The following is a 280,055-nucleotide window of genomic DNA, read 5'->3' as shown; positions in this document are numbered from 1 at the left end:
ACTAGAGGCTAGGGCTTAACATATAAATTCGAGGTAGGTATAAGGATTCAGTCTGTAATAATTAATTGGTTTTATCATTTTAGAGATTTTTGAATCAGGATCACAAAATACCCATAAATTGTATTTGGATGAAATGTCTTTTAAGACTCTTTGTATCTAAAAATTTTCTTACTGTCTTTTTTTCCTTTCTTTCAATTTATTTGTTAAAGAAACCTGTAGCATCTCTAGAAGGCTGGGTTTAGCTAGCTGCATCCCCATGGTGTCATTTCACATGCTCCTCAGACATTGTTATTTTCTAGATCTATTTCCTAAATAGATCTAGACCACTGCTGTACAATACAGATATAATGTGGTCATAAATGCAAGCCATGTGTGTAATTTAAAATTTTCTAGCAACCACTTTAATTTAGAAGGATTAAAAAACCACATGAAATTAATAATTTAATTTTAGTCTAACACACTCCAAATATAAGCATTTCAACTTTTCTTTTTCTTTCTTTTTTTTTTTTTTTTGAGACAGAGTCTCACTATGTCACCCTCAGTAGAGTGCCTTGACATTACAGCTCACAGCAACCTCTAACTCTTGGGCTTAAGTGATTCTCTTGCCTCAGCCTCCCAAGTAGCTGGGACTATAGGAGCCTGCCACAACACCTGGCTATTTGTTGTTGCTGTTGTTGCAGTTGTCATTGTTGTTTAGCAGGCCCAGGCTGGGTTCGAACCTGCCAGCCTCGGTGTATGTGGCTGGCGCCCCAACTGCTGAGCTATAGGCACCAACCCTCAACTTTTCAATATTTTCTTCTATTTATTCATTTTTACAAGATAGAGTCTTCTCTTTTTAGCTAGAGTGCAGTGACATCATCATAGCTCACTGCAGCCTCAAACTCCCGGGCTCAAGCCATTTTCCTGCCTCAACCTTCTGAGTAACTGGAACCACAGGCACACACCACCATGCCCAATTAATTTTTTAATTTTTGTAAAAAATAAATGGGGTGTCATTATTGCCCAGGTTGCTCTCAAACTTCTAGTCTCAATCAATTCTCTTGCCTCAACCTCCCAAAGTGCTAGGACAAAGGCCACCATGCCCAGCTGTGATCAATGTGTTAAAAATTAGTTGGATGTGGGTGGCGCCTGTGGCTCAGTGAGTAGGGCGCCAGCTCCATATACCGAGGGTGGTGGGTTCAAACCCAGCCCCGGCCGAACTGCAACAAAAAAGTAGCCAGGCATTGTGGTGGGTGCCTGTAGTCCCAGCTGCTCGGGAGGCTGAGGCAGGAGAATTGTGGAAGCCCAAGAGCTGAAGGTTGCTGTGAGTCCTGTGACATCATAGCACTCTACCGAGGGCAATAAAGTGAGACTCTGTCTCTACAAAAAAAAAAAAAAAAATTAGTTGGATGTTTTAAATTATTTTTTTTAAACCAAGTCTTCCAAATCTGGTTGTACATTTTTTTTTTTTTTTTTTTTTTTTTTTGGCCGGGGCTGGGTTTGAACCTGCCACCTCTGGCATGTGGGACCGGCGCCCTACTCCTTGAGCCACAGGCGCCGCCCAACCTGGTTGTACATTTTACATTTATAGCTGATCTCAATTAAAACTGGTCACACTTTAAGTGCTTGACAGCCACATGTGACTCATACGTACTGTCTTGGATAAATTGCTTTGGACATTAGATATCCTAGATATTTTTTCAGATTCAAGTTTGAGTTTTTTGCAGGGCAACTTAGTTGTTGGTGGCATGTACTTCCATTAATTGGTAGTGAGGGGCACCGATAGTCCCAGCCACACAGAGGCTTAGGCAGTAGGAATGCTTGAGGCCAAGGAATTCCTGGTACAGTAACCTACAATTGGACTTATGAATAGCCACTGCACTCCAGCCTGGGCAATATAATAAGAAATTATCTGTGAAAAAAAGAAAAAGAGGTTTGGCGTTCATAGGTCTGTGGTTAAGGCGCTAGCCACATACAATGGGGCTGGCAGGTTTGAACCCAGCCCGGGCCTGCTAAACAACAAGGACAATTACAACAAAAAATTAGCCGGGGGTGGCACCCATGGCTCAGTTGGTAGGGCACTGGCCCCATATACCAAAGGTGGTGGGTTCTAACCTGGCCCCAGACAGCTAAAACAGCAGTGACAACAGCAACAACAACAACAACAACAAAGAAACCAATAAAAATGTTTAAAAAATAAATAAATTAGCCGGGCATTGTGGCAGGCACCTGTAGTCCCACCTACTTGGGAGGCTGAGGCAAGAGAATCCCTTAAGCCCAAGAGTTTGAGGTTGCTGTGAGCTGTGACGCCACAGCACTCTACCAAGAGTGACATAGTGAGACTGTCTTAAAAAAAAAAAGGTGGGCGCTATTACTAAAATCTGTTTGTAAACACAGACAAAGAAGGAACTATAGACAGTGGCTGCCTGTGGTCATATGTAGGTGATAGGAGTGATAGAAGATTTAAATTAAATTTAAAAAAATCACACCTCCAAAGAGAAATGAAAGCATTCATCCAATCAAAGACTTATACATGAATTTTCATAGCAGCTTTGTTTGTAATAGCCAAAGACTGGACAAAATGCAGATTCTTTCAACAACTGAATGGATAAGGAATCTGTGGTTTGTGTATCTATATCAACAATGAAATAAATGAACTATTGATATACAGTCCAGCAGAGACAAATCTCAAAATAATCATGCTGAATGAAAGAAGCCAGATAAAAAGAGTAAATCTTATGTAATTTATTTATATAACATTCTAGAAAATGCAAGCTAATCTACAATGACAGAAAACAGATTAGGATCACACGAAGAGGGTTGTAGAGAGGGAGGACTCCATGGGCGAGGTTCCCAAGGGACACAAAGAAACTTGGGTATAGTAGAAACATCTATTATCTTAATTATGGTGATAATTTCATGGGTGTATACATATGTCAAAGTGTATCACATTGTGTGCTTGAAACGTGCAAATTATGGTGTATCAATTCTATAAAGTGGGAAAAATATTTCCCACTGTTCTTTAAAGAAAGCTGTTATGCATGCAAAAAACTTGAACATGATTGTGGATAAAACATTCTTGGACAAGGTTTTGGTGGACACATCAGTGGGGGAAGACTTTTCTCTGGCTATGCTTTTTAGACTTTGAGCATTTGCCAATATGTAAATCTCTTACTCATGAAAAACTGTAAATTCCCAAACTACAGCTTTTTGGTTTTCTTGTTTTTTTTTTCCCCCTCAATTATTCATGGTATACTGAGCCAGATCTTGAAGACACACCCAGGGGGAGAAAACATGAGTCACAGAAATGTCTGTGGATTGTGCTCTCAGAAAAAGTTTCAGAAGGTTCAGTATTTATACATTTCTTTAAAGGGGGGGGAGGCATGTAGGAAGAGATGGGTAGGTAGTGAGGCAAACAGTTACATTTTTGTGAGACTTTAATTAGTGCCCAGTAAGCCTACATTCTGTGTAAGATAAGGTAAACATTCTAAGAAAAAGGAAGTGAAGAAAGAATCGATTATGCAGGTCTCAGGGTATTTGGAGGAATGATCTCATTTTTGTCTCTTTGTTCTGTACCTGGAAACTTTAAAAAAGGAAAAGGATTTGGTGGTTTGAAAACAGAGAGAAGTATATTCAAATTTTGGCCCTTCCAAGCTATATGAATGCCTGAAAATGCCCGAACATCTCAGAAGCTCAGTTAACTTTCATTATTCTTCTTTGTCTTTCTTTTTCTTTTTTTTTTTTTTGCCAGGCTGGAGTGCAGTGGCATCATTACAGCTCACTGTAGCCTCCACACAAACTCCTAGCCTCAAGTGAGCCTCCCACCTCGGCCTCCCAAAGTGCTGGGATTACAGTCCTGTGCCACATGACTGGCCCTTACTTGCTTTCAGTATTTACGAAAAGGAAAAGACTTCTCTCCTTTCCAGGGCAGAGTGTAACATAAAATGGATAGTGCAAATATCTGATGGTATAAAAGTGGATGCTAAATAAATGTACGCTGCTGTAGTTATTATTTTCTTAGTGACTGCAGGGCTGTTTGCTTTGGGGTACACAAGCTTTTAGGCTGGAAGATCTGTGAGGTGGGGCTGATGGTGGAGGGAGGAGATGAAGCTCCATCTCTTTCTGAGCCCCATCCCAGATTCTGAATCCTCTTTTCTGCTGTGAGGCTCTGGGGTCACTACTAGGTCCAATCTTTCCTAGTGACCTGGATGTGAGCACAAGGTGGCAGGAAAGTCTGGTCAGCTGCCAGGGGTTATGCAGGCCACTCCCTGGACACAGTGTCTGAATACACAACCCCAAGTCTTATGGGCTTATTTGGGAAGAATAGGACATATATTTCAGGTGAGGGTGCATATTTCATGCTCTCTTGAACCTGGCCACCTGTTCTCTGCACTCTTTGTCTGGATACCTGTCAGGAATCTTTCAGTCCTGAAATCCCTGAGCCAGGGAGCCTTACCTGATAAGGTTAATTCTTTTTCTGGGCTCTTCTAGGTTCATGTGTTTCCTTCATTGCTACACTGATCATCCAAGATTCCATCTACGTAGTTAAAATGATCACAATTAATGGTACCAAGAAGGGGAAAATGGACATTGTGTGCCTTTTGATATAATCCATTGAGAAGGACACAACATCACTGCAAAAAATACATGAAAAGAACCTCATCAGGAAGAAACACCAGACAAATGAAAATTGAGGGCTGTTCTATAATTAATCAATGTGTACACCTCAAAAATGTACATAGTGTCCTACCAGGCACTGTGGCCCTCACCTGTAGGCGCAGCTATGATAAGAGGCTGAAGCAGGAGGATCACTTGAGCCCAGGAGTTTAAGACCAGGCTGGACAACATACCAAGACCCCATCTCAAAGAAAAAATGTCAGTGTCCTTAAGGACAAGAGAGGACCAAAGGATGAGATCCTGACTGGAAAAAACACAGTTGTAAAGGACACGCCTAGCACAACTGATAAAATTGGAATATGGACCATAGATTAGATAATAGTATTATGTCAGGGTCAAATTTCCTCAAGTTGCTCACTGTACTGTAGTCATATAAGCCTGTACTTGTTCTTAGTAAAGGGCAATAGGCACACACTGTGTGTGCCATAACCTCAAGCGGTTCAGCACAAAATAATGTGTGGATGTATTAGAGAGTGTGTATCATGTTGCTCCCTCTCTGTATGTTTATATGTATATGTTTCTATGTGCATGTATTTTATCTATGTACTTATGTATTATGTGTGTGTATATTAGATATGTGTGAGTCTCTGTATATAAATGTAGTTCTCTCCATATATATTTTTGTGTGTATTATATGTGTATCTACATGTCTGTGTTTGTATTAATGTCTCTACGTACATGTGTATATCATATATACGTATTTCTGCATATATAAATGTGTATATAATTTGTCTCTGTATTACACATACTTACATGTAGATTTGTGTATTATATATGTCTATGTATAATATGTTTGTGTGTATATTATATATACATATATATGCCTCTGTTAGGAGATACACATACACAGAATAATGCAGGTAATGGAAGAACATGTTAACATTTGGTGAATCTCTGAGAAACGAAGAGGAGGTGTTTGTATTTTTCTTGCAACATTTCTAGAAATTGAAATTATTTCCAAAAAACATTTTTTTAGAGACAGGGTCTACCTTGGCTGACCTTGAACTCCTGGGCTCAAGCAATCCCCTGTCTCAGCCTCTGAAGTAGTTGGGACTACCTGTTCACGCCACTGCACCTGTCTTCAAATTTTATTTATTTTTACTTTTTATTTTTTATTTGAGACAGAGACTCACTTTGTCGCACTTGGTAGAGTGGAGTAGCATCATAGCTCACAGCAACCTTAAACTCTTGGGCTCAGGTGATACTCTTGCCTCAGCTTACCAAGTAGCTGGGACTACAGGGATGTGCCACAACATTTGGCTAATTTTTCTATTTTTTTTTTAGTAGAGACGGGGTCTTGCTCTTTTGGGCTGGTCTCGAATACCTGAGCCCAAGCAATTCATCCACCTTTGCCTCCCAGAGTAATAGGGTTATAGGTGAGCCATTGCACCCAGCCTGGCTTCTAAATTTTAAATTAAAAAAATAAAAAAATAAAGGGCGGCACCTGTGGCTCAGTTGGTTGGGCGCTGGCCCCATGTACCGAGGATGGTGGGTTCAGACCCAGCCCCTGCCAAACTGCAACAAAAGATGGCTGGGCGTTGTGGCGGGCGCCTGTAGTCCCAGCTACTCGGGAGGCTGAGGTAGGAGAATCGCTTGAGCCCAGGAGTTGGAGGTTGCTGTGAGCTGTGTGATGCCATGGCACTCTACTGAGGGCCATAAGGTGAGACTCTGTCTCTACAAAAACAAACAAACAAACAAACAAAAAATAAATCAAATAAAATAAAAAATAAAAAAAAAGGAGAAAGAAAATGGGTGGTGCCTGTGGCAAGGCGCTGGTCCCATATGCCGGAGGTGGAGGGTTCAAACCCAGCCCCAGCCAAAAACCACAAAAAAAAAAAAAGAAGAAGAAGAAGAAGAAAGAAAGAAAGAAAGAAATTGCAATGGTTACCTGGTCTGGCTTCCCTAGGGCAAGTTTTCCCACAAAAAGTCTGAAGTGCGGTTGGCGCCTGTGGCTCAAAGGAGTAGGGTGCTGGCCCCATATGCCAGAGGTGACAGGTTCAAACACAGTCCTGGCCAAAAACTGCAAAAAAAAAAAAAGTCTGAAGTGTAATATCTTTTCCAAGCCCTACAAAAATATTTGAGGCTTGAAGACAAAACATATTTTCTCCCAAATTTGGAAAGAAAAAAATTCACAACACCTGGCAGCATCCGTGGCTCAAAGGAATAGGGTGCCGGCCCCATATGCCAGAGGTGGCAGGTTCAAACCCAGACCCTGCCAAAAACTGCAAAAAAAAAATTCACAACACCAAAGTAAATAAATGTTTAATTAAATGTCCACAAAACGTGACTCACATCAGCTTAGCTGCAGCTGAAATCCACTTGGCTCATTCACCCCTGGACCTTGGGCTCTCCAGGGAAGTGTGAGTTCTTAAAGGCAGGACCATGTCTACTAGCTCAGGGCTCTAGTCCTCACATATAACATAGGGCCTGGTACACAGTAGTGCTCAAGCAATGTTTGCTGAATGAAGGAAGTCAGTCTGTGCTAGGTTAGACCCCCAAGACTGAAACCTCCTTGTGGACCACATGGGATCCTGATTTGCAGTGAATCCTCAGTGCCATAAAGAAGCCTATTCCCAGCCAGTCTGAAGATGGTGAGTTATCTCCCTTGTTGTTCACAGTCAGTTACAGATTGAACTTGTTCTGCTTTTCCCCCCTTCTCACTACTGCACTTGTGTAGCCGTAAAAATTAAAAAAAAAAATGTATACACACACACACACATGCATATATATATATGAAGCCCATCCCCAGCATTTGTAGGGCCTGTGTGCTATATTCATAAATATGAGCACGCTATCCATATACCCTGCCTCAGTCTGTAAACCCAGTGACCCAGGATGCTGATGAGGGAAGATCTCTTGAGCCCAGGAGTTCACACCCAGTTTGGGCAACATAGTAACATAGTGAGACCCCCATCTTAACAACAACAACAAAAAAAGGATTTAGGCTCAGCACCCGTAGCTAACAACAAAAAAAAAATAGCTGGACTTTGTGGTGGGTGCCTGTAGTCCCAGCTACTTGGGAGGCTGAGGCAAGAGAATTACTTAAGCCCAAGAGTTTGAGGTTGCTGTGAGTTGTGACGCCATGGCACTCTACCAAGGATGACATAATAAGACTGTCTCAAAAAAAAAAAAAAACAACAGATTTACATTTTACGCTTTTTTTTTTTAGACAGAGTCTCACTATGTCGCCCTCAGTAAAGTGCTGTGGTGACACAGCTTACAGCAACCTCCAACACTTGGGCTTAAGGGATTCTCCTGCCTCATCCTCCCAAGTAGCTGGGACTACAGGCACCCGCCACAATGCCCGGCTATTTTTTGGTTGTAGTTGTCATTGTTTGGCAGGCCCGGACTGGATTCAAACCTACCAGCTCTGGTATACATGGCTGGCACCATAGCCGCTGAGCTATAGGCACTGAGCCAGGATTTAAATTTTAAATTAAATTTAAAAAAAAATATTTTTTAGACAGAGTCTCCCTCTGTCTCCAGATGGGTGTACAGTGGCCTCTCCATAGCTCACTCCAACCTTGAACACCTGGGCTCAAGCGATCCTTCTGCCTCAGCCTCCTGAATAGCTGAGACTACAGGTGTGCATCACCATGCCTGGCTAAGACCATTTTATTTTTTTTATTTTTTTTTTTTTTGTGGAGACAGAGTCTCACTGTACCGCCCTCAGGTAGAGTGCCGTGGCGTCACATGGCTCACAGCAACCTCTAACTCTTGGGCTTACGCGATTCTCTTGCCTCAGCCTCCTGAGTAGCTGGGACTACAGGCGCCCGCCACAACGCCCGGCTATTTTTTTTTGTTGTTGCAGTTTGGCCGGGGCTGGGTTTGAACCCGCCACCTTCGGCATATGGGGCCGGCGCCCTACTCACTGAGCCACAGGCGCCACCCCGCTAAGACCATTTTAAAGTATAAAATTCAGTGGCATTAAGTACATTCACGATGTTACACAATCAACACCCTTTCTAGATCCTGAGCTTTCTTTCTTTTTTTTTTTAATTAAATAATAACTGTATACATTGATATGATCATGGGGCATCATAAAAATATGGAATGCTTCACGAATTTGCGTGTCATCCTTGCGCAGGGGCCATGCTAATCTTCTCTGTATCGTTCCAATTTTAGTATATGTGCTGCCGAAGCGAGCACCTGAGCTTTCTTTCTTTTTCTTTTTTCTTTTTTTTTCCCAGACATAGTCTCCCTCTATTGCCCAGGCTAGCTCACAGCAACCTCCAACTCATGGGCTCAAGGAATCCTTCTGCCTCCGCCTCCCTACTAGGTTGGACTACAGGCTCGGGCCACCAAGCCTGGCTAGTTTTTCTGTTTTTAGTAGAGACGGGGTTTATTGTTGCTCAGGCCTGTCTCAAACTCCTGAGCTCAAGTGATCCTCCTGCCTCAGGCTTCTAGAATGCTAGGGTTACAGGCATGAGGCATCATGCCCAGCTTACAGAGCTTTTTCATTACCCCAAAAGGAAATCCTATGCCTACTAAGCAGTCACTTCTTCCTTCCTAACTCCCACATCCAAGATTTCATTGTGACAAATTTCAAACATAAACTTGATACAATTCTACCAGGTTTGGGCCAGGCATGGTGATGGTGCACACCTGAAGTTACTCCCAGAGACTCAGGAGGCTAAGGCAGGAGGACTGCTTGTGCCCAGGAGTTCAAGGCTGCTGTGGGATGTTACCATGCCACTATACTCCAGCCTGGATAACACAGGGATCCTGACTCTAGAAAAGAAAAAAGAAAATTCTGGCAGGTTAATTCAAAATACTGAGATTCCTTGGAAGTCCATGCCAAGGCACAGAGAGAAGAAGATTCCCTGATCCTCAACCCTGGGCCATCTTTGTGCACTCTCCCTGGGTCCACAATAATGCACTCAGGCAGCCTGGTCTGCTGTTGTGAGGATGGTCCTAAGGAAGAGGCACACAGGTGCTGGAAGGACAGGGAATTTGGAGTCCCAGTCACCTGTAGGGGCATGATTTATTTATTTATTTTATTTATTTTTGAGGCAGAGTCTCACTGTGTCACTCAGGCTAGCTCACAGAAACCTTAAATTCCTGGGCTCAAGCTAGCCTCTTGCCTCAGACTCCCAAGTAGCTGGGACTACAGGCATGGGCCACAAGATCTGATTAATAGGAACATGATTTAGAAGGGAGTATGTAGGCTTTGGTAAACATATTCCTTGCATCCATAACTCCTTACCTGTAGGTGGGGTAAAATAATACAACCTTTTTAGATGGCAATTTGGTAATATATTTTAAAAGGGTAAATGCCAGTGGGGCATGGTGGCTCATAGCAATAATCCCAGAATTTTGGGACACCAAGGCAGGAGGATCACTTGAGGCCAGAAGTTCAAGACCAACCTGAGCAACATAGTAAGACCCCATCTCTACAAAAAAATTGTAAATATTAGTGGGTCATGGTGGGGTGCACTTGTAGTTCCAGCTTCTGTAGAGCCTGAGGCAGAAGGATGGCATGAGCTCAGGAGTTGGAGTCTGCCATGAGCTGTGATGACACCACTGTACTCTAGCTGGGGCAATAGAGCAAGACTCTGTCTTCAAAAAAAGTGTAGGGCAGTGCCTGTGGCTCAGTGAGTAGGGCGCAGGCCCCATATACCGAGGGTGGTAGGTTCAAACCTGGCCCCAGCCAAACTGCAACAAAAAAATAGCCGGGCACCTGTTGTGGCGGGCACCTGTAGTTCCAGCTACTTGGGAGGCTGAGGCAAGAGTATCGCCTAAGCCCAGGAGTTGGAGGTTTGCTATGAGCTATGACGCCACCGCACTCTACCAAGGGCGATGAACTGAGAATCTGTCTTGAAAAAAAAGAAAAAGAATAAAAAAGTGTAAATGCCAGTCTTGGGGGGTCTAACCTAGCACATTAATATTGACCCATTAATTCTACTTTCTTCATCTTATTATTCCTATGCACGGGCAAAGATAAGTATGCCAAGATGTCTACTGGAGCAGTATGTGTAAAAACAAAAACTAGAAAACAGCTGAGCATGTAGTCCCAGGGACTCTGGAGGCTGAGTTGGGAGGATTGTGTGAGCCTAGGAATCAGAGGCCAGCCTGGGCAACATAGCAGGACCCCATCTCAATTTTTTAAAAAGCAAAACTGGAAAAATATACAAATGATGGACTTGTTAAATACATTATGGTCTGGTCCATTCTTTGGAGACGTGACTTCAGGCCATCCCTCTACAAGGTTATTCCTCCCTCCTTCATCACCACTGAATAAAACATCCTGGATCATTCATGATTAAGTATGTTTCCCAAGTTAAAATATTAAATAACTGCCTTTCCTGCTGAGGGATTACAGCTCACAGGTAAACTTGCTAATGCCATTTACTTTTCAGGTTGCTCATATTAATAGCAATTTTCTCTAAGAAGAAATCCCTGAAAAGTGGCCATTGAAAATCCCCTCAGGTTGGGAAGTCTCTGATCATTTGTCTCAGTATAATAAGCTGGAGAAGAGGAAAGATGGTACTCCAGGATTGCCTGGGATAACTATTTCCCCTATTCGCAGAGAGGCTGAGGAATGGTGGATAGGCTAGGTGGTGAGCATCTGAACCTGCTTCTTGCTGGGGGTTTCCTCTCTGCCATTCCTGTCTGTCGCTGCTGCTGGGATCAGCCATCCTGGCACCCGGCCCAGTCCCTGGGTCCAAGTGTACGAGTGGTGGCCTGCACGTCAGCCCTGGGGTGTGCACTTTTCAGATTCCAGAGGCTGAATTGGCTCCAAGCCCTGCTGAGTCAATTCAGTTCTTCTGAGCCAAACTGCCCCAGGATTCTTCCTGGCAGGAGGGTTTTCTGTGCCAGCCTCCCCTTCCTGACAGGATATAGGGGAAATAATGGGGAAGGTGGGGGAAGAGGTCAGTGCAAGTTTGTTGAATGAATGCTTAACCTTGTGGTGTGAATGCTGTCCTACCCCCACTACCTCACACAGGACTTCCTTTGTTCCAACCCTGCCTCTACCCCAGGCTCAGAGTGTTGGGGTCTCTCCACCAGGCTGGGAACTACATACAGGGCCTGGGCTGAGAGGGCAGCAGTCCTCTGTGTTGAATGAGTGAAGGAAGGAAGCCTTCCTTCCTGGTGTCCTTTCTTTCTGCTCCGTAGATTTCTGCTTAAACACAGGCAAAGACTGGGACACTGAAGACCCTGGCAGGAAAGGGTGGGCAATAAGGCTGAGACTCCCAGCTAGAGGCTAAACAAACAGGTCCAGGCCCCTATCTAGGGCATTCACAATTGGAGGTCGGGGAGCAGGGGAGAACAAGAACATCAGAGACTGTCGCAGAAACACCCGCAATGATGAACTCTTGCTGGAAAGGAAATGTGGGAGCCCAGAGACGTCCCGTGTTGTCTTGGGATGGACAGAGCTCACACCAAGCGGTCCTGCCCTAAAGGAGGGGACGTTTAAGACGCCCGCCTGACCGCTGAGGTCAAAGCTCTGGGGAGAGATTTTGCTTATTAGCTGTTCCCACTGCCCTTTCTATTCCGGGTGGGGCGTCAGAAACGCCGTCCAGGCGCTGCCAGCTCTAGAGACCTTTCCCCACTACTCAAGGGGGCGGGATGGAGGACCTTGGAATTCCGGAGCCTAGAAAGGAATCGTGGGTAGAGGGAGAGTTACTTCTCCCATGGATGGCAGAGGAAGGCCCGCTAGAGTCTAGCGCGGGGTCAGGGGAGCCAGAGTTTTGCACCCCCAGAGTCCCCCCCCAGCCCACAGAACTCAAGAGGCCCGCAGCGCACAGGACCCCACCCCCGGCTACACTCCCCGCCCCCGGCACTCCCAGCGCCCCGCCTCCTATTCCTGCATCCTGCTTATAAAAGGGGCGTTGGGCGCCGCGGGGGAACAAGCCGAGCTGAGCCGGCCTGCGGCTGCGATCTTATCCTCTCCAGTGACTCTGCACCCCAGTGAGTCTCCACCAGGTGCCCCGCATCTCCAGCCTTTGCCATCTCGAGGCCCTGCGTCCCGGAGGTTCCGCGTCCCGCGCCAAGCTGCCTGAAAGAATGCGGTGTGCGCCCACTGCCGGCGCAGCCCTGGTGCTGTGCGCCACCACCGCCGGGCTGCTGCTGGGCGCTCAGGGCCACCCCGCGCAGCCAGAGTCTCCGCGCTTCGCGTCCTGGGACGAGATGAATGTGCTGGCGCACGGGCTGCTACAGCTCGGCCAGGGACTGCGGGAACACGTGGAGCGTACCCGCGGCCACCTGGGCTCGCTGGAGCGGCGCCTGAGCACTTGCGGGGCAGCCTGCCAGAGCACCGGGGGATCCGCCGCGCCCCCTCAAGTCCTGGACAGCCTGGTTCCCGGCGAGGAGGTGGCCCCCGGGGCCTTCCGCAGCCTGCAGGTACGTGCACCCCAACCGGCTCTTCTACTGGCCTGGGAGGGTGTGGACGTGAGAGAGGATGGGTGAATGAATGGAGAAGATGAAGGCAGACGTCTGGGTCCTCACCAAGGCTTTCACCCTTCCCCAGACACAGATCAAGGCTCAGAACAGTAGGATCGAGCAGCTGTTCCAGAAGGTGGCCCAGCAGCAGCGGCACCTGGAGAAGCAGCACTTGAGAATCCAGCATCTGCAGAGCCAGGTACCAGGCCTGTCCCAGGAAGTGGGAGGGAAGTCGTCAAAGCTGGACCTGTGAGTCTGGATGTGCAGCCAGGCAGGCCAGGCAGCTTGAGCCAGCTGTACCTGATGCCTGCCCTCACTTGTCCCATCCCAGGTTGGCCTCCTGGTCCCCACACACCTGAGCAATCGGATGGCCAAGCCTGCCAGAAAAAAGAGGCTGCCCAAGATGGCCCAGCTTGTTGGCCCAGCTCACAATGCCAGCCACTTGCACAGTGAGTGTCTGTTTCTTGTCAAGTCCACTTTAAGGAGAAGGAGAGAGGTCCTGGCCTTGGGTCCTTGTGGGCTCTCCAGTCTCTGGTGAAGGGCTGATGGAGGGAGCCATCTCCCTACTCAGCCTTGACTCTGCCCCACCAGGTTCCCCCACTCTTCTTCCCAGTTAGCTAGTGGACTGTCCCCAAGCCCTGCTGGCCATTCTCTGCAGCTGGGGCTGGGAAAGGAGGTCCTGAGGGACTTGAGCTGCAAGGGGGGCTTAGCAGGCCACAGTGCAGCTCAGGGATGTAGTCCTGAAGGTTAGAACCCTCTGGGGGGAGAGGTGTGTGACTGATAAGAGGCTGCCAAGTAGGGGGGTTCTGAGTATGGGCTCCCTGCAGTCTCCTGGAGTGTGGATCATCCTCTTGCAGGGGGCACCGGGGCAGGGATGCACCCAGCTTCTAGGCCAGAAACACTCACTCTTGCATCTCACAAATCCAGAGCTCCTGATCACAGAGCCCTCTCCTTCCCCTTCGCCTGTCCTCAGCCTTCTTCCCCCGTAGAAAGTGGGCTTTTGCCACCATCACAAACTTTAGGTCCTTTATTCCCAAAGCTAAGCTCAAATCTCAGCACGTCTATGTGTGTGTCTGACACAAATTTTCAGTTCCCAATCTTAAGTTCACCTCCTCTCACCCAGCTTCCCTGGGTCCTCCTCCTCCGCATATGTGGCTATCTGAGCCAACTGGGTGAGAGTTCGGATCCCCTGCTCATGCTCCAGAGTCAGTGGCTGGCTTCCAGCTCTGTCCCCTCCCCACACTCCTCTTTTCACCCTCTACCCGAGACTAGTACTTTTAGATGGTCCGGGGCCAGTACATCCAGACAATCACCAGAGGAGGGGGTAATGAGGGGCTTCTGGGGCTACCAGGCACAGGTCCCAACTTGGATGTGGGGCATGTCCTGTGGGCTTGGGACTCCCAGACTCTGGGCTCAGCCGTGCCAAGTAGGCAAAAGTTTAGAGCTGAGGAGACAAACAGCTGGCACTAATGGAAGCCACATTGGTGGTTTGGCCCTGTGCCTGTCCTGATTGGAGGGGAGGGAAAAGTAAGGGAAAGGGGAGCTGCCCGAGGGGCCGGAAAATGTGTCAGTCACTCTAGGCCTGCCCCCAGACCGCTGTGCAACTCACTCGACCTTTCCTCTACTTTCCTGGCAGGGCTGGGAGTGATTCTTTCCAAACACTGCCCAGCGCCATCCTTCTTCCTCCCTCCTGCCCTCTCTCTCTCTCTGATAGCTGAGACCCTGGGCGGAGCCTTTATCCCCTCAAACCCCCACCAAGCCAGATCAGTTCCTGCCCTCCTGCTCTGGTTTTGTTCTGTTTTTTTTTTTTGTAGAGACAGAGTCTCACTTTATGGCCCTCAGTAGAGTGCCCTGGCCTCACACAGCTCACAGCAACCTCCAACTCCTGGGCTTAAGTGATTCTCTTGCCTCAGCCTCCCCAGTAGCTGGGACTACAGGCGCCTGCCACAATGCCCGGCTATTTTTTGGTTGCAGTTTGGCCGGGGACGGGTTTGAACCTGCCACCCTCGGTATATGGGGCCGGCGCCTTACCGACTGAGCCACAGGCGCCGCCCTGGTTTTGTTCTCTTGATTATCGGTTCATCAAGCCTTTATTGTGTGCTTAGATCTGCACAGATGCTAGTGCTGGACTGCTGGTTGTCACTGTCCCAAAGAGTACTCTTCTACCTGGTTCCATTAGGTGGTGGAGGGGGTTATATTTGTGGAGTAGGGGAGAGCCCACCAGACAGCCACATTGTTGGGGAGGTGGGAAATAGACCTCTATGCCCATACAGGGAGGAAGTCTGGGGGTGAGGGAAGACATCCTTGCAGAAGCTGAGGCCACAGAAGAGTCCCAGGCAGAGCAAGATGCCCGGGTGGGAAGGAAGCTCGTGTGGCCAGAGAGGGTGGGGTGCGGTGTAGAAGGAGGAAGCATGGGCACAGGGGCTTCTCGTAGACCATGCTGAGGAAGGTCATAAGGAGCCATGGAAGAGCTTAGGCAATTGTCAGGGGTGTGTCATGACATCAGGATTACTCTTCACCTCCCTGTCACCTGCTGCCCAACCCCTAGGGCATCTCCTGAAACAGTCTGCTCCTCTGTTTCAACCCCCTACTTTGTCTACCTGCAGGGCTGCCCCGGGACTGTCAGGAACTGTTCGAGGAAGGTGAGAGGCAGAGTGGACTATTTCAAATCCAGCCTGAGGGGTCCCTGCCATTCCCGGTCAACTGCAAGATGACCTCAGGTAGGACGTCCTGGCCTGCCAGGGAGCACTCTTGCCATGGGCCCTCTTGCTTTTCTTTAAAATGTTGTGCTTGCTGGGTGTAGCAGTGGTAGGTGCCTATAGTCCCAGCTACTTCAGGAGGCTGAGGCAGGAGGATCACTTGAACCCAGGAGTTGAAGGCTGCAGTGAGTTGTAATGATGCCACTGTATTCCAGCCTGGGCAACAGAACAAGACCCCTTTTCTACAAACAAAAAGACAAAAAAAAAAAAAAATAGCACCCTTTTCCCCCACTGACTCCCATTACAAGGTCAGGAATGGGTTCTGTAGTTAACACCTGCAGGGAAGGACCCAGAGAGGTTTTGCAGTGGTGCACACTCCCTCCCTCCTTCCCTGCTGGGTTCTTGGGATAGAGAACCAGGCCTGATCCCCTCGCCTTTAGGCCCTCTCACAGTATTCCTCCCTGAAACCCTTCTTTCTCTGGTCCTTCTGGGATGAGAGGGAAGAATACTGTGGGGGTGTTGACTTCCCTGGGTTTGGGGTCTGGGAGCCAGCTTTCTCTGAGGAAGGACCTCCTGGTGACTTTGTACATTTCTGGGCAGATGGGGGCTGGACCGTAATTCAGAGGCGCAGAGATGGCTCTGTGGACTTTGACCGGCCCTGGGAAGCCTACAAAGCCGGCTTTGGGGATCCCCAAGGTGGGTATTTCTAGTGGCGCCAGAGGCTGGGGAGGAGGAATGGGCTGCACAGCTAGGCCTGCCTCACTGAGCAGCCTATTCTGATCCAGGTGAGTTCTGGCTAGGCCTGGAGAAGGTGCACCGCATCACAGGGGACCGCAGCAGCCGCCTGGCCGTGCAGCTGCAGGACTGGGATGGCAATGCAGAGTCACTGCAGTTCCCTGTCCATCTGGGAGGCGAGGACACCGCCTACAGCCTGCAGCTCACAGAACCTGTGGCCAGTAAGCTGGGTGCCACCACAGTCACGCCTGAGGGCCTCTCCCTGCCCTTTTCCACTTGGGACCAGGACCATGACCTCCATGGGGACAAGAACTGTGCCAAGACCCTCTCTGGTGAGTGGGCTCTGCCCTATCCGCCTTGCCATGCCCCACTAGCCACGGCCTCCCCTCCTTCCCTTCTGCCACCCTGCCCTGCCTTCAAACCCAAATCACATCTATCACCCCATCTCTTCATTTGTGGTGTGCCTGTGGACCACTAACTTAACCTCTCCAGCCTCAGTTTGCTCATCTTTAAAATGGGTATAACCATAGTGCCCACTCCATAGGATTTATAGTGTGAAATTAGAGGCAGCGCTCAGGTTAAACATTTGAAATTTCCTCTTTATAGGTTAAAAAATGATGTCAGGCTGGACATGGTGGCTCACACTTGTAATCCTAATCCTTTGAAAGGCTGAGGTGGGAGGATTATTTGAGGTCAAGAGTTTGAGACTGGCCTAGGCAATAACAAGATTCCACCTCTATGAAAAATAAGATAAATTAGCCAGGCCTGTAATCCCAGTTTCTTAGGAGGCTAAATTGGGAGAATACTTGAGGATTTTGAGGCTGTAGTGAGTTATGATGACTGCATTCCAGCCTGGGTGTCAGAGCAAAAAAAAAAAAAAACTATTTTAACTTTTATTTGTTTATTTACTTTTAAGGCAGAACCTCACTTTATCTCCCTGGATAGAGGGTGGTGGTGTCATAGCTCACAGCAACCCCTAACTTTTGGGCTCAAATGATCTTCTTGCCTCAGCCTCCTGAGTAGCTGGGACTACAGGTGCCACCACACTCAGCAATTTTTAGAGATGGGGTCTTGCTCTTGCTCAGACTGGTCTTGAACTCCTGAGCTCAAGCAGTACCCTCCTGAGCTCAAGCAGTGCTAAGATTACAGGTGTGAGACCTCTAAAATATTTTTAAAATTAGCTGGGTGTGGCCAGATTCAGTGGTTCATGCCTGTAATCCTAGCAGTCTGGGAGGCTAAAAACAGGAGAATCCTTTGAGTCAGGAGTTCAAGAACAGCCTGAGCAAGAGTGACACTCCCATCTCCACCAGAAAGAATTAGCCAGGCAGGGTGGTATGGGTCTATAATCTATAGTCCTAGCTACTGGGGAAGCTGAGACAAGAGGATCACTTGAACCCATGAGTTCGAGGTTGCTATGAGCTACGAAGAAGCTGTTGCACTCTACCCAGGACAACAGAGCGAGACTGTGTCTCAAAAAAAAAAAAAAAAGTCAGTGTGGTGGTGGGCTTCTATAGTCCTAGCTACTCCGGTGGCTGAGGTGGGAGAATCACTTGAGCCCTTGAATTCAAGCCCAGCCCGGACAACATAGTGAAACCCTATCTATTAAATAGCTTTTTAAAAAAATAAATAAATCATAAAGTCTGAAGCCCAGCTTTGTCCTACCTCTATCCCCACCCCATCTCCTCCCTGCCCTACTGGTCCTGATAAAGTTCCCTCTCCTCTGACTTGGGCAGGTGGCTGGTGGTTTGGCACCTGCAGTCACTCCAACCTCAACGGCCAGTATTTCCACTCTATTCCTCGGCAACGGCAGCAGCGTAAGAAGGGAATCTTCTGGAAGAACTGGCGGGGCCGATACTACCCACTGCAGGCCACCACCATGTTGATCCAGCCCACAGTGGCTGCAGCAGCCTCCTAGTCTCCTGGAGGGGGCCTGGTCTCAGGCTCACAGAGGATGGTGACTTTGGCTTTGGCCGAGAAATGGTCGCTCCCTTCCCAGACAGGGGCTGTAAGTGGAGGCCTTCTGGAGCCTCCTGGACAGAGAGGACGACCATGACTGGGTAGGCCCCTTTTCTGTGTGGGGAGCTGCATGCATTGCCCTCTGAGAACAGGGCCCCAGGGCATGCACTGGCCCCGGAAAACAAGGGACCAAGGGACATTGAATCCCACTCCTTGCCCGCCTGAGGAGTAGGGGATACAAAGGGACCACTCGGGGATGGCCAGCCCGGCCTCATTGGCAGACTCAGTCACATTGACTGGCTGGAGGAACAGGGCTCCCAGGGGCCATGGGGGCCGCCCTCATGGTGCTGCTGGGTCCCATGGCACAAGCTGGTGCCAGCGGTGTCCAAGCAGAACTCACAGAGTTCCTAGAATAAAAGCAACCTCAGTACATTTTGTTCTTTGTCTTTCAGTTTGTTATAAAAAGTGGACAGTTTCAAAGTCCATGTAAACATGTTCCCAGGATGGAGGGTGACAACTTCCCAGCTCCTTAACAACAACACTGGTTATGCCTCCCACCTCTACCAGCTGATAGCAATTTCTTCATTTCTGATTTCAGGATGTGTATCTTCCTTGTCTTTTATCTTCAAGTTACAAGACAAAAACCAAATCCTCATACAGTTCAATTGTTATAAAGACATGTCACAGAGAAAATGAGAATCCCTCCCCAGTCACAAGTAACTTGTGTCTTGCCACCTGGTGGAAATAGGATGTGTCTTGCACATTTAGATTTATTTTTTTCTCATAGCCAGATTAAAGAAAGTATTTTTCTCAAAGCCAGATTAAATACTTTGAGAAAGTATTTCTCAAAGCCAAATTAAAGTATTAAAAAGAACCAGGTACAATGAATTTTAGAAATTTTTTTGAACCAAATATATCCAAAACATTAGTGTTTCAACATCTGATCAATATAAAAATTATTACTGAGATGTTTGACCTTGGTTTTTTGTTGCTGTTGTTCTAAGTCTTCTGAATCTGGTATGTATTTAACAATAGTGCATGTCTCAATTTGGACCAGCCATTAATAGACAACATGATGGTAGAAATACTAACACAGGATTTCTTTACTTTTTTTGGCTATGTCTACACATTTCTTTTTTTTTTCTTTTTTTGAGACAAAGAGTCTCACTATGTCACCCTCAGTGGCATCACGGCTCACAGCAACCTCAAACTCCTGGGGTTAAGTGATTCCCTTGCCTCAGCCTCCCAAGTAGTTGGGACCACAGGCACCCACCACAACACCCAGCTATGTTTTTGTTGTAGTTGTCATTGTTGGCCCAGGTTCAAACCCACCAGCCTCAGTATATGTGGCCGGCACCAGAACCACTGTGCTATGGGCCCCGAGCTATAGCTCAAACTCGGGCTCAAGTGAAGCTCTTGCCTCAGCCTGCCAAATAGCTGGGACTATAGGCGCCCGCCACGATGCCCAGCTATTTTTTTTTTTTTTTTTTTTTTCTGTAGAGACAGAGTCTCACTTTATGGCCCTCGGTAGAGTGCCGTGGCCTCACACAGCTCACAGCAACCTCCAACTCCTGGGCTTAAGCGATTCTCTTGCCTCATACTCCCGAGTAGCTGGGACTACAGGCGCCCACCACAGTGCCCGGCTACTTTTTGGTCGCAGTTTGGCCGGGGCCGGGTTTGAACCCGCCACCCTCAGTATATGGGGCTGGCACCCTACCGACTGAGCCACAGGCGCCGCCCAATGCCCAGCTATTTTTAGAGATAGGGTCTCACTGTTGCTCAGCCTGGTCTTGAACCCACTACATATTTCTTATGCTGGAATTTACTTCAAGGTTTCCTTTAATCTTTTTTTTTTTGTAATATAAATTCAAATAATATTTATTTAGCAACTTCTATATGCCAAGCTCTGTATCAGATGTTTGGGATATTCCAGAGCTGTGGTCCCCAGACCCTGGGCTGCAGACTGGTTCCAGTCCCTGGCTTGTTAGGAACTGGGCCACACAGCAGGAGGTGAGCAGTGGGCAATGAACAAAGCTTCGTTGTATTTATAGCTGATGCTTAATCTATATTTACAGCTGCTGTCCATCACTGGCTTCACCACCTGAGCTATGGCGCTTGCAAATCAGCAGCTGCATTAGATTTTCTGTTTTTCTTTCTTTCTTTTTTTTTTTTTGAGACAGAGCCTCAAGCTGTCGCCCTGGGTAGAGTGCCGTGGCATCACAGCTCACAGCAACCTCCAACTCCTGGGCTCAAGCAATTCTCCTGCCTCCGCCTCCCAAGTAGCTGGGCAATATAGCAAGACCTTGTAATTACAAAAAAGTTTTTAAAAAATTGGCCAGGCACAGTGGTGAATGCCTGTAGTCCCAGCTACACCAGAGGCCAACGCTGGAACTCTGAATCACATCCCTCTCCAGGGGACAGGGAACACTCAAGCTCTGTGGACTTAGTTTTTGCATCTGGAAAACTGGGATGGTTTTGATATTCCACCCTTTCACCCCTCCATCCCTTCCTGTCCTTGTGGTGTTGTGGGGAGTTAACATGGCATTAACACTCAGCACAGTGCCTAGCTCTCAGCATACAATGCATATCTCCATCATTACGAATACTATTATTAATATCACTATGAGTCACATTAGAGATATTAGGGGGAGGGCTGGCGACTGAGACAAGAGCAAGGAAGTCTCTATGGTGGAGGTGGCTTTGAAAAAAATCTTTTTTTTGAGACAGAGTCTTGCTCTCTTGCCCAAGCTATGGCCTCAATCTAGCTCACAGCAACCTCACCCCCCTAGGCTAGCTCACAGCAACCTCAACCCCCTAGGCTCAAGCAATCTTACTACATCAGCCTCCTGAATACCTGGGAATACATGAACAAGCCACACGTCTGGCATTTTTTTTCTATTTTTAGAGACAGGGGTCTCATGTTGCTTAGGCTGGTTTCAAGCAATCCTCCTGTTTCAGCCTCGCAGAGTGCTAAGATCAGACATATGAGCCACCAACCTGGCCAAATGTGTCAATTTTCTAAGCAGGATGAAATTTTGCAGGGAGACCATTCCGAGAAGAGGACACTAGGAGAGCTAAGGCATAGTGGTGGGTGGTCTCATCTAGCTGGTAAATTGGGCTGAGGAAGGGGTTTGGGCCAGAATATGCAAGGCTTCAAGCCCACTCCCAAAGAGTTTGATGACAAAGGCTGGCAGAGTCCTTCCCAGTCCAACTTCCAACCTCACCTTCTTGCCTAATCTCATCTCAGGCACCATGGGCCCCTCTCTACCCTCCATGGCTTCCTGTCTGCTCACACCCTTCCTAGTTTCTTTCACTTGCTATTTTGTCTCCCTAAAACACTGTTCCCCTCACCTCCATCCTTTCCCATTTCCACTCATCCTCCCATCTTTCAGGACCTGGTCCAAATACCACTCCCTCCAGGATGGCTTCTCTGGCTGCCTGGCTAAGGCGTTCTACCTCCACCTACCCCAGAGTATAATCCCCTCAAAGCAGGGATTTTACTGTAAAGTGATCTCATTTGTATGGTTGTTTACTTGCTTCTTGTCCTCTAGAACTTTGTCTTGTTCAATTCTGTGTCTCCAATATGGAGTAAGTCCTTATTCAATACTTACTGAATGAAGGACTAAAATGCTGGGGGGGGGGGTGTTTTTTTAAGAGACAGGTTCGCACTGTTTTGCCTAGGCTGGTCTTGAACTCCTGGCCTTAAGAGATTCCCCTGCCTTAGCCCCCCAAGTTTCTTATACTTCACCTGCCTCCTAAAAAGCTTTTTCTTTTTCTAATTCTTTTTTTTTTTTTAGTAGAGAGGGGGTCTTGCTCGTGCTCAATTTGGTCTTGAAGCTGTGAGATCAAGCAATCCACCTGTCTCAGCCTCCAAGAGTGCTAGGATTACAGGCATGAGCCACCACGCCCAGCCTCCTAAAAAGCTTTTAAATATAAGGGAGTAATGTGATCTGACTTAATGTTTTTAAAAACTCCCTCAGACTACTGTCAGCGAAGTAATTGTACTAATCTAGAGAATAAGGAAGGGGACCAGGATCAGATTGTGGCAATAGAGAGGTAAGAAGTCCTCAGAATCAGGAGAAATTTAAGAGGGAGGAAGGACAGAATGAGGCAATTGTGGGAGACAGAAGGAGGGAGGCAGAGAGAAGATGAGAAGATGAGTGAAGGGAGTCATTATCTCTGATTCTGATAGCCAGGAGGGAAGAATGGAGACACAGAAGGAAGAGTGGATGTGGGAAGAGTTGAAAATGTATATGGATGGATGTGTAAAGATCACGTGAGGCCTGACCTTTGGGAATAGCCTGGGCAACATAGTGAAACCCTGTCTCTACAGTCAATCAATCAATTAGCCAGCGTGGCAGCACAGATCTGTGGTCCCAGCTACTCGGGAGGCTGAGGCAGGAAGATGCCTTGAGCTCAGGAGTTGGAGGTTGCAAAGCACTATGACGACATCACTGCACTCTAGCCTGGGCAACATAGCAAGACCCCCATCTCTACAAAAATAGAAAAATTAGCCAGATGTGGTGGCACATACCTGTGGTCCCAGCTACTTGGGAGACTGAGGCTGGAGGATGGCTTGAGCCCAGAAGTTGGAAGCTGCAGTGATGTATGATTACGCTACTGCACTCCATCCACCATGGGCAAGAAAAGAAGACTCTGCCTCTAAAAAACAATGACAAAAATAAAACATATCATGTTGTATACGTTAAATATATAAAATAAACACAAACTTTAATGTCAGGTATTGATAAATCCTATGCACAGGAGTAATAAAACAGGGTACAGGAACAAAGCAAGGCCAGACATCATGCTGGAGAGCGCTTGGTGCCCAGTAAGGATTTATCAAATATTTGATACACAAAGACTTCATGGCAGAAAGTGGCCAACTGCTTCGGTGTGTTTAAGTAAATGATCTAGTTGGTCTCAACTGATTCCTTGAGGTGGGTTCTTTCCCTGTCTAGAGAGGAGGAAACTAAGGCACACTGGGGTTACGTAGCAACGTAAGAACGGAAATCACAACCAAGAGAAGAGCGGCCCCAAAGAGGACCCCGGAAATGGTCATCTAAGGACTAAGGGGAGAGGCCGGCGCTGGGTGCACTTACGTCATTGGAACGTTGAGCAGCGTAACCATCACCTGGACGCAAATTCATTTCCCTTCCCGACTGGTCCTCTGGTAGTTGGGTCGGGTACGAATCAAGCCTTTCATTGGCTCCTTGCTTCGTCAATCGGTTTCTTTCCTCCAGCCTTCCGCCCCGCCTTCCGGAGCTCTCCTGTGATAGGTTGGCGCTCCCGTCACTTCAGAAAGATCCGCATTCCTTCCGCCTTTCTTCGGGACTCCGAGAGCGAGAAGGGTGGATTCCAGGCAGCACCCACCCTGGGGCTCTGCTTCCACCACTGATTGGCTGCTTTGGATGCCAGTCGCTACACCACCCGCCGCTAATTGGCCATACAACCGCCGCTCTGCGCGGCATCGACTCCGCCCCCGTCGGGTATTTGTGGTGGGGCTGCGGAGTCGCCGATCCCGCCGGAAGCGCCAGGACAATGGGGACCCGGGACGATGAATATGACTACCTATTCAAAGGTGCGGGCGGTGGCACATAGATGGGCGAGGGCGCGGCTGCGAGATAGCGGGCTGAGGCTGTACTCCAGGCCGCTAAGCCTAGTCCGGAGCCCGGAGCTCGGAGCTTAGGGCCTGATAGGTCAGGAAGATCGGGGCAGGCCGGGTTTCTTCAGCTTTGGCCCAGAGTGTGCGGCCATGCGGACCTGATGGCCCAGAAAGGCTTGGGGGCCTAGGATGCGCCGGGGCGGGGCTGGGGCCCTGAGTGGGTGGGGCCGGGGGCGGTGGGCGAGGCCGTTAGGGGCGGGGCCTCGAGAAGTGCAAGGCTTTCCTGGATTTGGCGGGTCGGACTGGGTGGAAAGAGCTATTCGGCGTGGGGGCGGAGCCAGAGCGGATAGGCGTGTCCAGTGGGTTGGACCTGGAAGGGTGGGGGGCGGGGGCTTTCTCAAAGCCCGGCCGGATTGGGTGCAGCTCGCCTGGAGGCGGACCATTGGAGGGGCGGGCCCACCGTAGGGGTGGGGTCAAGGTGGGGGAGTTGGGTGTGTTTGCTGGGGGGATGTCTTGGATTGGAGTGCAGACCCGGAATTGCGTGGAGGGGCACATGTGTGAGCGGCAACAATTCTGTCTCTTAACTCCTCTAAGTCTCTTAATAGCAGTAACCCAGTACCTGCACTTTTCTGAGCACTTTACCCGCAAGAACTTATTAAATCCTCACCACACTCCTGGAAGGTGGATATTATCCAGCCTCTTTTTACAGAGTAGGACTTTGAGGCCCAGAGAAACAAGGACATAGTTAAGAACCCAGGCCAACAGTGAGCCTTATCACTTTGGGCGTAGGTATTGGGGGCCTTGCTGCCAAGATCTGGGACTTGGAGTTGTCAAACTATTTCCCCGCAGCACATACATACTGATGGCTGGGGCTCCAGCCGTCTTGTTGGAGGTCTTTCCCACCCAAGGGACTGAGGGCTCTAGGATCATTAAGTAAGGCCTAGGCAGATCAGACCTTTACAGGTTTGGGGAAGCTCCTTCATCCTGCCCCTCAAGCTGGGTATACTTACTCCCTTCACGTTGCTGGAGTCCCTTGTTTCTGAGGTAGGCCGATTTAGGGGTCACTGGCTTCACAGTACTTTCTGCGCCAAGCTGGCCTTGTGCCAGGCCTTGTACAGTCCATGCTGGGCTTCCTGCCTGACGATAGCAGCCCTTGAGAGCTAACCCCTGGGCCCATGCCCCCATCCTTTGCCCTGCATTGTGAGGGCCTACCTCCTATGCTAGCTGTTGGTGTCTTCACTTCACTAGGAGAGCCGGCCATCTCTGAGAGTGTGCTCTGTATTCAGAGCTGGTCTTGCTTGACCCTTGAGCATCTTGGAGTTGTGGAGAGTGGAGCAAAAGTCTCCCTACCTGGGTTATCCATGTGGCAAAAGGCTTCCAGACAGAAGGAGAGGGCTTTGCAAAGGCTTAGAGTTGTCCCACTGCACTGTGGACTCTGGCTACCACAAGCAGGTTTATGTCAGCACAGGTGAGGCTGGGTGGTTGGCAGGTGTCAGGTCCAAGTTCCCACTCTAGCAGCCAGGGAAAGCTGTATAAGAGTTTTGGGACTGAATTCAAACAGCCCCCTCTGGTGACGGGTGAGTAGATTCTGGTGGTGTTGCACCCAGTGCCATCTCCAGTCACTCCACCCTGAGGTAGCTCCTCCTAGGTTGTGTCTGAGCACCTGCCCATAGGTGGGACTACCAGGGCAGAAGGCACTTCTCCCCAAGTGCCACATCCAGGATTCTGTGGTTATTCCCTGCTTGTTATTTTCAATCTTTTGCTATTATAAGTACCCCAGCTCCAAGTTTCCCTGAGTTATCCTTTTGCACCTTAGGGTTATTTCCTTGAAGTGTGTTCCCAGAAGTGCAGTTACTGGGTCAGGGGCATCAGTGAAGCCATGTAGTTCCCCGGACTCGTCTCCAGAGTCCACTTCCTGGAAACACTGATCTAGCTTATGGGGCAGCTGGCATGAGGGGGGGTGCATGCCTACCCCACTGCCCTCTCCCACTGGCCTCCTTTCCCTGAGTTGAGCACGTGCCCTGCTGACCTTCTCCAGCTGGTTGGTAGCAAAAGTCTGACCCACAAGGTCAGCATTTCCCCAACTGGTCAGCTGATGTCTGACCTTCATAATTTAGACCTCGTTGAAGGACGCCCCTCTTCTCTTTTTTTTTTTTAGAGACAGAGTTTCACTTTGTCACCCTTGGTAGAATGCCGTGATGTCACAGCTCACAGCAACCTCCAACTCCTGGGCCCAGGCGATTCCCTTGCCTCAGCCTCCCAAGTAGCTGGGACTACAGGCGCCTGCCACAACGCCTGGCTATTTTTTTTTTTTATGTCGTATTTTTTTTTTATTATTAAATCATAGCTGTGTACATTGATATAATCATGGGGCATCATTCATTAGCTTCACAGACCGTTTACCAAGTTTCACATATACCCTTGTAAGATGCACCACCCGGCTATTTTTTGGTTGCAGTTCAGCGGGGCCAGGTTTGAACCCGCCACCCTCGGTGTATGGGGCTGGTGTCCTACTCACTGAGCCATGGGCACTGCCCCGCAATATTTGTCTTTAAGGCCTGGCGTGATGGCTCACCCTTGTAATCCTAGCACTGTAGGAGGCCAAGGTAGGTGGATTTCCTGAGCTCATGGGTTCAAGACCAGCCTGAGCAAGAGTGAGACCCTGTCTCTAAAAATAGCTGGGTGTTGTGGCGGGAGCCAGTAGTCCCAGCTACTCGGGAGGCTTAGGGTAGAAAATTATTGGAGCCCAAGAGTTGGAGGTTGCTGTGAGCTAACACCATGACACACTACCAAGTGTGACAAAGTAAGACTCTGTCTCAAAAAGAAATTTGTCTTTAAATCCACTTAGATTTTCACTGTTAAATAGGAAAAGGGTACTCCCTATAGGTCTGGCAAATTAAAAAGGAAGGAAGGGGCTTGGCACCCATAGCTCAGTTGTTAGGGTGCTGGCCGCATGCACTGGGGCTGGTGGGTTTGAACCCAGCCTGGGCCTGCTAAACAACGACAACAACAACAACAAAAATAGCTGGGGGCGGTGCCCGTGGCTCAGTGGGTAGGGCACAGGCCCCATATACCAAGGGTGGTGGGTTTAAACCCGGCCCCAGCCAAATTGCAACAAAAAAAAAATAGCCGGGTGTTGTGGTGGGCGCCTGTAGTCCCAGCTACTCGGGAGGTTGAGGCAAGAGAATCACTTAAGCCCAAAAGTTTGAGGTTGCCGTGAGCTGTGACACCACAGCACTCTACTAAGGGCGACATAGTGAGACTCTGTCTCAAAAAGAAGGGAAGGAGAGAGGGAAATAGCAGGCAGGCCCCTACTGTCATTGCTTGCCATAGATGTGGGCTAATGGAAATGCAAGTGCAAGGGCACAAATGCACTGCATCTGTGAGTCTCTCCCTCCTGAGGCCTGCAGGGGGTCCTCCCTGGGCCCTTCCATCCTCCCCCAACAAGGACAACAGGCTGGCTTTGAAGAGGTGTCCAAGTCATGACTGTACCAGAAGTGTTGACAAGGGCCAACTTTGTCACCATGTGGATCTCCATCCTTGCCACCTGGAAAGACCCCCAGGAGTCGAGAGGACAGCAGTCCACCTGCCCTACCCTATCTGGCCCCACTGCTCTGCCATTCTCCCTATCCCTGGGTTTTATTGACAGGGATAGGCCATACCACATTGCTTAGGATACTGGCTGCTCTCTGTGCCACCCTCTTGCCATTGCCTTGATTTTTCAGCAGCCACATCACTCGTTCGCTCCCTTGACCTCAGTGGCCAAGGCCAGCAGATCCTCTGGGTGAACCCTCATGCAACATTTGTTTTTCTCCCTGAACAGTCTCTACCTCCCCTGGGAATGAGATTATTTATTTGTACCTAATTATAGATCCTCATATTTATCTTGCTAACATTTTATCCCTTCAGCCATGGGCCATTTTCCCAGCCTGTCCATTGAGCCCCAGGGGTATCCCTGAGTTTTCCTCAGATGGACACTGGGCTGTGAGTCCACATGGGAGCAGCTGTGTCCCCAAGGGCCACTGAGGCTCTCCTAGGCCCTTCCCTGGAGCCCATGACCCCAGGGGACATAGGGACCTAGCTCATGTGGGAAACTGGCTGCGGGGACTCCAGGCCCTGTCTTCTAGGTTGTATCCACCCCTGGTCAAGGAGTGGCTGCTCGTCCAAGGAATAGGACCACTCCCAGCCCTCTAGCTTGGGCAGGGCTGCACTAGGCCTATTGTTCAGTTGCTATTTGGGGACCCAGACATGCCATCTTCTCTATTTAGAATGGGGACCTCTTACGTGGCCCAGTTCTGAACACCTCTTATCAGAGAATGGCTGAGGCAAGAGTGCCCACCAGTGCCAGTTCAGAGGAGTGGCGGGGCCCTGGGGCTGCCTGAACTGAGGATATAGCCTCTGCATGGCCACTCAGTCTGCTTGAGTGCCAGGGTCTGGGCTCCAGGGTCATCACACTATCATGGGGCAGATGAGAGCACCCAGAACTCTGAGAGCTGCCAGCTCTTTGTTTTTGCCAAGTGGACTTGCCTGCTCTGTAAGCCAAGTGGTGTGTCCAGGAGGCCATTTCCTGGCCAGTGAAGCTACCAACTTCTGTGGAAATGCTGAGAGCTGTGTCCTGAAGGGCCTTTTCTTCCCCTAAGACAACAAATTGTTTTCTGTGTCCTCAACAATGCCATGTTCATTCTCAGCTTACGTGTGAGGTGAGCCTAGCTGCTGGCTCACTGCCTACCTCTCTGCATTGGGCACTCTTCCCAGGCAACACAGCCTTCCAGTTGTTCACCTGGGCAGTGGTGGTTGGCCTTTATCCTACTCTAGCCTCCACCATTCTCATTGGGTGACCTCGGGCTAGGGACTTGGACACTTTGGGTTGAGTGTCTCCAACTGTTTTCATGGGAATAACAATATTTACATGTGTCCCACATGTGACCCTCCAGCCGTTTGCTGAGGGGTGGGGGAGAACAGCAGGTGAGGGGGTGAGTTGGGAGAAGCAAAGCTTAGTCCCTAGACCCAAAGACCTACTACTTTCCAAGCAGTTGGCCTTGGACAAGTCACTGCTTGCTTGGTGGGCACAGTTAGGCGGGGGGAGCCAGCCTGCAAATATACAGAAGCTCAGGGCAGCGCCTGTGGCTCCCCATATGCCAGAGGTGGCGGGTTCAAACCCAGCCCCAGCCAGAAACTGCAAAAAAAAATAAAAATAAAAAATATACAGGAGCTCAGATCCCTTCTCTGCCCTCCCACCCTGTGTATTTAGGGCTGGTCGTTCCCCATCTGAGCTTCAGTTTCCTCATCTGTAAAATGGGCTACGTGAGGCTTCCACAGAATGATGCACCAAGAACTTCCTCAGCACAGACTCATTAAATGTTCTTTGTGTTCTTATTATTCTTGGCTCTAACGCAGCCAGCCAGAGAGGGTGGGGGCTGGGTGGTGGGGGCTGCCTGATCTTCCCTCCACTGTGGCCCAAGAGTGGTGACCTGGGCAACCTCCAAATGTGTGTCTGGGGGGTAGATCTGGGAGGCTCTGTGAGCCACTTTGGCATTTGTTTGTTCATTTGACAGACATTTGTTGGTTGCTTACTGTGTGTCAGGGCCTTGTTCCTGTCCATAGGTCAGACTGGCAAAAAAAGTAAATACATGAAACCTGGCAAGGGAGAAGGTGGCAAGAGTAGTGGGGGGGAAAGCCAGGGATGAGGAGGGCTGGGTGGTGGGGTTTTAGTAGGATGGCAACAAGGGCCTCCCTAGCTGAGTGGCATCTTAGGGACTCTACAAAGGAGATGAGGGAGGAGTTAGGTGGGTGCCTGGGGAGGAGTGTTCCAGGCAGTGGATACAGCCTGTGCAAAGGCCCTGAGGCAGGAGGAATCGCAAGGATAGTCCCATGTGGCTGGAGAGTGATCCAGGAGCAGAGAGGGAGGAGAGGAGGATAGGAAGATGACGGGGCAGGTGGTAGAGGGCTTTGTGGACTGTGGGGAGAACTTGGGCTTTTACCCATAGGCAGTGGGAGCCAGAGAAGGCTATGGGCAGAGATGGGATGGGACTAGATTTAGGTGCTCACAGGCGTCCTCTGGCTTCTGTGGAGAGGACAGGCTTTGGTTGGGGATGAGAGTGAACATGGGGCCCCCAGAGAGGTGGCTGGCACGGTAACCCAGGGAGAGAGGATGGTGGCCTGGCCAAAGGTGGGGGCAGCAAAGATAAGAGACGCACAGACAACTTTTCACCAGAGTTGCATTCAGACAGGAGAGTATACTACATGTGTATAGTTAGTAAATTTTTACCAGCTGAACTCAGACCCACACATGGATCAAGAAATAAATCTCCGGGCGGTGCCTGTGGCTCAAGGAGTAGGGCGCCAGTCCCATATGCCAGAGGTGGCGGGTTCAAACCTAGCCCTGGCCAAAAAAAAGAAAGAAATCTCCACCCCCCCAGGGCACTCCTCAGCCTCCTTTCTCCTGGATCAGCTTTTTTTTTTTGAGACAGAGTATCACTATGTCACCCTTGATAGAGCACTATGGCGTCACAACTCAGCAACCTCAAACTCTTGGACTTAAGCAATTCTCTTGCCTCAGCCTCCCGAGTAGCTGGGACTACAGGTGCCCAGCACAACACCTGGCTAGTTTTTCTATTTTTTTTTGTAGAGACTGAGTCTCACTTTATCGCCCTTGGTAGAGTGCCATGGCGTCACACAGCTCACAGCAACCTCCAAATCCTTGGGCTTAGGCGATTCTCTTGACTCAGCCTCCCAAGTACTTAGGACTATAGGCGCCCGCCACAACTCCCGGCTATTTTTTTGTTGCACTTTGGCCGGGGCTGGGTTTGAACCCGCCACCCTTGGCATATGGGGCTGGCACCCTACCCGCTGAGCCACAGGTGTGCCCTAGTTTTTCTATTTTTAGTGGAGATGGGGTCTCACTCTTATTCAGTTTGGTCTCAAACTCCTGAGCACAACTAATCCACCCACCTAAGCCTCCCAGAGTGCTAGGATTACAGGGGTAAGTCACTGCGACCGGCCCTGGATCAGTTTTGAAGGTGCTGAAAGATCAGCTCTGGGATGTGAAAGAGAGCAGTCGAGGGTGACTCCCATTTTCTGGCTTGAGCACTGGAAGGACAAGGCTGCCATTAACTGCAGATAGAGAAGGCAGGTAGAGGCTGGGTGGGCAAGTCAGGAGCAGTCGGGACCGCAGCTCTGCTGTGCTGCCTTTGAGGGGCCTATGTCCCCCAAGAGGACATGGAGGAGGTAGTGAGCACACCAGTCTGGGCCTCTGGGGACAGAGGTACATATAGGATTTGCCAGCCCACGTTCAGTATTTGCAGCCTCAAGCCCAGACAGAGTCATTCAGGGACCAGATGTGGACAGAGGGGCCCATCCTAGGGCTCCCTGCTGTTTGCAGGTCTAGTGATCACTTACAGGGGAGATGGAGGTGTGGGGTCACTGAAGGCAGGAGAGGAGAGGAAAGAGGAAGGCCACTGGGCACCAGCTGCGTGGGCTCCAGGGGCTAAGTCTTAACCTCAGTGGGGAAATGATGCTCAGTTTGGGTTCTGAGGGCTGAGAGGACAAAGGTGGGGTCAGTGAGCACAGAGAACACCTTCTAGGGGTTTGGGAATCTAGAAAGGAGAGAATCAAAAGGTGCCTGGGGGCGGCGCCTGTGGCTCAGTCGGTAAGGCTCCAGCCCCATATACTGAGGGTGGCGGGTTCAAACCCGGCCCCGGCTGAACTGCAACCAAAAAATAGCTGGGCGTCGTGGCAGGCACCTGTAGTCCCAACTACTCGGGAGGCTGAGGCAAGAGAATCGCTTAAGCCCAGGAGTTGGAGGTTGCTGTGAGCTGTGTGAGACTCTGTCTCTACAAAAAAAAAAAAAAGTGCCTGGAACAGGGAGTAAGGTCAGGAGGTAATCTTTTCTAAAGAGAGAATCCTGAGCTTGTTAACAGAGCAGCATGGTGTGGCCAATGGGAGGCAGGTATGGTGGAGTCTGGCTCCCTCAGTGGGGCAGGATTCCCAGTGGAGCCAGGTCATCTATCAGCCTGGCTCACGGTGACTGCCTGCACCTTCTCGAGCTCAAGAGGGCCAGCTCTGCCCATCTCTGCCCAGGTTGGGGAAGCCTAAGCCTCAGTGGATGCCCTTCCTCAGGAACATGGATAATCAAACCACCAGGCAGACCTACCCTGTCAGGTCCCAAGGCCCAGGGTCCATGTCTGGCTGGGGCATCTGGTTGGCTGCAACCTGTCATTTCATCTACACCATGTGCACTTGGATATACACACACCTGTGTGTGTGCACATGCCAGTCTCCCCTGCATGGTATGCTCTACCACCCCCAGAGCCTGGGCAGCTGGCACCGAGGTTGGTTGTGCTGGCAGTGCTTCCAAGGTTGGTTTTAGTAGGGCAGGAAATGCTTTATGGGGGGTGGGGATGCCCCTAGCCTGACCAGCATCACCAAACACTCTGTGGTGGAACTGAGTGTGCATTTGGGTGAAGGGTTGAGGGCATGGGTAAGGGGTAGCTCCTCGTTGCCTGTCACACCCTCATAGGTAAGAACCTGGAGGAACACTGACTTTTCCCATGTTCTGACCAAAACCACAACAGTAATAGTGATGCGTGGCCACTCGTGTCCCTTCCTGAGTGCCACATGCTGGCTAGATCACAATGACACATGCTCTCACTTCCTCCTCCTGGAATGGCTGCTGTTACTGTCTTCCTGTTCACACTTTAGAAAAAGGCAGGCCAGCGATTTGCCCAAGGTCACCAAGCACTGGAGCTTTCTTGGGCTGTACCCTGCTGCCCAGCCACCAGGCTGCAGGTAAAGGCTTAAGAGTTGATGAATTGGCTCGGTGCCTGTGGCTCAAGCAGCTAAGGCACCAGCCACATACACTTGAGCTGGCGGGTTCAAATCCAGCCTGAGCTCGCCAAACAACATGACAACTACAACCAAAAAACAGCTGGGCATTGTGGCGGGCGCCTACAGTCCCAGCTACTTGGGAGGCAGAGGCAGGAGAATCGCTTGAGCCCAGGAATTGGAGTTTGCTGTGAGCTGTGATGCCATAGCACTCTACCCAGGGTGACAGCTTGAGGCTCTGTCTCAAAAAATAAAAATGAGAAAAAAAAAAGAGTTGATGAATCATAAGCCACTCCAGCTAGAATGCTGAGGTCCCTGTGCCCCAGCAGAGATAGCCTTGTTCTGAGGACCAGAGACAGGTGGGAGTGTTGTGCCATCCACAGTGGCTGTTTCTGGAAGGCAGGAGCTTCCTTTCACTTCTGCACCAGGGGCCATAGTTCCTGTGGGCTCCTCTGTGTCCTTGGCTGCCTCCTTCATACAGCACCCAGGGAGGCACTAGGAAGTTTTTGTGGGTGGCGTGTGGGGACTCAGATCTTCCCCTTCCCTCCTCTTCTCCATTAGTGGTGCTCATCGGGGACTCAGGTGTGGGCAAGAGCAATCTCCTGTCGCGCTTTACCCGCAACGAGTTCAACCTGGAGAGCAAGAGCACCATTGGAGTGGAGTTCGCCACCCGCAGCATCCAGGTGGACGGCAAGACCATCAAGGCGCAGATCTGGGACACAGCGGGCCAGGAGCGCTACCGCGCCATCACCTCAGCGTGCGTGTTGGGCAGCTGGGGCCCTGCTGAGTGGGGACGTGGGTGTGTGGGCTTGAAGAACATGTAGGAGTTAGGTAGATGAGGCAATGGCTTGAGAGTGGAGGAAGGAGTAACACCCCAGCCTCAAGAGACCCCCAGGAGATGTGGGATCCTCAAGCAGAACCGTGCCCAGCCTTGGCCACACTGGGGCACTAGTGTATCCCTGAGTATCATCCTGTTGCCCCCATCCCTGCCTGGTAGCCTTCCTCCTTCCTCTGCTCCCTTCTGTGTGGCAGCTCATGTCTTGTCCATGCTTATTCTGTCCTCTCACCTAGACCTGGGCCCCAGTGTCTCTCTGAGGCCTACCAGCCATCAGAACCCACTCAAGCTGCCTCTTTCTGGACCCTTCCCAGTCCCTAGCCATTCCCCACCACTGGTCGCTCTACCACCTGGCTGTCTCCTGGACCTCCCCCCCACCCCCTGTCTCCTTCAGCTTTCTGGTGGGTGTATGTCCATCCATCTCCTTGATGGCCTGTGGCTGGCTCTGCGTGGGGTAGGGAGGGGGCATTTGGTACTCTGCCCAGCAGTGGCCTTTTCTCTGGGCAGTTGCTGGTCCCTTTTCCCCCTAGCTCCCTCCTCAGGCCCCCACATTCCAGATATGGATCTAGGGAGCAGACCTGGGGCCTCTGATCACATCTGTCCCTTAAGGCCACGATGGGCACCCCTTGGCTAGACCCTGTGCATGATGCATGTGCTGCCTTCCCATGAGGCTGCTGCTGCACATGGCCCCAGAGGCTGTCTAGGCCCACAGCAGCTCACAGGACCCTGCCCTGTAGGTACTACCGTGGTGCTGTGGGTGCCCTGCTGGTATATGACATCGCCAAACACCTGACCTATGAGAATGTGGAGCGCTGGCTGAAGGAGCTAAGGGACCACGCTGACAGCAACATCGTCATCATGCTGGTAGGCAACAAGAGTGACCTGCGCCACCTGCGAGCTGTGCCTACAGACGAGGCCCGCGCCTTTGCAGGTGGGTCCAGCTGGGCCTCTGAGAACAGGGTGGAGACTGAGGCATCAGAGAAGCATCTGGAAAGCGGGAGGCACCCCCACCATGCCAGGGCTCCTGGCCACAGTGCCAGCCTCCTGTCCCTCAAGAGTGGTCTTTCGTTCCTGGGCCTGGCAAGTGGGCAGGTGGAATCCCCAAGAAAGAGGGACACCATACAACCCCACCTCCTCACTCACCTGGACAGTATTTTCTGTTCCAGAAAAGAACAACTTGTCCTTCATTGAGACTTCAGCTTTGGATTCCACCAACGTAGAAGAAGCATTCAAGAACATCCTCACAGGTGGTCACAGGGCCTGGGTGGGCGAGGGGAGGGCACAGCCTCTCAAAGCAGAATGCAGCCCCTGAACCTTCATTTCTTAAACCTGCTATTTTGTCCGGACACAAGGCCAGGCATGGCATCCTCTCCAGGCTCAGGCCAGATCCAGGCCTTGCTACTGTGCAGGACAGACACCCCCTTGCCCCAGTCCCTGTGGGTGGGCCCATCTTGGGCTCCACAACCAAACAGCCAGCCAGAAGGAGGCAGGTGCTGCAGTAGCCCTGACCCCTTGGCATCCTGGAGTTTACTACTGAGGGAGGAGGGAGCCTCTAATCTTAAGGAACAGGGAACAGGGCTGGCTATTACCAGATAGCCAGATGGTCCTGCCCTTACTGAGTGCATAGCCCACCATGGGCAAGTGGATGGTGGCCCCTGTCTTTGTTTTCTATTATGTATATATACTAGGGACCCTTGGGGAGACTCCACAAAGTCCTGCAGGGAGGTGGTCACTGTGGGCTGGCAGGTCATGAGACTCACTCACCTGGTGTCTCCCTCTCTGCTCTGGCAGAGATCTACCGAATTGTGTCCCAAAAGCAGATTGCTGACCGTGCAGCCCACGACGAGTCCCCGGGCAACAATGTGGTGGACATCAGCGTGCCACCTACTACCGACGGACAAAAACCCAACAAGCTGCAGTGCTGCCAGAATCTGTGACCGCCCCAGCCTCTGCCCAGCGTGCGTGCACGTCCTTGGCCAACCCCCACCACGATGTCCTCCCAGCCGCAGCCCGTTGTCCCTCTGTGACCAGCTCGCTCCCGCCCTCTCAGTGAGTGCCACACGGCCAGCCAGGGCCCAGGAAGAGCAGGAGTCAGTGGCACCTCCTATCCTGCACGGGGAAGCTAGAAGCCCTGGCTTGCTGTGCTCACTCAACTCTGGTCCCGGCAGGCATCTTGCTGGGCTGGGAGGGCAGTGAGATGGACAAGCCCAATTAGAGGCAAGGAGGGAGGGCAGATGGGGCCGGCTTCTCCTCTTTTCCTCGGCAGACTCCAAGGAACGATTGCCTTCCTCCCTCTCTGGCCAGCTGGCCTAACTGGCTGGCTGTCCCTACCCAGAATCCTGCTCAGAGCTGAAGCGGGAAGAGCCAGGCAGCTGGGGCCGGCGCAGGTGGACTCTTAGCTCTTGGCTACTGCTGCCCACTCCTCTGAGCACAGCTAGCGCATAGGCCTCCCACCTCTGTGCGAGCAGCCCCAGCCCCACCTGTATATTGTTCCTGGGAGAAGCCAGTCCTTGTCTTGCCCTCCTCTTGCACGCAGCGCGCCCCTTCAGCCCTCTCTGCCCTCCACTCCTCTGTCTTATCTCCCCGTCTGATCTGGAACCTGTTTGCAAGTGAAGCAATATCTCCATGTTTTGTATATACAACTGCTCTTGTAGCCTTTGGTTTTGTTATTGTAGAGAAACACAGATTCTTTATACACTTTGTAAGATTTATGCCAAACCCTAGCTCTTGATCTCTTATTCTCCCTGTGGCCCCTGCACTGTTTTGCCCCATGCCTCATTTCTCTGGCCCATTACTAAAATGTATAATCCAACTTCTTGTACAGAAAACTGCCGCTGCGCTTCTGTCTTCTTTCTCTACACCAGACGGCCACTCCTGAGCCAAAGCCCATTGCTGCACGTCCCCCAGCGCAAGGCAGACCCCTGACCCTGGCCCCATCCCAGCCCCAGCCCCAGCCCCTGGGGGAGATTTGGGCGCTAGCACCTGCCCAGGGCAACTTGAAGGCCCCTTGAGCTGGTCCAGCAGGCTTTTCATGTGTAAGGTGAGGTTGGAGGGAGGGTGAGAGCCAGGGGGTTGTGGTGGAAGAGGGTGTCGGTGACCATGAACTCTGAGGCTGTGGGACCTACTTCCCTGCTGCTCAAGGGCACCCCCTGGTGGGAATGGGAGTAGTGAGCTGTGCTCACTGTGCCTCTCTTCCAGCTCCCTCTTGAAGCCACCTGCTCCCCTGGGGTTCGGGCAAGGGCGGCTTTCCCAGGGGATACCAGGTGTTTCCATCCTAGACCGCCACTGGAGAAAGACCTGGTGAGGGAATGCCAGTGACAGGTTAAAGTGGGTAAACTGGGCTTCCTCTGCCCTTCAAGTCATCTAGCTTCTCCACATGGGCAGGGGTGGACTGATGAGGTGACCTTCTAACCTAGTGGGTGCAGCCAGTCTCTGTTTTGCAAGCTCCAGCCGAAGAGCCCACTCATCCCATGGATCCACCTGAGGCCCAGCAGAGAGGAGGGCTGGTTCCCTCTTGATTCCAGGTTCTGGTTGCCCAGCCTGAAGGGCCAGGCAGTCCCAAACACAGCCTTCCGGAAGATCTCTGAGCCAGGAGCAGTTTAGACAGGGGAGTTGGAGGGAGCCAGGGTGTATGCTCTAGGCCTCAAACTCATGGCTTCAAGCAATACTCCCACCTCCATCTCCCAAAGCCTTGAGATTACAGGCATGACCCAGAGAACCTAGCCTAGATATCTTTTCTTTGTAAGGCTGAATGATATTCCATTGTATAAACATACCGTGTTGTATTTAGTCATTCATCCATTGATGGACACTTGGATTATTTCCACCTTTTGGATATTGTGAGTCATGCTGCTGTGAACATGGGTGTGCCAATGTCTGCCTGAGTCCCTGCCTTCAATTCTTTTGGATGTATACCCAAAGTGTAATTGCTAGTTCATATGGCAATTCTATGTTTACTTTTTTTTTTTTTTTTGAGACAGAGTCTCAAGCTGTTGCCCTGGGTAGAGTGCTGTGGCATCATAGCTCACAGCAACCTCCAACTCATAGGCTTACATGATCCTCTTGCCTCAGTTTTTCTATTTTTAGTAGAGATGAGATCTTGCTTTTGCTTGGGCTGGTCTTGAACTTGTGATTCAAGCCATCCATCTGCCTCAGCCTTCCAGAGTGCTAGGATTACAGGTGTGAGCCACCACATCTGTCCTATGTTTACGTATTTTAGGAACTGTGTTAAATCTTTTCACGCATCATTAACTGGTATTTAGAACAACCACAGGAGATGGACATAATATTATACCAGCCCCTAATTCATTAGCTGGGTGGGCCCTTCTGACTCCAAGGAGGACCGGAGTGAGTCATACTTGAGCTGCCAGCAGACCCCTGCTACCTAGTTGCTGGAGACATTTTGAACTCTCCCACTTGAGACTGGGTGCTGACTGGGACAATTGATTTAGAACTCTTGACCTGGATCAATCACCTGAGGACCATCCAAGGTGGTACCCTGGTTGTGTTGTTGTGGGAAGGTTTGATTTTCCTTTTCCAGTTGTTGCCCATGGGGATGGGGTGTCTTAGTTGCTGATATTTCTCCACAGCTGAGAATTCAACCCAGAGTTACTGATTCACTAGGATTGGACAGAGACCAGCTGAAAACAAGAGAGAACCAATTAGCCCCACCACACCAAGCAGGTCCCCAGTGTCTCAAGCCTTAGTACTGTATGGGACCTTTGCAAAGCTGTAGGGGAAAAGCTGCAGTCACCAGTCCCAGCTCTTGGGCAAAGGGCAAAAGGCTCCAGGAGCCTGCAACCCAATTTACCCTTATCTGCTCATCTAGCCAGAGTGAAAAATAATCATGGGGTGGAATCAGCGGGAAAACTCTGGCAACATGAATAATCAGAGTAGATCAACTCCCCCAAGGAACGACAAGGTGTACACCAGAAGCTCCCATTCATAAACAAATGGCTGAGATGTCAGAAATCAAATTCAGAATTTGGACTGCAAATAAGATTAACAGAATGGAGGTAAAGTTGGAATTAGAAATTCAAGGAGCATTTCAAACGTTATATCAAAAATTCAATGAATTCAAAGACAAAATCAACAAAGATCTGAGACATACAGTAGAATCCCTCCATAACAGAATGGAGCAGGCAGAAGAAACAATTTCAGACATTGAAGACAGATTTTGAATGCTTCCAAATGCTCAAAGAGGAAGAGAAGTGCAGAGTAAAAATGGATCATTCTCTCAGAGAGGTCTGGGATAATTCGAAGAAAACTAATATTGGCCTTATAGGAATTGCCGAAGGTGATGAGGTTGCTTTGAAAGGCCCAGATGCTCTAAGAGATAATGGAGGAAAACTTCCCAAACATGGCAAGAGATTCTGAAATTCAGATAGCAGACAATTTCAGAACCCCAGCATGACTCAACCCAAATAAAGCATCTCCCAGACACATTATTATTAACTTCGCCACAGTTAATATGAAGGAGAAAATCCTGCAAGCAGCCAGACATAAGAAAACCATATCCTACAAGGGGAAGAATATTAGCATGACTGCAGATCTCTCTGCTGAAACCTTTTAAACTAGAAGAGGGTGGTCATCGACCTTCAACCTCCTAAAACAAAATAACTTTCAACCCAGGATCCTGTATCCAGCTAAACTGTTTCATTTGTGATGGAGTAATTAAATACTTTAATGACACATGTTGAAGAAATTTGCCATGACTAAACCAGCTATCTAGGATATTCTCAGACCCATCCTTCACAATGACAAGCATAATGCTCTACCTCCAAAGTAAACTCACTCAGAAACTTTTGATCAAACTCCAACTTCCACAGTGGCAAAAGAATTAAAAATGTCCACTGGACTTTTGAAAAACTTGATACCCAAAATACTACCAGCCTTATCAATATTCTCCATTAATGTGAATGGCTTAAATTTCCCTCTAAAGAGGCACAGTTTGGCTGACTGGATACAAAAACTCAGGCCAGATATCTGCTGCATACAAGAATCTCATCTTACCTGAAAAGATAAATATAGACTCAGGGTGAAGGAATGATAATTATAATTCAGGAAAACAGAAATCAGAAAAAAGCAGGGGTTGTAATTTTATTCACAAATGCAATAGGATTTAAACCAACAAAAGTAAGGAAAGATAAGGATGGTCACTTAATATTTGTTAAAGGTAACACTCAACATGATGAGATTTCAATTATTAACATTTATGCACCCAACCAGAATGCACCTCAATTTATAAGAGAAACTCTAAGAGACATGAGCAACTTGATTTCCTCTAGCATCATAATTATCGGAGATTTTAATATCCCTTTGGCAATGTTGGCTAGATCCTCCAATAAGAAATTTTAATAAGGCTCGGCCCCTGTGGCTCAAGTGGCTAAGGCGCCAGCCACATACACCTGAGCTGGTGGGTTTGAATCCAGCCCGGGCCCGCCAAACAACGACAGCTGCAACCAAAAAATAGCCTGCAGTCTCAGCTACTTGGGAGGCAGAGGCAGGAGAATCACTTCAGCCCAGGTGTTGGAGGTTGCCGTGAGCTGTGATGCCACTGCACTCTCCCTGGGGCAAAAGCTTGAGGTTCTGTAAATAAAAGAAATAAAAGAAATTTTAATAAGCAAAGAAATTTAAGACTTAACCATTCAACAATTGGATTTAACAGACATCTATAAAACATTTCATCCTAACAAAACTGAATACACATTATTCTCATGGAACATCCTCCAAAATTGATCACGTCTTAGGTCACAAGTCTAACCTCAGCAAATTTAAAAGAATAGAAATTATTCCTTGCATCTTCTCAGACCATCAGGGAATAAAAGTTGAACTCAGTAACAACAGGAATCTGAGTTCGGCACCTGTGGCTCAAGTGGCGAAGGCACCAGCCACATACACCTGAGCTGGTGGGTTCAAATCCAGCCCGGGCCACCAAACAACAAAGATGGCTGTAACCAAAAAGTAGTCATGTTGTGGCGTTGTGGCAGTCGCCTATAGTTCCAGCTACTTGGGAGGCAGAGGCAGGAGAATTGCTTGAGCCCAGAAGTTGGAGGTTGCTGTGAGCTGTGATGCCACAGCACTCTACCCAGGGCAACAGCTTGAGGCTCTGTCTCAAAAAAAAAAAACAAACAAACAAACATGAATCTGCATACTCACACAAAAACATGTAAACTAAATAACACTATGCTGAAAGATAGCTGGGTCATAGACAAGATTAAGAAGGAAATTACTGGATGGCACCTATGGCTCAGTGAGTAGGGCGCCAGCCCCATATACCAAGGGTGGAGGGTTTAAACCCAACCCCGGCCAAACTGCAACAACAACAAAAAAATAGCCAGGCATTGTGGTGGGTGCCTGTAGTTCCAGCTACTTGGGAGGCTGAGGCAAGAGAATACCTAAGCCCAGGAGTTAGAGGTTGCTGTGAGCTGTGATGCTACAGCACTCTACAGAGGGTGATAAAGTGAGACTGTCTCTAAAAAAAAATAAATAAATAAAATAAAAAGGAGGAAATTACCAAATTTTTGGAACAAAACAATAATGAAGACGTTAATTACCAGAACCTCTGGGATACTGCAAAGGCAGTCCTAAGAGGGACATTTATAGCATTGCAAGCCTTCCTCAAGAGAATGGAAAGAGAGGAAGTTAACAACTTAATGGGACATCTCAAGCAACTGGAAAAGGAAGAACATTCCAATCCCAAACCCACCAGAAGAAAATAAATAACCAAAATTACAGCAAAATTAAATGAAATTGAAAACAAAAGGATTATACAACAGATCAACAAATCAAAAAGTTGGTTTTTTGAAAAGGACAATAAAATAGATAAACCTTTGGCTAACCTAAGCAGGAATAAAAGAGTAAACTCTCTAATTTCATCAGTCATAAATGGCAAAGATGAAATAACAACAGACTCCTCAGAAATACAAAAAATCCTTAATGAATATTATAAGAAACTTTATTCTCAGAAATACGAAAATGTGAAGGAAACAGACCAATACTTGGAAGCATGCCACCTTCCTGGACTTAGACAGAATGAGTGGAAATGTTGAAGAAGCCTATATCAAGTTCTGAAATAGCATCAACTATACAAAATCTCCCTAAAAAGAAAAGCCTGGGACCTGATGTCTTCACATTAGAATTCTACCAAACCTTTAAAGAGGAACTAGTACCTATATTACTTAACCTTTTCCAAAATATAGAAGAAGAATATATAAGGAGAACTATGAAACTCTAAGAAAAGAAATAGCTGAAGATATTAACAAATGGAAAAACATACCATGTCTGGGAAGAATCAACATTGTTAAAATGTCCATATTATCCAAAGCAATATACAATCTTAATGCAATCCCTATTAAAGTACTGTCATGGGCAGCACCTGTGGCTCAAGGAGTAGGGCGCCAGCCCATATGCCGGAGGTGGCGCATTCAAACACAGCCCCGGCCAAAAACTGCAAAAAAAAAAAAAAAAAAGATTTAAAAAGTACCACTGTCGGTACATGTATACCATGGAATATTATGCAGCCTTAAAGAAAGATGGAGACTTTACCTCTTTCATGTTTATATGGATGGAGCTGGAATATATTCTTCTTAGCAAAGTATCTCAGGAATAGAAGAAAAAGTATCCAATGTACTCAGCCCTACCATGAAGCTAAATTATAGCTTTCACATGAAGGCTATAACCCAACTATAGCACAAGACTATGAGGAAAGGGCCAAGGAAGGGGAAGGGAGGGGGGAGGTTAGAGTGGAGGGAAGGTAATGGGTGGGGCCACACCTAGGGTGCATCTTAGAATGGGTACAGGCAAAACTTACTAAAGGCAGAATACAAATGTCTATATACAATAACTAAGAAAATGCCATGAAGGCTACGTTGAACAGTTTGATGAGAATATTTCAGATCATATATGAAACCAGCACATTGTACCCCTTGATTGCACTAATGTACACAGCTATGAGTTAACAATTAAAAAAATGAAATGTAGTCTTGCTGAAAGAATAAAGTTGTAAAGAGAAAAAAAAGTGCCACCGTCATAGAGATCTTGAAAAAATAATACTCGTTTTATATGGAATCAGAAAAAACCTCGAATAGCTGAGACATTACTCAGAAATAAAATCAAATCAGGAGGAATCATGCTTCCAGACCACAGATTATACTGTAAATCAATAGTAATCAAAACAGCATAGTAATGGCACAAAAACAAACAGGTAGATGTATGGAACAGAATAGAGAACCAAGAGATGAACCCAGCTACTTACCATTATTTGATCTTTGACAAGCCAATTAAAAACTGTCAGCGCAGAAAAGACTCCCATATTTAACAAATGGTGCTGGGTGAACTGGCTGGCGACCTGTAGAAGACTGAAACTGGACTCACACCTTTTACCATAAACTAAGATAGACTCTCACTGGATTAAAGATTTAAACTTAAGACATAAAACTATAAAAATACCAGAAGAAGTGCAGGGAAAACACTTGAAGAAATCGACCTGGGTGGGCGGCGCCTGTGGCTCAGTTGGTAAGGCGCCGGCCCCATATACCGAGGGTGGTGGGTTCAAACCCAGCCCCGGCCAAACTGCAACCAAAAAATAGCCGGGCGTTGTGGCGGGCACCTGTAGTCCCAGCTACTCGGGAGGCTGAGGCAAAAGAATCGCTTAAGCCCAGGAGTTGGAGGTTGCTGTGAGCTGTGTGAGGCCACGGCACTCTACCAAGGGCCGTAAAGTGAGACTCTGTCTCTACAAAAAAAAAAAAAAAAAAAGAAATCGACCTGGGTGAATATTTTATGAGGAGGACACCCCAGGGAATTGATGCAACACCCCGGGGAATTGATCACCGGGATCTGATCAAACTAAAAAGCTTCTGCATAGCCAAGAACACAGTAAGTAAAGTAAGCAGACAGCCCTCAGAACGGAGGAAGAGATTTGCAGGTTATGTCTCTGACAAAGGTTTAATAACCAGAATCCACAGAGAACTCAAACATATTAGCAAGAAAAGAACAAGTGATCCCATCTCAGGGTGGGCAAGGGACTTGAAGAGAAACTTCTCTGAAGAAGACAGGTGCATGGCCTACAGACATATGAAAAAATGCTCATCATCCGTAATCATCAGAGAAATGCAAATCAAAACTACTTTGAGATATCATCTAACTCGAGTAAGATTAGCCCACATCACAAAATCCCAAAACCAGAGATGTTGGCGTGGATGTGGAGAAAAGGGAACACTTCTGCACTGCTGGTGGGAATGCAAACTAATACATTCCTTTTGGAAAGATGTTTGGAGAACACTTAGAGATCTAAAAATAGACCTGCCATTCGATCCTACAATTCCTCTACTAGGTATATATCCAGAAGACCAAAAATCACTTTATAACAAAGATATTTGCACCAGAATGTTTATTGCAGCCTAATTCATAATTGCTAAGTCATGGAAGAAGCCCAAGTGCTCATCGATCCATGAATGGATTAATAAATTGTGGTATATGCACACCATGGAATATTATGCAGCCTTAAAAAAGATGAAGACTTTACCTCTTTCATGTTTACATGGATGGAGCAGGAACATATTCTTCTTAGCAAAGTATCTCAACTGTGGAAGAAAAAGTATCAATGTACTCAGCCCTAGTGTGAAACCAATTTATAAGCACCCACACTTTCATATGAAAGCTATAACCCAACTATAGCCCAAGAAGGAGGGGAAAGAGGAGAGGGAGGGGAGGGGATAGGGGGAGGATTGGTGGGACCATACCTATGGTACATTTTACAAGGGTACAAATTAAATCTACTAAGTGTAGAATATAAATATCTTAACACAATAACTAAGAAAATGAGGTGAAGGCGATGTTAACCAGTTTGATGAAAGTATTTCCAATTGTATATAAAAACAGTACATTGTGCCCCATAATTGCATTAATGTACACAGCTATGATTTAATAAAAAAAATATTATACCAGCCCCATTTTATAGACGGGTAACAGAAATTTGACTCACCCAAGGTCCACCAATTAGTAAGATGCAAGCAGGATTCTAATCCAGAGCTGTGTGTATAACCCCTAAATTATGAGGCTTCTTCCAGGATTTACTGAGTGCTGGGAAGCTCTAAGATGTGGGTAAAATGCCCAGGTAAAAAACTTGGAAGAAGTATACCAAGGCATTTTAAATGTTTTATTACATAAAAATCTAAATAATATAAAAATAGAATATTCTGGGTAGCGCCTGTGGCTCAGGGAGTAGGGCGCCGGCCTCATATACCGAGGGTGGCGGGTTCAAACCCGGCCCCAGCTGAACTGCAACAAAAAAATAGCTGGGTGTTGTGGTGGGCGCCTGTAGTCCCAGCTGCTCAGGAGGCTGAGGCAGGAGAATCGCATAAGCCCAAGAGCTGGAGGTTGCTGTGAGTCCTGAGTCTCACTTTATGGCCCTCGGTAGAGTGCTGTGGCCTCACACAGCTCACAGTACCTCCAACACCTGGGCTTAAGCGATTCTCTTGCCTCAGCCTCCCTAGTAGCTGGGACCACAGGCGCCCACCACAACACCCGGCTATTTTTTGGTTGCAGTTTGGCCGGGGCCGGGTTTGAACCCGTCACCCTCGGTATATGGGGCCAGCGCCCTACCGACTGAGCCACAGGCACCGCCCAAATAAAAAAAGAATATTCTCATGAACCTGAATATGCCCATTACCCAGCTTTGATAGATGGATCTGATTTCATGTATATTTCCTATTCTCTCATTTGCAAATCTCAGACATACTGCAGCTGAAATTCTCAGACATGTCTCTCTCAGTATGTATCTCTACAAAGACTTTTTTTTGGTAACATAAATTTCAATATTATTATCACACCTAAGGAAATGAGCAATAATACTTTCTACTCAAAGTCATATATTCCTGATTATCTCATAAAATTTTTTACTGTTTTCTTTGAATTAGTATCCAAACACAGTCCACTCTTCCTTTTTTTTTTTCCAGAGTCTCATTGTGACACCCTGAGTAGAGTAAAATGGCATCATAACTCACAGCAACCTCAAGCACTTGGGCTCAAGCGATCCTCTTGTCTCGGTTTTAGTAGAAATCTTGTTCAGCCTGGTCTGGAACTCCTGAGCTCAAGCAATCCACCAAACTCAGAATTCCCAAAGTGCTAGGATTACAGGCAAGAGCCACATCGCCTGGCCAGTCCACTCTTATCAATTGGTCAATGTGTCTCTTCAGTCTCTTTTAACCTATAGGTTTTCCTTTTTCTTTTTTTTTTTTTTTTTTGAGACAGAGTCTCAAGCTGTCACCCTGGGTAGTGTGCCATGGTGTCATAGCTCATAGCAACCTCCAACCCTTGGCCTCAAGTGATCCTCTTGCCTCAGTTTTTCTAATTTAAGAGAGACAGGGTCTCAGAGCTTTTGCCCAGGCTGGTCTGGAACTTGTGAGCTCAAGCTATCTACTCACCTCGGCCTGCCAGAGTGCTAGGATTACAGGGGTGAACCACCTCACCCGGCCTGGTTTTCCTTATCTTTTCTTTTCTATTTATTTAAATGAGACAGAGTCTCAAGCTGTCACCAAGGCATCACAGCTCACAGCAACCTCAAACTATTGGACTTATGCGATTCTCTTGCCTCGGTTTTAGTAGAAATGGGAGGGTCTACAAATAGCTGGGATTATAGGTGCCCACTACAACACCCACCTATTTTTGGTTGTAGATGTCATTGTTGTTTGGCAGGCCCGGGCTGGATTTGAACCCGCCATCTCCTGATGTATGTGGCTGGTGCCCTGGCCACTGAACTAAGGGTGCCGAGCTAAAGCCTTCTTTTCTCTTTTAAAGAAATGCATCATTTGGGCAGTTCCTGTGGCTCAAAGGAGTAGTGTGCCAGCACCCCCATATACCAGAGGTGGTGGGTTCAAACCCAGCCCCGGCCAAAAAATAACTGCGCAAAAAAAAAAAAAAAGAAAGAAAGAAAGAAATGCATCATTTATATTGTAGTTTCTTGGCCTGAATTTTGTTGATGGCATTTCTATGGTATCATAACGTTTTTTAGTTTTTAAGTTATGATAAAATTCATAGGCAGAATACAGTGGCTCACACCTGCAATGCAGCACGTTAGGAGGCCAAGGTGAGATTGAGGCTTAAGGCTGGGAGATTGAGACCAGCTTGGGCGACATAGGTAGATCTTGTCCCTCTACAAAATAAAAAATTTTTTTCTTCACATAACATAAAATTCACCATTTTAAATGTACATTCAATGATTTTTAGTACATTCAATATGTGCAACTATCACTACTATCTAATTCTGGAAATTTTCACCACTTTCAAAAGAAAACTGGTACCCATTCAAGACCAGCCTGAGTAAAATCAAGACCCTGTCTCTACTAAAAATTGAAAAACTGAGGCAGGAGGATCACTTGAGCCTCCCTGACATCATGGCAACCATCAATCTGCTTTCTGTTCTCCTGCATCTCTGATGTCATTTAGCATGTGTCTTTGTCTTTTGCATGTCCTATAACTTATTTAATACAGTAGAATGTCCACAGTTGATCACCTCCCTACATTGACCACCTCCTTAAGTTGACCTAATTTTCATAGACTGCACCACATGTGTGTATCAGTACAGTAGGCCTAATTCCTTATGTCGACCCATTTGTTACAGTCCCTTGGGTAGCCAGTCAACTTACAGAGGTTCTACTGTAGTTAGATCTAAGGGCTTGAGTAGATTCAGGACTGAGAGCTTCATGGGTATGCTGTATACGTATACTAGGTGCACATAATGTCCGCCTGTTTCTCTCTCTCCTTTTTTTTTTTTTTTTTGAGATAGGATCTCACTATGTCACCCTCGATAGAGTGCTGTGGCATCACAGCAACTTCAAACTTTTTGGCTCAAGCAATTCTCTTGCCTTAGCCTCCCAAGTAGCTGGGACTACAGGAGCCCGCCACAACGCTCGGCTATTTTTTGTTGCTGTTGTCATTGTTGGTTAGCTGGCCCAGGCCGGGTTTGAACCCACCAACTTTGGTGTATGTGGCTGGCGCGGTAACCACTGTGCTATGGGTGCTGAACCAGCGTGTCTTTCTTTTGTGATGTTAGCAGTTGATAAGTATCATCTAGATTCATAATCCATTGGGAGTTACCAAACAGTGATATTCAAATTCTATTCCTTCTTCATTAAATTCTAGAATGCTTCTATAAAGAGAAATTTCTCATCTTTTTTTTTTTGGAGACAGAGTCTCAAGCTGTCATCCTGGATAGAGTGCCATGACATCATAACTCACAGCAATCTTCAACTCTTGGGCTCAAACAATCCTTTTGCCTCAGTTTTTCCATTTTTAGTAAAGACAGGGTCTTGCTATTTCTCAGGCTGGTTTTGAACTCCTGAGCTTAAGCAATCCACCTGCCTCAGCCTCCCAAAGTGCTAGGATTACAGGCATGAGCCACCGTGCCCGACCTCTCCTCATCTTTTATGTAGTTAACTTGTACAGAGTATACAGAAATCAGTGTAAAAAAAGTCAGTATAAATATTTATTTCTTCTACGCAATTTTCAAATTGCATGTTTTTCAAGATTTTGAGTTTGTTCCAAGTAGTCTTCAAAAGTGACCCATGAAGCTAGTCTCATACACCTGTAGTCTTAGTTACAGGGGAGGCTGAGGCAGGATTGTTTGAGGTCAGAATTTTGAGGCCAGCCTAGGGAACAAGTGAGACTCCCATCTCTCTCTCTCTGAAAAAGAAAAGTGACTGATTAATTTTTTATTTAGTTAAAATGCATGAATTAATTTAGCTCCGTTGTTGGAACCAAGCTTTCTTTCTTTTTTTGTTCTTTGTATAGACAGAGTCTCACTTTATCACCCTCTGTAAAGTGCCGTGGTGTCACACAGCTCATAGCAACCTCCAACTCCTGGGCTTAGGTGATTCTCTCACCTAAGCCTCCTGAGTAGCTGGGACTATAGGTGCCCGCCACAACACCCGGCTATTTTTTTGTTGCAGTTTAGCCGGGGCTGGGTTTGAACCCTCCACCCTCAGTATATGGGGCCAGTGCCCTACCCACTGAGCCACAGGTGCTGCCCAGAACCAATCTTTCAACTGGCATATCCAGTGGTGAATAGAGTAAAGTAGAAGGCAGTATGTCGGGGACTTAGTCTCAGACAGTGTGTCTAGAAGTCTGAAGTAAAGGAATTGAGGATAGTCAGAGAAGGAAGTTAGAAACATGTAAGGGTCTGGGATAAACCTTGGTTGTTAGATTAGAGTTGGAGGTATTGATGTTTACTCACAGTTTTATCAACAGACATGTAAATGTCTGTGTATAGATATATACATACATATGTGCTTCGATGAGAAAGCCAAGAATTAATGATACCATGGTAGCAATGAATACACTTAGTACCCACATCTTAGTTTCTAACTATCACTCTTGGCCAAGCATGGTGGCTCTCACCTGTAATCCTAGCACCATGGGAGGCGAGGCAGAAGGATTGCTTGGGCTCAGGACTTAGAGACCAATCTGAGCAAGATTGAGACCTCGTCTCCACTAAAACAACAGAAAAACTTGCTGGGTGTTGTAGTAGGTATCTGTAGTCCCAGCTATTCCAGAGGCCGAGGCAAGAGGATCACTTGAGCCCAAGAGTTTGAGGTTGCTGTGAGTTATGATGCTATGGCACTCTAACCAGGGCGACAGGGCTGGGGCAAGGAAAAATATAAGGTAAGTCAGCCAAGAACATCTTGGTGAGCCACTTCATAAGGAAGTGCTCCAAGATGGAATTAAAAACTAATCACTTGGCATTTGGCAGCCATCATAATAATAACTGATTCAAGTAAGACTCTTCAATGGCTCAGCACCCGTAGCTCAGTAGTTAAAGCACCAGCCACATGCACTAGGGCTGTGGGTTCGAACCTGGCCCCAGGCCAGATAAACAACAATGACAACTGCAACAAAAAATAGCCAGAGGTTGTGGCAGGCCCTGTAATCCTGTTAACTGTAACTATTTGGGAGGCTGAGGCAAGAGAATCGCTTAAACCCAAGAGTTTGATGAGCTGTGACCACACAGCACTCTACCAAGGACGACATAGTAAGACTCTGTTTCAAAAAAAATGCGTCTGTGGCTTAGTCGGTAAGGCGCCGGCCCCATATACAGAGGGTGGCGGGTTCAAACCCGGCCTTGGCTGAACTGCAACCAAAAAACAGCTGGGCTTTGTGGCGGGCGCCTGTAGTCCCAGCTACTCGGGAGGCTGAGGCAAGAGAATCGCTTAAGCCCAGGAGTTGGAGGTTGCTGTGAGCTGTGTGATGCCACAGCACTCTACCGAGGGCCATAAAGTAAGACTCTGTCTCTACAAAAAAATAAATAAATAAAAAAAATTAAAAAAAAGAAAGAATCTTCAATGGATATTAAAATGGTGGATGTTAAATTTGTTGAGGAACAGGATATTTAATTAGTTTCAAAGTATCTCCCTATAAGGCACTTGTTAATAAGTATAACACATTCACCCACACTGGCAGGAAGTTTCAACCAAGTTACCATAATCAGTAGTAGACAAAATCCATATAATACGCATCCTGAGAATACAAGGTCATAAGTGTATAATCATGAAGGAATCCTAGCCAAATCAAAATGGAAGGATTTTATACAAATGACCGCCCGTAATTTTTAAAAATATCAAGGTTATGAAGACAAGGATTGAAGGAAGTGTTCCAGAGACTAAATTAGAATCATAACAGCAAAATATAACACTTGATCCTATGATAAATTTTTTGTAAATTTTGAATGCACTGTGGGAAGTACATGGTAATACTGGATAAACATTAATTTCCTGATTTTGATGGTTGGTCTATGATTATATGGAAAAGTGTGCTTGTATATGTCCTCCAAAGGAAGGATTATTGAGGCCAAGGAGTTCCAGACCAGCATGGGCAACATAGAGAGACTCTATCTCTACAAAAAGTTAAACATTATCATATTATTGCCATAGCACAGTGGTTACGGCACCAGCCAGCCCAGGCCAGCTAAAGCAGCAATGACAACTGCAATAAAAAATAGTTGGGCATTGCGGCGGGAGCCTATATTCCCAGCTACTTAGGAGGCTGAGGCAAGAGAATCGCTTAAGCCCAAGAGTTGGAGGTTGCTGTTAGCTGTGACATCACAGGGCTCTACTGAGGGCGATATAGTGAGACTCTGTCTCAAAAAAAAAAAAAAAAAGATCAGCTTGGCCCTGTAGCTCAGCAGCTAGGGCACCAGCCACGTACACTGGAGCTGGCGGGTTTGAACCCAGCCCTGGCCTGCCAAACAGTGACAACTACAACCAAAAAATAGGCGGGCATTGGGTGGTGCCTGTGGCTCAAAGGGGTAGGGCGCCGGTCCCATATGCCGGAGGTGGCGGGTTCAAACCCAGCCTTGGCCAAAACCCACAAATAAATAAAAATTAAAAAAAGAAAAAGAAAGCCTAAAAAAAAAAATAGCCGGGCATTGTGATGGCGCCTGTATTCTCAGCTACTTGGGAGGCTGAGGCAAGAGAATCGGTTAAGACCAACAGTTTGAGGTTGCTGTGAGCTGTGATGCAACCGCACTCTACCAAGGGCGACATAGTTAGACTATGTCTCACATAATTTTTTTCAAAAAAAAATTATGCTGGGAATAGGGGTGGGCTCTTGTAGTCCCAGCTACTCAGAAGGCTGAAGCAGGAGGATCACTAGAGCCTAGAAATTCAAGGCTGCAATGAGGTATAATTACGCCACTGCACTCCAGCCTGGGAAACAAGGGAGACCCTCTGTCTGAAAAAACAAACCAAAAAAAACAAACAACCAAAAAACAACAAAAAAAAAAAAAAAGGAAAAAAATAGTACGCAGGAGGATACTGAATAGATTATATGCAGCTGTTACACCATTTTATATCAGGGACTTGAGCATCTGTGGATTTTGTTTTGGTATCTAAAGGAGGTGCAGGAAGTAATTTCCCATGAATATCAGGGATAACTGTATATAAAATATTTACATGGATGTAAATTCAAATAAACAAAACAAGATATGTTTTTATAATTTTTATTTATTTCAAGACATAGTTTTACTATGTCGCCCTTGGTAGAGTGCTGTAGTGTCACAGCTCACAGCATCCTCAAACTCTTGGGCTTAACCGATTCTCTTGCCTCAGTCTCCCAAGTAGCTGGGACTACAAGCACCCGCCTCTATGGCAGGCTATTTTTTGTTGCAGTTGTCATTGTTGGTTAGCTGGCCCTGGCTGGGTTTGAACCCGCCAGCCTCAGTGTATTGTGGCTGGTGCTGTAACCACTGTAACCACTGTGCTAGAGGCGCCAAGCCTCCATATTTATTTTTGAGATAGAGTTTCACTCTATCACCCTGGGTAGAGTGCGATGGCAATCATAGTTCACAGCAATCTTAAACTCCTGGGCTCATTCTTGCCTCAGCCTTCCAAGCAACTGGGACTACAGGCATTTACCACATCTGGCTACTTTTTCTATTTTTAGTAGTGACGGGTTTTGCTTTTTCTCAGGTTGGCCTTGAACTCCTGAGCTCAGGCAATCCACCCACCTTCGCCTCCCAGAGTGCAAGACAGGCGTGAGGCACTGTGCCTGGAGAAGATATATTTTTAAAAGTTTAGTTTCCATCCTTAGTCCCCTCTCTCCTACAGAAGTAGTCTTCTGTTCTTTTTTTTTTTTTTTTTTTGAGATAGTCTCACTATGTCAGCCTCCATAAAGTGCTGTGGCATCACGTCTCACAGCAACCTCCAACTCTAGGGCTCAAGCAATTCTCTTGCCTCAGCCTCTCAATTAGCTGGGACTACAAGTGCCCACCACAATGCCCACCTACTTTTTGATTGTAGTTGTCATTGTTGTTTGTCAGGCCCGGGCTGGGTTCAAACCCACCAGCTCCGGTGTATGTGGCTGGCGCCTCAGCTGCTTGAGCTACAGGTGCTGAGCCTATAATTAGTCTTTTAAAAAGTGTTATTATTTATCTTTCCATTTAAAAAATACATAGGCTAGGACAATACAACAGAATTTAACTGAGATAATTGATTTTATTTGTTTATTCAATAAATGCAGGACAGAGGAGAAAAGATTCTCCATCCTATCTCAGGGTCTTTGTATGTTTCAAAACTCTCTGCCTTGGACTCTTTTTCTCTCTTTTCTCCTAGGTAACCTCTATTCATAACCCACCCACACCCCTTTTTTTGAGACAGAGTCACTATGTCAGCCTGGGTAGAGTGCCGTGGCATCACAGCTCACAGCAACCTCAAATTCTTGGGCTCAAGCTATTCTCTTGCCTCACCCTCCCAAGTAGCTGGGACTATAGGCATCTGCCACAGCACCTGGTTATTTTTTGTTGCAGTTGTCATTGTTGGTTAGCTGGCCCAGGCTGGGTTTCAACCCACCAACTTGGGTGTATGTGGCTGGCGCCGTAACCACTGTGCTACGGGTGCCAGGCCTCTATTCATACCTTGTATGTCAGCTCAATTGTGTCTACTTCAAGATGATTCCAAGTTTTCATAACTTTGATTCCGGAATTTCTTGGTCTCTGTGATTCAAGGAATGAATCCGCAGACCACAGATCAATGGTAAGACAGGATTTATTTACAGAAAAGCATACAGAAGTGCCAGAGCTCCTGGCAGAGAGAAAACGCGAGTCAGGAGAGAAAAGTGCTCTCTCTCCCTCTCTGTCTGTTGGTAGGCTCTTTGTCTAGGGGTATATAGTCGCATGGGGCCCTCCTTAGTTACATTTAGCGTGTCTGGGACATGTCTGGAACATGTCTGGGTGGCAAATGAATGGCTACAATCCCTTTCATTCCCAGGCCTAAGAAATGGGGACCCCCTGCCGCCCTCCAGCCCGCTGGTTCCTTTGCTTGCTGCCACCGCACCAACATCACCAAGGCAGAGGCAGCAGGTTCCATGAGCTGGCTGGGATGCCACTTGTCCTGTATCAACATGATATGCTCTCCTTACTTACTGCAATGTATCACACTTGTAATCAATAATTGGCGCTTGTAGCTCAGTGGGTAGGGCACCAGCCACATACACCGAGACTGGCGGGTTTGAATCCGGCCCAGGCCAGTGAAAGCCACAATAACAACTGCAACAGAAAAATAGCCAGGTATTGTGGCGGGGGCCTGTAGTCCCAGCTATTCCGGAGGCTGAGGCAAGAGAATCGCTTAAGCCCAAGAGTTGGAGGTTGCTGTGAGCTGTGACGCCACAGCACTCTACCCAGGCCGACAGCTTGAGACTCTGTCTCAAAATAATAATAATAATAATAATAATGATAATAGATTACTTTAAGAATTTCAATCAACGATGATTTTAATGTATTTTTAAATTTTATTATTAATTCTGTCCCACTCTAAGGATTGAGGTCCACAAGGGCAGAAATTTTTGTGTTACCCAACAGGGTGTCCCCAGCGGCTAGCACAGTGCCTCATTTAATGGATCTACTGCATGAATGAATGAATGATGAATAAATGATGTTGGCTTCAGGCTCGTGCACGGCTCCCTAATCTCTGTAGGCTTGTATTAATCCTTTGTGAAATGTGATCTTACGGTCTTTTGCTCCCGCAGAATCGATGAGAAGCGTAATGGAGGTAGTGAGTGAGCACTTACGAATTATTTTACCTGGTGTCAAATTGAATTTTGCAAATTTAATTTATTGAAAAGCACTTGGGGGCGGCGCCTGTGGCTCAGTGAGTAGGGCGCCGGCCCCATATACCGAGGGTGGCGGATTCAAACCCAGCCCCGGCCAAACTGCAACCAAAAAATAGCCGGGCGTTGTGGCGGGCGCCTGTAGTCCCAGCTGCTCCGGAGGCTGAGGCAAGAGAATCGCGTAAGCCCAAGAGTTACAGGTTGCTGTGAGCCGTGTGACGCCACGGCACTCTACCGAGGGTGGTACAGGGAGACTCTGTCTCTACAAAAAAAAAAAAAAAAAAAAAAAGAAAAGCACTTCGGCAGTCTGCAGGTGGCGCAGCCAGCTCCTCTCGCGCCCTGGGCAGGGCTGGAGCGGGGCATGTGCCAGGGCCGGAGCTTGGGGAGGGGCCTTGGAGGGGCGGGGCCAGAGCGTGGCAGGGGCAGAGCTAGCAGCTGCGGCGTCCGGCGGCCTGCGAGGCCCAGGACGTCCCCGTCTCCTGCGGCCCCGCCTCCAGGGGCGGGATGTGAACGGTGATTGGCGAATGGAGGAGAAGGCTGTGGCCATTGGCCTGCGGAGCTGTCTGCTAGGCGGGCGGTGCCCGGACGCAGGTGCCTGCCGGAGCGGAGCTAGCGGATTTGACCGGCCGGGCCGGGCCGGGACCGGGGCCGGGGTGAACCGGGGGCTTGCACGGCCGCCCGGCCCGGCCGCGGATCAGGTAGGCACAGACCAATAGGGAGAGCCGGAAGACGGCGGTCCCCGAGTTGCCACGGGGTTGGAGGCCCGAGTTCGGCACCCAGGCGGGACAGCTGGGCTTGAACCCTTGGCCACAACCTTCCCGGAGACTCGGGTATCACAGTTCCCGTCTTGAGGCCGGTGGGAGATACCTAGAACTTGGCACACAGTAGGCGCCTCTCTGAGCCTCGGTTTCTCCTTCTGTGAAACTGGGTCATCCCATTCCTATCCGGATGGGGCTGCTGGGAGGATTTCAGGAGGTGTCTGGCTGGCGAGTCGGCCAAAAAGTGTCCTTCCCAGCTTTCTTCTCAGAGGGACTCTGCCTGGAAAACAGTAAATATTAATATTATACCAAGACTGGTACTGTTCATAAAGATGCTTAAACAGGATGCTGTGTACTGTGTGGGTGCTCAAAACAGGAGAGTCAGCATTTATATGGTTAGCTCATTCAATCCTCTAGGAACCATACTAACTAGACGGAAGTACTAGAAATGTTCCCTGTTATTCAGATGAGGAAGTCAAGGCTCAGATAGGTTAAGTCTTTGCTGAGAGCCACACAGCAAATAAGGAATAGAACTGGGGTTGGAACCTGGTTTCTGGTGCAGGGCCATGGAAGGACTGAAAGACACACAGGAGCCTCTCTGGGTGAGTGAAGAGGAGTCAATGCATTTGACAGACTTCCACATTTATCCTAAATAATAATAACAGTGAGCCTTGGTTGAGCACTTACTGTGTGCCAGGTGCTGACTGCATGTCCTTTCATCAAATCTCCCCAACAGCTTTGTAAACCGATAATGGTAATTACAACAAGAGCTAATGTTTGTTGACTTTTTAATATTTACTGATTTATGAACCGGATATCATCATGATGCCCATTTTACAGATGAGAAAACTGAGGCTCAGAGTGTGAAGCAGCTGCTTGGGATCACGCTGTGGGGAGTTAGGGCCTTCTGGCTCTTCTTCCCTCAGTTTTCTGTTCTCAGGAAAAGGAGACTGGCCAGAGGCTGGGAAGGCATGGGAAAGGGTGGGTGCATCAGTGCCACCCCAAATCTAACTAAGGGTGAGTTTTGCCGGAGGAATTCAGCGTGGAGGTTCCTTCTCTGGACAACCCTCCACAGACATAGTTCACTAACTTCATCGACATGTTTGACAAAGGTTAGGGAAGAGGCTTAGAGAAGCAGAGTGACTTGAACCAGGACAAACAGCATCAAGAACAGTGCCAGGACTTAAAGAACCCAGAACCCAGGTGTCTTGAGGCCTAGACCCACTCACTGTACTGTCTTGAATTCAAATCCTGGCCCTGTCCCTTTGCAGCTGTGTGACCTCGGGCAAGTAGGTGCCCCTGAGCCTCAGCTTCTTTGCCTATCTTATGACGGGCAACCGTTGGTTTGTTGTGAAGACTCTATGAAATCTATCTCCTAGGCATTAGGCCAAGTTTGCCGAAGGCTTTGGTTCACTCTCCCATTCTAACAGGCCCAGAGCTGAGTCCAGCGTGCTACCACTCTGTCCTGTGTTCAGCTCTGAGTATGGCCTCTTCCAAACCCAAACGGGGTGATTTGCATGGACCTTTAGCCTCTAAGCATCTCTGATTCCTGCCACAGGGGCTGGCAGCCCAGGGTCTGAGAGCCAAGAGATGTGGCTTTCCATAGTGTAGGGACTGAGAAATGACTACAGTAACAATAAATGCAGCAACTCCTGAGCCAGACACAGGAGCTGGGATGGTGGGGAACAACCTCACAGGGGCCCTCCTATACAGAATTCACTGCAGAACAGGACAACATTCATGGTTAAATAAGTCAATGAATATTTAGAACATTTCAGAGACGGACACATGCCAGGAGAGGAGTAATGTGGACCTCAGTGGCACTTTAGCCTGCGTGGTTCTGGAAGGTGACCTTTGAAGGCAACACTTAAACTTATAAGAGCTGTTTAGAGTTCAGTGAGATGATTAACACATATGCAGATTGCTTGGCGCAGCCTCAAGCTGTCACCCTGGGTAGAGTGCCATGGCATTACAGCTCACAGCAACCTCCAATTCCTGGGCTCAGGCGATTCTCCTGCCTCCACCTCCCAAGTAGCTGGGACTACAGTTGCCCGCCACAACACCCAGCTTTTTTTTTTTTTTTTTGGTTGCAGCCGTCATTGTTGTTTGGCGGGCCCTGGCTGGATTCGGACCCGCCAGCTCAGGTGTATGTGGCTGGCACCTTAGCCGCTTGAGCCACAGGCACCAAGCCGATTTGCAGAAATGTTAAAACCAATCCTCAGAGGAGCAAGAAGAATGGGCTCCCCATACCTGTATTCTCTTGGAGGGCCCAGTGACTTCTTCTCTGACCCTGTTATGGAGGTTCTCATAGCAGGTCTTGGAAGGGACAGCAACATGCACAACAGGGCCCTGGCCACTGTCCTGTGGGTGTTATCTCAGGCCTGCAGCCTTCCTCCCCATCTCTTCCTGCCTTTAGCTTATACTTGCTTATCTGGCCTACAGGGCCCTACCGTGGAGGCTCAGAAGGCCATGTTGGGACGGGAGGGCTTTTGGCTGAATTGTTCAGAGGGCTGTTGATCCATCAGCAGAGTGTGCTCCTACAAACATTAGTCAGTAATCTACAGGGCTGGGTGCTGTGGCTCACCCCTGTAATCCCAACACTTTGGGAGCTGAGGCAGGAAGAAGGATTAAGGCCAGGATTTCAAGACAGCCTGAACAACATAGCGAGATCCCGTCTCTACAAAATGCAAATTAAAAATATTAGCCTGGATTGGTGGTGTGTGCCTATAGTCCCAGCTACTTGGGAGGCAGAGGTGGGAGTCTCACTTGAGCCCAGGAGTTGGGAGGTTGCTGTGAGCTTTGATGGTTTCACTGTACTCCAGCTTAGGCAACAGAGTGAGACCCTGTCTCTAAAAGAAACAATAATAACTTAACACCGCTTCTCCCTGCTTTGGAGCTCAGATTTTGTCTAGGAACTGGTAAAAGCTGTCTTGGGGGAGGTGGAGGTGCTTCAGTGAGTGCCTGACTGCTTCCCTCCCTTGGGTTTTCTCAACATGTTGGGGGCTGCCAGAAGCTCTCTGCACCATAGCTCCTAGAGACAAAGGCTTGAGGGTAGGACAAGGTGGGGACAGAGATCCTTGGCTCAAGGGCACCTGTGTTGGCTTCAAGGGGGTCTCTAGAGAGGCCTCTGTTATTTTCATTCTTAAAGGGAAATACACATCAGGGATCTAGAAGTCCTACTTCAGATCTCATTGGCTGGCACGGGGATGGAGGAAGAGGTTGCCTTCTTCTTTGCTGGTCAGACCCCAGGGCGGAAGGCACTGTCCTGCTGTCATCTTTCAGAGAAGACTTTGGAATTGCCATCTTAGGCTCCAAATGTCTCCCATAGCCTTTCCTCGGGGACAGAGTTGTGGCTCAGAGCGGCTGGTCTGGTGGGAACAGAGGCTGCCGCTGTCTTCCCCAGCCATCTGCCACTTCTTGGATGACCTGGGCTACCAGAGAGCTCCCATGAAAGGCTATGAACTAGAAGGGTCAGGGTGACTTACTGTCCTGGTCTACAGCGCCAAGTTTCCAGCTCAGTTCTTCTCCATTCAGTGGCAGGCTTGGATGCCCTGGAATTTAATCCTTGGAGGTCAAGTCTGTACAGAGATTGTTGGCACTGACAGATCTGGCTCCAGAAAGCACCAAGCATGGGGCCTGGCACACAGTAGGTACTTAATAACTGTCAGGTGCTGTTAATATATCTGGAAAGATGATATTGGTGACATTGATTGGGAAGTGGCATATTGACTTTGAGGTCGAGGGCAGGCCTAGCTTTTCTTAGGAAACTGAGAGGTAATATAACGCAAACCTCTGCTATGTACTAGGCCTGGGCTGAGTTGTATCACCTAATTGAATCCTCACTGCCCCCCCCCCAAAAGCCTATGTTACAGATTGGGCAAACTGAGGCACAGAAGGATAAGTTCTTGCCTGTGGTCCCTAGAGCCTTGACAAGAGGGGACTCAATTCCTGGTCTGTTTGGCTCATTAACCTCCCCACCGGCCTTTCCCTAGGCTACTGGAACCATGGGCTTTGGGCCCTGATGACACAGGGTTCCCGGTGGCCATGACGACGGGTGACTGCTGCCACCTGCCTGGCTCCCTGTGTGATGGCTCTGGCAGCCCTGCCTTCTCCAAGGTTGTGGAGGCCACAGGCCTTGGGCCACCCCAGTATGTGGCGCAGGTCACTTCAAGGGATGGCCGGCTCCTCTCCACTGTCATCCGAGCCTTGGACACACCGAGGTGAGTCAGTGGTGACCAGGTGGGTGTCCTAGCCTTCCTTTCCTCTTTTCTCTGGAGTTAGAAGTCCAACTATCCAGAGAGACCTGTGCATAACTATGCCAGAGAAGGGGACCCAAACAGTAATCAACACATGGAAACAAAGGCCAAGGCCAGCCAGATCTGATTCTCCAGGAAAAGCCAAAATTCCAGATTATTATATTAAATCTGAATTTCAAATGTTGGCAAGCAATTCATGCTTTGGGGAAGCAGAACAGGGAATGATTCGGCATGCCAGCTGTGGATGCCTGGGCTCACATCCTCTCTCTCTCTCCCAGAGTGACCTGGGACAAGTCACTTCACCACCTCTGAAGGGCCAATCTTCTTCATTAGGTTGTTCTGAGTATATAATGTCATAGTTCATGGGAAGTACCTGCAAGAGGATTGTCTCGACACTCAGTAAACATTTGATTGATCTGTTAAAAACTGAGTGTTGGCCTTCCAGACCCATCTGTGTACTGAATCCGTTTGGTTCGCCAACTTTTTATTGGTTTCAAGGGAAAGAGTCTTTTTTTTTTGAGACAGAGTCTCAAGCTATAACTCTGGATAGAGTGCCGTAGCATCACAGCTCACAATAAATAACCTCTAATGCTTGGGCTTAAGTGATTCTCTTGCCTCAGCTTCCCAAGTAGCTGGGACAACAGGCACCCGCCACAACGCCCGGCTATTTTTAGAAATGAGGTCTCACTCTGGCTCAGGTTGGTCTCCAGCAATCTCAGGCAATCCACTCCACCTCCGCCTCCCAGAAAACTAGGATTACAAATGTGAGCCACTGCACCTGGCAAGAGAAAGAGTCTTTTTTTTTTTTTTTTTTTGAGACAGTCTCTCACTTTGTCATCCTCAGTAGAGTGCCGTGGTGTCACACCTCACAGCAACCTCCAAGTCTTAGGCTTAGGCAATTCTCTTGCCTCAGCCTCCCGAGTAGCTGGGACTACAGGCGCCTGCTACAATGCCCAGCTATTTTTGTTGTTGTTGCAGTTTGGCTGAGGCCGGGCTCGAACCCACCACCCTAGTATATGGGGTCGGTGCCCTACCCACTGAGTCACAGGTGCCAGCCAAGAGAAAGAGTCTTAAGTCCCACATTTAAATCCATTTTAACTCACTTGGATTTAAAATAAACACCAAGTTGGCTAGGGGAATAGGATTTTAAAGGATTTCTTTTGCTTGTCAGTTTTTCAAGTTTTATCAATGGTTCTTATTTGGTACAGTTTAATTCATAAGCAACCCCCCAATTTAAAAAATTATGACAGGCCAGGGACTGTGGCTCACACCTGTAATTCTTGTACTCTGGGAGGCCAAAGTGGATGGATCACATGAGCTCAAGAGTTTGAGACCAGCCTGAGCAAGAGCGAGACCATGTCTCTACTAAAAATAGAAAAACTAGCTGGGCGTTGTGGCAGGAACTTGTAGTTCCAGCTATTCGGGAGGCTGAGGCAGGAAGATCTCTTGAGCCCAAGAGTTTGAGGTTGCTGTGAGCCATAATGATACCATGGTACTCTATCGAGGGTGATGGAGTGAGACTCTGTCTCAGAAATAAAATATAGCTACTCAGGAAGTTGAGGCAAGAGGATTGCTTGAACCCAGGAGTTGGAGGTTGTTGGGAGCTATGATGTGAGAGCACTCTACCCAAGGCTACAGAGTAAGACTATGTCTCAAAAAATAAATAGATAATATGATAATAAAATGATTTAAAAAAAACTTGTGATGGGCGGTGCCTGTGGCTCAGTCAGTAAGGCGCCAGCCCCGTATACCGAGGGTGGTGGGTTCAAACCCAGCCCCGGCCAAACTGCAACCAAAAAATAGCTGGGCATCGTGGCGGGCGCCTGTAGTCCCAGCTACTCGGGAGGGTGAGGCAAGAGAATCGCTTAAGCCCAGGAGTTGGAGGTTGCTGTGAGCTGTGTGAGGCCACAGCACTCTACCGAGGGCCATAAAGTGAGACTCTGTCTCTACAAAAAAAAAAAACAAAAACTTGTGGGCAGCGCCTGTGGCTCAAAGGGGTAAGGCGCTGGTCCCATATGCTGGAGGTGGCGGGTTCAAACCCAGCCCTGGCCAAAAACCACAAAAAAAAAAAAAACAACTTGTGATAAAATATATGTAACATTTACCATCTTAGCTTACCAACTTCATATCTAGTACACTGCTCAGTGGCATTAAACACTCTCACTTTGTGGTGGTACCTGTGGCTCAGTGAGTAGGGCACCCGCCCCATATACTGAGGGTGGCAGGTTCAAACCCAGCCCCGGCTGAACTGCAACCAAAAAATAGCCGGGCGTTGTGGCGGGCTCCTGTAGTCCCAGCTGCTCGGGAGGCTGAGGCAGGAGAATCGCTGAAGCCCAAGAGCTAGAGGTTGCTGTGAGTCCTGTGACATTATGGCACTCTACTGAAGGCAGTAAAGTGAGACTCTGTCTCTACCAAAAAAAAAAAACACTCTCACTTTGTGTTTGTGTCTCTTCACCACCCTTCCTCCCCAACCTTTCTCATCTTCTGAAACTGAAAGTCTGTCCACATGAAACACCAACTCCCCAACCTTCCTCAGCCCCTGGTACCCACCATTCTATTCTACTTTCTGTCCTTGTGATCTGGGATCTTCTATGAGTAAAATCATGTAGTATCTGAACTTTTGGGTCTGGCTTATTTCATGGAGCATGGTGTCTTCAAGGTTCATCCATGTTGTAGCAACCGTCAGAATCAATTGATGAAGTTTTTTTGGGTTTTTTTTTTTTGAGACAAAGCCTCAAGCTGTTGCCCTGGGTAGAGTGCTGTGGCGTCACAGCTCACAGCAACCTCAAACTCCTGGGCCTAAGCGATTCTCTTGCCTCAGCCTCCCAAGTAGCTGGAACTACAGGCACCCGCCACAACGCCTGGCCATTTTTTGTTTGCAGCTGTCATTGTTTGGCGAGCCCAGGCTGGATTCGAACCCGCCAACTCTGGTGTATGTGGCTGGCACCTTAGCCGCTTGAGCCACAGGTGCCGAGCCAATTGATAAAGTTTTTATTCTATCTCCCCACACGAGATGCCTGCAGAGCTGTGCACACGGAAAGCAAGTGCTGACTGAGTTGACTGCACCTTGCTTCACCCTTCATTTTTACATCCGGGGAATCCCAGGTCTTAAGGGAGGTGGACAACCATCATGGTCACTGAGCAGAGATGCCATCTGAGTCCTGGTCTTGGGAGAAGCCCCTTTGGTGCCACCAGCCCACAGAGCTCTAGACATGTGGCAGCAGTAACAGTGGCCTTTCCTGGATGGTTCCTTTCCTGTCTTGGGGCCGCTGTGTACTGCTTCTCAGGGGCTCTTTCTTAGGTCTTTTTTTTTTGAGTCAGAGTCTCAAGCTGTCACCCTAGGTAGAGTGCTGTGACGTCACAGCTCACAGCAACCTCAAACTCTTGGGCTTAAGCAATTCTCTTGCCTCAGCCTCCCAAGTAGCTGGGACTACAGGCACTCGATGCAACGCCCACCTATTTTTTGTTGCAGTTGTCATTGTTGTTTACCTGGCCCAGGCGGGGTTCAAACCCTCCAGCCTCAGTGTATGTGGCCAGTGCTATACCACTGTGCTATGGGCACTGAGCCCCTTTCTTAGGTCTTGCCCAATCAAGGTATAGTTGGTGGTCCAGGCAGCCCAGCACTCTGAGACCCCAGGGTCATCGTGGATCTGTTCCTTGGCCCCTTTGCTGGTGGCTTCTATCCCTGCTGGCAGCTCAGAGGCCTAAAGGTCTCATTTCCCCTTCTCCCCTATGTCTCTGGACACATCTCAACCCAGACCTTCCCAGACTAAAGGCCAGATCAAAGCAGGCCTTCACAAAGAGAATACCGCCATTTCCCCAAAGGGCAACCTCCAGGGACATGGCCTTTCTTCAGGCCTCCCAGAGTAAATGGGGATCCTTCCTGGGACCACCTCTGGTAGGAGCTGGGCTTGACAGAGGCGAGACATAGCAGGTCATCATGGTCCCTTGCTGACCCTGTAACCCCTCTTCTTAGTAGACAAGCCTTTGACACTGGAGAGCCACAGCAGTAGGACTTAAATATGTCACAGCCAGCACCTTGGTTGGTTCCAAGAACATAAACTTACCAAGCCTTCCATCAAGCAGACCCTGATTCCTGGTGGCACATGGCCAAGACCTTGGCATAGACTAGGTGGGACAGAGAGTTCTGGACTCTGAAACCTGCAGAGGTCAAAGAGGATGGCCCAGGAGGCCCTCTCCAGGGCCGAACAGTCTACAAAGGCTAAGACTCAGGGTTTTGGGCTCTGTTCACCAGGCTGTGGGTGCACCTAGCCCTTTTTCAAAGCTGCCTTGAGCATTTCTGCATCCCCAGCCTTTCTCAGTTTCTTTCCTTTTGTATTTTTTTTTTTTTAAAGGAGACAGGCTCGGCACCTGTAGCTCAGTGAGTAGGGCACCAGCCACATACACCAAAGCTGGCAGGTTTGAGCCCGGCCTGGACCTGCTAAACATAATGACAACAGCAGCCAAAAAAATAGCCAGGCATTGTGGCAGGTGCCTGTAGTCCCACTAAGTGACATAGTGAGACTCTATCTCAAAAAAATAAAGGAGACAGGGTCTCACTCTGTCACCTAGGCTGGAGTGCAGTGGCATCATCATAGCTCACTACAGCCTCAAACTCCTGGGCTTAAGTGATCCTCCTGCCTCAGCCTCCTGTGTAGCTGGAAACACAGATGCATGCCACCATCTGGCTAATTTATTTAAATTCTGCAGAGTTGGGATTTTGTTTTTTGGGTTTTTTTTTTAGAGACAGAGTCTCACTTTATCACCCTTGGTAGAGTGCCATGGCGTCACACAGCTCACAGCAACCTCCAACTCCTGGGCTTAGGCGATCCTCTTGCCTCAGCCTCCCAAGTAGCTGGGACTACAGGCTCCTGCCACAACACCTGGCTAGAGTTGGGATCTTGATTATGCCACAGCACTCCAGCCTGGGTGACAGAGCAAGATCCCGTCTTTTCAAAAAAAAAAAAAAAAAAAGGGCGGCGCCTCTGCTCAGTGAGTAGGGTGCCAGCCCCATATACCAAGGGTGGGAGGGTGGCAGGTTCGAACCCAGCCCCAGCCAAACTGCACTCTACCCAGGGCAATAAAGTGAGACTGTCTCTAAAAAAAAAAAAGCATCTTTCTCACAGGCTTATTATGAGAATGAGATAAAGTAACTCTGATGGGTCTATGAAACCAGGGTATGGTGCCCCATGATCACATTAATGTACACAGCTATGATTTAATAATAATAATAAAAAAGTAACCCTGATGTTGCTCTTAGAATAGTAAGTAGTCAATAAATATTAAGCTTTGGGGTTTTTTCCTCCTTTTTTCTCTGAATTTGCTTTTCCCAAGTTTTCCAGGGTTTCCAAGAACAAAGCCTGAACCGTCATGGCTTTTCCTCAACATTCTCATCATTTCTATTTCCCTGAGTTGGTTCCTGGAGTTCTTTTTTGGTTAACGTTTTGAGTGTGTGTGTGTGTCTGTGGTGAGGAAAGAGGGTGGGACCAGGGCGTGTGTGGAGTGTGGCCCTTGTCTGAGAAGATAGCAGACCCAGGCTGAGAAGAAAGCAGCCAGGCCCAACCCTATAGCAGGAAAGTCTGAGAAAAGAATAAACAACATTATTGCTGAGGGCAAACTAGTGTTATCTGGAAAATAGCTCCTCTCAGCGCATCCCAAGGATGTCTGCTTTCTGGGCAGAAATATTTGTGAAACAATGACTCAAGTGCTGGACAGCCTCTGGGCCTATTGCAGCCACGCCCCCACCTCTTGAGCTGCCCCAGGAGGGACCCAGAATTACCAAGGACTGCAGACTTTCCCGAGGCAGCTTCCTGTGGGTGATTTTTATGTCTGTTTTCTTCCTACAAGAACAGAGGAGCAGGTAAGCAATTCTCTCTGGACTGTAGGTTTCTCAGGCAGCATGGCCTTCAGGTGTGGTTGGATCCAGGGCCTCTGATGATGTCCTTAATTCCACGTTTCCTGTCTCTTGCCTTTGTGTTGGCATAATTCCCAGGTTCCACATGGATACCAGGCGGCTGCCAGTAGCTCCAGGCTTACATCAGCCTTGCTGATGACAGTTCTGGAGTTTAGGGGAATAAAAAAAAAAAGGAATTTCAGGAATTGATTCTCAGTGGCTCTGATTGCATCACACAAGCCCTTCCTTGACTTGGTCCCTATGGTCAGGGCTGTGTGGTGTTCTGATTGGCCAGGCTTGAGGTCATCAGGGGTGTTGTCAGCTCTGCCTTAGTCCTTGAGGACCTAGAGTTGAGAGTGGAGTGGCTGCCCAGGACAAGCAGGGTGGTATTATAGGGAAAGGAGGAGAGGCATTGGACGTGCAGGTACCAGAGATGCTCACCCTGGGCTTTGAAAGGTGCCACAGGAGTCCTGGGAAGGGAGTAACATCACCCTACCTATAGGAGTCTGGAAAGGTTCCCCAAAGGAGAGGATATTTGGAGTTGGGCATGAAGGATGAGTACGAGTTCACCCAGCGGCAGCATGGGGACAACAGGGAGCTGGTGATCTAATAGTTAGTGAAGCAGGTGCAGGCTGTACGCCCAGTCATACTAAAGAGTTTTATCTCTGTGTCCAGTGATGGTCCCTTCTGCCGGATCTGCCATGAGGGAGCAAATGGTGAGAATTTACTGTCTCCATGTGGCTGTACTGGCACTCTGGGTGCCGTGCACAAGAGCTGTCTAGAGAGGTGGCTCTCCTCATCCAACACCAGCTACTGTGAGCTGTGCCACACGGAGTTTGCAGTGGAGAAGCGGCCCCGGCCCCTCACAGAGGTACCCTGGGGAGCCCGATTTGGGGGTGGGCAGGGGAGAAGAAGGCAGGTATGGGGAGGGAAGGCAGGTGGGCCAGGGAAGCAGCTTCTCCACATGGTGGATCTTTCTACACCCATCTCAAGATAGATTCTGCTGGTGAGGATAGGAGACCAGTCCTGAGATTCTAGACCTGCCAAAGCCACTACCTGCTCACTGTTTTGACTTACTCTTTCTTTCTTTTTTTTTTTTTTTTTGTAGAGACACAGTCTCACTGTACCGCCCTCGGGTAGGGTGCCATGGCATCACACGGCTCACAGCAACCTCTAACTCTTGGGCTTACGCGATTCTCTTGCCTCAGCCTCCCGAGCAGCTGGGACTACAGGCGCCCGCCACAATGCCCGGCTATTTTTTTGTTGTTGCATTTTGGCTGGGGCTGGGTTTGAACCTGCCACCCTCGGCATATGGGGCCGGCGCCCTACTCACTGAGCCACAGGCGCCGCCCTTTGACTTACTCTTTCATGAACAAATATTTCCTGAGCACTTCCAGGGTGCCCAGCACTCTGTTATGTTTTGGGTACCCAGCCACCACAAGACAAGTATGACTGGTGCTCATAGAGATTTTGAAGTAGCTGGTTGTTGAGAGCAATGATGCCAGGATGGAAATGTGTATGGGTAGTGGGGCACGTACAGGGAAAAAACTTGAGGGTCAAGTGAGGTCTTGAGAGGATGAACTCCCAGGCTGAGGCTGGAAGGATGAAAAGGAGCCAGTCAGCCTTGGGAAAGGCAGTCCTGGTAGAGGATGCACCGGGTTCAAAGGCCCTTAGGTGGCAAGCACTTGGTGTCCTTGACAAAGCCTATGTGAATTGAATTAAAGGAGGAAGAATAAGGCCACTCCAGGCCATACCCAGGAGCTTAGACCTTTTTTTTTTTTTTGTAGAGACAGAGTCTCACTTTATGGCCCTCGGTAGAGTGCCGTGGCCTCACACAGCTCACAGCAACCTCCAACTCCTGGGCTTAAGCGATTCTCTTGCCTCAGCCTCCCCAGTAGCTGGGACTACAGGCGCTTGCCACAACGCCCGGCTATTTTTTGGTTGCAGTTTAGCCGGGGCCGGGTTTGAACCCGCCACCCTTGGTATATGGGGCCGGCACCTCACCGACTGAGCCACAGGCGCCGCCCCCAGGAGCTTAGACTTCAACCTGGGTGTGATGGGTCAGGATGGAGATAGGGCATTCCTGGGTGTGGTGGGTGCCCTCATTGCTGCAGTGAAACACTGCCTATGGCTGCTTGAATGTCACCAGGATCCTCCTGCCTGACCTGGCCTAAGGTGACTAAGAACTACAGGGTATATGTCCCAGGGCTGAAGTGTGATGAACAGATCCCATCCCTGAGGCTGCATAGTAGTCAGGGACCCCTTAGGGAGCCTGGGGTGCTGCGTGTCTCCTAAAGAGCCCCTGACTCAACTGGGAGGTAGGATCTTAGGGAGAAAGTTAGGAGGGAGATCTAGCCCCTGCCTGCACCCCCTCCCACTGCCCCTGGGCCCTCCTGCTGCAGCCACACGGGCCTTCTTCCCTCTGCACCTCATGCACGCTACACACTCCAATCTCAAGGCTTTTGCAAGTGCTACTTAGACAGGCTGGAGTACTGTCTTTTCCATTTTTTTTTTTTTTTTTTTTTTGAGACAATGTCTTACTATGTCGCCCTCAGTACAGTGCTCTGGCGTCACAACTCACAGCAACTTCAAACTTTTAGGCTTAAGCAATTCTCTTGCCTCAGCCTCCCAAGTAGCTCAGACTACAGGCACCCGCCACAACGCCCGGCTATTTATTTTGTAGTTGCCTGAGCTGAGTTCAGCCCTGCCAGCCTCGGTGCATGTGGCCGGCGCTGTAACCACTGTGCTACGGGTGCTGGGCCTGTCTTTTCCATTCTTCACATTGTTCCTTCTGCTTATTTTGTTCCGCTCAAGGTCACTTCCATGGCAAGGCTTTTTCCTCCCTGACCATTCACCCATGTCATACCTCCCCCCTGCTGATGTAAGAGGGCAGGGACTTTTTCAGGCCTGAGTAACAGAATTTCATGAAGAAGCCCATTTCTCTCCACTTGTCATCTGGGGGAGGCCAAGCACAGCAGGATATTAGCTAAGGGCAGCCAGGTCCTGGAGCAAGACTTTCTGGGTTCCAACCCTAGCTTTGGAGACTACCAGCTATGTGAGTTTGGGCAAACAAGTTAACCTTTCTATGCCTTAGTTTCCCCATCTATAACATGAGTGCAAAAATACCTAGTGCCTAGCAGGGCCTGGCTCAATAATGTTTGAAAGGACAAGAAGGAGCATGGAGGTCCTGGCCCCCAAGTCCTTTAGCAGCCCCCTTACCTATTGGCTCTCCCTGCAGTGGCTGAAGGACCCCGGGCCGCGGACGGAGAAGCGAACGCTGTGCTGTGATATGGTGTGCTTCTTGTTCATCACACCGCTGGCTGCCATCTCCGGCTGGCTGTGCCTGCGTGGGGCCCAGGACCACCTGCGGTTGCACAGCCGGCTCGAGGCCGTGGGGCTCATCGCTCTCACCATTGCCCTCTTTACCATCTATGTCCTCTGGACGCTGGTGAGTGGCCGCCAGCCGCAGGGTAGGCATCTGGGGCTCTCCCACTGGGAGCAGAAGAGCCAGGGGTTTGCTTGGTGATTTGGGGGTGGGGAGGAAGTAGAGCTTCCTGATTGGCTGCCTCTGCCTATGGCCCCAGGTGGAAGGGAGCCCCTGAGTTCACCCTGCATTTTGAGGGGCTCCAGATTCTGTGACAAAAGGCCACGGAAGCTGTGAGCCAGTTGTGAACTTTGTGCTCTAAGAGTTTAAGTGAACCTGATTGCCAGTCTGGAGTGTAGGACTTGTCCCCCAGTCCGTGAACCCTCAAGTCTAGGAGTGGAGGAAAGGAAAGGAGCAAAAGAGTGAGAGAGAAAGATACTGAGAGCAAGAGGTGGGGGATGGATAGATATTAAGAATTGGCTCGCAGTGGGGGCCTACACCTGTAATCCCAGTTCTTTAGGAGGCCAATGAAGGAGGATCACTTGGGGCCAGGAGTTTGAGACCAGCTTGGGCAACATAGTGAGACCCCATATTTACAAAAAAATAGAAAAATTAGCCAGGTGTGGTGGTGCACAACTGTAGTCCCAGTTACTTGGGAGGCTTAGGTGGGAGGATCACTTGAGCTCAGGAGCTTAAGTTTGCAGTAGTGAATTGTGATCATGCTACTCCCTTCCAGCCTGGTCAACACAGTGAGACCTTGTTTCTGGGGGGAAAAAAGGGAGAGAAAGACAGAGGGAGAGATTGGGAAACACAGAGACAAAGCAACTGAGGTCGGGGGAGTTGTTTCAGGCTTCTGGACAGAATTAAAACCCTTGTTTAAAGAGAATTGAGTCCTCTACTCCCATCTCACCCCTCATACATAACCACTGTTGTCCAGCTCTGTGAAGTCTCTTCTTCAGTAATCCACCAGGATATGTATATATATGCTATATATATGTATGTGTATACATATATGTAATCTTTTTTTTTTTGTACAGAGTTTTTACTCTGTTGCCATTGGTATAGTCCCAGAGTGCCATGGCACCATAGCTCACAGCAACCTCAAACTCTTGGGCTCAAGCAATTCTCTTGCCCCAGCCTCTTGAGTAACTGGGACTACAAGTGCCTACTGCAACATCCAGCTATTTTTAGAGATGGGGTCTTGCTCTGAGATCAAGTAAATCCACCTGCCTTGGCTGCCCAGAGTGCTAGGATTACAGGGGTGAGCCACTGTGCCCAGCCTCACCAGCATATAAATAGAAATAGGGGGCAGTGCCTGTGGCTCAGTGAGTAGGGCACAGGCCCCATATACCAAGGGTTGTGGGTTCAAACACCGCCCCGGCCAAACTGTAACAAAAAAATAGTCAGGCATTGTGGTGGGCAGCTGTAGTCCCGGCTACTTGGGAGGCTGAAGCAAGAGAATCGCCTAAGCCTTGGAGCTAGAGGTTGCTGTGAGCAGTTTGATGCCACAGTACTCTACCGAGGGCGATAAAGTGAGACTCTGTCTCTATAAAAATAAATAAATACATAAATAAATAAATAGAAATAGGATGAAATCCTGGCTACTGTTACCAGTCAGCTTGTTTTCATTTGGCTAGTGTCATTAAAACAAACAAACAAACAAACAAACAAACAAAAAAAGACAGCTACCCAGCAGACCTTCATTTTATGGGTGTATCATATTTATTTAACCAATCCTTTTTTTTTTTTTTTCTTTTTTTTGGTTTTTGGCTGGGGCTAGGTTTGAACCTGCCACCTCCGGCATGTGGGACTGGCACTCTACTCCTTGAGCCACAGGCGCCACCCTAACCAATCCTTTTTGACAGACACTGGGATGCTTTCAATATGTGCTTTTCCTTTTTTTTTTTTTTTTTTTTTGCCATTATGAACAATGCTTTGGGCATTGTTTAAATGTTTCTTGGGGCCGGGTGTGATGGCTCATGCCTATAATCTCACTCTGGGAGGCCGAGGTGGATGGATTTTCTGAGCTCATGGGTTTGAGCCTGAGCCTGAGTGAGACCTCATTTCTAAAAATAGCTGGGCATTGTAGCGGGTGACTGTAGTCCCAACTACTTGGGAAACTGAGGCAAGAAGATCACTTAAGTCCAAGAGTTTGAGGTTGCTGTGAGCTATGATGACATAGCATTCTACCAAGGGTGACAAAGTGAGACTCTGTCTCAAAAAAATAATGTTTCTTGGGAACTTACTTGGTCAAAGGGTATGAACCACTTATATTTATTATTATTTATTTTGGGGGGATGGGACAAGGTCACCCAGGCTAGAGGACAGTGGCATCATCATAACCCACTGTAGCCTTGAACTTCTGGGCTCAAGTGATCCTCCCACTTTGGTCTCCCAAAGTGTTTAGGATTATAGCCATGAACCACAGTGCCTAGCTGACATTTGTTTTTTAACTTTTAATTTAATTTAACCTAATTAATTTATTTTTGAGACAGAGTCTCACTCCATCATCCTGGGTAGAGTGCCATGGTATCGTCATAGTTCACAGCAACCTCAAACTCTTGGGCTCAAGAGATCTTCTTGCCTCAGCCTCTGGAGTAGCTGGGACTACAGGCTCCTGCCACAACATCTGGCTAATTTTTCTATTTTTAGTAGAGATGTGGTCTCGTTTTTGCTCATCAAGCAATCCACCCACCTCGGCCTCCCAGAGTGGTAAGATTACAGGCGTTTTTAAATTTTTTAAATATACTTTATTTTTTAAAGCGGTTGTAGGGTCACAGCAAAATTAACCAGAAAGTATAGAGAGTCACACACAGAACTCAGGCAGCCTCCCCCACTGTCAACACCCTGTACCAAAGAGGTACATTTGTTACAACTGATGGATACATCATTCTTTTTTTTACAGATGAGGTCTGATACTCCCACTTTAGTCTCTATACTAGTGGGAACCACAGCTATGTGGTGTGGTTCCTGGAAGTAGATTTTGACAATTGTATAAGGACATGTATCCATTGTTATATTATCAGGGGTGTTCAACCATTTTCTTTTTCTGTCACACATTGGAAGAATTGTCTTAGGCTACACATTAAATAAACAAACATTAACGAAAGCTGATAAGAAAAAAAAACTCAAAAAGGTCTATGTATAATTTTTGCCAAATCTGACACAACAGATTAAGAAAAACAGGCCTCAAAAAATCTGCATGTGGGCTGGGTGCCTGTTGCTCAGTGGTTAGAGTGCCAGCTACATGCACCGGGACTGGTGGATTAGAACCTGGCCCCGCCTGCTAAACCAACCAACAGAGTGAGACTCTGTCTCAATTAAAAAAAATTTTAAAAAGTCTCCACACATGTATCTCAAGTGGCTAAGGTGCCAGCCACATATACAAGAGCTGGCGGGTTTGAATCCAGCCTGGGCCTGCCAAAAGGCAATGACAACTACAACCAAAAAAAATAGCCAGGTATTGTGGCGGGCACCTGTAGTCCCAGCTACTTGGGAGGCTGTGGCAAGAGAATCGCTTAAGCCCAGGAGTTGGAGATTGCTGTGAGCTGTGATGCCACAGCACTCTACCCAGGGCATCAGCTTTGTCTCAAAAAAAAAAAAACAAAAAACGAAACTGCCTGTGGATGTGGCTCTGGGCCTACAGGTGGGACGCCCTGGAGAAAATTTTCTTTGTTATTTCTTTCTTTTTTTTTTTTTTTTTTGAGACAGAGCCTCAAGCTGTCACCGTGGGTAGAGTGCTATGGCATCACAGCTCACAGCAACCTCCAACTCCTGGGCTCAAGCAATTCTCCTGCTTCCGCCTCCCAAGTAGCTGGGATTACAGGTGCCTGCCACAACACCCAGCTATTTTTTGGTTGCAGCCGTCATTGTTGTTTGGTGGGACAGGGCTGGATTCGAACCTGCCAGCTCAGGTGTATGTGGCTGGCGCCTTTGCTGCTTGAGCCGCAGGTGCTGAGCCTTGTTATTTCTTTCTTTTGGATCCTTGAACTTAGAGTATTTTCATTGCCCTAAAAATCATTCGTGTTCCTCCTATATGATCATCCCTTTAGGCCACCATCCTTCTATCCAACCAACCCCTTGAATCCAGTAATTTTTTTTTCTTTTTATTATTTATTTATTTTTAAATTTTTGTTTTTTTGTGTTTAATTTTTATTTAATTTTATTTTATTTTTGGCAGTTTTTGGCTGGGGCTGGGTTTGAACCCACCACCTCCAGTATATGGGGCCGGTGTCCTACTCCTTTGAGCCACAGGTGCCGCCCCTATTTATTTTTTATTTATTTTTTTGAGAGAGATCTCACTTTGTCACCCTGGGTAAAGTGCTGTGATGTCATAGCTCAAAGCAACCTCAAACTCTTCGGTTCAAGTGATTCTCCTGGCTCAGCCCTCCGGAGTAGCTCAGATTACAGGTGCCCACCATAACACTTGGCTATTGGAAGAGATGGGGTCTCGCTCTGGCTGAAGCTGGTTTCCAACCTGTGGGCTCAGGCAATCCATCAGCCTTGGCTTCCCAAGTGCTGGAATTACAGGCGTGGGCCACCGCGCCCGGCCTTTTTTTTTCTCTTTTTAGAGGCAGGGTTTTCTTTGTCACCCAAGCTAAAGATCAGTGGTGTGATCATAGCTCACTGTAGTCTTGAGTCCTGGGCTCAGGCATTCCTCCCGCCTCAGCCTCCCAGAGTGCTGGGATTACTGGAGTGAGCCACTGTGTCCTTTAATCTTTTGTCTTTGTAGTTTTGCCTTTTCTTTCTTTCTTTCTGTTTTTTTTTTTTTTTTTTTCAGATAGAGTCTCACTATGTTGCCCTCCATAGAATGCAGTGGTGTCACAGCTCACAGCAACCTCAAACTCTTTTGGGCTTAAGCAATTCTCCTGCCTCAGCCTCCCAAGTAGCTGGGACTACAGGCGCCCACCACAATGCCCAGCTATTTTTTTTGGCTGTAGTTTTTATTGATGTTTGGCAGGCCCGGGTTGGGCTCAAGTCAGCCACCTCTGGTGTATGTGGTTGGTGCCCTAGCCGCTTGAGCTATAGGTGCTGAGCCTAGTTTTGCCTTTTCTAGTTGTCCTATAATTTGAGTATGTAGCCATTTAAGATCAGTTTCTTTTCTTTTCTTTTTTTATTTTTTTTTTTGAGACAGAGTCGCAAGCTGTCACCCTGGGTAGAGTGCCATGGCATCATCATAACTCACATCAACCCCCAATCCCAAGTAGCTGGAACAAGAGACATTATACATCATGACTAGAAAGCTCATTTCTTTTCTAGTGCCAAACGATATTCTATTTTCTGGTTGTGACATAGTTTTTAACCGGGCGGCGCCTGTGGCTCAGTCGGTAAGGCGCAGGCCCCATATACCGAGGGTGGCGGGTTCAAACCCAGCCCCTAACAAACTGCAACCAAAAAATAGCCGGGCATTGTGGCGGGCGCCTGTAGTCCCAGCTACTTGGGAGGCTGAGGCAAGAGAATCGCTTAAGCCCAGGAGTTGGAGGTTGCTGTGAGCTGTGTGAGGCCACGGCACTCTACCAAGGGCCATAAAGTGAGACTCTGTCTCTACAAAAAAAAAAAAAAAAAAAAAAGTGACATAGTTTTTAACCAGTCACTCATGTAGGAACATCTTGGTTACTTCCAAATTTTGGTATTTGAGTGACTGATTGACATTTAATCTTTCAAAAGGCTGTATGACTCCTTTTCTATTGAGAGGTACAAAAGGAGCTCCCTGCTTCTTGCTGGGGTGGGGATGGGAGCTGGTGGGGAGCCTCTTGGGAAAGTGAGTGTGTGTGTGTGTTTGTACAAGGAATGCCCAGATGCCACCTCTGCTTTTGGAAGCATAAACATGACCCTGATTTAGACTACATCAGGTGCCATGGGGCCTGTTTTCCTTCCCTGGGGATGGAGACCTTCTGGGCCTCCCTGCTCATGGCAGGCTGCCCCACAGGTCTCCTTCCGCTACCATTGCCAGTTGTACTCTGAGTGGAGAAGGACCAACCAGAAAGTGCGCCTGAAGATACGGGATGTGGATGGTTCCGAGGGTTCCCAGCACTCCCCACTGGCAGCTGGACTCCTGAAGAAGGTGGCTGAGGAGACACCTGTGTGAAGGCAGGCCAGCAGAGTCCTGTGGGAGAGAGGCCAGAGGTAGCTGGCCACACTCTGGCCTTTGGAAGGATGGAAACTGCCTGACTCTTCCTGCAGGAGAATGCTTCTTAGGCCAAGAGATACCAAGTGGACCCTATTCTGTGATCATGTGTGAATATATTTTCAGGTTTTTTGCACACTATTGTGCATGACAAAGACAGATGGACATGGTCCTGAGCTTTAGATGGAACAGACACTCTGATCTCATTTTGAGATCTATTTGGCACCTTCTGGGCCAACCACTGTGGCCAGTGTGTGAAGGTACGCTTTGGGCTAGAAGATTCTATTAAGCTTCTTGCGCTTTTCTGCACCTGGCAGGCTCGCTTTCCTGACACCCTTGACTTTATATAAAGTTGCACTGTGTTTCAAAAATCCATCCCTCAATGAATAAAAGGAGCCCTTTGCAGGACAAAATGGACTTGTGAGTTAACATTTCTGAATCAAGGCCTCACAGTGAGGGATGCCCCTCACTTCTACCCCAGGTAAAAAATAAACACCACATGGCTTGTTTTGAGGGATCTGTTATGAAGCCCACAGAAAGAAGCAAAGCCTGAGTTTTCAAGTGAAGAGCAGGTAGCAGGGTTATATAATAAATGATTTTTTTTTTTTTTGGAGACAGAGTCTCACTCTATTGCCCAGGCTAGAGTGCTTTACCATAATAGCGCACAGAAACCTCAAACTTCTAGGCTCAAATGATCCTCCTGCCTCAGCCTTCTGAGTAGCTGGGACTGCAGGCACCCACTACAATGCTGGCTTACTTTTTCTTTTTCTTTTCTTTTTTTTCTATTTTTAGTAAGAAACAAGGTCTCTTCTTTTTTTTTTTTTTTAGAGATAGAGTCTCACTTTGTCACCCTTGGTAGAGTGCTGTGGTGTCACAGCTCACAGCAACTTCCAGTTCTTAGGCTTAGGCCATTCTCTTGCCTCAGCCTCTCAAGTAGCTGGGACTACAGGCACCCGCCCACAACGCCCGGCTATTTTTTGTTGTTGTTGCAGTTTGTCCGGGGCTGGGTTTGAACCCGCCACCCTTGGTATATGGGGCTGGCGCCCTGCCCACTGAGCCACAGGCACCACCCACAAGGTCTCTTCTTGCTGAACTCAAGACATCCTCCCTCTTTGGCTCCCAGAGTGCTAGCTCCTAGGGGTTTCTGTCTTTTCATATATATATATATATATATTTTTTTTAATTGTTTCAGGTTAATTGAGGGTACAAAGAATTAGGTTAAAATGTTTGCATTTGTTAGGTTAAGTCCGTCTTATAATTGTGTCCCACCCCCAAGAGGTATGCCATACACTCCTGGGGGTTTCTTTTCTTTTTTTGAAGGCAGGGGCCAGTTTACTATAAAATATGAAGCAGCAGTGATTCAAGCAAGTGAGGTTTTTTTTTTTTTTTTTTGAGATTGAGTTTCACTACATCATCCTCAGTAGAGTGCTGTAGTGTCACAGCTCACAGCAACCTCAAACTCTTGGGCTTAAGTGATTCTCTTGCCTCAGACTCCCAAGTAGCTGGGACTATAGGCACCTGCCACAACGCCCAGCTATTTTTTGGTTGTACTTGTCACTGTTATTTGGCAGGCCCGGGCTGGATTTGAACCTGTCAGCTCTGGTGTATGTGGCTTGCGCCCTAGCCGCTGAGCTACAGGCAGTGGGCCTTGAGTTTCTTTTTTATATTCCCAGCCAGAGCATAAAATGACTGGATATCCTTATCAAAACAATACCACACTTAAAAAAAAAAAAAAGCAGCAGTAGCAGCAGAAGGCAATGCCACATTAAAATCTCTCTTTGTAATTTTCTTTTTTTTTTCATTGAGACAGAGTCTCACTTTGTCGTCTCTGGTAGAGTGCTGTGGCATCAAAGCTCACAGCAACCTCAAACTTTTGGGCTTAAGTGATTCTCTTGCCTCAGACTCCCAAGTAGCTGGGACTATAGGTGCCCACCACAACGCCCGGCTATCTCTTGATAATTTCTGGTTTCCAGCTGACTGGATGAGTTTCTTCCCATCACTGTATCATTCTCTTTGCTCACTTTGTTTTATCAGGTTCAGCTGTTAGTAATTGACTCTCAAGCAGTCTGGGAGGCCAAGGTGGGGGGATTGCTTGAGCTCATGAGTTTGAGACCAGCCTGAGCAAAAGCAAGACCCCACTCTCTACTAAAAATAGAAAAACTGAGGCAAGAGGATCACTTTGAGCCCGAGAGTTGGTGGTTGTTGTGAGCTATGATGTCACAGCACTCTCCCCAGGGTCACAGCTTGACACCTTGTCTCAAAAAAAAAAAAATGAATCAATTCTCAGATTGATCAAAAGCACAGGCCAATATTTCTGGTTCACTGCCCAAAGATCCAGGCTGCACAGCTGCATGAACTCTCTGAAAATTGTAGCCAGTTCTCCAGGCCCAAAGATGCATAGTGCCATTGTCAGCTCCAGATACAAGTATCAGAATTTACTGTCAATGTGTTAATAACAGCATTATGACTGGAAATATTTTTAATGAAACTTCCATCAGAGAATTCCCATTTCTTTATGTTAGCTGGAGAACCAGATGCTAATGTGTAATGTCTTGGATGTAAAACCACAACCCGGACTGATTTTTTTTGTGATTTGTTAATGTCATTCTGGTTTTTCCAGTCACCAAATCCCATGGTCATATTGTAGAGTCATGGCTTCCTGTAATAATCTGTGGTTTTGCAGCTCACTGTAGCAACTGCATTTGTATGTCCAGATAATTTGTGTACACTAGCCTTAGTTCTCACATCCCAAATCTATGCAGTTCAATCTCGACTACAGATTGTTGGGTGCAAATCCATACAATACACTGCACTTAGATGTCCATGATAGTGACTTACAACCTTATTATGTTCAAGCTTCCAGCATTTTACTCGCTTGTCTTCTCCACAAGAGAACAGGTAGGGGCTCCTTGTGCTATCACACCCTGCACTGCACTAATATGCCCAGTCAATGACAGTTTCCATTTGCCACTAGCCAAGTCCCAGTTTTTTTATTTTTTTATTTTTTGAGACACAGTCTCCCTACGTAGCCCTTGGTAGAGTGCCCTGGTGCCCAGCTCACAGCAACCTCAAACTCTTGGGCTTAAGAGATTCTCTTGCCTCAGCCTCCCAAGTAGCTGGGACTATAGGCACCTGCCACACTGCTCGGCTATTTTTTGTTGCAGTTGTCATTGTTATTTTAGCTGGCCAGGGCTGGGTTCAAACCTGTCAGCCTCAGTGCATGTGGCTGGCGCCATAACCACTGTGCTATAGGCGCTGAGCCCAAGTCCCAGATCTTTATAGTTCTTTTAGCAGATCCAGTAATAAACCACTGATTTCCAGGTTCCCCAGCAATACATCAAGCCCAGGCAAGATGCCCACTGATAACCCTGTAGAGTTTCCAAGGTGGGTGTCACTGGGGTTTTGGCATTGTAGGGGCTTTTTTAGTCATCAGTGCAGAGTTCTTGGCATTGCCAGGCTCCATAACAATCAAATTCACTGCTGTAGGCTGTGAACAGTCAGGAGCCCCAGGATGTTGCTAGTCGCTTCCACAAGGTGCAGTATGATTTGCATCAGCCTTGGCCTGAGAGGAAGGTAATGCTGACTATGCAGCTGATTCACTTGGCATTCTTTGGATCTTATATCTGCTGTCAGAGCAACCCCAGGTCCTGATGGATATGGATGTGTACCTGTCACCAAATAGTAATTTTCTTGTTTTTGACTGGCAAGATACTGTTTATGACCATATGAGTCTGCTGCATTCTGAGGGCTCTTCCCTTTAAAATTTTCTTTTGAAGTAGGCATATGCAACACAAGACTATATTCATTATGAAGCTTGATTGTCACCTTTCATTTGTGAGACAAAAGATGGAAGTAGAGGTACTGTGCAGGTACAATTTCAGCTCAGCCAGGCTCGGAGGGCAGCAGGAGCCTCTCTTCATCCAAAGGCACAGGTTTTCCATTATCAGCTACAAACATGTCATGGGTCCTTTTTAATGACCTATACACAAGTGTCTGCACAGAATGTTTCTGTACCTCCTTGACCATGATTCTGCATCCTAGGGTTTTTTTTTGTTTGTTTGAGACAGAGCCTCACTATGCCGCCCTCAGTAGAGTGCTGAGGTTACAGTTCACAGTAACCTCAAACTCTTGGGCTTTAGCGATTCTCTTGCCTTGGCCTTTCAAGTAGCTGGGACTACAGGCACCCACCAAACGCCTAGCTATTTTTTTTTGTTGCAGTTGTCATTGTTGCTTTAGCTGGCCAGGGCCAGGTTTGAACCTGTCAGCTTTGGTGTATGTGGCCGGTGCCCTACCCACTGAGCTACAGGTGCCACCCTGGGGGTTTCTTAATAAGTAAATGAGCAAACTCTGCCTCAGAGTGGTGGGGTCACTCTTTCAAAGTCTGTTTTCTGCATGAATCCCTGCCTCATTTGTATCTCACCTACAGAGGAATAAAAGTGTTTCTTGCCCCAACTGGAAGGACAAGGTGAAGCCACCATGGCTTAGAGAGTGGAGGAAACCACAAAGTGGGAAGCCACCCACCCCTACCCCCACAGTTAAAACCTACTGTAGCCTGTAGGAAGAGCAGTGGCCTGTAAAAAGAGCAGCAGGGAGGACCATGTGGCTGGAGAAAGATGGATAGGTCCTCCTAGGGTGGCTGCTGGGCTGCTGGGCTGCTGAAACATGTAGTGCATTAGCTCTGCTGGCCCTTGGGGACCCTCCTCATTCCTGCACCTGGACTTCCTCTGCTTTCTGGTACCCACTTCTCCTCAAGCCACCTTTGGAGTGTGGTGCCCCTGGAGATGGTGTAAAGATGTAGTCCCAGTTACTCAGGAGACTGAGGCAGGGTAATTGCTTGCGCCCGGGAATTTGAGGTTGACGCCACTGCAACTACGGAGGGGAGGGATAGGGGTGGGGACAGAGCGATATTCCGTCTAAAAAAAAAAGGAAAGAAAAAATAAAAGATGCTCCAGGACGTGCCATCAAGAATAGAGAAAGTCTTCTCTTTGCAGATCTCTTCTAATACCTTCCATTGCAGCAATAAGAAAGTTTTAGTTTGGTGTTAGCCTGTCTTTAATAATCCTCTAGTCTGAATCTTTCAGGAACCCTTAGCAGAACTTTTGCTGCCTCTGCCTCAGCTCTGGTTACAGGAAGCTGGGAGTGACTAGATCCGAGGGTGCGGGTGTGTGTGGGTTGAGTGGGGAGACGTCTCCCTTACTGTACCTATAGGGCAGGCGGGCTGCACCTCCAGGTGCTGCCTAACGCAAGTTTGTTTAGGAATGAATGAATCGACAGCTGCCTGTCTGCGCCTGCGCGCGGTGGGGCCTTGGCTCAGAGTAGGGGCGTGGCAGGAGGGGACCAGGCGGGAGCCGGACGCGGCGCCAGCAGACGTTACTGGTCGCGCCAGGTCACGTGAGCGCGCAGGCGCACCCCCGCGCAACCTGCTCCCTCACACAAAGCCCAGACGCGGAGAAAATGGCGGCAGGGGTCGAAGCGGCAGCCGAGGTGGCGGCGACGGAGATCAAAATGGAGGAAGAAAACGGTGCGCCCGGAGTGCCGAGCGGCAACGGGGCTCCAGGCCCTAAGGGGTGAGTATTCCACGGCTCCTTAACCCAGGGTCGGGCTCCTAGGCGGCCGGCGGCGGCTCCGTTAGGTCTGTTGGTCTACCCCTGGCGTGGCCTTGGGCCTGGCCTATCCCGCAGGGCCTGCCAAGGGTGGGAGCAGCCCAGGCTGTGGCTGGGGGTCGGGGGGTGTCGGGCGGCCCTGGGGGCGCCTCCAGGATAGCCCCCTACCCCAGGCCTCGATCCTCAGCGCTTCCTCCTCCGCCGGTTCCAGCCCCATGGCCGAGGTGTCTGCGCCCCGGGCCACTGCGCACCGGCGTGATGGCGCGGGCTTCAGGACCGGGGAGCCCCAGGGGCCGCCTCTGCCGCTCGCCGGGCGGGTGACCTTGGGCTCGAGGTTTCCCGACCTGTAAAGTAGGGGGAGAGCGCGCCCCGGGTCTCGGCGCGCAGTTGGCCGGGGTAAACGGCGGGGAGGTGGGGGTGGTTTCGGGGAGGGCCGCGAAACGAGATTGGGGCTTGTTCCCTGTTCCCCCCCGCCCCGCCGCCCCGCCGCCCCGCCGCGCCGGGTTCCCAGCCCCGCGGGAAGCGCCTCCCTCGGAGCCGCCCCTCGCCCCAGCTCTGGCCCCGGCTCGGGTCCTTCGCTGCTTCCCGCGCGGTCCCCTAGGTGCGCAGTAGGAATTAGCGGAGAGACGGGATGTGCAAGCTCAGGGTTCATCTTTAGAAACAAAAAGTGGCGCGGGGCGAGAGTGACACTTTTCTTGTGTCGGGAGAAATTCGGTTCTGAGGAGCGCTCACCCATTTTCAGACTCTGTCCCCTTTTTGTCCGTGCTCAGAACTCTTTCTGGGCTCTTCGGTTTTTTTTTTTTGTAGAGACAGAGTCTCACTTTATGGCCCTCGGTAGAGTGCCGTGGCATCACACAGCTCACAGCGACCTCCAACTCCTGGGCTGAAGCGATTCTCCTGCCTCAGCCTCCCGAGTAGCTGGGACTACAGGCGCCCGCCACAACGCTCAGCTATTTTTTGGTTTGCAGTTCAGCCGGGGCTGGGTTTGAACCCGCCGGTGCCCCACCCACTGAGTCACAGGCGCCGCCCGGCTCTTCGGTTTTTAAAGTTTACTTGGAGAAGGTACCATCAGCTTGTACCCCAGGTGAAACCCACGTACTGATAAGTCACGTGAGAGGGATGCTGTGGCTCTAAGACTAGCTGACTGGGAGGAAGGGAAGGGGAATCCTGGGCACATGTTGTATATATGTTTTTTAATTGTGATAAAATACACATAACAAAATTTGCCATTTTAACCATTTTTGAGTGTACAAGTTACTGGCATTGAGTACATTCGTAATTTTGTACAACTGTCCATGTCCAGAACTTTTTTAATTATCTCAAGCTGTAGCCCGTAAACACTACTGCCCCCCTCCCTTGGTAATGTCTGTTACACTTTCTGTCTCTGTACATTTGCTTTTGCTCTTTTTTTTTGCCACTCTTATATATTAATTTATTTTAAGGTACATATGCATTATATTGCTTTTGCTCATGTTTTAATGTGTGAAACTTAAGAGTTTATGAGGTTTACAGGTGAATTAAGCACTTAGGTTAATGAGTGTTTGCTAAATATGCTACCTATATTGTTAGATATCAAATCTGGAAAAAATGCCAGATTCTTTCTCCCCTGGGGAGGCTAGAAACAAATACCGTGGTTACTGGTCCTTAGAGATTAGGAGAAAAGCTTCCTTTGATCCCAGCTTTACTGTTGAGAACTCTGGAAGGAGATGTATTCATTTACACTTTTCTCCCTATCTAGGGGAGCTTAGTAGGATTTCTAAGAGCCATATTTGGAGGACTTTAAGATAAATTTATTTCCTGTATGCTGGATACAGTGCTACTAGAACCTTGCTAGGTGGACAGGTTGAATTACTTACAGATTATATAGCATATGAGGTACTTTTTTCAAATTGACAAATATACATGGACTGTTGGAACTTGGAAGTTTTAGAAATAAAATAGGCCTCATTGGAAAAAAACCTTCAATCTAGTACTGGCTTAATAGAGGATACTCTAGGAAGCTGGCTACACTTAGATCTTTGTCAAGGGGTGTGTGGATTTTTTTTTTTTTTTTTTTTTTTGACAGAGTCTCACTTTGTCACTTTTGTTAGAGTGCCTTCGCATCATAGGTCACAGCAACCTCAAACTCTTGGGCTCAAGTAATTCTCTTGCCTCTGCCTCCTCAATAGCTGGGACTACAGGCGCCCACCACAACACCCAGCTATTTTTAGAGATGAGGTCTCACTCTTGCTCAGGCTGGTCTCAAACTACCAAGCTCAAGCAATCCACCTGCCTCTGCCTCCCAAAGTGCTAGCATTACAGGTGTGAGCCACCTTGCCCTGCCTGTTACAAACCCTCTTGAAGCAAAGCTCCTTACCCAGAGTGGACATTTCTTTTAGTAAGGTAATTGTGCTGTGATAGAGTTAAATGGAATTGCATGGCAGGGGGCCTGGAGAGAGTGACCCCACACTTGCTGCCTGCTAGGTGGTGTTCCTCTTGGAGGACAAGGATCATGATGTGGTAGAGAAGATGGTTGGGGAGAAGCAAAGAAGAGAGTATCCAAAGACCAGGGATTAGGGTATACGCTTTATTTATAAAGAAGTAAAGTTACTGTGTCCTTTAAGGTTGGAGCCTTGGAGGCCAACTGTTAGGTGATAATTCCAGACTAAGGAATTTGGGACTTGTATCTTGAAAAGTCTTTGAGAGATGGAAAAAAGCAGAAACTGAGTTCTCTTGATTTCTGTGTCACCAGGAGTGGAGTGTTGGTTCAGTAGACTGAAATGGTAGTGCACTAGCGAGTTTGATTGAGGACTCCAGTTTGGAAATCTTGTTTTGCAGTTAAATTATTTCCCGAGTGTGAGAAGATAATTTGCTTAATTTGGATAAGAAATCTATTCCATTTTAAATCAGTCAAGATTTAGAGTTAAGATATATTTAGTCAGAGAAAAATTCATTTAGGTTTGAGCTTGATAATTTTTTTTTTTTTTATTGTTGGGGATTCATTGAGGGTACAATAAGCCAGGTTACACTGATTGCATTTGTTAGGCAAAGTCCCTCTTGCAATCAATAATATTTTTTTAAGTAAAGGTTGCATTATATGTTTAAAATCAGTGATGTCTCATCTGATTAATTTTTGTGGCTAAATCAGAAAACAGATAGATTGGATATCTTAAAAATTCATCCCTTAGGCTGGCTCAGTGGAACCTATAATACTATTACTCTGGGAGGCTGAGGTGGGAAATTAAATTAAATTCAGGAGTTCAAGACCATTGTCTCTACTAAAAATAGAAACATTAGCTGGGCATTGTGGGAAAATCCTTAAATTCAGGAGTTCGAGACCATTGTCTCTACTAAAAATAGAAACATTAGCTGGGCATTGTGGTGAGTGCCTGTAGTCCTAGCTATAAAGGAGGCTGAGGCTGGAGGATTGATTGAGTTCAGGAGTTTGAGGCTACTGTTAGCTATGATGAAGCCAGAGCACTCTGCCCAGGGCAACAAAATGAAACTCTGTATCAAAAAGAAAGAATTTATCCCTTTTTGAAATGTTCCTTTATTTAGAGACAATCACACTTTCTACCCACTTGCTGCAGTGGAGCAACCTCAAGCTCTTGTACTTAAGTGATTCTCTTGCCTTAGCCTCATGAGTAGCTGGGACTACAGTTGCCCACCACAATGCCTGGCTATTTTTTTTTTTTTTTTTTTTTTTTTTCAGAGATGGGTCTCGCTCTGGCTTAGGCTGGTCTTGAACTCCTCAGCTCAAGCAGTCCACCTGCCTTGGCCTCCCAGAGTGCTGGAATTATAGGGGTAAAAAAAATTTTTTCTTTTTTTTTTTCTGATTCTCTTGCCTAAGCCTCCCAAGTAGCTGGGACTCCAGGTGCCTGCCACAATGCCCGGCTATTTTTTTGTTGCAGTTGTTATTGTTTAGCAGGCCTGGGCCAGGTTCATACCTGCCAACCTCGGGCCAGCGCTGTAACCACTGTGCTATGGGTGCCGAGCCTAAAAAGATTTTTAAAAAGATTTATATTTAGCATAGATTCCCAAGAAGGTACTGTTAGTGTTGACTCTGCCTAACAGTCAAGAAAACTTTTTTTGCTCATGCCCGTAATCCCAGGATTGTGGGAGGCTGAGGCGGGAGGATTGCTTGAGCTCAGGAGTTCAAGGCTTGTCTGAGCTAGAGACCCCGACTCATGAAAAAAATGGAAAATCCCAGCCAGGTGCCACAGGGAGCACCTGTAATCCTGTGGTTTTGGAGGCTGAGGCAGCAGGATGCCCACGGCCGGAGTCTGAGGTTGCAGTGAGCTGGGAGGCCATTGCAGTCTGCTCAGGGCATAGGGTAGAAGTCTATCTCGACAGAAAAAAAAAAAAGAAAAGAAAACGTTTTAAAAAATAATTAAGAAAATAAGGTTAAGAAACTTAACTGAGATTGACGCTAGAGGAGCATCTTGACTCCCAGGCCCTGTTGCTTTTATACAACTAATCTAAACAGTCACTAGAATTGGTTTATTTAGACCAGATTCTTTTCTGCTTTGCAATGATTTGAGTGTTTACTGTATGTTAAAAAGTAATGGTATACTTGGTAAAAAGGATTTTTGAGGCAAGTCAGATTGTGATTTTGAGATTAGAATAGGCAGCACTGGATTATGTGCATGCTGCCAGGGCTTTGCTTTCACTTTGTCCTTTGGTTTTATTCATGGTTAGGGAAAGAGATATTAATACTGGCCTGCAAAGATTAGCTTCCTTGGTTTTGGGGGGGTGGTTTTCTCAAATGGGCTCTCCCATTACAATGTTTTGCAAAAGCTAATTGTCTGGTAACCTATAATGAGTATAATGCCTAGGTTTCCTCACTCGGGGCTAGTTTTAAAGCCTGGTGAGTGAGTGTAACATTAGAAGGCTAGAAGTGAATCAGCCCTCCTCCCTAGGCTTCTCAAGAAAATTATTATTAGAAAAATATTGGGGGCGGGGCCTGTGGCTCAACGGAGTAGTGCGCCGGCCCCATATGCTGGAGGTGGCGGGTTCAAACCCAGCCCCATCCAAAAACCGCAAAAATTGGGTGGCGCCTGTGGCTCAAGGAGTAGGGCGCCAGTCCCATATGCGGGAGGTGGTGGGTTCAAACCCAGCCCTGGCCCAAAAAAAAACAACAAAAACCGCAAAAATAAAAAAAGAAGAAAGAAAAATATCATTGCCACAGTTTCTATGTGCCAAGAGTCTCTCCTAAACCTGTAAGGCAGGTAGTAACTTGAATTTACAGATGAGGGGACTGAAGCCTAGTGAAGACATGGTGACCTTGGGACTCAGACCCTAGGTTTTAGTCACTGGTAGTACTGCTCCCTTAGATATTTATATTTTCTAAGCTTTTTGTTATGCTGTTTGTTGGTTCTTATAGCATCTCTGAGAGCTAAGATGGATATAGGTTATGCTGGTTTTGCTGGTAAAGTACCAGAGAGGTAAAGAGCTTGAGTTACATGGTTAGTTAAATGGTTACTTGGAGCTAGAATAGTGCTGTGAATAGTGCTACACGTCTTAAATGCATTAGAGGAGCTCAGGATTTAAAGGATTTCTATGGAAAAACCCATAAAGGGGGTGGCGCCTGTGGCTCAGTGAGTAGGGCGCCGACCTCACATACCTAAGGTGGTGGGTTCAAACTCGGCCCCGGCCAAACTGCAACAAAAAATAGCTGGGCGTTGTGGCAGGCACCTGTAGTCCCAGCTACTCGGGAGATGAGGCAAGAGAATTGCTTAAGCCCAGGAGTTGGAGGTTGCTGTGAGCTGTGACGCCACCGTACTCTACCAAGGGCAATAGAGTGAGACTGTCTCTAAAAAAAAACCCCTTAAGGGATGGTTCTCAAGGGGGCCGGGAGATCCTTGTCCCTCAAGAGATGTGATCACAATTTTACTGTATTTGGATTGCTGCTTCAAATTACACTCTTTCCTGTTGAGAAACTTCGAAGGTAATGAGATATATTATACATGGGAATGGCATGGAGCCGTAAGAGTGTAGGGAATCACTGTTTTACACAGTAAATATAGCAGTCTTTAGTGTAATAGGTGCTCAATCTTTTTTTTTTTTTTTTGAGACAAAGCCTCAAGCTGTTGCCCTGGGTAGAGGGCCATGGCATCACAGCTCACAGCAACCTCCAACTCCTGGGTTTAAGCGAACCTCCACCTCCCAAGTAGCTGGGATTACAGGCGACCGTTACAATGCCTGGCCTTTTTTTTTTTTTTTTGGTTGTAGCGGTCATTATTGTTTGGCAGGCCCGAGCTGGATTTGAACCCGCCAGCTCTGGTGTATGTGGCTGGCGCCTTAGCCTCTTGAGCCACAGGGGCCAAGCCGGCACTCAATCCTTTTATTGGTTGTGCCCTTTATGTTCAATATAATGTTAGTGTCATGGAATAGTGACATGATAAATTGTCAATTTTCAAAGAATTCAGTGAAAGAATTTCAAAGCCATTTTAATGGCTTGGAAGGTACTTAGCGAATATTTTAGGCTTGTCTTTATCAGTGTATTATGAAATAGTAGGTTGAAAAGATGATTTGCGGCTCGGTGCCTGTGGCTCAAGCAGCTAAGGTGCCAGCCACAGACACCTGAGCTGGCAGGTTCGAATCTAGCCCGGGCCCACCAAACAGCAATGGCAACTACAACCAAAAAATGGCCGGGTGTTGTGGTGGGCGCCTGTAGTCTCAGCTACTTGGGAGGCTGAGTCAAGAGAATTGCTTAAGCCCGGGAGTTGGAGGTTGCTGTGAGCTGTGTTGCCATGGCATTCTCCCCAGGGCGACAGCTTGAGGCTCTATCTCAAAAAAAAAAAAAAAAAAAGAAAGAAAGAAAGAAAGAAAAGGTATTTGCATGCATTGTGGCTCATACTTGAAATCTTCACCTTCCTTTGGGAGGCTGAGGTGGGAGAATGGCTTAGAGACTGGCCTGGACAACACAGACCTGGTCTCTACCCCCTCCCCCAAATATATATACATATACACATATATATAATAAATATATTTATTATGTATAACAAATGTTTATTAAATATTAATATTTATGTTAATATAAATATTAACATATTAACACATTGATTTATAGATTTATATTAATATATAAAAATATGTATATTAATTACCCAGGTGTGGTGATCTGTCCCTGTAGTTTCAGCTACTTAAAAGGCTGAGGCAGGCTCAGCACTCGTAGCTCAGTGGTTAGGCTACCAGCCGCTACACTGGGGCTGGTGGGTTCCAACCGGCCTAGGCCTGCAAAACAATAATGACAGCTACAACAAAAAAACTAGCCAGGCATTGTGGTGGGCACCTGTATTCCCAGCTACTTGGGAGACTGAGGCAAGAGAATCGCTTAAGCCCAAGAGTTTGAGGTTGCTGTGAACTGTGACACCGGGGCACGCTACCAAGGGCGACATAGTGAGCTGTCTCAAAAAAAAAAAAAAAAAAAAAAGGCTGAATCAGAAGAGAAGAGATCACTTGAGCCTAAGAGTTTAAGGTTACGGTGAGCTATGATGACACCACTACACTCTAGAGTGGGCAACAAAAAAAAAAAGAAAAAAAAGTTTTTTTTTTTTTTTATTATAATGGGTCTGTTAGAACTTTGGGTAAATGATTAGTTGCTAGAATCCAAACTAGCCAGTTAAGGAAAATATAAGACAGATATTTAGCTTCCCTAGGTAGATCTGCCTATTGTGGCTTCAGTTTCTTAGAAAATTTACAAATATGTTACCAAGTCAAGTTATCGGGATTGGATTTTAAATTTAAGAAACATGGGCGGCGCCTGTGGCTCAGCGGGTAGGGCGCTGGCCCCATATGCTGAGGGTGGCGGGTTCAAACCCAGCCCTGGCCGAACATAAGTGAAACTTTGAAAAAGCAAGTCTGTTGCATCATTGGCAAGATAACTGCACATATTTAACATGTACATTTTGATAACTGCTGGCTTACTGAAATCACGCTGACCACTAGAACAGTGGTTCTCAACCTTCCTAATGCTGCAACCTTTTAATACAGTTCATGTGGTGACCCCCAACAATAAAATGGTTTTTGTTGCTACTTCATAACTATAATTTTGCTACTGTTATGAATCATAATGTAAATATCTGATGTGCAGGATGTATTTTCATTGTTACAAAGAGGTCGTGGCCCACAAGTTGAGAAAGGCTGCTCTAGAAGTATCCCTTTTCCCTTAGTAATCCTTCTCTCCCACAGTTCCTCCCTGTACCTACTTCCTTACCCCCAGACAACCCTGGATGAGTTTTCCATCACTATATATGAACGGTTCTCAATAGGTGACCCCTATAATCCTTAGACCAGTGTTTCTCAACCTTCCTAATGCTGCAGGATGTATTTTCATTGTTACAAAGGGGTCGCGACCCACAGATTGAGAACCACTGCCTTAGACATTTAGAAATGTATGAAGAGATATTTTCGATCTTTCCTTCATGACTTGGTGCTGGGGTTGTGACTGGTATATCTTGGATAGAGGCCATGGATGCTTCTCCACATCCTGCAGTGCACAGCATGGTCTCCCAGAACAAAGGATTATCTGGCTTAAAATGTCAGTAGCAGTGAGGTTGAGAAATGCTGCGACAGGTAGTTTGCTAGATAAGATTTTTAATAGTATATGAAACCATATGGTGTATATATATTCTTTTTTTGTCTGACTCCTTTGAGCATAATTATTGTGAGATTCATCCACATTAATGCATGTAGCTCAGTACTTTTTGTTGTTCAATGTTATTTTGTTATACAGATTTACTACAATTTGTTTATTCATTTACCTGTTAGACATTTGTTTCCAATTTTGAAATATTACAAATAATGCTGTGAACTTTCAGATAGAAGTTTTTTGTATGCAAATGAATATAATGCAAATAATATGAATATTATTTCTCTTGGGTAAGTAGGTAGTTATGGATGATTGGGTTATAGATTGGTGTGCGTTTGAATTTTTTTTCATTTATATTTCCCTTTTTTCTTTTTTTTTCTTAAATCATAGCTGTGTACATTAATGCAATCATGGGTACAATGTGCTGGTTTTATATACAATTTGAAATGTTTTTATCAAACTGGTTAACATAGGCTTCACGGCATTTTCTTAGTTATTGTGTTAAAACATTTATTTTCTGGGCGGCGCCTGTGGCTCAGTGAGTAGGGCGCCGGCCCCATATGCCGAGGGTGGCGGGTTTGGATCCAGCCCCGGCCAAACTGCAACAGAAAAATAGCCGGGCATTGTGGCGGGCGCCTGTAGTCCTAGCTGCTCGGGAGGCTGAGGCAAGAGAATCGCGTAAGCCCAAGAGTTAGAGGTTGCTGTGAGCCGTGTGACGCCACGGCACTCTACCCGAGGGCGGTACAGTGAGACTGTCTACAAAAAAAAAAAAAAATATATATATATAGAGAGAGAGAGAGAAAAGAAAGACATTTATTTTCTACACCTAGTAAATTTTACACATACCCTTGTCAGATGCACCGTGGTATGTTTGAATTTTTAAGAATCTGACAAAGTGGTTGTATATTTTACAATTTCTGCTAGTTCCTCTATAATTCCTAATTCCTCAACCTGTGGGTCTCGACCCCTTTGCAGCAATGAAAATACATTGTACCATTAGGAAGGTTGAGAACCACTGCTGTATATCCTTGCTAATCCTTGGTACCTCATTCTTTTGAATTTTAGCCATTTAAATAGATGTATAGTGGTATCCTGCCTTTTTTTTTTTTTTCTTTTTTTGCATTTCCCTAATGATTGGTGGTGTCGGATTTCTTCGCATGTACTTAATTTGCCATCCATATGTATATTTGGTGAATTGTTTTTAAATCTTTTGCCTATTTGAAAAAAGTTGGGTTTTTTTTTTTTTGTTTGAGACAGTTTTTTTTTTTTTTTTTGGCCGGGGCTGGGTTTGAACTCACCACCTCTGGCATATGGGACCAGCGCCCTACTCCTTTAGCCACAGACGCCGCCCTGTTTGAGACAGTTTTGCTCTGTTGTCCAGGCTGAAGTACTGTGGCCTCAGCCTAGCTCACAGCAACCTCAAACTCCTGGTTTCAAGCAATCCTCCTGCCTCAGCCTGCCAGGTAGCTGGGACTGTGGGTCCTCATAGTGCCCAGATAATATTTTCTATTTTTAGTAGAGACAGGGGTCTCTTTTGCTCAGGCTGGTCATGAACTCCTGAGCTCAAGGGATCCTTCCTGCCTAGGGCTCCCAGGGTGCTAGGATTACAGGTATGAGCCGCTGCACCTGACCCAAATTAGGTTCTTATTACTGAGTTTTTTTTGTTTTCTTTTTGGCCGGGGCTAGGTTTGAACCCACGGCCTCCGGCATATGGGACCGGTGCCCTACTCCTTGAGCCACAGGCGCCGCCCCTTATTACTGAGTTTTAAGAGTTCCTTTCCTTAGCCGGGCGTTGTGGTGGGCGCCTGTAGTCCCAGCTGCTCTGGAGGCTGAGGCAAGAGAATCGCGTAAGCCCAAGAGTTGGAGGTTGCTGTGAGGCGTGTGACGCCATGGTACTCTACCCAAGGGCGGTACGGTGAGACTCTCTCTCTACAAAAAAAAAAAAAAAACCAGAAAAAGAAAAAAAGAGTTCCTTTCCTTTATATATTCTGGATAAAGTCCTTTATATAGATATGTGCTTTAAATATTTTCTTATAGTCTGTGGCATTGTCTTTTCATACTTTTAACTGTGTCTTTCACAGAATAGAAGGTTTAGGGGTATTTTTAGGTTTTTTTTGAGACAGGTTCTTGCCCAGGTTGGAGTGAAGTGGCATGATGGTAGCACACTGTAACCTTGAACTCCTGGTCTCAGGCAGTCTTCTAGCCTCAGCCTCCCTATGTGCTGGGATTATTGGCATGAGCCACCACATGAGCTTTATAGAGCAGTAAGTTTTAAATATTTTTTTTGTTTTGTTATTTATTTATTTATTTTTTTGTAGAGACAGAGTCTCACTTTATGGCCCTAGGTAGAGTGCCGTGGCGTCACACATCTCACAGCAACCTCTGACTCCTGGGCTTAAGCAATTCTCTTGCCTCAGCCTCCCGAGTGGCTGGGACTACAGGCGTTCACCACAACGCCCGGCTATTTTTTGGTTGCAGTTTGGCCGGGGCCGGGTTTGAACCCATCACCCTCCGTATATGGGGCCGGCGCCTTACCAACTGAGCCACAGGCGCCGTCCTTGTTATTTATTTTTATTTCAGATTAATTCGTGGGTACAAACCATTCGGTTATATAATTTACACATGAAAGATTAAAGTCAGAGTTGCAGTTGTGTCCTACACTCAGGGAGTGTGTCATACATTTGTTTGTTTGTTTGTTTGTTTGTTTGTTTTTGTAGAGACAGAGTCTCACTTTATGGCCCTCGGTAGAGTGCCGTGGCCTCACGCAGCTCACAGCAACCTCCAACTCCTGGGCTTAAGCGATTCTCTTGCCTCAGCCTCCTGAGTAGCTGGGACTACAGGCGCCTGCCACAATGCCCAGCTATTTTTTGGTTGCAGTTTAGCTGGGGCCGGGTTTGAACCCGCCACCCTCGGTATATGGGGCCGGCGCCTTATGGACTGAGCCACAGGCGCCGCCCACATTTGTTTGTTTTTTTTAAAGTCAGAGTCTTGCTCTGTTGCCCTGGGTAGAATGCAGTGGTGTCCTAGCTCACAGCAACCTTAAACTCCTGTGCTCAGTCTTGTTTCAGCCTCCTGACTACAGGTGCTTGCCCCAATGCTCTGCTAATTTTTCTATTTTTAGTAGAGACTGGGTGTTGCACTTGGCTCGGGCTATCCTCAAACTAACGAGCTCAAGCAGTCCACCGGCCTCTGCCTCAGAAGTTTTTAATTTGAAGACTAATTTATGTTTTCCTTTTTTAGATCTATAATCCATTTTGCTTTCTGTATTTGGTAGAAAGTATGGGTCTAAGATCATTTTGCAAATAGGTAAAGCTTTTATTTTATTTATTTATTTAGAGACAGTCTCATTATGTCGCCCTTGGTAGAGTGCTATGGTGTCACAGCTCACAGCAATCTCCAACTCTTGGGCTTAAGTGATGCTCTTGCCTCAGCCTCCCATGTAGCTGGGACTACAGGTACCCACCACAATGCCTGGCTATTTTTTTTGTTGCAGTTGGCATTGTTGTTTAGCTGGCCCAGGCTGAGTTGGAACCCAACAGCCTCTGTATATGTGGCCGGTGCTATAACTACTGTTGTGCTATTGACGCCGAGCCATAGATAAAGCTTTTATAAGAAGTTTTTAAATGCTTAGTTCCTGAAATACTACTTTAATTTTATTTTCCATAAAAATAACCAACAGGTTGGGCGGCACCTGTAGCTCAGTGGGTAGGTGGCCAGCCCCATAAATTGAGGGTGCTGGGTTCAAACCCAGTCCCGGCCAAACTGCAACAAAAAAATAGCCCGGCGTTGTGGCGGGCGCCTGTAGTCCCAGCTACTCAGGAGGCTGAGGCAAGAGGATTGCCTAAGCCCAGGAGTTGGAGGTTGCTGTGAGCTATGATGCAACGACACTCTACCGAGGGTGATAAAGTGAGACTCTGTCTCTAAAAAAAAGAAAAAATAAATAACCAACAGGTGAAGAGGTTATGTGCTAGGGATATATGGTCAGATAATGTTGGATTCTCCTTTTAAATTTTAACTTAAGCATTTTTCTATGGTATAGATTCTTTACAAACTTCATTCCAAATTTGGGGTGTATTAGGTTAAAGAAATTTATTTTATTAATCTTGCCAAATTATAAACTTCCCACAAAAATGTATTTTTGTGGAAGGCTGAAATGGAAGGATCACTTCAGACCAGAAGTTCAAGACCAGCCTGAGCAACATGGTAAGACCTCCATCTCTAACAAAATTTGAAGAAGAGGGTGGTGCCTGTGGCTCAGTGAGTAGGGTGCCGTCCCCATATACCGAGAGTGGCGGGTTCAAACCCAGCCCCGGCTGAACTGCAACAAAAAAATAGCTGGGCGTTGTGGCGGGTGCCTGTAGTCCCAGCTGCTCGGGAGACTGAGACAGGAGAATCGCGGAAGCCCAAGAGCTGGAGGTTGCTGTGAGTCCTGTGACATCATGGCACTTTACTGAGGGCAGTAAAGTGAGACTCTGTCTCTACAAAAAAAAAAAATTTTTTTTTTTGAAGAAGAAAAATTAGCCAGGCTTCTCAGCTACTTGGGAGACTGATATGGGAGGTTCCTTTGAGGCCAATAGTTGCAGGCTGCAGTGAGCTATGATCAAGCCACTCCAGTCTGGGCAACAGAATGAGTCTCTAAACCCCTTTTACTTATGAGGATACTTCTCAGAGAAAATAATTAGAGAAGGATTTGCTTACAGAGGTACTGTGCTCACACTTTGGGCATTGAACACATGAGCTGCTTCCTCAATGGTGAGTGTAATGATATGATGTGGATTAACCTACCAAACCAAATACCTGGTTTCTGTGATTAGATTGGGTAATTCTTAGCACGGTGTCTGGGATAGACACTTTGTTATCTGCTTTGGCTGTAATTAGTTTATATATTTTGTAACTAATAGGTGTGCTAAGCAGTCTGTGCAAACACAGACTGAAAATACTATGTCATGGACCCTGTGTCACAATGATGTTTTTTATTTTGTAAATTTTCACCTATTTGGGGTTTCAAAAGTAACTTATTTAAAATACATTTGTAGGCTCAGCGCCTGTAGCATAGTGGTTACAGCACCGGCCACATATACCGAGGCTGGCAGGTTCAAACCCAGCCCCGGCCAACTAAGCAACAATGACAACTGCAACAAAAAAATAGCTGGGCGTTATGGCAGGCACCTCTAGTCCCAGCTACTTGGGAGGCTGAAGCAAGAGAATCGCTGAAGCCCAAGAGTTTGAGGTTGCTGTGAGCTGTGAATGCCACAGCATTCTATCAAGGGCAACATAGTGAGACTCTGTCTCAAAAACAAAACAAAAGGGCGGTGCCTATGGCTCAGTCGGTAAGGCGCCGGCCCCATATACCGAGGGTGGCGGGTTCAAACCTGGCCCCAGCCAAACTGCAACCAAAAAATAGCTGGGCGTTGTGGCTGGCGCCTGTAGTCCCAGCTACTTGGGAGGCTGAGGCAAGAGAATCGCTTAAGCCCAGGAGTTGGAGGTTGTTGTGAGCTGTGTGAGGCCATGGCACTCTACTGAGGGCCATAAAGTGAGACTCTGTCTCTACCAAAAAAAAAAAAAAATAAATAAAAAACAAAACAAAAAACACATTTATATCTGTGGGCTTTTCAGGGGATCATGATACACAGAGATTGATCTGTATTTTATGAATTTTTCTAACACATTCCTCACTGTCTGCCAAGAAAGTAAGACACGTAGGCATACTTTGGTGCATGACTTACATGGAGTAGACAGGTGGCCTGTGTAATAGTGGTCCATTCCCTTTGGGATCTGTTTTGTGGTGTGAAGCCACCCTTGTGGAGACTCAAGGAGATTGCACCTAGTTTGGTCATATGAGGATTAGAGTAGCCATAATATCCAGCACCTTGTCTGCCAGGCTTTGTGAAGGGAGGCCTGTCGATTTTGTATTGATGTAGTTCAGATCATGGAGGAAGCTGCTTTCCATAGTAACCTTGTGTCAAAGGGAATATGGCTCACACTGGGATACCACTTGGCACCTTTGTGTATGGGTATGGGGGATCAGTAAAAAGGACTCTGGGGACTACAAAAAATTGATAACTAAAATTTTCTCAAGTAAATTACATTAAAAGAAAGTGATCCTGGCTTGGCACCTGTAGTTCAGTGGCTGGGGTGCCAGCCACATGCACCCAAGCTAGTGGGTTCGAGTCCAGCTTAGGCCTGCCAAACAATGACAACTGCATCCGAAACTTCATGGCCGAGCGTTGTGGCAGGTGTCTGTGGTCCCAGCTGCTTGGGAGTCTGAGGCAAGAGAATTGCTTCAGCCCAAGAGTTTGAGGCTACTGTGATGCCACGGCACTGTATCCAGGGCAACAGCTTGAGACTCTGTCTCAAAAAAAAAGAAATGATTCAGCTACTATTGGGTGTTTGAATGCTACCCCTCTCCCACAAAAGGAAGACATATCCCAGAATAGATTAGCCCTGTAAATAACTGAAGGTAGTTTTTATGAATCATCAATATGATAGGTAGTCTTGGCTTTTTGTTTTCTGTTTTTGTCATGGATCACAACTCCGGTAGAGCCTGAGTTTGGCAGTTGCTGGTTTTGGCAGTTGCTTGTTACTGGTAGAAAGCAGAGGGCTTGGAAAGCAAAAAGTACAAGGCTTAGTGATGTGAGAGATTTACTGTGACTATGCTGGCTCCCCACTTGTTCCTGGTCAGCGCTCTCAGTTGCTTCCTTGTAGTCAGAGGGGACTGAGATTGAGTTAGCAGCTGATGGAACAGCACTGGTTCATCATTGCATGGTCCTTGCCCTGGCAGGTACACACATCTGGGCTTTCAGACTTGATGTGTGGGACTAGAGATTAATGAAAAATTACAGCATGGAGGCAGCCTAACGCACAAAAGTAAAGAGTATCCCATACCAAAAAAGCATCCACCCTCTTTGTTGAGGTAGTATTTTTTTTTTTTTTTTTTGTAGAGACAGAGTCTCACTTTATGGCCCTTGGTAGAGTGCCGTGGCCTCACACAGCTCACAGCAACCTCCAACTCCTGGGCTTAAGCGATTCTCTTGCCTCAGCCTCCCAAGTAGCTGGGACTACAGGCGCCCGCCACAACACCCGGCTATTTTTTTTTGTTGTTGTTGTTGCAGTTCGGCCGGGGCCGAGTTTGAACCCGCCACCCTTGGTATATGGGGCCGGCACCCTACCGACTGAGCCACAGGTGCCGCCCTATTTTTTTTTTTTTTTTTTAAGACAGTCTCATTATGTTGTCCTCGGTAGAGTGCTGTGGTGTCACAACAACCTCAAACTATCTCTTGAACTTAAAAGATTCTCTTGCTTCAGCCTCCCAAGTAGCTGGGACTTACCGACGCCCACCATAGTGCTGGGCTATTTGTTGTTGTTTTTGTCATTTAACAGGCCTGGACCAGGTCTGAACCTGCCAGCCCTGGTGTAAGTGGCTGGCACCCTAACCACTGAGCTATGGGCGCCAAGCCAAGGCGATACTGTTTTTGTGCTGTCTTTATTTATTTATTTATTTATGTGTGTGTGTGCGCGCGCGCGCGCTGCCTTTTACCTATCAGGGCTGTTCATCCTGGCTTCAAAGGAATAGGGTGGTTTAGAGAATGGTACCTTTTCTCCATTTTTTTGGTGTTAAAATGTACATAAAATATGTTCTTTTTTTTTTTTTTCCTTTTTTTTTTTTTGTAGAGACAGAGTCTCACTGTACCGCCCTTGGGTAGAGTGCCGTGGCGTCACACGGCTCACAGCAACCTCCAGCTCTTGGGTTTACGCGATTCTCTTGCCTCAGCCTCCCAAGCAGCTGGGACTACAGGCGCCCGCCACAACGCCCGGCTATTTTTTTTTTGTTGTTGCAGTTTGGCCGGGGCTGGGTTTGAACCCGCCACACTCGGCATATGGGGCCGGCGCCCTACTCGCTGAGCCACAGGCACCACCCAAAATATGTTCTTTCAATTATGTTAAGTATTTATATATATATATATTTTTTTTTTTTTTTTGAGACATAGTCTCACTATGTCACCCTCAGTAAAGTGCTGTGGCGTCAGAGCTCACAGCAACCTCAACTTCTTGGGCTTAAGCAATTCTCTTGCCTCAGTCTCCCAAGTAGCTGGGACTATAGGCACCCACAACAATGCCCAGCTATTTTTTGGTTGTAGTTGTCGTTGTTTGGCAGGCCAGGGCTGGGTTCGAACCTGCTAGCTCTGGTTCTGCTAGCACCAGCCACTGAGCTGCAGGTGCTGAGCCATGTTAAGTGTATGATTAAGTACAGTGTTGTGCATCCATCACTGCTATCTATTCCTGTATCTTTTTTTTTTCCCTTTTTTGAGACAGTTCTCCCTAAGCCCTAGGTAGAGTGTCACGGCGTCCTAGCTCATAGCAATCTCACTATCTCGGGCTTAAGTATCTTGCCTCAGCCTCCTTAGCAGCTGAGGCTACCAGTCACCCACCACAACACTCAGTTTTTCTATTTTTAATAGAGACGGGGTCTTGCATCTTGCTCAGGCTGGTCTTGAACTTCTGAGCTCAGGCAATCCACTGGCCTGAGTGCTGGGGTTACAGATGTGAGCCCCTGCGCCTGGCCCCCTGTAACTTTTTTTAATCATCCTAAGTATAAATTCTGTGCCCATTGTTTATTTTATTTATTTTTTAGAGATCAGGTCTTATGTTGCCCAGGCTGGAGTGCAGTGGTATGATCATAATGCCCTGCAGTCTCCATCTCCTGGGCTCAAGCCGTCCTTCTGCCTTAGCCTCTGGAGTTGCTAGGATGACAAACAGGAACCAAACTGGGCCCCATTGTTTAATAACTTCCTCATTTCTACCTCCCCTTAGATCTTGGTAACTTAACCTTTTGTGTTCCTTTTGTCAATGAATTTGCTTATTCTGGGTTATCTCATAACCAGGATCCTACAGAATTTGTTCTTTTGTGACTGGCTTATTTCATTGAGCATAATGTCTTCAGGGTTCATCTATGTATTGTAGCGTATGTTAGAATTTTCTTTTTATGGCTGAATAGTATTCTGTTACATGGATATTCCATATTTTATGTATTCCATTTCATTTGTTGATGGACACTTGGGTTGTTTCCACCTTTTGGCTTTTATGAATAATGTTCCTATGAATATTTGTGTACATGTATTTGAATTCTTCTTTTTCTCCTTTTTTTTGGAGACAGAATCTTAGTTGGTCATCCTCAGTAGAATGCCATGGTGTCTTAGCTCACAGCAATTTCAAACTCTTGGGCTCAAGTGATTCTCTTGCCTCAGCCTCCCAAATAGCTGGGACTACAGGTGCCCACCACAACGCCCAGCTAGTTTTTAGAGACGGGGTCTCTTTATGGCTCAGGCTGGTCTCGAACCTGTGAGCTCAGGCATCCACTTGCCTCAGCCACCCAAGTGCTTGGATGAGCCCCTGCGCCCGGGTCTTCTTTTTCTTTAATACTTTTGAGTATATTCTCAGCAGCGGAATTGTTGGATCATATGGTAGTTCTCTGTCTAATTTGGAGTGAGTGCCAAACTTTTTCTTAGCGGCTATATCTTTTTTATTTTTGGAGGCAGAGTTTCACTTTCCCACCCTCAGTAGAGTGCCTGGTAGAGTGCCGTGGTGTCACACAGCTCACAGCAATCTCCAGCTCTTTGGGGTTTTTTTTTTTTTTTTTTGTGGTTTTTGGCCAGGGCTGGGTTTGAACCTGTCACCTCTGGCATATGGGGTTGGTGCCCTACCCCTTTGAGCCACAGGCACCACACAAAAGAATAGCCTTTTTTTTTTTTTTTCCCCAGATTTTGGCCGGGGCTGGCATATGGGGCTGGTGCCCTACCCCTTTGAGCCACAGGCGCTGCCCAGTCTCCAGCTCTTGGGCTTAGGCCATTCTCCTGCCTCAGCCTCCCAAGTAGCTGGGACTACAGGCGCCCGCCACAACACCTGACTATTTTTTTGTTGCAGTTTGGCTGGGGCCGGCCTTGAACCCGCCACCTTTGGTATATGGGGCTGGCGCCCTACTCACTGAGCCACAGGCGTCCCCACGTCTGCATCATTTTACATTTCCATTTTTTTTTTGTAGAGACAGAGTTTCACTTTATCACCCTCGGAAGAGTGCCATGGCGTCACACAGCTCACAGCAACCTCCAACTCCTGGGCTTAGGCGATTCTCCTGCCTCAGCCTCCCGAGTAGCTGGGACTACAGGCGCCCGCCACAACGCCCGGCTATTTTTCTGTTGCAGTTTGGCCAGGGCCGGGTTTGAACCCGCCACCCTCAGTATATGGGGCCGGCACCCTACCCACAGGCGCTGCCTACATTTCCTTTTTTTTTTTTTTAACACAACAAAAGATGCTTTTATTTGTGAAGCTAAAAATTGATTGGACCAGTGTGTACCATTTCGTGTTTCTGTTCTGTGAACTCTTGGAAATCTTCCCTTTCTTTTCCTGTTTCTGTCTTGGAATTAATGGAACTTGGGCAGCAGGTTGCCTTCACTCTCGTCTCACTTGTAGCCCATAGGAGTTTTTGTAAGCCTAGGAGAGTGCATTTTTCTTGGGAGTGGTTTCTTGGTAGGTAGATTCTAACACTGCTATACGGAGCACTTTAGTGTGAATGTCTCAAATAGAAACCAATATTAGCTTTGTGTTATGCTTAACTTTGTGTGGAATTTTAAACCTGGCAAATTAAATATTGGCTTTCACATTGTGCTAATGTGTAAACCCTTCTTCTCTTTTGAATTCAGTGAAGGAGAACGACCTACTCAGAATGAGAAGAGGAAGGAGAAAAACATAAAAAGAGGAGGCAATCGTTTTGAGCCATATGCCAATCCAACTAAAAGATACAGAGCCTTCATTACAAACATACCTTTTGATGTGAAATGGCAGTCACTTAAAGACCTGGTTAAAGAAAAAGGTAATGGTACTGGTGGTTGAGTAGGGTAAGAAGGTTGGTGTGTCATCTTTTCTGTGGTTAATTTCCTTGGTTATTTTTTGTCAGTGGAAGCTGCTTGAGTTAGAGCATGAGTTCTGTCTAGGCTTGAAGAGTTAAGTCCCCTTACCCCACCCTACTTTTTTTGTGGTTATGCTTTGTGTCCAACAGAGTGGTTTGTATGGGCCGGTGGCCTACAAATGATTTTCCTGGCTTAATATGGTTAATAAGGCTTCAATTAGGCCTGAGGGGAGCCTTTTTGTGTTAAGAAAATTTTTTGAATTCTTCACCTTAGATTTTTCCTTTTTTTGTTTTAAAGTCTGGAAGGAAGATAGTTTGTTTAAATTTTGTGGTTATCTTCCTGGGCTCAAAATATGGTAGCTAGAGCTGTGCTGCTCGCATTCCAATTGGTAACACATCAGTGTGCATTTAAAATATTAGGCTCCCCTTCCCTGCCACTCTCCTTCCCTGGAAAAAATAGATTGGCAATCGAAGAACTTAAAATAAGGTATCTGCTCTGTAATGTTGTACCTTAAGTGCACATTAGTCACAGCCCAGGTGTCCAGATTCTGGCTTAGGGCAGGGGAAGCAACCAAACTGTGCTGCCACCAGGAGGCCTGAGGAGGCTGCCCTCATGGTTCTCTGCCTCACCCCTATACACACTACCTGTGTCCTCTTCCTTTCCTTCTTTACTCCTGTTCTCCTTTTGTCTCTCTTTCTTGATTTCTTGGCCCTGCTGGTGGCACTTAGAATTGAAGAGATTGCTCAGCTTTGATTTAGACAAAAGTATTGATGGAGAACAATTTGTATAATGCCTTGAGGCCCCACCTCCCACACCTAGCATTAAATTACCTTTATTGGAGTCTTTGAAGGACTGAAAGGTATTGGTTTTCTGGAGCATTCATAATGAAAAGAGATGTGAGCTTGATTTGTCATATGATTTAACATTTCAGTGACAGAGATGGCCTGTGGAGAGGCCATTTTGGCATGTGTACTGGTGCTCCCCAAATTGAGTTTTGAAATTATGAATGGCACTGCCATCATTGTCCCATCACTTATTTTGACCATGACATGAAAGAAGCACTAGGCACCGTGAACCTCTCTTGTACAGTCATGTGTGCTACTCCCATGTGGTATTTCTCCAGGTAACACAGATGGAAAAATGTTTTGTTGTGAGATTTGTTTTCCTGCCTCGATCAGCCAAAATCATTCCTGCCAATGCGCTCGTAGGGCAAGAGCGAAGTTTCTTTTTGTCTGAAGGGCGTGTCATGTGGCATCCCGGATGCAGTGTTCTTGGTTTTTGGGACTGCTGCTTCAATACAAGCTTGGAATTTCTGTATAGTACAGTTGGGTCTCATTCGAATTAGCTTTTGGAATAACCTCCAAATTTGTGTTCTCGTGATTTGGTTGAACCGCTGAATTGCTATTTCCATTGATAATAAGGTATAGTAGTTCCAAGAACCAGGAATGTGGCTTTGAAAATGCAATTGTTAGAATTTTGTAAGAGATTGCAGGCCAAATTATTTTTTTATTTTTAGGAGTGTGTGAACCAGTTTTGGGACATGATGGATAAAGTAGGTGACATTTTTACTGCTTTACCATTCAGTAATTCAGTTTGGGATGCCTTAAAGCTGGTAGCAGCAGCAGCCATGATGTTTCTGGATGTAGAAGCAGTTCACCTCAATTTACTATTTTGCACTCATTATTAAGTGTGGAGCCAGCCTGGTGGTTTATTTGGATACTTCCAAACTGGTTCTCATATTCCCCTGGCATACTACTACGAATGCCCGGGCTCAGCCCTTTCAGTGTATTTTTGGTGGTGTAATTTAGAATTACAGGTGTGCAGTAAATCAGTTATTTTTAATGAACTTTAAAATGTTCTTGTTTAGAGCTCCCCTGTACTAGTTAAATTAATTGCTTTGCTGTTTAGTTAAATAATTAGCAGTATTAGATTGTGGGTAAAGTGATTGATAAGAGCAAGGTAATCTTTTTATGGTAATGGTTACATTCAGTATGTGAACTATAAAGAAATTTACTGTGTTTACTTGCATATGGCTCCTTAAGAAATGTTATTTTCATTATGAAGTTTTAAAAATACATTTTTATTCCTGACTTGGTATACAAATATATGTTTAAAGATTTATTTTAAATCTGAATTACTTATTTGAAATTTGTTAACAATAAGTTTTCAGGTTTTTTTAAAGACTTACTGCACAAGAAAAAAATGCAGAGAGGCACTCACACCCTAAAGGTGTTAGTTTTTAAAAACATTATCCCAAACCACAGAGATTTGGGCTATCTTATTATAACCACACTTCATCAGTCTCCATTTTAAAAGTCCGTGCCTTACAAGATCTTAGTCCTGTGGTTTAAGGAAACTAGTGGAACAAGAACTGAAATTAGTTGTCAACTTATTGTAGCAGCCTAATTGCAGCCTCACAGTGTCTAATTGTAGCTAGCTTTGAGATGGGGGAACTTTTCTAAGGATCCTTATATGGGAGATTATCTCATATACCCCTCTCTAATTCCTGATCATCTTCACCTCTTTGATACCAGGTGTATAGTCTCCATCTTTTTTTTTTTTTTTTTGTAGAGACAGAGTCTCACTTTACCACCCTTGGTAGAGTGCCATGACGTCACAGGACTCACAGCAACCTCCAGCTCTTGGGCTTCTGCGATTCTCCTGCCTTAGCCTCCCGAGCAGCTGGGACTACAGGTGGCTGCCACAGCGCCCGGCTATTTTTTTGTTGCAGTTCAGCCGGGGCTGGGTTTGAATCCGCCACCCTCGGTATGTGGGGCCATGGCCCTACTCACTGAGCCACAGGCGCCACCCTATATTCTCCATCTTTAATTTTAGAATTTAGCGGCATTCTTGGAGATCCTATTAATAATCTGTTCATTGCATTAATTGGTGGTCCCTTAAGCTCCTGCACGTTACTTACCAGTCCACAGCTATTGTGACAGATAATGGGATACATATCTTAAAGTGGTTGACATAAGGACTGGGCAGAATGAAATTAAAATTTCTGTGAGCACTAAGTCTGTGAGACTCTATTCTACAAAAAACACATATTTAGCTTTACATAATGAAGTGCACGGCCTGTAGTCCCAGCAGCTCCGGAGGTGGGGCAGGAGCAAGATCACTTGAGTTTGAGGCTGGACGGAGCTCTGACCTGGGCAGAGGAAGACACTTATCAAAAAACAAAAACAGAATTTCTGTGAGCAAAAAGTTATCTTAGGCATTTTAAGCTTAAACAGCACTGTGCTACATTAGTTTGAGACCCTAAAATCCTGTGTGGATGAAGAAAGCTGTTCACTGCTGCTGCCTCTCCTGGTCTAACCAGGGAGCTGGCAGCATCAAGGTGAGGCAGCTGCAACTGAGGCCAGACTGCTGCACTAGCAGTGAGTAAACATGGAGCCTAGTAATGAAGTTTACTCTCAAATTGATTGAGTTTAGCAGCAGTTGGTTTAATTTGTGTAAGCACAAATTTAAGTAATCTTTCTGTTATTATTTGGTACATTACTTCAGGTAATTTCAAATTCCAAATGATAGGAAACCGAGGCCCAGAGTGCAAATGTAGTCCAATAGAAAGCTTCATTTGGCTCTTGGAGGTAATTTGGATTGTGGGTCTGTGAGTCAGAACTTTGATTTTCTATTTAAATAAAATCCCTACCCAGTCTCTTTGCGCCTTCATACTTTCCTTTGTTGGAAATTCAGGCTGCAGAAAGGTCTGTTTTGCTACAGCATTTATATGTGTGGATGCAGACATGCAGCCTGTCTGGCTTATTACTCTTTGGTGTTTGGTTTAGGCTCTTCTGCTTTTGTCATGGGATTAAGAGCAAGCGTGGGCTCAGTCTTTTTCTAATTTGTCCATAAGTCAGGTAATCATGTAGAATAATGACTTTGGCATGTTTTTGTATTAAAGAATATGCATTTATTCTGTACACCCCTCTATTTGAGTGGCTACCTGAAAACTATTATGAGGTGAAAAAATGTTTAGTTGGCAACATGCCCAACTTTCAAGCTCTTCCTTCCCTTTAAAAAGTTGTAGGCCTGATCACATAGGAATTTTCAGTGAGGCTTAAGCTTCTATATTCCCTCTACTTTTTTGTTTGTTTCAGACTTGAGCAGTAAATGGGAGCCCCCAAACTAATTTTCATAAAAATTTGTGTAGGAGTGTGAAATCTGCCTCCGGGTCCTAACCTGCTGTGGGTGATTCGTTCTTTTAAAATCTTCATTTCACAGAATATGACCAGTCTATGGGTTACTTGGCAATTTTGCCTTCAAATTCTTGTCAGTAGTTGTACTGACTACACAAAACTGGTCTTTAATATTGTAGAATCAAAAGAGAGGTGAAGTAGTCTTTTAAAGGCTTAATAAATATCTTCCTATAGGGAAGTATGAATTGGCATCTATTGCAGAGCCTGCAACACTGATTTGATGAAGTCTCTTGTAGGTGGAGATGGGAATTTGATGTATTCGTGAAGAGCTTTGTCATTACTGGTGATCTCCAGGACAATACACTTAGGCTGGCACCACAGAGGGTTATTGGTTATTCCACAACTACTCCATTTGGTGATTGTGGGGGGGGGGGGGGCGTATTTTAGCAAATTTCTAGTGTAAAGGATTGAAGTCAAGAATGTCAAGTCACTAGAATGTTACATGGGACAAGTCCTGATTTTTAAAACTCTCTGTTTATGACCATGGGAAAAAGTGTGGTTTGGACTTGCTTGGTTTCTGGGTTGCAGTAACAGCTTTTTGATTAAAGTGTCTTTATGGACACAGACTGGAGACTTCAAATGCAGCTGTATTTGCATTTTGACAGTATGGTTATAGCTATCTTGAATTAGATATTGTGTGTTTTTTTTTTTTTTAAGGGGTTATTAGGTGGTATACACAGCTGGTAGGAAGTAAACTCCAGGGGTCTCTTCACTGTTTGACACTACAAGGCATTTTCATCAAAGTGGAGAACAAGGGCTGCTGGTCCTGGAATGGCTGCTGCTATTGAAATAAATGGCTTTTAACAGGGCCTCAGGAAAGGGCTGTAACTGTTTTAGAACGTTTTACTTTTGTGAGGGTAGGATAAATCCAATTTGTACAACTGTCCCTTGGCTGTGATCAGTTTTCAGTTTGCTCTATAAGAGTACATACTTCAAAAGTGAAACTGTACTGGTCTCTCCTCGTTCCTTTCTTTGTTAATTTGCACTAATTCTCTCCCCTTCCTGTTTTGTGCAAAGTGCCAGTTTGATTCTGTAACATTTCAGGAGAGGACAAGGAAGGTGAGGCTATAGACTTAAAACTTTAAATATTTGGCCTTCTTGCCTTCAGTCTTTGTGCAAAAGTCATTAATAAATATGTCCTTCAAATTGTTAATTTTTGTGTGAAGTAATCTTACGTTGGTTTTCATTTAAATCTTTCCTTGCTATATTCATTTGAAAGTCTTCCTAAATTTTTAATATCCTTTAAACAAAAGAATTGGAATTGGTCTTGTGGAGCCCATTAAGTGGGTTATTTCTGCCTTTTTACTACTAAACCAAACTTGAAAACTGAATTGGAGAAGGATTTAACATCATAGAAATGATCTTTGAAGGGAAAAAAGATATTCCTGAGAAAAAAAGTCCTGTGTTGACCTTGGAGAGCCTTCTGAGAGATCATTTTCTCCATGTGAACGCTTTACATTTCTGTTTTCTATGTGCCATCTTCAAGTTCAGCAGCCATTTTGGTGGTTGTCTTCATGGATTCTAACATCTGGTTGTGGTGGTCATGAATTGGCAATCCAAACCTTGAGGAAAATCTGCAGAACCTTTTGAAATGTTTTGGGTTTTATCCCTTTGTGTAGGTTAGAATTAGTCTATTGAAATGTTTAGATGCAAAACCTGAATCTGAGCCCTAAATTTGAATTTATAGGGAGGTGTAGAAAGCCTCCCTATAAAGCAAGAATAAAGCCCAGCTAAATTCACTGAAGAGAATCTTCTCTGGCTTTGTGATCTTTTTTTTTTTTTTGAGACAGAGTCTTACTTCGTTGCCCTTGGTAGAGTGCTGTGGCATCACAGCAACCTCAAACACTTGGGCTTAAGAGATCCTCTTGCCTCAAGTCTCCCAAGTAGCTGGAACTACAGGTACCTGCCACAACACCTGGCTTTTTTTTTTTTTTTTTTTTAAGAGATGAAGTCTTGCTCTGGCTCGGGCTGGTCTTGAACTCCTGAGCTCAGGCAATCCACCTGTCTCCGCCTCCCAGAGTGCTAGGATGACAGGTGTGAGCCACCACACCTGGCCAGTCTTTGTGATCTTATATGCAAACATTGTGCTCCAGACACTTATGGAGCCTAGTGATACATGCAGAACTAGTTTTAGAATTTGTGGGACTCAGTGCAAAATGAAAACAAGGGGCTTCTTGTTAAAAATTAGATACTTCACTACAGTGATAACAGTGTTAAACCAAACTTAAAGCTCTTCTGAGCACAGGGCTCTGTACAGTTACACAGGTTGCACACCCATGATGCTGGCTTGGTGGCTGTGTGTGTTCCTTTGAGCTTATATGTACACATACAGGCATCCTTGTATTTATAGGATGTGAGCTCAGTGCAGTGGCATTGCAATGTGTGTGCTCTGTACCTGCTTTACCAGCAAGAGAGTGTGTGTAAAACTGTTTTCTTCCCTTCCCCCCAAAAGTGAATCCTGCAGACTTCTTTCCTGTAGTTTTGGATTGCCTCTAATCATGAATGGGTCTTACAGACAGGGAAATTGATATGGAAATCTGTTGAAATAGCTTGTTTGTGGTGGGAGGAAAATCAAGGACATATTGTTAACATGTTTCACCTACTTTTACTGCACACCTGTAATGCCTAGTGCGGTGGATTAGAGAATATGGAGTGTTTCTGGGCTTTCTTATAAGGCAGAGGCTCCATACAAGGTTGCTGATGATTGTTCTAAATTCCCATTGTTTTCTTGGCTTTTCTCCCTTGGTTTATGTGTCGTCTGGAAACTGATTTGTAGTTGGTGAGGTAACATACGTGGAGCTCTTAATGGACGCTGAAGGAAAGTCAAGGGTAAGTGTCTGAGAGAATTTCTTCTGTGGATTTACTACATGAAAAATGTAACTGTATGGTGGCGTGGAATCGAATGAAATCAGGAAGGCAGTGAGTGCTCATGTTACAGTAGCTATGTTTGATTTTGCCAAACATTTGGTGGGGTGGGAAGGGATTTGCAAAGGGGAGTCCCGCTTTTCCAAATGGCTGGCCAAAGAGCTTTTTGGTATTCTGTTTGGATGCCCAATTTGGATAACTGGGGACCAATAGTAGTATTGTCTCTTTGTTAACAGAGGAATTGGCTGTGTGTGAATTATGCATGGAATTTTAGCGGTGGTATAATTTAATGTAAAACGTGTGTTCTTGTCTAGAAAACGTTACTCTTGGTTGTTTGCTGAATTTGAAAGTTGTGTGAACCAAAGACTCTGAAAAGTTGCCTTTGTGCCAGTAAATTGTAAAACAAATATTAAAAACCTGAACGTTCAAAATTGGCCTAGTTTAAAGAGAACATAAACTATTTTTCTGTGGTGCAATAGAATGGCTTAGAATAATCAGTTAGGATGAGCTTAATTTATGGAAGGGATGGATTTAGGAGGAGTATGACAAGGAATTGATTGAGTATACAGAGGGAAGCAGATCTAAAGTTTGTGTGATTTCTTGGAGAACCTGAATTTAGGTCTGCTTATTATAACTTTAGCAACCATAGTGTAATGCTGGTAATGTGTAGGAAAAGGAGAAATTAAGGAGCCCACCTTTAATGAGGAAGGCTAGGCGAGGCACTTCTGTCAGCTTCCCCTTAGAAGGGTTAATTTAAAAACTAACTTTGTTACATAAATCGTAATTTAATTTGTTTATAACTGTCACTGGTATTTACTATTTTTTTCTTTTCTTCCCCCCCCTTTGCTCTTCTGACTGGTCTTTGGCTTCTCCCAAAGGGATGTGCGTAAGTATTGTCTAGTTATTTATTGGCATTTGAGCTTTCTAACTTGTAGGACTGGTTTCACTCATTTCCTTTTGACTTTTGTAGTGTTGTTGAATTCAAGATGGAAGAGAGCATGAAAAAAGCTGCAGAAGTCCTAAACAAGCATAGTCTGAGTGGAAGACCACTGAAAGTCAAAGAAGTAAGCTCTTGCTTAACACTGGATTTACATTGATTGTTGAGTTATCCCTGCAGAGAGTTAAAAAAGACAGTATGGTCCTTGACTGCATTTTACCGAGTAAACCAGCCTATTGTTTTTAATCAAGAGGGCTAGTCACAGCTTTCAGCAGCCACTCCTGTCTCAGGCCTTGTGTCAGGGATACTCACACTGATCCCACGGGTTTTTATTTTAATTTAATTTAATATTTTGTTTTTTGAGATAGCGTCTCACTTGTCGCCCTTGATAAGAGTGCCGTGGCATCATAGCTCACAGCAACTTCAAACTCCTGGGCTTAAGTGATTCTCTTGTCTCAGACTCCCAAGTAGCTGGGACTATAGGTGCTCGCCACAACGCCCAGCTATTTTTTTGAGACAAGGTCTCGCTCTGGCTCAGGCTGGTCTTGAACCTGGAGCTCAGGCAATCCACCTGCCTCAGCCTACCAAGTGCTGGGATTATAGGTGTGAGCCATGATGCCCAGCCCCCACCATGTTTTTTTTTTTTGTTGTTGTTGTCGTCGTCGTCGTTGTTGAGACGGAGTCTTACTATGTGGCCCTTGGTAGAGTGCTGTGGTGTCACAGCTCACAGCATCCTCAAACTCTAGTAGGGCTTAAGAGATTCTCTTGCTTGGCTATTTTTTGTTGCGGTTGTCATTATTGTTTTTAGCTGGCCCGAGCCATGTTTGAACCCAACACCACTGGTGTATGTGGCTGGTGCCGTAACCACTGTGCTACAGGTGCTGAGCCCCACCATGGGTTTTTTAAAATTGGGTTTGTGCAGTTAAAGGACTCAGTACCTACAGTTTTACCCAGTCTGAGTCCTATTCTTGGCCCACTTTTTTTCTTATTTTAAAGTGCTTTTGCCATTACTTACTGTCTTTCATATTTAATCCAAATCAAATTTCTTTCCTTCCTCTAGGAAGAGAGTTTTGTTGTTGTTTAAATTAATTAAGTCCCTCCTTGACTACTTCTTATCTCCTCTTATTGGGGAGGAAGATGAGTATTTCAGAGGTCAGAAAGGAGAGTAACGGTAGGGTTTAAGGTGTCCTAAATGTTGATGGTGTCTTTTTTAGTGCCGATGGTGGTAAATGACAGGACAAAGTTCAAGAAGAGTCAATACCAACACTTCACAGACCTGCTCAGATGTTGTCACACTGTCCAGACTTTATACATATGAGTCAAAAACTTGAAGGACTTGGAGGATGGGGGTACCTGGGTGATCTAGAACTGTGTTTTCAAACTTTCGGAAAAGTTATTTATGGGGTCTGCAGAAATTATAAAATTCCATTGAATTAGTACGATTCAGTTACATCAGGCAGCCCATGAAGCTCTTGTTTTAGTCCAGAAGTTCTACATTATGTCAACTAATTGTGTCATCCTCCCCTTTCTTCCTTTTCTTTTTTTAATTCATCTGTTTCAGAAACAAATTTCATGCCCTTAACTTCCTTTCTTGTTCAGCTGTACTATTCCTAAGGATGGTGGTCATTTGACTTTCTTTTTTTTTTTTTTGCAGTTTTTGGCTGGGGCCAGGTTTGAACCTGCCGCCACCTCCGGTATATGGGGCCGGCGCCCTACTCCTTTGAGCTATAGGCACTGTCCATTTGACTTTCTTGTTAATAGATTTGAGAGGTCCTTTCTGAACAACCTTTTAATCTCTAGTTTTGAGAATATCATTTATTGTGAAGCCATGGTTTTAATCGTCACTGGGTCGGTTAAATGTAACGCTTTTATGCTTGTTTTAGGATCCTGATGGTGAACATGCCAGGAGAGCAATGCAAAAGGTGATGGCTACGACTGGTGGGATGGGTATGGGACCAGGTGGCCCAGGAATGATTAATATCCCACCCAGTATCCTAAATAATCCTAACATCCCAAATGAGATTATCCATGCATTACAGGCTGGAAGACTTGGAAGCACAGTATTTGTAGCAAATGTAAGTAAATGCAAACCACTTTTTAAAGTAGAAAATCAGAACTTTATGAAACAACCTTGTTAATATTATAAAAGTAATTCTGATACTTCAGGAAAATTTTTATGTGGGTTATCTATTTTTTTTTTTTTTTGTAGAGACAGAGTCTCACTTTATGGCCCTTGGTAGAGTGCCGTGGCCTCACACAGCTCACAGCAACCTCCAACTCCTGGGTTTAAGCGATTCTCCTGCCTCAGCCTCCCGAGTAGCTGGGACTACAGGTGCCCGCCACAACGCCCGGCTATTTTTTGGTTGCAGTTTGGCCGGGGCCGGGTTTGAACCCGCCACCCTTGGTATATGGGGCCGGCGCCCTACCGACTAAGCCACAGGCGCCGCCCCATATCTTCTTGATTTAAAAACCAGCCTTGGGGGTGGCGCCTGTGGCTCAGTCGGTAAGGCGCCGGCCCCATATACCGAGGGTGACGGGTTCAAAACCGGCCCCTGCCAAACTGCAACCAAAAAATAGCCGGGCGTTGTGGCGGGCGCCTGTAGTCCCAGCTACTCGGGAGGCTGAGGCAAGAGAATCGCTTAAGCCCAGGAGTTGGAGATTGCTGTGAGCTGTGTGACGCCACGGCACTCTACCGAGGGCCATAAAGAGAGACTCTTGGTTCTACCAAAAAAAAAAAAAAAAACCAGCCTTGGGGTTAGCTTTGTCCACAAATGACCACTGCATGAATATGGTCTCATTGGGCTTTGTTTAGTGAGGTTTGCCAGTGTTTACAAAACTACTATCAGGATCTGCGTTCTCTGTGGATTTTTTTTTTTTTGCAGTTTAGGTGCCAGGTAAAAGTGTATTAGCAGAGGCGATATACTGACACCCTTCTGTTCTTGTGTCTGTGGTAAATGGTAATACTTTCATCACTTGTGTGTGTGGGGGATAGTTTTAGAGGAAAGGGGGAGAGGGGCAAAGATAAATCTTAGCAGGGGAATAATTATTTTTTTAATGTTCAGAAAGTAACTTAATTTGAAAAGTTTGAAGTGACTTAAGCTGTTCTGAGAAAATCAGTAAATAAATTCTGCAGTTGATTAGTTTTTGTGACATTATTTTCTAATGCTATTTCCAACCAAAATATGTCTCATTCATGTAGTGAAAATGTTAAGTTTTTAAAAAGATGTTTTCACTAGCGTGTTTATCTTCTTCTCTCTCAATTAGCTGGATTATAAAGTTGGCTGGAAGAAACTGAAGGAAGTTTTTAGTATGGCTGGTGTGGTGGTCCGGGCAGACATTCTTGAGGATAAAGATGGAAAAAGTCGTGGAATAGGCACTGTTACATTTGAACAGTCTATTGAAGCTGTGCAAGCTATATGTATCCTTTAGCAAGAATTCAACTTATGGGAACAGTTTGATCTAAATTGTTGTTGTTTTTTAGTAGTACAGGTTTGTGTGAAGAAGAGGTAACTTTATGTATTGATATTTTTTAATGTGACTAGGGGGAATGCATTACTGTGAAATTTCACAGTTGTCTGGGGTAGAATTGATTCCGTACAGTGTGGCTGCAACGGATATTTGGAACACCAGCATATGTCCACAAATGGGCTTCTCCAGTGTTTTCTTTTCAGAAGAGTCTGAATTTGAAGGGAGAACTCCAAAGAAGGCACTATTAGAGAGAAATTGCCTGTAATCCCAACAGTGGGAGGCTGGGGCGGGTAGATTGCCTGAGCTCACAAGTTTGAGACTAGCCTAAGCAAGAGTGAGATCCTGTTTCTGAAAAGCAGCCCAATGTTGTGGCGGGTGCCTATATCCCAGCTACTTGGGAGGCTGAGGCAAGAGAATTGCTTGAGCCCAAGAGTTTGAGGTTGCTGCAACCTACAACCCCACGGCACTCTACTGAGGGCAACAAAATGCGACTCTGTCTCAAAGAAAAAAGGAATTGGGTTGATCTTTTTTTTCCTCTTTTTTTCTTTCTTAGAGGCACAGTCTTGCTCTTTTGCCCTTGGTGTAGAATGCAGTGGCATCATCATAGGTCACTACACCCTTCAACTTCTGGGCTCCAGGGAATTACCTGCCTCAGCCTTGTGAGTAACTGTGACTATAGGAGCATACTACCACACCTGGCTAATTTTTTTTTTTTTTTTTTTTGGAGACAGAATCTCACTTTGTTGCCCTTGGTAGAGTGCTGTGGCATCATAGCTTGCAGCAACCTCAAACTCTTGGCCCCAAGTGATTCGCTTGCCTCAGCCTCCCAAGTAGTTGAGCCTGCAGGTGCCCACCATAATGCTTGGCTATTTTTTTTTTTTTGAGACAGAGCCTCAAGCTGTCACCCTGGGTAGAGTTCCGTGGCATCACAGCTCACAGCAACCTCCAACTCCTAGGCTCAAGCGATTCTCCCATCTCCGCCTCCCAAGTAGCTGGGACTATAGCGCCTGCCACAATGCCCAGCTATTTTTTTTTTTTTTGGTTGCAGCTGTCGTTTGGCGGGCCCAGGCTGGATTCGAACCCGCCAGCTCAGGTATATGTGGCTGGTGCCTTAGCTGCTTGAGCCATAGGCGCCGAGCCCTGCTTGGCTATTTTTAAAGATGGTGTCTCACTCTGGCTCAGGCAGTCCACCTGCCTTTGCCTCCCAGAGTGGTAGCGTGATAGGTGTGAGCCTCTTCTCAATTGCACCCGACCTACACCTGTCTAATTTTTAAGTTGTTTGTAGAGATAGGGTCTCACTAAGATGTTCTGTCTGGTCTCAAACTTTTGGCCTCAAGCAGTCCTCATACCTCACCTTTCCCGAACACTGGGATTATAGGTGTGAGCCACTGCACATGGCCTGTGATTCCATATTCAGTAAGTCCTTACAGAATCCTCTCTGTGAGGAGACATCATTTTGTAAGAGTTACTTTTCCCTGACCTTAGACTTATACCCTGGGAGTTATATCTTTTTTAATCACATGGAGAATACCGCACATAATGTCTTTTAGCTCAGCAAAACTGTCGCTGAGAGTCTTACTCAGAAAATGTCTTTCAGAGAATGGTGGGATGCTTGGTCTGTTGGCCATGTACAGAAAACTATGATGCCTCTTAAGAGGGTGGCTTGATGAAAAGTTGTTTCTTTTATGCTTTTTGTAGAGACAGATAACTTGAAATTATGATGAAACATTGGAGTTGCTCATAAGTTCATTTACGGGGGCTGATAGCAGTTGGAGTTATTTGCCTATTTCTTATTGTGTATATGTTTAGAATTGCAAAAAATTGCCTGTGGTCCCAGCTGCTTGGGAGGCTGAGGCAGAAGAATCGCGTAAGCCCAAGAGTTAGAGGTTGCTGTGAGCCGTGTGACGCCACGGCACTCTACCCGAGGGCGGTACAATGAGACTCTGTCTCTACAGAAAAAAAAAAAAAAAAAAGAATTGCAAAAAATTGCCTTAATTGTAATATCAGCTATGTTCAATGGCCAACTGCTATTTGATAGACCAATGCATGTCAAAATGGTAAGTCAATAGGATCCTCTTCACAATATGTATACCCAAATAAGTCTAGCAAAAATGTGTAATTATTATTAAGAGTGTAAAATGGCTGGGTGCGGTGGCTCATGCCTGTAATCCTAGCACCCTGGGAAGCCGTGGTCAGATTGCCTGAGCAAGAGCGCGAAACCCCCCCCACCCCTTCCAATCTCTAAAAATGACTGGGGCATTGTAACAGACGTCTATAGTCCCAGCTATTTGGGAGGCTGAGGCAAGAGAATCACTTAAGCCTAAGAGTTTGAGGTTGCAGTGAGCTGTGACGCCATGGCACTCTACTTAGAGGGTGACACAGTGAGACTCTGTCTCAAAGAAAGAAAAAAAAACAGGTGTACATACGGTCACTATCCATTTATCCATTATTTATGGATTGGTCTAAGTTAAAAAGGGTGCAGTAGTGCATTGAGCAAATCTGTGACGAAATAGCCTTTTGCATACAACTCTCTTGGCTTCTTTAGATATTTTTTTCTCTTTGCATAGTTGGCTGTTAGGGGATTGTTCAAGAAGTCAGTTGAGTATCCTCCTTGGGCAGGTGAATAGTTATTTGTAGGTTTCCATTTTCTAGAGTATTACAACATAAGGCTTAGTTAGTTTTAAACCTGTTGTGAACATATTTAAGGCTTCGATTGAGACAGCTTTTAAAGGTCTGTTGAAGTACTTATTCTCAATAAATGTAAGTCCTGCTATAGTTGTGCCAGAGATGAATAGTTGTTACAAGTAAGCCTAGAACTAGATGGGACTCAAATTTAGGAAAAAAGGTAAAAGAAACCATTAAGTAGTTTTTTAGTTACTTTAAATATTCAGCTTAGTGTTTTGAATAAATAAATGGATGCATGCGACTCAAAAGTCAAAAAAACATGAAAAGATAGTGTGAGAGTTCCACCTTGTTGTTCTTAGCCAGTTCTCTCCTATCTCCCACAATGATATGCATAAGGTATTGTTTGTTTGTTTTTTTTTTTTTGAGACAGAGTCTCATTACAACTCATAGCAACCTCTAACTCTTGTACTTAAGTGATTTTCTTTCCTCAGCCTCACAAGTAGCTGAGACTCTAGGCGCCTGCCACAAAGCCTGGCTACTTTTTTGGTGCAGTTGTCATTGTTGTTTAGCAGGTCCAGGTGAGGTTCTAACCTGCCTGCCTTGTGTATGTGGTTGGCGCCCTAACTACTTAGCTACGGGTGCCAAGCCATATGCATAGGTATTGTTATCCTAGGTAACAGGCACATTTCCACATGTCTTTCCTTTCTTGCATATTGTTCCTTGGCATAGATATACACTTTAATGTATTTAACCAGTCCTTTTGTTGATGGGGGTTGTTTCTACCTTTTGCTGTTACAAATGGTATTGCAGTAGTTACTGAGATTTATTTGTGTTCTTTCTCTTTCAGGATGAGAGGGCCTTACCAAAGGGAGATTTTTTCCCTCCTGAGCGTCCACAACAACTTCCTCGTAAGTGTTCAAGTGATTATGGCTGAGATTTTGAATTGAGTTATACTCTACAGAAAATTTCAGTACAGTTTCACTTAAACTTGCATCAGGGTTGGTTGGCCTGCAATTCTCTTGACTAGTTCTTTTCTATAGACTTTTCAGGGTGAGAGATGAGCAGAGAGATTCACAGTTCACCTCAGTAGAGTGCCATGGCGTCACAGGTCACAGCAACCTCAAACTCTTGGCTCAAGTGATTCTCTTGTTTCAGTCTCCTGAGTACCTGGGACTACATGTGCCCACCACAACGCCCGGGTATTGGAGATGGTGTCTCACTCTTCCTCAGGCTGGTCTTGAACCTGTGAGCTCAGGCAATCCACCTGCCTCGAGCTTCCGAAGTGCTAGGATTACAGGAGTCAGCCATCATGCTTGGTTGAGATTCAGTCTTAAGAAGGGTTGTTAGGGGCGGCACCTGTGGCTCAGTGAGTAGGGTGCCTGCCCGATATACCGAGGGTGGCACGTTCAAACCTGGCCCCGGCCAAACTGCAGCAAAAAAATAGCCAGGATAATTACCTAAGCCTCCTAAAAGCTGGAGGTTGATGTGAGCTGTGATTCCACAGCACTCTACCAAGGGCGACAAAGTGAGACTCTGTCTCAAAAAAAAAAAGGGGGGGTGTTGTTAGAATTATCTCGTGGGTAGAAGCACGATGTAGAGAATGTGGTTAGGCATTTGAAAGTGTCCTGGGGAAGGAAGAATCAAAAACTGCAAAGGAAATTAAAGCCAGGCTGTACTGGAATTTTTTTTATTAAATCATAGCTGTGTACATTGATGACTATACTGGATTTTAAAAGAGATTTGTTATTACCATATTGCCCATCGATTCAAACTGTATATCTATATAAAAACTTGTGCATGTGTTCATAGCGGAATGAAGTACTGACACATGTTAAAAAGTGGGTGAATCTTGATTGCATCTGTAGGAAATGCTCAGAATAGGCAAATTCTTAAAGGCAGAAAGTGTATTAATGGTTGCCTAAGACTGCAGAGGGGTAAGGGGGGAGTGACTGGTAATGGGGATGGGGTTTCTTTTTGGGACAATGGAAAGGTTCTTGAATTAGATAGAAGGTAGTGATGGTTGCATAGCTCTGAATATATTAAAAACCACTGAATTGCATACTTGCGATGGATTTTATGATATGTAAAATATTATCAGTATCAGTAAAAGCATTTTTATGAGGGAGGAGAAAAGGATTGGCTATTTGCAACATCCAGGTCAAAATCTGGGAGGTCGAGGCCGGTAGATTGCCTGAGCTCAGGAGTTCAAGACCAGCCTGAGCAAGAGCAAGACCCTGTCTCTAAAAATAGCCAGGCATTGTGGTGGGCACCTATAGTCCCAGCTACTTGGGGGGTTGAGGCAAGAGAATCACTTCAGCCCAGGAGTTTGAAGTTTGTGAGCTATGATACCATGGCACTCTACCAAGGGCGACAAAGTGAGACTCTGTCTCAAAAAAAAAAAAAAAAAAAAAAAATCTGGTAAAAGAGAAGCCTCATCAGTTCATCACTCTATGGATGGAAGTGACTCATACTAGTATGAAGTCCTACATAAGGGTGGTAAAAGGTGTAGCCTGAGCACAGACAACAGGTGTGAGGGTTCAGGGATTTGGGGGTGCAGGTAATACTACCCTGGAGAAGATAGGTGTGGCGCCTATGTGCTGCGCTGGGGGTAACTGTTTGGAGGGCCAGTACGGGCTTCTGGTCTGAAACAGCTCAAGGAGAGGACCTCCCTGACAGAGTTGAACAGGAGTCTAAACCAGAATACTGGCTATCGAGTTCTTTTGTAGCTTAGGATATGGTTACATAATGAAAGTGGATCTTTGAGGGGGAAGGTAGTGGCTTTAAGACTAGAAGATGGTGGCTTGGCGCCCACATAGCTTAGTGAGTAGGGCGCCACATACACCAAGGTTGGCAGGTTTGAGCCAGGTCCAGGCCCGCTAAACAACAGTGACAACTGCAACAAAACAAAAATGGCCTGGTGTTGTGGTGGGTGCCTATAGTCCCAGCTACTTGGGAGGCTAAGGCAAGAGAGTTGCTTAAGCCCATGAGTTTGAGGTTGCTGTGAGCTGTGATGCTACCGCACTTGAGGGTGACAAAGTGAAACTGTCTCAAAAAAAAAATAAAAAAGAAAGAAAGAGTAGAGGGTGACTTAACTGTTGAAAGGTACTGTGATTGAGAGAAGGGCCATGTTTCCTCAGTCGGTAACACACCCATTTCCCAAGTAAATTGTTATTGTGATCACCTGAACAATGATCACCCAGGAGTAGGGCTGTGGCTCTTATTGACTCTTGGAGGAGGAGCAGCATCCTGGGCCCCGGAGGAGGAGGACTCCCTGGTCCCCAGGGAGCCCATTATTCTAGGATCTTGGTCTTCCAGCACATTTCACATTATTGATTACAAAGCCTTCGATGCTTTGGGGAATTAAGTAACCTTGGTGATCTCTTTTTGCTGTTGCTATTGCAGTTAAAAATGGGCGTGTTAATCAGATTAGATAGGTAGGAACTGCTGGCGAGTTTTTTTTTTTTTTTTTAATGAATTTTGTTTCCATTTTAAATTTATTTTTCCCTGACATGTATCCTTCTGAGCTGCTGCTGCTTTTTTTTTTTTGAGAACAAATCTCTTTTGCCCTGGGTAGAGTGCATGGCATCATAGCTCACAACAGACTCAAACTCTTGGGATCTCAGCCTCTTCAGATAGCTGGGACTACAGGTGCCTGCCATATGCCCAGCTATTTTTAGAGACAGGGTGTCTCTCTTGTTCAGGCTGGTCTCAAACTCCTGAGCTCAAGCAGTCCACCTGCCTCAGCCTCCCAAAGTCTAGGATTATAGGCGTGAGCCACTGCACCCAGCTGATTAAACATTTCTCAATTCATAGGTTGGGGAAACAAATAGGTACTCAGGAATCTTGTTGTATAGGTTGTTGGTAACTTGGGAAGATCACTAGTTTTTTGCTGCCTCTGCACACCATAAACTCCAGTCTGTGATTGCACGTACAAGGTTATGCCTTAAAGGGAAACATTCCTCTGTATGGAGTGTACTGGTTTGCAATTCTGCGTTAGGTCCTGGTTCCTGGGTGGAGGGGGTGGGTATGCTGGAGCATGATAGCTACAACACACAAGAAGTAAAGGCTCTCTGCTTTAAAGGGTCAAGCTTTTCTAAGGAAGGAGTATCTACACTTCTGACTCTCTTTTCCTTCCAGATGGCCTTGGTGGCATTGGCATGGGGTTAGGACCAGGAGGGCAGCCTATTGATGCCAATCACCTGAATAAAGGCATTGGCATGGGAAACTTAGGACCTGCAGGTGAGAATTACGGTGCACCTTCCTTGGGGATTTCTGGTGAAGTTAAAGTTATTAAAACTTTGAAGTTGTGTCACAACCTTTAAAGTTAATTATTGGGATATTTGGACTCTGAGTAGCTTAAATGGAGTAAAGATTTAACTGGGACAAAATTCTCTCATTCATCTCAGCTTCATCTTGATGAAGGTAATTTTTATATTTGTACTGAATTGAGTCCTTTTTAAAAAAAAAAAAAAAAAAAACATTATACCTTTTCATTTTATCCTTACAACGACCTTCTGAGCTGAGATAGCCATTTAGGAGGCAAGCAAGAGAGTTGGTCTTGCTCCAGGTCACACTGTCAGTTAATGACAGAAACTACAGGTCTCCTGACCATGGGACCATAACACATACATAACATAGTATGCTGATAAATGTGATATCCAGGCACAGCTTCTTCTAGAGGTGGGGACATTGATAGATGCAGAAGGGTAGGGAGGGCCTCAGGGTGTGACAACATAGCTGTCTGTGACAGGGAATGTGGTAGACAAAGTTGCCTTTAAGAAGTCAAGGAACAGCTAATGAATGAAAGGTTTGACGTGAACATAACTACTTTGCTGGTTAGAATTTTCAGTTCTGAGTAATGAGGTATTTCTATGCTAATAAGGACTATTTCATTTTTGTGACTTCAGGCTTAGCTCTTTCTTGGAATCTTTTGAAATTACAATATGGATGCCCCTATATCCTACCACTGTTGATTTTGTGTGTCCCTAGTTTCTCTTCACAGTCAACTCTGTGGCTGAGCTCAAAGCCCTGGGTCACAGCTTTTAAATGGCTCCACCATTCTGACCACTCACCTTACATGCACCCGTATCTGACAACTAAAGGGAAAGGCTAGTGGTAGGGTGAAAAGCCTTAGTGTTGTTAGGGATTGCCTTTTATTTTGAAGATTTTATTTTTAACAGATTTTTAACAGTTCCCTAAAATAATCTTTTGAAAGCAAATGTTCCATAGTCTGTGTCTGATAATTATATTTGGTCATTGAATGAAAAACTTCATTCAATGAACTTTAAGCCACATGATGATTATTTTATTAAAAACTTAGTTTTCTTGGAATGTGACCTTTTGACAGTTGAAATGGTAGGAATAGGGCCTTTCATTTTCTTGAAAATTAAAATATTTTCATCATTGGGTTTTTTGTTGATTTGCTGGTTTGGAATTTCTTGTGCTTTTAAGTTCAAACATTACTTACTGCTTTGATATAATTTTAGTTTGCATTGACTTTTTCTTTTTAAGGAATGGGAATGGAAGGCATAGGATTTGGAATAAATAAAATGGGAGGTAAGAAATTAAAAATGAAGTACAAATGTAATCACTTTTAGGTGTAGTTTCCTCTTTTTCCTTTTCCTTTCTTGTCTTTTAAGCCTTGCATGCAATTCTCACTTTAGTTTCTTAAAAGTTTGAGTCTATAAGTTACTTTTCTTAACTGTCCATCACTTATGGTGGGTGTCTTGGCTTTGGTTCTGGCTTTCTCACTAACTAGCTCTGTGACCTTGGGCAAATCACTCCATCTCTCTGGACCTTTTTTTGCTTGTCTGTTCATTGAGGGGGTTGGATCAGGTTAATTTTTTGAAGATGTGATTTTTAAATAAGAGCATCAGCAATTTTTGTTTTTCAAAAGCTCTTGATAAGAAAGTTCTTGGCAGAAAATGGCCAAGCTGAAACATGTGAAAACCTTTTTCTTTCTCTATTAGTCTAAGCTGCTTTTGAGATGTTGCTGAAATGCAGACCTCTTTTGCAGGCATGGAGGGACCTTTTGGCGGTGGTATGGAAAACATGGGTCGTTTTGGATCTGGAATGAATATGGGCAGAATAAATGGTAAGAATTGTTTCTGCTTTCCCTGACTCTTTGCTGGCTTTTAGGTTGCAGGTGACTTATAGGGTACAGGCCTCCTTTTAATAAATATTTTCTTTTTTATTTATTTATTTATTTTTTGTAGAGACAGAGTCTCACTTTATGGCCCTCGGTAGAGTGCCGTGGCCTCACACAGCTCCCAGCAACCTCCAACTCCTGGGCTTAAGCGATTCTCTTGCCTCAGCCTCCAAGTAGCTGGGACCACAGGCGCCCGCCACAACGCCCGGCCATTTTTTGGTTGCAGTTTGGCTGGGGCCGGGTTTGAACCCGCCACCCTCGGTATATGGGGCCGGTGCCTTACCGACTGAGCCACAGGCACCGCCCTTAATAAATATTTTCTCACTTTCGCTTTTCTACTGAGTCAGATGTCTCTGATTTGCTTTAAATATTTCAAAGGCGATACTTAACAAACTTAATTCACTCAGTCCCTAAACTCTTGAATGTCCTATGTTCCAAATCTCTCCAGTATTTGTCCAGTAAAGTTTGAGAGCTTTCTTACTGCCTCTAGCACCAAAAAGCATTGCATATCTGTGGGGCATGGTGGCTTAACGCCTGTAATCCTAGCCCTTTGAGAAGCCGAGATAGGTGGATTGCTTGAGCTCAGGAGTTTGAGACCATCCTGAGCAAGAGTGAGACCTCCATCTCTACTAAAAATGGAAAAATTAGCCAGACATTGTGGCAGCTGCCTGTAGTCCCAGCTGCTTGGGAGGCTGAGGCAAGAGGATTGCTTGAGTCCAAGAGTTTGAGGTCTCTGTGAGCTGTGACACCATGGCACTCTACCCAGGGGTGAAAGAGCGAGACTCTTTCTCAAAACAAAAAAGGTTTCTTTGTGTTTTTGATAAGATTTCTCTAGGAGTGCTGGGGTGGTTAGTTCTGATCATCTTCCCTGGTTGCACCTCAAGCCAGGCATGGTGGCTCATGCCTGTAACACTAGCACTCTGGGAGGCAGTGGCGGAGGTGGGGGCAGGTGGATAGTTTGAGCTCAAGAGTTGGAGACCAGCCTGAGCAAAAAAGTAAGACCCCAGACCCCATCTCTTCTAAAAATAGAAAATCTGAGGCAAGAGGATCCCTTGAGCCCAAGAGTTGGAGGTTGCTGTGATCATGATGCCATGGAACTCTACCCAGCTTGAGACTCTGTCCCAAAAAACAAAAACCAGTCTTTTTGAATTTAGTATTTATGTAAAATTGTATAAATTCTGGTTTACTATTATTCAAATCCTGTAGCTCTCTCCACCTCATATTTGAAGTGTTATGATATTAATTATAACAACAATGTATTTCATTTAGTCCTTTGGAGAATTATGTAGTATGTAGGTACTGTTAACCCCCATTTCATCAGAAACTGAGGCACAGAGTGACTTGTCTAAGATCACATGTCTAGTAAATGGTGGTACCTGGATGTGAACCCAGGCTGTCTGGCTCCAGAGCCTGTCTTGCGGTGACCTTACTTTTTTTAGAATAGCCTCCAGCAAAGCACTTGCCCCAGGACCCCAGTAGGGCTATAAAGTATGCATGAGAAATTAGAAGTCTTCCCTTTTGAAATCCACTATTGGTTGACTCTTTGCCCTCTCCCTGTAAGAAAGCAGCTTCTTTTATACATAGAAACTTTTCCTGGCATGAGAAGTCTTTTGGGCTTAAATGTTTCTTTGCTGGTCTGTAATAATGGGTGATGTGAAAGTAGTATACATATACAGCAAATAAGAACCTTACTAGGCTAGACATTAACTGTCACATTTGAAAGATGCCTATCTATCAAGTGGAACACACTGTTTTCCAGAGCAGAGGGAGGAGGGTATGGGCTGTTTTATGGAAGATGGTAAATGATGGAGGAAGGTCGTCATCACCATTAGTAACAAAGGCCTGTGTTTTCATATTTGTTTAGGCTTGCTTGTGTGCATGGATTTTAACAAAAAGTGAGTTTGAAAAATCTGGTTTGATAACAGATTAGTTATTAGAAAGGAAATTGGGGCTTTGTTTTGAAGATGGAGTGGTACAGTTGAGAAGTGAAAACCAGAGTGAGTGGGCCTGGGACCTGTGCTGTGCCTTAGAGTCCTTGGCGAATTCAGCAGTCAAGAGCCTGGTGACAAAAGATTCACAATGGAGTATGTGTTCTTGTGATGTGTTCTAGATGTTCTTAGGTACATGCACAGTTTTCCCTCTTCATCCTCCACAGTAGATCAATGTTCTGAGATTTGGGTACTATGTTCAAGGAAACTTTACTCATAAATCACAAAAAGAAAAGAACTGGTGGGCATTTTGTATTAAATTTAATGTTTAATTGATGACCGATGTATCTGTTATGGTTACAGGTGCTAACATTAGACTGATGAAGAGTCAGATTCTGAGGAATCAGTATAGGTCAAATCTTAATTAGAATAGTTATAAACATTTTAAGTTAAAAGATGGTCAAATACCAGACTGATTTGAGTAGTATTTGATTCTACCTTTTTGTTTTTTCTTTGAGGGGAGCAGGATGAATAAATAGAGGTTTGCACAGATGCTGGGGCTTTTGGCAGCTTTATCTGAAGAGTGGGATGCTACCTTCTTCACAGGCCTGTCTTTAGATGAAAGAACAGCAGAACTCCATTATGATTCCACTCTTGGGTTTCTCCTTTTAGTGCCGTGACATCATAGCTTACAGCAACCTCAAACTCCTGGGCTCAAGCAATCCTCTTGCCTCAGCCTCCCAGGTAGTTGAGAGTACAGGCATCCGCCCCAGCGCCTGGCTATTTTTAGAGTTGGGGTCTTGGTCTTGCTCAGGCTGGTCTTGAACTCCTGAACTCAGGCAGTTCACCCGCCTTGGCTTCCCACAGTGCTAGGATTACAGGTGTGAGACACCTCGCCCAGCTCCTAGTTTCTCTTTTGCCTGAGTGCCTCCTCCCACCACCCCCAGGCTCATAAGTGTCCGATATATTTCTAGCAGATAACATGCTATTAACCTGTGGGGTTGATTCAGACTGGGAATATTCAGCCTCCCCTTGCCAGTTCTTGTTAATTCATAATGCTTGCCTGCACCCTCATCTGTAATGGACTTTGTTTACTTCATTGCAGGGATTCCAGCTGCTTACCGATATATTTTGTAGTTTTATAATGTAGGGTGTCCATTATATTGCCCCTCTTGTACCTAATAGTTCTAAGGAGTAAGATTAGTAATAGTAAATTCTTGAAGGGCCTCTTAGTTTGAAGGGAGACGAAGTGTGATCCACATTTAAGTCTCGCATGAAATTGATGACCAAGGGAAGAAATACCTAAAGGGTAAAGGGGCAGTGGTGGAGGAGGGTAAGAGGTGTGTGGGTGGTTGTGAGGAGTTGGTAGAATAATAGTGCACGATAGGTCCTTCATGCAGGGCAGGTGTAGAGTGCCCCATAGGTGGTGCCTGCTGCAGCTCTTCTGCAGCCTGCCTGTCACTCAGCATGTGATTCAGGGACTGATGGTTTACTGTGCTTTGCTGTGATAGAAGTTGTGAGTCCTTGACTTACTAAAGGTAGGTAGGTTGTTTTCAGGGGTTCACATGTAATGACTATCTTTATTTTTAAGGAATAAAAGATGAATAATGGCTTCCTATAGAAGAGTTCAGCACACTGGTTTTGGAGGTAGCTGTTGTGTGTCTGTCGTTTACTTTTTAACATCTAAAACATGATAGCATTCCTGGAAAGGCCTAGGGTAATATTTTTTCCCACAGAGATGAAATGTGGCATGGGTGGAGGATTTGAGAGAGACTTTGCCAGAAATGAGATGAGGATGTCTGGATGCTTTGGAGAGCTCCTTGGCAAAGGAATGGGTAAGAAGGCCCCATGGGCCCCATGTGGGCGGGGTCCTCCCCCTTGGGTACAGGCTGTCAAGGCTCACCTGACATCAAGCTCATATCAGAGTTTCTTTCTTGGGCAAAGTCTGCAGTTTCTTTTTAGGCTTTTTTAAAAAGTATATTTTTCTAGACCTAGATAAAAACTTTTGGTCCTTTAATTTTTTGTTGATGTCAATAACGCCATCTGTCTTTTCAAATGGCTTCTTTTTAAAAATTGGCATAAGGTTTTTGCATGCTGTGGGAATGAAAACTGCTGCATTTAACATAACCCTGCTGGCTCTATGGCCTTGGTAGTTTTTTAGACCCTCAGAAGTGGGGCACTGTTGTGTTGTGGTTGAGACTGCAGGATGGAGTTGAGGGCTGGCTTTTGAAAGAGGCCTGGGCTGATAAGGGAGGCTTTCTAACACTAGAAAGCCTTGAGTACCGGGACCCATCTAAATGCAAAGAAATTATTTTTTCAGTTTTGGGTACATCTTCTTTACTTTTTTGTGGATGTTGAAAAGTGAAAGTGACATTGTCCTGTCTTTCTCTATTTAGTGATTACGTGTTTCTGAGAATGTGTGTAATTCTCCATCATTTGTGTGGAGCAAGAAGATTGGCCATTCTTGTACTCAGAAGTTGTTTCTCTCTATCTGGGTGTTGTGACGGATGCCCGTAGTCCCAGCTACTTGGGAGGCTGAGGCAAGAGAATCACTTAAGACTCAGAGTTTGAGGTTGCTGTGAGCTGTGATGCCACCGCACTTTACTGAGGGCAACATAGTGAGACTGTCTTAAAGAAAAAAGTTGTTTCTCTCAAAGGCATTGAGAAAATGGACACCCCTCTTTCCCCCACCTTCCTCTGCTTCTCATCTTGTGCAGTGATGAGGCTCTTGGGCCTATTGTGGGGTGTGTGTGGGCAGAGAGTGAGGATTTTAAGCTGTTTATATCTAGTTTCTGTTAGCTATATTCTTAGAATTCATGAAGGCCTACATAGGTTATCTTTGGATTCACACTTGATTTCATTAGTGGGGCAGGATTCTTTTTTTTTTTTTTTTTTTTTGTAGAGACAGAGTTTCACTTTATGGCCCTTGGTAGAGTGCCATGGCATCATACAGCTGACAGCAACCTCCAACTCCTGGGCTTAAGCGATTCTCTTGCCTCAGCCTCCCAAGTAGCTGGGACTACAGGCGCCTGCCACAACGCCTGGCTATTTTTTGGTTGCAGTTCAGCCGGGGGCCGGGTTTGAACCCACCACCCTCGGTATATGGGGCCGGCACCTTACCGACTGAGCCACAGGCGCCGCCCGGGGCAGGATTCTTAATTCTTCAAGTTACTTTTAGGCTTCTGTGTTGTGTCCTGTTTTTCTTTTTTTTTTTTTTTTGAGACAGAGCCTCAAGCTGTCACCCTGGATAAAGTGCTATGGCATCACAGCTCACAGTATCCTCCAACTCCTAGGCTCAAGCGATAATCCTGCCTCTGCCTCCCAAGTAGTTGGGACCACAGGCGCCTGCCAAACACCCGGCTATTTTTTGGTTGCAGCCGTCGTTGTTTGGCGGGCCCAGGCTGGATTCAAACTTGCCAGCTCAGGTGTATGTGGCTGGTGCCTTAGCAGCTTGAGCCACAGGCGTGTGTCCTTTTTGAAGATCAGGAACTACTGGAATCTGTTTGCTACAGAGTGTGGTCTGTTTATTGTTTGGTGGAGACTTTTTCTTTATTTTTTTGGTGACCATGGTTAGGGTAACTTGAATGGTTTTCTTCTTATTTTATTTTTTATTTTTTTGAGACAGAGCCTTAAGCAGTCACCCTGGGTAGAGTGCTGTGGCATCACAGCTCATAGCAACCTCCAACTCCCGGGCTCAAGCGATTCTCCTTCCTCTGCCTCCCAAGTAGCTGGGACTACAGGCACCCCCCACAACGTCTGGCTATTTTTTGGTTGCAGCCGTCATTGTTGTTTGGCAGGCTCCGGCTGGATTCGAACCCGCCAGCTCAGGTGTATGTGACTGGTGCCTTAGCTGCTTGAGCCACAGGAGCCGAGCCTCTTTCTTTCTTTCTTTTTTTTTTTTTTGAGCTAGTCTCAGTTTATCACTCCTGGTAGAGTGCTGTGGTATCACAGCTCACAACAACCTCAAACTCTTGGGCTCAAGTGATCCCGTTGCCTTAGCCTCCCAAGTAGCTGGGACCGTGCCTGGCCCAACATAAGCTTTAAAATATTTTTTTAAAGGCTGGGCACAGTGGTCACACCTGTTATCCCAGTGCTCTAGGAGGCAGAGGTAGGTGGATTGCCCTGAGCTCACAAGTTCAAGACCAGCCCGAGCAGGAGTGAGACCTGTCTCTAAAAATATCCGGGCATTGTAGCGGGCGCCTATAGTCCCAGCTACTTGGGAGTCTGAGGTTGCTGTGAGTTGTGACGCCATGACACTCTACTGAGTGTGACAAAGTAAGACTGTGTCTCACACACACAAAAAAATGCTTATTGTCATTTGGTCACACATACCTATTTGTGGATACCTGTGGGAAGAACAGATGGAGTGACTTTACTCTCATAAACTCTTACTCTGGCTCATCACTGGATTGCCACTCTGTGACAGTTCTCAGGTCTGTAATGAAGTTGTGCACAAATAGTGCACCCAGAAATGGCTTTTGGCCTCTTGCCTATGAGGTTATTACTTCATGTGGCAACAGGAAACTAAGTCTTGTCCTGACCTGAATAGAAACATCATCTACAGGACTTGCTGTCTCTGGCTGCCTTGGCATTTTCTTTCTGATTGGGATGGTGTAGTTTCTGTCCTGCAGTTACTTGCTGCCACTTGTGATCAGGCCCAGGTGAATAAAATGATCTTTGTACCAAATAAAAATTGAAGTTGGGTCTTTAGGGTGGTAGCTTGAGTTGGAGTTCTATTCAATTCTCCATCTCTTTTTTTTTTTTTTTTTTGAGACAGAGTCTAAAATTTTCACCCGTGGTAGAGTGCTGTGACACACAGCTCACAGCAACCTCAGACTCTCTTGGGCTTAAAAGATTCTCTTGGCTCAGCCTCCCAAGTAGCTGGGACTACAGGTACCCACCACAACCCCCGGCTATTTTTTGGTTGTAGTTGTCATTGTTGTTTGACAGGCCCGGGCTAGATTTGAACCTGCCAGCTCCAGTGTATGTGGCTGGCGCTCTAGCTGCTTGAGCTACAGGCACCAAGCCTTTTTTGATGGGTTGTTTACCGAGAGTCGACTTTCTGTGGTGCCTACCTTCTCTTACATCAAAGTAAAAATGGCACTTCTTTATGCAAACAGCTATACTTGGTCCTTCAAAAATACAGATAGATCTGTGGTCTTTGATCTTAGAGGGCATGGTACAGTAAGGAGACCACCTAACAAAGGCTCAGAACAGCATAAGAGGCCAGTCCATTGAATGTCGTAGTGAGAAAGTGTGTGTCCTAGATGGCAGTTGACACGCCCTGTTCAAGCACTGGATCTATAGGAGTGCAGGATCACCGAGCAGGAGATACAGTCGTGGTTGGAGGGGCTGGGTCCAACTGGGCTTGGCTCAGGCAGCAATTGTACTGCGTGGTTGGAGGGGCTGGGGTCCAACTGGGCTTGGCTCAGGCAGCAATTGTACTGCAGGTAGAGTGGCTGATGCCATCAGGTCCAGAGCTTTTGAGGTGAGGGTCTACCTGGGGTAGGGGATTAGCATAGGCAGAACAGAGCCTGGGAGGTTCAAACCCAGCCTGGGCCAGCTAAACAATGATCGCAACTGTAACCAAAAAAAAATAAATGAATAAAAGTAGCCGGGCATTGTTGTGGGTGCCTAATTGGGAGGCTGAGGCAAGAGAATCGCTTAAGCCCAAGAGTTTGAGGTTGCTGTGAGCTGTGGTGCCACAGCATTCTACCCAGGGCGACATAGTGACACTCCATTTCAAAAAATATGTATATAAGTATTGTTTTTAAACCCAATTTAGGCTCGGGCATGACAATGAGAACCGTAGGTGTTGTGAAAGAATGACTCTACTTGATAGGAGACTGAAATCTGTTTTTTTTGTTTAAGACAAGGTCTGCTTTTGTTGCCTGGGCTGGAGTGCAGTGGCTTTATCCTAGGTATAGCCTCAAACACCTGAACTCAAGCCATCTTCCTGCCTCAGCCTCCTGACAGCCATGTACTACCACACGCAGCTAATTTTTCTACTTTGCAGAGATGGAGTCTCTACAAAGTCCAGGCTGGCCTCAAAATCCTGGGTTAAAGGCTTGGCGCCTGTAGCTCAATGGTTAAGGTGCTGCCACATTCACCAGGGCTGGTGAGTTCAAACCCAGCCCGGGCCTGCTAAAACAACAATGACAACTACAACAAAAAAATAGCCAGACATTGTGGTGGGCGCCTGTAGTCCCAGCTATTTGGGAGGCTGAGGAAAGAGAATCAATTCGCTTAGCCAAGAGTTTGAGGTTGATGTGAGGTGTGACGCCACGACACTACCAAGAGTGACATAGTGAGGCTCTGCCTCAGAAAAAAAATAAATCCTGGGCTCAAGCAATCCTTCTGCTTCAGCCTTCCAAAGTGCTGGAATTACAGGCAGGAGCCACTATACCCAGCCTGAAGTCTCTTGTTTCTTACTGTACTTCCCACCTTCCTTTAGCAGTTAGTTTTGGAATACATGAAACAGCTGATTGAAACGGGTTTGAACCACTTTGTGGTTATGGTCATAAAAAAAATGTGCTTTGTGGCCAGGGTCCAGGTTGCTGAGCATATACTCTAGGACCAGAGAAGGTGGGTACAAGTGAGTATCTTTTACATAACAAAAGCGTGACCAAAAACTTGAAAAGGTAATGCTAATGACAGGTAGCATCTGACAAACTTAAAAGAGGTTTGGATGAGCTGTGGGCAACTGAACAGTCTTTTCTGTTTGATTGTGTGTTGGGTGAATGTATTTATTTTCTGGAAGCCTTGTCCTTTAGTCACTAGTACACCCAACTCATTTCAAGCAGGGCTAGTGTGCTATGGTTGCTGAAGTACTTCCACACACAGTTCGTTAATTATGACATTCCCAGTGCTGTGTGCATGTGCTCCTGGCTTCACCCTGAGGCTGTAAGTGGAGCTGTAGCTTTAGTGTGCTATAGGGTATTGATAGGTGCTGATTGCCTTTGTCTGGGTGGGTGATTGTAGGCTTCGGCCTTCTGACAGCTCAGATGAGATGGGCCCTGTTGTTGCACCACCTGAGTTCAGTCCATGGACACACACGGCTCCTGTCTCTGCTGGGCGCATTCACAGGTGACCCTGCAAATTGTGCCTCAGACTCTGCAGCTACATGGGATTCTAGTGTTGTGACCCATCATCCTTTTCCATGAAATGATCTTGTCTATATGTTTATATTTCTTCACCCCTTCCCCTTTCTCCTTTTCTTTTTTTGTTCACATTTTTATTAGTAGCATTTCTACTTTGCAATCTGTAATAAGCAAATTTCTATTACCGTAGAGAAATTTGGCTAATTTTTTTTTCTTCCTGATTTTTTTAGAAATCCTAAGTAATGCACTGAAGAGAGGAGAGATCATTGCAAAGCAGGGAGGAGGTAGGAAACGCTTAGTTTGATGTTTTGTTTTTTAGAACAGGCTGTTAATACCGGGGATAGTAGAGCATAGAAGTGAGATGCTTGGGCTCTGGTACAGACTACCCAGGGTGGGACCAGCTCCCCATCTCCTCACTGTGACATTTGGCGAGTCACTGAACCTCTCGTTTCTTGTATTAATCTGTAAACTGGGGATGTAATAATACCTCTGGGTTGTTATGAAGAGTAAATGAGTTTAATGTACATGAGTACTTACGTAATTGTTAGCCATTGTCATTATACCCCTGTGATTTGGGAACTTTGTTTTATATGCTCTAAAATTGTAAATTCCTAAAAGTAAATGTTTTTTCCTCATATAGTATATGTGCTTCCTTACATAAACCTGATTTGTGATAATAAAAGTACACCTAATACATAACAAATGCTTACTAAGATACACTCATTATTAAAAGTAGGGCGCCAGCCCCATATACCGGAGGTGGTGGGTTGAAACCTGGCCCCGGCCAAAACCTGCCAAAAAAAAGTAGATATTATCTGAAGTCCCACTACCCAGTGAAGAATGAATGGTATACACATTTTGGCCTATATTTCATGAATGCAATTTAGTGGTTACTTAAAGAACTAAATATGCTTTCCAGCCAATTTTCCTCAAGGCTCTGAGTGTCTTGGCATTTCTTTGGCATCTCCCTTGCTGTACTGAGCTGTTTCTATAGCTCTACACAGGCATTGTTTCTTCCTTGTTTTCTGTTGCTATTGGCATTGGTAATTGCCTTGTTTCTGATGCCACTGGGCAAACTACCCACCCTTGCTACATCCCTTCCTATTACAATGAGAGGAATTCAGATAGTTTCTGAGACATTTCTGTTCTGAAAGTCAGATATTCTTAAGAGTTGGCTTATTTTTGCCACTTCTTATGCTGCTGTTCAGCTACGGAACCAGGCACACAGAAGTGGAATGACTTGTCAAGGTCATGGCCTTGGTTAGTTTTAGAACCAGTTAGAGAAACTGCTGAGTGTCCTATTGGGTTTGCATCATGGACTAGGCTGCTTGGTCAGTAATGGGCTGGACCACCCATTCTCAATTGAGTGGTGGCGAAGCTTGAGAGAGGGGCCTTGAGCTCAGTGTGTGCAAAGAGGTGGGAGGTGACCTTGCTGGGGGAGCCAGACCTTCCCTGTCCAGAGTTTGCAGGCACTACAGACAAGGGTCCTTGTGGACTGCTGACTGACCCTGTGCCTCTTCCCAAGCTTGCTCTGCTGTGATGCTGATGTCTTCATCATTCCAAAGCTAACAATGTTAGACACAGGTGTCTCTGACACTAAGATCCCTGGAAGTGGCCTGCTCTGTGCATTTGTATGCAGAGCATCTACTTTGGTGCTTCTGGTTTTGCTTTTTTTTTTTTGTAGAGACAGAGTTTCACTTTATGGCCCTAGGTAGAATGCCATGGCATCACATAGCTCACAGCAACCTCCAATTCTTGGGCTTGAGCGATTCTCTTGCCTTAGCCTCCCAAGTAGCTGGGACTACAGGTGCCCGCCACAACACCCGGCTTTTTTTTTTTTTTGTTTTTGTTTTTGTAGTTCGGCTGGGGCCGGGTTTGAACCCGCTACCCTCGGTATATGGGGCTGGCACCCTACCGACTGAGCCACAGGTGCCGCCCGTGCTTCTGTTTTGTTTTTTTCTCTTCTCTCTACTTGATTATATGCCTATGTAGTCACTTCTCTGTGCCCTGGAAATGCATCCAGACTGGCCACCAACAGAGCATCTTAGAGGGACAGGTAGGAAAGGGTAAAGGTTGTGAGTGACTTTGCAACATCTCCATATAACTCGTGTCCATTACACTGGGTGGACCCCCTTAGTGTGGGGTTTTCACACTTCCTCTGAGAGCATTTCTCTGTCTGAAGGAGAAACCTCAGAGGTTTCAAGTATTAACGTGTCGCTCACAAAACTTGTCACAGGTAGTAGCACCTGAGAAAACACATGGAAATGGGATTTTGTTCTTTCTAAATTTTATTATGGAAATTGCAACTGTGGTAGTGTAGGAAGAATGATAAGGACTCCTTGTACTTATACCCAACTTTTAGTAGTTGTTGATAGTTGAGAGGTGTCTTAATGGTAAATTATTATGGAGCTTAATTCTCAGTTTGTGCTTGTAAACTGAAGTGCCCATGCCAGGCATTGTGTGCACACATGTGCACTAGTCCTTGACACCCACCTGTGTTTTGTGTCCCTGTTTCAGGTGGAAGTGGAGGCAGTGTCCCTGGAATCGAGAGGATGGGCCCTGGCATTGACCGCATTGGTGGTGCCGGAATGGAGCGCATGGGCGCAGGCCTGGGCCACGGCATGGATCGCGTGGGCTCTGAGATTGAGCGCATGGGCCTAGTCATGGACCGCATGGGCTCCGTTGAGCGCATGGGCTCTGGCATAGAGCGCATGGGCCCGCTGGGCCTCGACCACATGGCCTCTAGCATCGAGCGTATGGGCCAGACCATGGAGCGCATTGGCTCTGGCGTGGAGCGCATGGGCGCCGGCATGGGCTTCGGCCTCGAGCGCATGGCCACTCCCATCGACCGTGTGGGCCAAACCATTGAGCGCATGGGCTCTGGTGTGGAGCGCATGGGCCCTGCCATTGAGCGCATGGGCCTGAGCATGGAGCGCATGGTGCCCGCAGGCATGGGGGCTGGCCTGGAGCGCATGGGCCCCGTAATGGATCGCATGGCCACCGGCCTAGAGCGCATGGGCGCCAACAACCTGGAGCGGATGGGCCTGGAGCGCATGGGCGCCAACAGTCTGGAGCGCATGGGCCTGGAGCGCATGGGCGCCAACAGTCTGGAGCGCATGGGCCCCACCATGGGCCCAGCCTTGGGCGCTGGCATTGAGCGCATGGGCCTGGCCATGGGTGGCGGTGGCGGTGCCAGCTTTGACCGTGCCATCGAGATGGAACGTGGCAACTTTGGTGGAAGCTTCGCGGGTTCCTTTGGTGGCGCTGGAGGCCATGCTCCTGGGGTAGCCAGGAAGGCCTGCCAGATATTTGTGAGAAATGTGAGTGTTTCTTAGTGGTGGTGTGCACATGGGGAGGAGGGAGACAGGGGGTTAATGGGACTGAATGATGGCAGGTCCAGGTCAGTGGTGATACCCTGTAAAGGGGGACCAAGTAGCATGGGTGGCACACTTTGTCCTTGTCTCCAAAGGTTGGTGCAAGTGGGACAAGGAGGGAATGTGAGAACTTTCAGCTTCAGCATTTGTATGGCAAGATGTTGAGTTCTGGGAGAGCCTGGGCTTTTCCAGCCTGCTAGACTATAGAGTAGACTTTGAGCGCGCAAAGGCTCTAGTTTCTCATCCTGTGGCTTGAAGAGCCACTAAGTCTTGGCAGGATTATTCAGAGAAAGAGGTGGCTGAAATTGAATTGTCTTTCCCAACTAGGCTACCTTTATCCATTGTGGAGGGATTTTTTGTGGGCCACACACTACAGGCCCCAGGTGTCCCCCTTTGGACACAATTCTACTCCGGGTAGTGAACTGGCTGTGCTGCCTTATATAGCTTTATCCTGGATAGACTTGTTTTGTTCTCTGCCGACCAGCTCAGTCTGAAGGGAAGCCAGCTTCTCTGAGTAATAAGAAATCCTCAAGGTGTCCCCCTCAGAGCCAGCCGTGAGGTCTGTGCATTAGGATTTGGTTGAATTGTACATCAGTCTTCTTTTTCTTCCCCCTCAGCTCCCATTTGATTTTACATGGAAGATGCTAAAGGACAAATTCAACGAATGTGGTAAGTGTGTGAGAAAGGCTTGTTAGGTGCTTTTGTGTGCTGTTGGTTTGTTTGTGACACCACTGAGTTGAGCAGTGAAGCTTCCTCCTCCGTCTTCACAGCCCTCCCATTGGCTCCAGAGGACTAATGGGTACGGCCATATTTCTGCCTGTCCAAATCTCATCCCACTGCCTCTGTTCTTTTTAGTCCTATGAGCCCTAAGCCGGAGGAGACTTGGTGGCTGCTGCCTCAGGGCTTCCCCAGGGTTCTCTCTCTTCCTGTATCAGTAGTGGCTCAGATTTTACAATCATTGCTGCTTCTCCTTGGCTCTTCTCTGAGGGCAAGCTATTGAATAATGGCTACCCCCCTCCTCCTCTTTCCCCATTCCTCAGTTTCCACACTTGTAGTGAGATGTTCAGATGGGATCATGCCATTCCCCCTGCTTCTGAGATGTCTGGAGGGCCCTGTGCCTATAAGAGAAAGTCCATACTCCAGCCCCTTGAAGACTTGGTCCCATTCTTCTCCTCTGTCTTTTTCCTAAATCTGAGCCATAAGTGCTACAAGTCCTCAAGATACTCTTGGGGCCAGCTGTTAACTAGAAAGTCTTCCTTCTGGTCAATTTCCACTTAAGCTCTTTTAGAACTTCTCCAGAAACTTCCCAACCCCATGTTGGTCCTCTCCCTGGCAGAGCTAGTGCTTCTGGAATGGTAGGCTTCTAGGGCACATACCCTGTAAACCTGACCTGCCTTTGCAGTGTTGACACATAACCAACAGTGTTGGTTGGGATGCTTGATGGGTGCTTGAATAAGTAAGCATGACCTGCTTGCTGATCATGACCTGGCTTACATTTGGGCAGTACAGAAGTATCAGATGGATTGGTGATGGCTTTATGATGGGAGAAGTGGTATATTGAAAATGAGAACTCTAAAATTTGCCTATAAAGTTGGCTTTATGTGGCCCCTTCTTTTTTGGTACCTTCTGGGATGTAAGGGCATACACTTGAAGCCTCATCATGGTACACTCCTACTGTTATTCTGTTAGGAGAAGGGCAATGTGGTGAGGGCCTATAGTCACTGGTTTCTGCCATCGTGTTCTTAGCATTCATGTTCCAGGCATGGAGGCCTCTCTCCTTTTTGCCTTTGTCAGCCAAAATCCAACAGGTGTTCTGGACTGAGTGGACCCAGACAGGCTGAGCTCTGGTTTTGTCTGATGAGTGTGGTCTCTTCTTCCCTCCCTGTGCCAGGCCACGTGCTGTATGCTGACATCAAGATGGAGAACGGGAAGTCCAAGGGGTGCGGTGTAGTTAAGTTTGAATCTCCAGAGGTGGCTGAGAGGGCCTGCCGGATGATGAATGGCATGAAGCTGAGTGGCCGAGAGATTGATGTCCGAATTGATAGAAACGCATAAGCAGTTGCCTTTTTTAAACATCGGTACCAGACCTCTGAATTTGTATTTTTTCTTGTTAACCATTTTAATTTGTTGGCTGGATGTATAAAGATGTTTAAAAAATTCAGTTGCTTTTGGGGTAATTTGAATTACTTTTTTAATGACTGGGGTTCCATTTGACTGTTTGCATTGAGATTGCAATGTGCGCAATTTTTTTTGTAGTTGTGGCATCTTGTTGACATCAAATATGACTTTGATAATAAATACCAGTTCCTGAAATCAGCTTGCTCATGTGTGTGTTATGGGGGCAACCATCCAAGGTTTGGGGAGCTGGAGCTGCTTGTGTTCCCAGTTTCCCTTGGACTGCCAGGCATCTCTCCTATTACTGCTGGTCCAAGAGCCTTGGGGGGCTAGGAGGACCCTAGAAAACTCTCTTCTAAGGTACCGCCTTCTGGGTGTTGTTTATTTATTTTTGTTTTGTATTGTTTTGTTTTTTGAGACTCAGTCTCACTCTGTCACCTTGGGTCAGTGGTTTTCAACCTTCCTAATGCCGTGATGTATTTTCATTGTTACAAAGGGGTCACAACCCATAGGTTGAGAACTGCTGCCCTGGGTAGACTGCCATGGTATCTTCATAGCTCACAGCACCCTCAAACTCCTGGGCTCAAGTGATCCCTCTATCTCAGTTTGTTTGTTTGTTTGCATTTCTATTTTTAGTAGAGACAGTGTCTTGCTCTTGCTCAGTCTGGTTTCGAACTCCTGAGCTCAAGCAAGCCACCCTCCTCAGCCTCGCAAGTAGCTGGGACTACAGGTGCCCGCCACAAGGCCCAGCTATATATTTTTTTGTTGTAGTTGCCATTGTTTAACAGGCCTTGGCTGGGTTCGTGGCTGGTGCCCTGACTATTGAGCTATGGGTGCTGAGCCCCAGAGGGCTAGGATTATAGATGTGAGCCATCATACCCGGCTTTCTGAGTGGTTTATTCACCAGGGCTGATAGTGGCGGGTTTCACTATTTAGAGCTATCTTGAAAGCCCCCCTGCCTCCCTCCTTTTTATGCCATTATTCTGTGGGGCACAGGCTCCATGTCAGGCTCATTTCCAGTTTGGCTTTTTTTTTTTTGCTAAAACAGACCAAGCAGTTTCCAGCATATCCAGCCCTGTCTGAGGTTTGGGTTGAATTTGATATCCAGGCTCTATAGAATTGGGTGTTGTCTCCACCCTCTAACCAAGGAAGTGCCCTCCTAGATCACTAGGGCAAATAGGTATGTGCAGCCTTTCAGCTCCCAGCTGCTGCTGTCCTTGTTGGATGTGGAGGGTTGCGGGGTGTGAGTGCACATCCTGCTCAGCTCCCCTCTCCATCCCCTTTCCTAGCATCTGATCACCCATGGTGCCTCCCACCTTGATCCCTGAGGTATGAGACCATGGGATGGGGTACCCCCAGAGACACACTTGCTCCCTGGCATTTGATCACGTGGCTTCCTGTGCCTTTTCTGCATTGTGCATTCCAGTCAGGAGGAAAGAAGAGACAAGAAACAATGATTGCTCAAAGAGGTATTTTATGTGGCCAGATGGAAACCTGTGACTTTGTCAAGCTGTAGTCTGGGGCCCCTCGGTGAGCAGGTGCTGGGCTGGTGGCTGTCCTGAGCTCCCAGGCCTGTGGGCTTTATGGTCCCCCGGGGCATAGTGGGTTCTCCAGAGGGTCTGCCGAGGAAGTGGGACTTCCATGGACCCCTCTCCCCAGAAGTACAGTAGTGAGCAGCCCTTCCCCGTTGCCACCATGGCCCCTCAACCTCCTGCAGCACCCACATACCCCAGAAGCCGACATCATCGTACACCTCCATCTCCCTGGCAGAGAGCACAGTTGGGTTAGCATGGGCGCCCTGGCTGCCACTCTCCCACCCCTTCACAGTGAGGACACTCACAGGGGCAGGAGGGCTGTCCTGGGCACGTAGCCATCTGTGAGAGAAAGCAGGCATGATGGGTCCTGGGCCCGGGGACCAGGTGGCCTTCCCAGGGCCATGGGGCGGCACTCACACTTGCCCTTAGGGTCCCGACACAGCGTCTCCTCCTTGCTGGTGAACTCGATCACTTCCAGGATCTCCCCACGCCGGATGCCCAGGTGCTTGCCGCCCCCACGGCGGGTCTTGGCGTTGGGGTCGATCATCATCTTTGTGTGAACTACAATCTCCCCTTCAAACTAGAGGGTCAGATGTCAGAGCTCTTGCTCATTCCCCCCTGGCACCCATCTTCTGAGGATGAAATTTGTGGGGCCCAGGTCCCAGCCCTCCCAGAACTGTTGCTTGGCCCACACCTTGAACTTCTTCCGGAACTCTCTCTCAGCTTTCTCCGCCTTCCTTATCTGCTTCAGCAACTTCGGGTCCGTGGGTGGCAAGTGCTGTGGCTGGGAAGCTTTCTCCTTCCTGATCCCCAACCCCCACCCCCCATCCCAAGGAATTGGGATACTTGTAAGTGGGTGCCTCCATCCACTGTCCTCCCAGAGCTCACCCTGCCCTGTCCTGCCCCCTCTGCCCTGTGGCACCTGGGTACTGGGTCTTGTGATGGTCTCCTGGTGGCTTGCTGGGTCCATGGCATTTCACCTGGGAGTGGTCAGGGTGACAAGTCAGGGCAGGCACCATTGGCTTAACCTCTACCCTGGTGGCTGGATCTTGAGTGAGCCCTTCATGTGTCGGGTCCCCTTTCAGCCCCTCGCTGCCCACCTTCCCCAGCCCTTTCTCAGGGGGTTATCAGTTCTAGTGTGTTGCCTTGTGTTTCCTTAAATTCCTGCTGCATGCTAGGTGTGGCAGACACTGCTGGGCTACATTCACTTGCTGTGACCCTCAGAGCATTTTTCATGCTAATAGGTGATACTGTCATTCCCAGCTTGCCCAGAGAGGTCAAACGAGCAATCTAAGCTGCACAGTGATGGAGGCAGGACCGACTTACTAGGCCCATTTCAATTCTACCTTTTAGAGCAGTTTAGGTTTTGCAAACTATAACAAGATTTGGGTGAAAACATAAGGCAGAGTGGGGACGGCAGGGAGATGTTGGTGAGTAGGTACAATTAGAAATAGGAGGAGTGATTTCTGGCAATTTGTTCAGCAGTAGGATAACAACATAGCTCAAAGAGAGGCACGAGGTTACAGTTTTTTCTTAGAGTTTCACTTTGTTGCCCTCAGTAGAGTGCTGTGGCATCATAGCTCATAGCAACCTCAAACTCTTGGGCTCAAGTGATCCTCTTCCTTCAGCCTCCCAAGAGGGAGGTGCCCGCCACAACGCCTAGCTAGGTTTAAAGATGGGTTTCTCATTCTTGCCCAGGCTGGTCTTGAACTGAGCTCAGGCAATCCACCGGCCTCAGACTCCCAAAGTGCTAAGAATTATAGGCATGTGCCACCAAAACCAGCCTTAAGTAATTTTTTTTAAATGCCTCTGGGGCGGCGCCTGTAGCTCAGTGGGTAGGGCGCCCGCCACATATGCCGGGGCTGGTGGGTTCAAACCCAGCCTGGACTACAACTGCAACAAAAAAATAGCCGGGCGTTGTGGCAGGCGCCTGTAGTCCCACCTACTTGGGAGGCTGAGACAAGAGAATCGCTTAAGCGTAAGAGTTTGAGGTTGCTGTGAGCTGTGACGCCATGGCACTCTACCAAGGGTGACATAGACCCTGTCTCGGAGAATAAAATAAAATAAAATGCCTCTGGGGTAGAACCCAAGGGATCTCCCAGCATAAGGGTGCACCCTGTGCCCTCTTTGTCAATTCCTGGGAAATGACCAGGTTTCTGTGTATAAGCCTTGTTGCAGGTTTTTTCTGGCTTTCAGGAACCCCAGACAAGTAAAGAATCTGGAACCCCAGGCCCCAGTTTTGCTCCTCTGAATGACTTGGAGCATCACTCTGGACGTTTCATCCAGCTGTCCCTCCTTCCAAGCAGCTCAGGGAGGGGTACATAGGTTATCCCTGTCTACCATGATGGATGCCGTGCTTGGCCATCCACAGTACCTCCAACTGCTCCTGCCTCTCTTGGTCACCTAGCCAGGAGCAGACTTGGCTCTCACACCTTAGGGATCCTACAGACCCACCATAACAGAGTACTTCCCTGGGTGCTGCCACACAGCCTTGGTTTGCCTGCAGTATGACCCCAAGTGGACCACTCTGAGCAAGCCAGTCTTCCCCATGAAGCCTGCTCATTTCCTGGGAAAGGCTGGGCCCTGTCCCCCTGCAAAGGAGCCCTGTTGTCCCTAACCCCACCTCTGAAGCAGAGCTGGGAGCCCATCCCACCCAACCAGTGATAGGATAGACCTGCAAGTGGCTAAGCTGCCCTTGAGACATGATTACCAAGAGGGAAGTGAGGCAACAGTGATTGGCAAGGAATGAGGAGAAGGTTGTCTGGTGACACAGTGAGCCAAGTATGGGGATTGGGTGTGCCTGGGCTTTGGGGAGAGGGCGCTGTTCCTAACCTCAGGAGGGGTGGGGCCAGTCATCCACATCCCCAAGAGTGGCCCCCAGACTCAGGCCACAGAGCCTCCCCTGGAGCGGAAGCAGGAGCAGCCCTTTCAGGAAGCTATTTGCTAATAGGGAGGTGTTGTAAGCAGCTCCTGGGGAAAGCTTAGGAGAAGCAGAAGGGGCCCAGGAAGAAGCAACTGCAGCCAGGTTCTGTAGCAGCACCTGGGGCTGGTGGCAAGGCACAGTAGCATGCTGAAGGCAGAGCTTGAGAGAGAGGGTTCCCCTGCAGGAAACCTTTCCATAGATGGCAACCCTGCAGCTCTGTGTGCTGGTTGTGAGCGAGCTGGGTCTTCACAGATCCACAAACTCACATCTATAAAATGGGGTGACATTACTTTGGTGGCAGGTGCAGATTCAGGGATGTGCACACAAAGTGCTTACATGGAAAACCCTTTGCTTTCATGAAGGCCTTAACCTGCCCTCACTTGGAAGGAAGATGAGAAGGGTCCTTTGGGACCTCAGAGAAGAACAGTGCCCTGAAGGCAGAGCTGCCCAGTGTCCTGGACAGAGCAAGAGCCGCCACACCTGCCCTTCTCTGAGCTCCAGACCCAAGTCCTGACTGGACATCTCATCAGGGACCTTGGATATGCAGGTCTAAAGTGGAGCCTAGCAGGCACCTTGTCTCCACCCCAGGGGGCAGCTCTGCTGCCTGCCCTCACAACCTGGGATTCATCCCTTCTGTGAGTTCTCTGCTCTTGCTCTGCTGCATTCTTGTGACCTCTCACTTCTTCACTGCTCCCAGGCCTCCTGCCACTGCCCCAGTCTATGCCTCTGCCTTCTCACTAGCTGTGGCCTCTAGGCTGCCCATCATCACAAGTCCCACCCGCCAGGAGCCATCAGGGACTGGGATTGTGGCAGACACTGCATTGCCACAAATGTTTCACAGGTTCCCGAGCAGGCCTCCAACAAACCTCTGCCTTTGGGGCTAGGGCTGGAGTTGTCTGTGGGCTCCACATCGTTGTACGTCTCATAGATCTCCTCCAAGTCCCTGCAGGGATACCTGAGATGAGGCCTCACCCATCTCCACAACTTGCACCCATCCATGTTTACTCCCCACACTCACTGTGGGATATCTTCAGACTGTGGGGCCTGGAAGTGAATCCCAGTAGAAGAACGAGTCCTGTGTAGATCTGTGGGGGAGAGAAGAAATATGTATAGGAGGGAGGTCCTCAGCCCCTCCTCTGTCCCTGTGCCACCCACCTGCCCGGACCCACCTGCAGCTGCCCTGGACAATCTCTGAAAGCTCTGGATGTCCAAGGAGCTGGGAGGCAGTGGGGGCTTTGCTGGAGGGGGTCCCAGGCTGCTGACAGAGGGCAGAGGCCTCCGTCGGGGTGGCTGACCAGGTTTGAGGCCTCCTGACCTCCAGCGGGGTGTCCCAGCAGCTCCAAACCCAGGGTGGCTGGAGCCAGCAACAGCGGTGGGTAGTGAGCTCTCTGAAATGGAGCTGGGAAGCAGGGGCTTTCTGGGAAGATAGGAGAAAATCTCAGCCTGCAGGTGCTTGTTGGGCTCAGGCTGTGAGAACTTTCGTGGTGGCCTTCTGCCCTCAGGCTGCGGAAACCTCCTGGGGAGTGAGCTGAACTCTGGCTCTGAGGATGTCCTGGGGAGGCCGCCCAGCTCTGGCTGCAGGGCTGCCTTGGAAAGCACTTTGAGTTCTGGCTGCCGTGGCCTCTTAGGAAGCACACCGACTTCAGGTTCTGAGGATGTCCTGGTAAGATCACCAAACTCAGGCTGCGGAGGCTTTTGGGGGAGGTTACTCAGCAGAGGTTGCAGGGCCTTTTTGGGAAATGCGTTGAAATCAGGCTTTGGGAAGTGGGGGTGGAGCTCACTGGACTCAGGCTTTGAGAGGGTCCTCTGAGGGGCCTCACTGAAGTCGGGCTGTGGCAGGGACTTCTTAGGGAGGCCACTGACCTGAGGCTGTGGGGGCTTTCTGGGGTATGCATTGAATTCAGGCTGTGGGGGTTTTTTTGGAAAGGAACTGAAGTTGGGCTTTGGGGACAGGGGCTGGGGCTCACTGGGCTCAGGTTTCCAGAGGGTCGTCTGAGGGGCCTCACTGAGCTCAGGCTGTGGCAGGGACTTCTTAGGGAGGCCACTGACCTGAGGCTGTGAGGGCTTCTGGGGGAGGTCACTCAGCAGAGGTTGGGGGGTCTTTATGGGAAATGCACTGAAATTGGGCTGCTGGGATTGGGGGTGGAGCTCACTGGACTCAGGCTTTGAGAGCGTCGTCTGAGGGGCTTCACTGAAGTCGGGCTGTGGCAGGGACTTCTTAGGGAGGCCACCGACCTGAGGCTGTGGGGGCTTTCTGGAGTGCACATTTAACTCAGGCTGTGGGGGCTTCTTGGGAAAGGTACTAAACTTGGGCTGTGAGGGCTTCAGGGTGGTCTCACTGGATTCAGGCTGTTGTAACTTTCTGGGGAATGCACTGAATTTGGGTTCTGAGGGGGGCCTGGCGGGTTTGCAGAGCTCAGGCTGCAGGGTCTTCAGGACAAGTGTACTGGGCTCCAGTAGCAAGGCATTCCGAGGGGCCTCACTGACCTCAGGCTGTGGGGACTTCCTGGAAAATTGAGTGCCATCCAGTTGTGGGGACTTGGGGAGGTCAGCAAACTCAGGCTGTGGGGGCTTCTTGGGGAACTCAGTGGCCTCGAGCTGTGGGAACTTCTTGGAAAGTTCACTGAACTCTGGTTTGGAAGGCTTCTTGGGGAGGTCAGGGAACTCAGGCTGCAGAGGCTTCAGGGACACTGCACTGGACTCAAGTTGCAAGGGCTTCTTGGGTTGCTCGCTTAGCTCAGGCGGAGGAAACTTCTTGAGTTTGTTGAACTCAGGCTTTGGGGGTTTTTTGGGGAGTTCACTGGGCTCAGCCTGAGAGACCTGGAACTTTGCTTGGAGGGTCCGGAAGTCCTGTTGGCTCTCCTAGGGGACATGGGAGCCCATCAGGCGGGGCTCAAACACACAAAAGTATCCGAGTGGTAGGGACCTGGGGACCCTCAGACACAGCTCACCATCACCACCACCCTGTTCCCTCTGCTCCTGGACACCACACCCTCCTGACTTCTCTTAGGTGCCGAACCTGTATCCATCCTGCCTCCAGCGGGACTCAAGCCCCTAATGCCCCTCTGCCCAGTGGGTGGTTGCCTCTTGAGCATCCTGAACCTTTTCTCCCATGTCCCTGCCATGGCCACAGTCCCTTCTATGCTAACTTCAGAATACATCCATGTCATCTGAGGGGCCTCACTGAAGTTGGGCTGTGGCAGGGACTTCTTAGGGAGGCCACTTCTTACTGCCTCCACCACCATCAGCCCTGCTGGAGGCACTGTCTTCTGTGGCCTGGATGATTGTAACAGGCTCCTTCCTGGTCCACTGTGTGGTTCCCCCCCCCCCACACCAGACTTGGTCTCCTGTCAGTGCCCCCCACAGCAGCCAGAGGAAGAAGCCCATTAAGCCTTGAGGTGCTTTATGCTCCTCTACTCCCAATTTAGCAGTGGTTTTCTCATAGCCCCTCTGTTCAAGCTATAGGCCTCCTCAACTTAGTCACTACCTCTTGCTGCTCCCTGAACATTTGAGACTCTTAACTCCCCTCTGCTGGCCTCTACCCTGCCCCTGGCCCTCGTGTGTCTCCTCTTCTTCCTCTATGTCTGTGCTAACATTTCCTCATTAGAGAGCCCTTCCGAGACCACCCTGTTTTAAATAGATTCTCCTTTCTGGGTGATTTTTTTTTTTTTTTAAAGAGTCTTGCTCTATTGCCTAGGCTGGAGTACAGTGGCATCACCCCACTGCATCCTCAAACTCTTGGCCTCAAGCGATCCTTCCACTTCAGCCTCCCAAGGTTATAGGCGTGAGCCACCAACCACATCTGGCCTTGACTGGGTTTCTTTTGTGTTTTTGTCTCTCTGCACCCATTCCTCGAAGTCCTTCAGCCCCTACAGGGCACAGACCTGGCTCATTCATCACTGTCCTCCCAGTGCCTGACACATAGCAGGTGCTTAGTAAATATTTGCTGAAATAAAGAATATACAGGGGCCCAAAAGAGCTACATACTCAGCCTGAGCATCACAGACACACAAATGTTTGCAGAGGGATCTGGAGGCAGATGGGCAGGGGTCTCTCTCACATTGTCACTGACATGTGGGCTGCTGCTCAGGGAAACTCAGTTGACATTGCTCGTAGGGACCAGTTGGCAGGTCCCAAAGTCTGGGCACTGGCAGACGTGGGCATGACTTCTGGTACACCTAGAACATCCCAGGTACCTTCACACTGGCCTTGTAGTATCAGTCTCAGATGCATAGGCCAGCTGCCTCTGACCTACAAACTCCCCCAGAGGTGACCTTGCCTCAGACCCCTGAGTCTGGCTTCACCTGGGGTCAAGGAGGCGGGGGGAAGGAAAGGACAGAAACTTATGGCCTTTGTACCCCGTCTGTGCCTTGCTTCCCTCATCCAGGGGGCAGTTCCTGGGTGGGGGTTGTGGGAGGTGCTTGCAGATGACCACAGAACCAGACAAGTCAGGGTTAGCAGGTCACAACGTGGGTGACTGGTGGGGAGTGGGACAGCGGGTACATGACCCACTTGGGTCACCCCACAGAAGGCCCCTGCTCTCACCCTAGCTGCCTGTTCCCAGGTTGCTCTTTGTGCTGACCCGGGCAGAGGAGAGTGGTCCCAAGGCAGTCCTACCTGCCCGGCTTGTAATCACAGCCCCGGCCCAGACCCCAAGAACATAAAACTGTTGTGGAGCTGTGCCCTGGCAGCTTCCTGCCTCAGCTTGTTCCCCAGTCCCCTTCTGCCCATCTCACCCTTGCAACATGTCCTCCAATCCCACCTGCTGAGCCCTTGCTTCCCACAGGCAGCACAGGACTCTTCCCAGACTCACCATGGCTGTGGGCAGGCGATGGGCCACAGGTTGACTAGGACAGGAGCCGGGGCTGCAGCCTTCAGGAAGTAACTGTGGCTTCTGCTCCTCGTGCCAGCATACAGGGTGGGGGCTGTTGGGGAGAGGTGTGGGGAAGGCAGAGGAGGAAGGGAGGGAGGCAGGGATGGCTTCAGCCTGTCTCTAGATCCTGCCAGGCACTTATGTCCCCCTTGAGCTTCTGTCCTGCCTGCCTCTGCTCCAGAGCATGTACAGGCGTCAGCACACTCCCAACATGGTCACCAGTTTCTTGATGCTCTTCTCCCCACCCGACCCACGTTTGTGTCCTGACCTGGAGACTCCAGTGAAGGCACTGTTCCAGGCACTGGTGATGTCAGGAAGTCAGTCTGGGCTGGAAAGCCAGCACAGGAGGGGGAGATCTCAGTGGAGAAGGGGTATGGCCAGCTCTGCGATGTGGGAGGCTCCTGGGGAGGCTGCTGGATCTGGGATGTGGGGCCCAGTGTGATGGGTGAGGCTGCCTGCCCGGGTTGCCTCATCTCCCTTCCTCATTACAACACTTCCTCACAATCTGACTCCAGCCGGACTTAACCTGTAATGGGGGCAGATGTCTCACAGGTCATGGGGGGACCAGGCTGGTGCACAGAAGGCTTAACAAGATGGCAGATTGGGGGGTGGGTAGATGGGTGGTGTCAAATGCCTTGTCCCTGTGGGAGGGAGTGGGTCTGAGGACGCCTCAGCTTCTCTGAAGTTGAAGGTGGAGAAGAGGGAAGGAACCAGAGACAGACCAAGAAGGGGTGAAGGCCATCAGTAGGGTATAGAGACCCAGCCAAATAAGGGTGTGCCCTGACCCTGAGGTCTCAGGGCTCAGTCCCCTGGAGATAGGCGTACCTTGAAATCCCCCTTTATAGGCTGGGTGTGGTGACTCATGCTTATAGTCCCAGCACTCTGGATTATTTGAGCTCAGGGTTCAAGACCAGCCTGAGCAAAAGCGAGATCCCATCTCTACTAAAAAAAAAAAAAAAAAAAAGCCAGGTGTCATGGCCAGTGCCTGTAGTCCCAGCTACTTGTGAGGCTGAGGCAGGAAGATTGCTGAGTTTGAGGTTGCTGTGAGCTAGGCTGACACCAGGGCATTCTACCCAGGGTGTCAGAGTGAGACTCTTATCTGAAAGAAGGAGAAAGAAAGAAAAGGAAGAAAGAAAGAACTCAGCCTTTATATAGTTAATAAAGGGACACAAGTTGGGAACTGTGGTAGCGGCCTGAATTCTGCAAAGGTATAGGCATCATTAAGAAAATGTACTTATCGGGTGGTGCCTGTGGCTCAGTGGGTAGGGTGCCGGCCTTACATACTGAGGGTGGTGCATTTGAACCCGCCCCCGGCCAAACTGCAACAAAAAAAGTAGCCGGGCGTTGTGGATGCCTATAGTCCCAGCTACTTGGGAGGCTGAGGCAAGAGAATTGCCTAAGCTCAAGAGCTGGAGGTTTCTGTGAGCTGTGGCGCCAGGGCACTCTACAGAGGGTGACATAGTGAGACTCTGTCTCAAAAAAAAAAAAAAAATAAAGGAGCCGTGCCTGTGGCTCAATGATTAGGGCACTAGCCCCATATATCAAGAGTGGCAGGTTCGAACCCAGCCCCAGGGAAACTGCTGCAACAACAATAAAATAGCCAGGTGTTGTGGTGGGCGCCTGTAGTCCCAGCTACTTGGGAGGCTGAGGCAAGAGAATCGCCAAACCCAAGAGCCGGAGGTTGCTGTGACCTGTGATGCCACAGCACTCTACCGAGGGTGACAAAGTAAGACTGTCTTTAAAAAAAAAAATGTATATATCAAAAAAATCAAAAGCAAAGGTATAGGCATTATCAGGAAATATATATATCAAAACAAAGAAATGTATATAACCAGCTGTTGTTCCCTAGCTTGCTTTCCTATAATTGCTCACTACTCAGGAGTCACACAGTGAGGGTCATAAAGATTCTTAGCTTTTTTCATTGCTCCCATAATTAATATCACTCTTTGTGAAACCTGCGGCTAGTTTTTGAGATACCTTCCAGGCCTTACATTCCAGTGGATTGGCTGATCCACCCACGCAGAGGAACTAACTCAGCTAGTCTTGCATCCCCCCCACCCTACCTAGGAACTGACTTAGCACAAGAATACAATTTCTACACCCCTGTGGTTCCACCTGAAATCCAGCCAATCAGCAGACCACACTGCCTAGCTCAAACACCGCACAGTGGGAAATGACTCCCTCATTTATTTTTATGCTCTGTTTTCGGAGCACAGCAGCAGGATTCTGTAGCCTCTGTGCCAGGGCATCCAGTTCCCAGATGTGGGTTACTCTCCAAAAAGGAGTCCTAGGAGGACAGGGAACATGAGGCCTGGGTCCCCGAAAGTAAGAACAAGTGTTTGCTAGTCAAGAGCTTATCAGTAGGCGCCTCAATCAAGATAAAGGACGGAATGATGGCTAATGACTCCAGGTAGGTCGGCCTCTCCATGTGGACACCCCTAGGCCAGAGCACACACGTTGAAAGGTCCAATCCAGCGCGCCTCTGGCACAGGCTCCAGCACCACCGCCAGGGGACGTGTCACACTCCACTGCCTTTTGTCGTGGTGGCTCCCAGCAGGGGTCTGTGTGGCAGGGCAGTGTATGGACTGCGGCAGATGGCTCCAGGTGGAAATGGGGAGCTGGAAGCTCGAAGTGAGCATGGGCCAGAGTCCGCCTTGGGGAGTGGGAGTTGGGTGAGGGTAACCGAATCAGCACCCGCAGGTGACACAGCTGGTGCTGGACACCTTGCTGGGTTGTGAACCGGCATCTGGCCAACTCGCCCGCCGCTGGGGAAGCCACACAAGTGGGTGTGCACCAGGATCGGGACTGCACTTTTAATTCCCATAGTGCGACACTCACGGTTAGGAGTCCTGCTGGCCACAGTCTGGACCTAAGAGGACAAAACTTTTGGTTATCCCAGAGTTGGGGGCAAGGGGAATTTTTGCGTGCCTCCATCCTCCAGCCAGCCCTGGGGTCACAGCTTGGCCAGACAAGAGTACAGCAGTTGCAGAAGCCCAGAAAAGGACACAAAAGGTTGGGTGTAAGTGGGGCAAGATGAGGGTAGGAGGTAGTTTTCTGGATAGGGCAGGGTGGTCAGCAGTGACCCAGCTCCCTAATAAGCAACCAAACCTGCAGCTTGGTTCAGGGGGCATTGTGGGGTTGCGGAGGCCGTGTGCCTATGGGAGGGGCTGTTCCAACTCCATGGGTGATGGTGTTGGCTCTGGGTCTCTTTGGAAAGGTGCTGGCAGACTGAGGATGGCCTAGAATTTGGGAGGGGACTGGTACCCTGGACATGGGCTGGCAGTTCCTGGGGTACAGGAAAAACAAGATCTTGAAGGGCATCTAGGAGTCTTGGATGTCCCACAGGCCTGCTGCCAGGGTTTTCTTATCTACAGAAACTGCCCAGCTCCTGGGATGGTGCAGAGTTACCCTTGACTTGGAGCTAGGCCTGGCCAGAGGCAGGGCTCAGTCAGGTTATTCTCCTTCGTCTCTATCCCTAAAATGGGTCCCTTGACCCTGCACCACTCAGGTTCTTGGAGCCCCAGGATTCCCTGACAGCCTGTCCCATCCCACAGCCAGCAGAGTAGACACCCAGCCTTAGCCATGTGAGCTGCAGCTGCAGCCCCACTAAGGACATGACAGCCCTGAGGCCCTGGTGAGGCCTCCAGCAGTGAGCAGGCAAGTCCTTAGGTTGGACACTCAGATCTCCGTCCTGCCCCTTGAGAGACTTTAGGGCTTACAGACCCCAGAAATGTCCAACTTCCAGGTGACACAACTGCTGCACTACTGGGAGCAGGTATGGAGCTGATACCCTGGTCTGTCTACCTGGGCAGCTTTGACCCAAACCCTTAAATGGACATATTGGGGGTGGGGGGGGGGGCAGGATTCCGAGTATGATGAGTGGGGCTGGGGCTGGGGACCCTACCTAGAGGGATGGCTGGGGTCTTGGATGCAGGTACCATGATGAAGAGATGATAGACAAAAACTCCAAAGTGCATACAGAAGATAGAGGAGGGGAAAAGGTAAGGAGTGAGATGAGGTGGGGTGGGGCCAAGGAGGTCTAAGGGTTCTTTGCACACAGGATGTCTGTGTTCCCCAGGAGGGAGACAATGAGTGTGACCCTGGGAGAGGATGAGGAGATTCAAGCTGTGGCCTTGTAGGCTACTGGGAGAATAGGGTCTTCATCTAGAGGGCTGTGGGGAGCCACTTAAGGGTAATGGGCAGGGGAAGCAGAAGCAAGAAAGCCTGTTCCCAGTGATCTTCAGGCTGGGGGAATGGGGTAAGGGGGCAAGTAAAGGCCTAGGCTAGGAGGCCATGCGTGGCAGGACCTAGACAAAAGGGAGCTGCCTACAGGAGGCAAGACCAGGGTCCCAAGGGGAAGCTGCCCCTAAGCCTAGGACTTCACCCCCCAACCCGGGACTTTACATGCAGCAGGTGGCACCAGATTTTGAACTTGTGACTCCAGTCTGGTTTTCCACAATGGGTTAGAGGAGGGTCCTTGCTAGAGCAGGGTTGAGGAGGGAGCTCAGGACCCACTCACCTCTGCAGAACTGGGGCAGGAGAGGACACAGATCAGGAGAACAGCAAGGGAGATGAGGATGAAGCCTGAGTCTCCATCCTGCTTATAAACTGGCCCGCCCTGCCAAAGGGTACACTCTCCCTTCTGAGTCAGCACTGGCCTCAGGATCTGCAGGGTTGCAACCAGGCCAGACCCCACAGTTCCTCAGGACTATCCTCTCAGCTGTTCTCCCAACTCCTGGGACTTTTTTAAATAAAAGAAAACTGGCTGGGCATAGTGGCCCACACCTCTAATGGCAGAACTTTGGGAGGCCAAGACAGGAGTGGCCAGAAATTTCAGACCAGCCTGGTCAACATAGCGAGACTCCATTTTTACAGAAAAACACAGTAACAACCAAAAATTAGCCTGGCATAGTGTCCCACACTGTAGTCCCAGCTACATTGTAGGCTGAGGCAGGACCACCATTGGAGCTCAGGAATTCCAGGCTGCAGTGAGCTATGATACCACTGCACTGCAGGGTGAGACTCTTTCAAAATAAACTCTGGTTTAGGGAAGTAGGTCACAAGGGAGATGGGACACAGATGGGCCTGAGAGTGACCTCCCAGGTGGCCCTCCAGTGTGAGCCCCCAGGATGGCTAGGTGCTGGCCCACTTCGAATCCAAGGGGCAAGGGACCCAGACACAGCACAGGCTGGCTCATCGTGCCTTCTTTATTGTCCCTTCCTTCCCCCAAATTACAAAACTACCCATTTCCCATGGCCCACCCCCACCGCAGCGGAGTTCAGAGTGGCAAGAAAACTGGAAGCTCCCCCTCTGACAGCAGTGGCGACACCTTGGGTGCAAGCGGGGTCGGGTCTGGGTGGAGCAGAGGAGGGGGGCTCCTGAGCTTCTGCGCCGCCCCTCGCCCCTGGACCCCTGCCCTGTTCACCCAAAAAGCGTTCCTCGGCCTTACCCGCCGGGGCGTCAGGGCGTGGGGACCCGGACGCCCGGGCTGCGGGGACGCCAGGGCGGTGGTCCTCCAGGTGTTGCGTCATGGCGGGCCGCGAGGCCGTGGAGAAGGCGCACTGCATGCACGAGTAGCGGCCGCGCGTGTGCTCCCACACGATGCGGCTCAGGGCCGCGTGCCCTGCAGGCAGGCGGGACCCCATCAGTTTCAAGCCCCATCCAGAAGACCCATCCACAAAAGACAGTGAATGGTGGGCAAGGGCGAGTGGGGCCTTTACCGCCTCCCTATCAGCTCCGGAGCACCGAGGGTTGGGGGCTTGGGACAGAGGCCTGGCTGGATCCGTTTCTTCCTGGCCTTTCTGCCTCTGTACTTGAGGGAACTAAAAATAAACTCGGCTTTTCTGACTCCCCATTCCCATCCCATCTCCTCCGCAGAGGAAGAGGTCCGTTCGGAGGTGAAAGGGGCGCGAAGTTTACACAGAACGCCGGCGCAGAGGAAGGCGCAGGTGCCAGTAATTCTTAAGGCAAAAATCCTGTATTTCGGGGGTGCCATTTCTGGCCATCTGGGAAGGGGGCAAGCACTGTTGGCCCCCTCAGCATCCACTGGACCCCGCAGTGCTCAGAAAGAGACCCTCCACCCTTCCCTGGTGGTCACCTGCACGCACCTGAGGGCGCGTCGGAACCGCCCTGGGGTCTTCGAGGGCTGCTTCCGGGACCTGCAGTGAAGGGGCAGATTAAGTTGAGACAAGGCCAGCCCAGCCCTCCCCTTCAGGCGGCTCCGCTGCCACTCACCTTGGCTCTTTTTCCAGACAGCGGCGCTGGAGGCCGGGGGCCCGGGAGAGGCGGCCAGGAAGTGGCGCAGGCGTGGAGGGGTTAGGCCAAAGGGCGCTGGGTTTAAATAGGGCAGGAAGGGCCCGGTGGGGGAGGGGGCAGGGGTCGTGAAGGGTTCGAGCAGCGGGTACTGCAGGCCAGGCGCCGACGAAGGGTCGGACTCCGGGGGGCGCTCGGGCGCAGATGACTCCTTTTCCAGGGTGGGGGGGGGCGGCGGGGCTGGACTCTGCGCATGCTCCGCGCAAACATGCAGGTGCTTGAATAGAGAGCGGTGTGTGCGGAAGCGCAGGAGACAGTTCTCACACCTGCGAGTGGGCAAAGGGCTGGGTTGGGCCTCCTTAGGCGATGAGACCATCCAGTGCCACCTGGAGACCCGCCCTTCGAGCGTGGGAAGGGAGCCTTGGCCCAAATAGCCAATGACAGGCCCCCGCCACCTGCGATGAGCTCCCCCTCACACCCAAACTATTGCCCTAGACCCTTCCAGACCCCTTAGGGTCGGAGCCTTGGGAAACAAAGGAATAAGTCTCGATTTTAACTTAGGTAGCCAATTTTCTACTTGGGAGGTAAAGAGGTAAAACAAGGCTAGGTGGAGCCAGACCCACGAGTGCTTGGTCCCTTCTGAACTTGTTCCTTGTCCTTGAACTTGTTCTAGATACCAGTCTCTCTTCTGGCCAAGTAATGGTAAGGCTTGCTGAAGGCCACGCCGCCTCCAGACTCGACTTCTTCCCCCACCCCAGCAAGGAAGAAAGTCCAGGACCCCACACATAGGGTGGGGCTGGGGCAGGCTAGAGGTCTGGGTGGTCAGGATCTCACTTGAAGTATCGATTGGGCTTGTAATGCAGCTTGCCGTGTGCCACCAGTTCCTGCATGCTGGGAAAGGTCTCGGTGCAGCTCAGGGCTGAGCAGCGGAAGAGTTTGCCTGGTATGGATGAAGGACAGAGGAGTGGAGCCAGAGTGTGGGGGTTCTGCCTGCCTCCCACCCAACCTGCCTCCTCACCACCTGTCCTGGGCCCTACCTTCCAGGGACTGTGTGGGTGGGCAATGGGTTCGCAGATGCTGTGCTAGGTCACGAACGCTGGGAAAACTGAGGCAGCAGCCAGGGCTGGAGCAAGGTATTTGCTTCCCTGTGGGAAGCACAGAATAGGGGTCACTGGTTCTTTCCCCAACAGTGCAGCCCCTATCTCCAGGGCTCTGCCCCAGAGAAGCATGTATATGGTACTAGAAACACCCTGCTCCTTTATGAAATATATAAGATGCTGGAATTACCCTGCTGGTTTCCTAAGGACCTTTACTCTCAGCTTCCCCCAACAGACTGATCTGCCACAGGGCAGGGACTGGATCAACTGATAGGGCTTGTCACTGGAGCCACAGCCTGCCATACATATTTTGCTCTGTAAATGATGAGTGGCATCCCTCTACATGGGCTCTGAGTTTGGAGATACTCTATACCCCTCATTCCTATTATTCCAAGGCCTGTGACTCCCCAGAAGGTCCCATCACAGGTCACCTGATGGTGGGCGTCGTCTGGGAGGCCGCAGGTCCTCGTTGGTCACGGAGATTGTGCTGGTCGGGCCAGGGCTAGGTCCAGGACCAGGCTGGCAGTTGTCTGGGGCTGGAGAGGCACCCTGCTGTGTCCCTCCAGACCCTCCACGTTCCCACACTAGGGGTATGGCTGCCTGGTCAGGGCCTGACTCCTCCACCATAGAAGAGGAGGTGGTTGGAGCAGCTGCAACAGTTAACGCCTCCTTGTCCGTCTCATTGGAACTGGGCTCTGCAGTGGCCGGCGTGTCCCGGCTGGGGCCCGTGGGTTCTTCCTCCTGGTGTAAGGAAGAGGCGGAGAGGGAGAACCATTGGGGCCTCAGGGTCTGCCCGGATCAGTCAGAGAACGCCGCCCACCTGGCCAGGGCCACTGAGCTCAACATTCCTGAATCCACCCCCCACAACCATGACCCAGAGCCCATCCTAAGAAACCACCAGTAAGACAGGGCCGGGTGGGGGAAAGGTGATTTGAGCTCCTTACGAATGAGAAGCATCCTCTCGTCCCCAATTTGGGCAGGTGGGAGGTCTCATATGTGACCAGGCCGTGGCCTAGGGTATGTGGAATCACGGCTAGGAAGGCGGGGCTCAGTACAGGGTGCGGCTAAGATGGTGGAGAGGCCAGAAACGGACTGAGGGGTGAGATATAGTGGGTGGCCTCCAGCTGTTGGACCAACATAGAGGTGCTGGGAGCCCGGATGAGTAACGTTTAGGGGCGGAGCCCGAGCCTCGTGGGCGTGACCCAGTCAGAGCCGGGCCCGGAAGTAGGGGTGGGGCGCTCGCCGAGTGACAGCCAGAGGCGGGAGGGTGCCCGGATGTGGGGGCGGGGTTGGCAGGAGAGTGTGCGCTACAGGGCCGTTCCCTGCCAGTCCCAGCTGCTCTGCCGCGCGCGCCCCCGGATCCGCGCTCACCATCCTCGACTGAGCCTGGCCTCTTGTTCCTGTGGCTCCGGCGGCTCCGATTGAAGCGGCGACTACCCTCTCAGCTTTGCGGACTCGCGCTCACGTCGGCGCCATTTTCCGCTTTTCAGCTCTCGCGAGAACGGAGGCGGGGCTTACGCCGGGCGCTCGATAGGGGGCGGGGGCTAAGGCCTGGTCGGACTGCAAACTGCGGTCAGTGACACAGGATGAGGAGTGTCTCTGGACGTCGGTGTCTTCTTCTGCAAAATGGGCACAAGCGCTATCATCGCTTCTTGTCCTGTTACGTCACCAGCCCAGGGAAGGCGATTAACAGCAGTTGTCTTTTTCTTTATTTGAGACAAAGTCTCATTTTGTCCCCCCAGGGTAGAGTGCCATGGCATCATCATAGCTCACAGCAAGTTCAAGCTCTTGGGCTCAAGCCATCCTCATACTTGAGCTTCTCAAGTAGCTGGAACTACAGGTGCTCGCCACAACGTCTGGCTAATTGTTCTTTCTTTCTTTCCTTTTTTTTTTTTTTTTTTTTTGTAGAGACAGAGTTTCACTTTATTGCCCTCGGTAAAGTGCCGTGGCATCACACAGCTCACAGCAACCTCCAACTCCTGGGCTTAGGCGATTCTCCTGCCTCAGCCTCCCAAGTAGCTGGGACTACAGGCGCCCGCCACAACGTTTGTTGTTGCAGTTTGGCCGGGGCTGGGTTTGAACCCGCCACCCTCGGCATATGGGGCCGGCGCCCTGCTCACTGAGCCACAGGCGCCGCCCTGTTCTTTCTTTATGTATTTAGAGACAGAGTCTCAAGCTGTTGCCCTGGGTAGAGTGCTGTGGCGTCATAGCTTACAGAAACCTCCAGCTCTTGGGCTAAAGCGATCCTCCTGCCTCAGTTTTTCTATTTTTAGTAGAGATGGGGCTTGCTCTTGCTCAGGCTGGTCTGAACTCGTGAGCTCAAGCAATCCACTCGCCTCAGCCTCCCGGAGTGCTAGGATTATAGGCGTGAGCCACCGCGCCTGCAGCAGTTGTCTTCTTGATTGGGTCGTCTCTTTGAAGGGAAATTGCCAACAGCTGTCAAAATTTTAAGCGCATGTAGTTCTGCAGTTGGAATGGGTCCATTGTAATAGCCAAGGGTGGAAAACAGTCTTGGAACTTTATAAAAAAGGGATATAACCTCAGATTGGAGAGGTGTGCTTCTCAGAATATGAGTCTCCTGTCCATACTACGTTTCTCCTGTGTGCTAGGCGATGGGGACCCAGAGTGAATAGGTCAATAACAAACCCTGACCTTGGAGCAGACTCCCTTTTTTTTTTGAGACAGAGTTTCACTCTTTTGGGCCCGGCTGGGCTCATATTTTAATATGGGAAAACAGGCCCTACAAGGTGGCTTATGCCAGTAGTTCCAGCACTTTGGGAAGCTGAGGTGGGAGGATTGCTTGAGGCCAAGAGTCAACCTGGACAATATAGCAAAACTTAAACTGCAAAAAAACTTAAAAAGTAAGCTGGGTGTGGTTGCACAATCCTGTAGACCCAGCTACTTAGGAGGCTCAGGTAGGAGAATTGCATGAACCCAGAAGTTCAGGATTCAGCGAGCTATGATCAGGCCCCTGCACTCCGGCCTAGGGGACAGATAGAGAAACAGATAATAAATCAATAGATGCTAAAAAATGATCTTAGGTCCTATTTAGTGCAAAGAAGAAGACAAAAGTAAACAAAACAGAAGAATGCCATAGTGATGAGTCAGGGAAGCCTCTCTTCTGAGCTCCACTGAGGTGACTTTTGAGTTGTTGTGTTATGGTCAATGAGTGAGCTAGTGGAAGGTCAGGAGCAGAGTGCTGTAGGGTTAGGTGATGGCAAATGTCCTAGTGTAGCCAGAATTTCTCTCTGCCAAGTCCTTGGTCCTGGAGATTTGAGGAATGAATCCACACACCACACAAATAAGCAAAAGGACAGATTTTACTGAAAGATAAAAGAGGTAAGTGAAAAGAGGGGAACCCAAGTGAGAAGCCCATTTGAGCCTTCTGTCAAGGGAGTTATATACTGCTTTTCCTGTCCTGCAGGCAGAGGGTTTTGGGGAGATGGAATGTATGTCTGAAACATGTCACAATTTGCCAGGGAACTCTGGGCAGAAATTAATTTCAAAACTGCTCCTGTGGTGGGCAGCGCCTGTGGCCCAGTGGGTAGGGCGTCAGCCCCATATACCGAGAGTGGTCGGCTTGAACCCAGCCCCGGCCAAAATGCAACAAAAAATAGCCCAGCATTGTGGCGGGCACCTGTAGTCCCAGCTACTTGGGAGCTGAGGCAAGAGAATCACCTAAGCCCAGGAGTTGGAGATTGCTGTGAGCTGTGATGCCACAGCACTCTACCAAGGGTGATAAAGTGCGACTCTGTCTCCTAAAAAAAAAAAAAAATGCCCCTGTGTAGGAATATGGTCCTGCCTGAGGTGTGTTCCTCTGCTTTGGGAGAGGCAGTGAGTGTGTTCTCTGCTCCAGGAGAGGCAGCACAGATGAGAAACCAGTCAGGCTACTTTTTTGAGCCAGTGAATGCAGCCTGTAAAGGGCCTATTTGTGCCTAGAGATGGGGTCTGGACCTGAGCCTATTCAGGCCTAGAAAAATGGGAGCCCTGTATCACTAAGATGGAAAGGGATGGACTTGTCTTTGTTAAGAAGCAGAAAGGAGACCAACATACTGGCTGGAACAGTGAAGGCAGGATGTGGAGGTGAAAAAGTAAATATGGTACAGTGCAGTTCACACAGGGCTTTGTGGGTAGTGGAGAGAGAGAGTATGGTTTCTGTTGTTAACCACTGATGACTTTTTAGCAGGGGAATGTACACCATCTGATCCCTGGCGGATATTTGGAGGATGGGCTGTTGGGAGGATGGTAAAGTAGATCTCAGATCTTTAAATCTCTTAATAGAATTCTAGAGGTGTAAACTTTGTGCACAGTATATTTCCATCAGTGAAATGAGATCTATCTATTGTTAGGGTGGACAGCCAGTGCACATGGGTTGAGAAAGATTTCTCCAGACCAAGACCAACCATCTTTTCGCCTATGGCAGACTATGGGCAGAGAATACTCTTGTAAGGAGACATTAAAACACAAGGAAGGGAAGCAGAGATTTTTTTTTTTTTTTTTGTAGTTGAGATTTTATTGGTTGTGTTGAGCATCAGTACAGACATTTCAATTTGTATACACAATTCTTAATGTATGTACCCAAAATCTAAAAAGCCATTTATTGTAATTCTTTTTTAAACATTTATTCCAGTGACTTTCCAGATTAAAATTTGGAGGCAAATTTTCCTTAAGAGGATATCAAGTACCAGTATCTTCAAATGTTGATACGCTGTTAGGTAAGTCCCACCAATTCACACTTCATTACCATATGCTACATGCTCAGATTTTCAGTCCTTCACCGCACAGCAACAAAGTTATTAGGAAAACAGGAGCACCACAACCAAAGATGTTAAGGGGTGTACACAGTTCTGACAGGGAGAGCCATGATCATGGGAGTGGTTTTCTTTAGGAAACAATTCTAGTACAAAACAACATGGGAATAGAAGTAATTTAAAATGTTCACACATCAATGCAGGACTGGGACTCCATACTGCCATTTAGTATGCTTCGTATTACAGGATATAAAAACTAACCCCCATCTATGGAATGTTAAGCTCACACCCAAGATAGTCAAAGCCTCCCATTAATTCAACATCCCACACTATTTTCTGGTTGTACCAAAAAATAAACAACCAGCAAATGATTTCACCTCTTAAAAAAAAAAAAGCAATTTACACTTAAAAAATGGGATGAGGTGGGATTCCCTCCTTCTTAAAAATGTTTCTAGAGCTACTAAAAAACTTGCATTTACAAATTAGTTGATAAAAATATTCCTCTGGATTGTACAAGAAGGGAGACAGGGACCACTGATAAGACGTGGTATATGATATTAATCAGACTTGGCTTCTTTGTCTCCTGCTTCGTCAGCGGCTGGATTCTCCTCAGTTTTAGTTTCTCCGTTTTCTGCTGGTAAATCTTTAGTTTCTTGGTTAGCCACTTCGGCCTGCTTTCCCTTTGCTCCTCTTTTCCCTTTCGGTTGCACTTTTTTGTCTGAAGATTTATCCCTTGCTGCTACCTTTTTTGGCTTCGTTTCCACTTTCGCAGGAGCAGGTTTAGCTGACAACCGCGCCGTCCTCCTCTTGGGCTCTTCCTTACCCGCTCCTTCGGCAGAGCTGACCTTCCTCTTCAGCATCTTGGCGACGGGCAGGGCGCGTGCCGGGTGCCTGCGGGCCGCGGCGCGCCAAGAGCCTTCACGAAGCTGCGCTGCCTGGCCGCTGCCGCTCCTCCCGCCGCCCGAGCTGCTGAGACCCGCGGCCGGGGCGTTGGGAGAACCGGATGGAACTGAAACAGAGATTTTTTTTTTAAAGTTTTATTTTAAGAGACGGGCTCTTGCACTGTCACTCAGGCTGGAGTTCAGTGGCATCATCATAGCTCACTGCACCCTCAAACTCATGGACTCAAGCAATCCTCCTGCCTCAGCCTCCTAAGTAGCCAAGACTACAGGTGTGCACCACCACACTCAGGGAATTTTTAGTTTTTTGTAGAGACTGGGTCTTGCTATTATGCTCAGACTGGTCTCAAACTCCTGGCCTGAAGTAATCCTTCCACCTCAGTCTCTCAGAGTGCTGGGATTATAGATGTGTGCCACCTTGTTTGGTCAGAATGAGGATTTTCCAGTGGGAGAGACACTGACTTTTTATACTTTTATACTGTGCTGTTTTGAATTTCAGTTTGTTTCTTTTTCTTCTCTTTTCTTTCTTTTTTTTTTTTTTCTTTTTTTTGTAGAGACAAGAGTCTCACTTTATAGTCCTCGGTAGAGTGCCATGGCCTCACACAGCTCACAGCAACTTCCAACTCCTGGGCTTAAGCGATTCTCTTGCCTCAGCCTCCCGAGTAGCTGGGACTACAGGCGCCTGCCACAACACCCGGCTATTTTTTTTTTTTTGGTTGCAGTTTGGCCGGGCCGGGTTTGAACCCGCCACCCTCGGTATATGGGGCCGGCGCCCTACCAACTGAGCCACAGGCGCCGCCCTTTCTTTTTTTTTTTTTTTGAGACAGTGTCTTACTCTGTGACCCTGGGTATAGTGCTGTGGCATCATAGCTCACAGCAACATCAGACTCCTAGACTCAAGTGATCCTCTTGCTTCAGCCTCCCAAGTAGCCAGAACTACTTGTACCCACCACCACACCAGGCTAATCTTTCTGTTTTTAATAGAGACAGGGTCTTGTTCTTGCTCAGGCTGGTCTTGGACTCCTGAGCTCAGACAGTCCACCTGTCGCAGTCCCCCAAAGTGCTAGGATTACAGGCACGCTCAGCTATTTTTTATATTAATTATCGTATGTTCAGTTAGAGGTTTTTGCTTAAAAAAAATCCAAATGTATGGGTGGCGCCTGTGGCTCAGTCGGTAATGCGCCGGCCCCATATACTGAGGGTGACGGGTTCAAACCCGGCCCTGGCCAAACTGCAACCAAAAAATAGCCGGGCGTTGTGGCCGGTGCCTGTGGTCCCAGCTACTTGGGAGGCTGAGGCAAGAGAATCCCTTAAGCTCAGGAGTTGGAGGTTGATGTGAGCTTGTGAGGCCACGGCACTCTACCGAGGGCCATAAAGTGAGACTCTGTCTCTACAAAAAAAAAAAAAATCCAAATGTCATTTTGATGTAGGGTGGAAAGGTATGTGTATGCAGGTGGGGCTAGTGTGGTCTAGGGAAGGTTGGGGTGAGACAGCAAAAGGGCAATCCAAGGAAGGCAGAGGAGGGTCAGGACTTAGAGAAATTTTGTGAAATAGTCAACAAGATGTGAGGCTGAGTAGCAAGCAGGGCCAGCAGTGCAGTCTGAAGATGGTGGTAACCTATATAGGAGACACTGTCCTTTAGAATATGCCAAACATAGCTAGGCCTGGTCATTCACCACCATAATCCCAGCACTTTAGGAGACTGAGGTGGGAGGATCACTTGAGGCCAGGAGTTTGACCCCAGCCTGAGCAACATAGTGAGACTCTGGTCTCTATAAAAAAATAGAAAACAATTAGCCTGTAATCTTAGCACTCTGGGAGGCTTGAGGTTGCTGTGAGCTATGACGCCATGGTGACAAAGTTAGACTCTGTCTCAATAAAAAAAGAAAAAGAAACGTCTGGGCGGCGCCGGTGGCTCAGTGAGTAGGGCGCTGGCCCCATATGCCGAGGGTGGCGGGTTCAAACCCAGCCCCGGCCAAACTGCAACAAAAAAATGCCGGGCGTTGTGGCGGGCGCCTGTAGTCCCAGCTGCTCGGGAGGCTGAGGCAAGAGAATCGCGTAAGCCCAAGAGTTAGAGGTTGCTGTGAGCCGTGTAACACCACGGCACTCTACCCGAGGGCGGTACAGTGAGACTCTGTCTCTACAAAAAAAAAAAAAAAAAAAAGAAAAAGAAACGTCAAACCCATCTCTTCATTCCCAACATCCTACCTGAACTTTATTTCTTTGTTCTGCACAAAAGGCTCTACTTTCTGCAAATGGGGTTCCTTCCACGGCAGCAAGGCCACAGGGCTATACCTCAGAATTCCTAAAGGGGAGGACAGCCTCCCTGGTGAGTTCAAGGGCAGAGAAGGGAGATGGAAGCCCTGATTCTAACTGCCCAGCTGATGAGGTAGATGGCTTAGATGATCCTCCCTAAGCCTATTCTTATATTTAAGTCTTTTTTTTTTTTAATGAATGTGGTTATTATATGAAGTCTCTGTTCACTTGCATTTCTTTGGGGGAAATACAGATTGAGCCTTTTTTTAAATAACGAAAATGTAAATCACAAAATAAAACTATATAATATTATTTAGTATGACTTATAGCTTCCTTTAAAATAACTCCTAAAAAATTAATCTGAAACAAAGTGTGCTATACATTCTCAACATATTCTTATCTTTATCATGAATTAAATTTTTCCACTGTAGCTATATTTTTAAGGCAGATGCCTAGGGAATACTATGTAATCAATCTTGTTAGTAAATGTAATATTCTGGCTCAGCACCCATAGCATAGTGGTTATGGTGCCAGCCACATGCACCAAGGCTGGTGGGTTCAAACCTGGCCCGGGCCAGGTAAACAACAACAACGACAACTGCAACAAAAAATTGCCAGGCATTGTGGCAGGCACCTGTAGTCCCAGCTACTTGAGAGGCTGAGGTAAGAGAATTGCTTAAGCCTAAGAATTTGAGGTTGCTGTGAGCTGTGACACCATGGTACTCTACTGAGGGCGAGATAGTGAGACTCTCTCTCAAAAAAAAAAAAAAATCTATTCAATGAGCAATAAACTATTAAAACTATGATGTAATTCTCAGTGCTGTTTTTGTTATCCTGACACTTTTCACTGAGAGTACAGAGGAAATCCTAGGTAGAATGTTCATAAAGGCTGAATTGATGTGTTGACATTGGTTTGTTTTTCCATAATTTTTTTCAGGCATTAAACAAATACTCTGATGTTAGACATTTACACATTGAGATATATTGTCTACCAAGCTGATACCCTCCAAGGAAATTATCCAAAAGGATTTAATTATAAATCAACCAGTGACTGTTAGAGCTTTCTTAATTCAAATCCAAGAGGGTTATCAGTGAATGTTTCTGCATTAAAAGCCAAAGTTTCAGCTTGGCGCCCATTGCTCAATGTTTAGGGTGTTGGCCACATACCCTGGGGCTGGCAGGTTCGAACTTGGCCCAGGCCTGCTAAACGACGACAACTACCACAACAAAAATAGCTGGACATGTGGCGGGAGCCTGTAGTCCCAGCTACTTGGGAAGCTGAGGCAAGAGATTGCTTGAGCCCAAGAGTTTGAGGTTGCTGTGAGCTGTGATACCATGGCACTGTACCGAAGGCGACATAATGAGACTCTGTCTCAAAAAAAGAAAAAAACATTTTAGCACTTTACTGAAAAAGTACACCATTTAAGAAGATAGTAACAGCACTTTCTCCCATAGAAGGATTTGATGGCACTCTTATTATTTATAAAAACCCAACAAAATTGATGCTTATAACATAAATTTCTTATTTATTTTGTTGATTACCACAAAGAGCTCCATGAAAAGAAATGTTATCATGAAAATAGGTTTATTTTCCATTTATATTATTTTTATCACTAAGCCATTTCCTTTCTTATTAATCTCTACCATAGCCTTGCTACAAGTTAAAAATGGTAATTCAGGGCGGCGCCTGTGGCTCAGTGAGTAGGGCGCCGGCCCCATATGCCGAGGGTGGCGGGTTCAAACCCAGCCCCGGCCAAACTGCCACAAAAAAATAGCCGGGCGTTGTGGCGGGCGCCTGTAGTCCCAGCTACTCGGGAGGCTGAGGCAAGAGAATCGCGTAAGCCCAAGAGTTGGAGGTTGCTGTGAGCCGTGTGACGCCACGGCACTCTACCAGGGCGGTACAGTGAGACTCTGTCTCTACAAAAAAAAAAAAAAAAAAATGGTAATTCAGTCAACCATTTTTTTCCTAAAGAATTTTAATGGATTCCCAGAATACCCCACAATACCTGACATGAGTTTGATATCTTACAAATCAAATGTTCAGAATGATTGAATTTTCAGGGCAAGCTTTGTAATCCCACTTGAAATTTGTATTTTTCAAGAATGTTCCTTTTGACACCATGGCTTTACATGAAGATTTTCCACTGCTTTCTCTCAAAATGGGGTCACGCCTTTCATCTTAGGAAAAATATAAAATGAGTTTCTTTTCATTAAAAAGAAAAAAACAAACCAAAGTTTCTGCATTTTTGAGAAGTTCCATTCAGTCCCTTACAGTCCTTTTATTAGCCCTGGTGTATTTGGACACTGATCAGTTGGTATTAGTATCTGAGAAGTTTAATTCCTTTAGATCAGTATGAACATTTCTATTCCTAGTGGAATCTACTCTATTGTGTTAATAACATTCTTTCCATTCTCTTCTTCAATTTTCTTTTTGTTTCAAATTAATATGAAGGTACAAATTTTTAGGTTACACTGTTCTCAGTTCCAGAGTAAAGTTCCCTTTGTAGAAGAGCCGCTCACTCAGGGGGGCATGTTATACACCCTCACAACGTGCACATTAGGTGAAATCCCACCTCATGCTCTTCCTCCTTCTGCCAATTGTCCTCCCCTCCGCCCACCCCCTGCCTCCCTCCTCCCCCGTACTAGACTATATTTGTGTTTTATTGTTCATATGAGCATGTAATTGTTTGTATATTGGTTTCATGTTAGTATGGAGTACATTGGATATTTATTTTTCCATTCTTGAGATACTTTACTAAGAAGAATGTATTTCAACTCCATCCATGTAAATGTAAAAGATTTTTACATTTACATTTCTCCATATTTTTAGTATTCCATAGTATACATATACCACAGTAGGCTGCTTCCACAACTTGCCAATTATGAATTGAGCCTCTTCAATTTTCACCTTCTTGGCTTTTTCTTTTTTCTTGTCTGATTAATTCTTTTCCTTCATCAACTAAATCTGTTGTCATATCATTGTCTCCCACGAACCAAGCAGATTCAAACAATTGATTCCCAAACTAAAATAAGTGGCAATGCAGAGAATTATTACCAACATAGGATTATATATATAGCATCCTGTAATAAAGGATAAAACTTTCTTGAAACCATAATAGATGTGTAAGCAGTTGGCTGAGTATTTGGCGAGAGATATACAAACCCATATAGGTCAAATCTAAGAAATTAAGGCATAAAGAAGGAGTCATAAATGGCATAATAAAATGTCACTGAACCGAAGGCTATAAGCATTATTTGGTGATGTGAAGCCAAGTAATAATAGTTAAACACATGAATCCTGGCTTGGTGCCCATAGCATGGTGGTTACAGTGGCAGCCACATACACCAGGGCTGGCAGGTTCAAACCTAGCCCAGGCCTGCTAAACAACAATGACAACTGCAACAAAAAATAGCCGGGTCATGTGGTGGGTGCCTGTAGTCCCAGTTACTTGGGAGGCTGAGGCAGGAGAATTGCTTAAGCCCAAGAGTTTGAGGTTGCTGTGAGCTGTGATGCCATGGCACTCTTCCCAGGGTGACATAGTGAGACTGTCTCAAAAAATAAATAAATAAATGAACACAGGAATCCTAAAAACAGTATAATAAATTCAGATACTTAGGAAGAAGATGGAAAGCAAGCAAGCAATCTTGAACTTGTACATTTTTCTGCCAGCTGTATGAAGACTTCAAAGAGGGAGGAGATGAGAGCAGTGCTAAAGAATGTGCACTCTGGCCCAACAATCACAGAGAAGATGGGAAGATGGACAGAACCATGGCAAGGATCCCATAAAAGCACAGTCCCAAAAGACATTCCAAATATCACTGGCTTGTAGGATTATAAAAATATTGGACAAGTCGATTTTCTGGCTCCAGTGATTGAAAGGTGTGAACAAACTGATGAGTAACACTGGTTTCATTTTTTTGCTATATCTTCTAGATAAAATGCTTGTTCCAAAAGAATTTGCTGTTGTACTTGAGTTCCACAGTGCCTCTAAACTGAATAAATTACCTATTTATGCCTTTTTACCAGACTTTTTTCACTGGGGTAGGTTTTATGCTTTTCAAAGTCTTCATAATCATCCGTGTTCCTACCCATTTTTTCTGATATGCTGTAGGGCACTTTTTAGTATTATATCAACACATTTTCTCAATGGACAGTTACAATTGATGCTTTCATTCACCTTGTGAATTTCCTCCATCACATCCTCTAAATCAGTGGTTCTCAACCTTCCTAATGCCACGACCCTTTAATACAGTTCCTCATGTTGTGGTGACTCCCAACCATAAAACTATTTTCGTTACTACTTCATAACTGTAATTTTGCTGCTGTTATGAATTGTGATGTAAATATCTGATATGCAGGAGGTATTTTCATTGTTACAAAGCGGTTGCGACCCACAGGTTGAGAACTGCTGTTCAAAATTCTCTTCTGCATCTGCTTTCTCTGTCATCAGTTTGGCTGGCTTAAAATAAGTTTTCATAATCCCTTTTAGCTCCACTTGGGTATGACTGAGGAATTTCCACCAAGCTGTACCCCAATAAGCAATACAAAAAGAAATAGACCCCATGTATTTGCAGCAGGTATCCCAATTGTCTGAAGCTGATTCCATTCTATGCAAATGTGGATTTACAGCTACATAAATTTAAAATGCTCAAATAATCTGCAAATAAATGTCATAATAGATTGCATTCTTGGATGGGCAAGGTGGCTCACACCAGTAATTCTAACACTCTGGGAGGCTGAGGCAGATGGATTGCTTGAGCTCAGGAGTTTGAGACTAGCCTGAGTAAGAGTGAGACTCCTGGCTTGGCGCCTTTGGCTCAAGCGGCTAGGGATCCAGCCACATACACTGGAGCTGGCGGGTTCTAATCCAGCCCAGGCCCGCCAAGCAACAATGACAACTACAACCAAAAAATAGCTGGGCTTTGTGGCTGGCGCCTGTAGTCCCAGCTACTTGGGAGGCTGAGACAAGAGAATTGCTTAAGCCCAAGGGTTGGAGGTTGCTGTGAGCTATGATGCCACTGTACTCTACCCAGGGCGACAGCTTGAGACTGTCTCAAAAAAAAAAAAAAACAGTGAGACTCCTGTTTCTACCAAAACAAATGAACAACCCTCCCCCAAAGAGGCGATGCCTGTGGCTCAATGAGTAGGGCACCGGCCCCAGCCAAACTGCAACAAAAAAATAGCCAGGCATTGTGGTGGCACCTGTAGTCTTAGCTACTGGAAGGCTGAGGCAAGAGAATCGCCTAAGCCCAAGAGCTGGAGGTTGCTGCGAGCTGTATGACGCCACGGCACTCTACTGAGGGCAGCAAAGTGAAACTCTGTCTCTAAAAAAAAAAAATACCCAAGGGGGCAGCATCTGTGGCTCAAAGGAGTAGGGCGCTGGCCCCATATGCCGGAGGTGGCAGGTTCAAACCTAGCCCCAGCCCAAAACTGCAAAACAAACAAACAAAAATACCCCAAAAACAAAAACAGAAAGAAACTAGCTGGGTAGCATTGTGGTGGGCACCTGTAGTCAGAAGGCTGAGGCAAGAGGATTGCTTGAGCACAAGAGTGTGAAGTTGCTGTGAGATAGGATGACTCAGGGGGACAGAGTAAGACACTGTCTCAAAAAAAAAAAAGATTGTTATGTCCAATACACCACCTTCCAGAAAACTGGCATGATTCCATCAGGAATGTAATCCCATGGTTTAAAACCCTTGACACAGGGTTACTAGTTGTATACAGTCCTGTAAAGGTTGCTACTTTTTAGGAGGGCTTGAATTTGCAGCAAGTGGTCACAGCATGCTTGCACTGGTTGTGATATTGTCCTCCTAACATCCAGAGATAGTATGAAGACAGTAAGAAAGCAGAGCTACCAAGCAAGCAGCATCCCAACAATTATAAGTCTAAGCTGTTTCTGCATGCGAGGAAGTGGAAATAATGCCAGAGAAAAGACAAAGACAACCCCGAGTCCCAGAGCCGTACCACTCATTATTGAATGTTCACTGTAACCATAGTCATTCATGGACAGGTCTGGAACGTATCTGTTGTCTGATGTTGCCAGACAGCATCTGGGAAGGACCAGGACGTTTGGAGGTGACAGCTGTGGCAGTCACCAGAAGGCCTGTGGGCTCTAGGGAAAGGAAAACTCGTCTACAGTCAAGCGGCTGACATTTCCTGGTCAGCGTTAGTGCCACCCGCTTCCACCTGCCACCTTCTCTGGCCTGCCTGCAGCCATGGGGTTTGTGGGTGTTGCCCTCACATGCAGAGACAGAACCATGAGGTGGTAGTTGCACACTCAGAGTAAAGAAAATCAGGAAATCAGAGATGGAGAGTGTCAGGGACGTCCAAGAAGCATTGTTAAATGCTAAATGTGTAACTGAGGACTGAACTCTGACCTTTTTCTTTTACCCCAATTAATCTAAGAGGTCCGGTGAGTCACACGTACAAATAATAAAAATCTCACTGAGCAGGTTTTGTTAACTGATATAATGTGGTTTACTTCCCAGCCTGGTTCTGGTATAACACCACAGCAACTCACGAAAGATAGAAAACTCCCTTATTATTCAATTTTAATTTTATTTATTTTTGAGATAGTATCTTGCTCTGTCTCCTGGGATGTCACTGGCATCATCATAGCTAAATGCAGCCTCAAACTCCTGGCCTTAAGTGATCCTCCTGCCTCAGTCTCCCAAGTAGCTGGGACTACAGGCACCTGCCATAATGCCTAGGTAATTTTTTCTCTTTTTTAGAGATGAGGTCTTGTTCTTGCTCAGGGAGATCTCAAACTCCTAGCCTCAAGAGATCCTCCTGCCTTGGTCTCCCAAAATGCTAGATTATAGGTGTGGAGACACCCAGACCCTGATCTTAAGCATTCCCTTTCACTAATCCCAGGTCTTTAGACAAAGTTTTACTTTTCAACCATTGTCAACTTAAGAATTCTTATTTTTATTTATTTTTTTGAGACACATTCTCACTTTATCGCCCTTGGTAGAGTGCTGTGGTGTCACAGCTCACAGCAACCTCCAGCTCTTGGGCTTAGGTAATTGATTCTCTTGCCTCAGCCTCCTGAGTAGCTGTGACTACAGGAGCCCCACCACAATGCCCGGCTATTTTTTGTTGCAGTTTGGCCGGGGCTGGGTTTGAACCTGCCACCCTCGGTATATGGGGCTGGTGCCCTACCCACTGAGCCAAAGGTGCCCCCCAACTTAAGAATTCTTAAAACCCACCTATAACTCATAAGCTCCTGCTTTGAGAGGTCTGGCCTTTCTGGGCCAAATGGATGTATAACCTTCATGTATTGATTTATGATTTTACCTGTAATTCCTGTCCCCATGAATGTTCAAAACTAAACTGTAATACGGTTCCCTCGTGTGCATTTTCTCAACTTGTCCCCCCTAGGCCAAGGTCACATACATTCGGCTCAGAATAATCCTCTTTAGAGTTTGGATTTTTCCATCCACATAATGATTGACCATAACAAGGGATGTTGAGACCCAATTGCAGGCTTGAGATTTTTTTTTTCAGCCATGCTCAGCTTCTCAAGGTAGGTACCAAAGGGGGAAGATGCTAACATTGCAGAAAGCTGCTCCATGGCCAGCATTTGTTTGATTACTGGCCTCCCATTCTTCAACTTGGTAGTTGTCCTCTGCCTGAAGTGTCCCCATCAAAGCTTAGATCACTCTGTGTGGTGTTTGCCATCGAGATCTGCTGATACCTTTTACATCTCACTAGTCCCTTCTCTGGTCCTGTCCTGAGTTTTTGCCCCCTGAACAGTCTGGTCCTTTATCTCCCAGAGTGCCTTCTTTCTGAGGAGCTGAGGGGTGTCCATATTGTGCTATCAAATGTTGTCAATCAAGTCCTGACCACAGGTGAGTGAAGGCTAAGTGGGCAGACATGGGATAGGAGGAAGGGGCTGGGGTGACCCAGGGTAGATGGAATGGGGGGCATGTGGGACTTGCTTTCCTCCCTAGGGTCCAGTCAGGTCCCAAATGGCTTTGGGGCAGGGGAACTATAGATTAAGACTGATAGGACCCCCCTGGACTATTTAGGATGAAGTTTCTGGAAAAGAATATGGAAACTGTGTGGAGTAGGGGGGCATATATAAAACATAAGGCCTGGAGTCTTGGTTAAGAGACTGATTATCTCTGAACCTCCATTTCTTTCTTTCTTTTTTTCTTTTTCTGAGACAGAGTCTCACGTTGTTGCCTTGCATAGAGTGCCATGGCATCACAGTTCATAGCAACTTCCAACTCTTGGGCTTAAGTGATTCTCTTGCCTCAGCCTCCTGAGTAGCTGGGACTACAGGTACCTGCCACAACACCTGGCTATTTTTTGTTGCAGTTCTCATTGCTGTTTTAGCTGGCTGGGGCCGGGTTCGAACCCACCACCCTCGGTATATGGGGCTGGCGCCCTACCCACTGAGCCATAGGCGCCACCTGGGCCTCCATTTTTTCATCTGTAAAATGGGAACATTCACGTTCCTGCCTCACAGGGTTATGAAAGCATCGTCCTCATTGCCAGGTACTAAGTTAAGTTATCTCAGGCATTCACAGGGCAAATGTTTATTGCCTCACTGAGAGGAGCAAAGTCATGCTTATAGAGGACACCCCCTCCCACACACCAACTGTGCCCAGCACTTTGCTAACAGCACAGGACACAATTCATTTCATAATCACAGGGCAGCTGGGAGGTAGATTCTGCCATATGTTCCACTTGACGGATGAAAACATGGAGACTTGGGCAGCGGAAGTGATGTGTATGAGATCAGAGCCCTGGCGGTGGGGGTGCAGGGGGCCTGCAGGAGTGACCTTGAGACTCAGGGCCTGGGCTGGGGTGAAGGCCACAGGATTGGATTTCAGGCTAATGCAGCTAAGATAAATGAGGCTCCTGTGGGCAGGGCCTGGCCTCCTGGCAGGTGAGTGGGTGTGCAAGAGGGCAGAATCCCAAGCCTCCGGCTCATATTTTCTCCACGTAGTTTCCAGGGAAGAGGCCCTCTTGGCCATGCAGCCGGCCCTTCCACCACCCTGAGGAATCTGTGGGAGAGAAAAGAGCTTGAGGTGGCCCTGAAGAAAGCCCTCATGCTGGCTCTGTTGTATTTCTTGTTCATCTCTATGTTCCAACCTGGCACAAGACAACAGCTAAAGAAAGAGTTGTCAACAGTTGGAAGAAAAGAAGGAAGGAAGGACAGGATGGAGGGAGAGAGAGAGAGGGACACAGACTCTTTCCCAGCCACTGGCCAAAAATGTCATCTTCTCTAGAACATTTGCTTGTATCTTTCCCTCTTTCATCTCCTTCTTCAAATTTCCTCTCTCCCAGGAATGACCAGGACTTCCTGATCCTGTGGAGCACCCACATCCAATAGCAGAGTCTCTGCTTCCTTTGGGGACTAAAGTGGGAGGTGGCTTAGGCTATCTGGATGTGACATCTTTCCTACTCACAAGGTGTCTTTGAGGTCTTTGAGGCAGACTCTGCTTTTAGCCTTGTGTTTGACAGGCGAGAAAAATGCGCCTGGAGTACTAGGAGTGATGTAATGAGGCCAGACCCCCAGGGTAGTTTAGGACATTACCTCTAGTCTGTGCAGCCACTGGCATGGAAGAGCCTATCTCTGCTGAAGGGTAAGCTGTGAGCTGCTTATTTCTGTGCTGTGTGTGAGGGGTATGCATTGATAGGGGGCTGCATGGATGCATCAGGATTCTGACAATGCTCCTCACCCCAGCCTTTGCCCTGATACACACACCTTCCATGAGGATCTCGATGACTTCATTCACATTGAAGCTCAGCTCATCCACATCTTGGCCCATGTATTGGTACAGCGCCCGGCACCTTGGGCCATGTGATCGAGGCTGGGGCTTGGGTCGGCCTACACCGGGTACCGGCCGCTGCCCCACACTTCGCTTCCTCTGCATGCTGTGGGCACAGGGGTTGCTCACCACAGCCAAGACATCCATTACCCTATCCCCTGCCTGCCTCCTGGGGCTGCCCTCCTACCCACTTACCCAGCCATGCCCTGGTCAGGCACATTGAGGAATTCTGTGTTGTGTTCTGAGGGTGGTCGTGCCCGCTGGCGTCTACTAGCCCCCAGGGTTGAGGCTGGAGGGCCCTGGGGAGGCCGCCGGGAGCTTCCTCCAGATGTGATCTCCAGAGGCATAGGACCCCTTCTAGCAGAGGGAGGCACCCCATTGCGATCCAGGCCTATGGCAGGAGCAAGGATCGAGGCATTTACCAAGGTGATGCTAGGAGCATAGGAGGAGGACTGGGCTCCAGGCTCCCAGCCTGACGGAGAAAGCAGCTACCCTCTCAGCCCAGTGGGTGTAAGGGCTGGCTGGGGCCAGAGGGACAGACCTCGGGGCCAGGAGGGCCTAGAAAGTGGCTCTGCAAGGGAAAGTTTTCCCCTGCCCTTCTCTGTAGGAGGGCTTTTTTTTTTTTTTTGTAGAGACAGAGTTTCACTTTATTGCCCTCGGTAGAGTGCCGTGGCGTCACACAGCTCACAGCAACCTCCAACTCCTTGGCTTAGGCGATTCTCCTGCCTCAGACTCTCAAGTAGCTGGGACTACAGGCGCCCGCCACAACGCCCGGCTATTTTTTGTTGCAGTTTGGCCGGGGCTGGGTTTGAAACCGCCACCCTCGGCATATGGGGCCGGCGCCCTGCTCACTGAGCCACAGGCGCTGCCCAGGAGGGCCTTTTAAAGTGGATCTTGGAGGATGACTAAAAGCTCAACAAATGAAGCGGGAATTTAAGAGATAATCGGAGAAAACAGCACCAAGTAAAGGCCTGGAGTTAATAAATTTGGCGAGTTGGCAAAATAAGATGTAGTTTGCACAACAGGAGTGTAGGGTGGGAGGAGAGGTCACTGGTTAGCTGGGGTTGAATTTTGAAGGGCTTTGAAGGCCAAACTAAGCTTAGCTTTTATTCTGTGGGAGAGGTGAACCTATGGAGAGTTCTGAACAAAGAAAGTAGATGTCGGCTTGGTGGCCGTAGCTCAGTGAGTAGGGTCCCAGCCACATGTACTGAGGCTGGAGGTTTAGAGGCTGGCCAGGGCCAGCTAAACAACAATGACAAATGCAACCAAAAAATAGCCGGGCGTTGTGGGGGGCACCTGTAGTCCCAGCTACTTGGGAGGCTGAGACAAGAGACTCACTTAAGCCCAAGAGTTGTTGTGAGCTGTGACGCCACGGCACTACCAAGGGCGACACAGTGAAGCTTTGTCTCAAAAAAAAAAAAAAAAAAAGAAAGAAGACAGTGGTCAATTGTGCTCGTTAGATTCTGTTATTGGAGGTCTGGCTTAGGCCATGGAGCCCACTAGAGGAAAGGGACGTCCCCTCACCTCTGGGGGGCGCTGGAGCCGCCCGGATGAGGGCTGGGGCCGACCTCCGGGGTCTTCCCTGGGCCACTGCCTTCCGCAAAGGCTCTGAAAGAGGAAAGGATGCAGGGATTTGAATAGCGGCCATAACAGACCAAGCTCTTGGCTCCGCCCACAGGCCCAGTTCACACTGTGGCCCCGCCCATTGACCCCGCCCTTCGAGCTCATTGGCTCACCCATCTGTACCTCCTCTTAGGATGGGCACACTGGCTCCGCTCAGTGATTGGCCCCACTTTCCGACCTCACCTACTCACAGGCCTCGCTCCCCGGGTCCGTCCACTCGGGACACGCCCTCACTTATTAGGTTCCAGCTTTGCCTCTCCGGCCGCGCCCCTCCTGTTTTCTCGCTCACTCATTGGTCGCCGCTCCAAGGCCGCGTCTCCTCTTCAACAGTCTACCTAGAGCGTTCCCTCAACGCCGGAGCCCCCTACTCACCAGCCCCACTGGCCCCGCCCCCAGAGGCTTGACTGGTTCTTTGTCTGGGCCCACCTTCTCCCGACCGCCCCTTCGTCTACGTTGCCCAGTTCCGCGCAGACTCACTAGAGCTCTTGGGCATCCCGTCACCCACGCTGACCGTGAGGGCCCGGCCGCTGGCCTTGAAGACCGCCACCTCGCCAGAGCCCCGGGTGAAGGTGACGGTGCGGGTGCCGCCTCCGCCCCAGCCCTCTTTTTTCACTCGGAACTGTAGTCTGTTGGGAGAGGAGGAAGCGTGGGGGCTCTAGCCGGGGTTCCCCTGGGCCAAGCAGAGGCTCAGTGCGGCCCGAGGATGGTGCTGGGGCGTGGGGTGGTGGCCTTACGTGTCGCTGAAGGTGAGTGGCAGGGGCCTCCGCGCCGCCTCCTCGAAGCGCTTGCACAGTAGGCTGACGAACTCGGTCTTGAAGATGCTCTCCAGGAAGCTGTCGGCGGCGTCCTCTTGCAGGATGAAAAAGTCGTCCTGCCGCGTACTGGGGTGGGGCGGGAGGAAAGACTGGTGAAGGTGGCTGAAGAACGGACTTCTGAGATAGATGCCAGCATAGTGCCAGGTAAGGTGCAGCACAGGTGGAACAGGGGAAGGAAGATGGCAAGGGGCTAGGAAAGGTGGTAAATATAATAGAGAACCAGGTCTAGTAGGAGAAGGGAAAAGTGTAGGTACAGGTGAACCTGATGAGACGGGCCAAGAGACGCTTACAGGTATAGCAGCAGGTAAGGTAGGTGTGCAGGTATGATCAGGTGTGAGGGCAGCTATGATCACAAGGGGACAGGTGAGGCGGAGGGTGACTGTGGGACAGGTGGGGGCCTGGTCTCACCTGAGGGACACTCCCCGTAGGGCCTGGATCTCTAGTTTCTTCTTCAAGACCTCACGCACCTGGCCCTTCTCTGGTCCCTTCTTCACCTTCTCTCGCCCAATCACATACACATACTTGGGTGTCAGGATCAAGTCCCGTTTGATGGGCTATGAGGATGCAGGACCAGAGGCTGGTGGCTGGAGCTTTGGGCAGCCTGGGGAGTCAATCCCAGGCAGAGGGGTGGTGCTGGTGGGCCAGGGGAAGGTGTCCAGGTCAGGTGGGGGGGGGGGCTTCCATGTGAAGGTATATGACTTGTTAAGTTGTATAAGAAATAGGTCGAGTGTGGGTGTATTGGCTGGGAAGGGGTGTCTGGACTAGTGAACAAGTATAGGGTAGGTGGAGTGTCTCCTGGACACAAATGTTAAGGCCTGAGTGCCTTTGGACTAGGCAAAAGTGCTTGTGTCATATGACTATGGCTAGTTTAGGTAATGGTGCTATGGTTCAGTTGAGGTGTACAAGTCAGGCAGCTAGACAGCCCTTGTAGTTCATGAGAGATCCTAAGGGGCAGTTGTGTTTCTCACCTACATGAGTTTGTACAAGAAGGCAGGTGAGAGTGTACCTGTTGGAAGTATGAATGTCTATGCAAGTCTGCTGAGCTGTGCCTGTGGTCAGGGCTGTATAGGTCCAGTGAGGATTGCTGTCTAGGTGAAAATATCCTAGTCTACAGGTCAGCTGAGAGGGTGTACTTGCCACATGCTCTGTCCAAAGCAGGTGAAGTATATGGGTCAGAGGAAGGTACCCACGCCTGGTAAGGTGGGTACCTTCTTCTGATGCGAGAGCGAAAGTTTGACGGCTTTGCCCGCACCATCGAGGTCATACAGTCCATGAGAGGGTGTACCTGTCACACAAACCTGTCCAAAGCAGGGGATGGCAAGGGCCCACCCAGTCAATGCCCATGTGAGAGTGTCTATCCAGGTAAAGATATTTAGGTCATCTCAGTGTGTAACTGCCCTGTAAGTCTCTCTAAGGTGGGGGTAGGGCAAAGTTCTGGGCAGATGACAGTATCTGGGACATGAGCTGTGATAAGGGATGAGTGAGAGTGTCCCTGTTGGACAGGAATGTCTGACTCAGTTAAGAGTACACAGGCTAGGGCAGCGCCTGTGGCTCAGTGAGCAGGGCGCCGGCCCCATATACCCAGGGTGGCGGGTTCAAACCCGGCCCCGGCCAAACTGCAACAAAAAATAGCCGGGCGTTGTGGCGGGCGCCTGTAGTCCCAGCTACTCGGGAGGCTGAGGCAGGAGAATCGCCTAGGCCCAGGAGTTGGAGGTTGCTGCAAGCTGTGTGACGCCACGGCACTCTATTGAGGGCTATAAAGTGAAACTCTGTCTCTACAAAAAAAAAAGTACACAGGCTAGGTGATTAGATGTGTTTGTGGTGGAGGTGCCCAGCTATATTTAGGCCAAGTGTGAGTGTACAGGTAAGGTGGTATATCCCTGTGGACAGAAGTATCTGGACCAGGTTGGGAGTATACAGTGGTCAGGGCTGTCTGAGTCTATCTGGGCATGTACCTATGAACTAGGCCTTCTGGGTCAGGTGAGAGTATGCCTGTGGCCAGGTGTATCTGGGCCAGGTGAAGGTATATTTAACTTATGGGTGTTCTAGCCTAGGTGAGGGTGTATACAATGGGTAGATGTGTCTTGGATAGACACACATGGCCCTGTGATCGGGACTTCTGGGCAAAGTGAACGTGTAATTGTGGACAGATGTGCCTGGCAGGGTGAAGTGTGTTTAGGGTACATGGAGGCACGTTTAATGTACAGCTATCTACCATGGTTAGACACACCTGTGGGCAGGTGTGTCTCTGCTTGGTGAGAGTGTACCTGTGATGGGACAGATGTTTCTAGGCTGGGGGAATATATACGTGTTGACAGGTATGTCTGGGCCAGGTGAGTGTGTATTTCTGGTGCAGGTGCTGGACTGGAGCCAGGGTCTCATATGTACCCACCCACTAATGCCTCACCTTGAAGCGGCGGTCATACTTGGTGACCGAGTTGGCAAAGTCCACCCGCTCCCTCTTGCCCAGGAACTGGCGCAGCTCCGGCCGCTCCTCCAGTCCTAGGTAGTCCCCAACAAAGTTCCGGTTGATGCTGTTCCACCTCCTCTCCTTCTTGTTGAGCAGGATGTTGGAAGCTGTGGGGACACAGGGTAGGGGGTGCAGAGATTGTGGTCCGGCTTCTCCAGGTCTATGTGTCCCTACTCTGAGCCTCCCACCTGAAGAAAGTCTCTCACCTTCCTCTCGCATCTCCTCATACTTCCGGACTGCCATGTGGCGTCTCCAGGCCTTCTGGATGGTGCGGGCAAAGCCGTCAAACTTTCGCTCTCGCATCTCCTCCAGTAGGAAAAGCTGGACAAGAAGCCCCGTGGTGGGTTTTGGTGTCTCCTTAGGGGCTGCAATCCCTGATTTCCCCTGGGCCCACTCTACTCACACGCTTTTGCTCACACACCTCTGCACACAGGTGGTTAAAAATATTCTTCCTCCAAATGACTGGACCCAGGCTACCCTCCCCATTTGGGGTGCACACATCTGCATTAAATTATCACTGTGGGTTTGTCTCTCTGGCTTCACATCCCAGCTCTGCACTTGCTAACTTTATGGCCTTGCCAGAAGCAGTATAACATCGTAATTTCTCACATTGCTAATGAAGCTAATACACACCATCCATGTAAGGTGCACCACAGTTTCAGACATGGTAGACAGGAGAACCAGTCTGCTCCTTAGAAAACCAATAAAATGTAGTAAATATGAAATCTGATGTATTGGACTATGACGTGACTGGCAGTCATGTGGTTGTGCAGTGTACAACCTGCACATCCATTTATAGCAGTCCCAGAAAGGAAACTTTTACAGAAAGTAGTGAAAATACTTTTAAGTTGCAAGAGACTGGGACCAGAGGGGACTTAGAGGATAAATTACATAGAGTAAGCCAAAGTGGAAATGCTCTGAAGAATGTCTGTGCGTTTGTAGTAATAATAGGTGAACAAGGAGAGGGACCTATTGGATACTAAATTATTGCAACTCTACAGTAATAAAAATAATATGGTGATGGCCAGAGAATAGAACAATCAATTGGAATAGCGCAGATGCCTGGGGAACTCCTAATTCAAACAGAAATTTAGAAATAAAAGGGACAGCGAATATGTCAATCAGTGAAGATAGGAAATATTACTGAAAATAAAATTGGGCTTTATTTAGAAAACTAATTAGCATGCGGCCAGGCATGGTGGCTCATGCCTGCAATCCTAGCACTCTGGGAGGCTTAGGTAGGAGGATCCCTGAGGTCATTTTTAACTTCTCAAGCACATAAATATCACTTTGCTGCTAAGAGCCCTGATGCCTGCTTTTGTGACCAAGGTGGTTTTCAAACTGATATCTCCAAGGAAACCAAGGGCTCCCTGCAAGAACTAAGAGAATTCTGGAGATACTTGGTTCAAATGCGTTTTAAAATTTATATCTTTCAAAGCTGTGGGGGTTTATAACTATTTCTAAAAAATGAGAAGTTGTCCCACCAGAAAGAACATCAGCACTGCAGTTTCACAGGTTGCAGGGGGCTGAGGAGAGTTTGCATTTTCTGTTTCTCAGACCAGTACTCTGGGTTTTTGTGCAGTGCCTCATATGGCATGTCTGGAGGTCTCAGAAGTGCATCGTATGGTTTGCTGAGAGGTTATTTCTGCCCACTGAAGAGATTTTGTTTTCAATTTGGAAAATGAATCTTCCTGTCTTAAGGAGTTCAAAATGTATCTCCTTCATGCTGTGGAGGGCTGGGGTAGACAGGCTTAAGGGCCAGGAAACCTAAATAAATTTGAACTTATCCTGGTATACTGGATTGAACAGTAGTATCCCTTCCAATTCATGCCCGCCTGAAACCTATGAATGGGACCTTATTTGGAAATAGGGCCTTTGCAGATGTAATCAGTCAGACTGGGGTCATACTGCATTAGGATAGGCTCTAAATCCAATATAAATCCAATCCAATATGTCCATAAGAAGAGGAAAATTTGGACACAGATAACACAGAGGGAAGAAGGGCATGTAAAGATGGAGGCAGAGTGATGCATCTGTAAGCCAAGGTAGGCCAAAGATCGCTGGCAACCAAGTTAGGGAGTGGCAAGGAAGGATGCTCAGAGCCTTCAGAGAGAGCATAGTTCTGCTGACACCTTGAGTTTGGACTTGTGGCCTCCAGAACTGAAGGATAAACTACTGTTGTGGTAAACCATCTAGTTTGTAATACTTTGTTACAAAAGCCCTAGCAAACTGGCACCCTTGGTATTATGAGCTAACAGATAGGTAAGACACTTGAGGATTTTTTTGGAGATGAGGTCTCTGTTGCCCAAGCTGGAGTACAGTGGCGTCACTGTAGCTCACTGCAGCCTTAGACTCCTGGGACTACAGGTGTCCACCACAATTACAAGCTAATCTTTTCTTTCTTTCTTTTTTTTTTTTAATTTTGTGTGTGTATGTGTGGAGTTGGGGTCTTGTTCTAGCTCAGGCTGGTCTCAAACTCCTGGCTGCAAGCAATCCTTCCACCTTAGCCTTCCAGAGTGCTGGGATTACAGGTGTGAGCCACTGCATGAGGATTTGAGGATGTTTTGAGCCTATATGGATTTGGGATAAGTCCAAATCAGAATTATTCCAACATGAGTGGTGCCTGTGGCTCAAAGGAGTAGGGCCCCGGTCCCATATGCCGGAGGTGGCGGGTTGACGCCCAGCCTGGGCCAAAAACTGCAAAAAAAAAAAAAAAAAAATTTTGCTGAGATCCATTAATAAAAAATTCGTTGTATTAAAAAAAAAAAAAGAATTATTCCAGTATAAGTGCAGTTTTGGTTGAGAAAGGTTTCCAATTCCATTAAGCTAATTTAATTATTTGATCAGTTTTTATGTAGCACAGTTAAAACATTTCCATTTTTTTCTTCATATTTTCATTGTACTAAATTTATTTTCATCAGAATCAGTTTGTCCCTGGGCAAATACTGTCTTTTCCCCCTTATCCTTATAAAATTCTACCACCAAGTTTCTGCTATGTGTTGTTTCCACCCAATCTATCTTCCCCAAATTAAAATCTGCAAACTAAAATTTGTGACTAATCAGTTTTTCTTTTTTTTGACAATTTTGGTCTGTGATAAGAGTTTCTATTGTAGTGATATCAACTTTGAATGGATAGCCACCCTATCTCTCTCCACCAAGAACTGTCCAGCGAATAGAGTTTTTTCTGCACACCTACTATGTGCCAGACACTGTTTGGATCCCACAGCCCAGTCCTGCAGGGTGGCTGTTACCTATTACTCTTCCCACTTTCCTATAGTCTTTGCCAGTGCTAGTTTTATTTGGCCTTTTTTTTCTGTTGTGTCAGTTTTTTCTGTTCCGTCCAGAGTCAGATTTTTCTGTTCTATCTGCAAGTAACTAGCAAGATGAGATTTATTCATTCTCATATTATCTCTCTCTCTCATATTCTGTTCTTTTTCTTTGCTTCTCTCTTTCTTTCATTTTCTTTGTTACAAATCAAATTGTGGAGCTCCAGTGGCGCAATCAGTTAGTGTGCGGTACTTATACAAATGAAAGTGTCCAGGTACAGTTTTAGCCATGGACAATTTTGGTCTGTGATAACAGTTTTTATTGTAATGATATGGACTTTGAATGGATAGCCACCCTATTTTTATTTCTTGGAGCAAAGTGTAACTGTGGGGATAAAGTCTAAGAGACTGGTACAAAGATTCCTGATCTCCCAAAACAGAGACCTTTATTTTATTTTATTTTTTTGAGACAGAGCCTCAAGCTGTCACCCTGGGTAGAGTGCTGTGGCATCACAGCTCACAGCAACCTCCAACTCCTGGACTCAAGCGATTCTCCTGCCTCTGCCTCCCAAGTAGCTGGGATTGCAGGCACCTGCCACAATGCCTGGCTATTTTTTGGTTATAGCCATCATTGTTGTTTGGCTGGCCTGGTCTGGATTCAAACCTGCCAGCTCTGGTAAATGTGGCTGGCGCCTTAGCCGCATGAGCTAGGCGCTGAGCCTCACCTGGCTCTTTTTAGAGGTGGAGTTTCACTCTTGCTCAGGCTGGTCTGGAACCTCTGAGCTCAGGGCAATCCACCTGCCTTGACCTCCCAGAGTGCTAGGATTACAGGCGTGAGCCACTCTGCCTGTCCTCGAAAGACTATTTTTGTAGCTACAAAATCTCTGAGTTTTCCTCTCAAACTCTGTAATGTTTCTGGTTTGGTGAGAGATAGTTACCTTAGCTTTAGTTGCAGTAACGTAAAGTGACCCATCTCAATCTTCTGGTTTTCCTAAAGTCCTTCAGGCGCTATGAAAGCAGATGCCATGGTTATGCAGTTGGCAGGCGCCTGGCTGGCCTACATCCTGTCCCATGCTCTGTACATCTTTCCCAGGTGTGTCAGCTTGTCTCAGGCTGTGGGAACCCAAGATTCACTTGGAGTCCAGTGGAGCATAGTTCATGACTGGTGACCTGGTTGTGGTTTCCTTCTTTGCCCTCCTAGCCTCTGGTAGAAGCAAGTGTTCTGGTTTTTTGGTGCTGTTTTATTTTTTCCCTGAAAGCAGAGGCAGCATGAAGATGGCAGTGCTGAAAGTTTAAGAGCTGATGCTGTTGTCAGCTGGATGGATTATGTGGTGTTTGTATACTGAAGTTGTGGGCTGAGGTTTGTCTTTGACACATCAGGACTGGAGATGGGTCTTTTTTCTTTTTTTTTGAGACAGAGTTTCACTATGTTGTCCCCGGTAGAGTGCCATGGTGTCACAGCTCACAACAACCTCAGACTCTTGGGCTTCAGTGATTCTCTTACCTCAGCCTCCCAAGTAGCTGGGACTATAGCACCTGCTACAATGCCCGGCTATTTTTTTGTTGTAGTTGTCATTGTTGTTTATCAGGCCTGGGCCAGGTTTGAACCTGCCAGCCCCAGTGTATGTGGCCAGTGCCCTAATCACTGACTATACGCACCGAGCCTGGAGATGGGTCTTAGAATAAGAACATGCCCACTCTTTGTACTGTATATGGAGCAGTGTACAGTGAAGCGGAGGCAGAGCGGCTCTGCGAGCTCCTCTCCACTTTCCCACAGAGAAACCCTGACTGGAGGCAGAGGGCAAGCCACACACACGCCCTCACGCCCGGGAGGTCACTATCATATGACAAAGGCTTTGCCGCAGTTCATTGTCCTCCCTGTGTACTTTCCATTTGCCTTCCTGGTCCACAGGCACGAGAACTTAAAGAGCAAGAGGAAGTGAAAGGAAAATTAGGGCAAGGAAACAGATAAAAGAAATCACCCATGAGGAAGAATCAGCAGAAAACTCCAGGCAACATGAAGAACCAGTCCAGAACAACCCCACCAAGGGACCATGAGGTAGCTACTGCAGAGGATTCCACCTATACAGAAATGTTAGGAATGACAGAAAGGGAATTTAGAATACACATGTTGAAAACAATGAAAGAAATGATGGAAACAATAAAGGAAACTGCTAACAAAGTGGAAAATAACCAAAAGGAAATCCAAAAACAGAATCAAATAAGAGATGAACGATATGAAGAATATAAAAAGGATATAGCAGAGCTGAAGGAAATGAAACAGTCAATCAGGGAACTTAAAGATGCAATGGAAAGTATCAGCAACAGGTTAGACCATGCAGAAGAAAGAATCTCAGAGGTAGAAGACAAAGTTTTTGAGATAACTCAGATAGTAAAAGAGGCAGAAAAGAAGAGAGAGAAAGCAGAACGTTCACTGTCAGAATTATGGGACTTTATGAAGCGTTCCAACATACGAGTTATAGGAATTCCAGAAGGGGAAGAAGAATGCTCCAGAGGAATGGAAGCCATACTAGAGAATATTATAAAAGAAAATTTCCCAAACATCACCAAAGATTCTGACACACTGCTTTCAGAGGGCTATCGGACCCCAGGTCGCCTCAACTCTAACCGAGCTTCTCCAAGACACATTGTGATGAACCTGTCCAAAGTCAAGGCAAAAGAAAAGATTCTGCAAGCTGCCAGGAGTAAGCGCCAGTTGACCTACAGGGGCAAATCCATCAGAGTGACCGCAGACTTCTCTAATGAAACTTTCCAAGCAAGAAGACAATGGTCATCTATCTTTAATCTACTTAAACAGAACAATTTCCAGCCCAGAATTCTGTACCCTGCTAAGCTAAGCTTCAAAATTGACGGAGAAATAAAATCATTTACGGATATACAAACATTGAGGAAATTTGCCACAACAAGACCAGCTCTACAGGAAATACTTCAACCTGTTCTGCACACTGACCACCACAATGGATCAGCAGCAAAGTAAGAACTCAGAAATTAAAGGACAGAACCAAACCTCCACACTGATGCAAAAGATAAAACTAAGCAATGGACTCTCACCAAATAAGACGAATAGAATACTACCACACTTATCAATTATCTCAATAAATGTTAATGGATTGAATTCCCCACTGAAGAGACATAGATTGGTTACTGGATTAAAAAACACAAGCCATCCATTTGCTGTCTGCAAGAAACACACCTGGCTTCAAAAGACAAATTAAAGCTCCAAGTCAAGGGTTGGAAGACAATTTTTTCAGGCAAATGGAATTCAGAAGAAAAGAGGAGTTGCAATCTTATTTTCAGATACATGTGGATTTAAAGCAACTAAAGTCAAAAAAGACAAAGATGGTCACTTTATATTGGTCAAGGGAAAAATACAACAAGAAGACATTTCAATTCTAAATATCTATGCACCCAATTTAAATGCTCCCAGATTCTTGAAACAGACCTTACTCAGTCTGAGCAATATGATATCTGATAATACCATAATAACAGGGGACCTTTAACACTCCTCTCACAGAGCTGGACAGATCCTCTAAACAGAAATTAAACAAGGATATAAGAGACTTAAATGAGACCCTAGAACAACTGTGCTTGATAGATGCATATAGAACACTCCATCCCAAAGATAAAGAATATACATTCTTCTCATCACCCCATGGAACATTCTCCAAAATTGATCATATCCTGGGACACAAAACAAATATCAACAGAATCAAAAGAATTGAAATTTTACCTCGTATCTTCTCAGACCATAAGGCACTAAAGGTGGAACTCAACTCTAACAAAAATGCTCGACCCCACCCAAAAGCATGGAAACTAAACAATCTTCTGTTGAATAACAGATGGGTGCAGGAAGAAATAAAACAGGAAATCATTAACTTCCTTGAGCATAACAACAATGAAGACACAAGCTACCAAAACCTGTGGGATACTGCAAAAGCAGTTTTGAGAGGAAAATTCATCGCTTTAGATGCCTACATTCGAAAAACAGAAAGAGAACACATCGACAATCTCACAAGAGATCTTATGGAATTGGAAAAAGAAGAACAATCTAAGCCTAAACTCAGTAGAAGAAAAGAAATATCCAAAATCAAATCAGAGATCAATGAAATTGAAAACAAAAGAATCATTCAGAAAATTAATGAAACAAGGAGTTGGTTTTTTGAAAAAATAAATAAAATAGATAAACCATTGGCCAGACTAACTAGAAATAGAAAAGTAAAATCTCTAGTAACCTCAATCAGAAATGATAAAGGGGAAATAACAACTGATCCCACAGAGATACAAGAGATCATCTCTGAATACTACCAGAAACTCTATGCCCAGAAATTTGACAATGTGAAAGAAATGGATCAATATTTGGAATCACACCCTCTCCCTAGACTCAGCCAGGAAGAAATAGAGCTCCTGAACAGACCAATTTCAAGCACTGAGATCAAAGAAACAATAAAAAATCTTCCAACCAAAAAATGCCCTGGTCCAGATGGCTTCACTCCAGAATTCTATCAAACCTTCAAGGAAGAGCTGATTCCTGTACTGCAGAAATTATTCCAAAAAATTGAGGAAGAAGGAATCTTCCCCAACACATTCTATGAAGCAAACATCACCCTGATACCAAAACCAGGAAAAGACCCAAACAAAAAGGAGAATTTCAGACCAATCTCACTCATGAACATAGACGCAAAAATTCTCAACAAAATCCTAGCCAATAGATTACAGCTTATCATCAAAAAAGTCATTCATCATGATCAAGTAGGCTTCATCCCAGGGATGCAAGGCTGGTTTAACATACGCAAGTCTATAAACGTTATCCACCATATTAACAGAGGCAAAAATAAAGATCACATGATCCTCTCAATAGATGCAGAAAAAGCATTTGATAAAATCCAGCATCCTTGTCTAATTAGAACACTGAAGAGTATAGGCATAGGTGGCACATTTCTAAAACTGATTGAAGCTATCTATGACAAACCCACAGACAATATTTTACTGAATGGAGTAAAACTGAAAGCTTTTCCTCTTAGAACTGGAACCAGACAAGGTTGTCCTCTGTCACCTTTACTATTCAACGCAGTGCTGGAAGTTCTAGCCAATACAATTAGGCAAGACAAGGAAATAAAGGGAATCCAAATGGGAGCAGAGGAGGTCAAACTCTCCCTCTTTGCTGACGACATGATCTTATACTTAGAGAACCCCAAAGACTCAACCACAAGACTCCTAGAAGTCATCAAAAAATACAGTAATGTTTCAGGATATAAAATCAATGTCCACAAGTCAGTAGCCTTTGTGTACACCAATAATGGTCAAGATGAGAAGCTAATTAAGGACACAACTCCCTTCACCATAGTCTCAAAGAAAATGAAATACCTAGGAATATACCTAACGAAGGAGGTGAAGGACCTCTATAAAGAAAACTATGAAATCCTCAGAAAGGAAATAGCAGAGGATATCAACAAATGGAAGAACATACCATGCTCATGGATGGGAAGAATCAACATTGTTAAAATGTCTATACTTCCCAAAGCAATCTACCTATTCAAGGCCATTCCTATCAAAATACCAACATCATACTTTCAAGATTTGGAAAAAATGATTCTGCGTTTTGTATGGAACCAGAAAAAACCCCGTATAGCTAAGGCAGTTCTCTGTAACAAAAATAAAGCTGGGGGCATCAGCATACCAGATTTTAGTCTGTACTACGAAGCCATAGTGCTCAAGACAGCATGGTACTGGCACAAAAACAGAGACATAGACACTTGGAATCGAATTGAAAACCAAGAAATGAAACTAACATTTTACAACCACCTAATCTTTGATAAACCAAACAAGAACATACCTTGGGGGAAAGACTCCCTATTCAATAAATGGTGTTGGGAGAACTGGATGTCTACATGTAAAAGACTGAAACTGGACCCACACCTTTCCCCACTCACAAAAATTGATTCAAGATGGGTAAAGGACTTAAACTTAAGGCATGAAACAATAAAAATCCTCCAAGAAAGCATAGGAAAAACACTGGAAGATATTGGCCTGGGGAAAGACTTCATGAAGAAGACTGCCATGGCAATTGCAACAACAACAAAAATAAACAAATGGGACTTCATTAAACTGAAAAGCTTCTGTACAGCTAAGGAGACAACAACCAAAGCAAAGAGACAACCTACACAATGGGAAAGGATATTTGCATATTTTCAATCAGACTAAAGCTTGATAACTAGGATCTATAGAGAACTCAAATTAATCCACATGAAAAAAGCCAACAATCCCTTATATCAATGGGCAAGAGACATGAATAGAACTTTCTCTAAAGACGACAGACGAATGGCTAACAAACACATGAAAAAATGTTCATCATCTCTATATATTAGAGAAATGCAAATCAAAACAACCCTGAGATATCATCTAACCCCAGTGAGAATGGCCCACATCACAAAATCTCAAAACTGGGCAGTGCCTGTGGCTCAGCGGGTAGGGCGCTGGTCCCATATGCCGGAGGTGGCGGGTTCAAACCCAGCCCCGGCCAAATTAAAAAAAAAAAAAAAACAAAATCTCAAAACTGCAGATGCTGGCGTGGATGTGGAGAGAAGGGAACACTTTTACACTGCTGGTGGGACTGCAAACTAGTACAACCTTTCTGGAAGGAAGTATGGAGAAACCTCAAAGCACTCAAGCTAGACCTCCCATTTGATCCTGCAATGCCATTACTGGGCATCTACCCAGAAGGAAAGAAATCCTTTTATCATAAGGACACTTGTACTAGACTGTTTATTGCAGCTCAATTTACAATCGCCAAAATGTGGAAACAGCCTAAATGCCCACCAACCCAGGAATGGATTAACAAGCTGTGGTATATGTATACCATGGAATACTATTCAGCCATTAAAAAAAATGGAGACTTTACATCCTTCGTATTAACCTGGATGGACGTGGAAGACATTATTCTTAGTAAAGCATCACAAGAATGGAGAAGCATGAATCCTATGTACTCAATTTTGATATGAGGACAATTAATGACAATTATGGTTATGGGGGGGAAACAGAAAGAGGGAAGGAGGGAGGTGGGTGGGGCCTTGGTGTGTGTCACACTTTATGGGGGCAAGACATGATTGCAAGAGGGACTTTACCTAACAATTGCAATCAGTGTAACCTGGCTTATTGTACCGTCAATGAATCCCCAACAATAAAAAAAAAAAAAAAAGAACATGCCCACTCTGACATTAGTCTCAGGCCCAGGAAGTCAATATATTCATGAACAAAGGAATGAAAGAAGAGGAAGAGAAAAGAGGGAAGGAAGAAAAAAGAAGAGGAGCAAAGGAAGAAGGAATGACAAAGGGAAAAAGGCCTTTCTGGATGAGTTGTGGTTCCTCCTTCCTTCTAAGGGGCTGGTCTCTATAGACTACCAGAAAGAAGGTAACCTGCCTCCTCACCAAGAACTGTCCAGCGAATAGAGTGTTTTCTGTGCACCTACTATGTGTCAGACACTGTCTGGATCTCACAGCCCAGTCCTGCAGGGTGGCTCTTACCTATTACTATTCCCACTTTCCAAATGGGGAAATAAAGGCCAGAGGGTGGGGAAGCCTGCCCCAGGTCACAGGGTTGCCTGAAGGCCCTGAGGCCATGCTGGTCTCTTTCAATCTCAATTTCTATCTGTTAGTCTCTCTCTCTCTCTCTCTTCTCTCTTTTTTTGAGACAGAATCTCACTGTGTAGCCCTTGGTAGAGTGCTGTGGTGTCACAGCTCACAGCAACCTCCAACTTTTGGGCTTAAGCAATTCTCTTGCCTCAGCCTCCCAAGTAACTGGGACTACAGGCACCTGCCACAATGCCTGGCTATTTTTTGGTTGCAGTTGTTTTAGCAGGCCCAGGCCGGGCTCAAACCCACCAGCTTTGGTGTACGTGGCTGGCGCCCTACTCATTAAGCTGCAGGCACCGAGCCTCAGTGTCTCTTTTTCAATCTCAATTTCTCTCTTTCAGTGTTTCTCAGTCCTCTCTCAGTATCTTTTTCAGTCTCTCAATGTCTCTTCATCTCTCCCTCTCAATATCACTCTTTCTCAATTTCTTTCTCTTAATCTCTTTCTCTCAATACCTCTCTGTCCTTTTCTCTCTCCTCTGTCTCTTACAAACACACTTACTGACTCTGGGTTCTTGATGAAGACTTTGGTGCTCCCCATCTGGTACTGGTCAGGCTCCATGTTGACTGCCCGAAGCAGGTGTTGGACACCCTGACGTTCATCCCCACGCCACCGGGGCCATGTCTCAGGGGTCAGGATGGCATATCTGGCGGCAGAGGTCTAGGCTGTGGGGTGGTTCAGAGCACATGGGGCTGGTGGGAGGTGGCAGGGGCAGGCAGGGGAGCCTCACCTTTGCAGGAACTTAGAGAACTGGCGGCGGTAGGCGAAGCCGGCCCGGCGCACCCTGATATTCTCCTTCAGGCCCAAGTATTCCACCTGGTGCTTAACCCTGTGGGGGTGGGCAGCCTGAGTCTGCAGGGCAGTCTCACCTGTCCTCGGGGTGCAGGATAATGGGAGTGGGGCAGTAGAGAGGCAGATTTGGGGTCTGAGGAGAGGTCCAGGGGAGCTTAGGGGAGTGAGTTCTGACGTCTGAGGGGGTTCAGGGTCAGCCTGGGAGTCAGTTCTGAAGGTGAAAGCTGTGGGCTGTGCTAGTCTCTGGGTCATCATGGAGGTTGGTGGTTGGGGGTCTTGGTCAGTTCTAAGTGTATCCCTGGGGCCCGGAGGGGTTTTGTGCAGCTCCTGGGTTCAGCCTGGGAGCTGGGTTAGTCTCAGGCTGGACTCTGGAGGGAGCATAGCCTGGGTCGGGCCCTAGGGGGCTGTCACCTGTTCTCCTCCCAGTCTCGGGGCCTCTTGGTCTCGTTGGGCTTGATGCATCGGATGTAGTGGGGTGTGCACCGCTTCAGTGTGGTCACCAGGTCATTGGCTTGTTTCTGGGGGTGGGTGGGAATTGGTAGCTGATGAGCTATAAGGGCTGGGTGTCCCTCCCCCAGGTCTGTGTATCAGCACGCAGCACATGGGGCTGATGTTGAGTATCTACCAACTCTTGACTCCAAGACCAGGAGCACTTGCAGCTGCCATGCTTGCCACTTGGCTGAGTGCATGGTAAGTGGTCAGAAAACATTTGTTGAGCAAGGAACATAACACCCAGGAGCACATTGCTACCTGTCCTTCAGGGAGATGGGTACTTTGGAAGTAGGGACTGTGTGTGTGCCTGAGAAGTTAGCCTTGTGTTGTGGATTTTAGTCGCTCAGAGTGGGAGGGAGACCAGAAGTGGAATCGTTTCAGGTGAGAACACTGGGGAGAATGTCAAGGGAGGCTCTGCCAAGTGACCTGGGTGAATGGCCAGCCCGTCTGAGCCCATCTTCGGGAGGAGGGGGACACTTAATTAATTCCTCAGGGTTGCAAAGTGTCCCATGTTTATTGCCAACACTGATGTGAGCTGTGACCTGTGACACCAGTAAGTGCTCAATAAGTCGTTATTAAAATGGGACCCCATGGTCATAGCAACTGTATTTACAAGACCCAAAGGGGGAAGCAGCGTAAGTGTCCAAGACAGATGAATGGATGAACACTGCAGGAGTATCATACAACCTTATAAAGGAAGGGGATTCTGACACCTGCTACAGCATGGATGAACTTGAGGACATGATGCTCAGTAAAATAAGCCAACACAGAAGGACAAATCCTGTGCGATCCCACTCACAGGAGGGCTCTAGAGTCCTTAGGTTCACAGAGACAGGAAGTAGCATGGTGGGTGCCTGGGGAAGGGGTGGGGAGTCAGTGTTTCATGGGAACAGAGTTTCTGTTTGAGAAGATGAGAAGCTTCTGGAGATAGATGGTGGTGACTGTTGCACAGCACTGTGAGTGTGCTTAATGATACTGAGTTGTGCACTAAAAATGCTCAAGAACTGCCAGGTGTGGTGGCTCACGCCTGTAATCCCAGCACTCCGGGAGGCCAAGGCAGGTGGATTGCCTGAGCTCACGGGTTCCAGACTAGCCTGAGCCAGAGTGAGACCTGGTCTCTAAAAAAGAGTCAGGAGTTGTGGCAGGTGCCTGTATCCCAGCTACTCGGGAGGCTGAGGCAAAAGAATCACTTGAGCCCAAGAGTTGGAGGTTGCTGTGAGCTATGATGCCATGGTACTCTACCAAGGACACTCCATTTCAAAAAAAAAAAAAAAAAGGTCAAGATGGCAAATTTAACATTGTGCATATTTTACTACAATTTATTAAAAAGTGGCAAATAGGCTTGGTGCCCGTAGCTCAGTGCTTAGGGCCCCAGCCACATGCATCAGGGCTGGTGGGTTCGAACCTGGCCAGGCCTGCTGAACAACAATGACAACAAAACAACAACAAAAATAGCCAGGCGTTGTGGCAGACGCCGATAGTCCCAGCTACTTGGGAGGCTGAGGTAAGAGAATCACTTAAGCCCAAGAGTTTAAGGTTGCTGTGAGCTGTGACACCACAGCAGTCTACCCAGGGTGACATACTGAGACTCCGTCTCAAAAAAATTTTAAAATGGGGGGGCAAATGACCAAAAGATCAAAAAAAATTATTAAGATAATGGTTCACTTCTGGATCTAAATAGTAGGGGACCTCAAGGAAGCTAGTCCCAGCCCCCTAGCCCCAGAGCTGGAGGAAGACTGTTGGACAGAGGACGTCACAGACAGAGGATGGGGGAGGATACAGGCATTGGAACGAGGAGAGGAGCAGAGTCTGGATACTGGGTGGGTGGGAGGCAGGTCCAACCTTGATCTTGGAGCCAGCAGTGCTGGGGCGGCCCTTCTTGTCCACATCCAGCTTCTCAGGAAAGAGCATCCGGAGGAAGGCCCTAGGGAGGAGGTTGAGGGGGTCAGAGGTGCAGCTGGACTCTGAGGCTTCCTCTCTTAGAGGTGGGGCTGCCTCTGTGCCGTGATGCATGAATGTGGGGCTGTGCTGTGAAGGCTGAGACAGGGAAGGCCAGTTTTGGTTTTTGTTGGTCCTTGATTTATGTACACTTTTTTTTTGTTGTTGAGATAGAGTCTCACTATGTTGCCCTTGGTAGAATGCCGTGGTGTCACAGCTCACAGCAACCTCAAACTCTTAAGCGATTCTCTTGCCTCAGCCTCCCAAATAGCTGGGACAACAGGCATCTGCCACAACACCTGGCTAGTTTTTGTTGCAGTTGTCATTGTTGTTTAGCTGGCCTGGGCCGGGTTCACACCTGCCACTGTCAGTGTATGTGGCTCGTGCCGTAACCACTGTGCTATGGGTGCCGAGCCAATTTATGTACACTGTTTTTTTTTTTTTGGTTTTTGGCCAGGGCTGGGTTTGAACCCACCACCTCCGGCATATGGGACCGGCACCCTACTCCTTGAGTGACAGGCGCCGCCCTATGTACACTTTTAATAACTTCTTCCATGATCATGCATGTGAAATAGCAAGTAAAACATAAAATATATCAATGGGTGAAGCATCTTGGGAAATGGGAAGGTCCCTTGGTAGCAGCCATTCTACATGTATATGGTGGCACATGTATGCAAAGAAATCTGTACAAAGATGCTTACCACTGTAGACCTGTGTGTGACAGCCAAAGATAGGAAACAGCCTGTTTCTACTGGCTGTGAAGGGGTTAAATAACTTTTGCTGCATTCACTCCCTCATCTCAGCAAGACTTTCCTTGAGCATCCCTAACAGAAAATGACTGGGTTCTTTCATGGATATGGATGGGGTTTCTGTTCAGGGTAATACAAAAGTTTTGGTAGCCAGGCGTGGTGGCGGGCGCCTGTAATCCCATCTACTTGGGAGGCTGAGGCAAGAGAATCGTTTTAGCCCAAAAGAGTTTGAGGTTGCTATGAACTGTGATGCCACAGCACTCTACTGAGGACGACATAGTGAGACTGTCTCAAAAAAAAAAAAAAAAAAAAAAGTTTTGGAACTAGATAGTAGTGATGGTTGCATGAAATTTTGTGTGAATGTATTTAATGCCACTGAATTGTATACTTTAAAATGGCTAAGAAGATAAATGTTGGCTGGGCACAGTGGCTTACTTGAGCACTTTGGGAGGCTTGAGATGGGAGGACCATTTGATGTCAGGAGTTCAAGATTAGCCTGGGCAACATAGCAAGACCCTGCCTCTACAAAAAAATTAAAAAATTAGCTGGGCGTGGCAGTGTGTTCCTGTAGTCCCAGCTACTGGGGAGGCTGAGGCAGGAGGATCACTTGAGGCCAGGAGTTGGAGGCTGCAGTGAGCTATGATTGAGCCATTGCACTCCTCCTGGGTGACTACAAGATTCTGTCTCCCAAAATAAATAAAAAGATAAATATTATGTGTACTTTACCACAGTTAAAGTAAAAGAAACGCAAAACACTAGGCTTTTACCTAGTGTTTTGTTTGTTTTTTATTTTAGAGACAGGTTCTTGGTATGTTGCCTAGTCTTGCACTTCTGGGCCAGTTTCTATCATATTGGAAAACACAGAACTACAGCAGTGGTTCTCAAAGTGGGGTCCTGGGCCAGCAGTCAGCATCCCCTGAGAACTTGTTAGAAGTTACTGGACCCCAGTCCTGACCTATAAATGAGAAACCCAAGCATATATGATAGAGCTCTGGGGAAGATGGGGTGGTTCCCAGTGGTCTTCCCTCCAGTCCCAGGATGGGTGTGCTGGGAAGGCTCCATACCCAGGACCACTCACTGTTCACTGGTCTGCATCAGCTCTATGAGGTCTGAGAAGAGAACATCTCGGTTTCTCTCGCAGAAGCCGCTGATATCGTAGGAGACCTGCAGGAGGTGTGGGGATGGGGGTGAGGGGCTGAGACCTACGTGAATGGGTTGTGGGAGGTGCTTACAGCCACGGAGATTATGATTAGGGGTTCTGTGGGGTTTGGTCTGGGGTCAGGGAATCAGGGGGGATGGGGTTTGGTTGGGGTTTCTCTATGGATTCCCCCAGTAGTGGGTAGGGGGCCAGGCTCCCTGGAGGGTTGATGTTCAGGTTGAGGTTGGAAGGTTGGGGCTGCAGCTTGGGTGAGAGGGGTGAGGTGGTAGGGGTACTGTGTCCTGGTCAATCAGGGAGCTGGGGGGCTATGGTGGGGGTGTTCCATTGCTGGCTAGGGGTTGCTAGGGGCTGGATCTGCTACCGAGGATTGAGGCAGTCCTTGTAGCCTAGGATGAGGAATCCAGCCCATTTTAGGGATGCCCCTGGGGACGTTTGCTGCTCATGTTGATGTCATGGGAGCATGAGGAGAGAGTCTGTAGTCCTGGCAGTTGGAAAGGGGGCTGTGGGCAGAGTTGCAGGATTTCTGTAGCTTTGGATAAGGGTCTGTGAGGGGCACCAGCCCATTTTGAATGGTGGTGGCTACATATCTGGCCCGTGAATTTGCTCTCCAAATTGGAATGAGAAGGTGGGGGCTGTGATCTGGTCAGGGTGTAGCAGTTCACATTGGGGTTTGGAGGGGACTGTGGGCATAGATGAGGGCCCTGGTGGTCTGCTGCTGAGGTTGGGGTAAATGAGGCAGGTGGGGAATTCTATTCTGTCAGGGGGGCTTTGGCTCAGGGGGTTCTGCAGCCCTGGCCAGGGGTCCCCAGGAGGCTCTTTCCAGACTGGGGCTGCTAGGAGGTTGTGACCTGGAAGCCCTGCGGTGTGAGAGGAGGTGCCCTGGCTGGGGGTGGTGGTGGTGGTGGGGGGCAAAGGGGGGGATCTCACTTTGCCCGCATAGTGGTGGATGATGAACCCCATGCTCCAGCTGTTGAAGTGCTCGTGGGTGCCCACTGCTGCCTGCAACTTCTGCAGCAGTGTCTGGTCGGCGCCCCCGCCTGTGGCATGCATCGTGGCGCACACGTCGTCCAGAACACTCATGATGCCCGGCGGGTTCTGCAGGAGCCGCATGGAGGTGGACAGGGGCTTAGTGCAGCCTGTCCTGTCCCATCCCATGGCTTGCCAGTGTGGAGGCTGCAAAGTGCTGGAGCCAGCAGCAGTGTGCAGGGGAGGGAGTTTTCAAATGCAAGCTTGAAAGGATGTGGAAGCTCTCTGGGGGGCAGCCTGGGGTGGTGGATGCTCCATAAGGGATCCTGCCTCTTTCCTCCTTCCCAAGACTGGAATATCTTCAGGGTGGGAGACCTATGACTATGACCCTCTAACTCTGAGTAGGGCTGCCCAAGGGGAATGTTTGTTGAGTGACTAAATGAAAGGTGAGATGGCGGGTAAAATGAATGGATGAAGTGGCTGAGGGGATATTTCAGTAGTGCTTTCTTTGTTGGGGAGGGAGGGGTTGGATAGTGCCATATCCCTCTCCCAGGTCTCTGAGGCCTGGCTTCAGGGCCCAGTGACACCCCCCCTCCAAAGGTAGCCCAGTCATCACCAGCTTGTTTTCAATGAGGTCGCAGACGACTTTGTTGTTGAAGTACTGGATGGGCGTCCAGCGGATGCCCTCCTGGACGTACTCCTCCTGGGGATGGACAAGAGAACAGGGATTGGGGGTGAAGGGAATGTGGCCCTTGTCTCCCAGACTCTTCCCCACTTCCTTACCTCTTCACTTAGGACTGTCTCTGGCAACCAAGCCATTGCTCCCAAGTGGAGTGCCAGGGAATTATGTCCCTGCCCCTGGGAACCCTTGAAAACAATCAACAGGAGCTGGTGGATAAACACCCCTGTCTCTCACCCCTCTGCAGGTGGATAAACACCCCTGCTCTCTCACCCGTCTACAGGTAGATAAACACCCCTGCTCTCTCACCCCTCTACAGGTGGATAAACACCCTGTTCCCTCACCCCTCTGCAGGTAGATAAACACCCCCATCTCTCACCCCTCTCTGCAGGTGGATAAACACCCCTGCTCCCTCATCCCTCTGCAGGTAGATAAACACCCCAGTCTCTCACTCCTGTGCAGGTCACCGCTCTGCTGAGCCAACTCTGAAGTGCACTCTGTGAGGTCTCCCTGTGTTGCAGCAGAATTGAGCCCCATTTCTGCTCACTAGCACCCTACTTGGACTGACTGACTTCCTTCCTTCCTTCCTTTCTACATTCCTTCCTTCCCTACCTCCCTACCTCCCTCTCTTTCTTTTTCTTTCCTTCTTTCTTCTCTTTCTCTTTCCCTTCCTCCCTCCCTGTCTCATTTCTTCATTTCCCTCTTGGTGCTTCCTGGGATGGCCTCCCAGTTAAACTACTTGCCCCTGAATCCTTGCCTCAGGCTCTGCATCTGGGAGAGGGGCAAACTCCAGGCAGGAAGCATTTAAAAATTATTTATGTAAGAGACAGGGGTCTTGCGCTGTCCTCCAAGTCTGGAGTGCAGTGGCATGGTCATAGCTCTATGGTCATAGAGGCTGCAAACTCCTGGGAAAACAAGAGGGATCCTTCCTTCCTTCCTTCCTTTCCTTCCTTCCTTCCCTTCCTTCCCTTCCCTTCCTTCCCTTCCCTCCCTTCCCTTCCTTCCCTTCCCTTCCCTTCCTTCCCTTCCCTCCCTTCCCTTCCGTTCCTTCCCTTCCCTTCCCTTCCTTCCTTCCCTCCCTTCCTTCCCTTCCTTCCTTCCCTTCCCTCCCTTCCTTCCCTTCCTTCCTTCCCTTCCCTCCCTTTCCCTTCCTTCCCTTCCCTTCCTTCCTCTTTTCCTCCCTCCCTCCCTTTCTTTCTTGTTAACTAAACATTTCCCATTTATTTTGATGCTGTATTCTCACATAGAACCAGTATAAAAGACAGATCCATAAAGACTTGCTGGCGTACAACAGGAGGGATTCTTATCATGGCTGTCTCTCCCCTGTACCCTAAACAGTGACTGGGACATGACAGGTACCCAATACATAATCATCAAATGGATGAACAAAGTCTATTGCCCAGTCTTTGTCAAAGCTTTAGAAGCAGAAGAAAATATCCCCAATGATGGCTTGGCACCTGTAGCTCAGTGGTTAGGGCGCCAGCCACATGCACCAGGGCTGGAGGTTTTGAACCTGGCTAGGCCTGCTAAACAACAGTGACAACTACTGCAACAACAACAAAAATAGCTGGGTGTTGTGGCGGGCGCATGTAGTCCCAGCTACTTGAGAGGCTGAGGCAGGAGAATCGCTTAAGCCCAAGAGTTTGAGGTTGATGTGGGCTGTGACACCGCGGCACTCTACCTAAGGTGACGTAGTGAGACTCTGTCTCAAAAAAAACAAGAAAAGAAAATATCCCCAAGGAAATATCATGATAGAGCCTGGACAGGTAGGCAGAGAGAGGTGGGAACAGGTAAGGGGCTGGGGTGTCCCCAAGTTGCTTAGTGACCCTCATGTTCCCTCCCCATAATTCCCATGTGCCTGGCCATTTGGCTGCCTCTGCCCACCTGCTCGGCCTTCAGGGTGAGCTCAATAAAGATTTGTTGCAGCTTCTCATTGACAAAGTTAATGCAGAACTGCTCAAAGCCGTTTTTCTGTGGAGGGAAGAAAAGCGTCTTTCCTTTGGTGTGCTGATGCTGAAGGCTCTCGTGGCCACTGGCCTGCCCCGGGGGTTCCAGGGAAGTCAGGATGTGGGCCAGTCAGGGGCGGGGGCTGTACCTGGAAGATCTCGAAGCCATAGATATCCAGCACTCCAATGCTGTACTCTTCCCGTGGCTTCTGCATTGCACGGTTGATGGCCTGAGATGCAGGTGGGGAGAGGTCAGATCTGCACCTTTTTATCCTCCACCCTCTAGATAAACTCTCACCCACGATTACCACGATAGCTTCTCCCCCAGCTCTGCCTATAGCCCTATTCCCATGGGGGAAACAAAAGAGTTCGTGCATTGCAGTTTCTGACTGTGGATCTGGCTCTGGTGCTGAACCTCCCCACACCTCTATTTTCTCTTATTTATTTATTTGTTTGTTTTGTGACAGTGTTGCTCTGTCACCCAGGCTGGAGTGCAATGGCATCATCATAGTTCAGCACAATCTCAAACTCCTGGCCTCAGTGATACTCCTGCCTCAGTCTACAGAGTAGCTAGGACTACAGGTGCACACCACGCCCAGCTCATTTTTCTATTCTTTCATTTTATTTTAAAATTCATTTTTTGTAGAAATGAGGTCTTGCTATGTTGCCCAGGCTGGCCTCGAATTCCTGGCCTCAAGTGATCCTCCTTCATTGGCCTAAAGTGCTGGGATTTCAGACATGAGCTTCTGCACCTGGAGTATTTTCTCATCTTTAAAATGGGTTGATAATAGCAACTACCTTATAGTGTTTTTTCTGAGGATTAACGAAATCAGTCCATACACGTATGAAATGGCTAGAACAGTGCCTGGCACGCACTAAGTGCTGTACATGTCTCCTGTTCCCTTCCACCCTCATTCCATCCCTCCCTTTATCCCCTGGAAAGCCCTGCTCATGGCTTTCAAATGCACCCACCTCTCTCCATCCCCACATTGCCTCCTCTTCCCAGGACTCCACACCAAAGCCATCTGATACACTTGCTGCCTATGCTGAAAGCCCTCACACCCAGGAAGTGGTAAGATCATGACAGTCAAGCCTGTCTCTCCCACTTGGCTGGGCACATACCAGCTGCCTCATAAATGTTTACTATCCCAGAGCATCCACCCAGCACTCCAGCCTGGGCCCCACCACCTCCACAAGGAAGTCGAAGAGGCGGGCATAGAGCCCCTTGGCGAGCGCGTCGCGGGTGTAGGCTGCCTGCTCCACATTGAGGGTCACATCAATGGACTCGCTGCGTCCACCCCAGCGGCTGTCCATCTTGCGGCTAGTCAGCTTCTCTTGCAGCCGCCCGCTGTCAACACCCAGCAGGTAGGCAGGGAAGGCTAGGACTGCCCAGCCAGGGCAAAGAGGGCATGTGGTCAGCCTCTTGGGCCTCATGTGGGGGCCTCCTCTCCCCATCTTGGCCCATTGTCCTTATGGCTTCTCACCCGGCCAGGGCTGAACCAGGAGGAAGTGGTTCACACACACATAAGCCCCCACCCCACTCTCTCTGTCACCCATACTCACGGTCTACACTCTCCACCCGGGCATAATTCCCATCTTCGCAGAAGCTGATGTTCCCCAGGTGCAAGATCCCTGCCACTAGCTGCAGAACCAGCTGCTGGATGTTGGGTGGGATCCCAATGACCTGCATGGCGCTCTGTGGGCAGAACAGGGACAAAAATTGAGCCTCTTCCAATCCTAGCCTCCACCCTGCCTCCAGGTGACAGGCTTCAAGGGCCACAGCACAGACTCAGGGTGTCAAGACACCCCCCCCCCAACCTACATCCACTTGCTGTGTGACCTTGTGTAAGTCTGTGCACTGTTCTGGGCTTTGGTTTACTGATTTGTAACTGAGGAGGATTCCCTGGGCTGAGAGTCTGGCTGGGGGCTGGAGTGGCAGCTGGTGCTCACCAGTGTCTCACTGAAGTCACTCCTGTCATCGGTGCCATCCACCTTGTAGGTGTCCGATTGGTTGAGGTAGTAATAGTAGTCAGGCGTCATGAGCCCCAGGTTCTGTCGCTGCTCATGGGAGGCTCCTTCCAGCAGCTGAGGATACACTGATGCTCAGGCATCTGGTGTTTGCCTGGACCCTGGGGTCCACCCTGTCTCAGGCTCCTGCACACCAACCTTCCCATTGTCTCCCCTCCCTGGGGTCCAAGTCGGGCTCCCTCCATCCCAGCCTCACAGCCCCCTTCCCTGCACCTGGTAGTAGATGTGGAAATTCCTCTCGTTTTCATTCTGCATGACCACACGGGACTTTTCCAGCAAGAAGTTGGAGATTTTGCCTCCATCTGGCTCCCCACCTCGGCTGAATTGGATCTCGAAATACTTGCCCTGAGCCAGATAGAACTGTGTCAGCCCCTCCCAACCCCCCACCAGGGTCTCCAGGGTGCAGGTGGGGGAAGGATCAGGGTGGTTCTTATAAGTCTGGCCCCTCTTCCCATGTGATCTTGACTTGCTTTTCTCTACCTCCTACTTTCTGATGACTTGCTTTTTTTTGTTTTTTTGAGACAGTCTCACTCCGTCACCCTGGGTAGAGAGTGCTGTGGCATCCTAGCTCAATAGCAATCTGCAATTCCTGGGCTCAAGAAATCCTCCTGCCTCAGCCTCCTGAAGTAGCTGGGACTACAGGCACCTGCCACAATGCCTGGCTAATTTTTCTATTTTTAGTAGAGACAGGGTATTGCTCTTCCTCAGGCTGGTCTTGAACTGAGCTTTAGGCAATCCACCTGCCTTGGCCTCCCAGAGTGCTAGGATTACTGGCATGAGCCACTGCACCCAGCTGACTTGGCCTTTTTCATTAGCTGTTACTTAGTCTGTGCTCAGTCTGTGTTCTGGGCCAATGATGCTCTTTCTTCCCTTTCTGATGCTCCAAGCCCTCACTTTGGGTGCCCAGTCATGTGCCTGGCATATACAAGCATCACATTTTGTTTTTCTTGACACAGTATCTTGCTCTGTCACCCAGGCTGGAGTGTAGTGGCATCAGCCTAGCTCACAGCAACCTCAGATTCCTGGGCTCAAGTGATCCTTCTTCCTCCCAAGTAGCTGGGACCACAGGTGCATCCCACCATGCCCCACTAATTTTTCTGTTCTTTATTTTTGTACAGACAGGGTCTCACTATGTTGCTCAGCTTGGTCTCAAATTCTTGGCTTCAAGTAATCCTCCTATCTTAGACTCCCAAAGTGCTGGGATTACTGGTCAGAAACATCACATTTTATTGGCAAGTTCTGAAGCCCCTCTGTGTGTCTGTAGGATGCTACTGATCCTAATGATTCTGGGTGTCTCCCATTTACCCTCCCTGAGCCCAAAGCAAGGGCCACTCAGGCGCCTTCTCTGGTCTCTGACACCATCTGGATCGTGCTTTGGCCAGAGGCTGAAGAGCAGAGAAGTTCCCTCATTTTTCCTTTCTGCCACATCCTTCCAATGACAACACAAATTATATCATCCTGTTGCACAATTAGACATCTGTAATATGTAGCATAAACTTGTTCTATTGCACAATAAAATTATATAAAATAAAATGTAATAATGTTTTTGAGGTTCATCTGTGTTTTTGTGCAGTAGTTTGAAAACGTGATTCTATTTATGGATGACGTGTCAGAACAGCTGAAACTAATCTATGGTGAAAAAAGAAATCAGGAGAATGGTTGTTTCTGGGGTACGATGGGAACAGAAATTGACTAGAAAGGGACAAGAAGGAACTTTCTGGTGATTTTGATGCTCTGTATGTTGATAAGTGTTTGAGTTGCACAGGTCTATGCATTTGTTCTCTTTTTTTTTTAGACAGAGCCTCAAGCTGTCCCCCTGGGTAGAGTGCTGAGACATCACAGCTCACAGCAATCTCCAACTCATGGGCTCAAGCGAGTCTCCTGTCTCCACCTCCCAAGTAGCTGGGACCACAGGTGCCCACCATAGGCTGTTTTTTGGTTGCAGCTGTCATTGTTGTTTGGTGGGCCTGGGCTGGATTCAAACCCGCCAGCTCAGGTGTATGTGGCTGGTGCTTTAGCCTCTTGAGCCACAGGCGCTGAGCCTAGAGTCTCACTATGTTACCCTGCGTAGAGTGCCGCAGCATTACAGCTCACAGCAACCTCAAACTCTTGGGCTTGAGATTCTCTTATCTCAGCCTCCCAAGTAGCTAGGACTACAGGCACCCACCACAAGGCCCGGCTATTTTTTTTTTTTTTGTTGTTGTTGTTGTTGCAGTTGTCATTGTTGTTTTAGCTGGCCTGGGCCAGGTTAAAACCTGCCAGCCTCAGTATATGTGGCTGGCACCCCACCCACTGAGCTACAGGCGCCACCCTATGCATTTGTTCAAACTCAGTGAATGGTCAACTTTGAATATAGCCTGCTATCCATATTTGAGGGTTCCAGGTCTACAGATCCAACTAACTTCAGATCAAAAATACTTTTTTAAATCCATAAAAAATAATGATACAATAAAATAATATAAATAAAAATGTGGTATTAACAACCATTACATAGTATTTACCTTGAATTAGATATTATAAGTAATCTAGAGATGATTTAAAATATATGGGAGGATGTGTGAGGATTGCATGCTAATATGACATTATTCACATAAGGAGCTGGAACATCCTTGGATTGTGATATCAGAAGGAGAACCTGGAACCCATACCCTACAGACGCTGTATATATTTTGCTATATGCAAATATATACAAAGAAATAAAAAAGCTGCAAATTTATGATGGGCAATAATTAATGATCTACATACAGAAGTGTTTGGGGGAAAGGTATGGTGTCTTCAGCTTACTTTGCAGTGCATCAGAAAATACTGTGGGGGAATGAATAGATATAGATGAAATAAAGCAAGTATAGTAAGGTGGTAATGATAGAATCCAGGAGATGGGCACATAGGTGTTCTCTATACTTATTTTTGAAAATGTTGGGACAAATACTTAAAATACAATTATGTGACAAAATATTACAAAATAAAAATAGAACTCAAAACTAATATTTTAGGGAAGTAAAAACATCTTAATGTAGGAATTTATTATTTCCATGTGCAGACATTGGCTAAAATTACAAGAGAGAGAGAAGCCGCTGCTCCAGGCAGGGTGGCAGAGACTCACAAAGCGGCTGGAGTTGTTGTTGCGCACCGTCTTGGCATTGCCAAAGGCCTCGAGCAGCGGGTTTGACTGCAGGATGATATCTTTCACGTGCTGGGGACAGAGACAGGTGGGGAGGGAAGAGGTCAGACTGGCCAGGTGTGGGGCTAGGTGGGGCTGAACTACCCAACCCATCTTTCCCTTTTCCTCGTCTCACCTGGACCTTCTCTCTCCCGCCAGACACCTTGGAGATGTAGCCCATGATGTATTTGGCTGCCACCGTCTTCCCAGCTCCACTCTCTCCACTGGGGGTGGAAAGGGGAAGGGCCTTTTTAGTGCTTGATCATTCATTCATTTGTTGAGCACCTACTGTGTATCAGGCACTATTTCCACATACTGGGGATACAAGAGTGAATAAGACAGATAAAAATTCCTGCCCTCCTCCCCTCATGGAGTTGAAATTTAGAGGAAACAGATGGATAATAACAGAAGGAATAAATAAAATATATCATGAGTCAGATGGTGACAGGGAAGGTAAAGCAGGGGGTTGGGTAGAGAGAGAGCAAGGTTGTGTTCAGATTGGGAGTTCCCGGGACACCTCCCTGTGGGGGGACCGAGGTGTCTGAGCAGGGGCTTAGCAGGGCCTGTGTCCTCCCGCCCTGTACCTGATGATAACACACTGGTTTTCACAGTCGATGAGCATGTTGCGGTACATGTTGTCCGTGAGGGCGTAGATGTGTGGGGGATTCTCATACTGAGCCTGGTGGGGGAGATCGGGTCTCAGCCCAGGGTAGGGAGAGGCTGTGGGGTCCTGGGGCTGTGTCTCCCACTTTGTTGCTGCCTCACCGCGCCCTGGTAGAGGTCAATCTCGCGGTCAGTGAAGTAAGGCATCTGCTTGAAGGGGTTTACGGAGATGAGCACCGAGCCAATATAGGTCTGGAAGTGGTTAAGGTGTCCTGGTAGGATATGGACCCTTTTGGCCCCTGTGCCCTTATCTTGCTTGCCTAGAGCCCCATTGTTTCTCCTTATCGGAGAAAGATATAGAGACCCTCGGATGCACCTTGGGGGAATGGGATGTGCTATGTGCAGCTAGGCTACCCCAGGGCAGAGTGAGCAGTGGGAGCCACGGTGGCCCCAAACCAGAGCCCTGTTGTCACTGTATCCGCCCCTGTCCCATCACCCAGTGCCCACACTGCCCATTCCTCTCTCTGCTCATTCAAACGCCTTTGTGTCCATGGCCCAGGATACAAAGATGTAGTCGTCCATGAAGCGCTTCCGGAGGTTGGCAGAGATGGCGTCCTCGGTGATCTGGGGCAGCAGCACCATGTCATCCACACCACTCTGCTTTACATTGTGGCTCTGCCAGTGGAAGCGCTCCTTGCTGCCCTGGGGGTGAGAATTTCAGGGTGGGGGTGAGTCCCCTCAGCGGGACACCAGTGCCTGGCTGTCCTCCACCTCTGTTCCTCCTTCCCCATTTTGGGGACACCAAGAGGTGGGCAAGGTCCAATTCATCCTCCCTGTCCCAGACAGAAGGACAGCTCAGATCCTTCTCTGAGTCCTCTCTTTTTGTCCCTCTGTATGTCCATTCTTACACTGAGTACCCGCTTTGCCCCTCCAGGAGAGATGCCAGGCTCGGCAGGGCACGGGAGCTCTCAGTGGATGGCTCTGTAGCTGTGGCAGAGGAGGAAACGGGAAGGCTTGTTGGGGAGCCGGCCCACCCTGCTTCTTACTTCCCTCTACACTCCCAGGCCCTTGCTTACCCAGCTCCCCTCTCTCTGCCCAGGTCTGCACTGAGTCCTTGACCTCTCTGTGGCATCTGAGCTGCTGGGAAGTGGCCTCCTTCTTCCCACTCCTCTTCCTTTCCTGTGGTCGTGTGAACCAGCCTGTCACTCTGAGCTCCTTCAGGCCACCATGTGGTGTGGCCTCTGCTCTGTGCCCACCTATGACCCTGTTCCTCAGCTCCACCCTCCACTTCTGGCCCAGTGTCCCTGCTGGCCCTGACAAGGTCGTCTCTGTCCTCAGGTGCTTTTGCCTCACTCCTCAGCAGCTCCAGCATTTTCCCAGGGTCCCACTATCCTATCTCAGTTCCTCCCTGAGTTTCTCATCACATGACACCTACGTTAGGCCCTATGGAGAAGAATTAGGCACAGGCTCTCCAAAAAACACTCCTCTAGGTAAGCCTTTCTGGTCCTCTCTCCTCTTAGACTGATTTGATTCTTTTAGTGTCTTGAACACCTGGCTCTCTCAGGCTCAAACTTTCTCCATTCAGTGAGGGAGGAGCCCAGCAAATAGGCTGAAAGGATGGGCTTGCTAATAAATAATCTAACAGAAAGGAAGGGGGATAAACTCACAGCACATAATTGCCCCTTTGAAGTGAAAGATCACAACTGCCCCTTTGTTTGATCAAGATTGATCAAACAATCTTAAATTGTTTTACTTAAGAGGGTTTTTTTTTATTCTGTCACCCTGGGTAGAGTGCTGTGGCATCAGCTTAGTTCATTGCAACCTCAAACTCTTGGACTCAAAAGATCCTTGCCACAGCCTCTCAAATAGCTGGGACTGCAGGCTCTCAACACAACACCTGGAAGTTTTTCTATTTTTAGTAGAGAGGAGGTCTCGCTTTTGCTTAGGCTGGTCTTGAACTACTGAGCTCAAGTTATCCACCTGCCTCAGCCTCTGTGAGTGCTAGGATTACAGGCAGGAGCCACCATGCCCAGCCAAGAGTTTGTTTTAAACAGCCTCAAAGAGCCCTGACCAAACAGTAGGGCTCTGAGCTCTCTGCCTCAATTCCTTCCCAAAAGACATTTCAAGTACTCTGATAAGCCAGTCTCACAGAGAAAAGAAAAAAAAAAAAGGAAAAAATCAGACACAGCTGCTTCAGCCATCTCCTGTTATCAGCTTACAACATTGACTATTCTTTACCATTTCTCCCTATAAAAATGTGGATCCTCTTCTGCACATCCCCTTCTTCCTTTCATATACTGTGTAACTTCCCCCAAGAAAAGAAAATAAACTTTTTTCTTTTTTTTTTTTTTACCTTTTTTTTTTTTTTTAGAGACAGAGTCTCACTTTATGGCCCTTGGTAGAGTGCCATGGCACCACACAGCTCACAGCAACCTCCAGCTCCTGGGCTTAAGCGATTCTCTTGCCTCAGCCTCCCGAGTAGCTGGGACTACAGGTGCCCGCCACAGCACCCAGCCATTTTTTTGTTGCAGTTTGGCCGGGGCTGGGTTTGAACCCACCACCCTTGGCATATGGGGCCAGCGCCCTACTCACTGAGCCACAGGCGCCGCCACTTTTTGCTTTTTTTATATCTTTTTTTTTTTGAGACAGAACCTCAAGCTGTCACCCTGGGTAGAGTGCTGTGGTATCACAGCTCACAGCAACCTCCAACTCCTGGGCTCAAGCGAGTCTCCTGCCTCCACCTCCCAAGTAGCTGGGACTACAGGCGCCCGCCACAACACCCGGCTAATTTTTGGTTGCAGCTGTCGTTGTTGTTTGGCGGCCTGGGCTGGATTTGAACCTTCCAGCTCAGGTGTATGTGGCTGGTTGCCTTAGCCGCTTGAGCTACAGGCACGGAGCTGGAGCGCCCTCTTCTGACGAACTCATGCTCAGATAAGATGTTCCTCCTCCAGGAAGCCCCCCACCCCGACTCCCAGACCAGGAGCTCATGGAGACAGAGATTGGGGGAGTCTTTTCTCAGCCCTAGCAAGGAGGATCTATTCAGTGAACAATGGACAAAGGTAAAGAAAGAAACCCACCTTCAGGGAAGGACCCCTAGAACCAAGGATGCTGGGAATTGAAATCAGTTAATTAAAGAGGACTCCTGTTTGCCAGCAGATTCCAGGAAAAGAAAGTGGATATGCTGGGCTGAGAGGGTACAGTTTGGGAATAAGCAAGAGAGGGTGGGCAACTGTAGGGCACAGGGGGAGCCAGTCATTCCTGGGGCATTAGGGAGCCATGGGACGTTCTTGAGAAGGGTTGGGTGGGAGAGGTACGTGGTCAGATACTGAACATTCTGACAGCCAGAGGGAGGATTTGCTGAGGAATGCCTATGGAGATTAAATAAGCCTAGCCTTTGGCATGGGGGAGATCTGTGTTCTATTCTTGGATGGCTGATTTGATACTACAATTAGCTTCATTTGCCTCATTTGTAAAATGGGAGAAACAGCCCCACTGCCCAGGCTTGACGTGAGGATGAACCCACTCTGGAGAATAAGATCAGGGTGCAGGGTTTGGGCCCCTTCCCAGCCTTAGTAGCTGTGAGGAAAGTCCAGGCTGAGGAGCATTTGACAGAATTAACATTCACCACGAACTTACATCATGCCAGACTGCCAGAGGTCATCTCTGTGTGGTGTAGACTGGGGGGACTCTGAGGCCCAAAAGGTAGAGGGGTTTGACAAAAGACACCTGCTCAAAGACAAGGTTATATTGTTTCCAAGGATGTGGGAGATTTGAACCCAGATAGTTTGGCAGCAAAGAACAGATTCTCCCACCTGCACCCACAAGAGGCCAGGCGGTGCAGAGAAGGGTTAATGTAGGGACCAAGGCTCTTGGCTCCCTACAGGTTCTCAGAAAAATCACTGACATGAAGCACATTGATCAATAGGAGAAAAGGCCTACACATTTATTTAATGTGTGTACATGGGAACCTTCAGAATGAGGACCTAAAGATAGAGGGAAAATTGTCCATTTTTATGCGTAGGTTCAACAAAGTATGGACAGCCAAGTAGAAATTTGATCGGAAAGAAAGAGTATAATCTAATACTAACAGCCTGAGTGGGGAGACCCAGCAAGGCCTGTCTGCCTAGACTCTTCTCAGCCTCTCCGAGCAGCATCCTTCCTCTGGGTGTGAGGTAGGCCCTCTCTGGAGTGGTAGTCTTATGACCTACAATCAAACAAAGTAGGTCAGATAATTTCTTTACATCTCTTCAAGGCTGAAAACCTGTTTGTGGCTTCCTGTCATCCTCCCATTTGTCCATTCAACAAAGAATTCTGGTCTGTCACTTATATGGCTGGCAGCTAGAGGTGGAAAGGACTGGGTAGACTATTCGCCCCAAATCCCTCCTTTGCTTTCCCACCTCCACACGTGTTCCTCATCTACCCCAGGGTGTCTGAAGGAGTGTTCCCAAGCATGAGAGAGTCGGCCACACTCCCTGCTCTGAGCTCACCCAGACTGTGCGATCACATCTCAGTTCCTTTGCTGGGTTCTCAGGGCCCTTTAGGATTTTGCCTCCGATCATCCATTCACTCTCTCCTCCCTTTACTCATTCATTCAAACAAGCCTGACACTTTTTTTTTTTTTTTGGAGACAAAGTCTCACTCTTTCACCGAGGCTGGAGTGTGCTGTCATCATAACAGCTCACTGCAACCTCAAAGTCCTGGGCGCAAGCGATCCTCTTACCTCAGCTTCCCAAGTAACTGAGGACTACAGGTGCCTACTACAGTGCCTAGCTGATTTTCTATTTTTAGGAGCAGTGGGGTCTTGCTCTTGTTCATCTGGTCGTGAACTTCTGGCCTCAAACAATCCTCCTGCCTTGGCCTCCCAGAGTGCTGGGATTATAGGTGTTAGCCACCGCACCTGGCCCCTGGCACTTTGTTGGGCCTGGCACTGTCTGAGTTTCCAACCTCAGGAGGTCCCAGATGGGCGCTGACATGTAGTGTGTGGATGAGGCTATAGTGAGGGATGCCTTCCAGTGTTAACCACTGCAACCTGGAGCCAAACAGTTTTATGTATTTAATACAAAGAGAAAATCTATATATTCTTTTCCCCCTTTAAATAGAGAAAGAATCTTGCTCTGTGCTCAGGGTGGAGTGCAGTGGCATCATAGTAACTCACTGCAGTCTCGAACTCCTGAGCTCAAGTGTCCTCCCATCTCAGCCTGCTGGGTATCTGGGACTACAGCTGTGTACCACCATGTCTTGTTAATTTTTAAACCTGTTTTGTAGTGATGGGGTCTTGCTATGTTGCCTAGGCTGGTCCCCTGCCTGGGCCTCCCAAAGTCCTGGGATTGCAAGCATGAGCCACTTCACCCAGCTACAAATCTATTTATTCTTTTTTTTTTTTTTTTTTTTGTGGTTTTTGGCTGGGGCTGGGTTTGAACACGCCACCTCCAGCATATGGGACCAGCGCCCTACTCCTTGAGCCACAGGCGCCGCCCTCAAATCTATTTATTCTTTGCACGGTCAATATCCACTGCATTTTCCAGGACTTATGTCTTGTTAATTTTTAAACTTATTTTGTAGTGATGGGGTCTTGCTATGTTGCCTAGGCTGGTCTCCTGACTGGGCCTCCCAAAGTCCTGGAATTGCAAGCATGAACCACTTCACCCAGCTACAAATCTATTTATTCTTTGCATGGTTGATATCCACTGCATTTTCCAGGACTCGACTACCCTGGATGCACTGAGAAGGAGACGGGTAACAAAGCCATGAGTAGTAGCTTGGTGCACAGAGGCTGAGAATGTCGCCCACAGCAGACAGGCTAAGTGGGAGCCACCAGGGAGGTGGGAGGCAACTGGGACATGGAGGAGGCTGTGTTGGGACAAGGGCTGGTCTGGAGCCATCAATTACAACTGGAAGAGTTAGAGGTGCTCCTGGAGACTCAGAGGTGCCCCAAGGAGGGTGTCGGCAGCTTCAAGGTCAGAATTTGGATTAAGAGGTGTGGAGGTGTAGACAGGGAGTGAGGATGGCTTTCAGAGTACCTGGCTGAGACAGCGAAGAGGGAAAGAGGTTGGGTGGGAGGTCTGTGGTTGGGGAGATGTGGGGTCAGGGGAACATGTGTTTCTTGTTTCTAGATGGAGAGGCCAGACCATGTTGGTGAAGAGAGATGGTGAAAATTGGGAGTGAAATGGTATCATTCATAGCCATGCATGAGGGCTCACACCTGTAATTCTTGTACTCTGGGAGGCTGAGGCTAGAGGATTGCTTGAGGTCAGGAGTTTGAGACCCACCTGAGCAAGAGCGATACGCCCATCTCTACTAAAAATAGAAAAACGAGTGGAGCACTGTGACAAGTGCCCATAGTCTCAGCTACTTTGGAGGCTGAGGCAGGATCCCTTGGGCCCAGAGTTGGAGGCTGCAGTGAGCGGTGAAGACACCACAGCACTCCAGACTGGGCAACAGAGTGAGACCCTGTTTCAAAGAAAAAAAATAAGAGAAAAAATTGCTGCCATTTAAGGGCCTGGTGAGCAGATGATAGTGGGGGATTCATGGTCTTTCCCTAAGGGGATGTTTGGGAGAGTGTGGACAGACACAGCCCTGTAAGTTGGTGGGGAGGACAGGAAGTGGGTTCTCTTTCTGAAGAGCTGGAGGGTGGAGATTGGATGGTGACAACAGTAACAAAACAACAATGGTACAACAGCTGACACCGACTCACACTTATTGTGGGCAAACGCTCTGGTCTCTTGGCCTAACCTTTTTTTTTTTGTTCTGCAGCCACAAACTCCTGAGCTCCAGTGATCCTTTTGCCTCACCTCCTGAGTAGCTGGGTCTACACACGCCCAGCACCACTCCCTGATAATTTTTCTGTCTTTAGTAGAGACAGGGTCTTGCACTTGCTTGGGCTGGTCTAGAACTCCTGGACTCAAGTGATCCTCCTGCCTCGGCCTCCTAAAGTGCTAGTGGTCTAAGCTTCTTACATGAATTACTTCATTCCAGTCTCTTAACACAGATGTTGAGGTTGGTCCTATCACTGGATTCGTTTTACAGAAGAGAAAACTACAGCACAGAGATGTTAGTCGTCCTCCTCAAGGTCACACAGCAGGAACATGATGGTGCAGGAAGAGAGGACTTCACGGGGAGGACACACATAGGCTGTCTGTCCCTAGCTCAATCTTTATGCTTCTTGGTCCCTGGGGCTGAGCTGAGAACCAAGGCTACTTCCCCTTGCTGGAGTCAGAGGCCTGAGGCCAGCTGTGTCTGTCTGGGCTTGCTGGCCCACTCGGCTCTCCTGGCCTTGACTCAGTTCCTCTTCCAGTCCTTCTCCTTTTCCCTCATCTAGCTGTGTGGCTCTTTGACTTTGTAGTTCCTCCCATTTTCTCCCTTCTATCCTGCCCTAGGCCCCTTGGGCCCCCCAGCTGCTCCAAGCTCTGCTGATCACAGAACTCATAGGGTGGCTGGGTGCAGTGGCTCATGCCTATAATACCACCACTTTGAGAAAAAAATGTATAGATTGTTTGTATTGAAAAGAGGGAGGGTTTTGCTCAAGTGAGTACAGTATGGGGGGTGATAGTCAAGAATTATGGCATGTAACAGATCAGGTTCCAGGCCTGGCTTGGCAGTTGACTGACTGTGTGACTCCAGGGAGGCCACTTCCCTTCTCCAGACCCCAGTTTCCCCATCTGTCAGGTGGGTTCTATAATGATATCCTCCATAAAAGTCACTGAGAGGCAAAAATGGGTGAATGCAGAGAAAAGATGCACTGAGGGGCCTCAGAAAATTGCAGCCAATGGTCCCCAAAGTATTTAAGTAATTGGTGTTTGACAGAGAGGGCCTGGATGTAGGGGCTGATCAGTATATACTCATTGAATAAATAAATGAATGAAGTGCCATTGGGATCAGGCTGCCTCCTGCCTTGTCTCACAGATCGCTCTCTCTCTTGCCTCCAAGTCTGCATGGGTTAAGTTGAAAATCTTTGTTCCTACCTCCCTTGCTTGGGGGTGGGGATGCAGTGAAGAGGTTGTGCAGTTGACCACAAGCCAAGTATGACTCAACCTGCTAGGCCTCTTGTGAAAGGCTGTCAGGGGCGTGAGGTGGCTGGGGTGGTAAGGAGGTGTAGCTACTTCCTTCAGCTCTTCAGAGAGGTCTCTCTATCTACCCCAAGGCAGAAGGGGACAGTTTTCTTAGTGTCAGTGTGGGGAAGGGTTGTTTGAGGTCAAGATGATGGTTTCTGTGGGGCTGAGGGTGGGCATTCAAGCCCTGTAGTGAATAGTGAATATACCTGAGCCCCTGTGCATGGGGCTATGTGAAGACTAGGCTTAGATGGACCAGGTCTGGGCCCTGCCCTTGGGGTGGCTCAGTGTTCTGTAAGTGGTGACACCAGTTGCCCAAGGGAGCACTGAGAAGAGGCGGGGGCCTTCCTGTGGGAGGCAGGTCTTGCAACATGGACTTCCCAGGCAGAATTGGTGCTGGCAGCAGGGACCATCAGCCAAGAGGGCCTTGGGGGTATGAGGAGATTCCAGGATTCTAGTATCTTTGAAACAGAGAATCTAGGTCCAAGTGAGGCTGGAAGAATGGGACAACCTAGGGCACATGGGGGTCAGGTCATCACCCCAGGAGTCTCTCTCTCCTTTTTTTTAAAGACAAAGTCTCACTATGTCACCCTGGGTAGAGTGCTATGGCGTCACAGCTCACAGCAACCTCAAACTCTTGGGCTTAAGTGATTCTCTTGCCTCAGCCTCCCAAGTAGGTGGGACTACAGGTGCCCTCCACAACACCCGGCTGTTTTTTTTTGTTGTTGCAATTGTCATTGTTGTTTAGCTGGCCCAGACTGGGTTCAAACCCACCAGCCTTGTGTATGTGGCTGGCGCCATAACCACTGTACTACAGGTGCCACTCAGGAGTATCTTGTAGGAGGAGGAGAGGTTATGGTTCAGGTGTCTGTGAACAGTGTGACCTTACGACCTTTACTGGTTTACAAAGACCTTTCAGACTTTGGGTTGTATGGTGTCTAACCTCACTGCCTCAGTTTCCTCATCTGGAAAACGGGAACGGCAGACCTCACAGGGCTGCTGTGCCAATTTAGTGAGACAAAAGTTTTGAAGCATAAGCTTGATCTGGCCAGTCCCATTGGCCCAGGTCCCAGGGCCAGGAGGAAGGGCTGGACAATTATCTTCAACCATTTTAGGTTCTCTGCTCCCAGTGGGCAGTGAAGAGCAAGTGCCACAGACTGGAGAGAGCGACAAAATAGCCACTTCCTTCCTTTCAAGGGTCCAGCGAGCTGTGGTTGCCAGCAGGAGATGTGAATCTACTGCAGCTCCCAGCTCCTGCCCTGGTCCCCTGAAGTTTGCTCCCAGCTCAGTGGGGTTCTGAGGCCACACCTTGCATCTCTGCACTGTGCAAACAATATTTTTGTCTCCAAAGACTTGTAGGGTCTTCCCCTCTTTGGGAGCTAAGTTTCTTTTTTTTTTTTTTTTTTGAGACAAAGTCTAACTAGCTGGGTGTTGTGGCGGGCGCCTATAGTCCCAGCTACTCGGGAGGCTGAGGCAAAAGAATCACCTAAGCCCAAGAGCTGGAGGTTGCTGTGAGCTATGATGCCATAGCACTCTGCCAGGGGTGACAAAGTGTGACTCTGTCTCTAAAAAAAAAACAAAACAACAAACAAAACAAAGAGACATGTTGCTCTCGGTAGAGTGCTATGGAGTCACAGCTCACAGCAACCTCAAACTCTTGGGCTTAAGCCATTCTCTTGCCTCAGCCTCCCAAGTAGCTGGGACTACAGGCGCCCACCACAATGCCCGGCTATTTTTTGGTTATAGTTGTCATTGTTGTTTTGGCAGGCCTGGGCTGGATTTGAACCCGCCAGCTCAGGTGTATGTGGCTGGTGCCCTAGCCACTGAACTACTGGAGCTGAGCTGGGACTCAGTTTCTTTATGGACTTGGCTAGAGGCCATTATCCAACATGTCTTTTGGAGCTTTTTCTCTAGTCACTGGAGATTGCCAGCCATTAGTCATTACCTCCTCAAATCTCCCATACCAAGGCTGGAGCTGGGGAACCCCAATTTTGCTCCTTCTGCTTGTTAGGGAAGAGCCTCTGGGATGAGATGATGGTAGACCAGTCCCTAAGGCAGAAATCTGCTTCTCCCTGATACACTGCTTTCCACATCCTTTGTGGTTGATGGACTGCAGGTCTTATGAGTCTTGGCCTTTTCCAAGACTCATTGGATCATGCAGCCACATCCCTATTTTCCCTGCTTTGTGATCATACCTTAAAAACAATCACCAAGACCCTGTTGTTACCATCATCACGAACTGAGGGCAAACGTTGCCATTTCACCCTCTCCCCCAGTCCTCCTCAAAGCCAAACAAACTTGTAGCAATCTCAATGCCAGTACCACCAGCCAACACCAGACAGGGACCTCGACCAATTCTACCATCATCTTCCTTTAAGATCACCCACTATCATCACCACCACACCAACCCATAATAACCAACCACCATCAACAATGCTAGGTCTGTCTGGGGTGGTGGCGCACGTCAGTAACCCTAGCACTCTGGGTGGTCACAGTGAGTGGATTGCCTGAACTCAGGAGTTCTAGACCAGCCTGAGCAAGAGCAAGACCCTGTCTTTAAAAATAGCTGGGTATGGGCGGCACCTGTGGCTCAGATGGTAAGGCGCCGGCCCCATATACCGAGGGCGGCGGGTTCAAACCCGGCCCCGGCTGAACTGCAACCAAAAAATAGCTGGGTGTTGTGGCGGGCGCCTGTAGTCCCAGCTGCTCGGGAGGCTGAGGCAAGAGAATCACTTAAACCCAGGAGTTGGAGGTTGCTGTGAGCTGTGTGATGCCATGGCACTCTACCGAGGGCCATAAAGTGAGACTCTGTCTCCACAAAAAAAAAAAAAATAGCTGGGTATTGTGGTGGGTGCCTGTAGTCCCATCTACTTGGGAGGCTGAGGCAAGAGGATCGCTTGAGCCCAAGAGCTTGAGGTTGCTGTGAGCAATGATGCCACAGTACTCTACCAAGGGCAACAAAGTGAGACTCTGTCTCAAAGAAAAAAAAAAAGCCCCCAAACAAAGAAAAAACAATACTAAGCCCAGTACAGCGGCTCAGGCAGGAGGATTGCTTAAGGTCAGGAGTTTGAGACTAGCTTGGACAACATAGCAAGACCCCATCTCTAAGAGAATAGAAAAATTAGCTGGGGGTGGTTGTGTGCACCTGTAGTCCCAGCCACTGGGAAGGCAGAGGCAGGAGAATCACTTGAGCCTAGGAGTTTGAGGTTGCACTGAGCTATGATCCTGCCACTGCACTCTAGCCTAGACCACTGAGCAAGATGCTATCTCAGACCCCCATCAACAAGTACATACAGCTGACTACCATTAGCAACCTCATTAAGCAGTACTCATTTACCATAGCCTGTTCAAAAACCAACACTGAATTGATACCACTATTACCAATCGATATTGCCAGAAATAATTAACTACCAACAGTAAATGAACACTACTACGAACGCCACCCAACTCCAAATAACAGCAACCATCAATTGCCACTGTAACACTGGTCAGTCACCAAGTATCCCTGACATTTCCACCTGAAAACGACCAACCATCAATGACTAGTATTAAATGCCAGCCGTCAACAAAGACCACCACCAGTACCACCACCAGCCTACCCACAAGAGCATTGTCACCACCAATGTGCAACGACCAACTGCAATGGCCACCAACCATCACAATCAGCGACACCAACAACCCAACAATAACCACTCACAGCAACCTCTCTGCAGTAACCAATAATGTCACCTCCACCCATCTCCATCACTAAATCCAGTTGGCTTGGTAATGGCAGCTACCACATATCAAGTGAATGTTGCCTGCTCTGTAAAGGACTTGACAAACAATGTGTTATTGAATCCTCCAACAGTTTTCCTGGCATCCACCACAACACCTCAGACAGAGGCACTGCCTCTTAGATGGGCTCCACTCCTCTTCTCTACCATCCTTTTAGGGGTGTTTTTTTCCCTGCAGACACTGTCAGCCAAGCAACCTGTTGACTAAGCATTTCGCAGGGCTTCCTTAGGGAGGGGTTGCTTTTCTCTAAAGTAGCAAATCTCTTCCTGTGTTCTTTTGATCAAAATCTGCTCATCTGAGCTGCTGAGCCTCTCTGGTTGGACTTGGAAGAGTTTCCCAGCCCAAGTGCAGCTTCAGCTGTGTTTTGGTGATGAATCGCCTAGAAGAGTCTTTGGCCGAGGAGACCTTATTTATTGCAGACTTCTTGCAAGTGTGAGATGTTCTCTTTGATTAACACAAACTCTGCCTGTCACCCCACCTCCCTGTCTGTGCCCCAGTCTGCTGTAACGGCCAAGAATGCTACAATTGTCCCTGTCCCAGGCGTGCGCTCTCATCCTCGTTGACAGAATGATGAGAAATGAAAGCTGAAGTGGTTTGCGGATGCATGAAGCTGCGGGGTGTTGCCAGCCCTGCCTGTAAACTCCTTGTGCATGCTATGATACTGCTGGGTCTAGACCTAGAATTGTGACAATCTCCCTCATCTTGTCACCAACAGACCTCAAGCTCAACAGGTAGCAACACCTCTGGCTGCAGTATTTCCGCTGCCATCTTCGCATGGACGATTACCAGGGATGACACTCAGCCTCACCCTCTCCCACTTTTGCGATTACTGCAGCCAAACCACCTATCACCCACACAGGCAGATTGTCACTGCCCCTACTGCCTGTTAGACATAGCTTCCTCTCCCAGCTGTGGATGCAGAATAGCTGAACTCACAGACCCTCTGATGTTCCAACCAAAACACCCCTGAACAACAACTTCCATATCTAGATTGACTCCCAAATATGCTGTCTGTCAGAGAGGCCCAGAGAGGGGAAGTGACTTGCCCAAGGTCACACAGGGAGATGAGGCACTCATCTGGGTCTCCTAAGCCCCATCTCTGCAGGTTCTTTGTAATTCTGCCAGGGCCACCTTTTATCGTCTAGTCACTGCTCCATCCTTGGTCACCATCAACACCCTACCATCCTCTCTGCTTGGTCCCTGGTAAGGGATGCTGGGGGCATCTGAGCTGCACTGAGGGACCCCCCAACAAGGGTCCTCCACCCTCTTCTCCTTTACCCTACCTTCTGATGGTGGTTTTCAGGGCATGTCCACCTGGCTGGTGCCCTGCATCCTTGCACTTCTTCCAGAACTCACCTTGAAAGGACTCCCAAGGACTTACCATGGTGAGAGTTGGTGTCTGGGGTCCTGGGGTAGAGGAACACCTAATGGAATCGTGACAGGGTGTAGCTTCAGGAGGCTCGTGGGGGCAGCTCAGGCATGGCCATGCTCTTGCTCCTTAACCCGACTCCTGGCTTTAGTTCCTCTTACAACAGCCCCCTCTCACTTCCTTTGGCGGGAGGGGCCGCGCCCCAAGGGGGAGGGAAGCTGGCTTTGGGGGCAGGGAGAGGGTGGGGAGAGAGCCTGGGGCTCTGAGCCTCAGGGGAGAGGTCAAAGATTGATGGCAGCCACTCCCAGACCCTACAAGGCCCCTTCCCCAACTCCTTGGAAACAAGGGCTGCAGCAAAGAGGACTCATATCAGCTGGCTGCAGGACTAACCATCTCTCTTCAGTGCCATCCAGGATGCATGTGGGCTGCCCAGTGTCCAAAACCAGGGAAGTACCACTAAAGATATGTCTCTTCTGGGCAGCCCTGGGCAAACTCCCTCTTCCAGCGCTGCCTTGCTGCTGGACCTACCTCCAGAACAACCCTTGAGATCCAAGTATGACTGTGTGTGTTTGTGTCGGGGGAGTGGAGGGAACCAGGGGCTGGGTGCACCTTTCAGGTCCCTGGCTTTGGATGTCGAGTCTGCATCTAACAACCCCAGCTCTACTACTTCCTGGATGACTTGGTCTCCCTGTTTTCTCTTAGTAAAATGGGAACTACAGACCTCCCAGCACTGTCAGACACACAGAGTACCTATTCCGTGTCCTGATCTTTGGGAGACCAGCAGAAAACACAAGTTACCTCCTGAAATGGAGTAAATGGCAGTTTCAAAAGATTGTCACCTTCCCACCCACCTGGCTGAGACAGAACCTAACCCTGGTAGAGTCTATCTTTGGTCTGGACCTGAGGATGGGGGTGATACACACTCATCCTTCTCCCAGAGGCCGTCTAGACACTGTGCTCAGTAGTGATGACAACCAGGATGGAAGAAGCCTGTCTCTCCTTGAATCTCCTGGGTGGGGGAAAGGGGCGGGGTTAACTACTCCAATTGTGCAATTGACATGCTTGGTGTATGCAAACCTCAGCAACTTCTCCAGGCATGAAGAGTGACTAAATAGGTAGCAGGACCCCATCTTGTAGGTGGCCTCAGGGTGGGCTTCTTGGAGGAGGCACTGTTTGTGTGCTGACATTGAAGAGTAAGTTAGAGTTGACTAAGTGAAGAGGGGCAGGGAGGGAGGCGAGGAGATCTAGAGCCATTGAGGAACTTTAAGGAGGCCCGTGTAGGTGGAGTGTGAAGAGCGACAGGTTATGGGAGGGCCATGGTGGCCAGGATGGCAGGTGCCAGTGTGGCTTTGAGAACCTCCATGAGAGGCTGTACTTTTGTCCTAAAATCCCTGGGCTCTTGTCTGCATTGTTAAGTCTCCCTTCTTGGTTCAGCGCCTGTGGCTCAAGCCGCTAAGGCGCCAGTCACATGCACCTGAGCTGGCGGGTTTGAATACAGCCCAGGCCTGCCAAACAACAATGATGGCTGCAACCAAAAAATAGCTGGGCATTACGGCAGGCGCCTATAGTCCCAGCTACTTGGGAGGTGGAGGCAGGAGAATCGCTTGAGCTCAGGAGTTGGAGGTTGCTGTGAGCTGTGATGCTACAGCACTCTACCCAGGGTGACAGCTTGAGGCTCTGTCTCAAAAATAAAATAAAATAAAATAAAATAAAAGTCTCCCTTCTCACTGCTGGGTACGACCTGTGAACTGTGGCTCCTCTCCCAAGCCTGGGCAGGGACTACTGGAGACAGACACACTGACACACACACAGGCACACACTTGCACGTGGAAGTCTACACAAGACAGAGTTTTATTCATGGAGGGCTTCCTGGTGAGGGTTGCGTGGACCCCAGGGCAGGGCCTGTAGCACCATGAGGAGGGGTGGCCTGGATGTTGGGGACCCCCTGGGGCAGGCAGGGCAGAAGTTGGGGTGGACTTCCCCCTGGTCAGGTCATGGGGAGAATGTCAGGGAGGTGGTGCTAAGTCCTCTCCCCCATAGCAGACATAGATACCCTCAGCTCAGAGTTGGGGGTTAGGGCAGTGCTGGGGGTCAGGGCACTGGCAGGCCCCTGCCCCACCCCCACTCTTCACAGTACATAATACGATCCAGGGGTGGGGGACAAGTGTTCAGGACTCCCTAAGGGTGGATGCAAAGAGCAGTTGTCCCCTCCTCAGACCCACCCTGGAGGGGGTCAGACTATGTGAAGGGGGAGGACCGGCTGAAAAGGGGCCCTTGGAGTAGTTAGCCCTGCCCTTTTCTCCAAGGGCCCGGCAGGGGTTCCCAATAAATAACCTCCATCTCACTCTGTACTCCCAGCTCCCGCTGGGCTGGGCCCCCCTCCAGCCAGCTGCAGGGATAGGGGAGGGGAAGGGAGGAGCGGGACCCCCTCCCTTTCCATTCTCCACCCCAGCCAGCGCCGGTTGTGGCTCCGGGTGCCGCGCACCCCCTAGTGGCCCTGGCAGGTTTTGCAGCACATCTGGCGGAAGTAGGCTCGGCTGCAGAATTGAAATTTGAGCACCAGGGGGCAGTAGGCGACCTTGTTCACATCCTTGCACTCTGGGGGTGGGGAGGCGGGAGAAGGGGAGAAATCAGGTCTGTACCGCCCTCCCCGCAGGGATCACTTACTGGACAGTGATTTTGCCACTGTGTGTCTCAGTTTCTTCAACTGTCAAAGCGGGCTTATAACAGTACCTATGTTATTAGGCTGTTTAGAGGATTTAGTGCAGGGTGGGGAGGCAACACTGACACATTTTAATGTAGAAAAGCGTTCCTTTTCTGCTGATTCTTTTTTTTTTTTTTTAATTGAGACAGAATCTTACCCTGTTGCTCAGGCTAGAGTGCTGTGCTCAGCCTAACTCACAGCAACTTCAAACTCCTGGGTTCAGGTGACCCTCCTGTTTCAGACTCCTGAGTAGCTGGAAATACAGGTGCCCACTGCAATGCTCAGCTAATTTTTCTATTGTTAGTAGAGACAGGGTCTCACTCTTGCTGAGGATGGTCTCCAACTCCTGAACTGAAGTGATCTGCCTCTGTCTCCCAGAGTGTAGGATTACAGGCGTGAGCCATCCAGTGTACCTGGCCACCACTGATCCTTTTGAAACCACCCGGGATAGAATGGGAGAGAATTTCCATTTTGGGCTGTAAGCCTTTCTCCTTTACTTTTCTTATTTTTGGAGACAGAGTCTTGCTCTGTGGCTCAGGCTGGAGTGCAGTGGCATGATTGTAATTCAATGCAGCCTCAAACTCCTGGGCTCAAGGGATTCTCCGCCCTTGGCCTCCCACAGTGCTGGGATCATAGGCATGAACCACTGTGGCCAGACTCATATGGATTATTTTATTCCAGATACCTACTGGGGCACCTCCTCAGTGAACATATTATTTTCCCACCTTGACAGATAAGGAAATGGAGGCACAGAATTGGAAAATGAACCAATTTGGGTCCAGTGCCCACAGTAAGGAATCTATTTCTCTTTATCAAAAATAAATTTACGTAGATAGAAAAGAAAAGGGTGTACATATAGCAGTGGTTCTCAAGGGAAGGTGATTTTGACCCCCAGGGGACATTGGGCTATGTCTGGAGACATTTTTGGCTGTCACAACTGGGGGAAGGCTGCTACTGGCACCTAGTGGGTAGAGGCCAGGAGGCTTCTCAACAGACATGAAGCACATGACAAAGAATCATCTGGACTCAAACGTCAATAGTGCCTGAGGCTGAAAAACTGATTTTTTTTTTTTTTTTTGAGACAAAGCCTCAAGCTGTGGCCCTGGGTAGAGTGCCGTGGCATCACAGCTCACAGCAACCTCCAACTCCTGGCTTAAGTATTTCTCTTGCCTCAGCCTCCCAGGTAGCTGGGATTACAGGCGCCCACCACAATGCCGGACTATTTTTTTGGTTGTAGTTGTCATGGTTGTTTGGCAGGCCGGGGCTGGATTTGAACCTGCCAGCTCAGGTGTGTGTGGCTGGTGCCTTAGCCGCTTGAGCTACAGGCGCCAAGCCTGAAAAACTGATTTAAAAGAAAAAATATTCATATTCAGCAAATAATGCTACAGGTAGAGATGAACGGAGCAAAGGTCAAGGAAGTGATTGGGGAAATGACTCAAATTTGGTCACCCTGAAGGGTCAGGTGCCTAAAAACGATTACGGGGAGAAGATGTGAAGGATGGCCTGATGGAAGCAGGACAAGGCAGTTCAAGATGCTCTTGAAGTAACAGCCAGGACCCAAGTGCTGCCGTGGCTTCCTCTAGCCAGGGGAAGGGCCCTCCTGGTGCGCCCGGGTCGGGCGCCCACCTACCTTCAGGGCCGTCTCCAGGGGGAGCGCTGTCACACTTGGCTTCACACTGCTGTGTGGCGGGCGGCCGCAGGGCCTCGGTGCACTCCTGCGACGGCTGGCCAGTGTGGCTAGTGCAGAGCACAGAGCGCTGCTGCTGCCCGACGCCGCACGGCGCAGAGCACTGCGGAGACAAGCCACTGAGGCGCCGCCCCTGCCCCACCCCTGTCGCCCTCTGTTGTCCTCCCAGGGCTTGTCCGCCTACCTCGCCCCACTCGCCCGCCACCCAGCGGGCTGGTGGGCAGCGGCGCAAGTTGCAGCGCATGGTGGCAGGTGGCTTGGCTGCCGGCGGGCAGTGTGCTGGGGGCAGCGTGGCACGGTGGTCCGAGCTCTTGCAGAGGACCACGCGGTGGCGGAGGCCTGGCCCGCAGCTTGGGGTGCACTGCGGTTGGGGGGCGTTTCATGCTTAGTGGATGGGCAAGGTGCTAGCCCAGTGGGAGGGGTGGAGGGGGGTCAGTTAACATCGACAGTGCAGGAGAGGCGCTTTGGTGGGCACTCCACAGGCTGTTGTCCCAGCTTCTGCCCCTCTCTGCAAAGGGCGTGGGTTGTGCGTGAGCGGGAAGTAAGGGGTGGCTCACCTCAGACCAGTCAAGGGCCGCCCACTCAGGAGGACAGGCGGGGCCCTGGCAGGCCTCCAGCACCGGTGGGCGCGGCTGCGAGCATGCACTGTCGTCCAGCGCCTTCTCCTCAGCCGCTGACACGCGGCGCAGGCACACCACAGACCGGCTCCGCACGCCCGCATCACAGCTGCGGCTGCAGCGTGACCAGTTCCCTACAACCCAGCTGTGGGAGGTACGGCGGGAGGGGGGGGAGGCAGGGGGCGGGTCTGAGACAGAGAATGAGAGCAGAGGGTCCCGCTCCCAGGGCTGGAGAAAGTAGGTTACCCCCACCTTCCCACCAGTCAGCATCATAGGGAACCTGACACTGGGCTAGGTGGCTCTTGCCTTAGGCAGAAAGTACCCCTCCCCCCCACCCAGTCACACTTGGAGCATCACTGCCCTGCGCCCAGATCCAGGGCAGAGGCAGGAGGTGCATCACCCTAAGGATAGACAAATCCTTGGACAATCAGCTTGTCTAGGGAGCATCATCATTTTGTCATTGTGACCCAGGGCCATCCAACTTGACCCCTACCCTGGACAACATTATTACCCTGACTCCCATTAGTCCTATGGCACTATCATCTGGGCACTCTGGTGCCCCCTTCCCCTGCAACCCACCTGCTCTCCATCCCTGGAGCACTCACCAACCCCAGGGGGCATTCTCATCCTACCCTGAGCAATGCTGCCCCCTGATGGGCACTCACTCTGGTGGGCAAGGCTCTGTGTTGCAGGCCCGCTGCCTCTTGGGCAGCTTGCTGTGGGCACTGCAGTGGTGGGGGGCCACGGCTGAGCTGTCCAGCTGGTTGCGGCACTCCACTGCCTGCACCTGGCTACCTGGAGGAGGGTGAGAGGCCCACTCAGCTCTGCCTGGCCCAGAGAATTTCAGCCCTGCTACCCAGTGCCCGGTGTGCTCCAGCCCAGTCTCACCGCCAGCACACTGGGCTGAGCACTTGGTCCAGGGTGCATACTGCCAGGAGTAGGGGGGCAGAGCATCACGGGTGATGGGTGCGTTGAATCGGTAGCGGAGGGCAGGCAGCTCGGTCTGGGCCAGCACCTGGGTGTGTGGAGGACAGAGGTAGCAGGTCACATGGAGCTTGCATTCCAAAGGAGCTAATGTTCTGGGCACCTTACCATCCCCAGCCCAGGTCTGCTTGGGACCATGCTGTTACCATGACAATGAGAGAGGCATTAATGGGTCCCAGGGCTTCTAGGCTCTGAGCCTGGTCTGGCCCCTGTCGCAGCTGAAAGGTAGTCCCGGCCAGGGGCAGGCGGTGGGGCTGGGGGGTCCCAGGTAGCCCCTCCAGGAGCAGGGATTCCTGGTCTCCCTTCAGAGCTTATGGGATGCAACAGCACAGGAGTCAGAACTCTAGTCACACTGACTCTCCCACTCCCCACACCCCTCACTCCCCTGTCGGCTCACCCAAGTAACTGAGGGAGAGATTCAGGTCCTGGATGAAAATATGGACAGAGCCTTTGGGGATCCAGACGACGTCCTCATACCCTGAACAGTGGAGCTCAGATGTCACCCAATTGCATGTACCCCACACCCCATGATAACAGCTAACTGTTACTTCCCTAAGTACATAGAGGACCATCTCACCATATCCCTCTCCACCCCAGTTACATAGATGTACCAGCATCCCCATTTTACAGATGACAAAACTGAGGCTCAGAGAAGCTAAGCAACTTGCCCAGGTCTTACAGCTAGGGAGTGGTTGGACTGGGATTTGAAGCCAAACTTTGCCAACTTTTTAAACACTAAAATGGTCTCCCCCAATTCCCCAGGTCCCCAAACAGGTGGTGGGGCTTGGGGATCCCAGGAAGTCCCTCTAGCAGCAAGCAAACAAGTAAGCAGCAGGACTGGGCCTTGGACAGAGGAGAAAAGGCATCACAGGCCTTTTCACCTTGCCCTTGGCTCCTGCTTTGTGGAGCATTATCACCCTGACTTCCATAAGCCGGAGAGAATCTACATAGGGTGACAAGGCAGTTTTAGCAGGCGGTGTTGGGTTTGCAGCAGGCTCCACCACTGACTACTTGGTCCTGGGCACCTGTGAACCCTCCATCCATGCCCACCTATACCCTGCCGCAAGTCCTGGTTTATCTGGCTGGACACCCACATTTTCCCTTTTGTTCTCAATGCCCAGGTCACTGTGTTCCATTCCAGTCAACCTCCTACTCCCATGGCAGGGGTCAGTTGGTTCTGTGGAACCTCATGTGTCCCTAGGTCCCAGGACTCCTAATCTTTATCTGCTCAGCTCTCTCTCTTTGACCTACTAGACATCTCTTAAGCTTCTCGAGCTCCATGTGTGTCAACCTTTACTGTTCCCCCTAACAGTCCCCCTCTTGGGGACAGCCCCAATGGTTACCCACCCATCCAGTGGTCATCCTGATGTTGGTTCAGACCCTTTCTTCCCCCACCTATACCCCAAATATGTGACTGGCTATGGCCTGTCATCCTGGCTTCTAAATTGGGTTCAATTCCACTTTTTTTTTTGATCTTCACTGGTTCTTCCTGAGTCTGGGTCACCCCATTGTCTCATTCCTGATGCTATTGGCCAGACTGCCTGTTACAAAACCCCAATGGGTCCCTGCCTGGGGAATTAAAGTCACACTCTGCAACCTGCTGCTGGTGCCTGTGAGTGGGCAACCCAACCATCCTGCCTCACCTAGACACTCTCTCCTTCAGTCCAAGCTGGGAATGGTGCTTCCTGTCCAAATATCCTCTCCCCTAGTAAGCCTTTTCCTGCTAGCACAGAGTTGTCCGGTCCCTGAGGATCACAGACCACTTCCCTGTCCCTGGCTGCAGTGATAACAGTTAACCATTACTGTGCTCTGGGCATAGAGGGAAATCTCACCGCATCCCTCTCCACCCTTGTGACAGACATATTACTATCCCCATTTTACAGATGAAAAAACTGAGTCTCAGAAAAGCCCAACAACTTGTCCAGGAAGAGTGGTCCCTTCTCAGACTAGGCATGAGGCCCCCATGATGGCAACAGGAAAGATCTGGGTCCTCAACTCCCAAGACACTCTTAATTGCCAAGGTTTAGGCACTAGAGTGCAAGCCTGTCACCAGGGCCCACTCTTGACCTGGATCTGGGACACTGTGGTTTGTGCCCTAGGACTTTTGTCCCCCTGACACCTCACAGGGACCCTTGGCTCTACGGAGTTACTACTGATCTTGGGTAGAGTGGTGGGGTCAGTCCTGCCCTGGCCCGAGTGGAGAGCATGGGAGGGAAGCTCAGGGCTCTCACCTGCCCCAGCTGAGGCTGGGCTGAAGACTCCCTCAATGGTTTCACAGGCACTGCCATCCCCTCCACACACTCGGCATTTGTCCTCCCGCAGGTCAGAGCCCAGGACCCGGTCACAGCCAACATGCTGTGTGGAAAGGGCCAGGAGGAGTGGGGGTGAGCGAGGTGCTGCACCTCTTATCCCCTTATCCTCGCTCCACCTTCTCTGGAGCCTACCTTGCACTCGCCGCTGACACAAATGTCCACTGTGTCTGGGCGGCACGGTGTCCCGTCTACCACTGCTGCTGCCCTCTCCGTGTAGAAGTTGAAGCCCTCAGCTAGGCACGTGAGCGAGCAGGCCTTCACGCCCCCTGGGGGGCACAGCCCTGTCAGAGTGCAGGCCAAGCCGCCTTGGGACTCCCCGGTCACTCCTTGGGGAAATGTGAAGCCAAGAGGACCCCAGACCCAACAGAATGGGCAGCTTGGGCAGAGGGAGTGGGGGTTCCCAATGTCCAGTTGAGGTGCTATTGAGCCATGTCCCAGGCACTCTGGCTTTCTGGGTGAGGACAGGGCCCTGGCTAGATCCGCCGAAGCTGCATCCATCCACCTGCTGGACATGGCCCCAGGCTCTGGAATCCCCCACTCACCTCCTCGGTATGTCTTCCATGTGTAGAATTTTCCACGGAAAGGGACACTGTCAAATTCAGAGCACTGAATTTCCCTGAAGTCCTGGGAGCCAGGGGGACAGTCCTGGTGGCATGAGAGGGGAGAAGGAAGGATGCCAGATGCGTGTGAGGGGAACGGAGCTGGATGGGTTGGAGGCAGGGAGGCCAGGAGGCCAGGGAGGAGACCGTGATGGACACAGTGAATGGATGTGGCCCAGGCATCAAAGGACATCCAGGTGATGCATTAGAAGATTAGGGCATATTGGGTATGACACTAGCCTTGTGGTTTCAGACAACAGGGCCTTTCTTTAGAGAGCAGGTCTAGGAATGAGCAGGGTTTAGGGACATGAGTGTGAGGCCCCCACGAATGCCCTGAAGACATGAGCCTCCTCACCTAGGAGGGGAGCTGGGAGAGCCACTGCCCACCTGAAAGTCCTCTTTGCCCTCTGAACCCCCTTCCTCCCGTAAGTCTTTTGCTTATTGGGTGTGTACTTGGGGATCTACACCCAGGGTCCTGCCCCGGGGAACTGTAACATTTCAGGAAGGAGCAGCGGAGAAGCCCAAAGAGGTTACAACTGTGAGGCAAGGCAGGGGTTTCTGACAGGTGAGGGTGGTCTCAGGTCAGATGAGGACATGAGCACAGCCCAGAAATGTGCCAGTGGGTTTAGTGAGAAGAAGGCCAGCTTTAGCGGGAGGCAGAAAGTAGGGCTCTCTGGGGGAACATGGCCTGCAATGGGAGGGGACTGACTGGACTGCGGGAGGTTGTAAAGTCCAGGCAAAGAACTCAGGGTGGGAGATTCATCTCCCGGAAGACTCTCAAAATAGGAAAAAGAGTAGGAAAGAGCCAGATCTCTGGGGAGGTGCAGGGGGTGGGGATGGGGAAAGCGGACAGGTATCCAGGGACAGGTGATGGAGAAAGGGCAGGGAAGAAAGGGCTGGCCGTTAAAAGTCCCCGCTGAAACATTTTGCTAGCTTTTTCATATTCTTCCCCGCCAACTGGAAGAGAGGGTTTCGGGTCTCCGGGAACTCACATCGGTGCTGCAGGAGCGATGCCGCCTTCGCTCGCCCAGACAGTACTTGCCCCCGATGGTTGGCCTGGAAGGGGTGGGTTAAGGCCAGCACAGAGATGAGGCACGGTGAGAGGGAGTTGGGGGTGGGAGGCTGAACCGCTCTCCTGGGAGGGGGCTGACCTGGGGCTGTCGCAGTGACGGCTGGAAGAGGACACGCCGCCGCCGCATGTCCGGCTGCAGTCGCCCCACGGAGTCCACGGGCCCCAGGCTCCATCCACACCCTCTGGCCGTGACCCGAAGGGGACACACACTCGTTTGTAGCACCACTGGATAGGAAGGTGGGAACAGACGGGTAGAAATAGGTCCGGCTCCGCGGACATTGGTGGCGGGGGGGAGGGCTCAGTGTCCGGTTCCCTCTCCACACCCCAAGCAGAGGCGGGCTCCGAAGACGGGGACTGTCGGGTAGCACAGGGGCGTGGGTAGGGAGCCAGACACCACTCAAGCAAGAGACTTGGTTTAATCTTAGGGTCTTGACCAGTGAGTGGTGCGTGGGTGTGGTGAACAGGGTACCAGGACAAGTGCGCAGGGCGTGGCTTGAGATGGGGGCGTGGCATCTGACCAGGGGCGTGGCCTGCGGGAAGAGGGCGTGGTCAAAGCCGAGGGAGACCAGACCCGGCCGGCAACAGCCCAAGGGCCAAGGGGCCGGTGGGGCGTGACCAGAACCAATTGAGGACAGACAGTCCGGCGTTACCTAAACGCGAGGCTTAATGGCAAGGGGCAGGGCCTGCCTGGGGTTCCCGATCGGCGCTCACCCCCTTGTCGATGGTGTGCGTCTGGCAGAGCGTGCCCTCGGCGGCCGGGATGCTGTTGGTGATGCACCGGTTGCTCTTGCTCAGACACCACAGCTCGCTGCAGACCTCCTGCTGGCCCAGGCGCCTGCTCAGGCTCGCCCCCTGAACCCCTCTCCCTGGGGTATCCCCCCGCCCCGCAGCGGGGGGCCCAAGCGCTCCTTTTCTGGGCCTCAAGGAGTTCTCTTGGAGTCTCCCGCAGGGCATGGCCTGAGCGTTATCCTCTGCCAACAAAACTGCACTTAATGGAACACCTGTGTGCGCCACAGACTCCTTTCGACATGACCATTCCCATTACACCACGAGCTTCGGACAGGTAGGGTCACTTGCTAGAGGTCACGCAGCTACTAAGGGGTAGCCTGGAATCTAACCCAGATCTCTGTTGCAGGTCTGTGCTTTAATGAACTCTTTTGCAGCCCAGCTCATGGCAACTTAGGAGTTTTTTTTTTGTAAACTATCACCCTCTGTAGAGTGCTAGGGCATCACACAGCTCACAGCATCACACAGCTCACAGCAACCTCCAACTCCTGGCCTTAGGTGATTCTCTTGCCTCAGCCTCCCGAGTAGCTGGGACCACGGGCGCCTGCCACAATGCCCGCTATTTTTTGTTGCAGTTTGGCCGTGGTCAGGTTTGAACCTGCCACCCTCGGTATATGGGGCTGGAGCTCTACCCACTGAACCACAGGCGCCGCCCAACTTCGGGTTTCCAAAAGAAAATTTGGGACATGCTGAGGAATCAATAGGACGGATTCTGGTTTTGGGGGTACAGGCAAAGCAGCCTAGGAGAGAGTGGTGGTTCTGAAGAATCAGGCCTGGATGATGGTTTAGGGCCTCAGCTCTAGTTTTGTTTTCCAGCTGGTGGTTCTCTTTAGTCCCCCACCTCAACTGGAGAAGCCCTCTGACCTTAACACTTTTAAGCTGTAAGGGGGTGGTGGGAGTTTGGGAGGAGATACCACCAGGCTGGCACTGTGTGGGATATTCCTGTTTCCTCCAGTTTTAAGTTTGCCCTACCTTCTTCCTACTTCAGTTCTGCTAAGGTTGGCTTATGCCCTGTCTACGGTAGGTAGCTGGACCAATCTCAGGGACTCACTCTCACCATGTAGGTCCAGGTTACAATCCCTGGAGAAGCCCCAATGGATTCAAGGGTGGCCACATGTCAGAACTGGACAATCACCCAGGGCCTTTCACCTGGTTTATAATCACGTACAAACCCCTCTTTGAACAGAATCCAAGCTTTGATGATTTGGGATTGGATCAACCAATGGCCATTGGAAGGAAGTTGGCCTCTGAGAGACGCCTGCACCCATGTGAGATGTCTCAAGAGCCGTCCTCAAACCTCCTGCAGAGAGTCCCTGCCTAACAGGGAACACTTCTGATATTAAAACTTAGGCTGGTTTTCTGGTTTCAATTAGCTTGTGTCCTCCTGGCCATTTCTAAAAATAATCACATCAATCCAGCACTAATCCTACTTGTGACACCTCTTAAAGAGAACTAACTCTGCTTTTGACCTTCCTCCCACAAGGAGATACTCTATGTATGAATAAGTCCTAGGCCACTCTGGGAGACCTCAACTCTGCCATGAACTTGCAACACACTGACCCTCTCTGGGCCTCAGTTTTCTCATTACAAGATGGGAAGCCTAATGCCAGCCCTGCCTACATAAATGCTGTGATACCTCAGCTTACAGGGTACATAAAAAAGGGCTTGCATAAATGCCCTGTTATGTGTAACTTGGGGAGTAACAGGATTGCCAGGAGTTTAGATGAGATAATATACTTCGCATACTTAGCACATAATGAGCATTCAGAGAATGTCAGACGTCATTGGCATTGTTCAGATACCTGGGACACAGATGTTCAGGGGTAGCTTCAGAATCTTTAGGAGTTCATTAGTGGGTCTTTAGTTACCAGTTAAGTTAGGGTGCAGAGGGTGGCAAGAGTGGAAAATCAATGAAAGATAAACCATTTCAGGGTCTGTCTCCTTGTTTTGCAGTGGAATGAAGTGATGGCATTTTAGCAGTCAGTCCTGCCTGCTCCCTGCTCTGTGTTAATATGGCAATAGCTTGGACATGGCCGTGCCAACTTGGATCCTTTTGAGTTATGAGATGAGGTGAGGAAGAATTGGGCCCGGGCCCCTGGCCCCTGGTGTGTGTGGGGTGTGTTTAGAGAACAGAGGGATGTGGACAAAGGAGGGGCAGGCACTGCTGAGCCCTGGTGACTAAAGCAGGAAGCCGGTAGATCCTCAGCTTCTTTGGGGTGGGAGGGAGCTGGGTGTGAGACCCACCACTTCTCACTGCTTATTTCCCTATGCATAGGTAGGGCTGAGAAGTCTTAGGCTGGTTGAGGTTGCTCACGCCTGTAATCTCAGTACTTTGGGAGGCCAAGGTGGGCAGATTGCCTGAGCTCATGAGTTTATGATCAGCCTGAGCAAGAGTAAGACCTCATCTCTAAAAAAAAAAAAATAGCCAGGTATTGTGACGGGTGCCTGTATTCCCAGCTACTTGGGAGGCTGAGGCAAGAGAATCACTTGAGCCCAAGAGTTAGAGGTTGCTGTGAGCTATGATGCCAGAGCACTCTACCGGAGGCGACAAAGTGAGACTGTCTCAAAAAAAAATAAGTCTAAGTCTTGGGAAAGAATGAGGAGAAACTAACTCAGGGCCTACCCAGCCAGAAAAGCTCATGAACCAGTCAGTGGGGGACATGGGAAATGAAGACAGGGAGTGGTTGGAAGTTTCTGTCCAGTTCTTTGCCAAGTGGGGAAGATGGCCATCTCCAGGGAAATAATTTTCATCAAGTCTTGATGTTTAGTTAAAAACTCCCCCAATGACATGTCTCGGGACTTTGGTCTTGCTGCACCCCACAGGTGGCCTGATGTGTTAGACAGAAGGTGACCTCCCACTCCTGCCCCCAGTCTAGGCCTCCGTCAGGGGTCTGAGAAAGCAGGAGATCCCATTCTTGTTCCCAAACATTATTGCTTGGGACATTTTTTATGGCACATGCGCCTCTGTCCTCCTCCCACACCCCATGGGAGCTCACCTCACCCTCCTTCCCAGCTTTCCCACACCCTCAACTGTCCAGGTAGGTGGGTGCATTGGTGGAGTCCCACCCGCTGCGGCCCGTCCCCTCCCAGGAAGGAAAGCAGGAAGGCTCTCTCTACCCCGTATTTACACTGACGCGATTTGACTCCGTGCTGGAAGCGGCATTGCTCATCTGCGTCGTAAGCTTGGCCTGGTGCCACAGTTGGGTACACAAAGTCCTGTCTGGGAGGCCGGTTGTTCAGGCAGAGCCCCAGGCCAGAGCTACAATGAGAGAAAAACAGCCAGGGGGCTGCATGCAGGCCAAGAGCTCATGGTCTCTGGATGGGTGGGTAGGCGGTTCCCTATGTTTAGAGCCTCCCCAAACCCTTGCCACATGAGCACAACCCACTCGGCAGGACAGGCAGGTGTGTCCTCACTCTAGAAAGCTGGTGATGTAGTCACGGCTGCAAGATGACCACACGAATGGGTTGGTCTTCATGGTGATGTGGGCAGCCATGAGCTTTGCTGGGTCTTGGCCATGGGCCCCACAGCTATTCCCCACACCATCATGGTTCATGCCAAATCTGGGGAGAGGGGTGTAGGCTCTGCCAGGTGCTGGGGGGATCCGCCCAGTGCCTCCCATCCCTCCCGCTACTGTGTCCCCTGGCCTCACGTGTGCCCAATCTCGTGGGCAATGGTGAACGCCGTGGCCAGACCAATGTCCTCATTGATGCTGCAACTTCTCTCTCGCTCACACATCCCGCCCACTGGGGCCAGGCCTGGGAAAATGGGTGGGTGTGGGGTGGGGGTGGGCTATGTTGCCTGGCCCCATCCACCCTGCCAGGTCTTATTTCACCCCATGGCCAGGGTCATCCCAGCCCACTGCCTTCATCCTTGGCCGGTGCCTGAAACCTATGGGGCTCAGGTACCTAACGTGCCGCAGGGTTTGTTCTTATAGATGCAGATGTCGTATCTGTGAAAGGGAGACAAAGGGGATGGTGCTGGGCTGGTTCCCTAAGACTGGCTGATGCTACCCACCATGCCCTGTCTAGAGGTGTTACCTGCCTCTCACTCATGCTGTGGTACAGGAATGAACGACTGAATGAATGGCAGAAGGAGGAAATGAATGCATCAGTTCCCAATGTCCCAACACTTCCCTCCCCTCATTCACAAGCAATCTATCTCCATCCCTGGCTCTCCCCTCCCCCCTCCACACCCTCAGGCCCCCTCCCCGCCCCCCCCCCCCGCAGTGGCTAAAGTTTACCATCTCCCCCAGGATCCACGCTTGCTTGGGTTGTGACTATTCCCTGAACCACTTGTTCTCTGCGCCCAAGTCCTGGAGCCCCTCTCCACCTCTCACCGAGTGATGAGCACTGCTGTGTCATGGTTGGCCACACCGTTCTCTGGAATGGCATTGCCGTGGCCGTTGTGGTTCACTATGGATTTCTGCCACTTACAGAAGCTGTCCAGGGACTTCCCAGCATGGTGGGTGATCTCCAGAGTGGGCTGGGGATGGACAGGGGGAAGTGTATGGGTGCCTGTCTCCTTGGCTGTGGCAGACTGCTCTGGCATAGAGTGGAAGGGGTGAGACTTTCCTTATCCACCTTCCCTTCTTCCCTGTACCTGGTCCTCTGTGAGCAGGATGAGGCGAGTTACAAGGATGTTAACGGTGTTGCCCAGACTTGAGTCCTGGAAAAGTTTGGCAACCTGACCTCCAAGAAACAAGAGAGACCGAGTCTTAAGAGAGTCCCAGAGTAGAAAACAAACAGCAAAACAAAGACAACAGCTTTTTTTTTTTTTTTCTTTTGCGACAGTCTCAAGCTGTCACCCTGGGTAGAATGCCGTGGCATTACAGCTCACAGCAACCTCAAACTCTTGGGCTTAAGTGATTCTCTTGCCTCAGCCTTCCAAGTAGCTGGGACTACAGGTGCCCACCACAACGCCCGGCTATTTTTTTTTTTTTGTTGTTGTTATTGTTGAAGTTATCATTGTTGTTTTAGCTGGCCGGGCAGGATTCCAAACCACCAGCCTTGGTGTATGTGGCTGGTGCCCTACCCACTGAGTATGGGTGCCGCCTGACAACAGCTTATTTTAATTAAGTACCTGCTGAGTGCCATGTCCTAGGGTAAACTTGCTGCATTTATCTTTTCATGAGCACATATGATGATCATTCCCATTTTACAGATGAGGAAATAACCGAGCAAAGAGAGGCTGGGACACACAACTGGTAGGTGTCATAAGTGAGACTCAAGTCTGGGTTGCTTACAAGCATGTTTCTTTCTGATTCCCTGGGCTCAGCTTATCTGTCTACTCATCCTCCAATCTCTGTTCACCCTCCTGGCTGCCTTGAGTGTCTGTCCAGAGGTGGCCTGAAGGATGTGGGTGGCTCATCTCCTGGCTGTACCCATGTGAGCATCACCACGGGAAGACAGTGGTCAGAGAGAAGGAGGAAGTGTCGCAGGCAGCAAATGGGCACAGATGATGAAGGACAGGCTGTGCAGGGATCCTGGAGTCCTGGGCTATCTGGAAACCCCCAGGAATCCTGGTAAGTTTTAGGAAACTTTGAAAGTCCAAGGAAGAGAGGCCCAGGCTCAGGCAGAACATAATTGTATCAGAAATGAAGTTATGTCAACACTTGGGCCATCTGTCTGTGTGCTAAGCCTTTTGTCTCTCCTTTTGCTTCAGTGAAACAAGAGCACTATTCGTCAAGCCCTCACCATGTGCCAAGTGGTCTGCTCAGTTTCCCTCTGCAGGAGACACTGTTATAACCTCACTTTGCAGGGGAGAAGCTGAGCCTAAGAGAGGTCCAGAGACTTAAGATTTAGTGGCCTGGTGTGGTGGCTCCTGCCTGTAACCCTAGCAATCTGGGAGGCCAAGGCAGACATACTGCTTGAGCTCAGGAGTTTGAGACCAGCCTAAGGAAAAGCAAGACCCCAGTCTCAAAAAATACCCAGGTGTCGTGGCAGGAGCCTGTAGTCCCAGCTACTTGGGAGGCTGAGGCAAGGGGATCCCCTGAGCCCAAGAGTTGGAGGTTGATATGAACTATGACTCCATAGCACTCTACCCAGGGTGACAAACTCAGACTCTGTCTTAAAAAAAAAAAAGATTTAGTATGAGAACCGAGTATATCTGAGGTCATGGAGGTAGTGCCTGTATGAATTTGTAAGTAGGTGCCTGTGCAGACCTGTGTGTGCCTACAGACATGTTCCTGCATGTGTACTGCTGACCTCAATGAGTACCTTCAAGCTGTGTATTTATTTTTTTTTGAGACAGAGTCTCGTTCTGTCGCCTGGGCTAGAGAGTGCAACATAGCTCCCTACAAGCTCACACTCCTGGGCTCAAGCAATCCTCTTGCCTCAGCCTCCCCAGTAGCTGGGACTGCAGGCACCTGCCACAACACCTGACTAATTTTTCAATTCTTTGTAGCAATAGGGTCTTGCTATGTTGCTCAGGCTGGTCTTAAACTCCTCGCTTCAATTGATCGTCCCACCTCAGCTTCCTTTTTTTTTTTTTTGACACAGAGTCTCTCATTCGGTCGCTCTGGGTTTGAGTGCCGTGGTATCATAGCTCCCAGAAACCTCAAACTCTTGGGCTCAAGTGATTCTCTTGCCTCAGCCTCTCGAGTAGCTGGGACTACAGGTGCTGGCCACAATGCCCAGCTATTTTTATAAATGGGGTCTTGCTCTTGCTCAGAGCCGGTTGCAAACTCTGTGAGCTCAAGTGATCCCGCCCAGAGTGCTAGGATTACAGGCATGAGCCACCAAGCCCAGCCTTCACCTCGGCATCTTAAAAGTGTGGGGATTATAGACATGAGCCACCACACCTAGGCTCCTTGCTTATTTTTATACACAGCAAACACTTACATGGCACCTACCGTGTGCCAAGCACTGTTGCAAAGATTTTATCAAGGCACTGAATCTACTTTAGCCTTAAAAGAGGTAGATTCCATTAATACCCCCGTTTTGCAGATAGGTAAGCCAAGAAAGATGGGTAAAGTAAGTCGCTCAAGGGCACACAGCTAAAAAGTGGCAGAGCTGGGATTTAAGTGCAGGCAAGGCTACCTATGTTCCCAGTCATTGCACTACCTTACCTTTCCTCATTCATTGTCATGTGCAGCCCTCCTTTCTCAATCCGTCCGCAGGTCAGGGATTGGGGATGAGATGGCGACACCCCTTTTCCTGACATCTGGAGTCTGGCCCCAGGTCCTTAGGGCTGCCCAGGGAGGGGGAGGCACTTACAATGTTCATGATGGCTAGCACGTACTGCTCCACATCACGGCGCCCGTGGTAGGCCACCATCATCTTGTCAGCCACCACCAGGGTCTCCACATAGCGCTCTCGGCTGACTGACCGCTTCAGGCCTGGTTGGCCACGCTCTGTGTCATTTTCCAGGGGCCTGGCAGGTGGTGGCTTCAGGGTGCGCAGCCACCATGGCCGTCCCTTCCATGGTTTCTCATCTGGAAAACCCAGGAGAGAGCAACTGAGCACTGACCTGCTGGTGGCATACACAACTGCCTCACAACAGCCTGCGCAACCCCAGACTCTCTACTCAACAGCTGAATGGTCATTCTTCTGCCAGCTTTTGTTGTCCAGCTACCTGTCTGATGGTCCATCTGCCCAACAGGCTGCCAAACACCTCATTCTTCTGCTGTCAGGCATCCTGGGATACCATGTCTGATTCTACGATGTCCCACTACCTGAATTGGGTCGACAATGACTGTTCCACTGCCACATAGTTGAGTAAGAGACTGACTTCCCTACTGTCTGGTTGTACTTTCTGAATGCCCAGCTGTTACAGCTGTTCAGCAACCAGACTACCTCAATTCCCAAATGTCCAACCAAACACCTGCAGTGCTGTCCCCAGGCCAGGCCATGCTGGCTGGCTGGACACCTGTCTCATTACACTCAGCATGACTGTATAACCCCCTAACAATTCTGCTGCCTCACATATTGGTTTGGAGCTGCCTGTCTCCCTGTCTGAACTATGCGCTTATAAAACTTGTCCTCCCAAACAAGCAACTTTACAATCAAACACTCTGCCTCAAGGGATCACTGGGGATTTCTGGGCATCAGAAATCCCTTTTGCTGATGCCCAGAAACTCAGATGTACCTCTCACTCCACAGGCTGTGTCCAGGTGGGGGTGACGCAGAGAGGAACGCTTGTATACCACGTGGGGTCCACTTTCCTCTGGGCTGTGAGGACCCTTGGACCTGCCTTGCAGGGGTTCAATCAGGTACTCCTTCTCCTCTGCCACAATCAGGCCATGCTGGGTTTTGAGGAGAACAGAAAGCTCAGATCATGGTCTCCATCCTAGGACCCTGGGAATCTTTTTTTTTTTTTTTTAGGCAGAGTCTTACTTTGTTGCCCTTGCTAGAGTGCTGTACCGTCATTGCTCACAGCAACCTCAAACTCTGGGGCTCAAGTGATTCTCTTGCATTGGCCCCTGAGTAGCTGGGACTACAGGCTACTCAGCCCACCACAATGCCTGGCTGTTTTTAGAGATGGGGTCTTGCTCTTGATCAGGCTGATCTCAAACCCATGAGCTCAGGTGATCCACCCAACTCGGCTTCCAGAGTGCTAGGATTACAGGGATGAGCCACTGAGCCTGACAAATCTATCTTTATGATTTCATTCCTATCTATCTATCTATTCTATCTTATCTTATTGGATAGATCCCTTTTCTAATGCCTCAAGGGATATACAACATCTTTCCCTTGTGGCAGAGAAAAGGAATCTTTCCATTAATTTTCTGCCTTCCCTAAGGCTATACATTTTCCTCTAATTAGTGCTTTCACTGCATCCCCAAAGCCCTGATTAGCTCAAAATACTTAAAAAAAAGTCTCACTATGACGTTTTTCTCTGACTTCTATTTAGAAAGGTTTTTCTTAACTTCCAAACTTGGGCGCATTTCCCCTTGCTTTCCAGAATTCTCAGCTCACCAGGCCTCCACAGGTGCTGATGGCCACATGGGAGCTGCCGGCCTGGCCCTGCAGGTGGCCGGCATAGAGGCAGTGGGGCCGGGCAGCTCTCTGCCAGGCCAGGCCCTCCCGTGTCCAGTACTCCACAGAGACGTGCCCTGCCAGTAGACGGGAGCTGTGGGTCAGGTTCAGCAGAAAGTGGGTGCTGGGTGCGGCCACCTTGTAGAAGAGGCGAGGCTCAGCTGTGGCCCCTGTTCCCCGGCGCTGCCTCCGGGGAGGAGGTGGTGAGAAGGCCAGCAGTGCCCCATTGTGGTCCACGCGGGTGGGGAAGGCAATCTCATAGCTCTCCAGAGTGGACAGGAACTCATCTGTGGGGGAGGGTCAGAGGCCCTAGTTTTGGCTGACCTATGTGTCCAGGCTGCTGGAGCAGGATGTTGGCCTCACTGACCCCTGAGTCCAGGTCATTGGCTGCAAGGCTCCTGTCTAAATGACCCCAGGGCCTTTCTCCCATTACCCTGTCCATGCCCATTAACCCTTTTCTCTATTGGACCCTGACTGGTCTCCTCAACTTCTTTCTCCTTCCCCACTGCCATCCCCCAACTGCTCTTACCTTGAGACCGGAAAGCATGGGTGACCTCGAACGTGAGGCCCAGCCCCAGGGCAAGGGCCCAGCGGAGGATCTGGCAGGCGGGAGCCATAGAGGCCACGTGTCCACATGTCTCTCCCCAGCCCCGGCTGCCGGCAGCCCCCACGGTGCCACCTCCCCTGTTCACAGCCTGGGCAGCATCACTGGGGTCTTGGGAGGGGAGAGCCAGGTCAGAGAAGGGGCCCGGTCCCACTGTCCATCTTAGCCAGTGCCAAGGCCCCTAGGATGGCCAAAGCACCCCTCCCCAAGATTCCAAATGCATTTTCTCACTCAACAGCACCCTCCTCCCCATCTAATCTTTCCTGCACTCCTGGAAGAGGACAGGCAGGGGACGAGGACACCATAAACCAGCTATTGGTCCAACGTTTTCATACCATTGCATTCTATTTCCAAAATATCTCTGAGAGGTCCACAATCATCATTCTCCTTTTATAGATAGGAAACAGACTTGGAGTGGTAAGAGTTTACCCAGGGTCACATGGCTAGAAAGTGGTGAACCTTCAGATTCATTCATTGGGGAATGACTGTGATGACCTCCAGAGGGATGTTACCCTTCACATCCCACCACCACCACCACCCTGGCCCCAGAGTGCTCAGTGTCCTGGGAACACAGATGACAGATGAGACAATGGAGAAGAGTCCAAACTGTGATGTTCTCTCTAGGAGGTATTAATGGGGAGACTGGGAAGCAGAGGTTTGAAGGAGGAGAAGAAACCAATCATGTGAAGAGACAGGAGAAGGTGTACCAGGCAGGGGAACAGCAAAGGCAAAGGCCTGGAGGTGGGGTGGGGCCTGGTAGGGACCTAGGCAGGGCAGGTGCAAGGTGGGGCAAGGGGAGGCTGGCATGAGACATACTGGAAGGCTGGGGCAGTCAGTGTGAATTTGCGATACAGATTAAAAACCAAGGCCAGTGCTCAGATTCTGCCCCCCCCCATTCCTACCCATTGTCTTGGGGTCTGTCTTTGGATCCTCAGCCCTGGGTAGCCCCATTCGCCCCACCAGCGGAGCTGGAAACCACTGCCTCCAAGGTTCCTCCAGGCTGGCTGGGCAGATCTGTTTCTCTGGCATCTGCCCTAGGCCAGCCTGCAGTATACAGCACTTTTGGGCCACCACCCATGCCAAATCCTCCACCCCCAAGCCCTCCCATCTCTGCCCTCCTCCTCTGTGCAAAATCCCCCTTAATCACACACTGTCTTGTTTTTATTGCAGCCAAGCCAAGTCCGAGAGTTGATCCCTAAACAGGGCAGTTTGGGCCTGGAGGAAAGGAGCAGGTTTTCTCTGAGTTGCTGTCCTGAGAAGCCCACATTCCCTACTTCCAGTTGGACTCCTCCAGTGAAAAGGAGCCCACTCATAGAGACTTTGTGACCCTGCTGCTCTTGTTCAGCTGGGCTAGTGTCTACTCCTTTTTTTTTCTTTTTTAACCTTTGGGGGCTTTGTATGGTGTGGTATGGAGCCCCTGTGTAGATCCTTCTCTCTGCTGCTCCCTGAGCCTCTATGAGGCTTGGTTGCCTCTTCTGTGGGACCCTGGGCAAAGAGGAGCCACCAGGGTGGTCTGTAGCACTGAGCTGGGTCTGCAGTTCAGGGGTTGCTGATCCTCCTCCTGCCCCTGGGGAACCTCTTCTGGGACTTTATCCTCTTTTCCTAATACCTTTCCCCACCCCCCAAAAACTCTTCCCCCATCCATCTCTTCTTGCTTTCCCCCCTTATTGCTTCCTTGGAGGCTTCAACCATCACAGCCCCTCCCTGGCTTGGCTCTCCTGGCCCTGATCTTGCCTTAAATCGCCCCCTCCCCAGGTGGCAGCATTGTGAGGCTTGGAGCTGCTTCCTCCCTCCCATGGCTGTCTCTCCTGTCCTGGTCCTTCCTCCCAAAAACTCATACTCCTTCTTGGGCTTCGGCTCAGGTGGGGGTGGGTAGAGGGCAGTGTGGAAGGACTGGGCATAGGTGGGTGGAGGCAGGAGTAGGGGAGTTACCTGTGCACAGGATGGGAGGAAAGGGGTTTTGCAGGTGCTCATAGGTGTCTAAACCAGGGACTAAAAGGTGTCACGTAGGCCAGGGCACTAGGGACAAATTGCTGGTTCTTGGGTGGGTCTGGGGGAGATGAGATGGGGGGCAGTAAGTGAGGGATGGTATGAGCAACAGGATATTAGTGAGGGACATGTGCTGTATGTGCATTATTGCATGCGTGTGTGTACCCATGTGACTATGCATAACTCAGTGTGTGTGCGTGTGCACACCCAAGCCAGGCCTCACCATCCCCCTCCCACAGGCCCTTCTCCTAGAAAGCAGGGGGGAGGTGGCCAGCATGGGGGAGGATGCCAAGAATGGAGCAGGAAATGGCTTGGAAACTGAGGGTCTGCTCCCCCCATCCCATCCTGGGGATCCTGGAAGGCCCACCAGCTCTACACCCAGCCCTCCTGTCCTGGCTAGGGGGCACAGGGCCTCAGGATGTCCTGCCTGGGCAGACCTGGCCTCCTGCACCTCTGGCTGGCTGGTCGGAGGGAGGCAGCCCCTGCCCCAGAGCAGACAAAGGCCCAGCACAGCACCAGCCCTGAGGTGGTGCCTGACTGGCCCTCTCACCCCCTCAAACCAGCCACAGACACTCATTAAAGGCCCTGAGCCTTACTGCTGGAGACACCCTGAAACAGATGGCCACTTGGTGACCAATTCAAGGGAAGTGGGTGGCACCACTCCCACACCCAGACACACAAACACACTGTGGCAGTGACACAGAGCCGGGCAGCTGGGGACCAGTACCGCCAGGAACTGGCACAGCCAGGGATCAGCCGCTGGACCAGCTCCAGCACCCCAAACCAACAAAGAAACCCCTCCCACCTCCAGACACACAAGTGACACGTTTAGTACACACTTGGAGACACATAACTACATGCTCTCCAGACCTATGTGTACACATGCTTACACACTACACACAATCCAGAGACAAAGACATGGACACAAATATACACTCCTGGGGCCTACACACACACACACACACACACACACACACACACACACAGAGTAACCTGGAGACACACAGGCCTACATGCAGAAGCACATGCATTACATTTACACACTCACACCGGACAAACTCACAAGTCCCTTAATTGCAGGTTCCTCTACCGCAGACACACACACAGGCCTTCACATGCCCATCACACTCAGACACACACACACACACACACACACTCCTGGAGACAGACCAACTCAGATGCACACTCACCTCAACGTGGACACACACACAGTGGATGCTACCTACGCGCACACTCAGGCAGACACACAACGACTCCTCTCCAGACACTGTCAGAAACACACACGGAACGCACAACCATCTGCACATACGTGGATGGGATGGCCCACACACACACACACACACACACCACACGAACTCCGACAGGCGCTCCCGCGCACACTTGGGGACGTAACGCATCGTCCCCCCACACACTGCGGGACAGTCCAATGGGCCGAGGCCCAAAGCACATCCGCCGACGCAGACGCGAAGTCACGCACTCCCCCCACCCGCCACCCCAGCCGACTGCGATCCCGCCAGCGCCGTTACCTGCGCCGCCGCGCCCGGGGCCTCCGTCCGGTCGCCGCCGCCGCCGTCTCGCCGCCCCGAGCGCAGGAAGGGAGGGAGCGGGCGAGCGCCGCGGCGTGGCCGGGGGAGGGGGCGCGGGGAAGGCACTTCCTGAGCAGCCTGCCAGGGTTATAAAAAACCCCCAAACCGCGCGCGGCCAGAAACCCCGCCCGCCGCCCGCCGGCCGCGGGCTGGACCCGAGCCAGGGCCCCGGGAGCTCGACCGCTCCTCCTGGGACCAGCGCCCCACTGTCCCACTGTGGGGGGGAAGGAGGGGGAAGATCGACTGGGGGATTGTGGTGGGGGAGGGGAGAAAGAATGGGGAATAGGGAGGAAGAAGAGGATGCGGGAGGAGGAAGTTTAAATGGAAAGGGGTGGGAGGAGGTGGGGGCGTGGAGGAAGGGGCAAAGTTCGGAGAGGGTTCAGGGGAAGGCGCAATGAAGCGGGGAAGGAACGGGATAGGAGGGGGATGGTGGGGTGGGGGGAGGGGAGAGCCCATTTCCTCGCCAGCATCAGCAGCATCAACGACAGCTGTTATTTATTGAGGGCTGGTCCTCACTCAAACCAGCATTTATTCGGCACCTCCCGTGTGCCAGGCGCGGAGCCCAGGGCTGGGCGAATACGTCCCAACTTGGCCCCGCCCTCCCAGAACTCCCTTCTTGCGGGGTTTGATCTGCTCTGGGTCTGTCCTTGGTTTGTCTGGATGCTTTAACTCCTTCGCTGTGATGTAGGGGCCCACTTCACAGATGAGGAAACTGAGGCCGGGAGCAGGAGCCCTCCTCTGGGTCTTGGTCACCTCTGGGTCCATGCTCAATAAATGCAGAGCTAATCGGTGGGATTCCAACCCCAGGTAGGGGGGTTTGGTGCCTGGCTGGATCCAGGAGGAGGCAGGGCAGAGTGGTGATCTCCAGAGCTCACAATTCCAGGCATTTTCCAGGCACGGCCCACAGGGAGCCTGGGTTTACTCATCTTCCCAGTGTAGGTAGTAACAACCTTTTCAGGGCTGGGGTTGGGGTGCAGGAGGGGATGTGGTGGGTGCAGGGGGACATAGCTGAGACCAGGTAGAGCAGCCTGCCAACCCTGAACTTCCTTTTGAACTTGGAACTAGTCAGGGTTTATGCATACAGCAGACCAGAGGGTCAGCCCACCCTCCTGTTAGTGTCTCTCCTTCTCCCAGGGCCTCTCTTGAGCCCCAATTTAAGCAGCAAGTCCAAGTCAGCTCTGCCTGACCTCTAATAGCTGTTCATTACCTTCATGCCTTCTGGGAGTTGGTCCTGGGCTGCCTCCCAGGACCCTCTTCATCCATCAAAGAGGTGGCTTCCTTCACATTCTTGGTTTTCCCTAAGTGCTGAAAGCTCCCACTGTTAGCCCAACGGCTAGTCCAACCACCTGCCCCTAGTCTGGTGATGGGTGGCCTCCAGACTGCACTGAGATTTTCAGGGTTGCTTTGAGCCAAGCACTTCCAGGCTCTGCCACTTACTAGCTGTGAAACCTCTTCTTATAATTATTCTGTGAAACTTTGGCTGTTTGCACTCATTTCTTCACAGCACAGCCCCAGACTTCCTGTGGGGTCTTCTCCCTTCTGGGGCATGTGGCCTGATAGATTGGTACCCACTCTAAGCCAGTGTGTTGTGGGCTTTGCAACAGACTTTTGTGCCTTGAGTGGGATTTGAAGATGAGTCTTCATCTTAGACAACAGGGAGAGGCCTCTAGAATGACATCCCTAGGTGGAGGAAGGTAATGGCCTTGGGTTATTATCACTTGAGCCCTGAGCAAGCTCTTCCTGAAGCCCATGGTTGGGCTTTCACCTATTCATACAATCTTATTCATACACTATATTGTCCAGGAGCTGGACCAGGCCTGGGGATGGGACATGACCAGGAACAACAGTTTCCACCCTGTGGACGTTACTGTCCTGCCTCCGGGCCTTTGCACTTGCTGTTCCTTCTGCCTGGAGCACTCTTCCCACTGATATCCCATGGCTAGCTTTGTTTTGTCCATTAAGTCTCAACTCAGACATCAAAACCCCCCTCACCCCCCAGTGAGGCTTGCCCTGACTCTTCACTTCAATATCACAGTCCCACCCCCACACCTCCTCTCCTGTTTCCTGATTTATTTTACTCTTAGCTTGAGTCTTTACCTGACAAACTCTTTGGAAAACTCACTTGGGTTGATTTTTCTGTATCCCCCCCACCATTGGAATGTCATCTCCGTGAGGGAAGGGCTTTTCATCTGTGTGGTCCACAGCGGTATCCCTGGTGCCTAGAACAAGGCTTGGCACAAGTCTGCACTCAGTGTCAAATAGGCAGCTGGAAAAACTCAGAGGAGGTGACATTGACTGTGGTTTGAATGTTAAGAAGGAGGCAGAGCGGGTGAAGCCATTATTAGGAAGAGGGCACAGTAAGTGCAAAATTCCAGTGGCCATTACACTCTCTTTTGATTTAAACCATCTAGGACTGACTTAAATAGTTTTTTTGAGGGAGTGCTATGTGTAACCTTTAGAATCCCAAGGGATGCTGGACGGATGCAGTACTTCAGTTTGCCACAGGAGGGCGCAATGGAACCTCATTGGTATCCTTAAGCTGTAGGAGCTGGGAAATAGAAGCAATAATCATCTTTATGGTAATGATGTTGATGGAGCACTGGCTTTGAGATCTGTTTTAGCTTAACAAAGGCCTGAAGAGATCCATTTTCCAAATGAAGAAACAGGCTCAATGAGGTTGAGTAACTTGCTCAAAGTCGCTCAGCTATGGGTGGCAGGACCAGAACATGTCGCCCAAGAAAAAAGTCCCCAGTTATCTGGCCACTGAGGGGAAGGCAGGTAGCTTCCCGGCTGAACCCCACCCACCCCCTAACTCCCAGCGGGGACCTACCTCTGTCGGCCCATCTGCCCAATGTTTTCCCCAGATGCATGGCTTGGTATTCCCTTAAATGTGGAGACAAAACCCCTCCCCACTCCCAGTCTTGGGGGGAGTGTCCAGATAGGCTTGGGTAGTTACCCCAAGGTTTTAGCCTACCAGGACATCTTGGGTAAAGGCCTGGGGGTAGGAGGGTGAAGGGCAGGTGATCAGTTTTCTCTGAGAGTCCTCTTAGAGTGAATATTTACCCAAATCCTTCTTGGCAAAGGCAACACAACTCTCTTACCTTCCCTCTCCTCTAGAAACTCAAAAGGCAAGTTCATCTCCCTGCACTTTGGTATTTTAGAAGATCTTATCTGTAGGCTGAACCTAGAATGACCTGAAGGTTGAGTTCCATTCCTCTGTCCTGTGCCTCCCTATCCAATCTGGGGGCCCAAAAGGGTTTGATGGCTGCTGTGCAGTGCCCTGCAGAAGTTAGGAGTTCCCAGTGGCCTAACCTACCTAGAGGCTTCCTGTCCCACACGACCCCTAAATCCGCCCCTTCTGGAGCCCCACCTGTGGCCTGTTCTCAAGCCCTCCTTTTGCAACCAACATTTCCTTCTTCATTGCTGTGGGCTATGGATTTCAATCTCACCTTGCTATTTTTCACCCATTATTTAAACTTCTCTGTGCCTTGGTTTTCTTATCTGGAAAATAAGCCTAATTATAGATGATTATAAGGACTAAATGGATCATTAATTGTAAAGTGCTTGCTAGCATTGTGCCTGGCACATAGTAACCACTAGCTATTATGATTATTTCTGTCATTGATGTTGTTATGATTTTTATGTGTTTTGATTTTTTGTTTATTAATCTTAATTTTTTGTTTTGACTATATATGTATTTGAATAATCAAGCTGTTTAATTTTTTTTTTGAGACAGAGTCTGAAGCTGTCACCGTTGGTAGAGTGCTGTGGTGTCACACAGCTCACAGCAGCCTCTAACTCTTGGGCTTAAGCAATTCTCTTGCCTTAGCCTCCCAAGTAGCTGGGACTACAGGTGCCCGCCACAATGCCTGGCTATTTTTTGGATGTAGTTGTCGTTGTTGTTTGGCAGGCCCAGGTTGGATTCAAACCTGGCCAACTCTGGTGTATGTGGCTGGCACCCTAGCAGCTGAACGACAGGTGCCAAGCCAAGAAAATATTTTTGTTTATGAATTTTTTTTTTTTTTGAGACAAGAGTCTCATTCCATTGCCGTTGGTAGAGTGCTGTGGCATCACAGCTCACAGCAACCTCCAACTCCTGGGCTTAGGCGATTCTCTTGCCTCAGCTTCCCAAGTAACTGGGACTACAGGCGCCCACCATAATGCCCAGCTACTTTTTTGTTGCAGTTTGGCCAGGACTGGAACCCACTACCCTCAGTATATGGGGCTGGCGTCCTACCCACTGAGCCACAGGTGCCACCCTTGTTTATGAATTTTTATGTTTTTTGTTTTGATTTAAATTTTTTGATTTAAAAAAAAATTTTTTTTTGAGACAGCATCTCACTATGTCACCCTCATAGAATGCCGTGGTGTCACAGCTCACAGTAACCTCAAACCCTTGGGCTTAAGTGATTCTCTTGGCCTCAGCCTCCCAAGTAGCTAGGACTACAGGCACCTGCCACAATGCCCAGCTATTTTCTTGTTGCAGTTGTCATTGTTGTTTAGCTGTCCTGGGCCGGGTTCAAACCCACCAGCCCTGGTGCATGTGGCTGATGCCCTAACCACTGTGCTATGGGCGCCGAGCCTGTTTGTTGTTGTTGTTTGAGACAGAGTCTCGCTATGTCACCCTCGGTAGTGGTATGATATGGTGTCATAGCTCACAACAACCTCAAACTCTTGGGCTTAAGGGAGTGTCTTGCCTCAGCCTCCCAAGTAGCTGGGACTACAGGTACCCGCAACAATGTCTGGCTTTTTTTTTTGTTGCAGTTGTCATTGTTGTTTAGCAGGCCTGGGGCTGGATTTGAACCTACCAGCCTCGATGCATGTGGCTGGTGCCGTAATGACTGTGCTTGTGGTTGCTGAGCCTGTTTTTCTAAATTTTAAATTAAAAATAATTTTTTTTTTTTTGTTTAGGCATTTTATTGGCCCTTGGCAACTGGTTATAGGGAGGCATCCGTGAGGCCCAGCAGGTAAGACTATCTAGGGCCGGGTCCCTTTAGCCCAGGAGTACAGATTAGACTAAGCTTCTGGGTCCATCTGTGAAAAATGGCCCAGTAGCTGGCCATTTTTACCGGTAATTACCAATAAAATAACCATAATAAAAATTGTAAAGCCTCTGTTCTGAAAGAGGCCTCTGGAACAGAAATGTGCAAAGGTTGTTAAAGTACATATGCAGAGTTTTGTCTTAGCCTCAAGTAGTGCCAGTCCCACTTTCTTCCCTCCTGACAGTTTGCTCAGTTCAGCAGATGCAGAAGGGCTGGCTTTTTCTCCTTTTGATCTCCTCACAAGGTCTTCTCTTAGGACATCCACCTCTTCCCCGCTAGTCACTGAACGAAGCTTGATGACCCTGTCCTTGAGCTCCTGCTCGCCCATCATGGCCACCAGTGGGATGCCTGCCTTCTCACGGTATTGCAACTGGTTCAGTAACTTAGGGTTCTTCTTGTAGAGCAGTTCAGCCTTGATCCCAGCATCCCACAGGTCTGATATAAGCTTCAGTCTCTCCTCGAGCAGCTTCTTCTGTGCAGATGCCACAAGCACCTGAGTCTCTGCAGTCTGTACCTTCTCCTCCGAAGCCTCTAGTCTTTACTCCACAATAGAAAAAATCTGCCCCACTCCAATGCCCCACGCATGGTACATTGTGCCCTTTGGGGTCAAACATGCCCATCATAGTACCCTCCAGCAGCCACACAGCCCACACCCAGGGGCTCTTCCCCTGTCTGGACTGGGGTCTGTAGCAGCACTGCCTGGTAGATCACCCCTGTATAGTAGTCCAGCTCTTGAGCAAGGCTCAGGTCAAAGGAGATCTTGTCATCGATGCCAAACAGGGTCAGGTACTCAAAAAGCAGCTTCAGGTCTCTCAGGCCCTCCAAGGTCTGCTTATTTTGGGATAACTTAAGATCCTGGAGCAGCTACTCCACTAGGGACACTCCACCATGCTGCTGGACATAGTCCCCAATTTGGTCAGCCACCTCTGGTGCAATGCCCTTCTCTCCTACCATCTCATTCTTCACTTCCTCCCAGACACCTTGTCCAGTTTGTCCACTGAAGAACAGATGGTATGAAACTTGCTGTCAGGAACACCACAGATGGCAAACATCCCATCTAGGATGCACCTATCATTTACCTTGATCAGGCAATCACCTATCTGAAGTGAACTCAGGATCTTACACATGATCTTCAGGCACTCTGCATCAGGGATCATGGGGTCAAACTGCCCAGCAATGTCAAAATCACACTGGTAGAATTCCTGGTATCGGCCTCGCGCCATGGCTGGGTTATCTCTCTGATATACCTTTGCTATGTGGTAGTGTTTAATGTTGGTGAATTTATTTATTGCCAAATACTGAGCAAAAGGAACGGTGAGGTCATAGCGAAGGGATAGCAGCTCCCCATCCTGGTCCTTCAGGTCATAGATAAGCTTAGAATCTTCACCATATTTTCCGGTCAGTGTTTTCTTTAGTTCAAACACAGGCGTATCAATTACTTCTGTACCATGGCGCTTGAAGCAGCGGATGATTACATCAAACACCTTCTCCTGAACTGCCAGAACTGCCATCTGCCGGGGACTGTAGTCTCTTGTGCCCCTGGGGGTTTTGAGCACAAACTTCTGTCTGCTTTCATCGGCCCCACTGTGCTTTTAGTTCCAGGAGTTTTGACACCTCCTCCTCCATCTGCTCGGAGCTAGCCTTCTGCTGCTTGAGACCCTGCAAAGTGCTCTCCCTGAAGTCTCAGTAGTTCCTCCAGCGCCACACGTTCAGCCATTCTGCCTGCCAAACCTGACTACTGCTTAGACTGGCTGTGGTAGCCTCAGCCCGGATGACTTCCAAAAATAAATTATTTTTTTGAGACAGAGCCTCACTCTGTTGCCCTGTCTAGAGTGCATTGGCATCAGCCTCACTCACAGAAACCTCTGCTTCCTGGGTTCAAGTGATTCTTTTAGGAGGCGTCAGCCTCCTAAGTAGCTGGGACTATGGGTGCCTGTCACAATGCCCAATTAATTTGTCTATTTTTTTTTTTGTAGAGACAGAGTCTGTCACTCTACCGCCCTCGGGTAGAGTGCCGTGGCGTCACACAGCTCACAGCAACCTCTAACTCTTGGGCTTACGCGATTCTCTTGCCTCAGCCTCCGCAGCAGCTGGGACTACAGGCGCCTGCCACAACGCCCGGCTATTTTTTTTTTTTGTTGCAGTTTGGCCGGGGCTGGGTTTGAACCCACCACCCTTGGCATATGGGGCCGGCACCCTACTCACTGAGCCACAGGCGCCGCCCTAATTTGTCTATTTTTAGTAAAGATGTGGTCTTGCTCTTGCTCAGGCTGGTCTTGAACTCCTAAACTCAAGCAATTCTCCTGCCTCAGCCTCCCAGAGTGCTAGGATTATAGGCATGAGCCACTGTGCTCAACCCTAATTTTTTTGTTTATTAATCTTATTTTTTTGTTTAAAAAATCGCTTTTTGCTTATTAATGTATGTTTAAAACTTTTTTAGTTAATATCTTTGTTGTTATCATTATTATACTCTGTGTTTCCCCCCTCAGTCAGCCAGGGCATTTGTCACATATTCCCAAGAAAGGAGTATTCATGGAAAAAAAGAGACATTTTCTGGACTTAGAGTTTCACTACGCCTATGGGGAAAGGAAAGGCTTCTTGCAAAAACAGATTTGAGAGAATCTTGTGTAATAAAAAGGCAACCCTGCTTGGAGCCCAGGAGAGAGAGTTTCTGTGTGGGGGAAGGGGGATTTAGCCACAGAAAAGATTTTGGGCTGGGTGCAGTGGTTCACATCTGCAATCCCAGCACTCTGGGAGGCCAAGGCAGGAGGATTCCTTGAGCTCAGGAGTTAGAGACCAGCCTGAGTAAGAGTGAGATCCTGTCTCTACTAAAAATAGAAAAATTAGCCAGGTATGGAAGTATATGCCTGGAGTCCCAGCTACTCCGGAGGCTGCGACAGGAGGATGGCTTGAATCTGGGAGTTCGAGACTGCAGTGAGTTATGATGACACCACTGCAATCAAGCCTGGGGGACAGAGGGAGACCTGGCTGGGAGGATGAAGAAAACCTCAGTGCAGGTCACAGCAGGTGGGCCATGACATTTTTTATCAACCAATCAATACATTGATACATAATCTTGGTTTGTATGTGTTTCTGTTTAAAGACACTGCATTTAATATATATTATTGTTTCATTAACACTGAATGCACAGCCTACAGTACTATCGCTTATGTCTAAAGAAAGCTTCTTGAACAAACAGGTTTTCTCTGTGAGGCACCTTACAGCCTTGTTGTGTGCTGTGTCCTGAAAGCCTGTGTTGGAAACTTAATCCCCAATGTTAGTGTTGGGAGGTGGGGCATGAGGGCAGGCTGGGAAGGCTCTACCCTCCTGAAGGGCTTAAGGTTGATTATAAAGGGACTTGAGGCTATGAGTTCCATCACTCTTATTCTCTCTTACTCTTTCCCCTTCCACTGTAGGAGGACACAGCAAGAGGCCCTCTCCAGATGCAAATGGTTGGGCCTGGGATGTCTCAGCCTCCAGAACTGTAAGAAATAAATCTCTGTTGTTTATAAATTGCCCAATCTGCGGCATTCTATCACAGCAGCACAGAATAGACTAAGACATTCTGTTTAGGAACACAGGACCCTAGTTCAGCATTCTGACATCACCAAGAAAAAAGCACAAAGATGCAAAAATTGTGGGATTACACCTGTGGTGCATCTTACAAGGGTATATGTGAAACTTAGTAAATGTAAAATGTAAATGTCTTAACACAATAACTAAGAAAATGCTAGGAAGACCATGTTAACCAGTGTGATGAAAATGTGTCAAACGGTCTATAGAACCAGTGTATGGTGCCCCATGACCACATTAATGTACACAGCTATGATTTAATAAAAAAAAAAAGATGCAAAAATTGTGATACTCAACAGACCTTGAAAAGGATATTTGTTGACAGTATGAGAGCTGAAACAAGAAGGCAGAGTGTTGGCTTGTTTGCCCCGAGCTCAGAATATGTGCCTTGGGCCACTCACATTTTTTGCGGTTCTTCCCGCATGTATCTGAGAATGACCACAAAAACCTCACCAGTAATTGGGTTTGGGTTGCAAAGAAGTTTTAGCAGGTGGGCCAATTTGCGATGACAGGAATCCATGAATGATGAGGATTGAGTGTATCATATTTCAGGTGGTAATGAATTAATTCTGGGAGAGGGAAAAAAGGAAGCTGGTTTGGGAACAGAGAGAGGAGAGGACTGCCTTAGCAAAATAGCATAAACCAGTGAGTTAAAACAACAGAACTCTATTGTCTCACAGTTCAGGAGGCCAGAAGTACAAAATGAAGGGGTTGGCAGGGCCCCACTGTCTCCGAAGGCTTCGAGGGAGAGAATCTTTCCCAGCCTCTCCCTGGCTTCTGGTGGTGGCCAGCAGTCTTTGCTTGTAGCTGCATCATTCCTGTTGTCGCTTTCTCCTTGAGTTAGTCTGTGTGTCTCCGTGTCTATATTTCCTGCTTCTGAGCACCTCTGTGTCTCTACGTCTTACCTCTGAACTGGGCATGGTGGCTTGTACCTATAATTCCAGCTACTTGGGAGGCCAAGGCAGGAGGATTGTGTGAGCCCTGGAGTTTCAGACCTGGTTGGGCAACATACTGAAACCATGAAAAATTAGCTGTAGTCTCAGGTACTTGGGAGGCTGAGGTGGCAGGATAGCTTGAATCTAGGAGTTGGGCCTGCAGTGAGTTATGATCATGCCACTGTACTCCAGCTCGGGTGACAGATAGTGATGCCTCCCTATTTCTAAAAAAGACACAAATTTCCCTTTTCTTTTGAGGACAGCAGTCATATTGGAGTAGAGCCTACTCTAATCTAGACTTACCTCATCTTAATCTGATCATGCCTGCAAAGGTCTGTATTTTCAAATAAGGTTTCATTAATAGGTTCTAGGTGGGCATGAGTTTTGGGTACACTATCTCAGGTTTTAGAGAGAGTTGGGGAGGTGCGGGTGAGGGCAGGGAGGTGACAGGGACAGCTGGTGCAGGGCCTTGTGGACTATGAGGAAGAAACTTGGACTTTTACCTTTGAGGGAGGTGGGAGCCATGGAGGGCTGTGGGCAGAGGAAGGACACGAAATCCCAGAGAGGGACAGGATGGCATGAAAGGCAGCCTAGGCCCAGGGTTCAGTATCTCACAGAATCCCCATAATACCCTGGTGTCAGACGCTTTCTTCTCTTACCTGATTTTCCAAATAAGTCTGGCAAGTTTAACTCACTGCCCTGGATCACCCAGCTGCTAAGTGGTAGGCTCCGTGATTCAAATCCACACCTATTGCCCTCCTGGTTTCAGAAATAGTATATGAGGGTTTTCCTGCTGTCTAGCAACCGTTGTGTTCACCTAAATGCAAACTCTTATCTTTGATATTTGCATCACCATTATGGCTTTTTTTTTTTTTTTTTTTTTTTGCCAGGGGCCAGTTTTGAACCCGCCACCTCTGGTATATGGGGCTGGGGCTCTACTCCTTTGAGCCACAGGCACTGCCCTCATTATGGCATTTTGTTGACCGACAACAATGCCACTGATGCCTTCATTATTGTTCTGTTGACTGGCACAGGATTTTTTGCTACTTCTGGGGCTAAGGAGCTGGAAACTCAGCTCTGGGTGAACCTGAGGGCTTGTGAAGAAGACTGGAGTTTTGTTCAGACAGCCAAGAGCTGGGGGAGGGACCAAGGTGGCAGCAGCTAGGGGCTGATCCCCCTTCTGGTGCTGTGGGTGTGACATTTCTGTTGTCTGACTCGGGTGGCATGCAGGCCTGGCTTGGGTCTCCCTTGCCCGTCTCAGGACCAGTTGGACTGGCTCATTCTCTCTGCAGCCTGGCGGCCTCCACTCCCCCTCTGGGCTCTCATGATGTACATTTAATTGGGGCTTTGGAGGCTCAGGGTATGTTCTGTCCAGCTGTGGCCAAGGAAGGGGATTAAGCAGAGTTAAATAGGACTGTTCCTTGTGGGCCTTCTCAGAGCCTTTAAGACACTCTCTTGCTTCACACGGCTTCCCAGCACTTGTTTGCTCCCTTGGCATTTTCGCCCTTCTACAGCATTTTTGGGGTACTAGGGGGTCTCTTGGAAGAGAGACAGGAAATACTGCTTCGACCCAAAGGGGAAACTTGAATGGTGGAATTTTAGGCAGAGACCTCTGGCTAGGCATCAAAGGGTTCCTCCTCCTTCTCCTCCCAGGACCTGGGCACTGAGAACAAGGCTGGCTCCCCACAGCTCTCTCTGGGGAGTTCAAATCAGGAACTCAAGGGGAGACAGACTGGAGTCAGCCCAGGAAGGACTAGGGGCCTGGGCTTGGAGAGCACAGGGTGGTCTGAAGGGAACAATGCCCCTTGATCTCTGGGGAGTCTAGAGGTAGGTGTGTCTTCTGGGAAGGCTGCGGAGTCCCCTGGGACAAGGCCCAGGGATTAGCTCAGTAGAGAAACATCTGAGTTTTGTCTGCCCACCTCCCCCAGTTCAGGGTCACAGCGGGAGACCGCAGATTGGCCCCTGCTTTTGCTCTTCCCAGAGTAAACAGGCTGTGCTGGCCAGCCATCCCCTCAGTCCCAGCTGCCAGGCCTGGGTTCAGCCCCCTTTTTGCTGTGGCTCTGGCAGCTCAGCCTCCCCCGGCCTTTCACTTTTTGCCTCTTCTGTCCACCCCCTCTCCACCCCTGCTGACCTTTCCAAACATCTCTGGCTGTAGGGACCCCAGGGACCTGGTCAGTCCAGGCCTGGGGACATGCTGGAGGAGGCAGAGGAAGATACAGGGCCATGTGGTGTGAGGGTTATTAGCACTGTTGCCTGTGTTAGTGGTGGTAGGGCAGAGAATGCATCTTTTCTGGGTCACCTTGACCTCGGGCCCTTCACCAGGTGCCAAGGGCCAGCAGCCCCTGACCCCTGTCCCTGCCTGTTCCTGTCTCTGGCTTCTGGAGGTGCATGTGCTGCCAGCCAGTGAGCAGGGAGTGCCTCACACTGTGCCAGGGACAGCTTCCTGCCTGGCTTCCTGGCTTCCTGCCTCCAGCTTTTGTGCTATGACAAGCCCCACCCCCACCTTGGCAGTCCAGGGAGCAGAGTCTCAGGGAGGAGGGATTCCAACTTAGAGGTGGTGGGAGGAGAGGAAGTAGATTTGGGGAGTCTAGATAGTCTTTTCTTTTCTAGTTATTATTGTTTTGTTGTCTTTTCCTCCCTATTCTTTTCTTTTTTTCAATAAAATAAGCAAACGCTGGGTGACCATGGCATGTGCTTCTGGTCCCAGCATCTTGGGAGGCTGAGGCAGAAGGATCCCTTGAACCCAGGAGTTGGAGGCTGCAGTGAGCTCTGGTGGCACTACTGTGCTCCAGCCTAGGAGACAGAGTGAGAATGTTTAAGATTCATCTATGCTGTTTGTGTATCAGTATTTTTGTTCCCTTTTACTGATGAGTGTTTTGTGGTACAGATGTATCCCTGCTTATCCTTTCATCTTTTGAGAGGCATGAGTTGTTTTCAATTTTTAGTGATTACGAATAGCCAAGTTCATAGGCAATTATAGGGAGTTATGCTATCAACGTTAACGTGCAGGTATTTGTGTGCATTTAAGTTTTCATTTCTCTTGGGTAAATATCTACAAGTCCTGATTGTGTGTCTTCCTCTCTCTCTTCCCCTGTGTCTCTATCTTTTTTGAGATAGAGTCTCGCTTTGTCACGCAGGCTAGAGTGTACTGGCATCCTCATAGTTGTAACCTCAAACTCCTGGGCTCATGCCACCATGTCTGGCTAATTTTTCTACTTTTTTGTAGAGGTGGGATCTTGCTCTTGCTCAGGCTAGTCTTAACCTCCTGGCCTCCCACCTCTCTCTCTCTCTTTTTTCCCTAATTTTTAAAAATTTATTTTTATTTGTTTATTTATTTTACAATAGTATGAGGATACGAATGATTGGGTTATAGTGTTTGCATTTGTTAGGTAATAGTCCCCCAACAGGGACTATCCAGACTCCCATATCCACTTCCTCCCCTCCCGTCACCTCCCAGGAGGTATGCCATATACCCTTACAATGTGCCCATTAGGTGGGAGCACACCCCTCCCCCATCTCGCATTTAATTGAGTTTTATTCTTGTGTGGGCATGTATTAGTTTGTCTATTGGTTTCACGTAAGTATTAAGTACATTGGATTCTTGTCTTTCCATTCTTGTGATACTTTACTAAGAAGAATATATTTCAACTCCATCCAGGTTAATGCAAAAGATGTAAAGTCTCCATCTCTTTTATGGCTGCATAGCATTCCATGGCATACACATATCACAGTTTATTAATCCACTCCTGGGCCCATGGGCACTTAGGTTGATTCCACGTCTTGGTAATCGTAAATTGAGCTGTGATAAAAATCTAGTGTGAATGTCCTTATGATAAAATGATTTTTTTTTTTCTTCTGGGTAGATGCCTAGAAATGGGACTGTAGGATCAAATGGAAGATTTATTTTGAGTTCTTTGAGGAGTCTCCATATTTCTTTCCTAAGAGGCTATATTAGTTTGCAGTCCCACCAACAGTGTATCTCTCTCTCTTAAATAGTTTTGAGATATGGTTCACATATTATACAACTCACCCCTTAGAGCAGTGGTTCTCAACCTTCCTAATGCCTTGACCCTTTAATATAGTTCCTCATGTTGTGGTGACCCCCAACCATAAAATTATTTTCATTGCTACTTCATACTGTAATTTGCTACTGTTATAAATCGTAATGTGTTTTCCGATAGTCTTAGGTGACCCCTGTGAAAGGGTCTTTTGACCCCCAAAGGGATCACAACCCATGGGTTGAGAACCACTGCCTTAGAGTATATAATTCAGTGGTTTTAATAAATTCAGAATTATGTAATTATCAGTATCAAATTTTAGAGCATTTTCATTACCACAAAAAGAAATCCTGTACCCATTAGTAATTACCGCTTATTCCCCTCCACTCTCTGGCCCTACATTTTCTGTCTGTGTAGGTATACCTGTTATGGAAATTTCAGGTAAGTGGAATAATACAATAAATAGGCTACTTTTTGTGCCCGTTTCTTTTTTTCACCAAGGGTAATGTTCTTAGGGTTCATCTGTGTGCGGTAGCATGTATAAGAACCTCACTCCTTTTTATGTCTGAGTCATACATGGCGGCACGGACAGCCCACACTGGATATCTCTCCATCCGTCTCAGCAGCATGGACAGCCCACACTAGGTATCTATCCATCCATCTCAGCAGCACAGACAGCCCGCACTGGGTATCTCTCCATTCATCTCAGCGGCATGGACAGCCCATACTGGGTATCTCTCCATCCATCTCAGCAGCACGGACAGCCCATACTGGATATCTCTCCATCCGTCTCAGCAGCATGGACAGCCCACACTAGGTATCTATCCATCCATCTCAGCAGCACAGACAGCCCGCACTGGGTATCTCTCCATTCATCTCAGCGGCATGGACAGCCCATACTGGGTATCTCTCCATCCATCTCAGCAGCACGGACAGCCCATACTGGGTATCTCTCCATCCATCTCAGCAGCACGGACAGCCCATACTGGGTATCTCTCCATCCATCTCAGTGGCACGGACAGCCCATACTGGGTATCTCTCCATCCATCTCAGCAGCACGGACAGCCCACACTGGGTATCTCTCCAACTGTCTCGGCAGCACAGACAGGCCACACTGGGTATCTCTCCATCCATCTCAGTGGCACGGACAGCCCATACTGGGTAACTCTCCATCCATCTCAGCAGCACGGACAGCCCACACTGTGTATCTCTCCAACTGTCTCGGCAACACAGACAGGCCACACTGGGTATCTCTCCATCCATCTCGGCAGGACGGACAGTCCACACTGGGTATCTCTCCATCCATCTCGGCAGCACGGACAGTCCACACTGGGTATCTCTCCATCCATCTCAGCAGCATGGACAGCCCACACTGAGTATCTCTCCATCCATTTCGGAAGCATTGACAGTCCATACTGGGTAACTCTCCATCCATCTCAGTAGCACGGACAGCCCATACTGGGTAACTCTCCATCCATCTCAGCAGCACGGACAGCCCATACTGGGTATCTCTCCATCCATCTCAGCAGCACGGACAGCCCACACTGGGTATCTCTCCAACTGTCTCGGCAGCACAGACAGGCCACACTGGGTATCTCTCCATCCATCTCAGCAGCACAGACGTCCACACTGGGTATCTCTCCATCCATCTCGGCAGCACGGACGGCCCACACTGGGTATTCCATCCATCTCGGCAGCACAGACAGTCCATACTGGGTATCTCTCCATCCATCTCAGCAGCACGGACAGCCCACACTGGGTATCTCTCCATCCATCTCGGTGGCACGGACAGCCCACACTGGGTATCTCTCCATCCATCTCAGCGGCACGGACAGCCCACACTGGGTATCTCTCCATCCATCTTGGACAGCTCAGCTTGTTGCCCCCTTGGCTACTGCAGGGAACACTGCTGGGAATGTTACAGTACAGGTGTTTGAATACTTGCTTTCATGTTCTTTTGGGATATACCTGGCAGTAGAGTTGCTGTGTTCCATAGTAACTCTGTGTCTAAATTTTTAAGGAGCCACCAGACTGTTTTCCATAGTGGCTGTACCGTCTTACCTTCCCACCAGCAGGCTAAGAGGGTTCCAATTTATCCAGATTATCACCAGTACTTGTCATCATTTGATGATTATAACCGTCTTTGTGAGTATGAAGTGGTATCTTATTGTGGTTTTTCTTTTTAGAGACAGAGTCTCACTTTGTCACCCTCGATAGAGTGCCACGGCGTTACAGGTCACAGCAACCTCCAGCTCTTGGGCTTAGGCGATTCTCTTGCCTCAGCCTCCCGAGTAGCTCGGACTACAGTCACCCGCCACAACACCTGGCTATTTTTTGTTACAGTTTGGCTGAGGCCGGGATTGAACATTTAATATATTTAGCTTTTCTTTTTCTTTCTTTCTCTTTTTTTTTTTTTTTTTGCAGTTTTTGGCCTGGGCCGGGTTTGAACCTGCCACCTCCAGTATATGGGGCTGGTGCCCTAATCCTTGAGCCACAGGTGTCGCCCTCTTATTGTGGTTTTGATTTGCATTTCCTTTGTGACCAGTGGTGTTGAACAACTTTTCATTATTTTTGGAGACAGACTCTCACTCTGTTGCTCAGGGTAGAGTGCAGTGGTGTAATTGCAGCTCACTGAAGCCTCCAACTCTTGATCTCAAGAGATCTTGCCTCAGCCTCCCAGGTAGCTGGGACCACAGGCACGTACCACCACACCTGCCTGATTTTTCTATTTCAGTAGAGACAGGGTCTTGCTTTTGCTCTGGTCTGGAACTCCTGAGATCAGGTGATCCACCCACCTGGATCTCCCACAGTGCTAGAATTATAGGCACGAGCTAGTCATTGTCTAGTCATTGCTCATTTTTTAACTGGGCAAGGATCTGGTCAGAATGATGATTCTGGCCCTTCTCCTACATACCCTGACCCAGACCTCAGCCGATTTCAGCTTTTATATCTTCCCCACGGCCCCAGCTCCAACCCCATGTGTCTCAGAGCATCCAGGGACCAGCCACCCATCTCAGTCTCCAAAAGCTTCCTCATATTCCCTTTCCACTTGCAGAACTAAAAAGCACCCACGGACCTTCCCTCAACACAGCTCTGTACTTTGCTGGGCCACCTAACAGATAAACGTCCTGTTGCTGTAGCAAGGAGACAAATCTCCCCAACATTAGAGAACCTTTCCAACATGCAGAAAAAGAGAAAGGATGGGGCACTAGCACATTCAGTACTAGATTCTACAATTAACATGTTGCAACTCACAGATGTACTTATGGGTGTGCTGGTGCGTTAGCTGGTGTGTACATGTGTGTGCAAAGGGAAAATACATAGTGGCTAGGAAGTCCATGCAATTGGACTGTGTGGGTCCCACCTCGCCTTGGCCACTTAAAGACTATGGATTTTGGGCAAGTTGCCTGACTTCTCTCCAGCCTGTTTCCTCTTTTGATGTGGATTCATTCATTCAACAAATATTTATAGAACACCTCCTGTGTGCCAGGCCCTGATCCAGGCACTGGGGGTGGCGGCAGTGAACAAAACTCTGGGCCGGGCCAGGCAGGCAGACGGTGAAGACGACACACAGATCAAGCCCACAGTATGCCAGTCGGTGGTAATGCTATGCATGTGTGCCAGGGGAGGCAGCTGTGGTTTTAGGTTTGGGGCTCCTAGGAAGGTGACTTGGAGAGGTAAAGAGAATGCAGTGCTTGGTGGTGAGAAGGGGAGAGTCTTCCTGGCAGAGGGAAGAGTAAGTGCAAAGGTCCTGGGGCAGGAATTTGCTTGGCTGTTCAAGGAACAGTGAGGAGGAGGAGGAGGCCCTGTGTGGCTGGAACAGAATGAGCCATGGGGAGAGAAAGAGGAGGGGAGGGCAAGGGGAGGATGGGCAGAGCTTGCAGGATCTTAAGGGTTGCAAGAGGTTTTGGAAGGAAGTATGGAGAATTCTCAAAGAACTCAAATTAGACCTCCCATTTGATCCTGCAATCCCATTACTGGGCATCTATCCAGAAGAAAAGAAATCATTTTGTCTTAAGGACATTTGTACCAGACTGTTTATTGCAACTCAATTTACAGTCGTCAAAATGTGGAGACAGCCTAAATGCCCACCAACCCAGGAATGGATATATGTACACCATGAAATACTATTCAGTCATTAAAAAGATGGAGACTTTACATCTTTTGTATTAACCTGTATGGAGGTGGAACACATTCTTCTTAGTAAACATCACAAGAATGGAGAAGCAAGAATCCAGTGTACTCAATTCTAATATGAAGCCAGTAGATGATCTAATACAAGGTGGGGGGTAGGGGAATGAGGGAGCAGGGAGAGGGGAGGAGGGAGAGGGATAGGCCTTATGTTATGGCACACCTCTTGGGGGCAGGACACAATTATAAGAGGGACTTTATCTAACAAATGCTATCAGTGTAACCTAATTCTTTGTACCATAAATGAACCTCAAACAATAAAAGAAAACAAATAAACAAACAAACCTCAAACACACACAAAAAAAGTTTCAAGAGGACTTTACCCTGGGATGTGTTGAAGTGACCCCCCTTCTGTGAATGGTAATTGTGCCTGCTCTAAGGCATTATTATGGGGATTACATGAATTAATATGTGTACAGTGATAGTACCATGTCTGGCGTATACTGCACATGATTGAGTGTGAGTTCATTATTATGTGTGGTGGCTGTGCGCCTGTGTGTGTGTCTCGGAGCTGCATCTGGACCAGGTGGACCATTAGCAAGTTTGTTGTTGAGAAAGGATCTCTCTAACACTATTTAAAAAACCTTATCATGGTGTTTGAAAGCCCTGCTGAGGTTGCTGTGTTTTGGCATAGGACCCAGATTTTTTGTATAACAGATGTTCCCCAGATGTCAGCTGGGGTCAGTCGAGCCTCAGAGATTTGGCACCTGCCTCACTCCCACGACCTGCAGGAAGCCCAGTGCCCTCCCCAAGATGTCTGTGAATTCCCAGGGCCTCTGTTCTCATGGTTGCTTCTTGGCTTGAGTTCCTGCCCACTGAAGCCTGGCTCTTTCTCACTCACCTTCCCAGGGCCCACCCTTTGGGGAACCAGCCCTATATTCTTAATTTTCTCCAGACCACCCTTGCACAGGCACCAGATTGCTTGCAGGTCCTCTACAAGCTGCAGCGCCCTACCTAACATCCTATCAGGCTGGATTTTTTTTTTTTTTTAACATTGTTTGAGCTGCTGTGTAAGATGTTGCTTGACAAAGAATTCCACCGACAGCAGGAAAAGTTTGCACGCTTCTTGCATAACACAACAGTGTTATTACTGGCTTAGCAGTGTGATGAGGAAGCTCATCCAGGGCACCCAGGGCCAAGGGCTGCCTGTGAGCATGAGCAGTTGGAGGTGTTTTTGTTGTCAAGCTACTTTAACACTGTGGCTTGGGGGAAGGGATATAGAAGTTGGCACCTGAAGTTGAGTTGGTGATGCTACTCAACCCCCTGAAATAGCCATGCTGAGCCAGACTTCTGGGAAACAAGGCAAGGGCTGCCAATGGAATCCGTTGTAGATTCTTCCTCGGAGTTCCTGTAATCACTAACTGCTTTCTCAGGGTGGGGATAGGAAAGGACTGGAGGTCAAAGTTGGAACAATGGAACCTCTGATGGTGCAGGGTTGAGAGGAACCCCTCCCTAAGCAGGTCATGAAGGGTGGACAAGCCCACACTTGGTTTGGTTGGAAAGATGCATTCCACTCAAGCCTGAAAGAAGACTGGGATTACTCTTCACTTAACTTCAGTTTTGTGCTGCCATGACATGCATTGGGTTATACCCAAGACCATTCTTTGCGAAGGGTGGCTTGGTCTCTCCATCATTGTAGTCATAGCATTTGGCATCAAAAAACTTGACCCCTGGAATGGGCCTTCGAGGACATATTTCCCAGTGCTTCTTGGATGTTTGTGGATCACAGACTCATTTGGAAATCCAATCAAATCTAAAGCCCAACTCTGACCCACTGCCCACTGCCACCCAAAAGGTTTTGCAGACAGTTATATGGTATCGTGGTTATTCCAGATCCTCATTCACGGAGCCCATTTTGATTCCACCTACGATTTGGTTTGGTTTTTTCATTACACACATGAGGAAACACAGGCAAAGGTTATACAGTCTTGCTCAGGGTTATACAGATTATCAGTGACAGGGCTGGATGTCAGTCCCATATAGCAATTAGAACTAGATGTGAATCCTGCATCCACCCCCCTTCCCAGCTCTTGCAATTTTGGCAAAAGGTATATTAATATTCTCTTTTGCCTCAGTTTTACCATCTGCAAATTTGGGATAATAGTACCTACTTGGTACTATTATGTGAAGCATTTAGAACAAATGTGTTGATAAATGGTAGCTCTTATTTTTATCAATTTCTTTTTCCTTTCTTTTTTTATCTCGTTTGGGATTCATTGAGGGTACAAAGAAATAAGTTACACTGATTACATCTGTTAGATAAGGTTTGTCTTACAGTTGCATCCCCCAAGAGGTATGCCATATGACATGACGCCCCCCCCCGTCTCCTTCCCTCTCCCTCATTCCCCTATCCCACCCTGTGTATTAGCTCATTTACTGCCTTCGTATTAGAATTGAGTACATTGGATTCTTGCTTCTCCATTCTTGTGATTCCAGGTTAATACAAAAGATGTAAAGTCTCCATCTTTTTTAATGGCTGAATAGTATTCCATGGTATACTTATACCATAGCTTGTTAATCCATTCCTGGGTTGGTGGGCATTAAGGTTATGCATGGATGTGGAGAGAAGGGAACACTTTTACACTGCTGGTGAGACTGCAAACTAATACAACCTTTTTGGAAGAAAGTATGGAGAATCTTCTTCTTCTTCTTTTTTTTTTTTAAGTACAGAGCCAAGTTCATTTCTTAGCCTGTAGCTCCCCTTGGAAGTTTGAACCAAAGAACTCCTGTCACCTAGTGGTTCAGTGGTGAATAAAGTAGACTTTGCGGCATTGAAACACATATGGGTGACCACACTATGTCTTTGTCTGTGTGGTTGTTGTTGGGGAATCAGTGGTTGCTTCCAAAGACAGTGTGTTTGAACATTGTATTAGTTAGCTTTTGCGGTGTAATAAACTGCCCTACAAATGTATGGCTTGAGACAATGGTTACTTATTAACTCTAGATTCTGTGGAATGGCAGTTTAGGCTGAGTTCAGCTGAGTGGTTCTTCTGTTAGCCTTGCTTAGGCTCACTCATGTGGCTGCATTTAACTGGTGGGTAGGCTAGGGCCATAACTCTTTACAAGAAATGAACTCTCCTTTATAAATTGTATAAATTGCATGATTTTTCAGTTGACAGGGGACAAAAGGGTGTCATATAGTCTACTGAATCTCAGCCTCTCCACGTGAAGAAATGGATGAGTTGCATGAGGTAGGTAGTTTTCCATGCTGGCTGCATGTTAGAGTCTCCTGAGGAGCTGTTAACAAATGAAGAACCCCCCAACCCCCACCCCAGGTTAAAGGAAATACTTGAAGGCATTTCAGAGTCTACTCAGGTGATTCTACCAGTCAGAGCCCACTCTAGTGGGTTGGGTTCTTCACCAACTATATCCCAAAATGCTTGATTGATCCTGTTCAGGGGAAGACTAGTCCCCAAACTCTTGCTGCTTTAGTTTCCCCAAATGAAAAACTGAGGCAGCTGGAAGTCTGTGGCTCCAGTAAGAAGCCAGCAGGTCAGGTGATCCTGTTCCCCCAGCCTCAGCCTGGCTTCTAACCAACACCTCATTTTTATGGCCACAATGATTGGCTCAGGAGTGAATATACAACAGCCAATGAGAGGCGAGGGAACTTGGGGATTCTGGGAAAGCATATTTTCTTGTTTCTTTCTTGGGAGTGACTGGAAGAGACTTCCAATCTGGCTCTAGTGGGTGTAGGACGAGGATAGAAATGGCAGTGATTGCTTTGGGACCACAGGTGTGGGATTAGAGCCAGAATGTAAGGCCCAAGCAGCCTGTGATGCAGAGGGGAGATCTCACCAGAGCCTTGGTGAGATCGTGTGAATGCCTGGATCAAGCTGCAGCTAAGGCTATGAGCTTTCAGTAATGTGAGTCCATATTAATTGTGGTAATGAAGATAATAATCTGTGACAGTGTATAGCCCTTACTATTTGTCAGAGCCTTATTCTAACTGCTTGACATGCATTTACCAATTTAGTTCTCCCAGCAACCATCTGAGTTAGGAACTATTATCATTATGATTCCCATTGCCCAGCTGAGGCGAGCAGAGCCAAGATGCCTGAATCCCTCACCTTGTGTTCAGTTCTGTCTCCTATTTCTATTTCTTACTCCCAAAGGAGCCCTGACTGATTCCTGGTGTGCCAGAGGCCGCACAGCAGAAGAGAAGAAATAAGAGTCACTCTTCTTCTGCCTACAACCTTTAGTGGCTCCCTGAGGCCCCTGGGCTAAAGGCCATAATCCCTGCTGTGGCCAGCGAATGCTGCGTGATGTGACTTGCGCTGTCACGTCCCTTCTCTTCTGCAATGTTGTTCCTACCTCATTCACCCCCATGGGCTCATCTCTGTTTCTCCAGTTTGCCAAATGAGTCAGGGCCTTTGCCTGTGCTGTACCCTCTGCCTGAAATGCACTCCTTCGGTACTCCTTCTGGATAACCTGGCTTGACATCCTAAACCCAGAGCAATTGCATATCCTCATAGAAGTGGTCCCTAACAACCCTCATTCTGACCTCCATCTACACCAGTAGAGAGCCCAGACATTAAGAACGCAGGTGTTGCAGGCAGCCAACCCGGATTCAGATTGACTCCAGTACTGCCGTGCTGCTGCATGACCTTGGTTACGTACCTTGATCTCTCTGTGCCTCTGTTTCCTAATCTGTAGATAGGGTAATAATAGTACTTGCCTTATAAGTTTGGGTGAGGATTACAGGAGGTTATTACAGGTAATGGAATTAGAACAGTGCTGGACACCTATTAGTCACTCAGGCAGCTAATAGTAATAGCGATAATAATGATTTCAGGAAACCCTTATTTTTCCTTCAAGCTCCTCACCTCACCCTGTGATTAAGCATTTTTAAACCACGATTCTTTGATGAATTCCTATTTTACCCACTTGGCGGTATAATGTGTCAGGGACAGGCACTGGATCTGTTTCGTTTCTCTTTGTCCCTCCTGGGTCCAGCCTAGTGTTTGGGATGCAAGAGGACAGGGCAGTGGCAGCAGATTGTCCTGTAATATTGTCTGTAAAGAATTGAAAAACCAGGTCCGTAGCACAGTGGTTATGGTGCCAGCCACATACACCAAGGCTGGCAGATTTGAACCCAGCCCAGGCCAGCTAAACAACAATGACAACTGTGATAAAAAATAGCTGGATGTCGTGGCGGGCGCCTGTGGTCCCAGCTACTTGGGAGGCTGAGGCAAGAGAATCGCTTAAGCCAGTGGTTCTCAACCTTCCTAATGCTGTGACCCTTTAATACAGTTCCTCATGTTATGGTGACCCCCAATCATAAAATTATTTTCGTTGCTACTTCGTAACTGTAATTTTGCTACTGTTAAGAATTGTAATGTAAATATCTGATATGCAGGATGGTCCTATGCGACCCCTGTGAAAGGGTCATTCGATCCCCAAAGGGGTTGTGACCCACAGGTTGAGAACTGCTGAAGCCCAAGAGGTTGAGGTAGCTGTGAGCTGGACATCACACAGCACTGTACCCAGGACAACATCGTGAGACTGTCTCAAAAAAGAAAAAAAAAAAAAGAAAGAAAAAAAGAAAAAAAAAATTGAAAACCACTAATCAAACTCACCAGAAGGCAGTCTGGCTTTTTATATTTAAATGTGCTCATAATTCTGAAGAATGTTAGTGATAAAATACCCTGAAACAATTTTTTACTGGTCTTGGTTTTAAAAAATTGCTGTTATTACTGCTGAGAGTTTCCCTCCCTCCCTTCCTCCCTTCATTTCTCTCTCTTTCCTTCCTCCTTTCTTTTTTTCTTTTTCTTTCTCTCCCTCTTTCTTGTTTCGATAACTTATAAAGTTTGAAATTGTGTAAGACTCACAGAAAGTTGCAAATATACTACTGAGTTTCACCTACCCTTCACTGAACTTCCTCCAATGACAGTATCTTATATAACTATATTCCATTGTCAAAATCAGGACATTGGGTTTTTATTCTATTAAATTCTATTTAAATACTATTCATTTGGGTATTGACCTTATTTGGATTTAACCAGGTACTGTTGAGTTTTAATAATTTATATGTAAACTTCAAATGAGCAGCTTTTTATTATTTATTCTTAGTGAATTTGTGTTCTATATGGAAATTAATTCTGAGAACTCACAGTTAAACAGGAAGCCTGGACACAAGTGGACTCAACTATCCACTGTCAACTAGAGAAACAGTGATTTGGTATGGGTTGAAGTGCCTCTCACCATTGTTACGGTGCATCAACATCTTCCTGTATTTGATTAGAAACAAATAGTAGGAGCACACAAGTTGTACCGGTGAAGATACAGAACTTTCATGGATTCAATTCTGTACTTTGCTATGGCCACTGGGAGATTTTATTTGTATTCAAAACAGTGATGCTGGCTCAGCACCTGTAGCTCAGCGGCTAGGGCGCCAGCCTCATACACCAGAGCAGGAGGGTTCGAATTCAGCCTGGGCCCACCAAACAACAATGACAACTACAACCAAAAAATAGCTGGACGTTGTAGCAGGCGCCTGTGGTCCCAGCTGCTTGGGAGGCTAAGGCAGGAGAATCACTTAAGTCCAGGAGTTTGAGGTTGCTATGAACTGTGATGTCTACCGAGGGTGACATAGTGAGACTTTGTCTCAAAAAGAAAAAAATAAATAAAAAAATAAAAACAGTGATGCACTGCAAACCATGAGGTATATTATTTGTTTTCAAGTGTAAATTTTATTTTATTTTATTTTTTTGGAGACAGAGTCTTACTTTGTTGTTCTTGGTAGAGTGCCACGGTGTCATAGCTCAAACTCTTGGGCTCAAGTGATTCTCTTGCCTCAGTCTCCCTAGTAGCTGGGATTACAGGTGACTGCCACAATGCCTGGCTATTTTTTGTTGTTGTTCTTTGTTTGTTTAGCAGGCCCAGGCTGGGTTCGAACCCACCAGCCCTGATGTATGTGGCTGGCACCCTAACCACTGAGCTACAGACGCCAAGCCTCAAGCGTAAATTTTAGTTCATATGTGAACTATTGGACTGAATTAAAATATATTTAAAATGGAAACTTAAAAAAAATTGTTTACTGAGACTTAGTGTGGTAGCTCACACCTGTAATCCGGGCACTCTGAGAGGCCAAGGCAGGAGGTTGCTTGAACTCAGTAGTTCAAGACCAACCTGAGCAAGAGTGAGCCCCTCTCTCTACTAAAAAAAAAACCCAAACCCAAACTATAATTAGCTGGGCCTTGTGGTGGGCATCTGTAGTCACAGCTACTATGGGGGCTGAAGCAGGAAGAGGCTGAATCCAGTAGGTTGAGGTTGTTGTGAGCTAGGCTGATGCCACAGCCTGAGTGACAGAGGGAGACTCTGTCTCCCCCCCAAAACATTGTTAATTGTTTTAACACTAAAGAATGAAGAAAGATAACAAAATGTATCATCATCATTTTACAACATCTATTTAATGTCTGCTCAAATTGTACTATTTGCAGATATTTCAGTTTTATAAAAGCTTACTTACTGGAAAGTTATTTACATAAAATGGTATTAGACATTAACCAAATATTCAGTGTCTGTATTTATTTCATGCTTCTTGTTTATTTCATGATTATTGATGAAGATGAGTTTCTTTTATAGGAAGGGGAAGTTAAAAGATGAGAGTGCTGTTCTACAAACCGCCCACCAGGAGACGCTGCTTCCAAGCAAAGGCCCGCTCAGATCCCGCGCGGGGTGCATCTTCCTCAAATCCAGCCCGGCTTCAGGGAGGCACCTCAGGATGCCTCCTCTTCCAGCCTGGAGCATGGCCCAGGCTCCCCCCTCATCTGCAGGCCCTCACCCATCCCTTGCAGTCCTGTCCACCCCCTCCTGTGTTCCTCCGAAACATCCATGCTGAATCTTACCTCTGGGTCTTTCCATGTGCTGTTCCCTCTGCCTGGAATGCCCATCAGAAAACTTGTCCTACACTTTAAGAGCCCCAATTTCCCCTGGGGGCATATTACTTAATTGCTCCTTGCCTCACTTCCTCTGATGGGTAGTCTGGACAGAGAGGGTTTATCCAGGGAAAGTCCAGGTCCAGGAATTAGAAAATCTGACAGGCGACGGGGAACCACAGAGAATGTTTGAGCAGGAGAGTTTCTTCAGATAGAAGGAGAGAAAGAGCCCTCTTTCTTTTTTGCCCTGGCTCTTTCCAGGTCTTAGGGGGTCTAGCTTTGGTTTAGCCCAGACCCTGTTCCTTGAGCTCCCAGGGGCTAGACAAACAGGTCACCTCCCCTGCATGCCCTCCTGGCAGGGCTGTTTGCTCTGCCATAAACTCCCAGAGCCTGGGCCAGCCCATAGCACTTGCTCCCTGGGCAGACACTAGGTGGGGGGCAGCCCTGGAGGGAAAGCCACGAGCTGCAGGCTGGAGGCCCCTGGTGTCACTATTACGGAAGCACTGGTGACTCCCTCCACTGGGGAGGAGTTTAGAGGCCCCACGCGGCTGATGTGGCTTAGGTGAGACTCACTGAGGAGACAGCGGCTTGGAGGAGGTGAGCCCTGCTTTCAGATGGAGGACCAGCTGGGTGGCAAACCTTCGGGGGGCCCTGGGAGACCCCGCACCACTTCCCCCTGTCTGTCTTAGCCCTTGTCTCTGTCTCCCTGTCTCTTTCTCCCCTACCCTCTCAACTCTGTCCCTTTTGTCTCTGGCTCTTGTTCTGTTTTTTTTTTTTTTTTTTTTTTCACTCTGTTGCATCCCTCCTCCCCTGCTTCTCTCTCTTTCTGTGCCTCCTTCTCTGTCTCTGGGAGTCTCTGTATCTATCTTCCCCTTCACCACTATCTCTGCTGCCCCACCCAGCTCCTTCTCTCAGGGTGGGGGAACAGGCTTCTGCCCACTCCGAGGGTCCCCTCTTTCTTCTTGGGTTATGTGTTGTCTGACACCCAGTCTCTGAGAAGGAGAATGAGGCACCACCCTTGGAAGGCTGGCTTGGTGGGGAGGGGCCCAGGGCTGGGTGCTGAGCGTGGCCTCTCTCACGGGGCTGATGGAGGGGGCATCAGGCTGCCAAGGGACCCCCAAGGATCCCCAAGCTGGCCTTTATTTGGAGATGCCCTCCAGAGTGGCTTTCTCTCGCAGCCCACCTTCTCTCCAAAGCCAATGTTCTCCACGAAGCCCACTTTCTCCCCACTTCTTTCCTTATCCTTTTTTATCACCAGGCTCTGACCTCCTGTCCTGAGTCTTTCTTATTCCGTGGGTGCAGTCCTCACACCCATCTGTTGCCTGCCGATCACCAGATGTAGCTATTTGCACTATTTGAATGGAGAAGCACAGGCTCATGCACCATGCAAAGCATCTAATGGCTTTGGCCTTTGTGGGTGATGACACTCGTGTGTGTGTGTGTGTGTGTGTGTGTGTGTGTGTGTGGGATGTGGGAGGGGATGTCTGGAGGTCTCCTAAGACAATACTTCTGGGAACAGGGAGAGTCTGACTATTGGGGGCTATAGGGGTTGTTACTCCTGGGGTCTGACTTGGGTCAGGTGGAGAGGCTAGTGGTCTAGTGGTCCTAGTTGGAACGTGCAGGTTGTCCGTCCTCAGAGTTTATGGGGTCTGACTCTTGTGGGGGGATCCAGTTATAAAAAATTGGGGGTAGTTGTTCTGGGGGCTCTGCTGTTGCACGAGGCTCCTCTCCCTCCCCCCCGGTGGTTATTATTATCATTGTTATATTTTAGAGACAGGGTCTGCTCTGTAACTAGACTGCAGTGCAGTGGTGTCATCATAGCTCACTGCAGCCCCAAATGCCTGGGCTCAAGCAATCTTGCCTCAGCCTCCCAAGTAAGTGGGACTATAGGCATGTACCACTGTGCCTGGCAAGTTTTCCTGTTTTTTGTAAAGACAGGGTTTTACTATAAAGCCCAGGTGGATTTGAACTCTTGAGCTTAATTGAGCTTCCTGCCTTGGCCTCCCAGAGATTATAGGCATGAGCCACCACCCTCAGCCTCTGGGGTGGTTTTGTGTGTGTAGGGAAGTCTGGCTGCAGCGGGGAGTGTCCCTTGAGGAGAACGGCAGTTGCTCTCATCTGCAAGGGGCTGACGGGGCCTCTGGCTGCTGTAGGGTTGTGATCCCAGGGTTGGTGGTTGGGGTCCAGCATGATGTGGTGAGGTTCCAGCTGCTGTGGAGAATGTATTTGTTGCAGGAAAATCAGTGGTTACAGACCTTCAGCTGTTGTGTGCTGGGGGGCTGTAGTTAGTGGGTTAGTGGCCATTCTCTCTCTTTCCCTGTAAGTCTTCCTCTCTACCTCTTTTTCTCTGTCCTTCTATACTCACTTTCATTCAAACATTGATTAAGTGGTAATTACTGCTAGCCCCTTCTGGGTGTCTGGGCCCTGCTCAGATGACAAGAGGAGGTAGGACACACCCTGCCTTCACCACTGCCTGTGGTTGGCACTGAGGGTGAGAATCATTGGTTCACTTGCCAAAAGGGCTGGATGTTTGCGTCTCAGAGATCATCCCCCAGCGTGGCCTCATCCCCTAAACCAGTGGTTCTCAACCTGTGGGTCACGACCCGTTTGTCACAATGAAAATACATCCTGCATATCAGATATTTACATTACGATTCATAACAGTAGCAAAATTACAGTTATGAAGTAGCAATGAAAATAATTTTATGGTTGGGGGTCACCACAACATGAGGAATTGTATTAAAGGGTTGCAGCATTAGGAAGGTTGAGAACCACTGCCCTAAACTTTGGGGCTAAGGTTGCTGAGCTGGGGAGATACTGGGGAGCTTGGCAGGCCTGGTGGTCTTGGGTGGGTGCAGGCACTCTCCCCTGGGGCAGGAACAGAGAGGGTTACAGGCATTAGGAGACAGGACCAGCCAGGAAGGTATCTTGGGAGAGAGCATTCCCAGCTGGAAAAGAGGCCCTGAGGCAGGACTGTGCCTGGCGAGCTGGGAGAGCAGTGGCTGGGACTGAGTGATTGAGCGGGAGCTGGAGTTACAACCACCACTTTTAAGCAAACAGCCCCCTGTTCCAGGCCAATCTGGAGTGTACATCCATCCATCCAACAGGTTCATATGTGAGCCTTTCCCTTAAAGCAAGGGTTCCCTACCACATACTATTGATATTTGGGGCCAGATAGTTCTTTGCCCCTGGGGCTGTGCTGTGTGTTACAGGATGTTTAACAGCAGCTCTGGCCTCTGCTCACCAGATGCCAGTAACACCCTGCACATTGTGATAACCTGAAGTATCTCCAGACATGGGCAAATGTCCCCTGGGTTTAGAGTCGCTTCATTCAACCAGTATGTATAAAGCAGCTACTGTGTGCCAGGCCTTGTGGTGGGGATAGTGCAGAGAGAAAACACAAGCACTGGGTCATGAAAGAGAGACATTAGTCAAATAACTACAGCAATATTTTAAGTGCTAAGAAGCAGATATGCTTGGTATTCGGTAACTGACCTACCCTGGGGACTCACAGAAGGCTTCCCTGAGAAACTGTGATCAAAGGATGAGAATGAAGAAATGAGGGGAAGGGAAAGGGCTGTTCAGGCTGTAAGGCTGCACGTGCAAAGGGCCTGTGTGGAATGGTTAGAAGGCCAGCGCAGCTGCAGCAGTGCTTGGGACCAGCTCCACCTGGATGGCAAGGGCCCTGTGGGTGATGGGAAGGAGTGTGATCTTGATCGGTTTTAAGCAGGAAAATGGCATAGTCTGATTTGTGTGGTGAGAAGATCCCTCTGGCAGATAGTTGTCAGTAAAGTGCTCAGCACAGGTGGTGCCAGGTGCCCAGAAAGGGCTTAGGTGATGCCAATGGGTATTTTGGGGACTCAGAGAGGTCACAGGATCCTATCTCTTTTCTCTGGGTCCCCAGGAACCATGTTTTTTTTTCCAGGTTTGGGGCATGGGGCTTGAAAAGTGGGTGTCCCTGTTTTGAGGATAGTTTTGAAAATGGGGGAGGGACAGCCACCCCCAGGGCTCAGGGCAGGGCTGTGAGGGCAGAGGCTGCTCTTGTCAGTGAACTCTCTGGGCCCATTGAGCAGAGGGGAGGATTGAGGACCCAGGACTTCACAGGCCCTGAATTCTGGGCTACACTGTGGTCCAGGTCCTCTGTCCCAGACCTCAGAGCAGTGGGGTCTTCACTTCAAAGGCATTTTTGGGTTCTGTTCACACCTCTGGTCCCATCTCAGGCTTGAGAAGGCAGGCTGTGGGCTTCAGCTGTCCAGGTCCCAAGCCCACTTGTGACTGTCTGTGTGATTCTGGACAAGTCACACACACACCTCCCCCCTCCATCTCCTCCATGGCAAATAAAGAGGTATGGTGCCTTCCAGGGGCATTGTGAGATTAAACAACATTGTTTATATTCATCCATCCAACTACTAGTTATTAAGTTCCTACTATGTGTCAGGTGCACTCCCAGGACACAGAGGGGAACCATTCCTGCCCTCAGGGGCTAGTGTTCTAGTGGTGGAGACATATCAAGCAAATCACAGTAATTAGAAAGTAAGGGAGTTGGGAGGAGGGTGGGGAGGGGTCACAGTGTTTGACACACCTTTTGGTGTCGGTATACAATTATAAGAGGGACTTTACCTAACAAATGCAATCAGTGTAACCTGGTTCTTTGTAACCTCAGTGAATCCCCAACAATAAAAAAGAAAAGGTAAGGGAGTTCAACTACATTGTTTCAAATAACAGGGTTCCCCACCTCCCCACTTTTATGGTTGAATAGTATTCCATCCTGTATACACATCTTGTTTTCCTTATCCTTTTGTTCAATTGTGGGTACTTAGGTTTTTTCATGTCTTTTTTTTTTTTTTTTTGTAGAGCCACTTTATGGCCCTTGGTAGAGTGCCGTGGCGTCACACAGCTCACAGCAACCTCCAACTCCTGGGCTTAAGCGATTCTCCTGCCTCAGCCTCCCGAGTAGCTGGGACTACAGGCGCCTGCCACAACGCCCAGCTATTTTTTGGTTGCAGTTCAGCCGGGGCCAGGTTTGAACCAGCCACCCTCGGTATATGGGGCTGGTGCCTTACCAACTGAGCCACAGGTGCCGCCCAGTCTTTTTTTTTTTTTTTTTTTAAAGATAGAGTCTCACTCTGTTGCCCCAGGCTAGAGTGCTGTGGCATCAGCTTAGCTCACAGCAACCTCACACTCCTGGGGTCAAGCGATCCTCTTGCCTTAGCCTCCCGAGTGGCTGGGACTACAGGCACCTGCCACCAGGCCTGGCTTCCCTATTTTGACTGTTGGGAATAACACTGCAATGAAGGTGGGAGCACAGACATCTCTTCATACTGACTTCAGTATGGGATGGATTTTACAGTTAATCATTCCACATTACAAACCTGTATCATATACAAGACATAAATGTAAACATCTACCAAAACATCACTTTGTGCTTCACAATATATATATGCCCTTGTTCTTTTGTCAATTAAAAATTAAAAAAAAGAAAACATAAAGGAAGGAAGTGATAGTGCCCTGAATAAATACAGAGCAGGATAAGAAGAGAAAATGAGTGTGTGTGTGTGGATGGGCAGGTGGCTAGTTAGCCTGGGCCTCGGGGCAGGCCTTGCTGAGCAGGGGATACTAGGAGAGACCTGAGGGAGGTGAGGGAAGGGCCATGTAATTATGTGCGGAACAGCATTCCCGGGGGAGGGAACAGCCCATGTGAAGACCTTGAGACTGGGGCCTGACTTGTTGGAGGCACAGCAAGGAGGCCTGTGTGCTGGAGCGAAGTGAGGAGGGCGGAAGAGAGAGGAGGGTAGGGTGGAGAGATGGGACCACAGCAGTCCATAAGGGGAGCCCCAGATGGAAGTTTTTTTGTTTTGAGACAGTCTCATTATGTCACCCTCAGTAGAGTGCTGTCGCATCACAGCTCACAGCAACCTCAACTCTTGGGCTTAAGTGATTCTCTTGCCTCAGCCTTCCAAGTAGCTTGGACTATAGGCACTTGTCACAATGCCTGGCTATTTTTTGGTTGGAGTTGTCATTTTTGTTTTAGCAGGTCCTGGCTGGGCTCGAACCTGCCAGCCTCAGTGTATGTGGCTGGTGATCTACTCACTAAGTTATGGGCTCCGAGCTAGATCTTTTTTTTTTTTTAAAGAGGCGGGGTTACTCAATCACCCAGGCTAAAGCACAATGGTATCATCACAGCTCACTGCAGCTTCTGACTCCCAGACTCAAGTTATCCTCCTGCCTCAGCCTCTTGAGTAGCTGGGACTACAGGCACAGGCTACCATGGATGGATAATTTTTCTTATTTTTTTTGTAGAGATGGGGTCTCACTATGTTGCCCAGACTGGTCTCAAACTCCTGGCCTCAAGTGATCTTCCTTTCTCAGCCTCCAGAGTAGCTGGGACTACAGGTGTGAGCCATTTTGTCTTGCTCTAGATTCATTTCTGAAGGTGAAGCTTGTTGTTTCCTGACTTAGTTCCAGATATGAGAGTGAGAGGAAAGGAGAGTTGAAGGTGACCTGGGGCTTTTGGCCTGAGCCCCTATGGGGGGAGGGGACAGAGCTACCATTCGTGTGATGGGGAAGACAGAACCGGAGCCAGTGGGAGGGACTTCAGATGCTGGGTTTCAGCCACGTTGATGCTTGGCACTTGTGAGACCCCCAAGTGGGGACACCCAAGAGGCAAATGTCCCCTGAGTGCTGAGTTTGGGTAGAGGATGGTCAGGAGTGAAAACTTCATGAGTTTAGTGTAGGATTAATGGGACATGTGTGTTTGTGGGGCTTGTCCATCTGTTCTGGGAGATGAAGGGACTCAGGCACCTGGAAGAGGGACCCTCCTAGCTGAGTCTTAATGGGAGCAGGAGCTGGCCTTGGTTGGACAGAGGGCACTTCTGAGCTTCCATTTTGGGGGCCATTTGTGGTGACTGGGGTTGGGGGCCCTCACCTCTTCCTGATAATGCCATGCAGGCCTGGGTATGGGTGATTTTGAGTTTCCACCAGGCAGCAGAACCTTGGGCGGTGCTTAATAATGGTGCTTCTGAGGATCCTAGCCTAGCCCCTGGGGCATCCAGCGGGAATGGGAGGGAATCTGAGGCTTCTGTCTTTTGGGGGATCATTACAGTTTTGGCTAAAGAGGGACCCATCTGGTCCAGAGACTTAGAGGTTAAGACTGAAAATGAATTTTATTCCTTCTGAGTTTTAGGAGAGAATTTCCATCACATGTATAGTCTTGCCATTAGATCAGACCCCCTGCAGCTTGGGAGCTCAAGAACTGAACACCTATTACATTTGTGGATGAAGCATGCACACCTGTTCAGTCTTTGTACCAGCCTTGTGCCCATTTGGCAGTTGAAAAAACTGAGGCTCAGAGAAAAGAAGAGGAGGCACTTATCCAAATGTGTTGTGGGCAGAGCAGAGATCAGACCCCTGCCCACCACCGCTTCCTGCCTAAAAATCTGTTCCTGGCACCCAGGACTCCAGCTGGGCTTGTGGGCTGGGCACAGGAGGTACCAACGGCTTCCGGCCTCTCCCCTGAGCCCCAGGAGGGGGCCAAGGTGAGGAGGAGGGCTGGCCACAGGTCCCAGGGTACCTTGCATTTTCCACTTGAAATCTGAGTTCCCACAGAAGCTTCTCGGTTTTAGAGATCAGTTTCACTGGGGGCTTTTATGAGACAAAATCTGGAGGTGCCACTGGGCTCCCTGAACATGGTGAGATTGTGGCTTCTTAGGGGCTCTTCAGCCCATCGGAGAAACCAGCTGAGCTGCCCAGGGCTGTGGGAATAGCCCCTCTGGGTCCCCTGTCCTCCTTGGGCAGCCTTGGGGGTCAGAGGAGAACCAGTGTGGGACAACTTGGGGAGGAAGGAAGGCAACTTTTTCATCCTACTCTAGATTCATTTCTGATTCTACTTTTTGTAGAGTCTGGGCAGAAGGGGCCACGAAGACAGTGAGATGGATCTAGAGAAGCCATTTCCAACCTTTTGCTTGGGCATCTCTTGCGATGGGCAGCTCATTACCTCTCAAGGCAACCTCTGCTGGGCTGGTGAGCCAGAATTCTTAAAAACTTCTTTCAGATGTTGGCTCAAACCTTATCTCTACTCCCCTCTCCCCTCTCTATGACTCAGCCTTCTGGGACCACACAGAGCACACCTTATCATTCAGATATTTCACACCTTCTCTATTTGTTTGAGTGCCTATTCTGGAGACTTGAGCACACATGGCACAGACCCAGAGTGATTGCTGCACTGATGGTGGAATACTGCTGGGTCCTGGGAGTCTAAGAAGAGACTTCTTGTCTGCTTGATAGGAGTCAATCTGGTGGACTGCCTGAAGGAGGTAACATCTAATGTGGGAGGTGAGGGACTATTCTTTTAGGAATGAAAGAAAGTCTAAGTGGCTAGAGTGGTGTGTTTGAGGAGGAATATAGGGGCTCCTGAGGCCAGAAAAAGAATACAGGGAAACCTGGAACAGTGACCGATGGAGGAGGGAAATGATGCCTTCTTGTATTAATCCTTACACAGAATTGTCCAACTTTGTTTCATATTACTTAACTGCTTTCCTTGGAAGCAATTTATACCCCCACCTTCTAGGTATACAAGTGCCCATCTCACTGCATCCTTGCCCACACTGGGTTTTATCACTTTACAAAATCTTTGCCAATTTTGGTGGGGAAAGTTGGTATCTCATGTGAATGAAAACAAATGAGTATTTCTCTTGAAAGTGATATGGGTAAAGTATTTCTCCAGATGTGCCTTGGCCTTGCAAATGGCACCTCTTGCCTGGGAGTGTTAAAAAGTCATACACCCTCTGGAGGGCTTGTGGTTACTTCTGTCTCCCTTCTTAGAGCAAATGGAAAGCTTGTGGGCTGCCCCCTGGCCACATGGGTGGGGAATTTGAGAGGCAGCTTACCCTCCTTTTCTTTGATTTACCATTTTTTCCTCACCTTTTTTTTTCCTTTCAAAGTCTTAAATTTCTTGTTCCTGTCTTGGCTGCTGGGTCCCCATGTAACTTTAGCTTTGTCTTCATCTGGAGTATGTTTGGGGTCAAAGAAGAAGGTTGGCAAGTCCCAGGAAGATTTGCCATGGAGACCACGCTGATGTGCTGAGTGTCTTATACAAACAACTTACCATTTAATTCTAAAAAACATCTGCATGGGATGGTATTCTTGATGAGGAGCTGAGTCTCAGAGTGGCTAAGTCACCAACTTAGCCTCCCACAGCCAGTGCTGGTTGTTTCTCTTAGTTTCAGGCAATCAACTCCTTTTCTGACATGAAGATTTAATTCAATCCTAATTTGGGAGGAGATGGCTCGGTCACTTCTTTGTATCCATTGTGCCATCCAGCCCAGTCTGAGGATGGAAGGAAGCCCCACTCCTCACTATGGAGAAGCTGCAGAATCCAGCTTAGCACCAACCTTACAGTGCAGGAGGTGGAGGGAGATGACAGAAAAAAGGGAAGGGAAACCACAGGTAACCCTCAGAGGGCCTCAAGTGCCCCCGAGGCTCAGCTTCTGAGTTCCATCTTGGTTCTGGGCTGCTTAATCTGTGCCCCAGGCTCTAGTTCTGGCTCTGCTACCAAAATCCCATGAGACTTTGATAAGTCTTTCATCAGCTCTGGGTCTCAGTTTTTCTTCCACATCAGCCCATGTCTCAAGTTTTCTGGCAACTATAGGCATCCCTCAGTATCTGCAGGGGATTGTGTCTCAGATTTCCCTTGGATACCAAAATCTGGGGAAGCTCGAGTTCTTGATAGAAAATGTTACAGTGTTTGCATATAATCTATGCACATATTCCCATATGCTTTTAAACCACATCTGGATTACTTATGATATTCTTATACTGGTTTATTTTTATTTTATTTTTTGAGACAGAGTCTCACTCGTGCATGCTGGGTAGAGTGCCATGGTATCATGCTCACAGCAACCTCAAAGTCTTGGGCTTGAGCAATCTTCTGGATCAGCCTTCCAGAGAGCTGTGATTTACAGGTGCCCATCACTGTGCCTGGCTAGTTTTTCTTTTCTTTTTTTCTTTGAAGTAGAGATGGGGTCTTGCACTCTTGAACTCAAGCAATTGACCCACGTTGGCCTTCCAGAGTGTTAAGATCACAGGCATGAGCCTCTGTACTCAGCCATACTTTTTTTTTTTTGAGACAAACTCTCACTCAGTTTCCCTGGGGTTGAGTGCTGTGGTCATAGCTCACAGCAACCTTAAACTCTTGGCCTGAAGCAATTCTCTTGCCTCAGCTTCCTGACTAGCTGGGACTACAAGCGCTCACCACCATGATGGACTAATATTTCTATGTTTAGTAGAGATGGAATTTCACTCTTGCTCAGGCTGATCTCAAACTCGTGCACTCAAGGAATTTTCTTCGGCCTCCCAGAGTGCTAGAATTATAGGTGTGAACCACTACACCCAGCCTAGGATGGAGAATTTGAACCCAGCTGAAGCAGGTACCTTAACCTTAGCCATTCCATCACATCCTGACAACATGGATGCTAATCTCAGTCTCCCCCTCTTGTTAGCTGTGTGCTTTCTAGATCCTCTTTTTCCTCTGTAGAGACCGACCTCTACCCTTTAGAGGTGATATGTGAACTTGAAACTGTGTCCTCAGTGAAAGAAGTAGCAATATCCAGGAGGTTTAACCTGGCATATTAGAAAAGGTTTGAGCTCTGGACCCTGCTGCACCTGGATTCCAGTCGTGCAGCCTCAGGCAGAGGTCGTGACAGAGGCCGACTTCAGAGGGGAGTGAGCTGCTCGTCACACATGGGGCCTGGGCAGAACTTTGATTCCCAGCAGTCAGAGAGACTGTGGGGACTGATGGGGCTGGGGTGGGGTTGGCCTGGTTTGTCTCTGAGGGAGACCCTTTTCCTGTTTTCCTCTCAAAGCTTTGGTTTTCTGATTCTGTCAAATCAGGTTAACAACTGCATTTTATTTTCCTCCCGGGGTGGTGGTGAGTGAAAAATGAAACATTGCAGGTGCCTGGAACAGAGTAGGTGTTCATTACACAATGATTGTTTTCTTTGGAGGAAAGCAGGCTGGAGCGGGAATAGGGGAATGTTAACATCAATCCACCAAATCCCCAAAGTGTTTTAGGGGCCACAGGGAGGAGATGTTCTCCATGCACATAGGAAAGAATGAATTCTAACAGGGAAGAGTCCAGCAGAGGTGAGTTTTAGCTTTTTTTTTTCTTTTTGAGACAGTGTCCCTTTGTCACACTGGGTAGAGTGCTGTGGTGTCATAGCTCACAGCAACCTCAAACTCCTGAGCTCAAGCAATCCTCTTGCCTCAATCTCTGAGTAGCTGGGCTACAGGCACCCACCACAATGCTTGGCTATTTTTAGAAATGGGGTCTCACACTTGCTCAGGATGATCTTGAACTCTTGAGCTCAGGTGATCTGCCCACCTTGGCCTCCCAGAGTGCTAGGATTACAGACACGAGCCACTGTACCCAGCCCAGGAAAACTTTCTTGATTATGAGAGCTCACTTGGTCTGGTGGGCTAACTTCAGAGGAGACGAGCTCCCTGTCATGCAAGGGAATCAAGCAGAGCTTTGATTGTCACTGGTCAGGGAGGCTGTAGGGAGTGATGGGGTGGGATGGATTTGGCCTGGGCCATCTCTGGGAGAGTCTTTTTCCTGTTTCCTCAATGCCTTCTGGCCACTTTGCAATGAGTGCTGCCTGTCTCACTGCCCCCCATGAGCACTTCCTCTGTGACCACAGGAAGGCCCAGCCCAGCTCTCACTGCGTTTTCTCTAAATAAACTCGGGCAGCGGCAGCAGAGTTATCTGCTGTCCCATCTCCCTCTGGGTTCCTGTGGAGGTGTGGGTGGCGGTGGTTAGGTAGGCTCAGGCCATGCCACAGAGAGGAGGGTCTCAGGCCACTGTGAGACTGAGCCTTTCTCTTCCTCTCTGGCTTGCAGTGAGAGCTGACTGCTGCCCCGGAGCTGCTTTGGCCTGTCCTTGCTTTATCTGACTGCCAGCCATGTTTCGTCTTCTTACTTGGGCACCTACTGAATCCATTGTGGCTTTTGATGACCCCAGGGCTTTGTCTTCCTCCTTTTGCAGACCAGCTCTGGTCTGGTCACCTGCAAGCCCTGTCCTCTCTCCCAGAGCCAAGGTAGTGCTTTCCAGACACTGGCCCCAGGACCCTGGGGTGTGCTGTCAGCCGCCAAGCAGGCATTCATCACTTCCTAGACTCTGGTCAGCATTCCTTGAAGTGAGAATTGTCACTTTTCTGAGAATTGTCCCAGAATTGTAGCTGGGACCCCCTCTAAAGGTGCTAGGACAGGGCTAGGCAGGTGGCAGGAGGCTGCTCTGGCTGGTGTGACAAGGGACCCTGAGTGAGTGCTTGTCTGGCATTAGAAGACTCAGGCTGTCTTTTTTTTTCTTTCTTTCTTTTTTTTTTTTTTTTTTGAGACAGAGTCTCAAGCTGTCACCCTGGTAGAGTGCTGTGGTTGCTCACAGCAACCTCCAAATCCTGGGCTCAAGTGATCCTCTTGCCTCAGTTTTTCTATTTTTAGTAGAGACGGGGTCTCGCTTTTGCTCAGACTGGTCTCAAACCTGTGAGCTCAAGCTATCCACCTGCCTCGGCCTCCCAGAGTGCTAGGATTACAGACGTGAGCCACCATGCCCAACCTCAGGCTCAAGTCTTTCTGAGGCAAGAGGGACCCATTCAGACTCACTGTACTCCACTCTCATGGTCCATTTCATTTCATTCATTCATTCATTCATTCACATTTCACTCATTCTTTAATTTATTCAACTATTTATGCATTTCTTGGTTCATTACTCAAAATATTGGTTCATTCCGAAAAATATTCATGCATTTTTTTAGTTAATTCCAAAAAATATCCATGCAGTGTCTTCCTCCTTCCTTCATTCCCTGACATTGCGGTGGGTGGGAGAGAATTGAAGGGTTTATGAACACTGGTTTTAGGAGCTTAAAATGCTCACACTTTTATAAGCATATCCTAGAGGCTGTTAAACTGAGGATAAATGAAGTATAGAAAGCCTTGTCTCAGCTGATGGTGGATTTGGGGGTCAAGAATGGAGGCTGGTAGAGGCCCAGGTGGAGTAGGACATGCGTGGGCTGCAGCAGGGCTCTAGGGAGGGGGACTGGTGGGAGGTGGGGTGAATGGGACCTGGGGAAGAGGATTTGGGGGGTGTCAGTAGCAGTCTTTGTGTCAGGGTTGGTTTTTGCCATGTTTTGAGGAAAATGCAGGTTTCCTTTTGGAATCTCCAAGTACCCCAGAGCCAGCCACTCAACTTCCTGGGCTTCAGTTTCCTCATCTGTAAGTGGGGTTGAGGCCTCAGGTGTCCAGAAGGGCTCAGTTAAGTGGGATACCTCAGCAATGTTATGACATTAGCCTGGCTGCCAGGAGCAAAGCCCAGAGATGGCCGCAGGCAAGTGCAAAGCCAGGGCTCTCCACCTGGTGCCTGCAGATACTTCACCAGCCCCATACAATGTGGGCAAATGTGGGGCCACAGCAAGCAGCAGCAAGTGGAGTGGGCCCTGAGTGGGCACTGGAGTCTCTCTAGGGACTAGGATTTCTCAGAGGAGGTCCTGGGCACAGGCACTGGAGACCCTATAGTGACTAGGATTTCTCAGAGGGGGTTCTGGGCACAGGCATTGGAGATGGGGAGTTCTCAAAGATTTGTGTAACTACAGAACCCCACAAGGCTTTTATTTTTTATTCTTCAAGTGCAACCAAGATTTTGAGACAGAGAGGTTTGCTGAACATGCGAGGGGGCCACATGGTGTGGCAGAAGAAACTCACATATTAGGTGGATTTGGGTTCCAATCAGAGTCCTGCCAGTTGCTCACTGTGTGTCTTAGGTAGATAAGAGTCCTTCTCTGGGCTATTTCCTTCTCCATTATTATTTCACTCTTACCTTTTCCATGAGAGTGGGGGCTTCGTGAGAGCAGGGGAGCAGTTTGATTTTCCTCTTTTGCCCCAGTGTGCACCTTAGAAAATGGTGTAGTGTTGTATAAATGAATGCATAAATATGCACCCCAAGGTGTTTTGGTAAAATATAAGTATTTTGTGGGCAAGTAAGTTTGAGAACATGTAAGTCAAACAAAACTAACATTTTTTTTTGCAGGACTTCTCAGAGCCTTTAATGTACTTAGTGATTGTCCTCGAAGGAATAAGGAATGCAGTATGCAGTATTTCTCAAATATCTTTGTACCCTTTTAAAACCATTGGTTCCTGAGAACATACTTTGGAAAATGTGGACTTAGGATCATGGTCAGAATTCCTAGGGGTGTTGCTATTTGATTGTTTGGGTGTGCCTTTATCCTCTTTCAAACATGACCTGAATTGTGTGCCACATAATTATCCAGCCACAGACACTAAGATGAAGAACTGTTAGTACAGAATAAAAGACTGAGTTAGAATATTGAGGAAGAAAACCCTGCACTCATAATTCAGGGAAGGTACTATAATTTATCTTAAAACTGAGTGCTGAGTTTCCAAAGAAAATGGAAATGTAGTATCTTCATGACTTTTGGGTGGCAGAATAGACTCTTGCATTAGGCAGACTGAGTCGTTTAAAAAATATTATTATTATTATTAACAATCTCCAGCTGTGAGCAAGGTTGTTGTCATTCATCTGTTTATTCATGCAGCAAATGTTTATCTACCACCTACAATACTATCTAGTTTCCAGGGATACAACAGTAGGCAAAAAAAAAAAAAAAAAAAGAAAAAAAATGTAATACTTACCTTTATGGAGGTTACAGTCATAGATTTTGAGAATAAAGATGCCAGCCCTCAATGTCTCTGCTTTCTTGATATTTTTCTGAATTCTTAAGTGAAAACCTTCCATCTTGTTGCAATTTTTTTCTCTACTTGTTTTGTATCAGAAGGTGCTGACATCCTAGTTACAGGGAGCCCAGATTATTGTATTGGAATATTCAGGAAAACCAATATGGGAAAATGGGCTGAGGCAAAGGAGGTGATACCTCATTGTTGGGACATCCCTGGGACAGTGGGCATCCTTTCTGAACTCCATGCCAGGAGTTGGGAGTCTAATAATTTTGGTTCTTTTCTCTGCACCCATCCTTAACACTTGGGTTCTTTACCATGAGGCGTGTGGAATATTCTCAAGAACTGCTTTCTGTTGGTTGGATGGGTGGACCCATGGATGCATATCTCAAAGAATGAATGGATTTGTGGAAGGGTGACTAGCAGATAGGAGGGATATTTGGATGATTGAAAGAATGGGAGAGTAGATGGATGGATGGATGAAACCAATGAATAAATATGTGGATGAAAAGATGCCTAGTAAAGGAACAATGTGATTTAAAAATGATTCCATCAGTGAATTAATGGACAGTTAGATGGATGGATGGATGGTAGAGTGAGTGTTAGATGTGATGGGTGAGTGTGTAATGAGATGGGAGAGATGGGTGGATGTTTGAGTGGATGGATGGAAAATACGATGATGGGTGAATGAATGAATGTGTAAATGAGTGGATAATGGGTTGGTTGGTTGGGAGGGTCGAGGGAAGGACAAATGGACAGTTGAGTGAGTAGATGGGTGCCTGGATGACATGATGAATGGGTGGATAGTAGATGGATGGATGTGAAGGTGTAAACTTCTGGGTGTAGATTGAAGATATCTCAGGGTACAATCTGGGCAAAGTCCAGGTGAGTAGCAGCGTATTTTCTGACTTCTCCTTGGCTCAGTTTAACTCCATGGGTGCACATTATCTTTCTAGGTCCAGCCTTTCCTCTCTCTTCTTCTTGGTCTCCAAGAGTCTTGTCCTGGAGCTCTGATTGAACTGAGCCCTTGGCTTGTCTGCTGATCTTCTCAGTGGTAAGGAGAATGCCCCTGGAAGGAGCTGGTATCCTCCTGATATAGGACTGAACCAGAGCTTTAGGATGACTGTGGGCTGCTCCTCAGCTCTGCTTTCTGTTTACTGCACCCCTGTCTGTCTGCACCCTGATTTCCATCCCAATTCCAGCTCTACCTGACCCCTCCATCTAAGATGAATTAGAGGGCAGGGTCATCCAGGTCAACCTTCTGTTTCTATTCCAAGACTTCTCTCCTCTTCCTCAGGTCCCCCAAGTAGCTATGGACGTGGGTCTCTTGGACCTGCCGGAGGCATCTCAGGATCGTAGCAAGACCCTGTGGGGGTGTCGGGGCAGGGCCCCCACTGTGCGTCGGCAGCGGGAGTTCATGCCAGACGAGAAAAAGGACACGGTTTACTGGGAGAAGCGGAGGAAGAACAATGAGGCAGCCAAGAAATCCCGGGAAAAGAGGCGTCTCAATGATGCAGCCATTGAAGACAGGCTGGCTGCACTGATGGAGGAGAACACCCTGCTCAGGGCTGAGCTGCGGGCACTCAAACTTCACTTTGGCCTCCTGCAGCCCACTGCTGGTCCCCGGGCCTTGCCCCTACAGGCTCTGCTATGGGAATCTCCCTGGACTGGGGACCCCCTGCCTGGGGCTGAATGGCTCTCCTCTTTGCCTGCTTCCCATGGCTGCTTATTAAGGCCATGTTCCCTGGATGCTGGGATTCCAGGATGTCAGAGCTGCCTACTGGCTTCTAAGTGGACTGGCCTGGCTGCATCCCCCAGAACCCCCCAGCAGTCTGCATCCTCTGCCCCCAGCAGAATTGACATGGCCTTGCAGACTGCCCTCCCAGCTACTCTCTTCAGCTGTCACCTCTTGGATGGGCAGGTGAGGCCTAGACCAGAGCTCAGGCCCTGCTGGGGGCTGTGGTCACCAATGCTCCCTGGATTCCAGGCCTCAGGGCCTCCAGATATGTTGCTGACATCCACTGATGACCCCATAGGGCTGCCTCCAGGGGTGACCTGCCCTCTTCCAGGGAATAGTTCCGAGGGTCTGACTCGGCCTTCTCTACCCCACAAACTGCGCATCAAAGCCCGAGCCTCTGGCAGGAAAGGTGGCTGGAACACCCTTTGAGGGCTTCTCCTGGGCAGGGCCAGGCCTGCAAGTGGATGGTTGCAGATGAACATGGGTTTGTCTGGGGAATGAGAGGCTTGGCCACAGGCAAGGCCTGTAGGAAGCAGGGATGTCCTGGCTGGGAGGGTCCACTTTTCAATTTCCGGACCAGGCTTCTAGGAGGAAGGGATGGTGCCCCACCTTGGATTCTATCATGGCTCTTGCACTGTCCTAAAATCTGTGCTTTGGGTTGCCACTTTTCTCCCTTCCTTCCTTCTTTCTGTCAATTCATCCATCTGCCCACCTGTTCATCCATCTATTTATCCATTCATATTTTTATGCATCCTTCTATCCATCAGTTCTTCATTTTTTATCCACCCATCCTTTCATCCTTCCATCCATCTATCCATTCTTCCTTTTATCCATTTACCCACCCATCTATCCTTCTTTCCATCCATCCACTCATCTACCTGTTCCCTCGTCTGTCCATCTGTCTATCCGTTCATCACCATTACATCCATCCATTCTTACATCCAACTATTGTTCCTTCCTCCTATCCATCTGTTTGTCATCTATCTAGCCATCTGTTTTCCATCCATCTATCCATTCTTATTTTCATCTATCCACCTATCCACCTGTTCATTCATCTGTCTGTCCATCCATCCATGCATTTACCACCTTTTTATCTCCACACCCTTTCTTCCTTTCTCCCTCCTTACCTCCCTCCCTCCTGTCCTTCCTTCCTTCTCTCCATCCATCCACTTGTTCACCCATATGTCATCCTACATCCATCCATTCATCATCTTTTCATCCATCCTTTTTTTTTTTTTAAGACAGAGTCTCACTATGTCACCCTTGGTAGACTGCGTGGCGTCACAGTTTGCAGCAACCTCAAACTCTTGGGCTTAAGCGATTCTCTTGCCTCAGCCTCCCAATTAGCTGGGACTACAGATGCCCACCACAACGCCCAGCTATTTTGTTGTTGTTGTTGTTGTTTTCGCAGTTGTCATTGTTGTTTGGCTGGTCTGGCCTGGGTTTAAACCTGCCAGCCTTGGTGTATGTGGCTGGCGCCATAACCACTGTGCTGCAGGCACTGAGCCCATCCATCATCTTTTCATCCATCCATCTATCCATACACCCACCCACTCATCCATCCATCCTTCTCTCTGCTCACTCACACATCTATCCATCTTTTTTTGGGGGGGCAGATAGGACAGTAT

At 48.3% G+C, this 280,055-nt stretch overlaps 10 protein-coding genes, 1 long non-coding RNA gene, 1 other non-coding gene and 3 pseudogenes across 43 annotated transcripts; 5 read left to right on the top strand and 10 right to left on the bottom strand.

The window, feature by feature from the left end:
- Window positions 1-8,698: 8,698 nt before the first annotated feature.
- Window positions 8,699-8,805, bottom strand: LOC128582658 (U6 spliceosomal RNA). The gene has a single exon (XR_008379105.1). It is a non-coding gene; the product is annotated as a U6 spliceosomal RNA (small nuclear RNA).
- Window positions 8,806-12,500: 3,695 nt separating this feature from the next.
- On the top strand, window positions 12,501-18,860 carry ANGPTL4 (angiopoietin like 4). Its single transcript, XM_053583399.1, has 7 exons — window positions 12,501-12,999; window positions 13,127-13,237; window positions 13,370-13,487; window positions 15,645-15,758; window positions 16,338-16,433; window positions 16,523-16,804; window positions 18,206-18,860. The coding sequence occupies exons 1-7, from the start codon at window positions 12,664-12,666 to the stop codon at window positions 18,385-18,387; spliced, it is 1,239 nt and encodes a 412-aa protein (XP_053439374.1). The 5' UTR covers window positions 12,501-12,663; the 3' UTR covers window positions 18,388-18,860.
- Window positions 12,918-23,661, bottom strand: LOC128580917 (uncharacterized). 2 transcript variants are annotated; one of them, XR_008378758.1, is made up of 3 exons: window positions 23,531-23,661; window positions 22,963-23,090; window positions 12,918-13,031 (listed from the first exon to the last, which is right to left on the bottom strand). It is a non-coding gene; the product is annotated as an uncharacterized LOC128580917 (long non-coding RNA). The 2 variants fall into 2 exon arrangements; XR_008378757.1 differs by lacking the exon at window positions 12,918-13,031 and adding an exon at window positions 15,765-15,979.
- Window positions 23,662-23,755: 94 nt separating this feature from the next.
- Window positions 23,756-36,519, top strand: RAB11B (RAB11B, member RAS oncogene family). The gene is made up of 5 exons (XM_053583405.1): window positions 23,756-24,009; window positions 33,418-33,613; window positions 34,429-34,622; window positions 34,858-34,938; window positions 35,483-36,519. Exons 1-5 carry the CDS (start codon window positions 23,970-23,972, stop codon window positions 35,626-35,628), a joined length of 657 nt encoding a protein of 218 aa, XP_053439380.1. The 5' UTR covers window positions 23,756-23,969; the 3' UTR covers window positions 35,629-36,519.
- An 18,213-nt stretch (window positions 36,520-54,732) lies between these two features.
- On the top strand, window positions 54,733-75,101 carry MARCHF2 (membrane associated ring-CH-type finger 2). 9 transcript variants are annotated; one of them, XM_053583383.1, is made up of 7 exons: window positions 54,733-54,984; window positions 58,579-58,690; window positions 59,037-59,264; window positions 65,869-66,064; window positions 68,432-68,641; window positions 71,053-71,269; window positions 74,487-75,101. In XM_053583383.1, exons 2-7 carry the CDS (start codon window positions 58,674-58,676, stop codon window positions 74,519-74,521), a joined length of 903 nt encoding a protein of 300 aa, XP_053439358.1. In that variant the 5' UTR covers window positions 54,733-54,984; window positions 58,579-58,673; the 3' UTR covers window positions 74,522-75,101. The 9 variants fall into 9 exon arrangements, with proteins under 9 accessions (XP_053439358.1, XP_053439360.1, XP_053439359.1 ...); XM_053583384.1 differs by lacking the exon at window positions 71,053-71,269 and adding an exon at window positions 72,265-72,383 and having other exon boundaries at window positions 54,746-54,984; XM_053583387.1 differs by lacking the exon at window positions 71,053-71,269 and adding an exon at window positions 72,269-72,383 and having other exon boundaries at window positions 54,784-54,984.
- A 1,528-nt stretch (window positions 75,102-76,629) lies between these two features.
- LOC128580907 (pleiotropic regulator 1-like) lies at window positions 76,630-78,710 on the bottom strand (annotated as a pseudogene).
- Window positions 78,711-79,961: 1,251 nt separating this feature from the next.
- HNRNPM (heterogeneous nuclear ribonucleoprotein M) lies at window positions 79,962-134,720 on the top strand. Of its 9 annotated transcripts, none has more exons than XM_053583375.1 (17): window positions 79,962-80,251; window positions 99,557-99,726; window positions 106,739-107,713; window positions 107,798-107,891; window positions 109,648-109,686; window positions 109,804-109,839; window positions 111,029-111,182; window positions 113,240-113,289; window positions 114,705-114,765; window positions 117,995-118,096; window positions 119,369-119,413; window positions 119,874-119,951; window positions 123,670-123,768; window positions 129,264-129,317; window positions 131,551-132,353; window positions 133,025-133,076; window positions 134,299-134,720. In XM_053583375.1, the coding sequence occupies exons 4-17, from the start codon at window positions 107,814-107,816 to the stop codon at window positions 134,460-134,462; spliced, it is 1,815 nt and encodes a 604-aa protein (XP_053439350.1). In that variant the 5' UTR covers window positions 79,962-80,251; window positions 99,557-99,726; window positions 106,739-107,713; window positions 107,798-107,813; the 3' UTR covers window positions 134,463-134,720. The 9 variants fall into 9 exon arrangements, with proteins under 9 accessions (XP_053439350.1, XP_053439355.1, XP_053439353.1 ...); XM_053583381.1 differs by lacking the exon at window positions 123,670-123,768 and having other exon boundaries at window positions 80,064-80,251; window positions 106,739-106,791; window positions 107,706-107,713; XM_053583380.1 differs by lacking the exon at window positions 123,670-123,768 and having other exon boundaries at window positions 106,739-106,791; window positions 107,706-107,713; window positions 109,648-109,839.
- Window positions 134,721-135,979: 1,259 nt separating this feature from the next.
- Window positions 135,980-144,783, bottom strand: PRAM1 (PML-RARA regulated adaptor molecule 1). 2 transcript variants are annotated; one of them, XM_053583363.1, is made up of 12 exons: window positions 144,679-144,783; window positions 144,122-144,379; window positions 143,794-143,905; window positions 140,150-141,842; window positions 139,999-140,065; window positions 139,847-139,923; window positions 136,980-137,037; window positions 136,752-136,860; window positions 136,475-136,637; window positions 136,363-136,396; window positions 136,251-136,285; window positions 135,980-136,141 (listed from the first exon to the last, which is right to left on the bottom strand). In XM_053583363.1, the coding sequence occupies exons 3-12, from the start codon at window positions 143,794-143,796 to the stop codon at window positions 136,104-136,106; spliced, it is 2,277 nt and encodes a 758-aa protein (XP_053439338.1). In that variant the 5' UTR covers window positions 143,797-143,905; window positions 144,122-144,379; window positions 144,679-144,783; the 3' UTR covers window positions 135,980-136,103. The 2 variants fall into 2 exon arrangements, with proteins under 2 accessions (XP_053439338.1, XP_053439337.1); XM_053583362.1 differs by having other exon boundaries at window positions 144,122-144,783.
- Window positions 144,784-146,005: 1,222 nt separating this feature from the next.
- ZNF414 (zinc finger protein 414) lies at window positions 146,006-152,709 on the bottom strand. Of its 8 annotated transcripts, none has more exons than XM_053583368.1 (9): window positions 152,574-152,709; window positions 151,634-151,943; window positions 151,143-151,250; window positions 150,940-151,045; window positions 150,088-150,431; window positions 149,961-150,011; window positions 149,303-149,476; window positions 146,648-146,722; window positions 146,006-146,506 (listed from the first exon to the last, which is right to left on the bottom strand). In XM_053583368.1, exons 1-8 carry the CDS (start codon window positions 152,574-152,576, stop codon window positions 146,694-146,696), a joined length of 1,125 nt encoding a protein of 374 aa, XP_053439343.1. In that variant the 5' UTR covers window positions 152,577-152,709; the 3' UTR covers window positions 146,006-146,506; window positions 146,648-146,693. The 8 variants fall into 8 exon arrangements, with proteins under 8 accessions (XP_053439343.1, XP_053439344.1, XP_053439341.1 ...); XM_053583369.1 differs by having other exon boundaries at window positions 146,692-146,722; XM_053583366.1 differs by having other exon boundaries at window positions 146,006-149,205.
- A 3,002-nt stretch (window positions 152,710-155,711) lies between these two features.
- LOC128580520 (non-histone chromosomal protein HMG-14-like) lies at window positions 155,712-157,369 on the bottom strand. The gene has a single exon (XM_053582439.1). It carries the CDS (start codon window positions 156,811-156,813, stop codon window positions 156,511-156,513), a length of 303 nt encoding a protein of 100 aa, XP_053438414.1. The 5' UTR covers window positions 156,814-157,369; the 3' UTR covers window positions 155,712-156,510.
- A 4,396-nt stretch (window positions 157,370-161,765) lies between these two features.
- LOC128580962 (G-protein coupled receptor-associated protein LMBRD2-like) lies at window positions 161,766-166,755 on the bottom strand (annotated as a pseudogene).
- Window positions 165,670-218,215, bottom strand: MYO1F (myosin IF). 5 transcript variants are annotated; one of them, XM_053582430.1, is made up of 31 exons: window positions 218,092-218,215; window positions 217,367-217,571; window positions 216,994-217,170; window positions 216,753-216,912; window positions 199,789-199,926; window positions 199,387-199,476; window positions 199,206-199,300; window positions 198,758-198,845; window positions 198,565-198,654; window positions 195,675-195,806; window positions 195,384-195,518; window positions 194,997-195,129; window positions 194,622-194,818; window positions 193,583-193,663; window positions 193,372-193,458; window positions 191,425-191,511; window positions 190,770-190,937; window positions 189,762-189,847; window positions 187,839-187,920; window positions 185,916-186,022; window positions 185,443-185,541; window positions 185,214-185,358; window positions 174,006-174,120; window positions 173,737-173,906; window positions 171,738-171,883; window positions 171,249-171,395; window positions 170,992-171,140; window positions 170,416-170,499; window positions 169,087-169,282; window positions 168,828-168,997; window positions 165,671-168,123 (listed from the first exon to the last, which is right to left on the bottom strand). In XM_053582430.1, exons 2-31 carry the CDS (start codon window positions 217,528-217,530, stop codon window positions 168,047-168,049), a joined length of 3,795 nt encoding a protein of 1,264 aa, XP_053438405.1. In that variant the 5' UTR covers window positions 217,531-217,571; window positions 218,092-218,215; the 3' UTR covers window positions 165,671-168,046. The 5 variants fall into 5 exon arrangements, with proteins under 5 accessions (XP_053438406.1, XP_053438409.1, XP_053438408.1 ...); XM_053582431.1 differs by lacking the exon at window positions 216,994-217,170 and having other exon boundaries at window positions 165,670-168,123; XM_053582434.1 differs by lacking the exons at window positions 216,753-216,912; window positions 216,994-217,170; window positions 217,367-217,571; window positions 218,092-218,215 and adding exons at window positions 200,133-200,211; window positions 200,301-203,428; window positions 212,431-212,996 and having other exon boundaries at window positions 165,670-168,123.
- A 2,428-nt stretch (window positions 218,216-220,643) lies between these two features.
- On the bottom strand, window positions 220,644-235,168 carry ADAMTS10 (ADAM metallopeptidase with thrombospondin type 1 motif 10). Of its 3 annotated transcripts, XM_053582435.1 has the most exons (16): window positions 232,685-235,168; window positions 232,096-232,442; window positions 231,266-231,422; window positions 230,395-230,612; window positions 227,780-227,863; window positions 227,517-227,662; window positions 227,086-227,129; window positions 226,830-226,935; window positions 226,594-226,740; window positions 226,297-226,438; window positions 223,105-223,212; window positions 222,473-222,618; window positions 222,314-222,377; window positions 221,265-221,367; window positions 220,855-220,977; window positions 220,644-220,765 (listed from the first exon to the last, which is right to left on the bottom strand). In XM_053582435.1, exons 1-15 carry the CDS (start codon window positions 232,770-232,772, stop codon window positions 220,952-220,954), a joined length of 1,926 nt encoding a protein of 641 aa, XP_053438410.1. In that variant the 5' UTR covers window positions 232,773-235,168; the 3' UTR covers window positions 220,644-220,765; window positions 220,855-220,951. The 3 variants fall into 3 exon arrangements, with proteins under 3 accessions (XP_053438410.1, XP_053438412.1, XP_053438411.1); XM_053582437.1 differs by lacking the exon at window positions 220,644-220,765 and having other exon boundaries at window positions 220,944-220,977; window positions 226,314-226,438; XM_053582436.1 differs by lacking the exon at window positions 220,644-220,765 and having other exon boundaries at window positions 220,950-220,988; window positions 226,314-226,438.
- Window positions 235,169-241,526: 6,358 nt separating this feature from the next.
- LOC128580518 (histidine--tRNA ligase, cytoplasmic-like) lies at window positions 241,527-243,093 on the bottom strand (annotated as a pseudogene).
- A 19,419-nt stretch (window positions 243,094-262,512) lies between these two features.
- Window positions 262,513-279,504, top strand: NFILZ (NFIL3 like basic leucine zipper). The gene is made up of 3 exons (XM_053582438.1): window positions 262,513-262,547; window positions 277,646-277,743; window positions 277,987-279,504. The coding sequence occupies exon 3, from the start codon at window positions 278,002-278,004 to the stop codon at window positions 278,854-278,856; it is 855 nt and encodes a 284-aa protein (XP_053438413.1). The 5' UTR covers window positions 262,513-262,547; window positions 277,646-277,743; window positions 277,987-278,001; the 3' UTR covers window positions 278,857-279,504.
- Window positions 279,505-280,055: the final 551 nt, after the last annotated feature.

This window comes from Nycticebus coucang, chromosome 3 (assembly GCF_027406575.1).
Source record: "Nycticebus coucang isolate mNycCou1 chromosome 3, mNycCou1.pri, whole genome shotgun sequence".
NCBI lineage: Eukaryota > Metazoa > Chordata > Mammalia > Primates > Lorisidae > Nycticebus > Nycticebus coucang.
Note: the sequence above shows the minus strand (reverse complement) of the source record. Positions and strands in the feature narration are given on the sequence as shown.

Coding starts and splice junctions, on each gene's coding strand:
- LOC128580520 (XM_053582439.1), bottom strand. CDS start 156,813: ATGCTGAAGAGGAAGGTCAGCTCTGCCGAAGGAGCGGGTAAGGAAGAG.
- NFILZ (XM_053582438.1), top strand. CDS start 278,002: ATGGACGTGGGTCTCTTGGACCTGCCGGAGGCATCTCAGGATCGTAGC.
- ZNF414 (XM_053583364.1), bottom strand. Junction 151,251..151,633: donor CAGACGACGCCCACCATCAG/GTGACCTGTGAT, acceptor TGCTTCCCACAG/GGAAGCAAATACCTTGCTCC. Junction 151,046..151,142: donor ACCCACACAGTCCCTGGAAG/GTAGGGCCCAGG, acceptor CATCCATACCAG/GCAAACTCTTCCGCTGCTCA.
- ANGPTL4 (XM_053583399.1), top strand. CDS start 12,664: ATGCGGTGTGCGCCCACTGCCGGCGCAGCCCTGGTGCTGTGCGCCACC. Junction 13,238..13,369: donor TCCAGCATCTGCAGAGCCAG/GTACCAGGCCTG, acceptor GTCCCATCCCAG/GTTGGCCTCCTGGTCCCCAC. Junction 16,434..16,522: donor CGGCTTTGGGGATCCCCAAG/GTGGGTATTTCT, acceptor ATTCTGATCCAG/GTGAGTTCTGGCTAGGCCTG.
- MARCHF2 (XM_053583383.1), top strand. Junction 59,265..65,868: donor CGAGCCTTGGACACACCGAG/GTGAGTCAGTGG, acceptor CTCTGTGTCCAG/TGATGGTCCCTTCTGCCGGA. Junction 68,642..71,052: donor TCTATGTCCTCTGGACGCTG/GTGAGTGGCCGC, acceptor TTTTTGAGACAG/AGTCTCACTCCATCATCCTG.
- ADAMTS10 (XM_053582435.1), bottom strand. CDS start 232,772: ATGGCTCCCGCCTGCCAGATCCTCCGCTGGGCCCTTGCCCTGGGGCTG. Junction 227,130..227,516: donor ACAGCAGTGCTCATCACTCG/GTGAGAGGTGGA, acceptor TCCCTTTCACAG/ATACGACATCTGCATCTATA. Junction 221,368..222,313: donor ATCGCTCCTGCAGCACCGAT/GTGAGTTCCCGG, acceptor TCATGCCACCAG/GACTGTCCCCCTGGCTCCCA.
- MYO1F (XM_053582430.1), bottom strand. CDS start 217,530: ATGCGGGCGTGCGGAGCCGGTCTGTGGTGTGCCTGCGCCGCGTGTCAG. Junction 193,664..194,621: donor TCTTCGACTTCCTTGTGGAG/GTGGTGGGGCCC, acceptor CCTGCATCTCAG/GCCATCAACCGTGCAATGCA. Junction 185,359..185,442: donor TTCTCTAAGTTCCTGCAAAG/GTGAGGCTCCCC, acceptor CTCTGCCGCCAG/ATATGCCATCCTGACCCCTG.
- HNRNPM (XM_053583380.1), top strand. CDS start 80,139: ATGGCGGCAGGGGTCGAAGCGGCAGCCGAGGTGGCGGCGACGGAGATC. Junction 99,727..106,738: donor AGACCTGGTTAAAGAAAAAG/GTAATGGTACTG, acceptor ACTGATTTGTAG/TTGGTGAGGTAACATACGTG. Junction 133,077..134,298: donor GGACAAATTCAACGAATGTG/GTAAGTGTGTGA, acceptor TCCCTGTGCCAG/GCCACGTGCTGTATGCTGAC.
- RAB11B (XM_053583405.1), top strand. CDS start 23,970: ATGGGGACCCGGGACGATGAATATGACTACCTATTCAAAG. Junction 24,010..33,417: donor ATATGACTACCTATTCAAAG/GTGCGGGCGGTG, acceptor CTTCTCCATTAG/TGGTGCTCATCGGGGACTCA. Junction 33,614..34,428: donor TACCGCGCCATCACCTCAGC/GTGCGTGTTGGG, acceptor CCTGCCCTGTAG/GTACTACCGTGGTGCTGTGG.
- PRAM1 (XM_053583362.1), bottom strand. Junction 140,066..140,149: donor ATTGTCCAGGGCAGCTGCAG/GTGGGTCCGGGC, acceptor TCTCCCCCACAG/ATCTACACAGGACTCGTTCT. Junction 136,397..136,474: donor TCGGGACCCTAAGGGCAAGT/GTGAGTGCCGCC, acceptor TTTCTCTCACAG/ATGGCTACGTGCCCAGGACA.